Source organism: Mesoplodon bidens, assembly GCF_964165515.1.
Source record: "Mesoplodon bidens genome assembly, chromosome: 18".
Lineage (NCBI taxonomy): Eukaryota > Metazoa > Chordata > Mammalia > Artiodactyla > Ziphiidae > Mesoplodon > Mesoplodon bidens.
This window is the reverse complement of record NC_138175.1, coordinates 58,229,548-58,492,597: the sequence shown is the minus strand read 5'-3', so window position 1 is coordinate 58,492,597 and position 263,050 is coordinate 58,229,548. Positions and strand designations below refer to the sequence as shown.

General features: G+C 43.8%; 5 protein-coding genes and 2 long non-coding RNA genes across 17 annotated transcripts; 2 read left to right on the top strand and 5 right to left on the bottom strand.

The window, feature by feature from the left end:
• Window positions 1–32,057: 32,057 nt before the first annotated feature.
• LOC308605830 (uncharacterized protein) lies at window positions 32,058–57,190 on the bottom strand (the record flags this gene model as incomplete). The annotated part of the gene is made up of 8 exons (XM_081216097.1): window positions 32,058–34,100; window positions 37,008–37,103; window positions 39,211–39,337; window positions 43,252–43,343; window positions 45,291–45,401; window positions 49,028–49,104; window positions 55,827–55,954; window positions 57,158–57,190. The coding sequence occupies 8 exons, from the start codon at window positions 57,188–57,190 to the stop codon at window positions 32,080–32,082; spliced, it is 2,685 nt and encodes an 894-aa protein (XP_081072223.1). The 3' UTR covers window positions 32,058–32,079.
• A 10,238-nt stretch (window positions 57,191–67,428) lies between these two features.
• LOC308606462 lies at window positions 67,429–78,860 on the top strand. The gene is made up of 3 exons (XR_014013829.1): window positions 67,429–67,750; window positions 67,986–68,154; window positions 78,735–78,860. It is a non-coding gene; the product is annotated as an uncharacterized lncRNA (long non-coding RNA).
• A 2,235-nt stretch (window positions 78,861–81,095) lies between these two features.
• LOC308606455 (zinc finger protein 582-like) lies at window positions 81,096–106,217 on the bottom strand. Of its 4 annotated transcripts, none has more exons than XM_081217373.1 (5): window positions 105,874–106,217; window positions 104,489–104,577; window positions 102,732–102,858; window positions 102,386–102,481; window positions 81,096–82,560 (listed from the first exon to the last, which is right to left on the bottom strand). In XM_081217373.1, exons 2-5 carry the CDS (start codon window positions 104,495–104,497, stop codon window positions 81,509–81,511), a joined length of 1,284 nt encoding a protein of 427 aa, XP_081073499.1. In that variant the 5' UTR covers window positions 104,498–104,577; window positions 105,874–106,217; the 3' UTR covers window positions 81,096–81,508. The 4 variants fall into 4 exon arrangements, 2 of the variants coding, with proteins under 2 accessions (XP_081073499.1, XP_081073500.1); XM_081217374.1 differs by lacking the exon at window positions 81,096–82,560 and adding an exon at window positions 88,991–89,093; XR_014013821.1 differs by lacking the exon at window positions 81,096–82,560 and adding an exon at window positions 92,459–93,900.
• Window positions 106,218–106,362: 145 nt separating this feature from the next.
• Window positions 106,363–175,590, top strand: ZNF583 (zinc finger protein 583). Of its 3 annotated transcripts, none has more exons than XM_081217332.1 (7): window positions 106,363–106,456; window positions 116,235–116,376; window positions 117,196–119,044; window positions 120,927–121,017; window positions 132,601–132,727; window positions 133,025–133,120; window positions 174,981–175,590. In XM_081217332.1, the coding sequence occupies exons 3-7, from the start codon at window positions 118,560–118,562 to the stop codon at window positions 175,154–175,156; spliced, it is 975 nt and encodes a 324-aa protein (XP_081073458.1). In that variant the 5' UTR covers window positions 106,363–106,456; window positions 116,235–116,376; window positions 117,196–118,559; the 3' UTR covers window positions 175,157–175,590. The 3 variants fall into 3 exon arrangements, with proteins under 3 accessions (XP_081073458.1, XP_081073457.1, XP_081073459.1); XM_081217331.1 differs by lacking the exon at window positions 174,981–175,590 and adding an exon at window positions 139,368–141,857; XM_081217333.1 differs by lacking the exons at window positions 132,601–132,727; window positions 133,025–133,120.
• On the bottom strand, window positions 134,697–193,032 carry LOC308606460. Of its 5 annotated transcripts, XR_014013823.1 has the most exons (11): window positions 192,953–193,032; window positions 178,431–178,593; window positions 173,308–173,399; window positions 171,451–171,679; window positions 170,060–170,152; window positions 157,228–157,376; window positions 155,082–155,129; window positions 143,455–143,550; window positions 141,851–141,938; window positions 139,176–139,321; window positions 134,697–135,537 (listed from the first exon to the last, which is right to left on the bottom strand). It is a non-coding gene; the product is annotated as an uncharacterized lncRNA (long non-coding RNA). The 5 variants fall into 5 exon arrangements; XR_014013824.1 differs by lacking the exon at window positions 134,697–135,537 and having other exon boundaries at window positions 138,379–139,321; XR_014013825.1 differs by lacking the exons at window positions 134,697–135,537; window positions 139,176–139,321; window positions 141,851–141,938; ... (1 more) ...; window positions 155,082–155,129; window positions 157,228–157,376 and adding an exon at window positions 158,872–162,358.
• A 27,409-nt stretch (window positions 193,033–220,441) lies between these two features.
• On the bottom strand, window positions 220,442–221,643 carry LOC308606457 (zinc finger and SCAN domain-containing protein 5A-like). The gene is made up of 2 exons (XM_081217377.1): window positions 221,514–221,643; window positions 220,442–221,141 (listed from the first exon to the last, which is right to left on the bottom strand). Exons 1-2 carry the CDS (start codon window positions 221,617–221,619, stop codon window positions 220,495–220,497), a joined length of 753 nt encoding a protein of 250 aa, XP_081073503.1. The 5' UTR covers window positions 221,620–221,643; the 3' UTR covers window positions 220,442–220,494.
• A 16,245-nt stretch (window positions 221,644–237,888) lies between these two features.
• Window positions 237,889–252,364, bottom strand: ZNF444 (zinc finger protein 444). Of its 2 annotated transcripts, none has more exons than XM_081217375.1 (4): window positions 252,242–252,364; window positions 245,126–245,459; window positions 240,542–240,626; window positions 237,889–239,070 (listed from the first exon to the last, which is right to left on the bottom strand). In XM_081217375.1, the coding sequence occupies exons 2-4, from the start codon at window positions 245,435–245,437 to the stop codon at window positions 238,487–238,489; spliced, it is 981 nt and encodes a 326-aa protein (XP_081073501.1). In that variant the 5' UTR covers window positions 245,438–245,459; window positions 252,242–252,364; the 3' UTR covers window positions 237,889–238,486. The 2 variants fall into 2 exon arrangements, with proteins under 2 accessions (XP_081073501.1, XP_081073502.1); XM_081217376.1 differs by lacking the exon at window positions 252,242–252,364 and adding an exon at window positions 251,897–251,957.
• Window positions 252,365–263,050: the final 10,686 nt, after the last annotated feature.

Sequence of the window (263,050 nt, the reverse complement as noted above, 5' to 3'; positions counted from 1 at the left end):
AAGCCTGCACTCCTAGAGCCCGTGCTCCGCAACAAGAAAAGCCACCACAATGAGAAGTCCGTGCACCACAACGAAGAGTAGCCACCCCTCGCTGCAGCTAGAGAGAGCCCACGTGCAGAAACAAAGACCCAATGCAGCCAAAAATAAATAAATATATATATTTTTAAAAAGGCCTAGAGGGAAATGAAAGAATGGAGCCGGCCAGTCTCCTCCACTTAGTCCCAGGAGCCCACCTGAGGGAACCACCAAGAGGGACCATGAGACCAAAAGGGTTTTGCCAGCCTGTGCTGAGGAAGGGTGTGGAATTCCACAAATAACTGTTGGTTGATGGCAGGGGTTGGCCAACCTTTTCTGCAAAAGGCCAGAGACTATTCTTTGCAGGCCACAAAAGCTCTCTCTGTGTTGTATTCTTTTCACTTTACTTTACAACCCTTCACTTTATTTTACAGTGTGAAAGCCATTACCTCGGGGGCCATGTGAAAGCAGGTCTGGCCCCAGGGCTGCGGTTTGCCAACCCCTGCCTGATCTAATCTCTCCCCTGGGAACGGGGATAATTTTTGGAGCCTGGTGCAAAACGGAAATATGGGGCCCTCTGTCCAGAGATTATTAAGCATTTCAAAATGGTGACTGCAGAGCGTGAGACTGACTGTGGGCCAGGCCCTGTGTGGTTGAACAGGTCGCACACTGCTGAAGTGGGGCGGCTGTTGCCTGTCCTGAGGGAATTCTCAGGAATGTGTCACAAGCCCCAAGGGCGTCTCTTGACATCCCTAAGTTAATTCTAAAGTGATGACGGGAGGAGGCTGAAACTTGGCCGCCTTCTCAGGCCTGACCTGTGACAGGTTATCTGGGAGGGTGGGCAGAAGGCTGGGCTCCCTGGCGGGCACCCCTGCAGCAGCGTGGGTCTTCTGGTGGCAGGTGAGGGTCCCGGTGCGCCGTCAGCGTGGGCTGGTGCCGGAAGTCTTTCCCACACTGCCCGCACTGGTAGGGCTTCTCCCCTGTGTGGATTCGGCCGTGCTGGACCAGGGTGGACTTCCGCACGAAGGCCTTGCTGCACATGCCACACTGGAAGGGCCTCTCGTCACTGTGGATGGCCTGATGCTGGAGCAGGAAGGACACCTTCCGGAAGCTTCTCCCGCATTCGCCGCAGCGGTAAGGGCTTCTCGCCCGTGTGGACCTGCAGGTGAATGGAGAGGTGCGCCTTCTGGCTGAAGGTCTTGCCACACTCCGTGCACTCAAAGGGTCTCTCTCCGGTGTGGGTCCGCCGGTGCACGGTGAGGTAGCCCTGCTGGCTATAGGATCTCCCGCAGGCGCTGCAGTGGAAAGGCTTCTCGCCCGTGTGGCTGCGCCGGTACACCACGAGCCGCGCCTTCTAGCTGAAGGCCTTGCCGCACTCGTAGCACTTGAGCGGCCGCTCGCCCGTGTGCGTGCGGTGGTGGTTGACCAGCTCGGGTTTCTTGCGGAAGGACGGGTGGGGCCTCTCGCCTCTGGGGGCCCACTGGTGCCCGAGGAGGGAGGAGCACTTGGTGAAGCGCTTACCGCACAGGTCACACACGGAGGGCTTCTCCCTGGTGTGGATGCGCCGGTGCGCCTGGTGGGTCCACCAGGTTGGTGATGAGGGTGAAGGCCTTAATGCACTCGCCGCACTTGTAGGGCCGCTCGCCGGTGTGTGCGCGCTGGTGCCCGAGCAGCTGCGTGTTCTGCACGAAGGCGCGGCTGCACTCGGCACACCAGTAGGGCCGGTCGCCCATGTGGTTGTGCCGGTGCACCGTGAGGTTGGCAAGCTGGCAGAAGGCCTTGCCGCCCTCGGCGCACGTGAATGGCTTCTCGCCAGTGTGGACGCGCCGGTGCGCCGTGAGCGTGGCTTTCCTGCGGGAGCGTCTCCCACACTCGCCGCACGCGAAGGGTTTGTCCAGGGCGTGCCCACGCTGGGGCTGCGCCAGCTCAGTGCAGTGCGCAAAGGCCTCCCTGCACTCCTGGCACACACAGGGCTTCTCAGTGACGGCAGGGGCTCTCCCAGTTGGGATTCCGCGAGCCGCACTTGTGGGGTCCCCTCCCTCCTGGAATTCCTGGCTGGGGGTCTCCTGGCTGATGCTCTGAAGGGGCCCTTCCTGAAGCTGTCCCGGCCTCTCCTGATGCACAGCCCCAGGGGCAGCCCCCTCCCAGCTCTTCCAGGTCCAGCTCAGGGGATACTCCTGCAGGGACAGCTTCCACTGGGCCGTTCCTCTCCAGTCTAGACTCCATTTCTGAAAGAGATGGAAAACACGAACGTCACCCATGTCACCTACTCCCAGAGCTGGAAGGGGTGAAGGCTGGGGGCTGGGAAAGCAAAGAGAAGCCTCCTCAAGTACTTGCTAAGGGCTCTAGAATGAGGTCTAGTGTGTGTGTGCAATGGACAGAATGTATGTGCCCCCCCCCCAAATTCATATGTGGAAATCCTAATCCCCAGGCGATGGCATTAGGTGGTTGGGAGGTGAGTAGGTCATAAAGACAGGGTACTCAGATGGGATTAGTGAGAGCTCTCTCCTTCCTCCTTGTGAGGACACAGCGAGAAGGGGCCGCCGGTGAACTAGGAGGAGGGCCCTCCCCAGAGCCCCCCGTTTTACCCAGGGAGCTCAAGTTCTGGAAGTTCTCGAGCATCACATCCTGGTACAGGTCCCTCTGAGGCGGCTCCAGCTGCTGCCACTCCTCCTGGGGGAAGTTCACGGCCACGTCTTTGAATGTCACCAACTCCTGTGACAGCAAAGATGTCTGGTTCAACCAGGCCGGCAGGGCTGGAGGAGCCAGGGAGGTGGGGCAAGGCCCTGGCCACAGTGGGTCCTCCCAGGGAATATCCCCCTCCCCCAGCACAGAATGGCACTGGCACACAGTAGGTGCTCAAGAAACGTCAGCTGTCATTAGGATGACATCATTAGTACAGGGCTGGGACTAGATTTGGTTTGGGGCTTCAGGGCTGTGTGGCGGTCCCCAAGGCCATCCCAAAGTTTGATGATTCTCTGTGAGGACTTGTGGGACTCGGCATAAAGCTGTATTCGTGTCCACCCTGCCCCAGGTGACAGGGCACAGGCCCCGGAGGGGGGCTCCAGCAGGGCCTCATTTGACTCTGGCTGCCCAGGCTGAGCCACCCACAAGGAGGAGGGCAAGGAGCTGACACTACTCACCAGGGCCTTGTCAGCCGGCAGCTGGGCAGCCATCCCTGCACTGCCCACAGTGACCAGGGGATGGGTGGTGGGGTCTGGGGGCTGATGGAACTGTGGTGGAGGGGTGAGAGAGAGAGGGGGGACAGTGAGAGACCAGGCCTAGCCCTGCCCCCTGGATTCACGCACTCACACATACACACACACACGCACACACGCGCACACACACAGCTCTTCTCATCCAGAGAAACACACAGAGACACAGCACACACACCCCATGGGCTCACGCTACCCAGACACCGCCACAGTGTGGTGGCTGGGGAAGTGGGGAGTGGGGATGTGTCTCCCAGGTGGGATCAGACCCAGGCCCACTCTGCCTAGACACCCCCATCAGGACCTGGACCTGAGCTCCACCCTTAGGGCCAAGCGGCTGAGCCCCCACCACTGCCCCAGGCCCCAGCTTACACTTGGGGTCCAGCTCTGCTACCAGATGAAAAATCCCCCAGGAACAAAGGCCCAGGGACAGAGAAATCAGTCCCCAGCTGCAGAGTGTTCATCACGCCCTTGACTGCTCCATACTGCATCAGCCTCCTCTGGCCACCATCCCTGACCCAGCTCGTGGGGCTCTGGAGAGAACCAGGGCCTCTCACCTAGGTGCCGACCCAAGCCTTGCCTGCCACTGTCCTTTGACACTTGTTGCCTGGGCTGGTGAACTGTGAGGCTGCAGGAGCCAGATACCTGGGTTGCAATTCTGGCTCTGCCACTTACCTGCTGTGTAGCTTTGCGCAGGTTAGTCAACCTCTCTGTGCCTCAGTTTCCTCATCTAGAAAATGGGCATAAGGTCCCCATCTCATGGGGTCATTATATGACGTTTCAACAAGTTAGTGTAAGTACCTCGCTATGAACAAGTGCTTGCCATATGGTAAGGGATATATGTTTTATTGTTGTTGTTATTTTATTATCGCCATCCATATACTCAACATTCTTCCTACTAAACTGGGCTTCCCTTTATTATCTTTTATTCCAGTACCCTGCAAAGGATTTGGCCCACAACTAGCCGCCCCCCACCCCCTCCTTTTTTATTATGCTCAAATACACATAAAATTTAACATTTTACCCATTTTAAACTGTACAATTCAGTGGCATTTAGCACATTCATAATGTTGTGTGACCATTACCGCTATCTAGTTCCAAAACATTTTCATCACCCCCAAAGGGAAACCTCGCACCCATGAAGTAGTCCCTCCCCATTCCCTCCTCACCGCAGGCCCTGGCAATCACCAATCTGCTTTCTGTTTCCATGGATTTGCCTGTTCTGGACATTTCATACACATGGAACCCTACACTATGTGGCCCTTTGTGTCTGGCTTGTTTCACTGAGCTGGGTGTATTTGAGGTTCACCCATGTGGTAGCATGTATCAGGGCCTCATTCCTTTTCATGGCTGAAAAATATTCCATTGTGTGAACACACCACGTTTTGTTATCCATTCCTCTGTTAATGGACATTAGGGTGGTTTTCACATTTTGGCTGTTGTAATGCTGCCATGAGTATGCATGGTCAGGTGCAAACATACCTTGGAGATATTGTGGGTTAGGTTCCCAACCACCACAATAAGGCAAATATCGCAATAAGGAGAGTCACACAAACTTTTTGGTTTCCCAGGGCATATAAAGTTATGTCTATATTATACTTTAATCTGTTAAGTGTGCAGTAGCATGATGTCTTAAAAAAATGTACGTATCTTAATTTAAAAATACTTTATTGCGGGCCTCCCTGGTGGCGCAGTGGTTGAGAGACCGCCTGCCGATGCAGGGGACGCAGGTTCGTGCCCCGGTCTGGGAGGATCCCACATGCCGCGGAGCGGCTGGGCCCGTGAGCCATGGCCGCTGGGCCTGCGCGTCCGGAGCCTGTGCTCCACAATGGGAGAGGCCACAGCAGTGAGAGGCCCACATACCGCAAAAAGAAAAAAAAAAAAAAAAAAAAAAAAAACTTTATTGCTAAATAATGCTGACCATCATCTGAGCCTGAGTGGTAGTTTTTTTGCAATAGTAACATCAAAGATCACTGATCACAGATCACTGTAACAAATAATTTTTAAAAGTTTCAAGTATTTCCAGAATTGCCAAAATGTGACACAGAGACAAGAAGTCACCAAATGCTGTTGGAAAAATGGCACCAATAGACTTGATCAATGCAGGGTTGCCACAAGCTTCCAATTTGTAAAAAAACGCAGTATCTGCAAAACACAATAAAATGAGATATATCTATATTTGAGTACATAAGGTGCACACACATTCTAAATACCATATCTATGTGCATGAGATGTAACCACACACTAAATACCATATGTACATGCATATAAGATATATAGAAACTGATATACATGACGTGTATAAGATATATGCACAAAATATCACATATACATGTACATGTGGTTCAATCACACACTAAATGCCACATATATATGTATATAAGATATATGTGATCTTATATTTGTGTGCTATGGTACTAAATACCATTTATACCTGTATAAATGTGTAATGTGTAATCATGCACACTAAATACTACATAGGCACGTGTGTAAGATATATGTAAACTGATTATATATATACTACAGTTCTGACTACCATATACATGGGCATATAAACTATTTACACAGAACAAATACCATATATACATATATACGGTAAATAAACTCTAAATACCATATTCCCTTGTAAATAAGGTGTATATATAAAGATATACTAAATGCTGTACATACATGTATATAATAAGGTCTATTAATACATGCTCACATGAAATACCATAATTACATTAATACACGTAACTACACCAAATACCGTACATATGTATATACATGTACTCTAGTAAAAACTGTATTTCATTTACTCCAAGAGACCATAGGTTGAAAGAAAACATGATTTTATCTCACTAAGGAAAAAAAAGAATCTGCCAATTAAACTGCAACATACCGTCAGTGGTTAAGACACATCCTAATTTCGGAGATATTAAACTATGAAAAAAAACGGATCTTCGAATTAAGGAGTAAAGTTGAATCACTATGTGTTCGGACTGAAACAACCCAGGAACACAAGCCCTAACATTCTCTGGCTGCACCCCACTGCATGGCCTGGCGGACGCCCCACCCTGGAGAGCACTGTTCTGACGGAGACCAGACTCTGGATCCAGATGCCTGGGTTCCAGTCTCGGCTCTGCCACATCCTAGTTGTGTGTTCCTGGGCGGGTCACTTAACCTCTGTTTCCTCCTCTGTAAGGTGAGGGACATAATACCCCTGCTTTTTAGGATTGTGAGAATTAAGTGAGTCAATACAGATAAAGACCCCAGAATGGTGCCGAACTCGGAGCTTCCTAAGTGTGGTTATTAAGTCGCACTTAATAACCCCCTGGTGGTGATGGTGCGGGGGGGTGGGGGGGGTGGGGAGTCTTTTCTTTTCGGTGCCTCAGTTATGGGGAAGTCACAGTGCGTACCGGATCAGGCTACTGCAAGGGTTTAACGAGCTGAAAGGGAGTCTCTCTCACTTCATCAGCATCAGCATCACCGGGAGAGCTTAGGAGGCCACGGCCCCGGGGGCCACACCCAGGGAATCTGGGTCGGTCTTCCCGGGAGAGGGGGCCTGAGGATCTGCATCTCTGACGACCTCCGGGCGGGCGACGCTGGCACTGCTGGAGCGGGACACCCTCTGCGGGGCGCGGAGTGAGTATTCAGCTAAGCACTCAGCTCAACGCCCGGCACTGAGGAAATCAACGCTCCGTGACTGCCAGCGGCGGCGGGGCCGTTACTATTACCTAAACAGTAGCGAGAACGGAGCAGATCCGGCGGATGGATAGCACCTCGGCTACAGGTGCGGTCCTCGCACCCACTGTCCAGGCGGGGAAACTGAGGCACGCAGGGGCGGGGCAGGGATTCAGAGCCCCCTCCAGGGTCCCTCCCGCGATCCAAAGTGCATGGTCCTCCCCCTCGACGAAAACCCGGCGGACCAGTGAACCCGGCGGGGCGGGCCGCGTGGACTCACCGGCGGCCGCGGGGCCGCTTTGGGGTTCTGACCGCGATATGGCCAGCGAGAGCTCGGTCTGCGCCTGCGCGACTCCACTGCTCCCGCCCTGCCCCCGCGCCGCGTGAGGCCACACCCACCCCGCGCTCCCAGACTTCTCTGCGCGCCGACCGGGGTGGGCGGGGACTGAGAGGTGGGAGAAGAAGAGGGATTGGTGGGGAGGAGGGGAGGAGGGAGATGGAGAGGGGCTTGGAGAGAGTGGGAGGGTGGGGGAAAGGAAGGAGGGCGGAGGACTTAGGGGAGGGGTGGAGTGTGGAGGGGGAGATGGAGAGGGGCGGGGAGGAGAGTGGTACTCCTACTGGGGGAAGGGGAGGGGATCAAAATGGGGAGGAGGGAAGACCAAAAGAGGGGCAGGAGGGGAGGGGCTTGAGAGAAGAGGGAGGGGAGGGGGAAGGGAAGGAGAGGGAAGAGAAGAAGCAAGGGAGGGGGTTGGGAAGGAGAGCGGGGAGGGGAGGAAGATGCAGGAATGAAGAAGGGAAGAAAGGAATTGCTTCAACAATACTGAAAGAAACAGCAAGAATTGATTAGGACTGGTTGGGAGACAGGTCTGCCCGGTTCCAGTCCCAGCTCTGTGTCTTTGGACCCGTGTCCTAATGTTCTGAGCCTCGGTTTCCTCGTCTGTAAAGAGGTTGCAGTCGCGAAACCTGCACTGTAGATGGGGTTGTGTGGATGACGTGAGTTAATTGGCATAAAGTCCTTTCAAAAGGAACTGGGGCCCGCAAAACAGCGATGTCCTACCCAACTTTATGCATAGATGCAGAAGTTCTGTGTCCGCGACGTTCAGCATGGTGGCCACTGACCTCATGTGGCTCTTGAGCGCTTGGCGTGTGGCTAGTGTGGCCATGGAACTGAATTCTTAGTTGTACTTAATTTGATAAAGTTTTCATAGTTGCTATGGCTACTGGCTACTGCGTTGGACGTTGTAGTTCTAAAGCCTTAGCTGTTTTCGTGACATATACTAAGCTTCTCGTGTTTTATAACAGTTTGATGGGGCCTCTTAAAATACCCACAGCAACCACAATAGCAACAGCACTTTGGGGGTCTTTTTTAAGTGCCAGGGATTGTCCTAAGGACTTGACATGGATTAACCATTTGAATCTTCTCATAGTCATGAGACGTTGCCTCTCACTGGGTATAACAAGTCTTACTACTATTATCATTTGAGTGTGTACCCTGCCCCCCCGAAACTCTTGACACACATATCATGTCATTTAATTGTAGGAGGAGAGGCTTAGGTATAATATATTTGGGAAAGGCCACAGGACAGGGTCAGCAAGATCGGAGTAGCACGTGGTTGCATTTTGTCTTTGTTTGGATCTGCGCTAGAAGATCCTGAAGCTTGCAGAGATGGAGGAGATAGAGCAGAATCTGCCTGCCCTGAAGCTGCGACCACCGTCCCGGGGCATGTGTGTGGTCCTAGGACTGGGGCCCTCACGCTACCTCTTCCCATAAGCTTTAAAAAAACTTTTTTTATTGCTCCTCTTTCCCCCCCATTTCCTTTTTCCATTAAAAATTTTCTCTGGGAATCCCCTGTCAGTCCAGTGGTTAGGATTCTGCGCTTCCACTGCCAGGGTCCTGGGTTCGATCCCTGGTCAGGGAACTAAGACCAGGAACTAAGATCCCACAAGCCAGGTGGTGCAGCCAAAAAACATACAAATATATAAATAAATAAATATATTCTCATTTTCGATATTAAAAATGGCCATGATTTTTTGCAGTTTCTGCTCTCAGGAGCTGGATTCTGTTTTCCCATTCCCTGAACATGTGCTGTCTTTGTGGGTTGCTTTGACCAATACGATATGGCAGAAGTGATGCTGTAGGATTTTGGAGTTTAGACCTTCTGATTCTGACACCAGTTCCAATGTGTGTTTTTCCCAAAACCACCAAGCAGTTCTCTGACACCAGCTGGCAGTTGGAGACATTATCTACCTGGAGATAGCATCAGTTAGCGATACCAATACACCTTCCCAGAATGATTTCCCTACTGGCACTCCCCCTGCCAATGTATAAGAATGTCTGTCTTAATTACTGCCTGGCCCATTATGTGGGGTGGCTGGGCTGTGCGTTCCTGAGTTTTTGGATCTTAACTACATGGAAGAAAGCCAAGATTGGGGATGAGCGGGTAGAGACTGCTCACTGTCCCGCAAAACTTGTCTCTACTTCTATTGTGCCAGAACCCCTAAGTTTTAGCTGCATTTCCCAGTCTCGCTTGTAGCTGGATGTGGCCAGGTAACTAGGTTCTGACCAACGAGGTGCACATGACCGCATCAGGTTATAGCTTCCGGGGTGGACTGCTGCATTCAGATTCTGGCTTTCTTGTTCCCCTGTTAAGGAATGTTGGGAAAGTGACTTAATTTCTCTGCACCTCAGTTACCTCATCTGTACAATGGGGATAAGGATAGTATCTACCTTATAGTGTTGTAATGAAGAGCAAATGAAGTAATACAGTGAAGCAATTAGAACAGTTCTTGGCACAAAAGAGTTCTATTATGTGTCATAATTATCATTATAATAATTTTATTACTGCTTCCTAAGGTTGATGTGAGGTTCAAGTGCAACCATGCTCCATGCCTATTATCAGAACAAATATCCCTGGGGTTTATTGGTCTCCCACGACCAGGGAGAAATATTAGGAGGGAATTAAATCCATCCATCTCCCCACCCGCTCACCTCCACTGGCATCATCACCCTAGGAGGCTCCGTAGATTTTCCATTTCCTTCATCATAGATACTCATTTACCCAACCAATATTCTCCAATGCGTGAAAATTCATAGAGGGAATTTTTCTATTGCCCAAGTTTCTTTAAAGAGCTGCCTACAGGGAATGTGGGTGTTTATTTATAAGTGACCACCTGCTTTACAGAGAGAGGCAAGTGTGAAGTTGCCACTTTTCACTGCTGAATTCAAGGTATCACAGGGAGGTTGGTGTGAGCAGAAGTGTGTGGAAAGGGGGAGGAGAGAATTAGGTTAAGGAGCCTGAGTTTTTTTTCCTTTCTTTCCCCCTTAGTGGTGGAGGAGAGGCGGTTTTAAGTATGTGAATATGTAGAATTTCTGCATCTTCTGATAATCAGGAAACTCAAGAGACAAGAGGCTTCAGGGTGAGTGGAGAGTCATTCATTCAGCAAATATCTGAGCAGCTCCTCTGTGCCAGGCACTGTTCTAGGGGCTGGGAATCCAGCAGTGAGCAAACCAAAGCCCTTTGTCATATGGAGCCACGGGCACTAAATTCTGAGCATGATCAGAGGTAATTAGGTGGAGGGTGAAGGGGAAGGCTACTTCAGCTTGGGCAGTCGGGGAGGCCTCGCTAAGGAGGGGATATCTGAGCAGAGCCCCAGTTGGCAAAGACCGCTGCATGCATATCTGGAGGAGGATAGCCTCCTCTCACCCCAAGGTTCACTGAAACCTTGCTCAGAAGACAGGAAAAATAGGCAGCACCCAAGAATCTGTCCTTAGAAAGTTGGCTAAGTCGCTTAGGATTCATCTGGGTAAAAATGGTGAGGAAGACTTCAATAGACTGATACGGAAGGAGCTCTGGTTACAGTGTTAAATGAGAAAGCAAATGAACAATTGACCACAGTGTATCTTGTGTATTCTCATTTATGTTTTTAAAAAGTATATATATATACACTATATACATAGTGCATGTATATATTGTACATATATAACTATGTAACTATATATGAAGTATATATACTTATGTCTATATAACTATATAACTATACAGCCTTATATATAGAGAGAGAGAGAGACAGAGACAGAGAGAGAAGTATCGATAGAAGAAACGCTACTACTTCTGTACAGGTTGTTAATCTATTGAGATGCTTCTCTGAAAGTTGGTAAATAGCTGCTGACTGAAGGCCTCCGACCCTGCTGCCTTGTCCTGTCCTACGTATCACCCAAAGGGTGCCAGCAGTTGGTGATTAAAATTCTCAGACTGACTCCTACTTCTTTACAGGTTGCTAATTTATTGAAACGCCTCAGTGAGAGATACAGGGCAGAGTGTACTTACTGTACCTCACCTGAAACTGGGGCCCTCCTGTTGCCCTTCAAAAAGTAATGATGAAATCCTACAAGCCTATGGGACAGTATAGAGAATAAGACAACTTACCTCCCATGTATTTTTTTATTGATATATAGTTGATTTACAGTGTTTTGTTAGTTTCTGCTGTACAAAAAAAGTGATTCAGATATACATATGTATGCATTCTTTTTATGTTCTTTTCCATTATGGTGTATCCCAGGATATTGAATATAAATCCCTGTGCTCTACAGGAGGACCTTGTTGTCTATCCATTCTCTATATAATAGTTTGCATCTGTGGACCCCAAACCCCCACTCCATCCCTCCCCCATTACCTCCCATGTATCTGCCACTCAGAACTATTTGATTTTTTTTAAGTATGTGGGTACATGACTTTGATTTCAGAAAGAAGTTTTTTTAAGTAATTTAATATTTTATTTATTCATTTATTTTTGGCTGCATTGGGTCTTCGTTGCTGTGTGTTGGCTTTTCTCTAGTTGCAGCGAGCGGGGGCTACTTGGTTGCGGTGCGTGGGCTTCTCATTGCAGTGGCTTCTCTTGTGGAGCATGGGCTCTAGGTGCACGGGCTTCAGTAGTAGTGGCACGTGGGCTCAGTAGTTTTGACTCGCGGGCTCAGTAGTTGTGGTTCATGGGCTCTAGAGTGCAGGCTCGGTAGTTGTGGCACACGGGCTTAGTTGCTCCGCGACAAGTGGGATCTTCCCGGACCAGGGCTCAAACCCGTGTCCCCTGCATTGGCAGGCGGATTCTTAACCACTGTGCCACCAGGGAAGTCCCAGAAAGAAGTTTTAAATCACTGTACATCTCATGTCAACATTGTATTCCAATTCTTTATTCATTTTATCCTAATGTTTTAAAAACATACATATTTTCCACCTTATGCCTTTATTATTTATTTAAGAGCTTATTTGGTACAACACTCAAAAGGGACAGAGAATATAAGACAAAAAACAATGTTCTCCTCATCTTCCAACACCGGATTCTCTTCTGGTGACCACAATTATCAGGTTCTTTAGAAACCTTCAAGAGATGCTGTACACACACATGCACACACACAGCCCTCATCTTATCCTATCAGGCCCAACAAACCAGGGAATCAAAAGGTAGGACTGTCTTTCCCATTGCTGGTGGTCTGGATCGTTGGGAGGGTGATGTGGGTTTCCATGGCAATCAACTGTCTCCTAGGGATGGAAAGAAAAACAGGTTGGCTGCCCAAGGGTGGACCCAGGATCCTCTCTGGGAGGAGCGGACTCTTGTGGAGAACTGACCGCCGTCCCCCAGCCCCCTCCCTGGGGAATTTACAAACCCTATTTTGGGGTGAGGCTGGGGAGGGGAGGGCTATCTCTCGTGGTGTTGAAAAGTCTTCTGAAGCAGGCTGTCTGTGGGGTGGAGTAGGTTTTAGAGCCTGTGAGTTTCAGGTCTGAATCACAACTCTGCTACTTACTGGCTGTATGAGCCAGGTGATCTGGTTTAATAGGGATCAGAAGGGTGACTGCTGTGTGCTAGACAGTGGGAATTAGGGGTGAGCAAGACCATTCATAGTTCACCTCTCAGAGAGGGACTTACCTTCTCCAAATCTCTCTTTTAAACTTATTATTTTATTTTTCTTTCTTGACAGTCAACAGGTGCACACATTTTCTCTGTCAAAGATCAAGATTTCCTGCTGATCTCACTTCAGCAACCCCAGTCTCTGCTCTAGAGGTGAGTGACTGCTGTGGATTTGGGGTGCACTGGGAGTGTGCTTTTACTTTTCATTTACATACATCTCTATGCCTACAGAAGGAAATGGAATTTGTGTGTACATATCTGCGAATGCATTGATACTGGCCTGACTTTCCTTATCTTGGCTAATATTACCCATCCCATAATAACAATGCCAAATGCATATCAGCCTCTTACTATGATATACGCACTGTTGTTATTGACTAAGTTGTCATGATTAAATCGATGTCATATTTCATTGATGTTAAGGTGCACTTTTACTTTTTTTATTGCTAACATCTCTGACATTGAAATACAATGGTCAATGTTTGGATTTTAGGATTTTTAACTTCTTATTTGGTAAGCAACACACATGGAAGCAAAACTGTCACATTCACGGCGTGCCATAGTCTAGGAAGAAAAATTAGTTCACACCCTGAGATTAACCAAATACAACAGGGTCATCCTATTTAGTCCTGATCCCCCCAAAACAAAAAACTTCCTGTAAACCTGGAATTTAAGCAAAATCAACTTTATCCGTGAGGTTTTTTTTTTTTTTTTTTTTTTTGAGATACACGGGCCTCTCACTGTTGTGGCCTCTCCCGTTGCGGAGCACAGGCTCTGGACGGGCAGGCTGAGCGGCCGTGGCTCATGGGCCCAGCCGCTCCGCGGCACGTGGGATCCTCCCGGACTGGGGCACGAACCCGCGTCCCCTGCATTGGCTGGAGGACTCTCAACCACTGCGCCACCAGGGAAGCCCTCCTATCTGTGAGTTTTGCCATGCTGAAATTTGAGGGTCTGTCATGAACTTTCTGACTGTGATAATTGTTTAACATAATCAGTGGTTTTTTGGGGGAAATTCACTGGCAGTTCAGCTGCTCGAGTCCTTCAGTGAAAGGACTCGGCACTTTCACTCCCAGGGGCCCGGATCCAATTCCTGGTTGGGAAACTAAGATTCCGCAAGATGTGCCGTGTGGCAAAAAAAAAAAAAGATTAGTGGGTTTTCATCATGAACAAACAAATGTAACCTTGATAAACTCGGTAATGTCTTGTGAGCTTTTTCTTTTAAATACGTTTTGTGTTTTAAATTTGGCAAGCCTTTACATACACATCTATGCATCCATAGAAAGTATCTGACATTGTTTTACGTGTTGTTGGTTTTTTCATATAAGGCATGTCAGACTCCATCTGTGGCTTTGCAACGTGCTTTCTTCCTATACAATGATGTGTCTTTGAGACCTTTCCATATCAGTCCACAAAGATCTATTTTGTTCTGTAAAATGAGGATAATAACATCACCCTATGGATAGCATCTTGTTGAGGACACGATAAGCTATCAATAAATGTTATTTGATTTTTAAAGATTCTGTCTTTAGAATGTGAACCCCATCAGTCAGACCACAGAAAAGCTCTGTGGGCACGTATTTCTCTAAGCAGATGTGGCAACTCTCTGTCATTTTATATTTCACCCTAGACACCCCAAGTGACTGGATGCTTTAAGGCTTTTGGCAACTAGGTGAGTTTTTCTCACATCAGTCATTCTACTTTTTGCCTGCAGAGTAAACTGAAGAATCTTCAGTAGTCGTGAAACAAGAAGGTCTTTGGCAACAGATTGCCCTGGGTTAAATCATGGCTGTGTGGTTTACAGTTGAATTTGCGTCTCTCTCAAGGGGTCTGAGGCTTCCAAATGATTACTGTTTGGAAATAGCCTAAGTGTCTGCTAGTTGGGGGAAGAGCCACGGTAAATAGATGCACCCACACAATGTGATTAATTTCCCCTGAAATTGTTAAAAGGGATAAAGTAAGTTCTTATCCTTGTGGGGTGATCCTTACTGACCAGATTCCATGCTTGGTGGCACACAACCCTGCCTTCTGGGCCACCACTGACGGACTGGTGGAGGGAACATCACTTCTCCTGGCCATGGCGTGGTCCCATGACAGAGTCTTTCTCAGTAGGGATTCCATGACCTTGGAGCACTCAACCGGGCAAATCTTGGGCTGCATCCAGCCAACTGATGTGCTTAGTTTAGTTCACTCATTTTCTTTTTAATTTAGTGAGTTACCAACTTTAAGATATTGGGATATCTTGTGTTTACAATCATCACCTTTCATTCATTTAACCCTTCGAAAAATTCATAGACCATCTAGAAGAAGCGTTCTAGATGCTGGAGGCTTGGGGATGACATAGAAACAGATAGTCCCTACCATCATGGAGCTAGAAGGTGAGACCGACAATAGGCAAGAAAAATATAGAATGTAATGAGCTACAGCTTCGTTAGAGAATTTGGAACATCAAAACCCACTGGGCTGACAATGCCATGAGAGAACAGAAGAGTATGTAAGAGCCAGATTTCAGCGTCTCCACCTGATCAACGAGCTCAAATCAAAGCCGCAGATCTTCCTCCCCCTTGAAGAGGTGTGGAAATCATCCACTTAGGAAACGGAGAAACGCCTCAGGCATCCTGGGTGTCCCCTGCAAAATCCATCACATAGTGGGTGCTTTGTGAATGTCTGTCTCTTCATAGTGGTGGGAAAAGCTGTGGCTTCCCTGGTGACCCGATCTTTGGGAATGACAAACGTGTTCATTCATTCATTCATTCATCAATCCCAGAACGGTTGGATTTTACCCCAGGGACTCATTTTTTAAGATCTTACACAATTCAAAACGTACATAATTCAAGACTAATCCTAACAAAAGATGGCTTGCATGTTTATTCACCAGCTAAGATGACACGAAAATAACAAACACAGTTTACACAATTGATCATATTCGCAAGTATGGACTTTTGAGGAATTTTTGTTAGTTTTTTTCTAAATTTAATATATATATATATTTATTATTTGGTTGCGCTTGGTCTTAGTTGCGGCAGGCAGGCTCCTCAGTTGCAGCCTGCAAACTCTTAGTGGCGGCATGCATGTGGGATCTAGTTTCCCCAGGGATCGAACCCGGGGCCCCCTGCATTGGGGGTATGGAGTCTTAACCACTGCACCATCAGGGAAGTCCCGAGGCATTTTTAAATCACAAGGCTTCTTGTCATTTCAAAAAGTGCCACCCAAAGCTCATGATTTCAAATGTTTGCAATTCAGGTTGGCATGAAATATAGCCGTGATGTATTTATGTAAATCTACAATAATATCCCTCTTGTAGCCCCCACGTCACAACATAGAAACGAAGGGCTCGTCACTCCCCATCTCATTTCCCTGCCTCCCCCAGTCCAACGTAACCAACAGCCTGAGTTCTGGCACATCTTTCCCTTGTTTTCCTATATTCAGAGATGTTTTGGAAACTTCGTGTTAATAATTCCAGTAAGACGTAGCCAGGTCCTGCAGTCCTAAGAGCCAAAGATGCCTCTTAAAAATGACTGCAGATTTTTTTTCCCCTCATTTGCTTTCATTCCAGAGAGCTTTGTTTCCAGGCAACAGCGGGGCCTTTCCCAGGAGGGTGGGTACTTTGAAAAAGTTACAGAGAGAGACGGAGGAAAGGAGGGAGGGAGGGAGGGAGGGAGGGAGAGGGAGGGAGAGTCTCCAGCTCTTGTTCCTAGAGGTTTAGTACCACGGACAGCTGAGGAGCGGCCGGTTCAGCACCACGGACAGATCCCCCTGAAGGATTTCAGAACCGCGGACAGTACCGGAAGCCTACTTTTGCCACTGCCCCTGCTAGATGCTTGTGCTCTTTGAGCAGATTTCTGAGCCCACTCCCAACCCTCACCCCCAGAGTCTTCGAATCCTGATATCTGAGTAATCCAGGCTCTCCTGGTGCTGACCTCAGAAACTTGGACATCGAACACTAAACATGCCCGAAAGGGAATTTTGGATTTTCTCCACACACACAAACACATGGCCCTACCTAATGCGCTGCAGGACACTCAGCGGGTCAGGTTCATGGCCCAAAAGTCGTCCTTGGTTCCTCCCTTCCTCTCACTCTTCCCATTCCGAGCATCCGTGAGGGCTCTCAGCTCCACCTCCAAAGTATTCCCTGAATCTGTCCACTGCTTTCCACACGCACTGCCACCACCAAGTGCGATTGTTTCTCACCTGGTGTACAACAACCTCCTAACTGATCCTCCGTACCTATAGCCCCTTCTGTGTCATTCCTTACATAATAGTTTCAGTGATGCCTTGAAAATATAAATCGGATTATATCACACCTTTCCTCTACCCTTCCATCGCTTCCCAGTGCACCTACAATAACATTCAAAGATGTTACTGTGGGGGACTTCCCTTGTGGTCCAGTGGTTAAGACTCCACGCTTCCACTGCAGGGGCAACGGGTTCAATCCCTGGTTGGGGAACTAAGATCCCACATGCCATGCGGCACGGCCAAAAAAAAAAAAAAAAAGATGTTACTGTGGCTTTCAAGACCCTGGATGTCTCTCTGACCCTATCCCCCATCCCTGCCTCCTTTGCCTGACCGCTCTGGCCACACTGGCCTCCTTGTTGTCCCCCTGGACCTTTGCACATGCTGTTCTCCCTGCCACAGATTCTTGCATAACTGGCTCCTTTCCACCTTTCAGGATTTAGCTCAAAATGCCACCTCTTCAAAAAGACCACCTCCCATCTAAAGTGGCCTCACCATTACTATCACATAGTTCTACGTCATGTACCTCATAGAACTAGCACAAACTATATTTTATTTTATATTTTTGGGTTTATTTGTCCGTTGTCTGTTTTCATCACTAGCAGGTAAACTTCATCAAGTCATATATCTTGATTGTCCTAGTTACCCAAGACAGCATCTGCCACGTAGCAGCTGTTTCATAAGTCTTTGTTGAATGAATGAATGAATGAATGAATAAATAAATAGTCAGCTACTCATGGAGCCCCAAAGAGATGTCAACAGCACTCAACTTCTGGTAGAACGGTGGTCATCTGTGCTGGCCCAAGGTTTGAGAGCTGTGTTGCCAGTCCCCAAGATGACCCCCAAGTTTGGTGATTCACTAGGAGAACTCACTGAACTCATCATGGCTGTGGCTTATTCCAGTGAAAGGATACAAAGCACAGTCAGCAAAGGGACAAGGCTCATGGAAATAATACATCTTTACCCTTTACCACAGCCTCATGGTAATCAGAGTTTACTTCTCCACGCCCTGGCTTGCCATGAGGCTACAGCGAGAGGAAAATGTGTTATGCTATAGCAGGAAGATGAAAACGTGGGCCAGTAATTCAACTTACCACACCAAGCAGCAGCTTCTAGCTATGATTTAGTAATCTTGATTTTATTTCCTTTATTATTATTTTTTGTAATGGCCCATGAAACTGGCTTTTGGTTTATAGGGCTGCTCTAAAGTTTCCTTTGTAAAGGTCCTTTTGAAAGGGTTTTAAAAAACGAGATCATTTACAATAAAAATATTAGATAAATGACTGTTTACTTATATTCAGATGTTATGTGGAAATGGAAACAGTCGTAAGGTGGTATCCATTAATGCAGAGACGTGGCAAACGTTGACAAAGAGATATATGAATGACGGAAGTAGGAGAAAAATGAGAGTAAGACATAGAATGAGATTCTGGACACTGTCTCTTCACTGCCTTCTTGTCTTTCGGGAAGAAATCTTCACCCAAGAAGTCATTCAGCAGCCTTCCCCAGCTCCCCAGGGCCTTGAGGGAGCTCCTCAAACTTGAGTCTATTTTAAGAACAACCTTTAATTATCTGAACTATCAGGACCACTTGTGGAATTCTCCCCGTGTTGAGAACCTGGTGCTCAGTAATAATGATAACATGATGACATTTCTTGAGCAGTCAATATATGTGAAGCATGTGTATTATTCACTTGATGTTCACCATAGCCTGTGAGGTAGGAACTTCATTGTCCCCATTTTACAGATAAGGAAACTGAGACCGAGTTAATTCACTTCCCAAAGTTGCACAGCTGTTTCGTGGTAGATCTGGGTCAGGAGGCCGAGCTCTCAACCCCCTGAAGGCTCCCCAACCTGGTCTCCTGCACTAAATGACTGGTTATTATAGGAAGTAGTGAGGGGTCGGGAATTCCATGGTGGTCCAGTGGTTAGGACTTGGCTCTCTCATTGCCACGGGTTTGATCACTGGTCTGGGAACTAAAATCCTGTAAGCCATTCGGTGCGGCAAACAACCAACCAAACAAACAAGGAAATAGTGAGGGGTGAATTAAGAGTCTGACTCTAAAATCTCTCTCTCCCCTCTTCATACTGACCTATCCTTGGAATGCCTGGAAACCCACCTCTTAAACAGCTAAACAAAGGAAGTTTCCCCTCCCAGTTATGTGACATAGATGGATACTCGTAAGAAAACCAATCTCAATTCTTTCATAGTCTTGTCATGTATCCTCTGGACAAATCATTTAATTCCTTTACACCTAGTTCCCTTCTCTGGAAAAAAAACAAAAAAAAATGAGGCTAATAATAACCTACCACTTGGGGCTGCTGGAATTAATAAGATAATTTGCATACGATGCATTTGCTCATCCTGTCTGTTGGATAAATTAGTTATTTGGGCTGTTTTTCTGAGTAACCAAGATTATTCAGTTGTCTCTCCACTGGGAAAAGAAAATTAAATCCTTACCTCACGTCATTCAAACAAATTTCAGAAGGTTCAAGCAACTAAACATCTAAAACAAGGCTGTAAAGTATGAGACCTAACAGGAAAGTGTGTTTATGAGAATAAGGTGAGGAAAAGCATTTAAAAATTGATTTCTTGGACTTTATCAAAATCCAAGACTTCAGGCACTGTGTAAGCAAAGTGAAGAGAAAAGGGACACACCAGGAGAAAATATGTGCCACAGACAGAGTAACAGGCAAAGGGTCAATATCCAGAATAAAGAATTCCTGTAAATCAATAAATAAAAGCTAAAAAAAGAAACAAACAGAATAATGCAGGGAGGGTACAAATGGGCAATTCACAGAAGGGAAGATAAATCTGGCCAACAAACATGTACATTTCCTCCGTCTCCCTAGGAAATGAAATAAGACTCTAAAGGGAGACTGTTTTCCCCCCATCTATGGCTTTGTCAAAAGTTTAAAATTTGGGAGCTTCCTTGGTGGCACAGTGGTTAAGCGGATGCCTGCCAATGCAGAGGATACGGGTTTGAGCCTTGGTCCGGGAAGATCCCACATGCCATGGAGCAGCTAAGCCTGTGCACCACAACTACTGAGCCTGCGCTCTAGAGCCCGCAAGCCACAGCTACTAAGCCCACGTCCCTAGAGCCCGTGCTCCGCAACAAGAGAAGCCACGACAATGAGAAGCCACGACAATGAGAAGCCCGCACACCTCAACGAAGAGGAGCCCCCACTCGCCACAACTAGAGAAAGCCCGTGCGCAGCAACGAAGACCCAACACAGCCAAAAAAAAAGTTTAAAATTTTGATGTAGCCTCCAGGAGAGGCGGTGGTCGTTGCATTGTAAAGATGAATAAACAATAATAATAGCAGGTAATAGCTATTAAGCAGTGTATATGCGTTACTTACTTTTTACCTTCAAAGCATTACTGGCTGCTCTGTTTATGAGTTTATAGATCTCTCTTTTTTTTTTTTTTTTTTTTTTTTTTTGCAGTATGCAGGCCTCTCACTGTTGTGGCCTCTCCCGCTGCGGAGCACAGGCTCCGGACGCGCAGGCTCAGCGGCCATGGCTCACGGGCCCAGCCGCTCCGCAGCATGTGGGATCTTCCCAGACCGGGGTACGAACCTGTGTCCCCTGCATCGGCAGGCGGACTCTCAACCACTGCGCCACCAGGGAAGCCCTGGCTGCGCTGTTTAATCCTCTCTGCTTAGTTGTCTTTCTCCTCCAGGAGATTGTGACCTTGCTCAACTGATCTTCAGATTCTCAATGCTCAGCACAGGACTGGCACAAAGTTCCGGCTGAGAAATGGTTTGAAAAAAGTCATTTCCATTCGAGCACTTTATGGGTGGCAAATATTCACGGGGTCTCCTGGGGTGGTGATGTGTCAGCTCAGCTTTGGAGTACGGGCAGGATGTCTAGAAGCCCACACAGAAGGGCAAGGACGAGCCAGGAAGAGGAAAAAACCTTTTTGTTCATTCATTAGGTACTCACTGTGTATGAAAGCTCACAACGACTCTAGGAGGAAGTTGCTGTTATCATCACCACCCTCGTTTTATTTTATTTTTAAATAAATTTATGTATTTATTTATTTAATTTTGGCTGCGTTGGGTCTTTGTTGCCATGCGCGAGCTTCTTATTGCAGCGGCTTCTCTTGTTGCAGAGCACGGGCTGTAGGAGCGTGGGCTTCAGTAGTTGTGGCACATGGGCTCAGTAGTTGTAGTGCACGGGCTTAGTTGCTCCGCGGCATGTGGGATCTTCCCGGAACAGGGCTCAAACCCGTGTCCTTGCATTGGCAGATGGATTCTTAGCCACTGTGCCACCAGGGAAGTGCCTGTTTCTAGATTTTTTGATGATGGCCATTCTGACTGGCGTGAGGTGATACCTCATTGTAGCTTTGATTTGCATTTCTCTAATAATTAGTGATGTTGAGCATCTTTTCATGTGTCTCTTGGCCATCTGTATGTCTTCTTTGGTGAAATGTCTATTTAGGTCTTCTGCCCATTTTTTAATTGGGTTTTTGTTTTTGTTTTTGATATTGATCTCCGTGAGCTGTTTTTATATTTTGGAGATTAATCCTTTGTCCATTGTTTCACTTGCAAATATTTTCTCCCATTCTGAGGGTTGTCTTTTTGTCTTGTTTATGGTTTCCTTTGCTGTGCAAGAGCTTTAAAGTTTAATTAGGTCCCATTTGTTTATTTTTGTTTTTATTTTCATTACTCCTGGAGGTGGGTCAAAAAAGATCTTGCAGTAGTTTATGTCAAACAGTGTTTTTCCTATGTTTTCCTCGAAGAGTTTTATAGTGTCTGGTCTTACATTTAGGTCTTTAATCCATTTTGAGTTTATTTTTGTGTACGGTGTTAGGTAGTGTTCTAATTTCATTCTTTTACATGTAGCTCTCCAGTTTTCCCAGCACCACTTATTGAAGAGGCTGTCTTTTCTCCATTGTATGTTCTTGCCTCCTTTGTCATAAATTAGGTGACTATATGTGTGTGGGTTTATCTCTGGGCTTTCTATCCTGTACCATTGATCTATATTTCTGTTTTTGTGCCAGTACCATACTGTCTTGATTACTGTAGCTTTGTGGTATAGTTTGAAGTTGGGGAACCTAAGTCCTCCAGCTCCGTTTTTCTTTCTCAATATTGCTTTGGCTATTCGGAGTTTCTTGTGTTTCCATACAAATTGTAAAATTTTTTGTTCTAATTCTGTGAAGAATGCCATTGGTAGTTTGATAGGGATTGCATTGAATCTGTAGACTGCTTTGGGTCATACAGTCACTTTCATAATATTGATTCTTCCAATCCAAGAACATGGTATATTTTTCCATCTATTTATGTTATCTTTGATTTCTTTCATCAGTATTTTATAGTTTTTTGAGTACAAATCTTTCGCCTCCTTAGGCAGGTTTATTCCTAGGTATTTCATTCTTTTTGTTGCAGTGGTAAATGGGAGTGTTTCCTTAATTTCACTTTCTGATTTTTTGTTGTTAGGGTATAGGAATACCAGAGATTTCTGTGCATTAATTTTGTATCCTGCAAGCTTACCAAATTCATTGATTAGTTCTAGTAGTTTTCTGGTGGCATCTTTAGGATTTTCTATGTATAGTATCATGTCATCTGCAAACAGTGACAGTTTTACTTCTTCTTTTCCAATTTGTATTATTTTACTTCTTTTTCTTCTCTGATTGCTGTGGCTAGGACTTCCAAAACTATGTTGAATAAGAGTGGTGAGAATGGACATCCTTGTCTTGTTCCTGATCTTAGTGGAAATGCTTTCAGTTTTTCACCATTGAGTATGATGCTTGCTGTGGGTTTGTCATATATGGCCTTTATTATGTTGAGGTAGGTTCCCTCTATGCCCGTTTTCTGGAGAGTTTTTATCATAAATGGGTGTTGAATTTTGTCAAAAGCTTTTTCTGCATCTATTGAGATGATCATAATGGGTTTTATTCCTTAATTTTTTTATGTTCTGTATCACATGGATTGATTTGTGTATATTGAAGAATCCTTGCATCCCTGGGATAAATCCCACTTGACCATGGTGTATGATCCTTTTAATATGTTGTTGGATTCTGTTTGCTAGTATTTTGTTCAGGATTTTTGCATCTATGTTCATCAGTAATATTGGTCTATAATTTTCTTTTTTGTGATATCTTTTTTGGTTTTGGTATCAGGGTGATGTTGGCTTCATAGAATGAACTTGGGAGTGTTCCTCCCTCTGCAATTTTTGGAAGAGTTTGGGAAGGATTGGTGTTAACTGTTCTCTAAATATTTGATAGAATTCGCCTGTGAAACCATCTGGTCCTGGATTTTTGTTTGTTGGAAGGTTTTTAATTACAGTTTCAATTTCATTACTTGTGATAGGTCTGTTTATATTTTCTAATTCTTCCTGGTTCAGTCTTGGAAAATTGTACCTTTCCAAGAATTTGTTCATTCCTTCGTAGTTGTCCATTTTATTGGCGTATAGTTGTTTGTAGTAGTCTCTTATAATCCTTTGTATTTCTGCAGTGTCAGTTGTGATTTCTCCCTTTTCATTTCTAATTTTATTGCTTTGCATACTCTCCCTTTTTTTCTTGATGAATCTGGCTAAGGATTTATCAATTTTGTTTATCTTCTCAAAGAACCAGCTTTTAGTTTTATTGATTTTGCTATTGTTTTCTTCATTTCTATTTATTTCTTCTCTGATCTTTATGATTTCTTTCCTTCTACTGACTTTGGGTTTTCTTTGTTCTTCTTTCTCTAGTTGCTTTAGGTGTAGGGTTAGATTGTTTATTTGAGATTTTATTGTTTCTTGAGGTGAGATTGAATTGCTATAAACTTCCTTCCTAGAACTGCTTTTGCTGCATTCCATAGGTTTTGGGTTGTCATGTTTTCATTGTCATTTGTTTCTATGTATTTTTAAATTTCTTCTTTGATTTCTTCAGTGATCTCTTGGTTATTTAGTAGCGCACTGTTTAGCCTCCATGTGTTTGTGTTTTTTACCGTCTTTTTCCTGTAATTGAATTCCAATCTCATAGCATTGTGATCAGAAAAGATGCTTGATATGATTTCAATTTTCTTAAATTTTCCAAGGCTTGATTTGTGGCCCAAGATGTGATCTATCCTGGAGAATGTTCCATGTGAACTTGAGAAGAAAGTGTGTTCTGCCACTCTCAGTTGGAATGTTCTATAAATATCAATTAAATCTATCTAGTCTATTGTGTCATTTAAAGCTTGTGTTTCCTTATTTATTTTCTGTTTGGATGATCTGTCCATTGGTGTAAGTGGGGTATTAAAGTCCCCTACTATTATTGTGTTACTGTCGATTTCCCCTTTTAAAAGTAAATATATGTTATAAAATATGGTAAATTTCATTATTTAAAAAATTTTAGGTATTATATTTTTATGTTAACAAAATTATTTTTAAGGTATTGAATATGGGCATTTATTGTATTTTATACCTTTCTGTGTAATTGGAAATCTCCTAACAAAATTTTTTTTTAAAACGTAGAAGTTCTTTTTTATGCAGAGGAGTCCTATGCTGCATTACAACACAGGACAATTCAGTGGTCACACTCGGACCAAAAGCATTCTTCATTCATAACTGAAAAATATTTTTCAGCGATTTCTTTTTCTGGAGCTGAACAAATCACTGTGAGATCACAACAATCATAAGGAATTCTTTTAATAAATCTTATGCCCAAACTTTGTGAAATGATAATATCCAGCCCCCTTGTCTAAGGACACAAGGGGTCTCAGATGACAATGGATAAAAGCAAGATGGAAAACTGTTCCACATGCTACCATTTGTGTAGAAAGGTGTACTATACAACTTTTTGGAATATTTATGTATATAAAAAGTCCACATAAATATTTGCTTATATATGCCTAGAATGTTCTGGAAAGATACCAGGAAACTGTTCAGGGTGGTCGCCTCCAGGGAAAGGAACTTGCTGGCTGTGGGGGAGGGGGAAGATGGGGTAAGATTTTTATTTTTCTTTTACTTTGTAAATTGGGAACCATATGGATTACATAAAATATTTATTTATTTGTTGGTTTGTTTGTTTGTTTATGGCTGCATTGGGTCTTCGTTGCTGCGTGTGGACTTTCTCTAGTTGCATTGAGCGGGGGCTACTCTTCATTGTGGTGCGCGGGGTTCTCACTGCAGTGGCTTCTCGTTTCGGAGCACGGGCTCTAGGTGTGCAGGCTTCAGTAGTTGTGGCTCATGGGCTCTAGAGGGCAGGCTCAGTAGTTGTGGTGCACAGGCTTAGTTGCTCCGTGGCATGTAGAATCTTCCCAGACCAGGGCTCGAACCCATGTCCCCTGCATTGGCAGATGGATTCTTAACGACTGCACCACCAGGAAAGTCCCATAAAATAATTTTGTAGAGGTCATGCTGTGTGATTGACACTTGTATTCCACCAAAACAGCAGATGGATTGCATTAGTGATTACCATGTTTCACTCTTCCCTGTAGCCACACCATTGGGTAGGCCCTTCCTAGGCTACCCCTGGCTTGGCCATGGGGCCTGCTTTGGCCGGTGGGATTAGAAACAAACTTGAAGCTGTGCCTGTGTGTCCCCACTCTCATAAATCCCTGCTCTGTCCATGAGAGCACACCCAGGCAAGATGTGAGTCAGCTGAGCCCTTCTGTACCAGCCAGCCCCCATCCAACCCACAGCTGACCACAGATGCATAACTGAGCCTTTCATGCGTTACAATGGGGTTTCAATGGCCATGCACCTGCTGAGCACACCAAGAGTGAGGGTGCTATGGCGCCCCCCTTCACATGCCCCTTAACAGTGGTGCTTCGCTCCTGTGGTGGGCTTGGGTTTCTTCCCCATACACCCCCGGTTGCACGCCTCTTGGGCTGAGATGTGCAGCTTGGTAGCACAGACCCTCTGTGTCAGTCTCTCTCTGTTCTGCCTGCTGCCAACCAGCTGCTGTGCTCTCCTCCAAGCTTCTGAGGCTCCCTTTCTGTCCCAGCTGAAAGGGCTTTGAAGGGGCTTCCCAGGGTGCAGGAACCTTTCCTCTTTCACAGCTCCCTCCTAGGGGCACAGGTCCTGTCCTGCTTCCTCCAGTTTTTTTTTTCTTTCTTTCATCCTACCCTGCTACATGGTGATATTTCCTGTACTTCTGGCGTCTGAGTTCTTCTGCCAGCATTCAGTAAGTTATGCTATGAGAACTGTTCCACGTGGAGACGTACTTTTGATGCATTTGTGGGAGGAGGTGAGCTCCACGTACTTCTATTCTCTTCTATTCTGCTATCTTGATTCACCTGCCTCCAGAGCTTTCTTTATCCCAGGAGCTGAGAACATTGTTGGCTCAGTGAATGACCTCACAAACAACAGCCAGGCATAATGCTATTATTACAGTCATCATAAAAAATTCTAAGAGCTACATGCTGTGTGATTCCACTTATGACACCCTATAGTGTTATATAAGACAGGAAAAAAAATCAGTGGTAGCCAGAGGCTGGGGGCAGGAGGAAACTGACTACAAAAGACATAAAGGAATTCTTGGGTCCTCTACATCTTGGTTTTAGAGGTTACATGCCTGTATGAGTTTGTCAAAGTTAGAATTCTACACCCAAAATGAGTGCGTTTTACTGTATGAACTTTAAAAAAAATTTTTTTATTGTAGTATAGTTGCTTTACAATGTTGTGTTCATTTCTTCTATACAGCAAAGTGAGTCAGTTATACATTTATGTATATCCCCTCTTTTTAAGATTTTCCCATATAGGTCATTACAGAGTATCGAGTAGAGTTCCCTGTGCTATACAGTATGTCCTTATTATCTGTTTTATATATAGTAGTGTGTATATGTCAATCCCAGTCTCCCAATTTATCCCCCTCTTTCCCCCGGTAACCATAAGTTTGTTTTCTACATCTGTAACTCTATTTCTGTTTTGTAGATAACTTCATTTGTACCCCTTTTTTAGATTCCACATATGAGTGATATCATATGATATTTGTCTTTCTCTGTCTGACCTTAGTTCACTCACCATGACAATCTCTAGGTCCATCCATGTTGCTGCAAATAGCATTATTTCATTTCTTTTTTGTGGCTGAGTAATATTGCATTGTATATAGTACCACGTCTTCTTTCCTCTGTTGATGGACATTTAGGTTGCTTCCATGTCTTGGCTATTGTGAATAGTGCTGCTATGAACATTGGGGTGCATGTATCCTTTTGAATTATAAATTTTTCTGGATATGTGCTCAGGAATGGGTTGCTGGATCATATGGTAACTCTATTTTTAGTTTTTTGAGGAACCTCCATACTGTTCTCCTTAGTGGCTGCACCAGTTTACATTCCCACCAATAGTGTAGAGGGTTCCTTTCTCTCCACACCCTCTCCAGCATTTGTTATTTGTAGACTTTAAAATGATGGCCCCTGAATTGACTTCTTGCACCTGGCAAGTTGCTGCTATCTGGAGCTCAGCTTTCCTGGGCTCCTTCATTTACGGGAGTTCAGAAGCAGCCCCCACCCCAGTAAGCCCAGCATCTTAAGAATGGCCATAGGGCTTCCCTGGTGGTGCAGTGGTTAAGAATCCACCTGCCAATGCAGGGGACACGGGTTCGAGCCCTGGTCCGGGAAGATACCACATGCCATGGAGCAACTAAGCCTGTGCGCCACAACTATTGAGCCTGCGCTCTAGAGCCCACAAGCCACAACTACTGAAGCCCATGTGCCTAGAGCCTGTGCTCTGCAACAAGAGAAGCCACTGCAGTGAGGAGCCCGTGCACCACAACAAAGAGTAGGCCCCACTCACCACAACTAGAGAAAGCCCACGCACAGCAATGAAGACCCAACACAGCCAAAAATAAATATATAAAATAAATTTTTAAAAAATACTTAAGAAAAAAAGGAATGGCCATAAAGCACTTTCTAAATATAGTGATGTTTTCCCCATGGCATGGATTCAAGGAAAAGCATTTGGCCCTGTCTTACGGAGCCTAATGATAGAGTAAGAGAGAAACTCAGTAATAAGAAAGCAAATTCAGCATCCCCAAGTTTTTCCAGGTCCTTCCTGTGTATCAGGCAAGATCATTTCTGGTCGTTCAATGTCATTTAGTCATCAGTTAGGACTAAATAGATTGCATTTGTCTACCCAGAAAACTATTGGAAAAGCAATAAGCTGCACAAATTAGCACACTGAATATGTAATTCCTGATATGTAAACCTATAAATTCAACCCAGCTCAAAATTTTATTCCAACTTCTGAGGCCAAGCACTATTAAAACCCATTCCTGAGGCCACTTTCTAGATTCTCATATGAATGTTGATAAATACCTTGGCAAGTCCTTCATCCATTTCCTAATCTCTTTTCTTATATCAACCTCTAGACCACTTCAGAATCAGACCTTTCTTTCTGTCTTTTCTTTCCCTTCCTTCCTCCCCCCCCCCACTTCTTCCTTTCTTGTTTTTAAATCAGTGAAGCCATAATATTGGTAAGCTAAAAGGGAAATTGGTTAACCTTCATCCATCGCTATCTCAGCGATGGAATTAGTGAATTCGTTGGTATGTTTTTTGTTTTAAGGTTTCTTAGCGGCTTAGAGTTTCAAAATTCTCCCACAAGTCCTCATTCCAATAACTAGAATACCAACTGTTCCTAATTAATATCAAACATTCTACTTAAGAGGCCTGCCAAAATTGTGAATTAACCTGGCACTGTAGCTCATTCTTTGATATTTAGCAAGCACAGCCTGATAGCTACAAGCAAGTCTTTCAACTATGTTACAAAAATGGCTTGTGTTCTTCTCCATGCCTTAAAGCAAAAATTTTAAGAAATAAGCCCTTTTTTCTTCTTGCTTCATACTATTCAGTTCCACTATGAACAAACATCATACATATTTCTTGGACTGGCACTTCTTGTCCTCTTTGAATTCGTCCAAAGCAAAAGCCATCTAGACCACAGCTGATTAGCTGTTTTACAGTTGCTGTGAAGGCATATTACTTCCATGGCACAAAATATGATTAGGAGCCTTACACTGCTTTGCTCCATTTCATCCAATAACCGTACTTTAATAATAATTCCACATTTTCTAAGGATCTTTTGCCTAAAACCCACTCAAGGCTACCAGTTTCTATATTGGTAGGTTTCCTTGTTTGACAGCAAAAAAACTTAATCTAATTTTAAAATGAAAACAAGGGACTTCCCTGGTGGCACAGTGGTTAAGAATCCGCCTGCCAATGCAGGGGTCATGGGTTTGATCCCTGGTCTGGGGAGATCCCACATGCCGCGGAGCAACTAAGCCCATGTGCTACAACTACTGAGCCTGTGCTCTAGAGCCTGCGAGCCACAACTACTGAGCCCATGCATCACTACTACTGAAGCCCGCATGCCCTAGAGTCCATGCACCACAACTACTGAGCCCATGCGCCACCACTACTGAAGCCCTTGTGCCTAGAGCCTTTGCTCTGCAGCAAGAGAAGCCACTGCAACGAGAAGCCCGCACACCACAACAAAGAGTAGCCCCCACTCGCTGCAACTAGAGAAAGCCCATGCACAGCAACAAAGACCCAACACAGCCAAAAATAAATTAAATAAGTAAATAAATACATAAAATAAAATGAAAACAAAATGCTGGTGGGAAACAACCTAGAAAGAACATGAAACACGTCAGCTCTAGCAAGCAGAGCAGCAGGAACTCAGGAGCCATCTTAAAATTGTGGCCAAAGGATGAATCATATTCAGCTTCCTCCTGAGTCCCAAGGAGAGAGTATATGATTGGATTAAAGTGAACTGTGTACAGCTGGCAACGCAAACAAAACCTCAGCGAACGACATCAGAACAGCCCAACCAACACAGCTGGGGGGAAGGAGTCTGTATTTGTGTATGCATGGTTTCTATTTGTATTGTAGACAAAAACAACACATTTCATAATTTTAACTTGAAAAAGTTTATGTGTTTATAACTATGCCATCATATTACATAGTTAATGAAAATTACATTCTCAATAAACTACATTGTTTTGTGAGCATAGAGATCCACTTCATTCTTTCCAGTGACTGTTTAATAATCTACTGAACTGATTTTCCACAATTAAGTAACCAATTTACTACTGCTGGACATTTAAACTGTTCCAAGTTTTTTACAATTCTGTAATGAATGTGCTTATGCATCTATATTTCTGCACCTGTGCTTTTCAAGAAGATAAATTCCTAGATGTAGAATTGCAGCAGTGATTAATTACATTTTAAATACTAACAGGTCACACCATATTGCCTTCTAAAATGGCTTTCCACCTATTTACCCTCCCAATGTAATATAAAAATATGGTTTCTCACATCTGCAACAGTACTGGATATTATCCATATAATGTGTGCTGGTTTGTGTTGGTGGTGAGGACTTTTAAAATTTCCATTTATCTGATCATTAGTGCAGTTAAGATCCTCCTTTGACTGTTTTAATTTCTTCATTTAAGAGTTGCTGTTATACTGTGTATCTTATCTTATCAGACTTCGTCAGACTGTGTATCTTACCTTATCCTTGCTGCCTTCCAACAGCCCTTTTTTAAGGGCTATATGCTTCGTAATAGATGGTTAAAATATATCTCAGTCTGGGGGCTTCCCTGGTGGCGCAGTGGTTGAGAGTCCACCTGCCGATGCAGGGGACACGGGTTTGTGCCCCGGTCTGGGAAGATCCCACATGCCGCGGAGCGGCTAGGCCCGTAAGCCATGGCCGCTGAGCCTGCGCGTCCAGAGCCTGTGCTCCACAACAGGAGAGGCCACAACAGTGAGAGGCCTGCATACCGCCAAAAAAAAAAAAAAAATATATATATATATATATATATATATGTGTCTGTCATGTGCCTTTTAACTTTGAATACAGTGTCTTATACCGTGGAAAAGTTTAAATTTTTTACATGGTCCTATCACTCTGTCTCTCTTCATGACTTCTGGACTCTGTGTCCTGCTTACCGAAGCCTTCCTGAACTCAAAGGGATAGAAATATTCTACATTCTCTTCTAGAATCTTAATATTGTTTCCTATTACATCTTTAATCATATTGAATGAACTTCTCTGTAAGGGGTGAAATGTGGATCTGACCTTATTTCCAGTTGGATAACTGTCAAGCACCATTTAAGTAATCCATCTTTCCCACTGACACATCAAAAATAATTACTTTTGCAATAAACTAAATTCATGGGTATACGATCTTTTTCAAAAATTTCCTTGTGATGCTTTCCTATTTACCATTCTACATGATTTTCAGAACAAAACTGTCAATGTAAAGATATCCTATAGGGATTGTGACCGGAATTGACTGTTTACAATATTGAAACCTCCATCTAGAAACACAGATCTCCATTTATTCAGAACCTCTATTCTCTTTAACAGAGGTTAATAATTTCCTTCCTATATATAAAACCATGAGTAAATTCATCTATAATTTTTTTCTTCTGGGTTTGATATTAGGGTTGAATTAGCCTCATGAAAGAAGTATTCCAAATACTGCAAAATAATCCATTTCAATTACTTTTTCTACACTCTAGAACAGCTTAATTATGATTCCTTGAAGGTTTAGAATTAATCTGTTAACCCAGGTGTCTTAGAAGAAGGCTACATTATTCAAGTTCTCTGTTTCTTCCATTTTAAATATTAGGAATTTTTACTTTCTGCCTTGAATAAATAATAGTCTTACATTCTTCCCAGTAAATTCTAGTTCTTTTGTTCCAGTCTTATCCAGAGTTCTAGACATTTCCTAAAACATATTCTATGTATCAGGTCACACTGAATTTCCTCACCAACAAAGGAACACAGCCTTATTTTGCGGTGATCTCAAGCTTTAAACATACTACTCATGCTAATCCTCATCATACACATTGTTTCAGTTCCAAAATTGTTATGATCTCCAAGTACATATACTGCCTTCCAGAGTTCACTGTTTAAAAATAACTTTCAAGCAGACTCTGAAGGATACTGAGCTAACATTATGGAGCACTTAGTCTGGGTCAGGCACTGTGCCGAGCACTTTGTATGCATCAAGTAGTTCAAAATCTCATAGCAAGGGTTTTAAGGGAGTCATAAAATTACATTTACCTTTTGAAAAGACCACTGTGGCAGTAGTGTGAAGAATGAACTTGAAGGGGACAAAAGAGGATGCAAGGAGACCAGTTATTAGACAATTGGAATAGTCCAGGTGAAATGACAGTGTTTTGGACTAGGGCAGCGAGAATGGAAAGATGTGGATGAATTCCAAAAATATTCAGCAGACATATCAACAGGACTTGGTGACACAGAAGGTGAGGAAGAGCTGGGGGCCCGAGATGACTCTACAGCATGAATTTTCTGATGATGAGCGAGGTGCGCACTTTGTCTGAAGACCTTTCTGCATTCCTTACATTCGTAAGATCTCTCTCCAGTGTGGATTCTTCTATGTAGATTAAGGTGTCCAATCTGGCTGAAGGTTTTCCTACATTCTTTACACTGATATGGTTTTTCTCCAGAGTGAATTCTCTGATGAACGGTAAGGGATTGCTGATGGCTAAAGGCTTTACCGCACATGCTACATTCATAAGGTTTCTCCCCCGTATGACATCTTTGATGACAAATGAGTGACGATTTTGTTCTGTATGCCTTCTCGCACTCAACACATTCGTAGGGCCTTTGGCCAGTGTGAAGTCTCCGATGCTGAGAGCGGGATGAGCTATCACTAAAGGCCTTACCACATTCAGTACATTTATAGGGTTTCTCTCCCGTGTGAACTCTCTGATGTTGAATAAGGCGGGTAGTCTGGCTGAAGGCTTTTCCACATTCAGTACATTCATAAGGTTTCTCTCCGGTATGAATTTTATGATGCTGTGCAAGGTGTGCTCTCTGGTTGAAAGCTTTGCCACATTCCTTACATTCATAAGGTTTCTCTCCAGTATGAATTCTCTGATGAGTAGCCAGCTGTGAACTGATGCTAAAAGCTTTTCCACATTCTTTACATTCATAGGGTTTTTCCCCAGTATGAATCCTCAGGTGACTAGCAAGGTGTATGCTCTGCCTAAAGGCTTTCCCACATTCCCTGCATTCGTAAGGCTTCTCTCCAGAATGCACTCTTTGGTGCTGAGTGAGTGAGGCATGATGGCTAAAGGCTTTCCCACAGATATCACATTCGTACGGCTTCTCTCCTGTGTGAATTCTCTGATGGACAGTCAGGGATGAGCCATAGCTGAAGGTTTTTCCACACACATTACATTTGTAGGGTTTCTCTCCAGTATGAGTTCTCCTATGCTGAATAAGTCCTATGTGATCACTGAAGGCTTTCCCACAGTCGATGCAGTCAAAGGGTTTCTCCCCAGTGTGATAATACCTCCAGTGACGGATAAGGGATGTGTTCTGCCTAAAGGCTTTCCCACATTCAATACATACATAGGGTCTTTTGCCAGTGTGACATCTCTGATGTCGTGCAAAGGATGAGCCATCACTGAAGGCCTTTCCACATTCCTTACATTTATAGGGCTTCTCTCCAGTATGAATTCTCTGATGCTGAGCAAGGTGCGCAGGCTGGCTGAAGGCTTTTCTACACTCCTTACATTTATATGGTTTTTCTCCAGTATGAATTCTTTGATGTTGAATAAGGTGAACATTTTGGCTGAAGGCTTTCCTACATTCCTTACATTCAAACAGTTTCTCTCCAGTATGTATTCTGTGGTGCTGGGCAAGGTGTTGACTCTGGTTGAAGGCTTTCCCACATTCCTTACACTCATACGGTTTCTCTCCAGTATGAATTCTCTGATGAACAGTAAGGGATGAGCTCTGGGTGAAGGTCTTCCCACATTCATTACATTTAAAAAGTTTCTTTCCTGCATAGACTTTCTTGTGTTTTATTACCATGGAATTTTTGGAAAAGCTTTTTTTATCTGACTTGTGATTATAAATATTCTCTTCTATATTGTCTAGTGGGACAAATTTCCCAGATTTGTTATATTTGTGGTCTATTTCCACTGTAAGGGTTTCTTTATGAGTGATTGTTTCTTGCCTGATAAATGTCTCTTGGCTTAACAACTGCCTCTCAAAAAGATCTTCACATTTCCAATCTTCTCCAAAAGTGGGACACTCAAGTCCATGGCTTATAATTCTCTCCATTAATACATCATCACACACAAACTGCTTCAGAGGTAATTCTTTTGTCTCATATACAGATTCCCAATCTGAAAGATTCAAAAAAGCAAATGTTTCCTTTATCATGGGCTATAACAAAGGAAACATTTAACACGGAAAAGGTGAATTGGAAAGAATGAATCCCACAAAATGTATGATACACAGGCATGTCAACTGAACAAATATGCAAGCAGACCTCAGAGAATGAGACCTCATAGAGGAACATGGAAAAGGTGATTTAGAAAATTAAATGTAGGATAACAAAGTCCTGAAGTAGTAATGCAATGGTAATAATATGTTATGCCTATATTAACATAACAGACTATAAATGAAACTCTTCCTCTATTCTCTCCCACTTCTGGAAGACTTGCATATATAGCTAGGCTAACTTTGTTTAAAACCCAATATCATCACATAACTCCTGCCGCTCAAAAATCTCTGTAGAGTCCCAGAAATCACAAATACCTTGTGCTTTGTGACTTCCCTTGGGATTTAGGTAAAATCCTAGAGTCATCTCTTCATAATCAGAAAATAGTGTCTGTATGAACCATTTCCATGTGTCTTAATACAGTAAACTCTCTTCACTTCTCATAGATCCCTGAACTTCAGGCTGCATATTAAGGGATTTTTCCATTCACCTTCTCACTTTCACCAGGAAAAGTGGAAAGTAGGAAAAGTGTCACATCTTAATAGGTTTTGCCATGTGTCTTTTTGTAGAAACAAGTCTTACAGCGATATGTGGGTTGGTATCACTATTATTAATCACGTTCTTATTTCCTGCCACATAAGTACCTGTCTTGCCTTGTGAGCTAGAATATAAGCTTTGGGGAAGGACTAGATGAGCCTTACGCACTACTACTAAGTCACTTAACATGCATCACAGAAACTCAGGCATATATAAGAAATTCTCGATAAATCTATAAAGAAGAAATTTGTATTGAAGAGGTGACACTAAGAGAAAACTTTAGGGGAGAGGTGATATCAAGAAAGGGCAAAGGAGAAAGTGCTTTCCTTTCCCATCTTGTCCATAGCAAATTATGGACTAATCCAATGCTCCCTAAATAGTTTTCTACTACATGTCAAGCATTAGAAACATTAGAGTAATTAGACAGTTGTTCTTGAGAAGTACAGAAAGTGATTAGGAAGACAAGGCCAACAAAGGAAGTAATCTGAGACGAAGCAAATATGGAATATCTAATGCGAACCCATGTGGTAAAAAAGTAAAATTGGTATAAAAGTTCAGAGATGGGAGGGATAAAATCTACCAGAGAAGTTAAGAAAGACTCTGAGGTGTTAAGAAGCTGCCCACCCCAGGTCATCTGTGGTATCAGGAACACCCAAGCTTCAAGAATTCTAGAACTGAGGCCGTAAGAGTTCAGTGAACCAATCACCTACAGTTTTTCTTACATAGGTGGGCTGAGGGGAGCAAGAGTAGAAAGAGAAAAACAGACACCTGCCAGCATCATCTCCTCCTCCCTCAAATTCTTTCTTGTCTGTGAAGGCTGCCTTCATCTCCAGCCTCCCATGGAGAGTCGTGGTTGTCCCTTATCTTTTTGGCTTTTCTCAACGCAGATGCTGAGATATCTTAGTCACTGAATTATACTTACATCTATACTATGACTCAACGTCCCAGCAGATATACAGGCTTCTTTATCCCCTTTCCCTCATCCTCCATCTATTCTTCACATGGCCAATTATTACCTCTTATCAGGAAAGTTCCTCTTTCTCTTTTCCTATTTAAGTCAGATGGTAGCTTCCTACATAACCAAAGTATAAAGTGTGTCTAAGCACAGCTTATTTCCCTCCTAATATTTGGGTATTTGGAGGATCCTAGAAGTCTAGGGTCCAAATCATCTCCAAATGTAAAGATCAAATACTGTTATAGAAGTGAAAGGAGAATTTCATACAGGCATAATGATCACGTGTGATCCCAATATTCCCTTGTGTTTGTGAACTTCCGGTTCATTGGGGGAGGCAGAAAATAAGCATGTACACCAGAAAAAAGTTAATTATAGGCTCTCCTAAGTGTTACAAGGAAAATAAACAGTGGCTTAGTAGAGAGTAATTGGGGTGGAAAAGGGAAAAGTTCACTATACAATGTGGTTAGGGATGGCCTCCACTGAGATGATTTTTGAGCTCTGGCCTGATAGCCAAGCATGGACAGAGCTGACAGAGGAGTCTTCTAGGCAGAGAAGACAGGGAATTCAAAAGCCTGAGTCCGTAAAGAGCTTGGTGAGTTCAGAAAAGGTGACCAGTGGGCTAGAGCAGTGCTTTTCAACTGTATGTCAGAGGCACTCATTGAAAATGACATTTGTACGACACATGGCACTGCTTACGCTCCAGAGGCAACCAGACTTGGAACTCAGACTGCTGCTAGTCCCATGTGGTCTTCCAAGGCTTAGAGACTCAGGATCTTGGCATACCTGTAACAAACTTGGAACATACCTGTCTACCTTGCATAGTTTAGAAAACTCTGGGCTAAAGTATAGTGAAAAAACTAAAAAGGGATAGAAGATAGGGTTGGAGAAGTAGGAAGGAGCTGGTTACATAGGGGCTGGTAGGGTTTGGATTTTTCCTATTTGCAACAGGAAAGCAAAAAAAGATTTAAGCAGCAGGGTATGTTATGATTTTAGGTAGCATCTAATTTTAGAGTTAAGCAAAGATGTAAGAAGGAGAGAAGCTTATATAAGTCTGTATGGCACAAGAAGAGGATGGGAAGGAGCTGGATAAAGATTTTTGCAAAATGAGTTATTAGAGAGAAGAGTCAAGTAGAAGAGAAGATATTTGGGGAGCCCATGCTAAGTAGTCAAGTTTCAGTTTTCTCCCAGGCTTGAGTCAAGGCGTGACTCAAGGCTTGAGAAGTTTCTAAGAGCATAAGAAAGCAGGAAGTATCACCTTGGAAAATGGCTGAGCCATTACCTAGAAAGAATTCCCCTATCTGGTTCTTCCACACTCACCTGGGAATGGGGTTCTTCTCATCTCACTCTTCATCTCCCAAGGCTCTTTCCCTTGCTCCAATAAGGAGATGACATATGGCTTAGAGATACGAAGTCCTGCATACAAAAATTGATAGGAAAATTGGCCATGTTTTGGGCATTTCAGCTGGTTCCTTAATTCTGATGGAATGACATTACAGGAATGAATAGATCAAGGGGTGACAGACTACATAAAGCTTTTGGCGTAGTTTAGTGGGACTGCCAACAGTCAATTCTATAAAAGTTAAACCATTTTCTAAGGGGCCGGGGCAGAAATTCTGCCCAGCATTTTTGGGGGATCATCAGACAGCAGTAAGTGAGGTAATACAAAGGGCCCCTAGAGGACAGGGGGTTCGACCCCTAGTCAGGGAACTAAGATCCCACATGCTGCGGGGCAACTAAGCCCATTTGCCACAACTACTGAGCTCGTGCACCTCAACTAGAGAGGCTGCATGCCCATGTGCTCTGGAACCCACGTGCCACAACTACAGAGCCTACACACCCTGGAGCCTGCGGGCCACAACTAGAGAGAGAGAAAACCCGCACGCCACAACTAGAGTGAAGCCCGTGTGCCACAATGAAGAGCCCACATGCCTCAAAGGAGATCCCACGTGCCACAATTAAGACCTGATGCAGCCAAAAATAAATAAAATAAATAAACAAATAATAAATCTTAAAAAAAGGGGGGTGCCCCTAAAGACAGTTTGGAGTTTGAGTCAGGTCAACTGCCTGATTAAAAAAAAAAAAAAAACAATATTCTTCAGAAGAATATAACAGAATCCAGAGTTTCTACAATGCATTATTTACAGTGTCCCGGATAAAATCCAAAATTACTACATAAAAGGAAGAAAAAATGAATCAGACTCAGAAAAAAAGACAATTAATGGAGACCTAACCTGTGATAACACAGGACCGATAACGCAGAATCAGTAGACTAGGATTTTAAAACAGTTAAAATATCTATATTCAAGAATGTAAAGGAAAATATGCTTGTAATTTCTCAGCAGCAAAATAGAAATTATAAAAAAGAACCAAGCAAAAAGTCTAGAATTGAAAAATACAGTATCTGGAATACAAAAATTCTCTAGATGGGCTTAACAAGACATTGAAGAAGACATGGAAGGAATCAGTGAACATGAAGACACAACAATAGAAATTATCTAATAAATCAATAGAAAAAATTAGTTGAAGAAATAATGGCCAAAAATTTCTCAAATTTGGTGAAAGACATATTTAGTTTCAAGAAGTTCAGTGAACCACAAGCAGGTTAAAAGGGGCCTCTAGGCTGAAGCCCGTGCACCTAGAGCCCGTGCTCTGCAACAAAAGAAGCTGCTACAGTGAGAAGACCAGGCACTGCAATGAAGAGTAGCCCCCGCTCGCCGCAGCTAGAGAAAGCCCAAGCGCAGCAACAAAGATCCAATGCCGCCAAAGATAAATAAAATAAATAAATAAATAAATGTAAACAAAAAGGGGGGCCTCTAGGAACTTTGCTGGTGGTCCAGTGGTTAAGACTCCGCCCTTCCAATGCAGGGGGTGTGGGTTCAATCCCCGGTTGGGGAACTAGAATCCCTCATGCCATGCAGCACAGACAAAAAAATAGTAATATAATGAAAAAGATAAAACACCCTCCTAGGGGAAAATGAGGAAAAAAAGGGGGGGGTGCCTCTAGACAACAGAAAGCTAATCCAGCCAATGGTGGGCCCCGGGGCTGAGAAGGGTCCACTTTAGTTTCCCTAAGAACATCTGAAGCAATTTTCATAGTTTGTGCCTCGCTAGTTCATTTACTGCAAGTTAATAAAAATATACAGATTTTAAAGCAATATTCTGAATTTTTAACAATCCAGCTATATTCTTTGTGAACTTTGTTAACGGTGGTAACAAGACCATAGGACAGAGGAAACAAGGCAGCACAGGAGACCAGTGAGAGTCACATCACATCCTGTTCCCAACTGACTAAAGGGCACACTCATGAAATATCTGATACACACCAAATTCACTTATTAAATCTGAAATTTTCATCAGTTCCTGAATATCCTCTTTATTTCCCAGATTCGATTCTGACCTACACACAGTAAAAAAAAAAAAAAAAAAAAAAAAGTTTTAATAATTAAAAAAAAACAAAAACAAAAAACGTAAAGAATCCCTAAGGGTAATTCTGAACTATGAGAGGGGAAAAAATCCTCACCCACTGATACCAGGTTCTGATAGTTCTCCAACATCATACTCCTGTATAAACTCCTCTGAGCAGGGTTCAGCCGTTCCCATTCCTCCTGGGAAAAGTCTATTGCTACATCCTTGAATGTCACCAAGTCCTGAAATGACACAAAGACATTCGTGATCAAACAATGCTCATGTCCACACATGACTTCGAGTTGAAGTGTTACGCTGTCCCTACTTTATGTGAGAAATAGCCCTTAGGGGAAAAAAAAACGTAAATATATAATATTAAATGCTAACCTAAAATAGTACTTATTGAATGAAAATGCTAACCTAAAATGCTAAACTGCATTGTATATGATGGTGCTAATCCATTTCTCAGCATAGGAAAATATGGACAGGTGGCCACAGGGCAGTAAACAAGGGCTTCAAGTAAGGACGTATACCTGTGGTTGGACCTTCAAAAACAGCAAAAAAAGAATATCTGAGTTGATATTTTGTAAATGGTACTCTATGGGATCCTAGTGTTTCAGGGGAAAGAGGCATTGAACTGACATGGCTGTGGTTTTTTCTTACATAATAAAAAAACATATTTAGAATGCAATTTTTTTGTGCTGTATCATTAAGAATTAATTAGCATGCCAGGCCATACCACAGTGACCTGGTTAGCAATATGAGAAATCACCCAGCATACGACTACAACACATCCAACTTGTGTGCTGAATTTGAGTATAACAAACCAATATATACTTAGACAATATCAAAATGAAATAATTATAATTTTTAGTTTCATAAAGACTTAATGTCCAGTTACCATCACCATCAGGTTGAGACAAATTTTTTTTCTTTTTTTTTTTAAATTGAGGTATAGTTGATTTACAATAAGTTTCAGGTGTACAACATAGTGATTCACAATTTTTAAAGGTTATACTCCATTTGTAGTTATTATAAAATAGTGGCTATATTTCCCTGTGTTGTACAATATATCCTTGTGGCTTATTTATTTTATACATAATAGTTTGTATCTCTTAATTCCGTACCCCTATCTTGCCCCTCCCCCCCAGTAGCCACTAGTCTGTTCTCTATATCTTTGAGGGTTGTGACAAATTTTCTTAAGTATTACAGGCATTTTCATCTTCACATTTATTTCCACTGAAAATAAAAATCTTTGTAATGCTCAGTGTTGTCATTTGCAGCAACATGGATGGAACTAGAGGGTATTATGCTAAGTGAAATAAGTCAGACAAAGAAAGACAAATACTGTATGATCTTACTTATATGTGGAATCTAAAAAACAAAACAGAAACAGACTTTGTATAGATACAGAGAGCAAACTGGTAGTTGCCAGAGAAGAGGGGAGTACAGTATGGAAAAGTGGAACAAAAAAGAGTAACCATACAGTGCAGAAATCTGACAAATACTACCTCAACCAGGTAATCAAGGTATAGTAATAAGGCATATTGATAGTATGAACCCTTGATATATGATGAAAATGGAACTCTGTGATCTTCCTTCTAAAAACACATTATTCCAGTCTAACCAGGAAAAAAACATCAGGTTTGAGAGATGTTCTGCAAAATACCAGAGAACCTCTCAAAACTGACAAGGTCATCAGAAAGAAGGAAGGTATGAGAAACTGTCACAGACAAGGAGACAAAACTACTTAGGAGACAGAACTACTAAATGTAATGTGGTATCCTGGATAGGATACTGGAACAGAAAAAGGATATTAAGTAAAAACTAAGGAAATCTGAACAAAGAATGGACTTTACTTAATAATAATGTATCAATATTGGTTCATTAATTTTAACAAATGTCCCATACTAATGTAAGATGTTAGAAACGGGAAGCTGAGTGTGATGCGTAAGGATGCTCCCTGCTATCAGCAAATTTTCTATTATTAAAAAAAGTTTATTTTAAAAAATCTATTTAAAAAAGTAAATCCTATAGGGAGTTCCCTGCTTGCCTAATGGTTAAGATTCCAGGCTTTCACTGAATGGCCTGGGTTCAATCGCTGGTCGAGGAACTGAGATCCCACAAGCCACACAGCATAGCCCAAAAAAAAGTAAACCCTATCAAAAGGAAGACATCAAAGCTTTAAATTATCTCTAAGATTTTTAAATATACAAAGTCCAGCACTTAACTCAAAATAATGAGGCACATAAGACAAAATCAAGAGAAAAAAAATCAGAAAATAAAAACTCACAGAGGGACTTCCCTGGTGGTGCAGTGGTTAAGAGTCTGCCTGCCAATGCAGGGGACACGGGTTCGAGCCCTGATCTGGGAAGATCCCACACGCCGTGAAGCAACTAAGCCCGTGCACCACAACTACTGAGCCTGCGCTCTAGAGCCCGTGAGCCACAACTACTGAAGCCCGCGCACCTAGAGCCCGTGCTCCGCAACAAAGAGAAGCCACTGCAATGAGAAGCCCACCGCAAGGAAGAGTAGCCCCCGCTCGCGGCAACTAGAGAAGGCCTCCGTGCAGCAACGAAGACCCAACACAGCCAAAGGTAAATAAATTAATTTTTAAAAAAAGAAATACAAATAAAATTGAATGTAGTCTAGCAACAGAACCAAATATACACAGGAATTTAGTGTGAGATAAAGGTGGCATTCCAAATCAATGTGAAAGAGATGAATTATTCAATAAATGGGTCGACTGGACAGGCAAGTGGGAAAAAAAAATGAACCTCTGCCTCGCTTGTCATGACAGGTTACACAGTTAATGTAACAATTTAATGTAAAAGTTTAATTTGAGCCGTACCCTCGTGGAAAAATCATAAAAATCAAGTCTAAACTTATCAGAATCTTAACTGTGAAGGGTAAAACAAATCTTGTAGAAGAAAAATAGGAGAATATCTATATGCCCTAGGGGTAGATAAAGATCTCCTACACAGGACACACAAAGCACTAGCTATGACAGGAAAAAAAGTGTCTGTGTATGCATAGAAACAGAATATCCCTGAATGAAATAACAGAAGCTGAGAATAGTTATTGTCTCCTCTTTTTTTTTCCGGGATCTTAGTTCCCCGACCAGGGATGGAACCCGGGCCCCTGCAGTGAAAGCGCTGAGTCCTAACCACTGGACCGCCAGGGAATTCACAGTTACTGTCTCTTAAGAGAAGAATTGGGAGGCAAGAGAGAGGTTTTACATCTTGAATTTTGTACTATGTACATATATCACCAGTTAAATTTTTTTTTAATTTGCAAAAATTAAATAGGATAAGATTTTTTAGGTGAACAAATGAGGCTGGGAATTCGTACATAAAAAATAAAGGGAAATGTTTAAGAATTTAAGGATATAATCAGAAATGTGGACAAAATTCAGCTAGAGGAATGATTCCTGATGCATTCTAAGGACAGGAGAGGGCTATCCGATGCACATTTAATTTGGAACCCAACTCACTGATACTGAGACACCTTTATTCCATATAACAGAAACCAAATCTTTTCACAAGTGTCAACACTGAATTTAAAATGAAGTTGGGGGGGGGCTTCCCTGGTGGCGCAATGGTTAAGAATCCTCCTGCCAATGCAGGGGACATGGATTTGAGCCCTGGTCCGGGAAGATCCCACATGCCACGGAGCAACTAAGCCCGTGCGCCACAACCACTGGGCCTGCACTCTAGAGCCCGCAAGCCACAACTACTAAACCCACATGCCACAACTAGTGAAGCCTGCATACCTAGAGCCTGTGCTCTGCAACAAGAGAAGCCACCGCAATGAGAAGCCCACGCACTGCAACAAAGAGTAGCCCCTGCTCGCCGCAACTAGAGAAAGCTTGCACACAGCAATGAAGACCCAATGCAGCCAAAAATAAATTAAATAAATAAAATTTTAAAAATAAATAAATAAAATGAAGTGGGAAGACGAGGGGGCTCTGTGCCTCACCACACTCAGTTTTATTTACCCATGAGGCCGTCTGAGTTAAGGACAGTGCTCTCTGGGAGAAGTGGGAACCAGGCCCTTAGATGAGACTGTTAATCAGGGAATTTTCAAAAGGAAAACAGCTTTACAAAGTCCTAAACAGTAAGACTGCCTTTCAAGAAGGAGAAATGAAATAACTAACCTGAGGCATGGCTGTCACTAGTTCAACTGTCATTTTCGCCTTCTTTTCTTGGCTTTTCTCTTGGAGAACAGCACAGTCCTGGAATGGTAAGGCTGGAGGGAGAAAAAGGAGAGTGAAAAGATGAGGCCTTTGCACTCCCAGAATCACCAGCCTAAAAACTCTATCTTCTCCTTCTTCCTCCCAGCCTTCTTTGCTTCCACTGCCCACATAACTGGGAGATTATGGGCAACCGATGGCAGTTGAGGGGTATAACTTATAACTCTGTTTCTCTTATGCTCAAGGTCCTAAATTTAATCTTTTTTCTAAAAGTTGCTTTCCCATTCTTTGGTCTTATTATGAATAAAAATAATGAGATGTGCTAGGTACTCTGCATAGATTATCTTCTCTCACCTTATTTTAAAAATGATCCCATGACATAGCTGTTTCCTCTACTTTATATTTTGTAGGTAAAGGTGGACTCTTTCTCTTCCGGCGTCCCTGCTTCACGCTTTGATACAGTCTTCAGTTTGAAAACCTGACTCCTAAATGCCACCAGAGGCCAGGGTTATCCACCTTCTCCTGCCAAACCCCCAGGGGCTTTGCTTTCCTCTCACCCTGGGACAGTGGATCCTTTAGCACCCAATTCTGCCACCTTCACTCTCATCTCTGTCTTCAACCCCTCGGTTTCCCCTCCTTTTTGTCACCCAGAACTGAGGGTGTCTCCTGCTTCAGTCAGGAGCTCCAGTCACCCCACCTCTTGCTTCTCACTGGAACTCTTGGACTGGGAGCAGGGAATTCTACTCCAGGATCCCTATCCTGGCAACACACAATTCCATAAAGCAACACACACAAAGAAGCCAAAGCTATCAACCTTCCAAGTAGTCTCCCCACACACCCCACAGTCACACAGGGCCAGTTACCACCATACAGGGTAACACACAGACACTGACACAAGACCTCACATACCTCCTGATCACACAGAGGACACAATCACAAGCACCCAACGGAAGGCACATCATATGCAGTCACATATATCACAGTCTCAGAGAGGCCATGGGTACAGACACACATGGTGACACGCAAACATCACACATATACCCCCAACCTTATTCTCTCACACACACCCATGGCTCACTGCCCCTCATCTGTCTCACTCACACCCACACTCTCCGAAACCTCACAGAAACTATATTTGCAAGCCTTGTGGTGACAATCCATGGTTCACAGTCTCTCTCCTACTCACTTTGGTGTTACACACATCACTAGTTTTCCTCTCTCTCTCTCACACACATTCTTAATGGTCTCTGTTTCAGAGACACATGGATTTCTCACACACATAGATACACAAACACTGCAATTGCTACCTCTCTCACACACACACAGTACACACTGGGGTCTCCCTCACACTCGGACACACACGGACTGTCATACAACCTCACACGCCAAACACACATACTCCAGTCTCACGCTCACACCAACATGCTCTCGGTCTCTCACACACACACACACACCTGCCCCCACGATCTCTCCCTCTGAGCCTCTCCTGGGGCCCCACACACTTGCTGACCTCTCACACTCGGGCACACCCGTTTCCCTCACACACACCAACATGCTCTCGGTCTCTCACACTCACAGGTCTCTCTCTGTCTCACACACACACACCCGCCCTCACGATCTCTCCCTCTCAGTCTCTCCCGGGGCCCCACACCTGCTGACCTCTTACACACAGGCACACCCGTTTCTCTCACACCCACACCAACACACCCCGCTCGCACTCTCTCTGGACTTTTCACAGTCCAGTCTTGTCTCTCACACACACGCCGCTCCAGCCGCCCCACAGCCCCGAACCCGGTTCGAGCCGCGGCCTCGGTGCACCCGCGCGGGCCTCTGGGAAATGTAGTCGGTCCGAGAGCGACGGCGCAGCGGCGCCGAGGCCTGGGCTTCACGGCCGGGTCCGAGCCGCCTGCCTCGTCTGCCCTGCCCCGCCCCGCCCTCGGGCTTGGACACCCGACCACCCAAAACAACCCACAGGCCTCCCCCCGGAAGCCAGAGGCACTCACCCGAAGGGCTTCGGAGCCGACGCCCGGGAACCGAGTGCGCAGGCGCCCAATCTCCCAGGTGGGCGGAATAAGGGGAGGGGTTAGACTCGAGGGGCGCGGGACGGGGCGCGGCTTAACGGAGAGGGGCGCGTTCTTAGGCTGATGAGAATGGGAGGCGGAACCTTAGCGTCAGAGCGGGAGTGCCTGCGCAGGTATGTGACTATGCTCTAGGGGCTTGGCCCACGGTTTCAGCGGAGAGACTACGATCGGGGGTCGGGGCCCAGGGTTTCAGGGGCGTGGCGCGGCTGGGTGCGAGTGTGCGCAGGCCCGTGGAATGCGCACTCGCCCCTCCCGCGCCTGGAGACTAGAAGCGTCCCTAGTTACGGGGTCTAAGCGAGGTGCGGCGGAGCCCCTGGTGTGCTCCTGTGTGTACCTGTGATTTAACGCTGTCTGTGTCCGTGTGACCGCCGTGCCGCTCCGAGTGCGGCCCTCTGAGCCTGTCTGTAGGAATGGGATTTTCTTTCTGTGCTAAGTTTTATGGCAGCAAGATCAGCGAGGGAACCCCGAATGGGCTCTATCACCTCTGTGATAACAGCAAATTAGTACACTTCTCACCTGCAAAATGGGAATGTCGTTATTATCACTGTTCAGAAGCAGTGAATGAGACGCACGTCTTTGGACCAGATCACTGGGATTGAACCCAATTCTGCCCCTGACCAGAGTGTAAATTGTCCGTGGTATGGGAGACTAAGAAAACGGTAAATTAGTAGCTGCCTTGGAAGTTGAAGTAAATAAGGAGAAGCCATTCAGGGGGATATAGCAGAGGAAAAAAACCCCACAAAAATCCCCCGACCTCTCAGATCTTACTTTCGAGTGAATGGAAACAGACCACCAAAGAATGAGTAAAATAAGTAGTATATCGAATGTTGAAAAGGCTGTAGAGAAAACAGGGAAGAGGAATAGAGAGTAGAGGAAATTCGAATATTTAGTGTCAAAAAATGAGTAGTCAGAGCACTGCAACCTTTAACCATCATTCAAACTTTCATCCTGAATTTCAACATCGGCTCATTTGGGGAAGGGGGCGGCGGGAGATTCTTTACGTTGAATCTACTGTTATATTCTACCATTTAGTATTCACTTTGTTTGCAGTAACACTTTTATGTAGTCTTTCGGTTTGTATTTTCTCATTTTTCTATTTGAGCTCAGAGACGCCTTAAGTATTACCCTCCACCAATTCTGCCGTGGATATCCAAAATATTCTAAGACCATTTACTGAATAATAGTCTTATTTTCCTGCTGATTTGAAATGTCCAATTCTGTTGTATACTAAATCTCTATATGTGAATCCAATCCATCTATTTCTGGACTAGGTATCTGTTTCATAGCTCACAACCCCCTCTTCTCTACGGAACAACTATCACGCTGTTTTAATAGTGGGAACTTTATACTTCTGTGTTTGATAGTGGGTACCACACTTCCTACGTAAGGGTTCACCATTTGCATAGTTGTGGTATTTATTCTCGTGGATTCCTCCTTTGTGTGGATTTTAAAATTATCTTGGAAAATCTCCTAATAAATACTATTGGTACGTGGATTGGAATTTTAGTGAATTTATAGATTAATTGGTGGGGGAACAGATGTCTTTGAAATTAAGAATTTTTCCTTTCAGGAATATAACATTCCATTTACCATGTTGTTTACATTCTCCTTTATTAATATTTTATAGGTATATATTTCATTCCAGTCTAGTATTTTTTTCATACTAAATCTATTCCTAAGGTTTATATTGGCTTCATCACCATTGGGAAGGATTTTTTTTTTTCTGATTACATTTTTAACTGGTTACTTGGGTAAGATTGCTTCTTCCTCTGTTCTAGATCAGACCGGATTTTTAATCCGCTTGTCAGTTCCATTATTTTCTTGGTTGAATCTCTTGAATGTCTAAGCTGTACAACCATATAACATTTTTTTTCTTTTTCTATCCAACATTTACCTCTTATTTCTAGATTTAGTGTGTTGGCAAGTTTCTCTGATATAATACTTAATTGTCATGGTAATTATGGGTCTCTTTGTATTGTTCCTGTCTTGACCAGAAATACTATCAATATTTACCATTAAAAATAATATTGTTAGGCTTTTGAATCATACTAAGAGATTTTATTCCATTTTGAAATTGCAGACAGTTTTCTCTGGTTTGGATGAAATTTATCTGTTGGAACCTACGGAGATGATCATTTCCTCTTTAAACTATCCATTTTCTGAGCTGTGTTAATAATGTGAGCAATCATTTATTCCTGGGATATGCCTTTTTTAGTTATGGTGGGTTACTCTTCAGTGAAGTTGTTGGATTAAATTTGTTAACACTGCATTTGGAAGTTTTGCATCTATATTGATAAATAATATTGGTTTATAGTTTTCTTGTTCGATGCCATCCCTGTTGGGTTTTTATGAGTACATATATGTATGTATGTGATAATATTTACAAAAGTGTCTGGAATCATTCAGACCAAAGTTATTTTTAGTTACTTCTTGGGAAGAATCTTCAAATGGTAAAGACTTATCCAAGGGAAATTTTGCTCCATTTATTGTATATTAGTATGTTATTATATAGCATATTATAGTTCTCCACTGGGGCAATATCATCCCCAAGGGGGCAAAAATTGATTTTTTTAAAAAATGATTCTTGGTGGGGGAAAAACATTCCTTTATTCTTTAAAAGAAATAGACGTACATAAACATATACATAAACATAAACAGTACTTCTGTGGTATTAAAATTTCATGGAGGTGGGAATGATTAGAAAAAGAAAAGCCTAAAAAAGGTTTCTTGGGAGGACAATACTGAAAAACGGTTTGAGAAGACACTGATCTATATATATATATATTTTGCTCTTTCATAAAGTAATGTGTTCTTGTTTTATTTGAATCACTAGAAAATTAAAATTATTGAGTAAGAAAATATCAAAATTAAACTAACCCTCTGGTCAGGTGATTCAGATTTACAGCCAAGTTTGGAATTCACTGTCATCAGAGATGCATAAGACTCCTGGATCTAGGATTGGGCAGGTTGTTGGGAAAACAGGCAGAAACATAAAGGCATTGTAGTTCTGTGATATAATACTTTGGGTGTGGGGCCCTTAGGAGAACTCTGGTAGAACTATGATTATCTTAGAGAAGGAAACCGGTGATGAGATACACAGGCGAGAGTAGGATTTTTTCCACCCAACACTGCGTTTGGTGGACTCAGAATTTAGAATATCCACGTTGTTGACGTCATCAAAGTGAGCCTTGGCAGTTGGGAGACAGAGGTTCCTAATGAAAACGGTATGACATCCTAGAAGAAAAGAAAAGGAAAAAAAAAAAAAGAACGCATCAGTTTAAAAAAAAAAAAAAACACCGTGGGAAATGCTGTTTCGCAGTACGGCAGCGCCACCTTCCGGACAGAGGCCCCAGGTACAACGGCTCTATGCCCTGGAAGCTGAGATTTCTCTCTTGGAGGCCTCGTGAGTCTCCCCGTGACATCCGCATGCCTGAGCAAGTAGACGAATGATTAGCAAGCAAGGGACCCCACCGGCTTCGCTGGCCAAATGAACATAGTATATTCAGGGGTGCAGCCGACCCGGCCCTGGCGTCATCTCAGTTTTACACGAAGGGGTGACAGCCACCCTTTCTGGCAAATTCTGTCCCTATCTCTGCCTCCTAAAGATGCACTAGCTCTAGGGGCCTTTTGTCACAGAGGTTCCTCTGAAACTCCTGGGCCTGATTTGTTGATATTTCGGCCAAGAATAAGGCTGATGGTACCTGTGATGGTGGCAGCTCTCCAGACCGATGACAACCTCAAAGAGGGAGAATAAAGGTCAGGTAGCAGAACAGGCCAAATGAAAAGCCATCAGCCTGCCTTAGACAACATTCTAAGGACCAGGCCTCACAAAACACTAAGAATCTAGAGGAGCAACGGCCTACTTTCTACCCAAACAGGAGAGAGAAGAAAGGGCAACTGATTTTATTAGTAATTGTTGCATACTTTACTTTAAAAAAAATTTTTTTTGGAGTATAGTTGATTTACAATGTTGTATTAGTTTCTGGTGTACAGCAAAGTGATTCATATATATATATATATATATATATATATATATATATATTATGTATACATATATTCTTTTTCATATTCTTTTACATTATGGTTTATTACAGGATATTGAATATAGTTCCCTGTGCTATACAGTAGGACCTTGTTGTAATTTTTATGTGCTTTAAAAATCGCAGCAGTTGGCTAAGACAGGAAGAAATAAGTCATACTAGTTGTCTCACATTTTAAGAGATACGATATGCAAATTGATGCAAAACAAAGCTTACAACTGTTAAAATACTCCTGGGATCTTAGGTAAGGACTTTCCCCTCCCTAAGAACCAGAAAATATGTTTCATATAAAACTATAGTTCCTGGGGACCTCCCTGGTGGCACAGTGGATAAGACTCCATGCTCCCAATACAGGGGGCCAGGGTTCAATCCCGGGTCAGGGAACTAGATCCCACATGCATGCTGCAACTAAGAGTTCACATGACGCAACTAAGGAGCCCGCGTGCCGCAACTAAGACCCGGTGCAACCTAATAAATAAATAAACGTTTTTTTAAAATTATCATTTATTAAAAAAAACAACAATACTTCCTATAAAATCTCTACTGAGATTGTGTCCAGTGCAGATGGGGGTCCCACTTAATACTCCAGGAAGATGAGATATTCATGGTTTTATTTTATTTTTTTTTTAAGATTTTTTTTGATTTGGACCATTTTTAAAGTCTTTATTGAATTTGTTATAATATTGCTTCTGTTTTATGTTTTAGTTTTTTGGCCACAAGGCATGTGGGATCTTAGCTCCAACCAGGGATCGGACCCGCAACCCCTGCATTGGAAGGCAAAGTCTTAACCACTGGACCGCCAGGGAAGTCCTTCATGGTTTTAAAATACTGTCAGTTTAACTCTAGTCAACAAATATTCGCTAGGCACATGTTGGATCCTGAGAGTTCAGAAACCAATAAAATAGAGTGTCAGCACCTAAGGAGTTCATGGTCAAGCTAGAAACACAGATAGGCAGGCATTTTGTATTAGTCAGGTTTTTCTCCAGAGAAACAGAGTCAATAGGATGTACATAGACATAGAGATGTGTTGTAAGGAATTGGTTCACTTGATTACAGAGGTTGGCTAATCCAAATTCTGCAGGGTGGGCTGGCAGGCTTGAGACCCAGGAACACTGATGTTTCAGCTCCAGCCTGAAGGCCATCTGCTGTAGAGCCAGGAAGAGCTGATGTTTCAGATGAAGTCCAAAGTCCACTGCGAGAGAATTCTCTCTTGCTCAGGGGAGGCTAGTCTTTTTGTTGTATTCAGGCCTTATTATGGAGGACAATCTGCTTACTCAAAGTCCACCAAATTTAAAGCATGATTTTTTTAACATTAATTTATTTATTTATTTATTTATTATTTTTGGCTGTGTCAGGTCTGCGTTGCTGTGCGCGGGCTTCCTCTAGTTGCGGTGAGCGGGGTCTACTCTTCATTGCAGTGCACGGGCTTCTCATGCCGGTGACTTCTCTTGTTGTGGAGCACGGGCTCTAGGCACACGGGCTTCAGTAGTTGTGGCATGCAGGCTCAGTAGTCATGGCTCATGGTCTCTAGAGCACAGGCTCAGTAGTTGTGGCACACAGTCTTAATTGCTCTGAGGCATGTGGGATCTTCCCGGACCAGGGCTTGTCCCCTGCATTGGCAGGCTGATTCTTAACCACTGTGCCACCAGGGAAGTCCCTCCACCAATTTTAATGTTAATCCCACAGGACTTCCCTGGCAGTCCAGTGGTTAAGATTCCATACTTCCACTGCAGGGGGCACGGATTTGATCCCTGGTTGTGGAACTAAGATCCTGCATGCTGTGCAGCACAGCCAAAGAAAACAATTTTTTAATTTTCTAAAATGTTAATCCTATCCAAAAACACCCTCACAGAAACACCCAGAATAATGTTTGACCAAATATCTGGGCCCCACCCCATGGCCACTTTTGCAAATTACACGTTCATACATATAGACAATGTGAAAGAGAGGTGTGGGTGTAAAAATGTATCTAAGTTTTGCATCAAAATATGAAAAGTGGGCTTCCCTGGTGGCGCAGTGGTTGAGAGTCCGCCTGCCGATGCAGGGGACACGGGTTCGTGCCCCAGTCCAGGAAGATCCCACATGCCACGGAGCGGCTGGGCCCGTGAGCCATGGCCACTGAGCCTGCGTGTCCGGAGCCTGTGCTCCGCAACGGGAGAGGCCACAACAGTGAGAGGCCCACGTACCGCAAAAAAGAAAAAAAAAAAAATATATATATATATATATATATATATATATATGAAAAGTAGCTCTCTTTCAGTTATGAGATCACAGATGGCCTTTGTTTCCCTCCCGTCATGTTCTTGCACCATCAAAGTTCTCAACGATAGCCATATAGAACTTGAAAATATGAGAATTGAAATTGGGACATGGAAGCTCTTTTCTCTTTTCTAGAACAAGAAACAGTGGAGGCTCCTCTTCTTACCCTTGGTAATGAGGCTTAATCTCAGATATTTAAGAAATCTTCAGTATGAATGAGTGCACTACTTTTTTTTTTTTTTTTTTTGGCCATGCTGCGCGGTTCCCCGACTAGGAATTGAACCCGCGCCCTTGGCAGTGAAAGCTCAGAGTGCTAAACACTGGACGGCCAGGGAATTCCCAGTGCACTACTTTTTATAAATGTTTATTTTAGTATACACACCAAAACAAGGTAGAAATCGTAAGTAAACGGTTTGATGAATTTTCACAAGTCCACCTGCCCATGTAGGCAGCACCCTGAACAACAAAAAGAACATTACCAGCACCTTTGAATCCCCTGTTGTCCCTTCCAGACATCAGCACCTCCCCAAGTGTAACCACTGTCCCCCTGGTTCTCCCAACTGGGGTGATTTTGCCCCCTCTCAGGGGACATCTGGCAACGTCTGGAGACATTTTTGGTTGTCAGCTTGGGGAAGAAGGGCTCCTAGCACCCAGTGATTAGAGACCTGGGATGCTGCTAAACATCCTACGATGCACAGGGCAGCCCCCTTCCCAAAACACCAATAAAACGTTATCAGGCTCAAAACGACAATAGTGCCAAGGTCGAGAAACTTCAGTGTGGAGCATCATTATTTTGTGTTCACAAAAAGTTATATACAAGAATGTTCATAGGAGCTTTGCTCATAATTCAAACATCCAGAAACAACCCAGATTATCTGTCAACAGGAGAATGGATAAACAATAAATTATGGTATATTAACACCATGGAATACTACTCAGCAGAGAATAAACTACTGAAAGATACATCGGTGAATCTCAAAAAGATTATATTGAGTACAGGAAGCCAGAGACACCAAAACAAACAAACCAAAAATGTATGCAGCCTGATTCCATTATTGGAAGAAGTGAGGGGAAAGGAAGAAAAAGAAGTCTAAACAACAAAGTGGTTTCCTCTGAGGGCGATGAAAATGTATCTTGATTTGGGTCTTGGTTACAAGGGTGTATGTAGTCAATTGCCAGCCTGCATCAAACTTGAGTGGTGCAGAGAAGTAATCTCTACCCAAAGAGGGTATCTGCGATCAGAGATCTTTCAAAAAGTTCCGCTTTGCAAGCAACAGCTTTTTAAAGAATCTGGTGTTGCTTCATGCAAAGGTCCACAGAAGTTCTGCTGGGTCATCCACTCTGGCACTGCAGTTTACCCAATACTTTCAAGTCCTGTACAAATGGATTTCCGTCATGGAGATGTCATTTAATATCCTATAGATTATTGAGTACAGGTCTATGCCAGTCACTCCAGAAACTGTAATAACCTCTCCTGATTTAATCCACGTCAATACGTTTTGCTAAAGCAGAATTTTGATCTACTTTGTTTGGATAAGTACCTCCAAAAATCCATACCCACAAGCATTTCCTTGACTAGGTGGAGAAATCTTAGTGAATGCTTTGAATGATTCCTGAGTGTCTTTCATATCTTCCTATTATCCTTCCGCTATTCAAACTCTGGGCAGTATTACAATCAGATTCTGGTTACCGGTCAGGCAAGCAGTGGATGGGCTAGGAGAGGCAGGGTTCCTCCAGATAAAGACGAGTTAAACATTGTAGTTGAAAGCTCTCTAGATCCTGAATCCTGACAGACGTACTTATTCCAATAACAATCTCCGTCTTTTTCATTTAATGCCCTCAGTATCAACAAGCCACCCAGAAAGGGTATACATTTAATTATCAGTGTAGCTAGGCAAACCATGGGACCACTGTCTGGTTTGGGGTTACAGCCAAAAGGGCTAAGCCCTAAGCCTTATGAGATTCCTTCAGCAGAACTGCATTAAGGCCCCGAGTTCAAGTCAATGAATTAATAAGGCCCTCCCTGCATTCACTGATTTACTGATAAATATCTATTAATGACCTACAACATCTAAGGCACCTTTCTAGGGACTGGAGAAAATTCTTTCCCTCATGGAGATTACATTCTGGCACTGGAAAGATGCACATTAAAAAAATAAATATGGGGAATTCCCTGGCGGTCCAGTGGTTAAGACTCTGTGCTTTTACCGTTGAGGGCCTGGGTTTGATCCCTGGTGGGGGAACTAAGATCCTACAAGCCGCATGGCGTGGCCAAAAAAAAAAAAAGTATAATAAATTAGCAAAATAAGGGCCATAGAGAAAAGTAAAGCAGAGATGGTGGGGCAAGGCACATGGCTTGACAGGATTAAATTTAACCTACAATTTCTGGGGGAGCTAAACTCGGGTATCTCGATTTTCTTGAGTTTGCAGTCCTTTCCCCTTGACTTGAATGTACTTATTCAACTTGCCTCTGAAAACTCCTGTTTATTTTTCAAAGCCTATCCCTGAAACATTTCTCTGAGAACTTTTCTGGATTTCAAAACCATTCAGTAGTGAATCCTTTCCCTTCTTAGACATGGTTCGTTTTCTGGTACCACTCAGTACATTGTACTCTGGAGTTGTATGTGCAATTTAAACTCTGTGAAACCCAATTCTCTGCCCTTTCCACAAAATTTAAATTACATGACTGCTTGCTATTTTGGATGAGTCTTGTCGTAAAGAGAAAGTAAGGCAGCATCATGATATTGAAATCACAAGGTTGGGGGTGTATGTGGTAACTTATTTATCTATCTTAATGGCACCTAAAGCAACACCTGAGAAGTATCTGAGGACAAGGAAAGTTTGCACCAAACCACAAAATGTGAGTTTTAGGTCTCACCGAGGCCTCCTTTACTGTCATCTGAAGCCACGTGGATTTGCTAGAATGCATCCAGCTCTAGGAACTGTTTCCATTGCGGAAATCTTGCTATGGATTAACATAACTCACAGAGTGGTACAAGGACCTGGAAAACTTCTTAGTGAATGTGTGCAGAATCCAGAAGTCCACAGCTAGACCTCTCCCCTGGATAAAGTCTTGTAAATGGGCCAGAAGCCATGGAGGAGATTCTCTTCTGTAGCCACTCTTCACTGGTTGAGCATGACAGGAGTCACAGTGGAGAATTAGAGATTGAATATGTTTGTTAATGAAATAGCTCTTGGATGGATATATTTATTTAATTAATTGGAGGACACAGTAAGAACTTTTTGGAAAGATAAAGAGAACAGAAGCTTTGAGGAATGTTTTTGAGAAAACAGCCTTATGAAATGAATGAAGGATGAGGTGGTGAAAACAATCCAGAGAGTAAAGATGGAGAGCTGATCACAAACGGGTGTGTGGGGGGAGGGTCGGCAGGACACAATCACATTTGGAGGCTGGAGGTAATTATTTTAAAAGATATGGAAAAAAAAAAGATATGAGAGTAGGTTGACCGCTGAGGATGAAAGCTGGATCTACTGGGCAGCTCAAACCAAAGACCCTCTGAAGGGAGATGTCCAAACACCTTAAAACTCAGTCACGTCAGGGAGCGGCCAGCTTTTTGCATGTACGTCCTTCCCTCTGCTTGGTTCCCTACTCTCCTACCCGTGGAGACCTTGCCTCCTCGGCCCTTATCACCCAGGGCTAGCTGTGTGCCTTGCTCCAAGAGGGAAGCTATGTCGGGCTCAGAAATGGAAATGCCTTTGGAAAGAGAAAGAAATGGCAGTTGGCCATGCCATCATGATCCAAGAATTCAGCCACTACCACAGGAATCAGGATAAAAGTCCTTGTAAGAATGGCCAGGGAATTCCCTGGCAGTCCAGTGGTTAGGGCTCCGCACTTCCACTGCAGAGGGCGTGGTTTCGATTCCTGGTGGGAGAACTAAGATCCCGCAAGCTGTGCAGCGCAGACCAAAAAAACCCTAAAAAACAAAAAACAAAACAAAACAAACAACAAAGAATGGCCAAAGTTTAAAGGTCTTCTGAAGGATGGGAAAGAGGAAGTTGTCCATTTCTAACTGTACTCTTCGTGGAACATGGAACAAAAAAATGAAGTAAAGGCCACTGTAGTCCCCCAGAGATTTCCAACAGAAGGAGGAAGATACGGCAGAAAACAGATGCCGAATTAAGGGCTGGACGCACTTACCCAGCCAGACCAGGTTCTGGTAAGTCTCTGACATCACAGCTGTGTACAGTTCTCTCTTTAGCGGGGTCCAGGAATCCCCACTCTTCTTGGGAGAAGTCGACGGCTACATCTCGGAATGTCACTGATCGCTAAAACGGCAAACACTTCCTTACTCACAAAGCCTGAGGGAGAAGGGCAAAGTTCTTGGCTGAAAAAAAGGAGGTACTACATAGGCACTGTGGTGTGTACTGTAGGATCCAGGTTTGTTTTTTTTTTTGTGTGTGTGTTTTGCCAAATACATGTACATACTTGCAGACAGCGAAAACCAACTCTTTGGGTAAAAGAAGAATTATCCTAATTATCAACCAAATTGTTAAAACTGGCTGCGGGCCCTGTTTGAGGAAAGCATTTCAGGAACTTGTTTGGAAAACAAGGATTTTTGAGGAAAGCACGAACCATTCTGCCTCTAGACTGCGTTTCCAGCCTGTGGTTCAGATCCTGGCCCTGAGTTGCAATATCCAGCTGGATTTCCAACCTACAACCAGCCCTGCTCAATTCAGTCCGGCCCCTACATGCTAACTGGTAGGAGCCAATTCCTTAATCTATATTGTTGCTACTGTTTCTCCTGAAAAACAGGGATCTTGTACAATTCAGTGGTTTTTGTGGGCTGACAAAGACTCCTTAGTTTGTCTGAAGTCTGAAGACAAGGGGAGACTGTCAGCAACGCAGGACCTCAGTTCAATCCTGAATGGATTGCAACACGAAGCTTTACATATGTCTTCCTGTCTGTATATAATTTACTTGGGCCGCTAAATGTGTAAATGTATATAGACAGAATTTTACCACCTTCTGGATTCTCTAATTGTTTAATATGTTCTATAATGTCTAACACATCACATCCTTAAAAGCCATCTGTCCATTTATCTTTACATTTCAAAAAAAATATGAATATAAGGTCAGCATATACTTATGCTCAGTATTTAATGGTGAAATTTAAATGTAAGTACAATGAAATGTGAAAACTGTATACCCAAAAAACAACTGGATTAAAAAAAACTGGATTATGGATTTCTCTTTTTGTAAGTGCATTTCATAGTTTACTATAATACTGGAAAACATATTTGTTTAAATTTGTGTGCCTGTGAAACAGAAGCTGTTCTCCAACAAGTAAGGAAAAAAGAAAAATCTCACTTCTTTTAAAATTTGTCCTTGGACGTGGGATTAAAGCTCGGTGCAGTTGATAATCTGCAGTATTCATGAGGATCTCCGTTTTACTAGATGACTTTATTCTTTAGGGTTAGAGTTAACCTTTATTCTCTAGGGTCTCATTGCAGAAAAAAATCAGAACTCACCTGTGATGTGCCTTCCAGAAGTCCACTGGTCATGTGCCCCTTCATGGGGCTTCTCTCTTGAAGAACCTGTGAATGCAGTGCTGAGGAGAAGGAACTATATATATATATTTTAAAAAGCCTCAAGTCGGTGTCATTCCCTTGAATCTACCCGCCCTGTAAAACATCAAAACAGAGCAGTGCCCAATCACACCTTCTTATGAGCACTACTTGTTCTCCAAGTTGTGAGGGATCCTACTGCGATGGCTCCACATCTGTTCCTCAGAATGGTCATTGATAATAATGACGATCATAACAACAACAATTACTGTTCTAAGTGCTTTACATGTATTACCTTCATGCTCCATCAGGGCTGAGGCAGCCCTTCCTCTCTGTCCAATATCTCTCCCTGAAAGGGCAGAATCCTGAGATGCAGAGTTGGGGAAGGAGAAAGGAGTGATAAGAGAGACTGGGTCTACTTTGCAGCTCCTGGCATCACTAGTTTAGAAATTCTTCCCTCCACAAAATTTAAATAATGTTGAAAAGACTTCAGCATAGCTAAAAAGCATGGGAAGAGGTGCTTGACATCATTTCTCATCAGCAAAATGGGATTTAATAGGACAATGAAAACAAAAGAAGAATCCAGTGAAGTAGCAAGATGAAAAATTAATACAGAGAAATAAACATCTGATGTAAATACAAATAATTAAGAGAGGACATCATGGTAGGAAAAAAACATTTCCAGTGACAACAAAGAAGATAAAATACTTAGGAATAAATTTAACAAAAAATGTGCAAAGCCTATATAACATAATCTTCCAAAAACTCTTGAAAGACGCAGAGTAGACTTAAACAAACACAAAGATACCCCTTTTTCTCAGATAGGAAGACCAAGCCATCACAGTGATGTTAACTTCCTAAGATGATATGAACACTGTATTTGGTCTGTATACCCTCAGCTAAAGACAAAAAGAAGGCTCCCCATATTCCCCAAATAAGGATAGGTGTGTGTTGGCAATTCTGATGCTTTGTGCATTCTAGGACTAAGCAAGTAAGTAAATATATTATGGTCAGTGGAAGACATGTTTCCTCCTATCACAAAACAGTTTGAATACAGAAAAGTGGAAATCTAGAATGAACTTTGCAGTGGTGTACTGGAATTGAAGATATTTGCGATTGCACTTTTTTTTATAGATCTTTATTGGAGTATAATTACTTCACAATACCGTGTTAGTTTCTGTTGCACAACATATGCATACACATGTCCCCATATCCCCTCCCTCTTGAACTTCCCTCCCATCCTCCCTATCCCACCCCTCTATGTGGTCACAAAACACTGAGCCGATCTCCCTGTGCTATGCTGCTGCTTCCCACTAGCCAACTATTTTACATGTGATAGTGTATGTATGTCAATGCCACTCTCACTTAGCTCCAGCTTCATCCTCTCACCCCATGTCCTCAAGTCCTTTTTCTATATCTATCTCTTTATTCCTGCCCTGCAACTAGGTTCATCAGTACCTTTTTTTTAGAGTCCATATATATATGTGTTAGCATACAGTATTTGTTTTTCTCTTTCTGACTTACTTCACTCTGTATGACAGACTCTAGGTCCATCCACCTCACTACAAATAACTCAATTTCGTTTCTTTTTATGGCTGAGTAATATTCCATTGTATATATGTGCCACATCTTCTTTATCCATTCATCTGTCGATGGACATTTAGGTTGGTTCCATGTCTTGGCTATTGTAAATAGTGCTGCAGTGAATGTTGTGGTACATGCCTCTATTTGAATTATGGTTTTCTCAGGGTATTTGCCCAGTAATGGGATTGCTGGGTCATATGGTAGTTCTATTTTTAGTTTTTTAAGGAAGTTCCATACTGTTTTCCATAGTGGCTGTATCAATTTACATTCCCACCAACAGTGCAGGGGGGTTCCCTTTTCACCACACCCTTTCCAGCATTTATTGTTTGTAGATTTTTTCACGCCATTCTGACCGGCGTGAGATGATACCTCATTATAGTTTTGATTTGCATTTCTCTAATAATTAGTGATGTTGAGTATCTTTTCATGTGCCTCTTGGCCATCTGTATGTCTTCCTTGGTGAAATGTCTATTTAGGTCTTCTGCCCATTTTTTAACTGGATTGTTCGTTTGTTTTTTTTTGACACTGAGTTCCATAAGCTGTTTGTATATTTTGGAGATTAATCCTTTGTCTGTTTCATTTACAAATATTTTCTCCCATTTTGAGGGTTGTCTTTTTGTCTTGTTTATGGTTTCTTTTGCTGTGCAAAAGCTTTTAAGTTTAATCAAGTCCAATTTGTTTTTGTTTTTATTTCCGTTACTCTAGGAGGTGGGTCTAAAAAGATCTTGCTGTGGTTTATGTCAAAGAGTGTTTTTCCTATGTTTTCCTCTAAGAGTTTTATAGTGTCTGGTCTTACATTTAAGTCTTTAATCCATTTGGAGTTTATTTTTGTGTATGGTGTTAGGTAGTAATTTCATTCTTTTACATGTAGCTCTCCAGTTTTCCCAGCACTTATTGAAGAGGCTGTCTTTTCTCCATTGTACGTTCTTGCCTCCTTTGTCATAAATTAGGTGCCCACATGTGCGTGGGTTTATCTCTGGGCTTTCTATCCTGTACCATTGATCTATATTTCTGTTTTTGTGCCAGTACAATACTGTCTTGATTACTGTAGCTTTGTGGTATAGTTTGAAGTTGGGGACCCTGATTCCTCCAGCTCCATTTTTCTTTCTCAAGATTGCTTTGGCTATTCAGGGTCTTTTGTGTTTCCATACGAACTGTAAAAATTTTTTATTCTAATTCTGTGAAGAATGCCATTGGTAGTTTGATGGGGATTGCATTGAATCTGTAGATTGCTTTGGGTAGTATAATCATTTTCACAATATTGATTCTTCCAATCCAAGAACATGGTATATTTCTCCATCTGTTTATGTCATCTTTGATTTCTTTCATCAGTGTTCTATATTTTTCTGAGTACAAATCTTTCACCTCCTTATGCAGGTTTATTCCTAGGTATTTTATTCTTTTTGTTGCAATGGTAAATGGGAGTGTTTCCTTAATTTCTCTTTCTGATTTTTCGTTGTTGGGGTATAGGAATACCAGAGATTCTGTGCATTAATTTTGTAGCCTGCAACCTTACCAAATTCATTGATTAGTTCTAGTAGTTTTCTGGTGGCATCTTTAGGATTTTCTATGTATAGTATCATGTCATCTGCAAACAGTGACAGTTTTACTTCTTCTTTTCCAATTTGTATTCCTTTTATTTCTTTTTCTTCTCTGATTGCTGTGGCTAGGACTTCCAAGACTATGTTGAATAAGAGTGGCGAGAGTGGACATCCTTGTCTTGTTCCTGATCTTAGTGGAAATTCTTTCAGTTTTTCACCATTGAGTATGATGCTTGCTGTGGGTTTGTCATATATGGCCTTTATTATGTTGAGGTAGTTTCCCTCTATGCCCATTTTCTGGAGAGTTTTTATCATAATTAGGTGTTGAATTTTGTCAAAAGCTTTTTCTGCATCTATTGAGATGATCATATGGTTTTTATTCCTTAATTTGTTAATGTGGTGTATCACACTGATTGATTTGCATGTATTGAAGAAACTTTGCATCCCTGGGATAAATCCCAGTTGATCATGGTGTATGATCCTTTTAATATGTTGTTGGATTCTGTTTGCTAGTATTTTATTCAGGATTTTTGCATCTATGTTCATCAGTGATATTGGTCTATAATTTTCTTTTTTTGTGATATCCTTTCCCAGTTTCGGTATCAGGGTGATGGTGGCTTTGTAGAACGAATTTGGGAGTGTTCCTCCCTCTGCAATTTTTTGGAAGAGTTTGAGAAGGATCAGTGGTAGCTCTTCTCTAAATGTTTGAGAAGTCCATCTCATCCTGGACTTTTGTTTGTTGGAAGATGTTTCATTACAGTTTTAACTTCATTACTTGTGATAGGTCTGTTTATATTTTCTAATTCTTCCTGGTTCAGTCTTGGAAAATTGTACCTTTCCAAGATTTTGTCCATTTCTTCATGGTTGTCCATTTTATTGGCATATAGTTGTTTGTAGTTGTCTCTTGTAATCCTGTGTATTTCTGCAGTGTCAGTTGTGATTTCTTTTTTCATTTCTAATTTTATTGATTTGCGTCCTCTCCCTTTTTTCCTTGATGAGTCTGGCTAAGGGTTTATCAATTTTGTTTATCTTCCCAAAGAACCAGCTTTTAGTTTTATTGATTTTGCTATTGTTTTCTTCATTTCTATTTCATTTATTCCTGCTCTGATCTTTATGATTTCTTTCCTTCTACTGACTTTGGGTTTTCTTTGTTCTTCTTGCTCTAGTTGTTTTAAGTGTAGGGTTAGATTGTTTATTTGAGATTTTTCTTGTTTCTTTAGGTGAGATTATATTGCTATAAACTTCCCTATTATAACTGCTTTTGCTGCATCCCATAGGTTTTGGGTCATCGTGTTTTCATTGTCATTTGTTTCTATGTTTTTTTTTTTTTTTTTCTTTTTGCGGTATGCGGGCCTCTCACTGCCGCGGCCTCTCCCGTTGCGGAGCACAGGCTCCGGACGCGCAGGCCCAGCGGCCATGGCTCACGGGCCCAGCCACTCCGCGGCATATGGGATCCTCCCAGACCGGGGCACGAACCCGTATCCCCTGCATCGGCAGGCGGACTCCCAACCACTGCGCCACCAGGGAGGCCCTCTATGTATTTTTTAATTTCTTCTTTGATTTCTTCAGTGATCTCTTGGTTATTTAGTAGTGCACTGTTTAGCCTCCATGTATTTGTGTTTTTTACAGTCTTTTCCCTGTAACTGAATTCCAATCTCATAGCATTGTGGTCAGAAAAGATGCTTGATACGATTTCAATTTTCTTAAATTTTCTGAGGCTTGATTTGTGACCCAAGATGTGAGCTATACTGGAGAATGTTCCATGAGCACTTGAGAAGAAAGTGTATTCTGCCACTTTTGGGTGGAATGTTCTATAAATATCAATTAGATCTACCTGGTCTATTGTGTCATTTAAAGCTTGTGTTTCCTTATTTATTTTCTGTTTGGATAATCTGTCCATGGGTATAAGTGGGGTGTTAAAATCCCTTACTACTATTGTGTTACTGTCGATTTTTCCTTTCATGGCTGTTAGCATTTGCCTTATGTATTGAGGTGCTCCTATGTTGGGTGCATAAACATTTTAATTGCTATATCTTATTCTTGGATTGATCCTTTGATCGTTATGGAGTGTCCCTCCTTATCTTTTGTAACAGTCATTATTTTAAAGTCTATTTTATGATACAAGTATTACTACTCCAGCTTTCTTTTGATTTCCATTTGCATGGAATATCTTATTCCATCCCTTCACTTTCAGTCTGTATGTGTCCCTAGATCTGAAATGGGTCTCTTGCAGACAGCATATATATGGGTCTTATTTTTGTATCCACTCAGCCAGTCTGTGTCTTTTGGTGGGGGCATTTAATCCATTTATATTCAAGGTTATTATTGATATGTATATTCCTATTACCATTTTCTTAATTGTTTTGGGTTTGTTTTTGTGGGCCTTTTTCTTCTCTTGTGTTTCCCACTTACAGAAGTTTCTTTAGCATTTGTTGTAAAGCTGGTTTGGTGGTGCTGAATTCTCTAGCTTTTGCTTGTCTGAAAAGCTTTTGACTTCTCCATCTAACCTGAATGAGATCCTTGCTGGGTAGGATAATCTTGGTTGTAGGTTTTTCCCTTTCATCACTTTAAGTATATCCTGCCACTACCTTCACTACCTTCTGGCCTGCAGAGTTTCCACTGAAAAATCAGCTGATAACCTTATGAGGATTCCTTTGTATGTTATTTTTTGTTTTCCCCTTGCTGCTTTTAATATTTTTTCTTTGAACTTAATTTTTGTTAGTCTGATTAATATGTGTCTTGGTGTGTTTTTCGTGGGGTTTATCCTGTTTGGGACCCTCTGTGCTTCCTGGCCTTGGGTGACTATTTCCTTTCCCGTGTTAGGGAAGTTTTCAACTATAATCTCTTCAAATATTTTCTCAGACCCTTTCTTTTCCTCTTCTTCTTCTGGGACCCCTATAATTCGAATGTTGGTGCGTTTATTGTTGTCCCAGAGGTCTCTGAGATAGTTTTCAATTCATTTCATTCTTTTCTTTTTATTCTGCTCCTTGGCAGTTATTTCCACCATTTTGTCTTCCAGCTCACTTATTTGTTCTTCTGCCTCAGTTATCCTGTTATTGATTCCTTCTAGTGTATTTTTCATTTCAGTTATTATGTTGTTCATGTGTGTTTGTTCTTTAGTTCTTCTTGGTCTTTGTTAAACATTTCTTGTATTTCCTCAATCTGTGCCTCCATTCTATTTCTGAGATTCTGGATCATCTTTACTATCATTACTCTGAATTCTTTGTCAGGTAGATTGCCTATTTCCTCTTCATTTATTTGGCCTTGTAGGTTTTTACCTTGCTCCTTCATCTATGACATATTTTTTTGCTGTCTCATTTTTTTTTAATTTTTTTTTTTATGAGTGGGATTGTGTTCCTGTCTTACTGGTTGTTTGGCCTGAGGTTTCCAACTCTGGGGTTTGTAGGCTATTGGGTAAAGCTGGGTCTTGGTGCTGAGATGAGGAACTCCGTGAGACCTCACTCCAATGAATATTCCCTGTGGTCTGAGGTTCTCTGTTAGTCCAGTAGTTTGGACTCGGAGTTCCCACTGCAGGAGATTTGGCCCAACCCCAGGCTCGTGAACCAAGATCCTGCAAGCTGCCAGGGATGGCAAACAAACAAACAAGCAAAAAACAACAATAACAAGGTAAAAATATAATTAGACTAGGAAACTAACAGATATGTTAGGAAGAATATAAAAATAAAAACATAGATGAACAAACAATCGGAAGGTACAACAGTACCACAATAGTAAAAAAGAGGAGGAGGGGAAAAAAAGTGTGTGGGGGGGAGGCTTTGGCTATGGAGGGCGGGGCCTAAGCAAGGGTGGGGTTTGGGCGGCAGGTGGGGCCAATGCTCAGGACCCACAGGGCTGGAAAAGGCCCTGGGGGCTGTGGGGAGTGGGGCTTAGGCTCAAGAAACAGAAGGGGCCGAGGCGTGCCCCCCACCCCTGGTCTCAGAGGACAGGGGACCTCACCTAGGAGCCCAGCAGGCTTCCTGGGCTCGGTGGGCGGGGCAAATGCCCTCCTCTCCTCTCCTGCTCCTCTGGTCTGGGAGGGCCCCTCCTGCCTGCCTCTCCTGATCTCCTGGCCTCCCTCCTATGCCCCCAGGACCCACACGGGCTGGATGGGGCTTTGAAGGGAGGGTACCGGCCTGGGAGCTCAGCAGGCTCCCCGGCCTGAGCGGATCACCCTCCGCTCCTCTCCCGCTCTTCCTGGAGAGTCTCTTCCACCTGACTCTCCTGATCTCCCTGGCCTCAGGGGCACCGATCCTGTCTGGCCTCCACTTCTCCTTCCCCCCTCAGTCCCTCTACATCCTACTGGTTCACTTTGGGGTTCCTCCCATCTCCTTGGACATCAGAGTCCCTTACCAGCAGCCGGCAGCCACCCTAGATGTGCGGAAACGCTAACTCCACGTCTTTCCACACTGCCATCTTGACTCCGCCTCTTTGCACTGGTTTTAATATATGTAATCAAGATATAAAAACACAGCTGTAGGGCTTCCCTGGTGGCGCAGTGGTTGAGAGTCCGCCTGCCGATGCAGGGGACACGGGTTCGTGCCCCTATCCCGGAAGATCCCACATGCCGCGCAGCGGCTGGGCCCGCGAGCCATGGCCGCGGAGCCTGTGTGTCCGGAGCCTGTGCTCCGCAACGGGAGAGGCCACAGCAGTGAGAGGCCCGCATACAGCAAAAAAAAAAAAAAAAAAAAAAAAAAAAAAAAAAAAAAAAACACAGCTGTATGTGAGTATGAATATATACATTAGAATAGGATAGTCTATCTGTCCCCTAATAAGGCCTAGAAACAATAACACTGAAGCAGTATTGAGCACACTCAGCTGCCACATCTTGGTTTCTAAGTACCATTCTGTAAAACAAAACAAACCCAGGACTCCATGGAGAAATAGAGACTCTAGGGCTGGGTCAGGGAAAGTACAATATATACCTGGACATCTTGTGATAGAAAGTAAGGAAGTGCTCATAAAATAACAGGGCATGTCAAAAACACACAGGAGCCAAGTTGACAATGCTCCCAATGGCTAAACCAGGGAAAACTTGGGCAAAACAAATAATTATAGTATTGGCTTATAACCTACAGAATAAAATAATTAGCCATGAGCCTGTTCTGATATAAACAACTGAGTAGATAAGTGGAGAAGAGACAGCTTTTCTTTACAGCACACCAATTAATAAACATATAAGGAGTAAGAGAAAGAAAAATTCAATATTAGGTAAGCATAACAGTAATCACTGTTGCAGATGAGAATGGATGATGAAATTAATGGGCGAAAATATGTTGAGAAACAGGATATTTGCTGCAGTCTCAGAGTACCTCCTCTCAGGATGCTTACTAATTACAAGGACTAAAATAATTTTACGATGGAGAAATGTCAGACATCACCTCAACCGTGTTATCAAAGTAATAGCCCCCAGCTGACATGGTGTAGTCTGTGATAAGATGCACTTAGGAGGGCACATCACTTCTGTGGTCTTCATTTCCAAACTGAAAACTTCAATATAATCATGAAAAAACATCAACCATACCCAAGTTGAAGGTCATTCTATAAAATAAGTGGCCTAGGATCCTCAAAAAGTTTCAAGGTCTTGAAAGACAAAGAATAACTAAGGCGTTGTCATAAAATTGGGAGAAACTAAGAAAACCTGACAATATAATAAATGCAATGTGGATTGGATCCTGAAACAAAAAAAAGTACATGAGTGGGAAAGCTGGTCAAGTTAGAAAAGGGCCAGTAGACGAGTTAATAGTATCTTGATTTTTTAAAAATTAAAGTATACTTGATTTACAATATCGTGTTAGTTTTGTAATAGCAGTGGGTCAGGCAAGAGCTATAGCAGCCCCGCTCAGCCATTGGTCAGTGCAGCAGTGGGCCTCTCCCCCCAGCAAGCGACTGTTAGCAACTGTCAACCACTGACCTGTTAGTGGTCCTGCTGAGCCCTTGGTTGGTGCCACAGTGGGCCCTTCCCCCGCTTCTGTATAAAAGAAGCCCGAATTCGGACGGAGGGAGGATGGGTTTTTTTTGAGGCGCTAGTCTGCTATGTTCTCAGTCTGCTAGCCTTCCCATTAAAATCATTCCCTGTTCCCACAACTCCTCTCCCGATTTATTGGCCTGTTGGGCAGTGAGCAGAACGAGGTTGGGCTCAGTAACAGTTTCAGGTATACAGCACAGTGATTCAGTTTTATTTATATATACATTTTCAAATTCCTTTCCCTTATAGGTTATTACAAAATATAACTCTTGCTTGACTGCTTTTCCTTTGTTTCTGTATTCCCTCCGTTCTCTAATAAGTAACTGTGCCTGCTCCTTGGGATTCTGGGAAGGCCTAGGAAACTAAAGCCTTTATTTCTACAAACAAGAAATGGGGTACACGGAGGGGCTTTTGTACCAGGTAAGGCCCCACAGGGTCCTGCTGGCTTGCAACCTCAGCCAGTGTCTCTGCACCAGGCAAACAAACCTGGTTTGGTCACACCATTTTACACATGAGCAAACTGAAACTCTGAAAAATTAAACGATTAGCAAAAAGTCACACAGACTTTCTAGAGCTCAGAAAAGTCAACAAAACACCCACAGAGTTGCGTGAGGCAAATCCCATAACCACAGGGAGAAACAACTTTTCAGGAGAAGTCCGCCAGACATGTACATGATGACACACTGACCCACGTGTCTCCAGCGACCACTTCCACCCGGAACTCTCAGAAGGCCCCTCCCCCTCCACCGCCCCGGAAGCCTTACCAGGTAACGCAAAACCAACGTACTCTATGCGCCTGCGCAGTCTTCCCTCATCCGGCCCCGCGGGCACAAAGCTCTCAGGGTAGGGTCGCATGGGGCGGGGCGGCCGCGGCTCGGAACCGATCCAGGGAGGGGTGGCCCGGGAGCTGGGCGCCGGGCTGACCGGGCGTCCGGGTCTGTGGGTTGGGAGGCCGCCCGAGTGGGAGAGTCGAAAGTAGTGCGGGCGTTATCAGTATGTTGTTGTTTATGAAAAAAACTCTGTGTGTGTGTGTGTGTGTGTGTATGTGTGTATGTGTATGTGTATGCATGCGTACGGAGAGTATTATTAAAGTCATTATCGTTATTTGTATTAACTTTTATTAATTCCATTCCCGAGTAGGCGACTGAGGCATTATTGAAAAAGGCCCGTTTCATACTTGGGAACCAGCACTGCTCACTAAACAAAGCTGTATTTTGACAGTGAGAGCTTCCTTGGAGTTCAGAAATGGGTAGAAGTAGGTCCGCTCAGCATTCCCGGTCTTGCGGGAGAGGGAAGGAAATGTCACGTCCTGGGACCCACAGGAGCTCTTGGTTCTTGGGCCTGACCACCAAGTGAGGATCCTTGGCTTCCTGCAGGAAAGAATAAACAGTGAGCCAAAGAAAAGAGAACGTGAGATTCTTCAGAGAGTCACACACTGGGAAGGCAAAATGCTTACCACCTTGGAAAGTGAGAGCGGGCCCCAGGGCATGGGGTGGTTGTTTTTTACAGACTGAATAATTTTATATGCTGATGAGTGGGAGGAATAGTCTTGTGATTTTGGGGAAAAGTGGAGATTTCCCAGGAATTGGGCCACTGCCCACTTTTCGGCCTTTTATGGTCTGCCTTGGAACTGTCATGGCATTAGGGGGAGTGATTTTTTAGTAGTTTAACGAAGGTGTAATGGGCTAATGGTTAATGACAGGACTGTTGTGGAATCCACCTTGGTTTCAGCCGGTCCCAGCTGGTTTTATCTGTCCTCGCAGCTGCACCACTTCTTCATTTATCCAGCGGCTGTGTCCTGCCCTTTCCCTCCTGTCTCACCAGTACTCCGTGCTTCCTCTGCGAGAGACCCTCCAAAGTGGACATTACAAGTAAGGTTTTGTTTTATCTCAGTTAACTGCAACATCATGTTTCTTAAGTTCTGGAAACATCCAACCTCTCCTGTTATAAAACAAAATTCAACCTAGTAAGTTTTTTTTTTTAAAAACATCTTTATTGGAGTATAATTGCTTTACAATGGTGTGTTAGTTTCTGCTTTATAACAAAGTGAATCAGTTATACATATATCCCCATATCTCTTACCTCTTGTGTCTCCCTCCCTCCCACCCGACCTAGTAAGTTTTAATTGGCTTTATTCAACAATTCATGAATCGGGCTGCATCCCATCAAACAACTAGAAGGGCACTCTAGGGAGTGGTATAAGATGGAAGCCTTTTAGAGAAAGGAGGGTGGGGCAAGGAAGCCGTTAGCCAAGAAAGAGAGAGAGAGAGAGAGAGAGAGAGAAACAGAAAGAAGAAAGAAGGATTGATTGATTGATTGTTTGTCTGGGGCCAAGATCTTTTGGTGGGGAAGGAAATACAAATGTTTTACCATGCAGATTGCCTTTTCTGTGGGGGAGGAACTTGTGTGACATTACCTCATTGGTGATGACCAGAAAATTCCAAACTGGTTGATTAAGATTACGTTTTGGGGGGCACTTCCCTAGCAGTCCACTGGTTAAGAATCTGCCTTCCAGTGCAGGGGATGCTGGTTCAAGCCCTGGTCAGGGAACTAAGATTCCACGTGCTGTGGGGCAGTTAAGCCCGAGCGCCCGCATGCTGCAATGAAAGATCCCATGTGCCCCAACTAAGACCAAATGCAGCCAAAAAAAAAGAGAAAGATTACGGTTTTTTGGGAAAGACTGAAACTAATTAAGTTAGGTGTTAGGTCTAGGTTTGGTATTTTGGGCTTTAGCACAAGTGACGCCATTTTGGGCCTGTGGTGTTTCTCTTTAACGGGCCTCATGAAACTTGCTTGGGCAATAGAGGCTGACACAGGGGCAAGGTCCAGGCCCTTTCATTCCAGCAGGAGATGAGACTCTAAGTGTTCCCTTTCTCAGTGTCCCTTTCCTCTACTTTAAATGTTCATTTTTCATTCAGTGAATTAGTCTGAATGTCTACTGTGACCAGTCTTCTTCTAAACACCTTTGGGGTCAAAAATATGTTTCCTAGAGACTCTTCGTCTTCTTGAAGGAGAAGTGAATTCTCAGTCGTCTTTGACCTTCTTCTCAGCCTTGGGATTGAGAGGAAGTAAGGTAGAAAATACTTTTGGTTGTTTCAGTCCTGGTAATGGCATAGCCTGCCTTTGAAAAATTTAGGAGATAGGAATGTGATTGGTATCTTGAGCACGGAGGTCCACTTTATCAGGATGAGGACATTTACTACGGCACTATAAAAGATGAAGCGTGGGATTGTGGGATCCTGTTTGAGGTTGATAGCTGAAGCAGGAGACAGGCTTCATCTGTGGAAATACCTTATCAGCTTTGTGTAAATGAGGAGCAAGACAGTAAGCCCCAAAGAAGATTGGCGAGCTAGCTCTGTTTCCTGGAGGAGGGCTCTGTGCAAGGTGGTTTCATGTGCTCTGAATTTCTATGTGGTACAAGCAGATTTGATTCTTTCCCCTCTGAATGTTGATAGCAAGCCATTTTTATTTTGTAAGACAGATTTTTTTCTTCTCAAAGAGGAAACTCCTATTTCCTTTCTTTTAGGAAAAGAAGCAGTATTTTCTCTACATATGCTATTGAGTCATATTATTCATGCAGTTACTAAATTGTATTTAAAGAGAAAACTATAAAAATATTTCAACAGTCTTTTATATATATAAATATATATGTATATACATACATATACACACATACCATACAAAAAAAAATTTTTTTTACCATTTTATTCTTGTTTCTTTCTGCGTTTTATTTTGACCACATGAAATATTTATACCTAAGGCTTTTTTAACCAATACACCTTATCCCTTTCATTCCATGCTACTCTTACTCTCTTGATATTTTTGTAAGTTATTGTTGTAATCGAAATACAACTTACAAATAATAAAACACAGGTATTAACTGTGCAGTTTCACTATTGAGTATAGCCCTGTAACCGCCACTAAAATCAAGATACATTTCCATCACTCCTGAAAGTTCCTTCATGCCTGTTTTCCTACCCTCACTCTCAGAGGAAATCGCTTTCTTGTTTTTATGGCAGTAGATTTGTTTGCCCCCCCCACCCCGCTTTTTTTCTTTCTTTTAACTTCATATAAATGGAACCAAGCAGTGTGTATGTTTGTGTGTGTCTGGCCTCATTCATTCAGCGTCTGTTTTTTGAGATTCCTTGATGATGTCTATTAGTTTAGTTTTTACTGAGTAGTATTCTGTTGTGTTAATATACTACAGTCTGTTTATGTGTATTCCTGTTGATAAACATTTGGAATGTTTCTGGATTTTGGGGCTATTATGAATAAAACTATGAATATTCTTATACATGCCTTTTGTGATACTTTAGAAGATGTAATAGTTATGGAAAAAATACTGGATCTTAAGAGTATCAAGAAAAGTTGTTCATTAAAATAGTATAGTTTGTCTAATCGATGGTGATAGGACTCAGGATAATGAGAGGTGCTAGTGTCTAGAAGGGGGATACAAGGAAACTCGCAGGTACTGGTACTGCTCTATTTCTTGATCAGGGTTCTCCTTACGTGGGTGTATTGTGAAAACTCACGTACAGTTAGTGTTTTGTGACCCTTTTGGTGTACATTTACATTAAACAAAAATCTCTAAATATAGGGCAGTCACTCACTCACTCATAATGAAGATTTCTTAAACCCCACATTTAAATGAGAAAAGAAAAACTTTTTATTTTTTTCTACTGGGATAATAAGTGCATCCATAGCACACTTTTAATGGTCATTTTTTAAAAAAGTGTTGTGTGGTTATTGTTGAGGGTTAGGAAATAAGTGTCATCTGTAATTATACAACTCAGAACCACTTTTCATATTTCATAAAAAATGAAAATATTTGATGTTTTTATATTCACAGTTCTCTTTTACATTGTCTCTTTGTATGTGTAAGTTTATGAACTGCTGTTCTTCACATAGATATATAGATTTTTGATGACAAAGTGGTATTAATAATTTAATGGTTGCAAACTCTAAATTTACTAAAAACCATTGACTTATATACTTTAAAATGAGTTTTCTGGTTTTCACAGTATACCCCAGTGAATCTATTAAAAATAAATAACATTTGGTAAAAGGTAAAAGTGTTAATATATTTCTGCTACCATGGGGGTACCCATGGGGGTATCAAGTTAACACAACAGAAGAAAGCAGTTTATGTGTTGCAGCTAAACTTTGCTTATCACTGCGGTGCAGAGATCATTCCATGTTCAACAGTAACTTTCAATGGCCTTACGTACTGTTGGTACAAACAGATGGTGCAGACAAGGCGTATCTGGAAAGGACAGACAGACACAGCACAGGGAAATCATAGTGGTTGAAATCACCGTGAATCATAGTTGTGTTAGGATTCAGTGAAGTCTCGGGTTATTGGAAAGGGAAACTAGCCATGAGCTAGGCAACCTCAGTCCATCCCCTCACTTATTCCCCATAAGTAGCTAAGATGAAACCTGACTAATTGCACCTGTTGCAGGCCCTGATGGAGGTGGGCAGGGTGAAGTAATAACATATCTGCTGAAGATTTCAGAGGCAGGTTGTCTCTAACTTTTATTGCTACATAACAAACGACCTAAAAGGCAGTTGCTAGAACAAGAACCATTTTGTTATTTCCCATGATTCTGTGGATGAGGAATTTGAACTTGGTAGGATGGGAATGATTTGTTTCTGTTCCCAGTGATGCCTGCTGGTGCTGGAACACCTAAGATGGCCTCTTCATTCACATATGTGATACTTAACCCCAGAATAACTGGGATCCTTTGTCTCAGGCTCTATTTTTGCTGCCAGCTGGGTTCCTTGGCTTTATTCCATGTGGTCTCAGAACCTGTCCCTCTTCCCTTGGCCTTTTCAGATGGCCTTTCCAGTGTGATAACTGGACTTCTTGCCCTGAGCTTCCACGAGGGCAAAACAGAAGATGCCAAGTCTTCTTACACTTTTGGCCTGGAGCTGGCACAGTGTCACTTCTGTCATATTCTGTTGATTAAAGCCTCCAACCCAGATTGAAGGAAGAGGGACTATTTCATTTTCGTAAAAAAGTCTATTATCCTGATACTCATCCTGAAGATCCACTAAAAGGAATCTACTTTAGGTTAAAGTAGAGTTGATCATGAGTAACTTCCAACAAAGTCAGGGTGTGCTCATGTGATGCATATGTAGGATTCTAGAAACAACTGTGGTAAGTACTGGATTCTTTTTATTCATCCTGTTTATCTTGAACTTTCTCCTTATCATTAAGTATTTTTCTACACCAAATTTTTAAGACACAGGTAGTGTTTCACAGTATTGCTTTAGCTAAGCTGCTTTTGAGACACAGTCCTGAATTAGTTCCTTGACATGCCTCCCAGCTTCCAATCTGTTACCTGGGCTCTTTTAAGAAGTTGTCATTTCAGGGATCAGAGACATTCAAAGATGTGGCCATTGGCTTCTCCAAGGAAGAATGGGGATTCCTGAATCCCTCACCGAGAGCTTTGTGCATAACTCTGGTGTTGGAGAATTATCAGAATATGGTCTGGCTGGGAAGTACATCCAGCCCTTGATTCAGCATGTGATCGTGGGTGCGTCTTCTTTTTCTATTGAGAATCTTTGGTGAGGCTCTGAATTTCCATAAATTGTACAAATTGGAATGAGCAGCTTCCTTTATCCCATCTGCCAAATATTCTTCTAAACTTTTTTTGTTGTTTTATCAGGCCTCTATCCTGACTACGGTGTGGCCATGTCAATACTTGAGCAACCACAACATGGCCACTTCTTTCTGCTTATTATCACAGGCCTTTCTAAGTCTGATATAATTTCACTTATTGGAGCATGGGAAATTGCCTTGGATAATAGGGAAGGAAGAGATAAGACTCCCATTGCCAGGTGGCTAAGAGGAACCAAGTATGGGTAAGCCGTGCATATCGTAGGCCATCTGGTTCTAGAGGGCATAGCACTTTTAAGATGTGGAAGATGCTCCCTTCACATGTTTCAGACACATGTAGAAATTGAGGCTTCTCTAATTTGACTTCCTTTTGGGACACTGATCATCTGCTGTGATCACCCAGCACTTACATTGACTTGTGTAAATGTCTGCAGCCTCAGACACACCTGTAGGTGTGTCTTTCCTCCTTATATCTGTGGCAAGGTTCTTTGAAATTCCTGATCCTGATTCTCACCAGCACATCCTTCTTTTTGCATTTGGTCTTATATAAGGCTCTGTAGTTTTACAAAATACTATTCTTTGATACTGCTGTTTCTTTCTTATAAAATGACCTATCTGTTTGATTGTGTGAATGGATGTATTTGTTGAGCATTTATTCACTAACTTTTTAAAAGAAATATATTTTATTGAAGTATAGTCGACTTACAATGTTGTGTTAATTTCTGCTGTAGAGCAAAGTGATTCAGTGATATATATATATATATATATATATATATATATATATATATATATATATTCTTTTTCATATTCCTTTTCATTATGGTTTATCCCAGGATATTGAATATAGTTCCCTGTGCTATATGTAGGCTCTTGTAGTTTATCCATTCTCTATATAATAGTTTGCATCTGCTAATCCCAAACTCCTAATCCTTCCCTCCCCAACTCCCCCTCAGCAACCACAAGTCTGTTCTCTGTCTGTGAGTCTGTTTCTGTTTCATAGATAAGTTCATTTGTGTCTTTTTTTTTTTTTTTTTTTTTTTTGTGCGGTACGCGGGCCTCTCACTGTTGTGGCCTCTCCCGTTGCGGAGCACAGGCTCCGGATGCACAGGCTCAGCGGCCATGGCTCACGGGCCTAACCGCTCCGCGGCATGTGGGATCTTCCCAGACCGGGGCATGAACCCGTGTCCCCTGCATCAGCAGGCGGACTCTCAACCACTGCGCCACCAGGGAAGCCCCATTTGTGTCATATTTTAGATTCCACATATAAGTGATATCATATGGTATTTATCTTTCTCTTTCTGACCTACTTCACTTGTATGATAATCTCTAGGTCCATCCATGTTGCTGCAAATGGTATTATTTCATTCTTTTTTTATGGCTGAGTAATATTCCATTGTGTATATGTACCACATCTTCTTTATCCATTCATCTGTTGATGGACGTTTAGGTTGTTTCCATGTCTTGGCTTTTGTAAATAGCTAACTTTTTTTGTTTTTTTTAAACTGGCCATGTGTTTTCGGCCCGCAAGATCACCCTGCCTAACGACCCACTAGGCATAGTCACAGGACTTTGCGTATAGTTGTATTCATGGCTGTGAAGTTAGGGAATAGCCAATAAAAACACCCTCATTTCTGATACCAGTTGCATATTTAGGGGTCCCCAGGATCACCTTCAGGTTTGATACTTCACTAGAAGGACTCACAGAACTTACTAAAAGCTTTTATACTCCTGGGTACAGTTTATTAGAGTGAAAGGATACATATTAAAATCAGCCAAGGGAAGAGACCCATGAGGCCGAGTCCAAGACGGCTCTAGCTAGATGCAGAGCTTCTATTTGTTCTCTGACAGTGCAGTCATGGACAGTGTAAACTCCTCCCAGCAATGACGTATAACAGTATGCTCAGAGTATGGCCAGCCAAGGAAGCCCTCCTGACCCTAGTTGTCCATTCTTTATTGGGGCTCTGTCACACAGTCATGGTGGGTTGCTTATGTGGCCCACCTCACTCTCTGGTCCCTCTGGAGATCACACTGATACTGTGATACAGATCCCCACCATAAGTCACATTGTTTGACTGTCTGGTGTGGTCCATATTCCCTACAGTAAACAGATACTTTTATCAGGCAGGACATTCCAAAGTGTCAGAGATTACCTCCCAGGAGCTGAGGGCAAAGACTAGATCTCTCTTTGGGAAACATTAAATTCCTTACGACACTACAGCTAAGATTTATTTTAGCAAAATGATATAAAGCAAAATCAGCAAAGGGAAAAGGCTCATGGGGCAAAGTCTGGAGGAAACCTCGTGCAAGCTTCCAAGAGTCCTCTCCCAGTGGAATCACACAGGATGTGCTTAATTCTTCTAGCCAAAATTGGTGACTAGTGTGAGATGTTTTCTCCTGGACAACATTAGAGACTCAGTGTCTAGGGATTTCACTGGAGGCTGGTTGCGAGGTACCCTCTGCGTAGTACTTGCTAGAATTCTAGACTTTTGGAAGACGGCGTTCAGCATAAGCTACATTGTTTGCACAAATAATTTAGGCACAGTAAGCCGCTTTTATTAGTTCTAAGAATGGCAGGAACCCTCCCGAATTCCAAGTTCCTAGAGACCTGTCAGGGCCCACCTTGCAATCAGGCCTTTCTAAGGACAGCATTCTCAGGTCTGCCTATGCTAATTCTTTTCTGAGTTTGTTTAAAAGTTTAGAAATTTTGAATTATTTTACATTTGAATTGGTGGAGGGGGGATTAAGACTTGTTTCCAAAAACCTTGTGCAAAGTAGGAACTATAATTAGAAGGATCAAAATTGATATGTGGGAGTGAATATAGTTTTAGTTTCAAAATTTGGTGATGTTTAAGTTGATAGAAAGTAAGGAAATGGAGCACATTTGTGATGTATTTATTGAGGAATCACTGGGATTGAAGTATAGCTTGAACTGTAAGTTGGAAATGTATAACTGGGTCTTAGTAGATGAAACTCAAGATCAGAGATGTATGTGTATAGATGCACATCTCTGATCTTGAGTTTCATCTACTAAAGGTCTTTGTTGTGGTGATAGAGCCTTAGGAGTGGAAGAAATGGATTCTCTATGGATAGCAGAGAAGGATTGATTTGATTAGTTGGTAGTAGAGAAACGAGAAAGTCCTGTGTTGTAGTTCCAAGGCCTGTATGGGAAGAGATGAATTTAGACACCTAGCTCACCTGACACCAGATCTGCTGGCACCTTGATCTTGGACTTCCCAGACTCCAGAACTATGAGAAATAAATGTAAGCCACCCAGTCATGGTATTTTGTTTTAGTGAGTCCAAGCTGACTAAGACATCTATCTGCAAAAAACCTACAGCAGACATCATTTATGGATGCTTTTCTTCTAAGATCAAGAAAAAGACAAGGAAGTTTGTTCTCACTGCTTGTATTAAACGTTGTCCTGGAGGTTTTAACCAGTGCAATAAGGCAAGGAAAAGAAACAAAAGACAGACTGGAAAGAAAGCAGTAAAACTGTATTTGTGAGTGACATGATTACATAGGAAGTCCTATGTATTATACAAAAAATTACTTTAAAAATAAATGTTTATCGGGCCTCCCTGGTGGCGCAGTGGTTGAGAGTCCGCCTGCCGATGCAGGGGATACGGGTTCGTGCCCCGGTCTGGGAGGATCCCATATGCCGCGGAGCGGCTGGGCCCGTGAGCCATGGCCGCTGGGCCTGCGCATCCGGAGCCTGTGCTCCGCAACGGGAGAGGCCACAACAGTGAGAGGCCCGCATACCGCAAAAAGAAAAAAAAAAAAAAAAAAAAAAAATGTTTATCAAGGTTGAAGAATATAAGATCAATATATAAAAACCAATTACAGGGCTTCCCTGGTGGCGCAGTGGTTGAGAGTCCGCCTGCCGATGCAGGGGACATGGGTTTGTGCCCTGGTCTGGGAAGATCCCACATGCTGCGGAGTAGCTAGGCCCATGAGCCATGGCTGCTGAGCCTGCACATCCAGAGCCTGTGCTCCACAACGGGAGAGGCCACAACAGTGAGAGGCCCACGTACCACAAAAAACAAAAAACAAAAACCAAACAATTACGTTTCTATATACTAGCATTAAAAATCAGAAATTGAAATTAAAATACTTATTAAAATAGCACCAAAAAATGAAATACGTAAAAGACCTGTACACTAAAGACTACAAAACACAGTTGAGAGAAATGTTGAAGAAATACAGAGGTATGTTTATGCATTGGAAATCCCAATATTGTTAAAACATCAGTTCTCCCAGAATTCATTTGTAAATTTAACAACATCTCAGTCAAAATCCCTGTAGCCTTTTTAATAGAAATCAACAATCTGATTCGACCATTCATATGGAAATGCAAAAGTTGAATAGTCAAAGCAGTTTTTATTTTAAGTGTTTTTTTTTAAATTTATTTTTTGGCTGCATTGGGTCTTCATTGCTGTGTGTGGGCTTTCTCTAGTTGCAGCGAGCAGGGGCTACTCTTTGTTGCAGTGCGTGGGCTTCTCATTGTGGTGGCTTTTCTTGTTGTGGCGCACGGGCTTCAGTAGTTGTGGTGCGTGGTCTCAGTAATTGTGGCATGCAGGCTCTAGGGTCCACAGGCTTCAGTAGTTGTGGCACACAGGCTTAGTTGCTCTGCAGCATGTGGGATCTTCCCAGATCAGGGATCAAACCTGTGTCCCCTGCATTGGCAGGTGGATTCTTAACCACTGCACCACCAGGGAAGTCCCAAAGCAATTTTGAAAAAGAGTAAAGTTGGAGGGCTTACATTACCTGACTTCAGGACTCATAAAGCTACAGTCATCAAGAGAGTATTGGCATAAAGACAGAAAAAGGTTAATGGAACAAACTAGAGTCCAGAAATAAACCTGTACATATATGGTCAGTTGATTTTTTTTGAAAAAGAAGCAAAGGCAATCCAGTGTAGAATGGAAAGTGTTTTATCAATTGATGCTGGAACAACTGGATATCTATATGCAAAAAAAAAACAACCAACCAACTTTGATCCATCTCTTGCAGCGTATACAAAAATTGACTCAAAAATATGATGGAGCTAAATGTAAAACCTAAAACTACAAAACTTTTAGGAGAAAATACTTGTGGCTTTAGGTTAGGCAAAGGTTTCTTTTGATATGACACCAAAAACACAATTCATAAAAGATAAAAATGATAAATAATGACCTCATCAAAAATTAAGAATTCCTACTCAGAACATACTCCTAAGATGAGAAGATAACAGCCTAGAAGAAATTTGCATTTCACACATGTGAAAAGGGATTTGATCTGGAATCTATAAAGAGCACTCAAAGCTCAAAAGAAAGCAAACAAACCAACTTTACATGGGCCACAGATTTGAACAGATATTTCATTAAAGATTAACTGATGGCAAATAAGTACATGAAAACATGTTCAATGTTAGTCATTAGGGAAATGCAGATTAAAACCACAGTGAGATACCACCACGCATATTAGCATACATAAAATAAAAGGAATGTCCACATACCAACATTATGATATGGAATAAATGTTGGAAAGGATATTGTTTGTAGGCATGTCAAGGTATATGTTAATATAAAAATATACTTGGAAGGAATAATGTCAGTGTATTAGAAGTATCTTTCACATAACTGTACAAGATTATATATGCAATTGACTGATTTTATTATAGCCACTTAAACATTCTGTTGGTACAGTGAAGAAGAACAGTTGTCACAGATCAAGAATAACTGAAACAGTAATAACTGATTGCTGTAATGACTTCATTCTGATCTTGTCAATTATTTATCCTAAAACCTAACAGAAGTTGGAAATAGAGAATATTGCCTTCTCTCTGTTTAGAAATTTTCACAGAATATATATGGTTGGAAGACTAAAGCAAAAAGAAGAAAAATTATATTGATGTCGTTCACGATGTAACAGAAGAATTTAAGAAGCATATATTTCAAGGACTATTAACATTATTTCCTACAAAACAAAAACAAAATAATACATTTTAGGACTGCAAGCAGTTATTTCAAGATTCATGCTTAAAGATTTCAGAGGTGCTTAAATACAAACTTTAAAAATAAAGCAAAACACTGATATTATGAAATTTTCCTTTTTATACTTGACTGAAGGAAACCTCAAAAGTAATGTTGTCATTTGGATATAGAAGAAGACATAGTTAGGACTGGTCTTCTTGAGACATAGGTTAAACTTGCTTAGCTAAAGTTTTGTTCAATTCTCTTCCAAGGACAGCCTTTACAAACATTTGTATAAGTTATGTAAAAATTGAGAAATGTAGCTTTCTACTCATTTTTTTAAATTTCCATTTTAAAGATGGCTGAGTAAAAGAAGACATTCCACATTTTCTAAAGAAAATGCATATGTTCAGGTGATTCTAAGTTCTTATTTTTTGTGGTTAATAATAATTTTTAGGTATCACATTCTGATTCTACCTATGTCATCATACCATTCTTCAATGCAAGGATTAAGTAATTTAAAAATATTTTCCTTTTAGTTAATCTGTGTAAACTGTGGAAGGATAATCAAACTTGGAAATAGATACGTTCTACTAAATTCCTGAAAAATAATCTTCTAGTTTAAAAAATACTAATGAATATATAACTGGTTTAAAAATATTTCCATTTTAAAGAGAAAAAACTAAGATGTATTAATATGCTAGTTCTTATGACTTTTTAAATTTAAATTCACAATTAACATGTAGAAAAGTACCTGGCTTTCATAGGTACTCAACATTTTTTTTTGTAATTTGGGAGGTTGAGGACATCTGCAAATCTTGGTTTCTGTTTATACATTGAAATTATTCAAGATTCAGAAAAGGAGCTGATGAAATCTGCATGTTTTCAAACTTGGAAATTTGTATCATAGATATTTTCTATACACTTATAGTTTGGTAAATCTTTGCTCTTAACGACTGATAATACTACAGTTAAAAAAAAACACTTAAGTGGATTCCCTATAAAATCTGTCCTTTTCTAATATTCAGTCAACTCTGGAAAACTTAGTTTTTTCTTTATAGGAAGTGAAGTATATCTAAATTTGAAATTTATTGGTATCAAAAATGTAAAGGGGCCTCCCTGGTGGCGCAGTGGTTGAGAGTCCGCCTGCCGATGCAGGGGATACGGGTTCGTGCCCCGGTCTGGGAGGATCCCATATGCCGCGGAGCGGCTGGGCCCGTGAGCCATGGCCGCTGGGCCTGCGCATCCGGAGCCTGTGCTCCGCAACGGGAGAGGCCACAAGAGTGAGAGGCCCGCATACCGCAAAAAGAAAAAAAAAAAAAAAAAAAAATGTAAAGCATTCAACTTTATTTTTGAATACTCTTTATGTGTTATTACATCCTTGTTTTTTTTGTTTGCTTGTTGACATCCTCATTTTTAACAATACTGTAGCATACTTTTACGGAATTTATAAGTGCTTATATTTTCTTTTTAAAGAAAAGGCTTCAAGGTTAATAAAACCTACTTCTCTGTTTAAATTTCAATTAATTTTTTTCTTAATTCTGTCTGTTGGTGAGTTATGTTCATTTTCTACCTTCTCCAGGTCTCTGGTTCACTTATTATTTACATTGTTTGTAGTTTTCTTATCTATAAATGCATTTAAAGTAACTTTGAGTATAGATATGGTCACATCCCATGGGTTTTGTTTTATACTGCTCATTCACTTCATCGTGCTCTCACTGTTTTCACTGAAGGAGAAAATATTAGGTAGTATGTAACATAAATATTTTGTTAATGTCTAACTTATTACATTTTTACCTGAGCTATAGCCCTATATGATTGGTTACAAACTTCTCCACACCTTCCTCAACTTGATAGTTAAATGTTTAACTGTTGTTTTTAAATGTGTGCTGTTTTATTCACTGTGTATTTTCTGATGCACAATAAATGATGAATGGGAATTTTTTTTTTTTTTTTTTTTTTTTGCAGTACGCAGGCCTCTCACTGTTGTGGCCTCTCCCATTGTGGAGCACAGGCTCTGGCGTGTGCGCAGGCTCAGCAGCCATGGCTCACAGGCCCAGCCGCTCTGCGGCATGTGGGATCTTCCTGGACCGGGGCATGAACCCGTGTTCCCTGCATTGGCAGGTGGACTCTCAACCACTGCGCCACCAGGGAAGCCTAGGGATTTTTTTTTTAACTTACATTCTTCAAATATGAATTTTCTGATTAAAAGAGACTTATGGCTAAAGAACTTCCCACATACCTGACATTCACAGGATTACTTTCTCTTTTGCTTTCTTTTATGTAAGTTAGAATTAGCTTAAACTAAAGGGTTTCCAAAATTTCTCTACTTTGATGGTTGCTAGCCAGGATGAATTTTCCAGTTACTAATGATTGACAGGTAGTGTTGGGAAGCTTTGCTACATTATCATATTAATATGGTCTTTAATGTTGAATGTGATGGTGATGAATCTGCTGATGAATGTAACATAAGTTGAACCCAAAAGCGTTTCTACATTTCACAAGGTTGTACATAATTACCTGATGTTCCTTGAGGGATGAGACCAGTGAAGTCTTTGCTTCACTTATTTATAGGGATTTTCCATAGCATGAATTCCTTAAAGTTGAGGAAGATGAGAGTGCCCGAAGGCCTTCCCACATTTCTTACATACATTAGGAATGAATTTTCTTATGTCGAGTAAGTTGTGAGCACTGACTAAAGGCTTTCCCACATTCCTTGCATTCATAAGGCTTCTCACCGGTGTGGATTATCTGGTGTTGTTTAAGCTGTGAGCCCTGCCTAAAGGCCTTCCCACATTCATTACATTTATAGGGTTTCTCACCAGTATGAATTTTTTGGTGGTGGTTAAGCTGTGAGCCCTGCCTAAAGGCTTTCCCACAAACCTTACATTTGTAAGGTTTCTTACCAGTATGGATCCTCTGATGTTGAGGAAGATATGAACGATGGCCAAAGGCCTTTCCACATTCATTACATTTATATGGCTTCTCACCAGTATGGATTCTTTGATGTTCATTAAGTTGTGTGATACCTCTAAAGGCCTTTCCACATTCCTTACAGAGATAGGGCTTTTCTCCAGTATGAATTCTCTGATGTTTAATAATCAGTGATAAGTAACTGAAAGCTTTTCCACATTCAGTACATTGATAGGGTTTTTCACCAGTATGAGTTCTGTGATGTACGTTAAGTTGTGAGAGCCGAACAAAGGTTTTTCCACAATCCTTACATTCATAGGGTTTCTCACCAGTATGAATTCTCTGATGTCTGGTAAAGAGTGAGAGAGAACCAAAGGCCTTTCCACATTCTGTACATTCATAGGGTCTTTCCCCACTATGAGTTTTCTGATGTTGAGGGAGATAGGAACGGCGATGGAAAGCCTTCCCACATTGCTGACATTCATAAGATTTCTCACCAGTATGAATTTTCTGATGACTAAGAAGACATTTCTTCTGCCAAAAACCTTTTCTACATTCATTACACACATAGGGTCTACTTCCAGGTGGAATGTTATGAAGCAGGTTATGGGATGTTTGCTGTCTCAAAGCAGGTATTTCTTCATGAGTGATGATGACTTGACTGGAACCTCCTTCCTCATTTCTGTGATATGTTTCAAATGTGCCTTCACATTCCCAGTCATCTTGGAAACTGGGGTTCTCAGGATCTTTGTTTATAAATTTTTCCATTTTCTCCCATTGGGATACCTGATCTGAAAAATAATGAAAAAGCAGAGATGCTTTAGTCCCTGGTGTCAGTTAGAGCTTCTTTAGTAGAAACAGTTTTAAACTGAAAATAATGCTTATGAAAAAAGTAAGTGTTCCATACAGCTCCCAAATGTGACTAAGCAGTTCCTGTTCTCCAAAATCCCCAGAGTTCCTGCTTTAGCAGGAAGGATCCAGCCAATCAGCACTGCATGCCTGAAACATTGATGGGATACTAGGTGGGCTCTGACCTGGAAGAGCTGCCCCCCTGGCTGCAAGGACCAGACACAACCTCATCAGAGCAGCACGCAGGATGAGGTTGGGTGCCCTTGGCCAAGGAGCAGTGCACAAGCCCAAACCAGGAGCAAGAACAAGATAACAGCATATATTGAGAGAGAACATAAGTATGGCTTAAAATGCATCAAGAGATCAAGGAAGAAACAAAAATCTTAACTGCTGAAAGGAAAACAAACCAAGCAAAGGACACTGACAAAGAACTAAATAGAAATTCTAACAACAGAAAGTACAGTGACTGTAGTTAGTTTTGTCAACTGGCATTCAGTATCCATTCCCACCTCCTAGTTGGCCTTCCTCTACTTAGGCTGGGGAAAGTAATTTTCCAGCTCCTGGCACTGAGGACTCTGAAGGGAACTAAGTTTCCACCCTTTAGGTGCACTTGTGTGATATTCCGATGATAGAAGCAGCATTTTCGGCTGCTTTGGCTATCAAAAGGTGGTTGCTGGCCTCTTCACTCCAGGTTCAAAGCACGTATGGCAGCAGTGGTGGTGGTGTCACCGCCTTACTTTCTGATCCCAGCTCATAGCTCAGGCAGCGTGCACTTGGAGGTGGTGGTCCTAGTGGCAGCTCCTGCGTCTCGACATCTTGGCTGTGGCTGAGGTAGCACATCTTCCAAAGATTCAGTGTTGCCACGTTCTGGAAGGCATTTCTGGAGAGCCAGCTCCTGTAACCCTTCTAACAGTTTTTAAGCACCCATTTCCCATATTTTATATATTTAAATACCTTCCTAATTAAAAAAAGACACACACATACACAGTCTTAATACTGATCTTAAGAAATTAGGAAAAAAACAAACCAGGATTTCAGGAGAAGATAAGCCAGAGCAACCCTTGCAATAAAAACACATTTAAAACATAAAACGTACACCAAAAAATCTTTATCAAAGATCTGAAAAAAATAGCCCAGAATTACCAGGCAAAAATCTAAGGAAACTTGAGCTACCAACTCAAAGAGTACTGAAGCTGGTTTGCCCTGAATACCAATCCTAATTTTAGTTCAGGTGAGTGTGAGTGTGAGTGTGTGTGTGTGTGTGTGTGTGTGTGTGTCTTTTTTTTGCCCAAACCCATGTCAGGTGTCTTAGTCCATTTGGGCTGCTGTAACAAAATACCACAGACTGGTTAAGTTATAAACAACAGAAAATTTTTTCTCACAGTTCTGGAAGCTGGAAAGAATGAGCTCAAGGTGCTGGCACTCAGTGTCTAGGAAATAAATTCTTATGTTGAGCCACCATATTTTGGAGTCAAGCTAAGCTTGCAGCTTAGCCTGAGCCCTAACACAAAAGTAAAGTCAGTTTAAGATCGCATGTGAAAAAAAAAATCGCATATGAAAGGAGCCTCATTTTCTCTGTAAACCTTTGAGAAGAGAGTTTAGAAGGGGCTTCCCTGGTGGCGCAGTGGTTGCGAGTCCACCTGCCGATGCAGGGGACACGGGTTCGTGCCCCGGTCCGGGAAGATCCCACATGCCGCGGAGCGGCTGGGCCCGTGAGCCATGGCCGCTGGGCCTGCGCGTCCGGAGCCTGTGCTCCGCAACGGGAGAGGCCACGACAGTGAGAGGCCCGCGTACCACACACACCCACACAAAAGAGTTTAGAAGGAAAAGCTCTGCACGCCAAACAGGTGAGGTTTGTTGGTTTGTTTGTTTTTCCCTGCAGTGGCTTTACCCCTTCCTCACTCAGCTGCTAGGCTGCTGTCTGCACCACCAACAGCCATTCCCTCGTTCCAACAATCGATCACACTTGACTTAGAATTGCTAAACTTTACATGTAGGAAAATGAGTGGGACCTGGTCATGCTATTGCTATCCAAATGCCCAGTCCCTTGAGGGGACGTGGATACAGCAAAGTAAAGAGAATGGCTTGAAAAATCAGGAAGGTGAAGTTTCAGAAGTAACTCAGACCTATTTCCAACTTTACAAATCTCAAACTGTTGATCCAAAATGCAGTCAACACTTTAGCACTTCCCTGGAGGGTCAAGATGGAGGAATCATGATGCTCAGGTGATAGTGAATTATGAGAGGACGGTCTTAACCAACAGCTGAGACTCCTGTCATTCTCCAGTCTGTACACATCCCTCTGGGTGGCTATGTGTGGGAGGAGAGGGAGGGAATTAGCCATACACACACACACTGCTCAAGTGGAGTTGATGGCCACATCTTTGTGGCTATCCTGATAAGAAAAACTAACATTTTTAGACTTTGAGAGCTGAGTGACCACATGACCCTGAGGGGAAGGGCAAATTTGCCTCGGAAAGGGAAAGAAGGCACTATAAAAAATTTTTCTCAGATAGCCTTAATGTATTGAGTCCAATACTAGTTAAATAAATTACCTAACACCCATGGATTTACTCATTTAAAAAAGGATTTGAATGTAATCGGCAAATTTCTTTCTGACAGTGCAATTTAAATACAATTATTTTTTGAGAACACATACATCATTGTGAATGTTTAACATTACCACAGACATTTTCCCTTGTTCTGAAAAATTCTTCACACATAATTTTTATTAACTGTAGAGTAATCCACCACATGAATGGACATGAGATTCACGTGTAAGTCTATGACTTGCCCAGTCGTTCTTGATTGTAGGGCACTCCTTTTAGATAAGACCTTAAGGTCTTTCCCAGAATCTGGTTCTAGACTAGTGGTTCCAAATTTCTGAGAGGTGGTGTACATATATTGAGTAAACAGGGTGAGACTGCTGGGGTTGGAAGGACAGCTGCACCAGTATCCTTAACTCCTCCATGCCTCAGTTCTCTAATCTTTAAATGGGATAGGTGACATTATGTACCTCAGAGTGTGGCTGTGAGGACTGACTTATGTGCTTACTATATTATAGTGCTTGCTACATAGTTATTAGCAAATATATATATGTATATATAAATCTGTATGTATATATACACACATCTATACCTACAGATCCTCCTCAATTTACTATGGGGTTATGGCCTGATAACCCCATGGTAAGTTGAAAATATTCTAAATCGAAAATGCAATTAATACACCTACTGAACATCATAGCTTAGCCTCGCCTACCTTAAACGTGCTCAGACCGCTTATATGAGCCTACAGTTGGGCAAAATCGTCTAACACAAAGCCTATTTTATAATAAAGGGTTGAACATCTCAGGTAACTTATTGACCACTGTACTGAAAGTGAAAAATAGACTGGTTGTAAGTGTATCCATTGTTTACCCTCAGAACTTCCTGGCTGCCTGGGAGCTGCAACTTGCTGCTGCCCAGCATCATGAGAGCATCATAGAGCATAGCACTAGCCCAGGAAAGGGTCAAAATTAAAAATTCAAAGTAGAGTTTCTACTGAATGCATATCGCTTTCATGCCACTGCTAAGTGAAAGAATCCTAAACTGAACCATCGTAAGTTGGGGACCATCTGTATATATAGAGAGATATCTATATCGACATGAATCAGATATATTTATCAATGGATATCAATCAGTCAGTCTCTATCTGTGTTTCTCTAAACACACACACTCTCTCTCTCTCCCTGAACTAACTCTAGTCAGGCTCCTCTAGGCCCGTCTTGGGCTCTGTCCTTCACCCATTTAGTCCAGTTTTAGGAAGAATTCCCCTGGGTCAGTTTATCAAGAACACCCCCACCTGCCCCCATCCTGAACATCTCATCACTCTCGCCAGCCCTCAGCAAGAATCCTATTAAGACCTTTTAGCCAGATTCTCCCTCTTACCCTTGATGGTTTTTTAGTAACCGTATATCCAGTGACACCGCCCCCCTTCACTATAAATCCCCACTTGTTCTTGTATTTGGAATGGAGCCCAGTTATGGACAAAGGCCTCTCGCCCTATGGCAATAATTCCTGAATAAAGTTTGCCTTAAGAAGCTTTCGATTCTGTCCGGCTCTGGTATTTTTTGACAATATACTGGGGAAAGCTCAGATAACTTTGGGAATCCATACAACTATAGTCCTCTTCCTAAGAGAAAACGCAAAAAAAAAAAAAAAAAAAAAAAAGCAAAACTGTCCAAAACCTTAAGTGGTTTGTGGGGTCTACGAATCCCAGATTAAGTATCTTTAAGGAAAAGACGCTGGGATCCATTTGTGGCTGGACACATTCCCTGTCGCCATGGTCTCTGAGAAACGTAGTCCAGAACTTGGTCATCCCATCACCACCCCCGAACCCCCAAAATACCTTCCCCGCCACCCATAAAGAACTCGGCCCCGGCCCCGGGCGGAGCGGAACGTCGACCCGCTCTAACGCGGAAACAATCGCCCGGAATTAAAACGCGCGAAGGCTCCGCGGACGAACCCGCTTCTAAACTCCAGGGAGCTTGAGCTCCTCAGCTGGACAACACGGAGGCATCCGAGAGCGGCCCCACCGCAGTGCCCTCTGGGAAATGTAGTCCAGAGCCGGAGGGCCGGTCGCCCGAAGAATGCTGGGAAGACAAACCCGGGCCGTGATTGGGCCCCGGCCGCAGTTGGATTTTGGGAGTGTAGTTCGGCGTGTCCCTCTGGTCGAGCTGGAGCCCGGTCTTCCATCTCCTCAACCTTGGCCTCGTCTGACCGCCCAGAACCGAATCTTTCTCCGTGAGTTCTGCCTGTGGGCCATGACCTGTCCTGCGTACTTCTCCGGGTATGAGCTGTGGGGCAGCCTGTGTGTGACAGAGGGGAGGCTGTGGGTCTGTGACGTGAGACGGTTTGGCCCAAGACGGTGCCAGTGACTGAGGGTGGGGAGAGGCAGGTGAGTGGATACACCTGCCTCTGCGTGGGTGGCGGATGGGATTCTGCGACGTGGAGCGTCACCGTGCGAGGAGGGCTTTGTATGTGACGTGTCTTTGTGTGTGACCGCAGGTCTTAGAATGTGTGGCCTTGGTTATGTGTGAAAAGTTGGTGTGACTCTCAACCTTACTTCAGTCTATCAATGTGACCGGAGTTGTTCAGAAACTGTGTAGGTTTAAGATAACATGAATGTGGGTTTCTGTTTGGTTGCCTGTGGGATTGTGATAACTGCTTCCAGGTTTGCTTTCCCCCTTTACAAATAGGGTAATAACTCCAAATTTCTTATTACCCTGAAGTTCTGCAGCAAAGCACAAACAACATAAAACATGACTTTTACATTAAATAAACTCAAAATTATTATAGAGAAAAATTCAAAATCAGCCTAAAATGTTAAAACATGAAGATGGGTTTCAAAACAATTTCTTATCAATAGTATGGTACCGCCTGTCTTGGCTTTGCCCCAAACACCACAGTTACTCATTTCCTTTTGCTGATTGGAATGTACCTGCAGAAATTCAGGAAGCCTTGGACTGCAGCATTAGCGTTACCCATCGTGAAGCGCTCATCTAGAATATGCATGGCCTGGTCTGCCCACTCTCTGAGGAAGGACGCTTTCCCTCAGAAGGTCTCGAAGCTTGCCCAAGGCAGCAGTTTCTCCCTGAGCCAGACCCAGAACTCAGAGTTTCTATCCCTTAATATAGTTTTGTTTTCATCTGGCCTCATGGCTTCTGTGATGTCACGAAGCAAATGTCTGCTATCTCTGATACTGCTCTCTCTAAGGAGTTTACCACCTTGATTCCACCCATATGGGGCTGGAATAAATAGAGGAACATTTCCCTGTAGGCCTTGTATTTCATGGAAGGAAATTTTAGAGTCACAGAGATCTGACTGTAAATACCAACTCGGCCACTCACATTGTACAAGTCACTTGTAGTTTGTGGTTTTCAGCAAGTCACTTTGCTACATCTGTCTTATTTTTTCTCCTACAAAGAAAATCTGACTGCAAGGTTATTTTGAGGAGTTACCACTACTGATATTAAAAGTGATGTTAGCATAAAGAGGTTGAATCTCACACTTTAGTTGTTACTGCATCCCTTTTACATCTTCAAGTTTTTGAATCATGAGGATATACTGCTTATTCAAATATTAAAGATTTTTAAGCAGAAATAAAATAGAACAATTGAGAATAAACAATATTTAGAAGAAAATTATCTTGGGCTAAAAAAAAGACAGGAGATATTTAAACATACCCTGCTAAGTTCCTGAATTCTAAGGATAGAAAGAAACTCTTGCCAAATGCTGGGATGGAAGCAGTTACTGTGGTAGTCAGAATTATGGCCGTCCAAAGATGTCTACGTCCTAATCCCAGGAACCTGTGGGTATGTTTTTACATGGCAAGAGGGAATTAAGTTGCAAATAGAATTAAGGTTGTTAATCAGCTGACCTTAGGACAAGATTATCCTGGGTTGTCCAGATGAGCCCAATATAATCACAAGGGTCCTTAAAGGTGAAAAGAAAGGAGGCAGAAGAGTCAGTGTCAGAATGATGCAATGTGTGAAAGACTCAGCTGGCTACTGCTGGCTTTGAAGGTGGAAAGGGGCCACACCAAGGAAGGTGGTGGGTAGCCCCCAGAAGCTGAAAAGGCTAGGAAACGGATTCTCCCATAGAGCCTCTAGAAGAGAACACAGCCCTGTCAAGACCTTGATTTTGGCCCATTGAGACCTGTTTCAGACTCTGACCTCCAGATAATAAATGTGTGTTGTTTTAAGCTGCTAAGTTTTGATAATTTGTTACAGCAGCAACAGGAAATGAATACATCCCCATAAGCTAAGAGAAACAGACTAGCATTGGGTTCGTCTTCTAGAAGATCAGAAGCCAGAAATCAGTGAAGTGACATCTCTGGATTACTGAGAAAAAAACTATAATCCAAGAACATTCCACTAACCAAAAATATAATTTGTGAAGGTCCAAGAAACTCTTTTGGACATATAAGGATTCAGAAAATACCAACTATGTAACATTTATTGAGATAAATATAAATACTCAATAACCAAATAGTCTAACCAAATTGCATTTGAAATAAATCTGTTACCTCAAGACAGGGGAAAACAGTAAAAAAACAGTGGCCAGCAATGAATGTTACTCTGAATACTCTATTTAAGTTTAAATGGAAATCATGAATGGGTCTGGCAGTAATATAAGCATCAAATACAGTAAGTCCCCTATATATGAACCTTCAAGTTGCAAACTTTCGAAGATGCAAACATGCATTTGCATATCCAATCACGTTAGTTCATGTGTCTGGCGTGCATTGTCATGTGTATGCATCCTCTCCAAGCGGTTGTGCTTTTGTGTACTTTACTATGCAGTACTGTGTAGAGTACAGTAGTACAGTATCTTTATTTTAAGCCCAGGATGTCTGGAAGCAAGCGTAAAAGCAGTAGTGATGAAACTGGTAAGAAGCGCCAGCTGTTGTACTGTACTACAATACTTTTCAAGGTATGAACTGGAAGATTAAAACTTTTATTTTTGTGTTTGTTTTTTATGTATTATTTGTGTGAAAAGTATTATAAACCTATTACAGTAGGTACTATATAGCCGATTGTGTTAGTTGGGTACCTAGGCTAACTTTGTTGGACTTATGAACAAATTGGACTTACGAACATGCTCTTGGAACAGAACTCGTTTGTATGTAGGGGACTCACTGTAAATAAGAGTAAAACTAGAAGCTTTGGACTATGAGTTTTCATTAGGTTAGTAAAATGGAGGAAATGTTAAAGAACAGGCTGTGAAGGAAGGGAAAGAGAAAGCAAGGATGGTCTCTTCTCAGAGGACAGTAACAAAGAAAACTAATGATGGGTTAGAAAGTATAACAGTGCTCTCATTCTGCCCAATGATGATTAAGAATGGGGAGATAACCACTACCCTAAGCACAGTGGGAAGTTCCAACTTAGCAAGAGAAAAGGAACATAAGGAAAGGAAAAGACCAAGAAAACATAAATAGTACAAAGTAAAATGAAAGGAATAAGGTGGAGTTATTGCACTAAATAAAAATGTGAATTTCCCTACAGAAAAAGAAATTTGTATTTTGAGTTATTTAAAAAATTAGCTATATTTTTTTAATAAGAAATAACTAAAATGACAGGGGTTGAAAATAAATGGATGGGCAAAAACATACCAAGGAAACGAGGATAAATCATTATTAGTGTTACACAGTATGGAAATAAAATACCAAAAGGATTATACTAGGCCAAGGTTGGCGAACTTATCTAGAGGGGCAGATAGGAAATATATAGGCATTGTGGCCATAGTCCTTGTTGCAACCACTCAGCTCTACTGTTGTAGACAATATGTAAATAAATGAACATGACTGTGTTCCAGTAAAACTTTATTTATAAAACAGGCAGCAGGCCAGATTTGGTTTGTTGACCCCTACACTTGGCAGAGTAGGATATTGTTTAGTGATAAAAGTATGATTCTTAAATAGGGGTTAAGTTATATGTCTTTATAGGTCAAACAACATAAAGTTAAAAATCTCCGGATATTCAAGATTGTGGTTAAAAAATTCAATTTTAGGAAATTCTGATCCTGTATACCAAATTAGATAAGAATGTGGAGAATTTTATCATTATAATCTACTGCTTAAATAGAATCTAGTATCCAAAAAAGAATATACATTATTTTTCAATGTTATGGAACATATACAAAAATCAATCCTGTACTTAGCCACAAAGAAAAATGTTAAATACAAAAAAGTAGATACTTTCAGGCCATATTTACCAATCATAATAAAATAAAATTTGAAGTTACATCATTTAGGATGCTTTCAGCTGCAAGTTTACAAAATATCCAACTAAAAGTAACTTCAGCAATAAAGGTTTATTTTTCTTAGATAACAAGGCATCTAAGAGTCAGTTCCAAATTGGCCTCATAGCTCAGTGTTAGGGTGCTGGGTCAGCTTCTTTGAGGTCCTCTCTTTTCTGCTCTTGGTTCCAAGATGGCTGCAGCAGCTCCAGGCATCAAGTTCTCAGAGGAAAATGTTTAAAAGCAAGAAATGAAAGAAGAGGGAGTCTTCCTAATGTATCTGTCTCTTCTGAATGAGGAAGATCTTTCCCAGAAGGCCCTGTGGATCCCTAGAACATACTGGCCATACACTGGAACATCTGGGCCATCTTGAGCGGCAAAGCGGCCTGAAAATTAGCATGTGACATCGGCAGCTTCTAAGACAAGACACAGGTGCTGCCAAGAGGAATGGGAATTGGGTATGGCTGCTAGGTAGGCAACCAACCCCTTCTGTCTGTGATAAGTTATAAAAGATCATCTAAAACAACCTGGAAACTAAGAAACAGTCTCCTAAATTTAGTTTACTCTTGGATCAGAAAGAAATAAAAAATGAGATTACTGTAGGATAACCACTTTCTATTTCATCATTTTCTGTTTTTGTTTTCTGTTAATGTATTCATCATCAGGGTGTTTGGTATTCTCTTTTCTGGCTTCTTAAATAGTACATTTAGTAAATTTGAGTACTATCTTTCAGGTTTTCATGTTTTGCATATACTTAAAGGCCGTAAAAGTTCCTCTGAGTAACTTCAGCCACATCACACATTTCTTGACATGTAAAAACTCTCATTGTCATTCTGTTCATTACCACTGATGGTAACTGCATGACTTAGTTTCTTGTTAACCCAAGAGTAATGTGGCAGGTTTTTTTTTCTTTTTAATTTCCAATAAAATTCACACTTGGCTATTGTTAAAATTATTACACTGTGGTGAGAAAATGTGATTCTCGTGTGTGTTAGAGACAAAATTTTTTCCAACCTTTTCGTCTTTGACAATCATGGTCTAAAAAATTTGCGTCCATATAATTTTTCTTCAATATGAATTTTATTACTCAGGATAAAGGACAACTCTGAATAAAGTAATTCTCACTTGCATTACATTCTTCAAGTCTTTCTCCAAGATGTAAAGAGTAAGTTGTGATTAGCCTAAGCTAATGGACTCTTCCCATTATTTCCATTCATATGGTTGCTTGCTAACATCAATTCTCTGATGATTAATAAGGGATAAGTGCTGATGGAAGGTTTTTCTACATTTATTAAATTCACTTGTGTTTCTCTATTATGCATTCTCTGATGTTGAACGGTAGTTGAGTCATGATTTAAAGTCCTCCCACATTCCTTATATTCATAGGGCTTTTCCTCAGTATGAATTACCTGATGTTGAATCAGTTGTGAGCAATGGCTGAAGGCTTTCCCACATTCCTTACATTCATATGGTTTCTCACCCGTATGAATTCTATAATGTACAGTAAGATGTGAGACCCGTTTGAAAGCCCTACCACATACCTTACATTGGTAGGGTTTCTCTCCTGTGTGAATTCTCTGATGTTGCTTAAGTTGTGAGTTCACCCTAAAGGCCTTCCCACATGCCTTACATTCATAGGGTTTTTCACCAGTATGAATTCTCTGATGTCGAATAAGAGTTGAGCCTTGATTAAAGGCCTTCCCACATTCTTTACATTCATAGAGTTTCTTGCCAGTGTGAATAGTGTGATGTTGAATCAACTGGGAACGATGACTAAAGGTCTTCCCACATTCCTTGCATGCATAGGGTTTTTCACCAGTATGAATTCTATAATGTACTTTAAGATGTGAGATCCGATTGAAGGCCTTGCCACATTCCTTACACTGATAGGGTTTCTCACCAGTATGAATTCGTTGATGTTCAATCAACTGTGAGCTTCGACTAAAGGCCTTTGCACAATCCTTACATTCATAAGGTTTCTCACCAGTATGAACTCGCTGATGTTGTATGAAATTTGAACCAGAATTGAAGGCCTTTCCACATTCCTTACATTCATACGGTTTCTTGCCAGAATGAATATTCTCGTGTTGAATTAGTCGTGAGCCATATTTAAAGGCCTTCCCACATTCCTTACATTTGTAGGGTTTCTCATTAGTATGAATCCCTTGATGATTAATAAGGAAGTCCTCTTGCCAGAAGTCTTTTCTGCATTCATTATATCCATAGGCTTTTTCTCCAATATGAATTTTCTGATAAAAAGTAAGAGATGCTTGCTGGTCAAAAGTGGACATTTCTTCATTATCGATTATCATTTGACTCAAATGTCCATCTGGATTTCCCTCTTGCCTGTCAAACTGACTTCTGCATTCCCAATCATCTTGGAAACTTGAGCACTCAAAACCATAACTTGTAAGGCTTTCCATTATCTGCCACCGGGGTGATTGTACTTCATGACTGTGCTGCTTTGGAGATAATACCTTAGTATCATACCTGGACTCCAATACTGAAAAAGAACAAAACAAGTACGTATTTGTTTTTTCCTTTTCCAGAAAAAGTAACTTCTATAGTAAAAACTGGAAAGTTCAGACTCAGGATAATATCTGTAAGCTCTTGAATGTGACTAAGAAATTAGAAATGGAGTAGAACAGAGAAAGAGGAAATACCATAAATTAAGATGAAGGAGGTCATCAGAGAGATTATAAGAGTAGTTCTAAAATGTTAGTGTGGATCAGAATCACCACTGAACCATGGTTTTAAAAAATGAATGTTTCTATGAAACCCTAGAAGAGACACATACGAGTAACAGAAAGAAAATCATTTGTTGCCAGGGGCTGGGGGGTATGAGCAATTGTGTGGGGAAGAGCATAAGGGAACTTTTCAGGGTGATAAATATGTTCTCTACCTTGTCTGTGGTGGTGGTCATGTAAGTGTATACGTTTGTCAGTAGCCGTTAAAATATTGTACTTAAGATGCATGCATTTAATTTAATGTAAATTATACCTCAACAAAGTAGATTTTTAAAAATGATGGAGAGGGGTGACTGGATACTTCTCTGGCCAGAGGAACATGACAGTGCATCTGCTTGGCAGGGGGTGTGGTGGTATAGGAGGGCTATTTTCACATGTCCTCTGGAAGGTGTAATAACACAGCTGTGGTCATCTGCTGTGATGCTTTCTGTCTCTGAAGTTTAGCTGAACACCGTGGCTAGAGCTAATGTCAGCTGGACCAGTCTCTCCTGGACTTTTCCACTGCCTAAAATGGACCTTGGAAAAAGGAGGGCCTTGTTCCTTGTTTAGGAGATGAGGCCCAAACTTAATGGGGGTGGCCTCTTCCAGAGCAGTATTCTTTGCTGGTTATTCAAACTGCAAGGAAAGGCTGAATGGTGTATTTGATCTTGATTCTACCTGGTACATGATTTCCATACAGTGGCCCGTTTTACTGCAATCACAGAAATCAGTCCCCTTTGGTTAATAAGGAATTGGTTGCAGCTTCATGCAAGGAACTATGGGGAAAAGTGAATGGGTGCTTTTGAATGTGTTCATAAGTGATAGACAGAAGGCCAAAGGGGACTTTATATGGGGCACTTTATATGCTTCCTGTGGTAGCATATCAGAGACCACTATTGGTTTTTTTGTGAAATTATTAAGCAAAAACTACGATGCAAGATGATGAAAAGTCTGTGAAGTATCCATTTTCTGGGAAGGATGCCGCCATCACCTCAAAAATGTGCACCACGTGAAGATGTAAGAACAAACAGAGTGAAAAGAGCAAAAAGCAGAGGCATTTTTTCAGACACCATGTTTGATTGCTGAAGAGGGAAGCTCTCTTTACGGGTCTCTTTACTGTGCTCTAACAACTGTGCTAAGACAGATTCCAAACACATCCATTATAAGGGCTACCTATGAACTGGTGGTCCATCTACTCAATGGTTAGCAACATCTGGCTGCCATCCTATAAAGAAGGGACCAAAAGATTGCAGTGGACCATGGAATATTAAAGCCAGCCTGGTGGACAGAAGAAAATTAGTTTGGGAATGTAACTATGCCCGAATGGAAATCTGGTTTTAGGAACTAAAGTGATAACACATTACTTGGTCTTTTTGGCAATGTAAAAAAAACTGCCTCTAAGGACATGCCATGAAAAGCACTCCTCTCTCCAAACTGCCATATTTTCTGTCACAGATATCAGACACAGTGGAGTTTTGCTGATTTATGGCGGTCAGAGTACAGTGTTTATTCCATGAGCACTCTGCACTCATCTGAATTAAGCCATCTCTAATCATATATTGTGCTATAACCATATAAAGATAGTACTAATTTTCTAATTTCTGGCTTCTGTTCTACTTCTTGTAAAGTTGCAAAATAGCAACAATGATAATGAGGTCCCCTGTATTATTTTTATATTTTCGTGATAGGATCTGCTGCAGTTTTTAGAAGTTGATTATTTAGCATTAGTAGTTACTGTTTTTAACAACAAATGAAATAATGTCTAAAAATCTTATGTATAGTCTGAGCATTAAAATGTTTTGGTTTCCTCATATGGAAACTCAAAGGATCCCAAATGGCCAAAACAATCTTGAAAAGGAAGAACAAAGTTGGAGGCCTCTCTCACTTCCTGATTTCAAAGCATATTAAAGAGCTACAGTAATCAAAACAGTGTGGTACTGGCATAAAGGAAAACATAAAGACCAGTGGAACAGAATAGAGAGCGCAGAAGTAAACCCATATACATATTGTCAAACGATCTTCAACAAGGATGCCAAGACCACATAATGAGGAAAGGACAGGCTCTTCAACAAACAGGGCTGAGGAAATTGGATATCCACATGCAAAAGAAAGAAGCAGGACCCTTACTTTATACCCCATTTAAAAAAATAACTCAAAATGGATTAAAGACCTTAACCTAAGACCTAAAACTAGAAGAAAACATAGGGGAAAAGCTTCATGACACTGTATCTGGCAATGGTTTCTTGGATATGGTACCAAAAGCACAGGCACCAAAAGCAAAAATAGACAAACGGGACTATATCAAACTTAAAAATTTCTGTGCATCAAAGGAAAAAAATCAACATAGCGGAAAGGCAACCTACAGAATGGGAGAAAATATCTGCAAACCATATAACTGGTAAGAGGTTAATAGACAATATAAAGAACTCTTAAACTCAACAAAAAACACAAATAACCTGATTTTAAAATGGGAAAGGACTTGAATAGACATTTCTCCAAAGAAGACATATAGATGGCCAACAGGCATATGAAAAGATGCTCAACATCACTAATCATTTGAGAAATGCAAATCAAAACTATAATGAGATACTGCCTCACAGCCATTAGGATGGCCACTACTAAAAAAAAAAAAAAGTGTTGATAGGGTGTGGAGAAATCGGAGTCCTTGTGCACTGTTGGTGGGAATGGAAAATGGTGCCGTCACTATGGAAAATAGTATAGTGGCTCTTAAAAAAGTTAAAAACAGAATTACCATATGATCCAGAAATTCTACTTTGGGGTATATATCCAAAAGAATTGAAAGCAGAATCTGAAAGAGATACCTGCACACCCATGTTCACTGCACCTTTATTCACAATAGCCAAGAGGTAGAAGCAAGCCAAATGTCCACTGACAGATGAATGGATTAAAACATTGTGGCATATAGATACAGCCTTAAAATGGAAGGAAATCCCGTCACATGCTACATTATGGGTGAGCCTTAAGGACATCACACCAAGTGAAAGAAAACAGACACAAAAGGCCACATATTGTATGATTTATGCGAAACATCCACAATAAGCAAATCCATAGAGACAGAAAGCAGTTTAGTGGTTGCCAAGCACTGGGGAGAAGGGGGAACGTGGAATGGCTGCTTAATGGGTATGGGTTTCCTTCTGGGGTGTGTGTAGGAAAAACACACTTCTCAACACCATTCTACTCTCCATGCTTCACTTCTGACACTTCTGGTCACCAAATGTGTGTGGGTTTTTCGCTTACACCAAGCAGCCCTCCATCTCTTTGGTAGACACTGATTGGGCATCCTACAAATTCAATTCTGACACTATCTTTCTGCAGATCTCACAGATTAAGGGCTCAGTCTCACAGGACTGCCCCTACCAGCGCCCCACCCCCCATAAATGGAAGTTCCCACAATCCCCTCCATGGGTTTTAATCATTTGCTAGAATGGCTTGCAGAATTTAGGAAAACAGTATACTTACTATATTACCAGTTTATTACAAAGGATGTAACTTACGACCAGCCAGACAGAAGAAAGAGGTGCATCGGGCAAGATGTGGGGAACGGCTGTGGAGCTTCCATACCACCTCTGGGCACACCACCCTCCCAGCACCTCCATGTGTTCGGCAAACCGGAAGCTCTCTGAACCCCATACTTCAGGGACTTTTATGGAAACCTCACTATGTAGGCATGATTGATCAAATCACGGGCCATCAGTGATTAACTCAACCTCCAGCACCCCCTTCCCTGGGGTTGGGGGTGGAGCTGAGAGTTCCAACCCTTTAATCACATAATTGGTTCCCCTCTCAACCAGCCCCCATCCTGAAGCTATCCAGGAGACCCCAGCCACCAGTCATCTAATTAGCATATAAGAAGACACTTATGACTCTGGAGATTCCAAGGGTTTTAAGACTTGTGTGCCAAAAAACAGGGATGAAGAACAAATATATATTTCTTATTATAAATCACAATATCACAGGGTGATAAAAATATTCTGAAACTAGATAATGGTGAACATACTAAATGCCAATGAACTATACACTTTAAAAAGGTGAATTTTGTTATGTATATTTTACCATAACTTTAAAAAAATTAAAAAACATTTTCCATAAAAACTATAAATGACCACAACTGGCTCAAGAAATGCAACACCTGAATGTTAGATTCAGTATTCAGTATCAGGAGTTCAGTATTAGGAAACCTATTCATATAGTGCAGATTTTGTAGATGGAAAGAAAAAAACTTAATAAAGTATGAAAAGGTGGATCTTCTTTAACCTATGAAAATACCCCATCTCATTCCTATGGCTGATATTATGCTTAATGAAAGACAATAAATATTCCTATTAAGGTCAAGAACAAGATTAGTACGTAAAACCCCTCTTAACAGTGTTCTGCGGGTACTACATAATCAGCATCCTAATCAGGCAAGAGAAAACAACCTGCAAGGTATAAAAATGTAAAAACATTATCACCATTTGCAGATGATATAATCGAATACTTGGAAAGCTCAAGAGAGTTACATAAAAAACTGTCATAGGGCTTCTCTGGTGGCACAGTGGTTGAGAATCTGCCTGCCAATGCAGGGGACGTGGGTTCAAGCCCTGGTCTGGGAAGGTCCCGCGTGCCGCGGAGCAACTAGGCCCGTGAGCCACCACTACTGAGCCTGCGCGTCTGGAGCCTGTGCTCCGCAACAAGAGAGGCCGTGATAGAGGCCCGCGCACCACAATGAAGAGTGGCCCCCGCTTGCCACAACTAGAGAAAGCCCTCGCACAGAAATGAAGACCCAACACAGCAAAAATAAAATAAATTAATAAACTCCTACCCCCAACATCAAAAAAAAAAAAACTGTCATAAACAAGGAGAAAATGCAGTAAGTTGGGTTAGCTACAAAATTCATCTGAAGATGTGAATGGCTTCTGTCATATATAAAAAAATAACCAGTTGGAGTATAAAATGGATGAAGGCCATATTAGTCTATATTATAGATTATGCCAGTAACAGCAATAAATATAAACTACCTAGGAATAAATATAATAAGACACATATAAGATCTATATAAAAAATGTTAAAACCTTAATCAGGGATGGACATAAATGAAAGGAAAAGCCTGTCACGTTCTTCAATAGAAGACTCCGCATAATAAAATCAGTTTTCTCCCAAATTAATCTATAAATTTACAGTGATCGCAGTAAGAAAAATTGCATGATTTTATTTTTTTTGAAAGCAAATATTCTGATTCTAGGGTTTGAACAGAAAAGTAAATGAGACTAGCCAGGAAAACTCTGAAAAATAAGAATGAAGAGGGACTAATTCTACCAGATATTTAAAACATTTAAACTCTTAATAAATTAAAACCATAATGGTATAGCCACATGGATAGAGATTAATGGGCTAGAACAGAAAGTCCAAAAATAGATCCAAATACAGAGGTGATAAAGCAGATGACAAAGGTGGCTTTATACATTAGTGGTGAAGAGATAAGTGCTGTTTCAATAAGTGGATAATAATCTGGAAAACAACATGAAATCATCTTATACTGGGAAAAATTCCATATGGGTCATAAATTTCATCATAAATAAGCTAGAAAAATATCACAGGAGACTCATAACCTCAGAGGGTGAAGTTCTCTTTAAATATGACACAAACTCACATATCTAAGGAGTAAACAAATTGAACACCTCAAACAAACACATGCTGTCCAAACTCAAACGACAAAAGCAAAAAAACCTGTTCTGTGACATTTCAGGTGTGGTAGGCAGAATAATGGCCTCCCAGAGATGCCCATGTCCTAATTCTCGGAAGCACGAATATGTTAGGTTACACGGCAGCACACAGCTTCTCTCCCCATGTTCACTCCACCCCTGATCTCACTCACTCCAAGGGGCCAACTACCACTTCAACGTGGATGAATGTACCACATCAGTAACGCTTAGTTCTTAGCTTCCCATTTGAAATTCTCTTGAATGCTGCAGAAACTGTTTATGGACATGATTTTGGTCTCGTGTCACACTGTAACTTTGGGTCTAATCAGGGAAGATTTTGCCCCCCGCCCCAGGGGACACTTGGCAATGTCTGGAGACATTTTTGGCTTCACAAGTGAAGGGAGGCCAGGGAAGCTGCTAAACATCCTGCAATGCATAGAATGACACCTCCTCCACCCTGGCCCCAACAAAGAATGATCCCGCTCAAAATGTCAACACCACTGAGGTTGAGAAATCCCCCATCCAGAACAGGAGCACCCCAGGCAGACGGGACAGCAAGGGAAGAAGCCTCGAAACAGGAATAAGCTTGATGTCTCAAAGCCAGGATGCATATACTTGTACTGTCTGCTTTCGTGCTCCCGTGGCAGAGCTGAGTACTTGCGACAGAGACCACAGAGCGGGCAAAGCCTGAAACACTTACTGTCTGGACCTCTAAACAAGACATTTGCCAACCTCTATGTTAATGTAACAGCAAAGAGGCTTGTGTGGCTGTAACCGCGTCAGCAACATGGAGGGTGGCAGGAAATCAAATCAGAGTGGAGGCTGCAGGGGAGATTCTGTAGAGCAACTTAGTCCAACACAAGTTTCTGTGATACTGAAAATGTTCTATTCTGCACTGTCCAGTACGGCAGCCACTAGCTACACATGGCTACTCAGCATTGGCACTGTGGCTAGGGCAACTGTGAAATGGAATTCTACGTTTCATTTTAGTTAAAATTAAAATTTAAATAGCATGTGTGGCTGATGGCTACAGTACAGACACAGAGCCTTCTAGGCCATGGTATGGGTTTTGGGTTTCCTCTTGAGTGATGGGAAGTTGTGGGCAGGCTTTTTTTTGTTTTTTGGGGGTTTTTTGCGGTACGCGGGCCTCTCACTGTTGTGGCCTCTCCCGTTGCGGAGCACAGGCTCCGGACGTGCAGGCTCAGCGGCCATGGCTCACGGGCCCAGCTGCTCCGCGGCATGTGGGATCTTCCCGGACCGGGGCACAAACCCATGTTCCCTGCATCAGCAGGCGGGCTCTCAACCACTGCGCCACCAGGGAAGCCCTGTGGGCAGGCTTTGAGCAGAAATGTGATACACCCTCACTGAAGTTTTGAGACGGTCTGGCTGCTGTGTGGAGAATGCACGGTAGTGGACAACAGTGCAGGCAGAGGCACAGGGAGGAGGCTACTGCAGTAGTCCAAGCGGTGCTGGGGATGTGGGTGGTAGCAGTGTTGTTTGTTGGTGACAAGTGGTTAAATTCTGGATATATTTCAAGGCAGAGTGAGCAGGATTTCCCGACAGACTGAATACATGTGTGAGACAGAAAAGTCAAGGGTGCTTCAGCAGTTTTTGACCTGAGCAATTAGAATAGAGTCCCCTGTTACTGAAGTGCAGAAGAAAGGGGGAAGGATCATCTGTTAGGAAGGATCAAGGACTCCCTTTTGGACTTAAGCTCAAAGTGTCTGGTGAACATCCAAGTGGAGTTGATAAGAAGGCTGTAGGATATAGGTATCTGGAGTTTTAAGGGAGAAGCTGAACGTGAAGGTAATAATTTGTGTCGTCCAAAAGAACTTTCTCCAGTGATGGAAATATTCTGCATCTGCATTGTCCAGTTCTGCAGCCACAAGCCACAAAACAGCTATGGAACATCTGCAATGTGGCAAGTGCAACTGAGGTACTGAATTTTAAAGTGTATTTAATTGTAGGGGATTCCCTGGCGGTCCAGTACTTAGGACTCCATGCTTTCACTGCCAAGGGCCCAGGTTTGATCCCTCGTCCGGGAACTAAGATCCCACGTCCGGGAACTAAGATCCCACAGGCCACACACCATGCCCCCCACCCCAAAAGTATTTAATTGTAATGAATTTAAATTTCGATGGCCACATGTGGCCAGTGGCTCCATATTAGACAGCACAGGTGTGAGTGGTACTTATAGCATGGTCATGGAGAAGGTCCTGGGGAATGGAAATAAACTGAAGAGGCTCAAGTCTGAGCCCTGGGGTGCTCCAGCTTTTACAGAAAATGAGAAGATCCACCAAAGGAGGTTGAGGATGGTTAATGAGGTAGGTGAGAACAAGAGGTAGTGATGACCCAGATATATGTAAATGTTTCAGGAAGGAAGGAACAACCACTTTTGTCAAATGCTGCTGATAAGCTAAGGAAGAGGATGACTGAGACCAGACCTCTGAGTTTGGCAACTTGGAAGGAAAATTTTCTAACTCGAAAGGACTGCCTCCTCGCCAGCCAGCTAGACAGTTATCTGCAGTGGGTTCTCTCTCCCCACACATGCCTCACTCACCTGGGCAATGGCCTCCTGTCGCTACTTTCTCCACCATCCAGGGCTCTCTGCCTTGTTCCAGGAAGGAGATCACATCAGGTTTGGAAATGGCAAAACCTGGATGCGAGAAAAAAACATGCCATGCAGTTCTGGTGCGGGGGCCCCGAATTCAGACCCAGGGCCTGGTCATCGGGCAGGAGAGGCAGTTGCAGGACGGGCCAGGGGAATACGTGAGTCACCCGAAGGCTGAGGAAGAGGCAGCGTCAGGCCCCAGAGCTACCCTTTAACCAATCAAAAGACACCCCAAATTGATAAGAAGGAACAGATGTGCCCACGGGTAACCTCCAAACTGACCACATCGCCTTACCCAGTGAGACCAGGTTGCTATAGATCTCCAACATCACATCTCTGTACAAATCCCTCTGAGCAGGCGCCAGCTGTTCCCATTCTTCTTGGGAGAAGACTACGGCCACATCCCTGAACAAGTCTGAACCCTGGAACAACAGGCAGCTATGTTATATGTGTATTTCAAGGAAATGTTTTTCGCCGGGATGAGAGGAGACGGAGGAGGTCTCTGCAAGAATGGGGTGTTCTGGTGAAAAAGAAGGCTGGGGCTGGAGGCCTTAGATGTGAACAAGTGACAGGAAAAGATGAGCACAGGTAAAAGAGATGTTCAAATATTCTTGAACTTCCCTTTTTACTACAAACCAAAGCTCTTGTATTCAGTTATGGGATGAAAATTAAAATCCAGCCAAATGGAGTTTCTCAGTTGTGACAATATAATCAAGCACACTGCCTACTCTGTCCTTGGTATATGATAAATTCTCAATGTGAAACCTATCATTTGTACTTTTATGGAGTAACAACAACAAAAACCAACAATTTTTGGTAGACTTCCCCCAAAATGTTTTATTAAAAAATATTTTCTATCTTAGAAAACAGAACTTTCATTTAAGTCAAGAATTGCTTCAAGATGTAGGCTCATCATTATGTGAAAGCGTATCACAAACATTTTTTCTTATGAGAAAAATCTTCAATGAAGATTACTTTGTTAGCTGTACAATTTTCTATCAAGTGAAATAACTGACTCAACCATTCTCTTCCTTTGGATGCAGAGGTCTCCAAGGTCAGATCTCTTAAGGCTGTTCCAAAACTATGACTACCCAGATTCTGAACAATTTATCCATCTATCTGATGGATAGATGGATAGATGGATAGATCTATCTGAACATCTATCCGTCTATCTATCTTTCAGTCCTCAGCTCTGCACTTCGCTTGCTTTTAAACTCAAGAAGCTGATGGAGAATGACCAAGATTCCAATGCTCTGTTCAACTGCAAACTGGACCTTAATTCTGGCATCTTAATCTCTCCTAGATTCCCAGCTAAACTTCAGTTACACACCCAGTTGTCAATACAGGAGATGTCACCCCCCCACACTGAAATTGAGACCAACCAATACCAGCTTCCCTGCTTTTTTGTGTGTGATCCCTCATCCGTAGCCATCACCATATCATCAAACCTCAGTTCCTATAAGGGATGCTCTCCTTTTGTGTAAGAAAATGCATTTCTTCTCCCTCTGGCCTCCCAGCAAAATACCAAGCCAACAGAAGATGTGGAATGCTATATAGAATGAATCCGTCTGGGCACTGATCAGAGTGGATGGGGCTATGGGAGAGGGTACTAGCTGCCTGGTCTTTTTTTTTTTAATTTTAGATTTTTGGCTGTGTTGGGTCTTTGTTGCTGCGCACGGACTTTCTCTAGTTGTGGCGAGTGGGGGCTATTCTTCATTGTGGTGTGAGGGCTTCTCATTGCAGTGGCTTCTCTGGTTGAGGAGCACAGGCTCTAGGTGCGTGGGCTTCAGTAGTTGTGGCACGTGGGCTCAGTAGTTGTGGCGCACAGGCTTAGCTGCTCCGCGGCATGTGGGATCTTTCCGGAGACCAGGGCTCGAACCCGTGTCCCCTGCATTGGCAGGCGGATTCTTAACCACTGCACCATCAGGGAAGCCCTGCCTGGTCTTTTTATTCCCTAAAATGGGAACCTCTGAGAACCAGATTCTTGGATGGAACCAAGGTGGGAAGCTTCAGGATAAGGAAAGCAAATACTTATATGATTTTAAAACTCACAAGGGACATGACTGTCAAAATTTCATGGGTTGATGGGTCCTCCTCCTGGTTTCTCTCTTAGGGAAGGGCAGAGTCCTGAGATGGCAGAGCTGAGGGAGGAAAGAGCAGACATGAGAGGCGAGGCTTGCTTCACAGCTCCAAGAATGCCACGGTGACAAATGCCCACCTCCTTTCCTCCCCATCCCCCCAAATTAGAGGGAGCTGGGACAAACTGTGGCTTTACCCAGCTCCACCCTGTTACTGATGCAGATCTGAGGTGGGGATGCTCAGACCTGGTCCAGTGACTAAGGATGGTGTCCCAAGGACAAGGAAGGCCATCCTTAGGCCAGGGAGCAAAGCCTGCCTGATCTGCATCAGCCCAGCCCACAATGAAACATTCCCAGAACCAAAGCATTTAACTGTCTCATTCCCACAATGTAATACCTTTGGAAGTCTCCCTGGCTCTTACCCTAACTTCCTAACTCACAAAGAACCTTACAGCCATACCTAAGGCCTGGCAGACACCATTTTGTGGACCCTGCCTGAGTCAAGAAATGTTTGCAGTGGGCAAATTAGATGGAGCAGGCCCTGTACTCCATTATCATCACATAAACGTGCCCCTGCACAGAGATATAACAGTGAGCAAAACTACGTGCACAATGTTTGCTGAAAAAACAGAACCAAAGATTAGTACCTAACAGTTCACAAGTAAGCAAGTGGTTGAATCATTTTTGGCACAGCCGTATGATGGATGCCAAGCAACTATCAAAAATGATGTGGAACAACATCAACTGACAAATATATTCACAACTGGACCCTTTGTACAACAAGAGAACATTCAGCAAAAGAAGTCAAACCCACCCACCTACTGACACACAGGCTAACCCCCACCCCCCAAAAAAAAACCCCAAAACTGGAATGGAAAACAACCAAGTGTTAACAGTGATGCCAATTAACCACTTCCTGAGTTCATCAGTAAAACCGCAGTATTTTATAAAAGAGCTTTGGACAGTGCCTGGCATGTTACAAATATTTAATTCTAAGTAATGTTTAAATGAAATAATGATAAGTGTTCCTTAATAAAATGTAGTAGGACTTTTTCCTTATGACCACTTTTTTTAAAGCATTATTTGTATTATCTATAAATAGTCTATTACAGCGGTGGCTGGTGATTTACTCAACCACTTCCCCACGGTTGGACAAATTTTCAACAAGATCCTCTAAATTATCTCCAAGTTGCTCCTTCTAAACTAGTGGTTCCAAATCTTCTGGGGTCTTGAAACTCGTTGACAATCTCATGAAACAAGACTTCGCCCCAGATCTTTTAAAAAGCACGCGTAAGAATAAACGCAAAACATTCGTAAGTATTTTCTGGAGGTGGGGACTCCCCCAACAGACACACCCACCTAAGGGGTCCATGGACCCGGGCTATGAGTCCTGACGCCGACAGGGGGCGCAAGCAGGGCGCGCGCCGCGGGGGACAATGGGAAGTGTAGTCCAGAGCCAGGAAAGCCGCAGACCGACGATGAAGCGAGACGTTCGGGTTCTTCCCAGGCCCGCGACCCGCCCGGCCGCGGCGCCCAGTCCTGCGTGGACTCCGGAGCGCTTGGCAAGCTCCGAAGCCCCTCACCTGCCGCCTCCTCGGGTCCAGTTGCCCCCGTGATCGCGCCCCGCGCAGCCCCAGGTGAGCTTCCCCCTCCGTACCGGCGGACTCGGGAGCCGGAAGACAGCGCAGACGCACAAAGCCCCTCGGCTGGTGTGTCGCGATTGGGCCAGCGCCGCAGTGTCTTCTGGGAAACGTAGTCTCCAGGCCTAAAGGCCGGAACCAAACCGCAAGGCCGCGTCTCGCGATGCTTCGGGTGGGCGGGGTGCTTACGTGCGTGGGAAGCCGTCGGGGTTACGGCAGAGCGTGTTGCGTTCCCTGAGTCGCAGGTTGAGGGTCGGTCCGTTGGGCCCGTTGTCTGCGTGTGACTGTCTCGCTGATTGCAGGTGAGTGTGTGTGACTGGGCGCGCCGTGTTCGGTTCTCACCCGGTCGTTGAGTGTGTGACTGGGACCGTTAAACGCCAGGTACACGTTTGCGTGTGGCTGTGTCAAAGTGGTATATGACAGAATTTTTCTCGTCTGTTGTTAAATCACCTTTGCCGTGGAACAGCCATTTTATTGAAAGATTTGGAGGGAGGAAAAAGCCCGAGAGTTCATTTGGTAACTAATTTTAAAACATTATGTCGAAATACTAGTAGATTATGAAGGAGAATGCAGAATCAGCAAAAATGTTTTAAAGGAGTTGTCAAGGAGTTTGCTGTTATGAGATGACATTTTCCGGCTAAGGCCTCTAGTGCTACAACTTTGGTTTGTGAAAGCATGAGAAGCTCTGAACTTCACCCATCCCGGGACAGCGTGTTCCAGTATGGTCGGAAGTCCAATGTCCTGGCTGCCGGTCAGGCCCTGTTATACCTGGTCTGTGAATGAGGAAAGCATCCCTATCCAAGGTGGTACATTTGTCCTTGACCCAGGCCCACAGTCCAGAGACCTTGTCTCTTGATTTCTCTTAGAACATGTACTGTTGTGTCTCACTTCTTGAAACATTTTTTTGAGATCTGTGCACATCCATGTTGCTGCATGTCTGGAGGATGTCTTTTTCTCTAAATTAATTTAGAAATGTAATTTAAACCTAGTAAGAATACCAGTGCTGTTTCTCCATTGGAAGTAGACAAGTTGATGCTAAAGTTCAAGTGAAAAAATAAACATACAAAAATAGCTAAGAATACTCTGAGAAAAGAAAGCTATGGTGTATGCTAACCTGATCAGATATTAAAGCATTCTAAAAACTTCTATAATTATACCTGCTGTGTGGTATTGGCTCATGAATTGTCAGGCGGAAGAGACTAGCAAGTCCAGAAATATCAAATACAGAGGGAAATCTACTCTGTAGTAAAGGTGGCAAATCATTGGGATAAAAATGAACTTTTTAATAAATAACCTTGTGGAATAATTGAATAGTCAGTTGGAAAAAGAATTGTATTTTATACAACTATTATAATAATTATAATATTTATAAAATATAATAATTATTATATAATTATTATACAATTACTATACATACCTCACATCATGCAAAAGAATAAACTCCAAATTGATCAGAGTTCTAAATTAAACCATGCAAATAGCAGACATGTACAGAGGTGAATTCTATTATAACCTGGATGTGTGGAAAGACTTTCTAATTTCGACTTAAAAATCCAGACTTAATAAAAGACTGCTGCACTTGAAACATAAAATTAAAGCACTTATGTAAGGCAAAATACACCACGAACAAAGGCAAAAGACAGATGGCAAAATCTTTACAACTTTATAAATCTCAGATAAGGAGCTAATATTCCTAATATATAAAGACAAAAAGCCAGAAAATGCAAGCAGTTTCTGAACTCAACTTAGTAGATTGTTTTTCCTAATAGCTTTGGTGTAGTGATTTCGAAATTGCTTTGTGTGCATCATAGGATTGAGCAAATGAATAAATATATAGATTTGTTGGGAGCCAGTGTTTTACTGTGGGAAAGGAGAGATTAAATAAAGGGTAATGGAAGGTAAGGAAGAACCCTGTGATGTTGGGTTGGTGTGAACTCATGATTAACAGTGTGTCTGTGTACCTCTCCCAGATCAGTGTTAACACCCATAGTGAGGGCATGCTGATACCATTTACTTTTGCTAAGATGTGGTGGAAATTACAGTTTCACCTCTATGGTCTTCCTCCCCAAAACGCATAACCCCAGTTTGACGACAGAACGTCAGACAAATGCCAGTTCAGGGACATGGGACAAAATATCTGACTCAAACTCCTCGAAACTGTGAAGGTCATTGAAAACGAGGAAAGTCTTAGAAACCATCACAACTAAAAGAAGCCTAAGGGGACACAACTACACTGAAAATAATGTATCCTGAAGGAGATCCTGGAACAGAAAACGAACATTAGATAAAAACTAAGAAAAAATAAAGTGTGGACTTTAGTTAATAATAATGTATCAATGTTGGTTCATTGTTAAACAAAAAACAGACTAATGATAGGGGAAAGTGGGTGCAGAGTATGTGGGAATCTTCTGTACTATCTTTGAAGTTTTTCTGTAAATCAAAAACTTCTAAAATAAAGTTTATTTAAATTAATTAGTCTTACTATTACTTTAGAAAAAGTATGTACTTATGTATTTTCTACTTTTCTATTTGGTGAATGGGCCTGGAAGCAATGATGCCTCAGTAGCAATAAGCAGACCTTGGTCTTTAAATACAGTTCTCTAATAAAAGGAACCAAAGCTTCTTGGGGTAATGTCTGATTCCAGGACGATGGCAGGGAAAGTACAAGATGAGTATGGAATATCTTCTTGTGCCAAAAAGTAGGAAGATGCTCAAAAAATATCACAGAGGATTCCCTGCTCACAGCTGTGATGGCGTGATAGTACTAAACTAGGTAGGAAACAAGTCTTTTCAGATATTGGACAACTGGTAGTGCAAGACTTCGATCCCCAAGAGAGGGAAGAATAAATGAGTTCCTACAGCTGCAGTGGCTTTCTCCCTGGAGGCATATTCCAGACAATGCAGGAGGGAGGAACGCAAGCAGAGCGCAACCGATTTGCTAAAGTGAGACAAACAGCAGAACTTGGGGAAACTGAAGTAACTGGAATTTGCTAAGCAGAGCATGGAAGAGGAAGGAAGAGGAAGGAGGGAGATACTCTGAGAAAGAGCTCCAGAAGTATGCATAGGAGTCTCCCTGAGTTTTTGGCTGAAAGCTAAGCTGCACATAGATCTGTTTAAAGTGAAATTCTAGAACATGCAAAACTGTAGGGACAGAAAGTAGATGAGTGGTTGCTTTGGCCCAGGGGCCCAGGGAAAGTCAGAAAAGGAATAGAACGGGAATTTTGGGGGTGATGGAAACCTTCCATATCTTTATTGAGGTGATGATTGCATGGATGTATATGTTTGTCAAAGCTCTTTGAAGTATATTCTTCAGGATTCAGCTTGAAGGGGGCTTCTGTGGGCAAAACCGGGACAATTGAAGCATCAATATAATTAGAGTAGCAGTATTACTCAAAATATTTCATATGTCCATACTAAAATAAATGATGAATTAATGAGATGAGAAAGAACTTACAGAATTCCAAATAGTAAATGTAGAAGGAATGATAGAGTTAGAAAATATCTTTCAGCCATCATGGTAGTAATTGATTCAGGCAGAAATCTCATTGATTATAAATCTGTTGCTAAAGACTGATGATGAACAGGATATCTTTGTAGTCTCAAATTATCTCCCCACAGATAACTTGCTACAAAAACAAAAATGCTTTAGCGTGATCACAGTTAATCAAATGATTTGAATTTGCAGCTGTCCTCTGGACTACAGGTTCTCGAGGTGTGAAATTCAAACTTGCTGTGCTCAGTCACTTCTTTTTTTTTTTTTTTTTTTTGCTGTACGCGGGCTTCTCACTGCTGTGGCCTCTCCCGTTGCCGAGCACAGGCTCCGGACACGCAGGTTCAGCGGCCATGGCTCACGGGCCCAGCCGCTCCGCGGCATGTGGAATCTTCCCAGACCGGGTCACGAACCCGTGTCCCCTGCATTGGCAGGCGGACTCTCAACCACTGCGCCACCAGGGAAGCCCTCAGTCACTTCTTGATTTAATATAGTAACCAGATCTTGTCTCTAAGATGTTGATGTTTTGTTTATCATGAACTTTTGTTTTTTAATTGAGACCACCCATGGGTCTTCACACACAGACACACATTTTATTTATTTATTTATTTTTGGCTGTGTTGGGTCTTCGTTGCTGCGCGCAGGCTTTCTCTAGTTTCAGAGAGTGGGGCTACTCTTCGTCATGGTGCACGGGCTTCTCATTGCGGTGGCTTCCCTTGTTGCGGAGCATGGGCTCTAGGCGTGCGGGCTTCAGTAGTTGCAGCACGTGGGCTCAGTAGTTGTGGCTCGTGGGCTCTAGAGTGCAGACTCAGTAGTTGTAGCACACGGGCTTAGTTGCTCCGCCGCATGTGGGATCCTCCTGGACTGGGGCTCGAACCCGTGTCCCCTGCATTGGCAGGCGGATTCTTAACCACTGCGCCACCAGGGAAGTCCCTATCATGAACTTTTTACATTGATCTTTATTTTAAAAAGTATTTCATTGATCTATCATGTTTTTTGATTTCTGGGGGGTTTTTTTGGTGCCCCATTAAACGTTGTGCTTGAAGGAGTGCTTCACTCACCTCACTCTAGTTGTGGCCTTGGCTTAAGCATGTCTGCGGGGGGTGAGGAAAGGAAGGATGGAAGAACAGATGTGCTGCAGCATCTGAACTCTCCCCTATTCTCAGGCTCCTGTCCCTTCTGTTCTTCGAGAAAAGTTGTTTTCTTCTCACCTCTTTGAAAGACTCCTTGGCCTTTGAAAAGCTGCCTGATTCCAACAGTCCCAAACTAATCATTCTAAAAGCTGCGCTTTGTGCTTCACATATACTGACAGTGTAAAACAGATACTATTTTCCTCATTTTGAAGTAAATGGAGATGGGCAAAGGTTAAATGACTTGCTAAAGGACACAGAGCTGGTGGAGTGGAGGCGTTGGTATTTTCACCAAACCAGACCTTAGTACCTGTGGGTGGAGGCAATGCTGCTTCTGCCTTCTGAGTGATGAGTGAGCCAGTGTGGTGGAACCTTGGAGAAAGCATCTTCAGAGACAGAAGACATTTGCTTCATGATGTCACAGAAGCCATGAGGCCTCTTGGAAACAGAACCAAAGAGACTGGAGCCCTGGACTCTGGGCTGGGACCTGAGGGAGACAGAGTGTGAGGGTGCCCAGAAGAGAAAGTCACTGGGCCATTCAGGTTTGTGCTGGTTATTCCAAGAAAGAACCACAAAGGATAGATTTCTGGTCAGGGCTGTAGGGTAGGTCAGCTGGGATTCCTGAGGCTGTGAGTGTCAGGCAGCTGGATGACCCAACTGGGAACAAATTTGAATGGAACCACAAAGCCATAACAAGGCTGACGGTGAGGAGCCCCAGGCACCCAAGTGGGGACGGGTTGTGTGTGGGCGGCCAGTATAACAGACCAGAGTCCTAACCTCTGTGGAGGTAAGATCGGGCGTTTGGTTTGGAATGTGATAGTTTGAAATGTCTGTTAGGTATATAAGTAGAAATACTGACCATGACTTCAGGGGAGATGTCTGGACTGAAATCTTAAATTGAGAAATATTTTTATCGGGTAGTTATTTTGTATTCTGTTACATACCGAGGCATATCAGTTTTTCCCTTTCTACCTATTATTTTGCTCAAAAGTTGTTTTCCTACTCCTAAATTATAAATGTCCATCTTTATTTTTCTGTAGAACTTTATGGGAATATTTACAATGCATTTATTTCCATCTGGTTGGAATTTGTTTTGCTGTAAAGTGTGATGGATCAAATACTATCTGTAAAATCTGTACTTTGAAGATTTATTAAAGTTTTCTTCATGACTAATTATCAATGATTAATTGTAAATATTACATGGTTATTTTAAAAGGATGACTAAAATTTTTCTTATAGTTCTTCTTCATCTCTTTTTCTTAATTTTAATATTCCTGTTATATTTTGGGTCATTTGGATTTTTTAATTCTCTGATGTGGTCTTTCATAGTTTTAATCTATTTGATTTCTGTATTAGTTACCTATTGTTGTATAGCAAATTACCCCAGAACTTAATGGCTTAAACAACAGTCAACATTTATAATCTCCCACAGTGTCTGTGAGTCAGGAATTTGGGAGCAGCTTAGCTGGCTGTAGTCAAGATGTCATTTAGGGCTTCAGTCAACTAAAGGCTGAACTGGGACCAGAATATCTGCTTCCAGGTGTCTCACTCATGTGGCTGGTAAGTTGGTGCTGGCTTTGGGCAAAAGGCCCTAGTTCCAGGAATTACCTGGCAGTCCAGTGGTTAGGACGCCACACTGTCACTGCCAAGGATGCAGGTTCAATCCCTTGTCCAAAAAAGGCCCCAGTTCTACTCCATGTGGGTCTCTCCATAGCACTAAGTGTCTTTATGACATGGTGGCTAGATCACCCCTAGAACGAGTGATCCAGGAGCTGCAATGACTTTTATGACCAAGTGTTGACGAAAAAATTAACGGTTGATCTAAGAAAGAAATGGAAAATTTTATTCAAGCCAACCTGAGGATTATAAGTGGGGAGACACTCTTTTAGAAAGCTCTGAGGACTGTTCCACCCATTAGAGGTCAAAGCACAGTTATGTAATTTTTTTGAGACGAAAGGTTATATGTATTATACGTGTCATTATATCAGATGACATTGACTGCTTACACAATCCAGATCTACACGTACAAAGCAAGTCATCAGTCATGGGTCATCATGCCCCTTATAAGATTGAGAAGGAAGGCTCTCTCCTAAGGAGTTGTGACCCCATTGTGAGATAAGAAGGAAGGTTATCTCCTAAGGAGGTCTGGTTAATGCAGATGCACAATTCACAATAAAGGGGAGGGAGGAAGCCCAAATGGGCAAAGAAAAATTTTGTTTTTGAATTTTTCTTGGCTTGCCATAAAACGTGAATTTTTATTTCGTCGGAAGTCACACACCACCATACTTTGTTGGTCACGTAGACCAGTTCTGACTGAGTCAGTACGGGCAGAGACTACTCAAGGGTATGAATACTAGGAGGCAGTTATCATTGAGGGCCATTTGGGAGGCTGACTACCACAGTTTCTTTCAAGTGTTGACGTAAAAATGTACAACATGAGAGTTGTGAGTTTAAGTTTTATTCAGTCTTAACTGGATAGCCCGAGAGACACTCAGTAGCTCTGAGTGACCTCAGAGCTCCCAGTAGGTGTAGAGGAGGAGCCCCGGTATACGTATGGTTTTGAGGGGCCAGGATATACATGCAGTCAAGCATACATCCTGGTAAAGGATTCCTGCTAATCACAAAGAACAGATATCTCATGTAAATGATTTCAGTGCTTTTCTATGTATGGGAAGATGCAAGAGTTTGGGGTGTTGAAATGCTTCCTGAGATACGCATCTTAACTGTCTTAAGGGCCTGTTTTGCCAAAGCACTGAGTGTCTCATACTGGTTTTTCATCCTCATTTCTCCTCGGGGTGCACTGTTGGTGGGTGACTGCAATGGGTTGAGACTTAACCCTTGTATAACTGGATGATGAGTGATACTCTTTGTTCCTTTTTTGTTCACACAAGAGTACATGAATGTCTTGATGCCTCTCCATTCTATCAGATCCACAGCTGCCTTGTCAACCACTTCCCAAGAGATCACCCTGTACACTCTCTTGTGCCAAAATACACGCACAGTAACTCTAGCTCTCCTCTTCTGTAAACCCTCAGCTACATTCGTGGTTTTGCTATATTCTTTCTCTCCATGATGGGACCTGCCATTATCACATGAATGAAATCAGCTGTGGGGAGGCCATGTCTTGCAGGGAATGTTTCTGGAACAAGGAATGGAAGAAACAACAGAGTGGATTCTAACCCTATCTTAGCTACTCCCTCCCTGTATGACCATGACCATGGACACCTCCCATAACTTTTCTGACATACAATCTCTATAAAGAAGGAAACGAAACTCTGTGGGGTTTTAGGTTTGTATACTTTTGTTGTGTTTTCTTTTTCATTAATAGCAGTTATTGAGAATTAACCCTGTGTTTTGCTGTTATTACTGACAACACTATATATGGTTCTCAGAGTGCATCTTTCTCGCTGGTAGAAAATTCAAACGTAGTTTCAGTATTTCAGTATTTTAATATTTTAAATATATATTTATTTGTAAAGAAAGTTTTATAGGTAATACAAATTTGAGTCCTCTAATTATTTGAGAAGGTCTTTAATATCCCTCAAATTGTCAAGTATTTTACCTAGATCTCTTTTCATCTTTGGCTATTGTCTTCATAGCTTCTGTTGTTATCTTTACATATAAGTCTATTCAGTCTATGATTATATGACCTTATTTCAGAGGACTGTGTTTGTGTTTAAACCAGACTTATGGAGTTGTGCAACTAAACCACCTGGCACCTCTGTCCACTTATACTAGAAACCTAGGTGGTATCCTTGACTCTTACCTCTCATTACCCTCCCTTCATCCAATCAGATGCCAAAGCCTACTGAGTCTACCTTCTAGATAAATAGTGGGGTTTTTTTCCTAGTGAGTAGATTTTATTTGCTCAGTCCTATAGATTGAATGCTCCCCCCACCCCTGCCCAAATTCATAAGTTGAAAGCCAGTCCTCAATGTTATGGTATTTGGAGGTGGGGCCTTTGGGAGGTGATTAGGTAATGAGGGTGGAACCCTCATGAATGCAATTAGTGCCCTTAAAAAGGAGGCCCCTAAAGCTCCCCCACCCCTTCCATCATGTGAGGTTACTGTGAGAAGATGGCTGTCTATGAACCAGGAAGCTGGCCCTTACCACCTACCCAATGAGCCTCTTCCAGCTGGATGTTCATCTGTACCCTTTATCATACCCTTTTGTAATAAATAGGTAAACGGTAAGTAAACTGTTTTCCTGAGTTCTGTGAGCCACTGTAGGAAATTAATCAAACTTGAGGAGGAGAGTCATGGAACCTCCAATTTATAGCTGATTGGTCAGAAACACAGGTGATAACTGGGGTTTGTGATTGGCAGTCTCATGGGACTGAACCCTTAATCTCGGGGGTCTGATGCTATCTCCAGGTAGATAGTGTCGGAATTGAGTTAAGTTTCTAGGACACCCAGCTGGTGTTGCAGAATTGCTTGGTGTGGGGGGGGGCGCCCTCACACATCTGTTGTCAGAAGTGTAGTGAAGTGTTCTTTGTGAGAAGAAAGGAGACACACAGGAGTGTAGGTTTTCTTTTCAACAACCTAACAAAACATGTAAGATGTATTTAAAGCAGGGCTAAGAGGGAAATTTAGAGCCCTAAATGCTTACATTAGAAATAAGGAAAGGTCTTAATTAATATTCCAAGTTCCTACATCAAGAAACTAGAAGGGCAAAAATAAACCCAAACCAAGCAGAAAGAAAGAAATAAAGGTGTTTTTTTTGTAGTTATAAGATAAACTTTTCCTAAAACTTACATGGAAAGGCACAGGCTCTAAAATAGCTAAACAATCTTGACAAAGAATAGTGGGAGAACTCAACCCAATATCAGTGCTGAACTGTATTGCTACAGTAATCAGTACACACATAGGTCAATGGAACAGAATAGAGAAACCAGAAGTAAACCCTCACTGTATACTGAACTTATTTTAACAATTTTATTGAAAATATAATTCACATACCATGAAGTTCACCTATTCAAAGTATACAATTCAATGGTATTTCAGTATATTCACAGGGTTATGTAACTATCACGATTAAATTTAAAACATTTTCATCACAAAAAAGAAACCCTCTATCTATTAGTGCTCATTCTTCATCATCTCCTCCCATCAGCCCAAAGCAACCACTAATTTACTTTCTGAAATTTGCCTATTCTGGATATTTCAGATAAATAGACTCATACAATATGTAGTCTTTTGTGACTGGCTTCTTTCACATAGTGTGATGTTCAAGGTTCATCCATGTAGCGTGTGTATCAATACTTCATTACTTTTATTATTTTCGATGGCTGAATAATATGGGCATTTGGGTTGTTTCCACTCTGGCTATTATGAATAGTGCTGCTATGAACAATTTGTGTACTAGTTTTTGTATGCATGTATGTTTTCATTTTTCTTAGGTATACACCTAGGACTGAAATTGCTGGTTCATATAGTAACTCTATATCTTTATCTTTTTAAGGAACTTCTGGAATGTTTTTCCAAGGCAGCTGCTTCATTTTAAATTCCCATTCACAATGTATGAGGGGTTCAGTTTCTCCACATCCTCACCAACACTTGTTATCTGACTTTTTGATTCTAGCCATCTTAATGGGTGTGAAGTGGTAAGTCATTTTGGTTTTGATTTGCATTTCCCCAAGGACTGATGATGCTGAGCATCTTTTTATGTGCTTTTGGACCTTTTGTTTATCTTCTTTGGAGAAATGTCTATTCAAATCCTTTGCTCATTTTTAAATTGTGTTAATTGTATTTTTATTAGTTACTTGTTAAGAATTCTTTACATATTCTGGATACAAGTCCTTGTCAGAACTGAATTTTTGATAAAGCTGCAAAAGCAATTTAATGGAGGAAGAACAGCATTTTCAATAACACTGGAGCCATTAGACATCCATAGCCACATAAGAAAAAAGAGAGAACTTTGACCTCACATCTCTTACAAACCTTAAAGTACAGACTTAAATTTGCTCCAGTACTAACCCATGAAAAAAATAAATGTATCTTCATTGTGACAGTGAGGGAAAAATAAATGGTTCCTTCTGTCTCGGATTCCATATTCTATCTCTAATACTCAAGATTATGTACTTAGATTATTACATTAAATTTAGGTATGCTAGGCAGACATTTGCTTGCTGATTATCGACTTGAAAATGATAAATGTGTTTTTTATGCAAGTCAGTAGATTTTGATACGAGCTTTGTAGAGGGTTCTGTCAACAGAAGGAGCTTAAAAGGTAATGGTTGAAAACGAAAAATGTTATCACCTATCTTCTTCAGGCTAAAGATGCCCGATTTCTTCATACATTTGTGAAATGTGGAAAAGGCTGCAAAAACCTGGACGTTTACTGATATGTCTTTTTTTTTTTTTTTTTTTTTTGCGGTACGTGGGCCTCTCACTGTTGTGGCCTCTCCCGTTGCGGAGCACAGGCTCTGGACGCACAGGCTCAGCGACCATGGCTCACGGCTCACGGGCCTAGCCGTTCCGTGGCATGTGGGATCTTCCGGACCGGGGCACGAACCCGTGTCTCCTGCATCGGCAGGCGGACTCTCAACCACTGCGCCACCAGGGAAGCCCTGATATGTCTTAACTTGATTAGTGTTTGCACGGTTTCAGAAAGCAAGAGGTAAGGTATCAGTAATAATTTCAACACTAAAACACAAAACCATCTAGTTTTTGTGGACTGTGTTCCTTTTACTTTTTTTTTTTTTTTTTTTTGTGCGGTACGCGGGCCTCTCACTGTGTTGTGGCCTCTCCCGTTGCGGAGCACAGGCTCCGGACGCGCAGGCTCAGCGGCCATGGCTCACGGGCCCAGCCGCTCCACGGCATGTGGGATCTTCCCAGACCAGGGCACGAACCCGTGTCCCCTGCATCGGCAGGCGGACTCTCAACCACTGCGCCACCAGGGAAGCCCCTCCTTTTACTTTTTTATACATAGGAACAGTTTTCCAATTTTGCAATCTTAGTGTAATTGTAACAGCTCTGTTCCTCCTCAAAACAAAAGAAATATTTCTACAGGTTGCTTCATCATCACACGATTATTTTTATGTTGTATAGTTTCAAACAGATGTAGTTATTACTTCTATTTTTAGCCATATTGTTTATATTCAACATTTTATTACTATGTACAATGTTTCAATACCTTTGTGAATATAACATTTGCATTTTTACATTTCCTCAATATAAAAATTACCAGCTTATTTAATGCTTTTTGTCATTGGTTACTTTGGTGAGACAAGTTACATTGAAGCTCTGCATCTTATAACGCAATTTCTAAAGAGGTGAGGCATGAATGTGGGTTAGGACTAGAGATAGAAGTTTATGAAGTATTTTCAGACATAGGTTGAATAGGAACCAGAGGGCGTAACAAAGAATAAGAACTGAAAGAATGATGTTTATACTCTGTTTTGCTTTTCTTTATAACGCGTATCAATTCCAAGTATATATTAGTACCTTTTTTCTTCCTATTAAATTTCTCCCATAATAGAATGTCAGCTCCACGGGTGGGGATTTTTGCACGTTCACAGTTGCGTCCCCAGCATCTACAACAATGCTTGGCACACTAGGCGCTCAATAAGTGGCGAATGAAAGGATAGGGAGGACAGAAGACACAGAAAAAGAGAGCAAAAAAAGAAATCCCGAGCACCTTATCTCTTAACTACGCCCGCGTCCTCCCGGGATCCCCCCGTCCGGCGGGCCCTAGCCCTCACACCCAGCCTCGCCAGCTGCGTTTTCCCAGCACCGGGCCAGGAGCCCCACCAGCTGCGCCCGGGCGCGGGCCCGACCACCGCGCATGCGCATCACAGCCGCGTTCGCTACTCGCGGCCGACGCGTGCACCGAGTCTGGACGCCTCCGCGACGCGAGCAAGGTGCACCTGCGCAGTTCGAGCCGGCCAATCCAGGTCCGGGCTGGATTCGGTGGCGGGGGCGGTGGGTCGGACGGCCTGAGAGGGCTGGGCGGGTGCGAGTTCTGGGTCGCAAGGTCGGGGGGCTAAGGAGCGTGGCAGAGACGACGCAAAAGGACGAGGCAGGAAGCAGCTGTCGCCCCGGCCCCCGCGGCGAGCAGTCCCAGGATGCTCCGCGCCGCACCGCGCCTGGCCCCGGACTCCATTTCACAGCAGCCACTGCGGCTCGCGCCGACAGCCTCCCCGAGCGCTTTGGCCCCTTTGTGAGTCCGCCCGTGGGGCCCGAGATCGAGTCCACGCCCCGGCCGCAGAGCGCTCGGCTTCCCGCCTCCGCGAACGGTGCGGACCGAAGTGTCGACTCGGGGAGAAGGCGGTGAGGAGCCCGGGCTGGGTGCGCGCGCCTGGGCAGGCCTGCCGGGCCGGAGCGGGCGTGTGAGGGAGCCTGTGACGGTGGGAGCCTGGGTCCGGTGTGTGTGACCGTGTTTGAACAGAGTGAAACCGTGTGACAGTGTGTGAGGCTGTGTGGGACCGAGGGAGAATGTGTGACAGTGTCTGAGAATGTGACGGTGAAACCGTGTCACTGTGTGTGACCGTGTATGGGACCGTGTGTTACAGTGTCACTGTGTGTGTGACCTTGTGTATAGGGCTCTGTGCGACGGTGTGTGAACAGAATTTGAGAATGTGTGTGACAATTTCTGTAACAGTGAACGTGCAACTGTGTTCATGTGAGACTGCTTGAGATTGTGTGACCCTAGGAGTGTGTGACGGTCTATGGCACCATGTGTCATCATGTCAGTGACTGTGTGACTCACTGCGAGGGGTGGGCAAGCTAGAGCTTGGCAGCGTGTCCACAGTCTGCCAGGGGAGCTGTCAGCATGAGGGATTGTGTGGTTTGTGTGGCGGCTGGGAGGCTGTGTGGATGCTTCGGGAGGCCAGTGCGCTCCAGGGCTTGGGAGAGTGTGGCAGCGGGAAGACCGAGATCGAGATGAAGGGGAAGAGATGGAGTTCACGGAGAGGAGAGAGGGGGAAGGGAAGAGAGCTGGGGAGGAGGAGCAAGCCTTGGGCCTGGAGAGCGGAAGACTGAGCTGCTGGACCTTAGTCCTCTCTGGCACAGAAGGTCTCTCCGTCCCTCTCCTAGAGAGGAATCGAAGAGAAAAAAGGACGGGGAGACCTACTGTGTGCTACTTATGAAAATAAATGATTGAATGATATTTATTGCACCCAAAGAACGTCCAGGGACTGTGCTAAATGCTTGATGTGGATCATCTTATGACCCTCCCAACCGTTGATAGAGGGTAGGTACCACTGTGTTGATGAGGAACTTGAGGTGTGGAGTGGGGGCTGCAGAGCCAGCTGAGTGGTGGATCAGGTGTCTGCGCGTCTGGTCCACACACCTGGTTGTTCTTACCGCCGAGTTATGCTGCTTCTGAGATAATTTCTTTACTCTCCAAGGCAGTGAAGTTTAGTGGAAAATAATGAATGGTTAAGGGGTTGCAGTGACTGTTTCTGCATATCCCTCCCCGCAGCCCCGTCTGAGGAAATTTCTCCGAAAAGTTGAGAGATTGGTTTTCAGGTGCATTTTATTATAAGCCAGGACCAGAAGCAGGATGTCCTTTTTGGTCCAGTGTCCTCCAGACCACATGATCCCTCTGATGCCTACTCTGTGTAAAGATGCTTTCTCTGAGGCATTCACTTTGTAGTTTTCTCTCTCATCTTTGTAGAAAGGGTGGGGAGATATTTCCTTTCAACGTCATCATCTGGTGGAAAGACTAACGAGTCAAACCTGGATCCAGCTGGGCTCAATTACTTAATTACCATGAGGCACTGGATGATTTCACTGATGAACAGCCTTCATGTGTGAAGGGGGAAATTATCCTTATTTGGCAGTGCCGTTCTGAAGAATAAATACTGTTACTTCTTATCAGTATAAACGAGGTATCTTAAGCACAGAAAGTTTATGTTGCATATTGAGATCTAAAGCACGTGGGAGATTTAAGTGGAGTATAATCTTTAAAAATATTGAATCACTATGTTGAACACCTGAAACTAATATAACACTATAAATCAACTATACTTCAAAAAATAAAGCACACAGGTGAAAGAATTGTAAATTTAGATAGGAATGACCAAGGCAGTGACACCTCGTATCTGCTTCTGTGGTTGGGGCACAGAGAAGGAAAGGAGAGTATCTAGGCTGGTGATGCCGGGAGCTGAGGGCAGGCCCAGCGTTTCACGTTTCCTTTCTCCCTCTCCAGCTGTTTTCTCTGGACACTGCCCGTCTCCCAAAGAGAAGCCAGAAGGAGGAGGACGGAAGGGCTGTCCTCAATTCTTAAAGCCATGTCCCAGGTAAGGAAGCTTCTCTTCTCGCTTCTCTGAAATGCCTTGTTTTTCAGATTTTATGTGAACATTTTGCTTTTCTTCTGAAATTTCCCATTCTAAAATTCCATTCATTCAGTGACCTGGTCCTCATGTTCTCCAGCCTAGTAAAAGGAGGTCCCCCAAAGCCCACTGAGCCTCCTTTTTTTTTTTCTCAGCCAGAATTTTCATCTTCATTCCAGAAACAGTTTAGCACTTCCTGTGGGTTAGGTGTTCTGTTGGGAGGTCTCAAGAGGCAAAAATACACTCCTTGGTGGAATCTGAAAGTCTTCCCTTGGAGGGAAGTGAAGTGATTCACTGAGGTCAAGGTGGGTGTTCAGATGTGACCAACATTTTAGAGCTTTTCCACAGACCTGGGTTTGAAAAGTAGACAGGGACTACTTGGGGAAGCCTTTGTTGTAGTACTGATACATGACAGGGTTGCTTGCTCAAGGTGATTTTGAGGAGTGGGATTTGTTGGGCCTTGAGTATTAAAGTGTGGGTCAGCTAGGGCAGGAGTGTTTTTCAGGCATTCTGCGGGCACTGAAGAGTAGGATTCCATGGGGGTAATGAGGTCCTGTTCTAGGGATATCCTGAGTTAGTAGCTGGTTACAGCTAGAATATTCTAGATCATGCAGTAAAGATTAGAGGAGTTAATATGGAAAAATAGGGAATTTTTTGAAAAAGAATAATAGGGAGTATTGAATCTACATTTAAAAATGGCTATATACATCTGTAATAACAAATCGTAAATAGTAAATAACAAAAATAGTAAATAGTATACAATGAGAGCCAGAAGAAATAAATGAAAAAATCAGCATATAATGTCCAGAAACAAATGCAAATATAAATAAGAATAGAAAATATTTATTCATTCACTGAATATGCAGTTATCAAAGACTTACTGTATATTATGTGCTGGCACTACTGTGGTGAAAAAAATACTCTCTTGTCTTCATGGAATTTAATGTCTACTAGTTTGTTTATTACATAATAACGTAATGATGTTATTTTAAATCAGTGGAGAAGGGCTGGAGTATTCATTTAGAAAAAAATTTTCTTCCTCATACTTTGAGGTTAAATACATTTTGTAGGTTAAACATAAAAAATAAAACCATACAAACTGCTACATCTTTTTATTTTCTTACATCTTAAGAAGATGACTCAGAAGCAGAAATCACCTAGAGAAGCACTGTGATGACTGATGATAAAAGTGCTCTCTGTTTGCACTGCCCAGTACAGTAGCAACTAGCCACATGTGGCTGTGGGGCGCTTGTATAAACTAGTGTGACTGAAGAACTGAATTTTTAAATGTTAATTGATTTAGATTTAAATAACCACATGTGGCTAGTAGCTAGTGTATTAGACAGCAAAGATGGAGGTTCATAAAATGATAAAGCCAGGAAGAAAATTATGGGTGATCTTGTCTAAGACACTTGTTTTACAAATGAGGAAAAAGCCAAGGAAGGAAAGTGATGTATACACATCACTAGTTAGTGACTGTCAGATGTAGGAAGTTGTACTATATATTGAAGGTCGGTAACACAGATGATGGTGAGAGATTTAAAGAGGGTGGTAGAAAATAATGAAGGACTCTAGGGAGCAGTGTGCTCAGTGTGATGGAGCACATCATTTCACTCCTTTGCCCAGAAACTTTGTTCGCTTCCCATTTTACTTGGAATGAAATCCAGTTTCCTTACCTGAGCCTATAAGGTCCTACATGATCCAGCTCCTGACTACCCCAGACCTCATTTTCTACAAGTCTTTACTGCTCTCTGTTCCAGTCACACTGGTCAACTTGCTGTTCCTCAAATGTTCCAAGCTACTTTCTATTTCTGAACCTTTGCATTTGCTCCTCCCTCTTCTGTAATTCTCCCCTAGATGATGACATGGCTGGCTCTCCCACTTTATGTATTGATAGATTTTTGTTCAAAAATCACCTCTTTGTTAAGTTTTACATTACTTTAAAAAAAAATAAATTTATTTATTTTTATTTATTTTTGGCTGTGTTGGGTTTTCGTTGCTGCATGTGGGCTTTCTCTAGTTGTGGCGAGCGGGGGCTACTCTCCGTTGCAGTGCGTGGGCTTCTCATTGCAGTGGCTTCTCTTGTCGCAGAGCACAGGCTGTAGGTGTGTGGGCTTCAGTAGTTGTACCATGCAGGCTCAGTAGTTGTGGCACACAGGCTCTAGAGCACAGGCTGAGTAGCTGTGGCACACAGGCTGAGTTGCTCCATGGCATGTGGGATCTTCCTGAACCAGGGCTCGAACCCGTGTCCCCTGCATTGGCAGGCAGATTCTTAACCACTGCGCCACCAGGGAAGCCCTACATTACTTTATCTTACTTTATCTTACACAAACGCTCCTGTAACTTTCCTTGTTTTTTGTCATAGTATTTAATAGTACATGACACTGTATGACCATATGGGTTTTGGGGTTTTTTTTTAATCGGGGTATAGTTGCTTTACAATGTTGTGTTAGTTTCTCCTGTACAGCGAAGTGAATCAGCTATACGTATACATATATCCCCTCTTTTTTGGATTTCCTTCCCATTTAGGTAGCCACAGAGCACTGAGTAGAGGTCCCTGTGCTATACAGCAGGTTCTCATTAGTTATCTATTTTATACATATTAGTGTATATGTGTGTATGACCTTATGTTTAGTGTCTTTCTCCTCTGTTAGAATATTAACTCCACAAAGGGAGGGGCTATATTCTGTTCACCTTTGTATTCCCAACTCTTAGAACAAAATAGGTAGTAGGCATTCAGTAAATATTTGCCAAATTAATATATGAATCAACAAAGGAATGAATTTGTGAGACCAGGGCAGCAAGAGCCAGCAGGCAACCTCTTCTTTCCTGCCCCTGAATTGGTAATGGAAGAAGGAGAAGGCAGAGGATATGATGTATAGAACAGACAAAGCCCATCAGCCCAAATGCCCTTTCTGGGATGCCACCCCAGACCTCCTGAATCACAGTCTCTTGTGGTGCTCTAAAGATTATATTTAAAGTATGCCTCTTATAAACAGTATATAGTCTTTTTTTTTTTCCTCCCCTGTGCTCACAGCCAGGCGCTTGGCCCAGTGTGCCTCCCAATCCCCTATGCCTCTCATGATCCCTTGTGCCTCCCCGCAAAAAAGCTTGGCTGGTTTGTAAAAATCCAGTCTGATAATCCTGGTCTTTTTAAGTAAGTGTTTAGTACATTTTCATTTAATGTATTATTAATATATGTGTTTAAGTATACCATGCTGCAATTTATTTTCTACTTATCCCATCTGTTCTTTCTTCCTTTATTTCTCCTTTTTTGCCTTCTTGTGGATAAATCAGGTTTTTCCTAGTTATCTTATTAATTATACATTACTTTTATTATTCTTTTAGTGGCCACTCTAGGATATGTACCATTGCTTCTTATGTAATGATCTTCTTTCTTCTTTCTGTAATCTTCCTTCTAAATAATTAGTATTCTTACCACTTTCTGAATAAGGTAAGTCCCCTATTATTAGTAGATATAATAATATTTTGGAACTAAACACACTATGGGGGACTTACCTTATTCAGTTTGTAGTTAGTTTGGGGGCTGTTAATTTCTTCCTGTGTTTTTTTTTTTTTTTTTAATATTTATTTATTTTGCGGTACGCGGGCCTCTCACTGCTGTGGCCTCTCCCGTTGCGGAGCACAGGCTCCAGACGCGCAGGCCCAGCGGCCACGGCTCACGGGCCCAGCCGCTTCGCAGCATGTGGGGTCCTCCCGGACCGGGGCACGAACCTGCGTCCCCTGCATCGGCAGGCGGACCCCCAACCACTGTGCCACCAGGGAAGCCCTCTTCCTGTGTTTTGATGCTTCCATTTTCCATTTATTTCCATTTCCTTCCATTTTCTTTCTATGTGAAGAACCTTTATTAGTACTTTTTGACTACCAGTCAACACTTTACTCCCAGCCTGAATTATTTTTTCATTAGGTCCTATTCTGACTGGGTCAAAATAGTGTAAACTGTTTTCTGATGTTGAGGAAGTTTGGGAAATCCTAGTCTCAATGGAGAGAAAAACTTTTAGGAATATATTTTAAGAAAATAATTAGAGACCTCTGTAGCATCATAGTGAGAAATTAAGATTCATATAACTGAAAATAAGCAAGGGGATAGTAAATAAGATATCGCATATTTACATCATGTAATATTATCCATCTAACAAGTGATGTTATAAGAAAATGAATATGTATATATAATCATAGACATGACTGTATAAGGAAACATTTGAACAATATATACTAACTAAATTTTGATTGCTTCTAGGTCAGGTGCCATGGTAGGTAGGTGCTGAGGGTTGAGGACTTCCAGTTTTTTACCTTAGAGAGGGAAAAAAATTCACTGACGGTAGAAATACCAGACTTTTTTGTTTTTGTTCTTTCAAGCCATCACCGTATTTTCTAAATTTTATTTATTATTATTTTTTATTGACATAAAAATTGACATATTTTTAATTGACATTGATTTACAATCTTGTGTTAATTACTGCTGTACAGCAGAGTGATTAGTTATACATATGTATTCTTTTTTTATCTTCTTTTCCATTACGGTTTATCACAGGATATTGAATATAGTTCTCTGTGCTATACAGTAAGACTTTGTTGTTTATCCATCCTATATATAAAAGCTTACGTCTGCTAACCCCAACCTCCCACTCCATCCCTCCCCCAACTGCCTCCCCCTTGGCGACCCTCAGTCTGTTCTCTATGTCTGTGATTCTGTTTCTGTTTCATAGGTAGGTTTATTTGTGTCATATTTTAGATTCCACGTATAAGTGATATCATAGGGTATTTGTCTTTTTCTTTCTGAGTTACTTAGTATGATAATCTCTGCTTGCAACCATGTTGCTGCAAATGGCATTATTTCATTCTTTTTTATGGCTGAGTAGTACTTCAGTGTATATATGTACCACATCTTTATCCATTTATCTGTCGATGGACATTTAGGTTGTTTCCATGTCTTGGCTATTGTGAATACTGCTGCTGTGAACATAGGGGTGCATGTATCTTTTTGAATAATAGTTTTGTCTAGATATATGCCCAGTAGTGGGACTGCTGGATCATATGGTAATTCTATTTTTAGTTTTCTGAGGAACCTCCGTACTGTTCTCCATAGTGGCTGCACCAACTTACATTCCCACCAACAGTGTAGGAGGGTTCCCTTTTCTCCACACCCTCTCCAGCATTTGTTTTATAGACATTTTAATGATGGCCATTCTGACTGGTGTGAGGTGGTACCTCATTGTAGTTTTGATTTGCATTTCTCTAATAATTAGCAATGTTAAACATCTTTTCATGTGCCTATTAGCCATCTGTATTTCTTCTTTGGAGAAATGTCTAGGTCTTCTGCCCATTTTTCTGTTGGGTGGTTTGTTTTTTTGGGTTGTATGAGCTGTGTGTATAATTTGGAAATCAAGCCCTTGTTGGTCACATCATTTGCAAATATTTTCTCCCATTCTGTAGGTTGTCTTTCCATTTTGTTTATGGTTTCCTTTGCTGGGTAAAAACATGTAGGTTTGATTAGATCCCATTTATTTATTTTTGTTTTTATTTCTATTGCCATGGGACACTGACCTAAGAAAACATTGGTACAATTTATGTCAGAGATTGTTTTGCCTGTGTTCTCTTCTAAGAGTTTTATGGTGTCATGTCTTATGTTTAAGTCTTTAAGCCATTTTGAGTTTATTTTTGTGTGTGATGGGAGGGTGTGTTCTAACTTCATTGATTTACATGCAGCTGTCCAGATTTCCCAACACCACTTGTTGAAGAGAATGTCTTTTTCCCATTGTATATTCTTGCCTCCTCTGACAAAGATTAATTGACCATAGGTGTGTGGGTTTATTTCTGGGCTCTCTTCTGTTCCATTCATCCATATGTCTGTTTTACTGCCAGTACCACACTGTTTTGATTACTCTAGCTTTCTAATATTGTCTGAACTCTGGGAGGGTTATGACTTCTACTTTGTTCTTTTTCTTCAGGATGGCTTTGGCAATTCTAGGTCTTTTATGGTTCCACATGAATTTTAGGATTATTTTTTCTAGTTCTGTGAAAAATGTCATGGGTAATTTGATAACATATTAAATCTGTAGATTGCCTTGGGTAGTATGACCATTTTAACAACATTAATTCTTCCAATCCAAAAGCATAGGATATCTTTCCATTTCTTTGAATCACCTCAGTTTCCTTTATCAGTGTTTTCTAGTTCTCAGCGTGTAAGTCTTTCATCTGCTTGGTGAGGTTTATTCCAAAGTAATTTATGTTTTGAGTTGCAATTTTAAAAGATTTTTTTTTACATTCCCTTTCTCATATTTCATTGTTGGTGTAAAGAAATGCAACCGATTTCTGTACATTAATGTTGTATCCTGCTACCTTGCCAAATTCGTTGATCTGTTCTAGTAGTTTATGTGTGGGCTGTTTAGGGTTTTCTATATGTAGTATCATATCATCTGCATATAATGACAATTTTACCTCTTCCCTACCAATCTGGATATCTTTTTTTAAATTTTATTTATTTTTATTTTTGGCTGCATTGGGTCTTCGTTGCTGCACGCGGGCTTTCTCTAGTTGCGGCGAGCAGGGGCTTTGTTGTGGTGCGCGGGCTTCTCATTGTGGGGGCTTCTCTTGTTGTGGAGCACAGGCTCTAGGTACATGGGCTTCAGTGTGTGTAGCACGCAGGCTCAGTAGTCGTGGCTGGCGGGCTCTAGAGTGCAGGCTCAGTAGTTGTGGCGCACAGGCTTAGCTGCTCTGCGGCATGTGGCATCTTCCCGGACCAGGGCTTGAACCCATGTCCTCTGCATTGGCAGGTGGATTCTTAACCACTGTGCCACCAGGGAAGCCCTAATCTGGGGATCTTTTATCTCTTTTTCTTATCTGATTGCTGCAGCTAGGACTTCCAATATTGTGTTGAATAGAAGAGGTGAGAGTGGGCATCCTTGTCTTGTTCCAGGTTTTAGCAGGAATGCTTTCACCTTTTCACTGTTGAGTATTATATTGGCTGTGGATTTATCATAAATAGCTTTTATTATCTTGAGGTATTTTCCCTCTATACCCGTTTTGGTAAGAGTTTTTATCATGAATGGATGTTGAATTTGTCAAATGCCTTTTCTACATCTATTCAGAAGACCATGTGGATTTTGGCTTTTCTAATTGTTCATAGTATTCCCTTACAGTTTTTTGTATTTCTGTGGTGTCAGTTGTTATGTTTCCTTTTTCATCTCTTATTTTGTTTAATAAAATAAGTTCTCTCTTCCTCCTTGAAGAGCTTGGCGAGAGGTCTGTCAATGTTGTTTATCCTTTCAGAGAACCAGCTCTTAGTTTTATTGATTTTTTCTATTTTTTTAAATGTCTTTTATTTATTTCCTCTCTGATCTTTATTATTTCATTCTTTCTGCTGACTTTAGGTTTTGTTTGTTCTTCTTTTTCTAATTCTTTGTGGTAGGTTAGGTTGTTTGAGATTTTTGTTTTTTGAGGAAAGCCTGTATTGCTATGAACTTCTAAGAACTGCTTTTGTTGCATTCCGTAGATTTTGTATGGTTGTGTTTTCATTGTCATTTGTCTCAAGGTATTTTTAAATCTCCTCTTTGATTTCCTCATTGACCCATTGGATTTGTAGTACCATGTTGTTTAGTCTCCATGTAATCATTTTTTTCTCATTTATTTTTCTGTGGTTAATTTCTAGTTCCATGCTGTTGTGGTCAGAAAAGATGCTTGAGATAATTTCTATACTCTTAAATTTGTTGAGGCTTGTTTTATGCCCTAGTATGTGGTCAGTTCTAGAGAATGTTCCATGTGCACTTGAAAAGGATGTGTATTCTGGTTTTTTTGGATGTAACGTACTGAAAATATCAAGTCTAGCTGTTCTGTTGTATCATTTAGTATCTCTGTTGTCTTATTGATTCTCTATCTGGAAGATCTGTCCATTGATGTGAGCGGGGTGTTAAAATCTCCTATTATTGTAGTCTTCTCAATTTCTGCCTTTATTTCTTTTTCTTTTTTATAAATTTATTTATTTATTATTTATTAGCTGCTTTGTGTCTTTGTTGCTGCACACGGGCTTTCTCTAGTTGCGGTGAGTAGGAACAGGGGCTACTCTTTGTTGCGGAGCATGGGCTCTAGGCACGCAGGCTTCCGTAGTTGTGGTGCATGGGCTTAGTAGTCATGGCTCTCAGGTTCTAGAGCACAGGCTCAGTATTTGTGGTGCATGGGCTTAGTTGCTTCATGGCATGTGGGATCTTCCTGGACCAGGCTCAAACCCATGTCCCCTGCACTGGCAGGTGGATTCTTAACCACTGCACCATCAGGGAAGTCCCTCTCCGTATATTTCTGTTAGTATTTGTTTTACGTACATGGGTGTTCCTATATTAGGTGCATATATGTTGACGTAAAATCCTCTTGTATTGATCCTTTTTTCATTATATAGTATCCTTCTTTATCTTTCTTTATGGCTTTTGTCTTAAAGTCTATTTAGTCTGATATGAGTATTGCAACCCCACTTTCTTGTCATTTCCTTTTGCATGAAATATCTATGTGTCCTTTGCCCTAAAGTGGGTCTCTTGTAGGCAGCATATTGTAGGCTCTTGTTTTTTTTTCCCAATCTGCCACTCTGTGTCTTTTGATTGGAGGATTTAGTCCATTGACAGTTAAGGTAATTACTGATAGATATGTATTTATTGCCATTTTAAACCTTGTTTTCCTGTTGATTTTATATTTCTTCTTTGTCCCTTATTTTTCCTTTTGTGGTTTCATGATTTTGATATTATACTTATGTTCTCTTCTTTTTGGTTTTTGTGAATCTACTGTATGTTTTTGATTTATGGTTACCCTATTTTTCAAGAATGTTAACCTCTTCCTATATCTGCTTGCCTTAGACTGGTAGTTATATAGGCTGAAACACATTCATTCTAGGAAAGAAAAAGAATCTACACTTTTTTACTCTCCTCCCCCACATTTTATGATTTTTTTTTTTTTTTGCAGTACGCGGGCCTCTCACTGCTGTGGCCTCTCCCATTGCGGAGCACAGGCTCCGGACGTGCAGGCTCAGCGGCCACAGCTCACGGGCCCAGCCGCTCCACAGCATGTGGGATCTTCCCGGACCGGGGCATGAACCCGTGTCCCCTGCGTCAGCAGGCGGACTCTCAACCACTGCGCCACCAGGGAAGCCCACATTTTATGATTTTGATGTCCTGTTTTACATCTTGTTCATCCTTTTGCTGTTCATTGTGGTTACCATCATTTTCACACCGATTTTTGGATTTTTTTTCTTTAGTCTGTGTCCTGGCTTTAAATTTAAAGTAAATTTAAGTAATTTACTTTCCAACTGTGATTTTTTTTTCTTTCCTATAGATTCTTACTTCTTTTCTATTTAGAGAAGACCTTTCAATATTTCCTTTAGGATAGATTTAGTATTTTAGTTTTTACGTGTCTGAGAAATTCTTTATCTCTCTTTCTATTCTAAATGATAATCTTGCTAGGTAGAGTATCCTAGGTTGCATATTTTTCCCTTTCAGGACTTTGAATATATCTTGCCACTCCCTTCTGGCCTGCAGCATTTCTGTAGAGAAATCACCTGATAGCCTTATGGGGGTTTCCTGGTAATGAACTCTTTGTTTTCCTCTTGCTGCCTTTAGAATTCTCTCTTTAACTTTTGCTGTTTTTATTGTAATATGTCTTGCTGTAGGTATGTTTCGGTTTATCTTATTTGGGACCCTCTGTGCTTCCTGTACCTAGATATGTGTTTCCTTCTTTAGGTTTGGGATTTTTTTTTTTTTTTTTTTGCGGTACGCGGGCCTCTCACTGTTGTGGCCTGTCCCGTTGTGGAACATAGGCTCCGGATGTGCAGGCTCAGCAGCAATGGCTCACAGGCCTAGCCGCTCTGCGGCATGTGGGATCTTCCTGCACTGGGGCACGAACCCATGTCCCCTGCATCGGGAGGCGGACTCTCAACCACTGTGCCACCAGGGAAGCCCCATTGGGAATTTTTCAGACATAATTTTTCAAATTCGTTTTCGATCCCCTTTTCTCTTTCTTCTCCTTCTGGAATCCCCATTATGTATAGATTGGCATGGTTTATATTATCCCATAGGTCTCTTATATTGCTTTCATTTTTTTTCATTTGGCTTTCTGTCTGCTGTCCTTGTTGGGTGATTTCCATTTTTCTATGTTCCAGGTCACTTATTCATTCTTCTGCATCATTCATTCTGCTATTCATTGCCCTTAGCTTTCATCTCTGCAGATGAGTTTTCTAATTTTTTGTGGTTCCTCTTTATAGTTTCTAGTTCCCTTTTACAGTACTGTGCATTTATGTTGATAGCTTTTCTTACTCCTCCACTATTTTCATTATGTTCTTTTTGAAATCAGTGTCTATTAGAATGAAGAGGTCTGTTTCACTGTTTGTTCTTTCAGGGGAAAGGAAAACCACTGGGAGTGGTTTCTCTGCTGTTTACCAACCAGTGTGGAAGGATTTCAATATTTGACAAGTCAGTTCAGCTGTTTAGGGCATCTACATATCAGCTCAGCTTAAGAGTAGATTTTGCTCTGTGACATGCCAAACCTGTGAAGCATATACCAAATCAGACAGCAAGCCTTGATAAGTCTGAAGCAGATTTACCACATTAGGAAGAATGCCCATTTTCAATTTCTAGGGAGCAGACTAGGTCATCTTCCATTCTATAAAGATCCTTAATATAACATACAGTGGTATTTAAAGAGCTATGTTTTAACATTTAAAAAACTGTTGCTCATTAGATGTGCACAATTGGGTATGTTCCTCTAGTGAGAGTTGTAGGTATTTTTTGATGCACTTCATTATCACATTTGAAATGTTCACTCTTTAACTTAATTAGTAGTGCTTAAAATTGCTATTATTTTGTCTTTTAGGTAGCATGATAAGTTACCAGCTGTCTTTGAAGCTTAGTGATGTTGTCAGAGCTGTTATGTAACCTTTTGTTGTCCCTGATTGTTCTCCGTAATGGCATATATTGTTTAAGTTATATTTTTGCACCATAAAACTTCAGTTTTTATTATATTTGTATTTAATTTTAGAAAAACAGTTATAAGCATCAAATATATTTTAATATATACCTTATTGATATAGCTGGAACATTGACCATTCCATTGTAGAATTTGGGAAAATGCTGGTTTAGACCATGTACGTCCTGTAAGGCATAACTCATGTTTCTGCCTCCTCTTTGAAGCCTTTTTCACTGCCCCAGTCTGTCCTTATTTTCCATATTGAGAAATGCTCTAGCATTTAGTATGAATAACATTTTGCACTTGATTGTTTACAGTGTTCTGTTATTGCCAATTTTTGTGTGTATCTCTTCTCCATCAGTAGAGACTCTGAAATTGTATACTTTCCATGACAGAATATCAACACTAAGCACAGAGAAGCTGTCTAGCAATTACTTGACATGTGTTGCTCAGAACTCAAGATACTGACAGAAAATTTCACTACCTGCAGTATTTCTCTCCAGAAGTATAGAGAATTCAACTTTTTAAACTATGCTCATGCGAGGGTAAGAACACTAGTTGAGCAAGAATATGTTTATGTCATTTCAGGATTTGGTGACATTTGGGGATGTGGCTGTAGATTTCTCTCAAGAGGAGTGGGAATGGCTGAACCCTGCTCAGAGGAATTTGTACAGGAAAGTGATGTTGCAGAACTATAGGAGCCTGGTATCACTGGGTAAGGAGGTCTCCCTGTAATTCAGAATCTGCACGTAGGGCTGCTTTCCAATGTAATGTTTGGGAAACCTCTGATATAGTTTGCTAAATTTCTGATTTTTGTGCTCCCCCAAATAAATTTAGTTTTGTAGAATTGGCAGCTTCATTAGACTGTCCATGCAACTTCATCTTCCCCATTCTTCAGAATCCTTCACCTCTTCCTCAGCTCCCTTCTATAATGGCCTCACCTTCCTGATGACCAAGCAACTTGATCTGATTTATGGGCCTGGCTAATTCCCCTTTTATTTCTTGTAAGCAGGAGTTTCAGTTTCTAAGCCAGATGTGATCTCATTATTGGAGCAAGGAAAAGAGCCCTGGATGGTGAAGAAGGAGGGGACAAGAGGAGCATGCCCTGGTGAGTGAGAGAGAACTAGGGAGGCAGAGGCCATTGCAAGGAAAAGCTCAGCTATTGTGAAAGTTCCAGCTCATAGTTGATGTTTCCTGGGTAGCCTGAAAAGGCTCAAGGCCTGGGAAGAAACACTGAGGTGTGTCTAGCGTGAGTTTCCCAACCTAACTCTCCTTACACATCATGTGTGTATATTTTCTCTCACACATAACTGTCTTCTCTGATAACATTTTCTTATTCTCTGGATGCAGATGTCACAGTTATCTCCTTGTCCTTGCTTTTTAGTTTTACACACGTTGCTCCATACTATGTTTAAAAATCCAGACACAGCAATGCATATTTTTTCCTTTTTGGTCACTCATTCCTTTCAGATAGAAGGATTGATTCATTTACTTATTCACTTGATTCACTGAATTTCTACTTTCATAAAATCATTCTGCTCAATTTTTAGGATTATTCAGAGGTTTATAAACCATCAAAAAATAAAGCATTTCCAGTTGTATTTTCAAGTCTGGGTAACTGGAAAATGATAGCATTTAATAGAAACAAGTCAGAAGAACAGGTTGGTAGAGGAAAAGATGAATTTGGCTTGGGACAATAAGAGACTTATTTTTAAGAGATGGGGAGATTGCCAAGGGAAGATATGCAATGTATGATTGGAGGGAGATGGAGGCTAAGAAAAAAAAGTCTGATTTAGAGATGTTAGTGTGAAGGAATGAGGTCATAGTCTTAGAGTTTGAGAGAAAAGTCCTGGTACTGGGGCCTTTGTGGGGAAGTGGACCTTTGACAACTTTCTCAATGTCTTCTCTGGTAAATAACCTCCCTATAGTTTTTTCCTTGGGTTAAATTATATAAATTTTAATTTTTCTAGTTAGTTACCCTTTTCATTTAGATTACAGATTTATTTCTATGAACCTGAGCAATAATCGCTTATAATTGTTTTTCTTTTATATCTAGCAATTTCCAGTTTTAATTTATTTTACATAGCAGTTCTTTTTTTAGAAGTTGTTTGGTACTCATTAGTCAATTTTATTAATTTTTATTTATTTTTAAAATCCAGCTTTTGGACGTATCTGTTAAATATAAAATATAGTGTCATCATTCTTTTCTAATTCTCTATTTTCTGCTTTTCTCTTTACTAATTGTTTCTAATTTCCTTAGGTTTATTTTGTTTTCCATTTTGCTGAAAAAAACTATTAATTTCATTTTCTCATTCACTAATGACATTATTAGTTTTAATTTTCCTCTGAATATAGCTTTAGGTGACTTCCATAGATTCTGATATGTAGTTGTTTTTATTTCCATTTCCTAGACAACCTGTTTTTTAAAAAAAATTCCCTTTTACACAGGAGTTGTTTAAAAGAAAGTTTTCTTGTTTTATTGTATCTTGATCAAATTGTTTTATCATATTTGATCAGGATAGTAATTCGTACTAATTCTACTCTCTAACGATTGGAGGATTTTATATGTCCTAATATAGCATTAGTTTTCTTTAACGGTTCCATAGGCTCCAAGGTATAGTCTCTATTTTCAGTGTAAAGAGCTTATTACATGAGTTTCTTTTTATTATGTTACTGAAGTCTCTCTTTACTTAATCTTTCTTGATTCCATCTATAACTTTTTCTTTCTTATTTATTTTTCGCTGCATTGGGTCTTAGTTGTGGCACGTGGGATCTTTTGTTATTGCACACAGGCTCTTCATTGTGGTGCTTGGGTCTCTAGTTGTGGCATGCAGGCTTCAGAGCACATAGGCTTTCTAGTTGTGGCACATGGGCTCAGCAGTTGTGGCATGCAGGCTCCAGAGTGCATGGGCTCTGTAGTTGTGGCACACAGGCTCTGTAGTTGTGGCACGCAGGCTCAGCAGCCGCACAGCATGTGGGATCTTAGTTCCCCAACCAGGAACTAAGAAGGCGGATTCTTTACCACTGGACCACCAGGGAAGTCCCTATAATTTTTTCTTAATAACTTTAATTATTTACGTACAGTAAATTGCATTCATATAAATTACACGTGATGAGTTCTGACAGTTGTATAAGTACATGAAACCATCACCACAATCAAGACATAAAACGTTTCCGTCACCCCAAAAGATAGCTTGTACCTCTTTGCAGTTCATTCTTCTTCACTCCTGGTTCAAACACTATTCTGATATTTGTCATTTTAGATTACTTTGCATTTAAACTAAATGGAATCATACTGTTATGTGTGGCTTATTTTGTCATCAAAATTATTTTGAAAATCATAGTTTCATATATAACTTACTCCCTTTTGTTTCTGAGTAGTAGCAGTCTATTGTATAGATGTTCCACAATTTTTCCATTCACCTGTTGATGCACATTTGGGTTGTTTGCAGTTTGGGGCTATATGAAGTGGTCACATACAGGACTTAGTGTGGACATATGTTTTCATTTCTCTTAGGTAAATATCTAAAAGTGGAAAAACTGAGTCATATGACAGGAATATGTTTAAATTTTTAAGAAACTGCCAGATAGTTTTCCAAAGAGATTGTATCATTTTCATTCCCACCAGCACTGTAGAAGAGTTCCAGTTGCTCTATATCCTCACCATATCTTGGTGAGGTTTTTTTCTTTTTTTTAATAATTTTATTGAAGTATAGTTGATTTACAATGTTGTGTTAATGTTTGCTGTGCAGCAAAGTGAATCAGTTACATAATATATATTCTTTTCCATTATGGTTTATCACAGGATATTGAATATAGTTTCCTGTGCTACACAGTAGGACCATGTTATTTATCCATCCTATATATTGATATAGGACTTTGCATCTGCTAATCCCAAAATCCCAATTCTTCTCTCTCCCACCCCTCCTGCCCCTTGGCAAACACAAGTCTGTTCTCTAGATGAGTCTGTTTCTGTTTTGCAAATATATTCATTTGTATTGTATTTTAGATTCCACATATAAGTGATACCATATGGTATTTGTCTTTCTCTTTCTGACTGACTTGGCTTAGTATGATGATCTCTAGGTCCATCCATGTGCTGCAGATGGCATTATTTCATTCTTTTTTATAGCTGAGTAATATTCCATTGTGTGTGTATGTATGTATATATATGTGTGTGTGTATATGTATATATATACACACACATATGTACCATATCTCCTTTATCCATTCACCTGTTGATGGACATTTAGGTTGTTTCCATGTCTTGGCTACTGTACATACATAGTGCTGCTATGAACATAGTGGTGCATGTATCTTTTTGAATTATAGTTATGTCTGGATATATGCCCAGGAGTGGGATTTCTGGATCATATGGCAAGTCTAGTGTTTTGAGGAACCTCCATACTGTTTTCCATAGAGGCTGCATCAATTTACATTCCCAACAATGTAGGAGAGTTCCCTTTATGGTGAGCTATTTTTAGTTTTGTCCATTCTAATGATTGTGTTACGGTATCTCATAGTTTTATTATGTATTTATCTGATGACTAATGATGTTGAGGATCTTTTCATGTGCTTATTGGCCATTCATGTATCTATTGTGAAGTATCTGTTCAAATCTTTTGCCCATGTTTCATTAGGTTGGTTTATTATTACTGTAAAAGTCCTTAATACTGGCATGCTTCACTTTACTGTACTTCGCAGATATTTCACTTTTTACAAATTGAAGGTTTGTGGTGACCCTGCATTGTCAGATGATGGTTAGTATTTTTTGGCAATAAAGTGCTTTTTAATTAAGGTATGTAAATTGATTTTTTTAAGACTTAATGCTATTGCACACTTAATAGACTACAGTATAGTGTAAACATAACTCTTACATGCACTGGGAAACCAGAAAATTCGTGTGACTCGCTTTATTGCAATATTCATTTTATTGGGGTGGTCTCGAACTGAACCCGTGATGCCTGTATAGTCCTGATACAAATTCTTTGTCATTTATGTGTATTGAGATATACGTACCAATTGTGACTTGTATTTTTATTTTCTTACTACTGTCTTTTGAACATCCAAAGTTTTCAATATTTGTGAAGTCCAAATTATTGCCTTGGTTTGTCTTTTTCGTGTCATATCTAAGAAAGTCTCACTACCCACAGGTCACAAACATTTTCTTCTGTGTTTTCACCTAGGAATGTTATCATTTTGGCTTTATACTTTGGTATATGTTCCACTGAGCTAATTTTTGTGTCTTGTGTGAGGTAAAGGTTGAAGTTCTTTTTTTTCCCCCCTATTTGTATATATAGTTTCTCCAGTACCCTTTCTTTTAAAGACTTTCCCTTCCCCATTATATCTGTCTTCATTACTGTAGCTTTATAGTAAATTTTGATATCAGTTCAATTTGTAAAATCACTTTGACTATTTTAATAGATCATTTGCATTTCCATATAAATTCTAGGATGAAGTTGAGAATTTCTACCCAGAAATCCTGCTGGGGTTTTGGTTGGGACTGTGTTGAATCTATGTATCAGTTTGGAGAGAACTGACATCCTAACATCATTTTTTTTCAATTCCTGAGTATTGTTTATTTAGCCATTTTTTACAGTCTTAATTTCTCTTAGCAGTCTTAGTTTCTCTTAGCAGTGTTTTGTTATATCCAGTGTAGTGGTCTTATATTTTTAAGTATTATATTTATATAGCTATATATAAAAATATATATATACTTATATCTAAAAATTTTTTTTCCTGAGTCTTTTATGTTTTTTTGGTGCTGTTATATTAAAAAGACCATTTTCCAATTGTTTGCTGCTAGTATGTAAAAATGTAAATGGATTTTTTAATTTATTTTTTTATTAAAGTATAGTTCATTTACAATGTTGTTAGACTTTTATATTAACTTTACATCTTTTGACCTTGCTGGATTGATTGAGCAGCTGTTCTAGTAGTTGTTTTGTAAGTTCCTGAGGATTTTCTGCATGAACAGTCATTTTTTCTGCAAATAGTTTTATTTTTTCCTTTCTGATCTTTATATGTCTTCTTTTTCTTGACTTATTGTAATAGCTCCTGTAAAATGTTGAATAGAATTGGTAAGAGCATATATACTTGCATTGTTGTAAGGGGAAATGTATTCACTCTTTCACCATTAAGTTGATGTTAGTTACAGATTTTTCATAGATGACCTTTATCAGCTTGAGGAATTTCCTTTCTGTTCCTGGTTTGCTCAGAATTTTTATAATAAACAGGTGTTGAATTTTTTTTTTTTTTTTTTTTGCGGTATGCGGGCCTCTCACTGTTGTGGCCTCTCCCATTGCGGAGCACAGGCTCTGGACATGCAGGCTCAGCGGCCATGGTGCACAGGCCCAGCCTCTCTGGGGCATGTGGGATCTTCCCAGACCAGGGCACAAACCCGTGTCCCCTGCCATCGGCAGGCAGACTCTCAACCACTGTGCCACCAGGGAAGCCCTACAGGTGTTGAATTTAGTAAAATACTTTTATATCTATTGAAATGATATGATTTTCCTTTTTAAAATCTGTTAATGTTGTGAATTACATTGATTTTCATATATTAAACCAACCTTGCATTCATGGGACAAACTCCACTTGGTTATGATTATGCCTTCATATTTTCCTGGGTTTTATTTGCCATAATTTTATATATAAGCTTTACATTTATGTTCATGTGCTACATTGCTTTTGTAAATCATAGTAGGAATTCTGGTTTTACTATAAATAAGGTGAGAAACCATTGGAAAGTCTTGAACAGAATAATAGGTGATTTGATTTGGGAATGAAAAGGGTAAGGCAAATTAAGGCCAATGGCAGGTTAATAAAACCAAGAAATTTGATACAAAATTACTTCTATATGAAGGCATCTTAGCTTGAGTATCAATTGAAAACTTACATTTGGTTGGAACATATCACATAGAAAATGATACTCAGGAAGACTGCTTCCAGGCTGCAAAAGTTTAACCATGGAGTTTTATGTACAGCCTATGGTAATTAATGGTACTGGGAGTTTTTTTAGCCACACTGACATGAAATTGGTTTTTTAAAGGTAATGAACTTAGCTTGAATGCAGGAGAACTACCAGCAAGAGAGGAAGGGTGTTTGCAGACTGTTACATTAATATATATATATAAAAAGATTATTATGATTTTTCTGATAGTTACCTTAATAGTTATGCATTATTTTCTTAAAATTTTCCTTCATTCTCATTCTCTATAATCTCATGATTAGACTGTATTTAACAGCTGTTAAATCCTTGAACTTCTTATGTAGTTCATTCACCAATTTGTGCTTTAGAAGTTCTTCTTTTCTAATGAATAAATACAAAAGACATTTGTTTTCTTGGTATCTTTTAGATTGGAAGTATGCACTTAAAAACAATGAATTTTCATCAAAGCAAGTTATTTATGAGGAATCATCCAAAGTAAGGACAATGGGAAGAAGCCATCTTAGTTATAACCTTGACTGCTCCAGTTTGAGAGAAGACTCTAAAAATGAGGACTGGTTTAAGAACCACTTGGGAAGTCAGGAGATACATTCTAGTCAACTGATCATCACTCATAAAGAAATCCTGACTAAAGATCAAAGTAATGAATATACTAAATCTTGGCAAACTTTCCATCAGGATGCAGTCTTTGATATAAGGCAGAGTTTTCCCACCAAAGAAAGAATACATAAGCATGAGCCACGAAAGAGAAGCTACAGGAAAAAATCTGTTGAAATGAAACGTAAGAAAGTCTATGTAGAAAAGAAACTTTTGAAATGTAATGAATGTGAGAAGGTTTTCAACCAGAGCTCATCTCTTACTCTTCATCAGAGAATTCACACTGGAGAGAAACCCTATGCATGTGTTGAATGTGGGAAAACCTTCAGCCAGAGTGCGAACCTAGCTCAACATAAGAGAATACATACTGGAGAGAAACCCTATGAATGTAAAGAATGTAGGAAAGCCTTCAGCCAGAATGCCCATCTTGCTCAACATCAGAGAGTTCATACCGGAGAGAAACCTTATCAGTGTAAAGAATGTAAAAAAGCCTTCAGCCAGATTGCACACCTGACTCAACATCAGAGGGTTCATACTGGAGAAAGACCTTTTGAATGTATTGAATGTGGAAAGGCCTTTAGTAATGGCTCATTTCTTGCTCAGCATCAGAGAATTCACACAGGAGAGAAGCCTTATGTATGTAACGTGTGTGGGAAAGCCTTCAGCCATCGGGGATACCTAATTGTACATCAGAGAATTCATACCGGAGAGAGACCCTATGAATGTAAGGAATGTAGGAAAACCTTCAGCCAGTATGCACACCTGGCTCAACATCAGAGAGTTCATACTGGAGAGAAACCTTATGAGTGTAAAGTATGTAGGAAAGCCTTCAGCCAGATTGCATACCTTGATCAACATCAGAGGGTTCATACTGGAGAGAAGCCCTATGAATGTATCGAATGTGGGAAGGCCTTTAGCAATAGCTCGTCACTTGCACAACATCAGAGAAGTCATACCGGAGAGAAACCTTACATGTGTAAGGAATGCAGGAAAACATTTAGCCAGAATGCAGGCCTTGCTCAACATCAGCGAATTCACACTGGAGAGAAACCTTACGAATGTAACATTTGTGGGAAAGCCTTTAGCTATAGTGGATCTCTTACTCTACATCAAAGAATTCATACTGGGGAAAGACCCTATGAATGTAAGGATTGCAGGAAATCTTTCAGGCAGCGAGCACACCTTGCTCATCATGAGAGAATTCATACAATGGAGTCATTCTTGACTCTTTCCTCCCCCTCCCCCTCCGTGTCCAGTCAGTTGCCAAGACCTGTAGGTTCTATCTCCTAAATATGCCTTGAATCTGACTCTAATTAATTTCCATTCTGTCATCTTTGTCCAGTACACAATAATCTATTTGACATGGACTATAGAAATAACTTTCTAATTGATCTCCCTGTGTTTACCATTTCCTGCTAGTAGTGCATACTGCAGTCAAACTTGTGTTTAAAAAGTTTAATCATATCACTTCTCCTTCATTAAAACCCTTCATTGGCATCCCATAGGTCTTAGGTCAAGGCACACATTCCTCAAAATAGCCTAAAAGACCTCCAACCCCCAATACTTTGTTCCAGTCTACATTTCAGAGTCCCATCTCATGTCAATATCCATCTCATTCTTTGGCTACTTATCAACATTAAGAATTTATAGTGCAGCATAAAGTAGATCTGGGTTCCAATTCTTACTCTTCCATTTTCTGGCCCTCTAGTTTTGGAGAAACCTTTTGTCCCTTGTAAGCTTCAGTCTTTTTATTTATATTATGGAAATAATAATGGTACTACCTCAAGTTAATGTAAGGATTAAATGAAATAATGCATGTGAAGTGCTCAGCAGAGTGCCTAGCATAAAGTAATCACTCAATAAACACTAACGTAAAATTAAAAGGTACTATGAAAAAAGATCATTTCAGCAATGATTATCTGCGAAATAACAAAGCAACCCAAAAGACTGTAAAGGTTTTTGATTAGGAACAGCAATTATTGTTCTAAAGGTGGGTAATAGTGGTATCCAGCACAGGAGAGTTAATGTTGGAGTCCATGATGACAGAGTAAGATGGGGGCTTCTGTTTCAACGTGAATACACAGAGAGATGATTTTGTTGATAAGAAAAACTAACTTCATTATATAGTCAACAGTTTTAAGAAGCCAGGTGTTAAAAATCACTTGTAATAAGTAAAATTTACTGAGATGTATTCATCATTTGCATTTAAACAAAGGCAAAATCATTTTTAAAAGACAGAAAACTTTAAAAGATCAATAAGCAAAGAATAGAAAGTAAAATTTAAGTTTAACTCACCTCTCCTAATTCCAGGTAGATGAATTGTATTTAAACACATGTCATTTAAGTAGAAAAGGTGTTAAGCTTCTAAGCTGTAATTCCAAAACTAGAGGGAAAAGAAACCAAAACTATAGGTCAAAACTCATCAACATGTTTGATTTGATATGCATCAAGTTTCAAATGAATATGAATACCTTTAGATGGGATGTGTTTTCCAGTTCTCCACAGTTCAAACCACTACCTGTTCCCTTACATCTGACTTGTTTTACACTTTATATTACTTCCTGACTCCTGAAGGCTTTGAGCATGCAATCAATGCAGTAACCAGTTCTCTTGTGAACATAAGTACAAAGAAAATGACTAAAGTTTAATGGAGGATTAAAAGAATAGACATTTTATCCTTCTGTAGGGGAAGACTCAGTATTCTACAGACGTTAGTAGGCTCCAAATTAACCTACAGATTTGTTAGTAGGCCCCAAATTAATCTATAGATTCTTTGTACCACACAAAATAAGACTTTCTTTTTAAGGCTTGAAACATTGTGTTTGTCAACATACACACATACACATTCACAACATACTATACATTAAAGGTGATATTTCATGTCAGTGGCTTAACAGTATTTGGTAAATGAGATTCTGCTCAAAAATATTATTTCTGTACAAAACAATCACCTCCTTATTTTATCCAGATGCAAAACAAAGTCATTAGAGGACACCGTAACATGCTTTATAATCATGGAGAACAGTCTTCCTAAATACGACATGAGATCCAGAAGCCACACACACAAAGATTCTAGGTTTGACTATATAAGAACTTTAATAAGCTTTTATACAGTCAAAGATAGTACAAACGAAAGGTTTTTTTTTTTTTTTTTTTTTTGCTGTACGCGGGCCTCTCACTGCTGTGGCCTCTCCCGTTGCGGAGCACAGGCTCCGGACACACAGGCTCCGCGGCCATGGCTCGCGGGCCCAGCCGCTGCGCGGCATGTGGGATCTTCCGGGATAGGGGCACGAACCCGTGTCCCCTGCATCGGCAGGCGGACTCTCAACCACTGCGCCACCAGGGAAGCCCCAAACGAAAGGTTTTTAAACATTAGAATTGGAAAAAAAATCATTAAAATATGTTTAGCTTATGAAGTTCGTATCAACATAAAAGTGCTTCTACAAGTCATTTAGAAAAATGACACCTCCTCCCCTCATGGGCAAAAGGGTACAAAGAGGCAACAGGTGACTGATGAAAGTGGTAAGTACTGAATCTCACAAGGATCAGAACACAAGTTAAACAAATGAACTACCATCTTTCAATATCAGGTTGATAAAATTTGCATTGCAAAAGCATAGGAGAGGAGGTACTTCTATGTACTGATGTAAGGGTGTATGAATTTGTACAGTATTTCTGAAAGGTAACTTGTCAGCATCAAAATTTTCATTGGGAATCAAGATTTTCTTTTGCAGTTAAACACAAGTTTATCTTTCCTCCATATCCTATTAAACAGATAAAACAATTTAAAAGGTATCAAAAAAGAGCAGAAGTCATCAGTGGATGAAAGAATCAAATTTTATAAAAGACAAAAGGGAAAAGAGTGGTTATTCATGAAATGTTGCAGAAGAAGCTGTTACCTGAAATGTTGGCATGACAGGGATTTCAGTAATGGGAGTCAGTCTGTCCAAAGGGTCCCTAGAAAAGTTCCTGCTTTCAGTTGGCTTGTGTAGAGGCTGGGTAATAAGGAGACACGATGACAAGACAGGTAATGATTTTTTATGTGAAAGTTATGTGTACCCCTGCCAACAGCTTTCCCACTCCACCCTCTCTTCTATAAGTAAATTGAAATGGATCCCTTCCTTCACACCATTCACAAAAATTAGTTCCAGCTGAATAAAATCCTAAATGTTAAAAATAGTAAAAGAAGAAGAAAGTATAGTACCATATGGTTATGACTTTGCTATTGGACATATCTTCCTAAATTAGACCAAAATGAAAGCCATAATGAAGTTGATTATATCAAAAGTTAGAATGCGGGCTTCCCTGGTGACGCAGTGGTTGAGAGTCCGCCTGCCGATGCAGGGGACACGGGTTCGTGCCCTGGTCTGGGAAGATCCCACATGCCGCGGAGCGGCTGGGCCCGTGAGCTGTGGCCGCTGGGCCTGCGCGTCTGGGGCCTGTGCTCTGCAATGGGAGAGGCCACAACAGTGAGAGGCCCGCGTACCGCAAGAAAAAAAAAAAAAAGGACTGGTAATATTGGTATGGATTTGACTAAAAGACACTGATTGAAAATGGAAATTTTTCAGAATAATAGAGTATTATATATTTTAAATATATTTCTAATACTTTTATACAAGTATGCAAGTACTTAGAAAAAGTCCTGAACAGACACATCCAATTGATAAGTGTTTCTTTGGGGGGAGGGAACTAGAATTGGACATTCTGGTCAAGAGGGTAGATTTACCATTATCTGTAATGTTTGAAGTTTTAAATAAGAATGTTAAAATTTAAAAAACTTAAACTGAAAAACTTCAACAAACTCAGAACTAGAGCAGCTAGAGAGAGTTGGCAGCCTAAGTTGAAACCTTTTTTGGAATTTGGAGAATTTCTCATCAACTCACCAGCCCTTCCCATGCAGGCAGAGATCCCAGTAAACCTTTTCATTCAGGGAAACAGATCTACAATGAGAATAACCAAAGAACCTCCTGCTATCTACCTAAGATAATCAAACCATATCATTCTTAAGTGTGAACAGACAGCTAAGGATCATCACAGATGAAGAAAAGTACCAGCATAATAAGGACCAAGAGAGAGACTAAACCAGAGCAGGGAAAGTTATATAATGAGAAAAAAATAAAAATTTATGTTAGTCTGAGATTTGAAAAGATGTTGCACTTTTAAAGCAAATATGGGAAGCTGCCAAAAACAGGAATAAGACACAACTCCTAAGAATGAAAAAACATTATTGTTGTAAGGTTTGAAAGAAAATTGTGGAAACTCTTCATAAATTGAAAAGTTAAATGAGAAACAAAAGGGACCTGGAAGTTCAGAAGGTCCAACATCTAATTAATATGAGTTCCAGAAAAAAAATTAATAGAGAAAATATAATAGGAATGTATCAAATAAATGATTAAGAATCTTTCTAAACTGAAGAAAATTATGAACACTCAGCTAGGAATAGCTCACTCAATGTTGGGCAGGCTGAAGTGGCAAAAAGCACAATTACAATAGGAAAAAAAAGACACCCAGAAATACGCTTGTGAAATTTCATAATACTAAAGATGAGCCCATCCTAAAAGCTTTCAAAAAATGGAAGTTTCTCCTGATAAAGAATAATGATCAAGATAGCATTAGCCTTCCCTCTGATGAGCAATATTAGATTGTAGAATACAGAACAGCACCTTCCAACTTATGAGTTAAAACTGCTTTGAAGGGCTTCCCTGGTGGCGCAGTGGTTGACAGTCCGCCTGCCGATGCAGGGGACACGGGTTTGTGCCCCGGTCCGGGAAGATCCCACATGCCTCGGAGCGGCTGGGCCCGTGAGCCGTGGCCGCTGGGCCTGCACGTCCGGGGCCTGTGCTCTGCAATGGGAGAGGCCACAACAGTGAGAGACCCGCGTACCACAAAAAAAAAAAAAAAAAAAAAAACTGCTTTGTATCTAGAACTTTATACCCAAACAGTAATTAAACATGAGGCCAAGGACTGATATTTTGTGTTACCAGTTTACTTCAGTTTACTCCCACTGTCTTTTAATAGGGTGTTGAATGATTAGCTTCAGCAAAATCTGGACGGAAAAGGAAAAAAACAGGAAAGGCTTTAAACAGTGGATCTAACCTAGTAAAGTGGTGTTGAGGATGAATAGGATGATCACCCTGCAAGAATCAGACCAAATTACTGGTAGGCTAGATATCCAGGGAATCAGTGAAGAGGAACTTAAGAATGAAAGGGGTGGGTTACATTAAATAAAATTAATTCAAAGTTTGAGGATTTTAGTAATATGGTGAAGACAGAAGTTCGTCAGAAGGAAAGGAAAACAATTGCTGGCTCTGGAAAAAAAAAAAGGAGAAGCCATACCAGATATTATGGTCCTAACATAAAGCAAACCCCCATAAAATGTGACATGACTTTGGAAAATAACTAGAACATGAAAAAAAAATCCGTATGACTGATACAAGGAATAGATTCCTTTAGGTGGGTACTGGGATAACATTGGACTTGTAGAGCAGAAAATGTAATCGTCACACGTTACTTGGCTCTGACTCTTCAGAGAATAATATTTACGTGGTGATAATGATCTAATGCTATTTTATTTCCAACTTTAAAATAGACAAATCACTGAAGTCTCTGTGTATATAATATCTACATATCTAATATCTACTTAATAATGTAAAGGCAAAATATAGCTGATATAGACTGGATGGTTGGAGGTTGACAAGGAAATAAGAGCTTGAAGCAAGGATAAAGGGAAATATGCTCATTGTATATAGAGGGGATTCAGGACATGTCTAAAGGCGATGGAATAAGAAATGTAGGTTAGCTGTATTTCAAGTTAAAACACATCAGAGGAGCTAATATAACTCAGTGGGATGAATTAAATCCTTACCTTTCATAAGAAAGACTGTATAAAGTTGATAAATTTACAAATAAAATTACAACAACTGTAATCAGGATTATGACAGAAACCCAATTCAAATCAGCTTAGGAAAAAGGTATTTATTAGATTCTATAACTCAAAGATGTAGAGCATGTATGTTACAGTCTCAGGTAGGCTGCATGTAAGTGTTCAAACTCATCAGAGATTAGTAGCTCACAGCTCTGTGTTCAGTTGTTTCATTCTCTGGCAGGTTCTGTCTGTTGGTAGGAAGAAAATGGCATCTGATGATATTACACTTAAAAAGTCCTTAGAGCTTTTAATCTCAAAAGCAAGGTAATCTTCTCTTTCTGAGCCTCCATGTCAATCCCTGGGAGAAAAATATAATTTGTTCTAGTTTATGCTATGTGCCCACTCTGGACCAATCACCAGATCCAGGGTAGGGAGTACTCTGGCCAAGCTGGGTCAAGTTCACATACCAGGGGAATTGGATCATTGGATGGCCAGTTAACAAAATTCCCATGGGATGGGGGTAGGGTGGAGGGCAGTTGAGAATCAGTTCCCATAAAGAAAACAACAGACCTGAACTGACATATAAGGGAATCACTGATTCACTAAATGTGTAGATATACCTATCTTTTGCTGCAGAAATACTGCGTGTAATTACAGGGAGCTGCCTCAGCCCCTGTAGCAAGGGTAAGTTAAATTTCCAGGGGTCAACTGGACTCAGTACACAGTTGCTAGTAATTAAGCTATCTTGCCAAGACTCCTGAGATGGCTGCACATTGGACAAGGTAATTCCAACAGCAAGAGACTAGGGCTTGGGTGACAAGTGGTTGGGCCTCACCTGCACCATTTATGCCAGGAGACATCAGGGGAGTTCCCTTTAAAGACCTCCAAAGAAGGCTTTCTGCCCAGAGGATGTCAGAGACAGCCAACAAAAAGTGAAGCTGTTTACAAAAAGGACAGCAGATCTGCTCTACAAAGGGGATTGCCTTCCAGTTTAGAAAAACTCCATCCCCCCCCCACCGCCCCTTTTCATGGTCTCTATGGAAGGGTAGCAGACTGGTACATTCCCATAAGGAGGCAAATTCAAATGTATGTATGCGGAGCTTTTAAAAATACTAACTTTGAATTTAAAGTGGTGGGACCAAGATATCTCTATCCATTTCTCCTTTCTGAAACCAAGTGAAAGCAACAAGAAGAATAAGAAACAGAAGGAAACACTATTTTCGATGAAGTAAAGAAACATCTATAATTCTGAGTCTCAAAATCCACAAGGAAATGCTGCTAAATGTGAGAATCCTGGGAGAGGAAACTGATGATGCACTGATGAGCACAAAATACCTCCAAAGTGGTGGCATATCTGGAAGGGCAAAAGAAAAGGCACCTCAACTGAAGCCTCAGTATTACTCTGAAAAGTCTGGCTTTAGAAGTCTCCGTAAATTCTGTTTACAATTGCAAAAGAGTGGCAGGGGTGAGGAGCTGGAGTGTTCAAGGAGGAAGTACATGGGTTTTGAAGAGGTGATTTATCATCTGACAGAGGAGAGGCAAGCTGCGAATGATGTGCAGGACTGCAAGGTAAATGCTAAATCCTTGCTACTCAACATGTGGGGCATGGACTAGCAGCATCAGCCTCACCTCGTAATTTCTTAGGATTCCGGCCTTAGTCCGGAGCTAGTAATTCAGAATCTGTATCTTACAAGATGCCCAGGTGATCTGAATACACAGTAATAAGTGAGAATCACTAGGCTAAAACAAATTTCCTACTAGTCTAGAATACAGGCCTTTGATAAACAGCCAGATCAGGAAGAGCTCTACTCATTCAAAAATGTAGTCTAGTCTTTCAGAGACCCTGTGGAATAATAGTAGACTCAGATTTAGAAATTCCTCTTACGAAAATTGAACAAAGTGAGGAAGAAAAAACCCCAATAAACTAGCATCGTTGAAAGAGGAAAGTGATACCACCTTATATCACACACTATGAAAAGTAGAATACAGAATTAACAGAGCCACATTAAAAGAACATGCCAATATCTTTGGCACTGTCTGCCCTCTGGTAAAGTGGCATAATGGAGAAAAAGTAGGCAGAAGAAATTCTGAAAAACTTTACTAATATATCTCAAGATGGGCAAGATGTAGGCAGCACTGGACAAAGGTACATAACATTTCCTTAGCTAACCTTCATTCTAGATAAATACTAGTTTGAATAGGAAAGGCAAGTTGGCAGTATCTATCAAAATATGCCTATCTTTTGATCCAGCAATTTAATTCTCCAAAAATATTGGTAAAAAATTTCAAAAGCATATGTGAAAGACTGTTAATTGCAACCCTGTTTTTAAAAATAAATCCTAGCTCCACAGTGAGGCCTACCCTAACTAAATACTTATTTGAGATCTGCTGGTGAAGATGGAATTATAGAGAATTGTTTACCCTCCCATCTGAAACAATAAAACACTGGACAAAACATGAAACCTTGGCATTCAAGACATTGGATAACAGGCAATGAAACAGAGATCCCTGAAAAATGGGAAACAAATGAGATGAGTACTATGATTTCCCCAGATAACTGCATGGAAAATTTCCAGGCTGTTGCCTCCCAAAGTTGAGGAAATGAAGTTAAAAGTCACGGAGACTGAGGAGACTGGAGTTCACAGGATGAAGTGCCTGAAAGCTCTTAGAGGAAAAAACCCTAGACATCTGCAGAAATTTTAGCTGAATTTTACCTGAATACTCATCAGAACATGCATGTGAAGAAACTACCTGAAGCTGGAGAAAAAAACTGATAGAACTACAAAAAGAAATAGACAAATCCAAATCTTTAAAGTAAAGACTGTTACAAGAAACAAAGAAGGACACTACATAATGATCAAGGGAGCAATCCAAGAAGATATAACAATTGTAAATACATATGTACCCAACATAGGAGCACCTCAATATATAAGGCAAATATTAACAGATATAAAAGGAAAAATCCACAGTAATACAATAATAGTAAGGGACTTTTAACACTCCACTTACATCAATGGATATAAATAACACACACTTAAAAAACACAGTAGAGCAAATGGACTTAATTGACACCTATAGAGCAGCAGTCCCCAACCTTTTTGGCACCAGGGACTGGTTTTGTGGAAGACAACTTTTCCACAGACCAGGGTTAGCAGGGCGGATGGTTTCGGGATGATTCAAGCACATGTCATTTATTGTGCACTTTACTTCTATTATTATTACATTGTAATATATAATGAAATAATTATACAACTCACCATAATGCTGACAGGAGGTGGATCTCAGGTGGTAATGCGAGCGATGGGGAGTGGCTGTAAATACAGATGAAGCTTCGCTCACTCGCCTGCTGCTCACCTCTTCGCTCGCTCGCCTGCCGCTCACCTCCTGCCATGCGGCCTGCTTCCTAACAGGCCACAGACTGGTTGGGGACCCCTGCTATAGAGCATACTATCCAAAAGCAGAATACACATTCTTTTCAAGTGCACATGGAACATTCTCCAGGATAGATCACATGCTAGGTGGCAAAACAAGCCTCAGTAAATTTAAGAAAATTGAAATCATACCATCTTTTCTGACCACAATGCTATAAGGCTAGAAGTCAACTACAAGAAAAACTGCAAAAAAAGACACGTGTAGGCTGAATAAAATGCTACTAAACAACAAATGGATCACTGAAGAAATCAAAGAGGAAATCAAAAAATACCTACAGATGAAAACATGACAATCCAAAACCTATGGGACACCACAAAAGCAGTTCTAAGAGGGAAATCTACAGTGATACAATCTTGACTCAGAAAACAAGGAAGAGCTCAAATAAACAACCTAACCTTACACGTAAAGGAACTAGAGAAAGAAGAACAAACAAAACCTGAAGTTAGTAGAAGGAAAAAAATCATAAAGATTCAGAGCAGAAACAAATGAAATAAGAGACTAAAAAAAATAGAAAAGATCAATGGAACTAAAAGCTGGTTCTTTGAAGAGATCAATAAAATTGATAAACCTTTAGCCAGATTCATCAAAAAAAAAAGGGAGAGGGCCCATTTCAATAAAATCAGAAATGAAAAAGGAGAAGTTACAACCGAAAACACAGAAATAAAAAGGATCATAAGAGACTACTATGAGCAGTTATAGGCCAATAAAATGGACAACCTAGAAGAAATGGACAAATTCTTACAAAGGTACAATCACCCAAGACTGAGACGGGAAGAAATAGAAAATATGAACAGACCAATTACCAGTACTGAAATTGAATTAGTAATTTAAAAACTCCCAACAAACAAAACTCCAGGACAAGATGGCTTCACAGGTGAATTCTACTGAACATTTAGAGAAGTTAACAACTATCCTTTTGAAATGATTCCAGAAAACTGCAGAAGAAGGAACACTTCCAAACTCATTCTGTGCAGCCACCATCACCCTGACACCAAAATCTGACAAGAGAATTCCCTGGTGGTCCAGTGGTTAGGACTCCGTGCAGGGGGCCCAGGATCACTCCGTGGTCAGGGAGCTAAGACCCCACAAGCTGTGTGGCGTGGCCAAAAACAAAAAAACAAAAAACTCAGACAAAGATATCACCAAAAAAAGAATTACAGGTCAATATAACTGGTGAACATAGATGCAAAAATCCTCAACAAAATACTAGCAAACCAAATAATACATTAAAAGGATCACACAACCAATATCAAGTGGGATTTATCCCAGGGAGGCAAGGATTTTTCAATATCTACAAATCAGTCAATGTGATGATACACAACATTAAAAAACTGGAAAATGAAAACCATATAATCACTACCATAGACGCAGAAAAAGCTTTTGATAATACTCAACATCCATTTATAAAAACTCTCCAGAAAGTGGGCTTAGAGGGAACATACTTCAACATAATGAAGACCATATATGATAAAGCTAACATCGTAATCAATGGTGAAAAGCTGAATGCATTCCCTCTAGGAACAAGACAAGGATGCTCACTCTCGCCACTTTTATTCAACATACTTTTGGAAGTCCTAGCCACAGCAATCCGAGAAGAAAAACAAGAAAAGAAATCCAAATTGGAAAAGAAGAAGTACAACTGTCACTGTTTGCAGATGACATGATACTATACATAGAGAATCATAGACACTACCAGAATACTAGAGTTCATCAATAAATTCAGTAAATTTGCAGGATATAAAATTAATATACAGAAATCTGTTGAATTTCTATACACTAACTACAAAATATCAGAAAGAAAAATGAAGGAAACAATTCCATTTACCACTGCATTAAAAAGAATAAAATTCTGAGGAATAAACCTATCTAAGAGGGCAAAAGACCTGTATAAGACTGATGAAAGAAACTGAAGACAATACAAACAGATGGAAAGATATACAGTGCTCTTGGACTGGAAGAATCAATATTGTTAAAATGACCATACTACTGAAGGCAATCTGCAGATTCATTGCAATTCCTATCAAATTACCAATGGCATTCTTCACAGAACTAGAACAAAAAAACTTTTAATTTGTATGGAAACACAAAAGACTCCTAGTAGCAAAAGCAATCTTAAGAAAGAATGGAACTGGAGGAATCATGCTCCCTGACTTCAGACTATAATACAAAGTGACAGTAATCAAAACAGTACAGTACTGGCACAAAATCAGACAGATCAATGGAACAGGACAGAAAGCCCAGAAATAAACCCACACACTTATGGTCAATTAATCTACGACAAAGGAGGCAAGAATATAAAATGGAGGGCTTCCCTGGTGGTACAGTCGTTAAGAATCCACCTGCCAATGCAGGGGACATGGGTTCAAGCCCTGGTCTTGGAAGATCCCACATGCCGCGGAGCAACTAAGCCCATGCGCCACAACTACTGAGCCTACGCTCTAGAGCCCACAAGCCACAACTTCTGAGCCCACGTGCCACAACTACTGAAGCCTGTGTGCCTAGAGCCCTGCTCCACAACAAGACAAGCCACCACAGTGAGAAGCCTGCGTACTACAACAAGAGTAGGCCCCACTCGTCACGACTAGAGAAAGCCCGTGCGCAGCAACAAAGACCCAAAAAATAAATAAATTTTTTAAAAAAGAATATAAAATGGAGAAAAGACAGTACCTTTAATAATAAGTGCTGGGAAAACTGGACAGCTACATGTAAAAGAATGAAATTAGAACATTCTATAACACCATATACAAAAATCAACTCAAAATGGATTAAATACCTAAACATAAGACTGGACACTATAAAGCTCCTAGAGGAAAACATAAGCAGAACACTCTCTGACATAAATCATAGCAATATTTTTTTGGATCCTTCTCCTAAAGTAACGGAAATAAAAGCAAAAATAAACAAACGGGACCTAATTAAGCTTAAAAGTTTCTGAACAGCAAAAGAAACCATGAACAAAACAAAAGACAACTTAGGGAATGGGAGAAAATATTCGCAAATGATGCAACCACAAGGGATTAATTTCCAAAATATACAAACAGCTCATACAGCTCAGAATCAAAAAACAACCCAATTAAAAAAAAAATGGACAGAAGACCTAAACAGACATTTCTCCAAAAAAGACATACAGATAGCCAACAAGCATATGAAAAGATGCTTCACATTGCTTATCAGTAGAGAAATGCAAATCAAAACTACAATGAGGTGTCACCTCACACCAGTCAGAATGGCCATCAAAAAGTCCACAAATAATAAATGCTGGAGAGGGTGTGGGAAAAGGGAACCCTCCTACACTGTTGGTGGGAATGTAAATTGGTACAGCCACTACGGAGAACAGTAAGGAGGTTCCTGAAAACACTAAACAGAGTTACCATATGATCCTGCAATCCAACTCCTGGGCATATATCCAGAGAAAACTATAATTTGAAATGATACATGCACCACAATGTTCACTGCAGCACTATTTACAATAGCTAAGACATGGAAACAACCTAAATGTCCATCAAAAGATGAATGGGTAAAAAAGATGTGGTATATATGTACAATGGAATACTACTCAGCCATAAAAAAGAATAAAATAATGCCATTTGCAGCAACATGGATGGACCCAGAGATTATCATATTAAGTGAAGTAAGTCACACAAAGACAGATATCATATGATATCGCTTATATGTGGAATCTAAAAAAAATGATACTAATGAACTTATTTACAAAACAGCAAAAGACTCACAGATACAGAAAACAAACTATGGTTACAAAAGGGGAAAGGTGGGGAGTGGGAATAAATTAGGAGCTTGGGATTAAGAGATACACACTATTATATATAAAATAAACAACAATGACCTACTATATAGCACAGGGAACTATATTCAATATCTTGTAATAACCTATAATGAAAAAGAATCTGAAAAACATATATATATAAATATATATATAATACTAAGTCACTCTGCTGTACATCTGAAGCTAACAACACTGTAAATCAACTATACTTCAATTTAAAAAAGAAATAGACAAATCCACAATTATAATAGATTTTGACATGCATCTCCCAAAGAACAAGTTGACTGAAAATCAGTAAGGGCACTGAAGACTTGAACAACACTATCAGCCAACTTGACCTAATTGACATTTAAAAAACACTCCACCCAAGAACAGTAGTATGCATTCTTTTTAAATGCACCCAGAACATTTACCAAGATAGACAATATTCCAGGCCTTAAAACACATCTCAATAAATGTAAAAGGATTCAATTCATACAAAATGTTTTCTAACTAGAATGGATTAAGTTAGAAATCAATAATAAAGATAATTGGAAAATCCCCCAAATATTTGGATCTAAATAGCACAATTTTTAGTAATCCATGGGTTAAAAGAGAAATCAAAAGGCAAAACAGAAAGTATTTCTAATTGAATGAAACTTGTAACACAACATACCAAAATATGTGGAATGCAGCTAACACATTACTTAGAAGGACACATAATATTACTGTCTAAGTTGTAAAATAAAACTCTCAAATCAATGACTTCAGTTTCCACCTTAACAAATTAGAAAATGAAGAGCAATGGAACCCAAAGTTACCATAAGAATGGAAATAAAGAAATCAGTAGGAAACAGAAAAGACAAAAGCAGGTCAATAAAACCAATAAATCTGCACTCAGACAATATGAAAAAGAGATAACATACAAGTTACCAATATCTGGAATGGCAGAGATGACATCACTACAGTTACTAAACGGATAAGGGAATATTGGGAACTTTATGTAAATAAATTTAACCACTTAGATAAAATGGAAAAATTTTCTTGAAAGAACCAAACTGCCAACCTTACCCAAGAAGAAACAGATAATTCTTCAACTTATTCCTGGATTATCCTTTGTCAAGTGTTTTTTTTTTTTTTTTTTTTGCGGTACATGGGCCTCTCACTGCTGTGGACTCTCCCGTTGCGGAGCACAGGCTCTGGACACGCAGGCTCAGCGGCCATGGCTCACGGGCCTAGCCACTCCGCAGCATGTGGGATCTTCCCGGACCGGGGCACGAACCCGTGTCCCCTGCATCGGCAGGCAGACTCTCAACCACTGAGCCACCAGGGAAACCCCTGTCAAGTGCTTTTTATAAAGGAATAGATGTTTGATTTCTTCATATATCTGCCACAATTAGTAACAGACCCAGTTTCCCACAGCAAATTTTATAACCTTCATGAAATAAACACAAAGTGAAACTCACCTTTTGGGATCTTAAATAATGAAGCAGGCAAGGCAGATGAGCTTTTGTCTGTCAACAAAAAGATCATTAACTTTAAATTCATAGTCAAGAAGTATCAAAAGCAGAATTAATGACCATGGAACATAAACTGAAAAACTTGTATCTTGCAAACGAATTTGAGGAAATATAGGATTGGTCAATTAAAAAAATAGGATTGAGTGTACAGTCTACCTTGGCTTTTTCCAAATAGCTGCTTGTTCTCTTCTAAATGACTCAAAGTTCATTCCATTTTTCGGCAATGTGGCAGGAGTACTGGGAATCAAACATACTGGGGCAGTAAGAAATGACTGAGGCAAATTCAGCATGAGGTCATCGAGCAGATGCCCACAGGATGTAGGTTCTGTGTCACGTGGTGCCAGCGGTGGAGGAAAAGGTGGGCTTGCTCCTCGAGGTGGCGGGGCCCGAGGGGGGTGGCCCGAGATGCAGCCAGAGTAGTGGAGTGGTCTGCACTTTAGGAAGTTAAATTACATGTCAAGTTCTTGACTTTAAAATCAGGTGGGAAATTGGGGGCTTTCTCATTTCTAACCTGTTACATCTGCCTGAATTGCCTGAATTTCTGCATATGTATCTGAGAAAGAAGAAACTGCTGAAGAAAAACCCACACGTTTGAAGATTAAATTATTTGATGCTTATTAGCCAATTTCTGAATTCTTATGTATTTCCAGGAGTGTGTGACATATCAGAAAAGAGCACAGAAAGTATCACATAATGGGTCTTTCCCATCATGATTTAAATCCCAGCATTTTCAGTTACTTCTGTGATTCCTCTGTACTCATTACAGTTGACCCCAAATCACTTGGGTCTGATCTGTGTGGGTCCCCTTATTCAATAGTAAATTTAATTCTGTATCTATTAAAAAAGTGGAATTTGTAATTTAAACCTTCCAAATGTTTTCAGATACCATGCTGTTATTGCTAGTTTAGTTCTGTATGAACAGGGAATATACTTTATATAACTAAATTTAAAAAATTTATTAAGATTTGTTTTATGGTCTCTCTTGGTAAATGTACCATGTGTACTTGGAAAGAAAGTGTATTCTACTCTTGTGGAGTGGAATGTTTTATAAAGGTCAACTCATTAATTTGGTTGATCATGTTCAGTTTTATATTCTTACAGATTTTCTACTTGTTCTATCAATGACTGAGAGAGAAGTGGTGAAGTTTCTAATGATAACTGTAGACTATTTACACTTTCTTTTTTCCTTTGTGAAATCTGCACCTCTGTAGTTTGATGCATATACGTTTAGGATTGTTATGTTTACCTGGAAAATTTATTGTTACATAGTGTCTTTTTCCCTGATTATATTCCTTACTCTGAAGTCTACTTCATCTGATATTAAAAGTGAATTCAGCTTCCTTTTTACCAATGCTTGCATGATCTATCTTTCCCCACTACTTAACTTTTACCTATGCCTTTAAAGTGACTTTCTGCTAGACAGCATATAGCTGTGTCCTGCTTTTTCATGCAGTCTTATACTCTGTCTTAACTGGTGTGTTTTGACCTTTTTTTTTTTTTTTTTTTTTTTTGTGGTACGTGGGCCTCTCACTGCTGTGGCCTCTCCTGCTGCAGAGCACAGGCTCTGGACACGCAGGCTCAGCGGCCATGGCTCACGGGCCCAGCCGCTCCGCGGCATGTGGGATCTTCCCAGACCAGGGCATGAACCCGTGTCCCCTGCATTGGCAGGCGGACTCTCAACCACTGCGCCACCAGGGAAGCCCTGACCATTTATATTTGATGCAATTTTTTATATATTTAGATTAAAACCCATCCATCCTCTTAACTAATTGTTCTATTCTTTGGTTTTTGTTCTCTTTCTGCCTTCTATTAGGTTAACTGAGGATTTTTAATTATTCCATTTTATTCTATTAACTGCTTACATCTCTTTAAAATGTTTTAGAGGTTACTGTAAGGTTATAATATGTCTTTAACTAACCAGAATATATCTTCAAGTAATGTAACATTAACAAGATATTACACAATATATTTCTTAATTTCTCCCTCACATCCTTTGTGCTTCTGTCATCTATTTACACTGATATATGCTATAGCATACTGTTTTAGACAGCTTTTAGGTATTTAGATAAGTTAAAAAAAAAACCTATCTTACCTTCATTTATTCCATTTCCAGATCTTTCTTTGTGCATCTCCTTCTGTTTAAAGAACTTCATTTAACAGTTCTTTTAGAGTAGGGTCTTCTGGCAATGTATTTTCTCTGTTTTTTCCTCCTCTGAGAAAGTCTTCATTTCTCTATCAATTCTGAAAGACATTTTCATGAAAAATTTCATAAAGACAGTTTTTCCCCCTTTTGTTCCTATGTAATGTCTTTTTTTTTTTTTTTTTTTTTTTTTTTTGTTACGCGGGCCTCTCACTGTTGTGGCCTCTCCCCTTGCGAAGCACAGGCTCCGGACGCACAGGCTCAGCGGCCATGGCTCACGGGCCCAGCCGCTCCGCGGCATGTGGGATCCTCCCGGACCGGGGCACGAACCCGTGGACCCTGCATCGGCAGGCGGACTCTCAACCACTGCGCCACCAGGGAAGCCCTGTAATGTCTTTTTTAAAAAATCTTTCCTTGTATTCTTTGAAGCCTTATAGATTTTTGTTCTGGTGTCATTATCCATTGTTTATTCAAATATTTCTTCTCACCCAATTTCTCTATTCCTTCCGGGAATCCAATTCTGCATGTGTTGGACCAATAGATCTTTTCCCACAGCTCTTGGGCGATCTGTTCTTTTCTGTCACCCGTGCCCTCCTCTGTGTTTCAGTTTGGCTATTCTTATTGACTTACCTTCAAGTTGACTTATTCTTTCCTTGGCTATGTCAAGTATACCTATGGGCCTGTTGAAGGTATTGTTCCCCATCTCTTTACTGTGTTCATTTCAGTATTTCCATTTTTTTTTTTTTTTTTTTTTTTTGCGGTACGCGGACCTCTTGCTGTTGTGGCCTCTCCCGTTGAGGAGCACAGGCTCCGGATGCGCAGGCTCAGTAGTTGTGGCTCACGGGCCTAGTTGCTCCGCGGCATGTGGGATCTTCCCAGACCAGGGCTCGAACCCATGTCCCCTGCATTAGCAGGCAGATTCTCAACCACTGCGCCACCAGGGAAGCCCCAGTATTTCCATTTGATTCTCATAGTTCCATCTCTGATCAAATGACCCATCTAATTTGCCTGTTGTACACTTTTTTCATTAGAGCCTTTAACATATTATTTAAAATTCTGTGTGAGGTAGTCTGGGTCTAGTTCTTGACTGCTTTGTCTTTTGGTGGGTGGTGATTTTTCTTGCATTTTTGTATGTCTTGTAAATTTTTATTTTTTGGCCCAAACCCAGGTATCTCATGTAGGACAGTAGAAACAGAGGTAAACAGATTTAAGCCCTAGAAACGGTCATGTCATTTCTTGTTATGCCTTTCATGTAGGAAGTTTTCATTAATATAGTTAAAAATCGGACTAGGTTTAAGGTTGCTCCTTGTTGTGGTTACCCTAAGTTCATCACAGCCTTCAAAATTCACTAGTGATTCCTTAGAGTGAGGGCATGTTTTCCATGGGTTAATCTCAATGTCTGTGTGACCTTCAAATTTCAGTGTTCTCTTTGGATTATGCCTTAGAGACATGCCAGCTAAACTAAGATATTTTCATTCATTCATTCAATATTATTGAGTACTTACCACCTCCTATGTGCCAGTCACTGTACTAAATGCTGTAACTTGTAACTCCCCTAATACTCCCCTAATACTCCACAACCCTCTGCCTTTAGTTTGTACCTCTGTATTTTCTCTCTTGCCTTCAATAGCCTCCCAACTTTTGTGTGCCTAGTAAATATCTATTCTTCTTTTAATATTATTGCTGTCTCCAAAAGTGATCCATCACCATGGAGTTCATCATCCTCTATATTACCTGTGTACCTTATATGCTTCCATATTTAAATATCTTGTATTCCCTAAACTGTAAATGCCTGCAGACAAGAATAGTGTCTTATTAGTACATATTAGGTTTGTGACCATTGATTTGGAACCAACCTCTATGGCAGACTGACAGAGGACTTAACAAAGTAGAGGGGTGTGTGTATAGAAGGATAGGGAGAAAAGACATGCCTCTCCATGAGCCTTCTCTATGCTGTTTGCTCATCCATTTGCTTGAAGTGTTGATTTTTTATGCTGATCTTGCAGACTGGTATGACAAGTTTAAATGGAAAATTGTTCTATTATCCTACATGCATGCTCCCTTCACAAATCCAGTTGTTGTCTTCTCAGCTGTGGTCAAAGTTAGAGGGACCTAATCCATGTGGTCAAACATTTCACAAAGTTGTCTTAGATATAGGTGCTTTCAAAAGTAGCTTTTGCAATAGAAAAACGCACACAGAAGAGTCCAACTGTATATAACCCAATTCCAAAAAAGAATTCTGATTTTATTTCTTACACATTTTGCACAAACTGGAAAGAAGCACTGAAAACTATTATATATATGGTGAACAGCTGACATGAAAGAGCCTGGCACATAAATGCAGGGTTTTTCCCATGTATTAGTCAGTTTAGGTTGCTATAACAAAATACCATAGACTGGGCGATGTAAACAAAATTTATTTCTCACAGTTTTGGAGGCTGAAAGTCTGAGATCAGGATGCCACAAGGTTGGATACTGGTGAGGGCTAGTTTCCCGGCTTGCAGATAGCCACCTTCTTGCTGTGTCGTCACATGGCAGAGGTCTCTGGTGTCTCTTCTTTAAAAACACTAATCCTATTATGAGGGCCCCACCCTCATGGCCTCATCTAACCCTTATTATCTCCCAAAGGCCTCAATTCCAAATACAATCACATTGGGGGTTAGGGTTTTAACAAACGAATTTTGGGAGGACACATTCAGACCATGACATCCCATTCTCCACCAATCACTTGTTGTACACCAGTGTTTTCACAGGAAAATACCAATGTTACTCATATAAATATAAATTCGTTTTCAAACAGAACAGTAACAAATGGTTTCTCCTTGTTCTGAAGTTCCTCATTCTTCAATACATCCTGTTTTTTTTTCATTAGCTTGTCCCAGGCTTGTTAGATTTTTCACACCATTAAGATCATACGTCTTCATATCCAGAGAGACAGTATGGTAATGACTCTCCTGCTCCACACAATTGTGAGTGCTATCTTTACTCAATCTTCTTTATCCTCAACCAGAAGTTTTTGCCAGCTGAAAATGGCACCCTGGTTTATGAGGAAATCCCTTCTGTGTGATACTTCTAGTTCTAAGGGACAAACTCAAACTCTTTCTTCATGTGACCTTAAATCAGGCTCACAGCTCCATCCAGAAAAATGGATTTACAATTCACTTTGTTGTACATAACCAATGAAATAGCTTTAAAATTACATTGGAAATAAAGTACCAGTTATTTTTATCAAATGAAGAATGCTCTTCATTAAAAATGACTGATCCAATCATCTGAGCTTGCTATTTTGAAACAAAGACCTATGATAAAGTCACTGCCTCAGTTGATTTCAAATACTCAGGTCAAAATCACCAATGACTTTTGCTCTTTGGGTTTCAAAGTGGGACACATCGTCAAACTGTCCCATTTTTACACAATTTGTTACAGACAAATGCATTTTCCCATGCCTGTGTCTCTGCTACTTTGCTAGCCTCCCTCTTAGCTTCTACATATTTAAAACAATCTTAAGCCTTTTCCTCAGAATGTGTATTCTGATGTCGAATCAAGGATGAGCTCCGACTATATGCCTTCCCACATTTACTACACTCATAGGGTTTCTCTGAAGAATGACTTCTCTGATGCCGAATAAGATCTGAGCCACTGCTAAATGCCTTCCCACATTCGTTACATTCATAGGGTTTCTCTCCAGTATGACTTCTTTCATGTAGAATAAGGGATGTGCGTTGGCTAAAGGCCTTCCCACACGTTTTGCATGTATATGGTTTCTCTCCAGTGTGAATTCTTTCATGTTGGGCGAGGTGTGCACTCTGACTGAAGGCCTTCCCACACTGATCACATTCATAGGGTCTATCTTCAGTATGAATTCTCTTATGTCGAGTAAGAGATATTCGGTGACTGAAGGCTTTCCCACATTCCTCACACTGATAGGGTTTTTCCCCAGTATGGATTCTCTGATGTTCAATAAGAAATGACTGGCGGCCAAAAACTTTACTACATTTATTGCATTTGAAAGGTTTCTCTTCAGAATGAATGTTTTGATGTATTTTAAGGTTGGCAATTCCAGAAAACATCTTCCCACATTCCTTACATTCAAACAGTTTCTTTTTCTTTGTATGAATTTTCTGATGTTGAATAAGGGATGAATGCCGGTTGCAGACCTTCTCACATTTATTACATCTGTACAGTTTTTCTCTATTATGAATTCTTACATGCAGAGTAAGGGTTGAAAGCCGCATGAAGATCTTCTCACATTTATCACATTTGTAGGGTTTCTTTGAAGCGTGAATTCTCTGATGAAGCATAATGGATGAAATCCTATTAAAGGATTTCCCACATTTTCTGCATTTATAAGGATTCTCTATATGGTGACTTCTCTGCTGTAAACTCTGATTTAAGGCCTTCTCACTTTCATGGGTTTTCTCTCCAGTATGAATTTTTTTATGTATAACGAGGACTGATTTCTTACTGAAGCCTCTCCCACATTCATTGCATTTATGTATTTTCTTTCCATTGTGAATTTTCTTATGAAGTAAAAAAGATGACATTCGAATGAAGGCTTTCTCACATTTTCTGCACTGGTAGACATTTTGGACAAGGTGGATTTTCTGATGTATACTCAGAGATTGGCATTGACTCAAGGCCTTCCCACAGTCAAAGATTTCCTTTTCATCATGACTTCTCCCATGTAAAATAAGGGTTGTTCTTTGAATGAAGCTTTCCCCACATTTATCACATTCATAGCTTTTCCTTCCATTGTGAATTTTCTGATGAAGAATAAGGGATGAGATCTGTCTGAAAGCTTTTCTACAATTACTGCATTCATAAGGCTTCTCTCCAGTATGAGAGTTCTGATGAAGTTTAAGAGATAAGCTTTGACTAAAGAATTTCCCACAGTCGTTACATTTTAGAGATTTCTTCTTTGAATGCACTTTCTTGGGTTTTATTAGGACTGAATTTTTCTTGCAGCCTCTCTTTCCTGTGGGAACTTTTTGTGGTGCAGAAACTGCTTTCTGATAGATGCTTTGCCCAGATTTGTTGCACTGATATGGAGATAACTTCTTGGTCTCACATTTAGACCCTAAGTCTGAAAGACATCAAGAAATTCAATTTGTTTTCCTGTGCTAGAAAAACAAAGCTATTTGCAATCATTATCATAATAACGATGATAATCAGAATAACTTTTTAGTGTCTTATTATGGTTTTAACACAGTAAGGGCTTTATAGAAACATTTAATAACTGAAATTCAGGGAAGCGCAATTGGAAATGAGTAAATAAAGGTTTTATTTAGAGAATAAATGTATACCATATACCACATTAAACTTCATACATTGTTCAGCAGATGAATGTAGTTTTATTATAGGAAATGTCCAGAAAAGGCAGAAGGTAAAATACAGACAGAAGGTAAATTACTGGTTGCCTGTGGCTGAAGGTGGGAATGGGGATTATCTGTAAATGGGCATGAGGGATCTTACTGAGGTGACAAAACTGTTCTAAAACTGGTTTATGGCGATGGTGGCACAACTTGGTAACTTTAGCAAAAACTACTGAATTACATACTTAATATGGATGAATTTTACAGTATGTGGCTCAGTAAAGTTGTAAATTTTAAAAGTGTATTCTTAAAATCGAATCTTAAAAAAAACCAAACTGGACTTCTGGTTTCTGGCTCCTCATGTAAAAGTTTGCAAGTCACCATTTTGTCCTACAGCTCTTCTTAGATCCATTATAGAGGGGAGGGCACAGGGCGAACCACTTCCTCCAAGACTGGAGAGACAAACCGAAGCTTACTGGAGCAGAGACTCACAAGCACAACCACGTGGCAAGGGAACCTGTGCTGGGGCAGGAAAACCTGAATTATAATTAATGAACTGTTGGAGGCTCAGTGCCAACAACTCTGAGAGTTAAAAACTCCAGGGGGACCTAGTTAAAGCAGCCCACACAATATGGTGAGATTTACCTTTAGGAGTTTGATCAGATTCTCACCTTAAATATAGGAGAAAAATTCTCTTGGGCTGCCTCCAGGGGGTGGGGAAAAGGAATCATTTTGAAATATGCCAGATCAGTCTGTTCCTCTTAACAAGGCCTGCCCTCAGGGTACACTAAGTAGGTAACCAGAGCCTAGCAGGCTGAGGTATTATCAGAGCTTAATTGACCTGGGGAAGGAAAATATCCAACTCCACCTGGCTCTAGCCAGCTTGTCCCACCTAACGTGGGAGGGAAAAACAGAATCACTTGTGATGTTCACAGTCCAGAGAAGTCTCACTAAAAGACTGAAAACCTAATCAGAGGACTAAAGACTTCTCCCCTCCCCCACCTCACCATCACATCACTAAAGGCCTATTTAGAGCAGCTCCTTTTAAATGGTGTATCATGGCTGGCTATCAAGAAAAAATTAGAAGACATACCAAAAGGCAAAAAACACAACTTGAACAGACAAAGCAAGCATCAAAACCAGATTCAAATATGGCAGGGATGTTTGACTTATCAGGTCAGAAATTTTAAACAAGTATGTTTAATATGCTAAGGGCTCTAGTGGATAAAGTACAGAGTATATTAGAAGAGATGGGCAATGTAAGCAGAAAGATGGAAATCCTAAGGAAGAAACAAAATGAAATGTTAAGAGATCAAAAACACTGTAGCAGAAATGAAGAATGCCTTTGATGGGCTTTTTGGTAGATTTAACACAGCTGAGGAAAGATTCTGTAAGTTAAAGAATTTATCAATAAAATCAATTTATCAATAAAATCCAGGTAAAACCTGGAAAGCAAAGAGAACAAAGGCTGAAACAACAGAACAAAATATCCAAAGACTGGAACAATTACAAAAGAAATAACATATCTGTAATAGAAATACCAGAGGAGAACAAAGAGAAAAAAGAATAATGACTGAAAACTTCCCCCAAATTAATGTCAGACACTAAATTACGTATCTAAGCTGCTCAAGGAACACGAAACAGGATTAAATGTTAGGAAACCTATACCTAGGCATATCATTTTTTTTTAGGCATATCATTTTTAAACTGCAGAGCATCAAAGAAAAAATCCTGAAAGAAGCCAGAGGTAAAAAAGATCCCACCTACAGAGGAACAAAGATTAGATTTACATACAACTTCTCAGAAACCATGCAAGCAAGAAGAGAGTGGCATGAAATATTTAAATTACTGAGGAAAAAACCCCACCAATCTAGTAGTATTCTGTACCTTGTGAAATTTTCCTGCAAAAGTGAAAGAGAAAGACTTTCTCATATAAACAAGTATTGTGAGAACTTGTTGCCAGTACATGTGCCTTGCAAGAAATGTTAAAGAGGTCCTTTGGAGAGAAGGAAAATAATGTAAGTCAGAAACTTGGATCTACATAGAGAAAGGAAGAGCACTGAAGAAGGAATAAATGAAGGCAAAAAAAAAACCCTTTTATTATTTTTGGTTAGTCTAACAGATAACAGTTTATTCAAAATAATAATAGCAACAATGTATTTGATTACATATGCTTATGTATTTATCTTATGTGTGTGTGTATGCTAATGTATACTTATATATATAAGTGAAGTAAGTGACAGCAATGATAGAGGGGATGGGAGGAAGGAGTTAGCACTATCTTATTATAAGGTACTCATGCTATCCACAAAGTGGTACAGTGTTATTTAAAAGTGGACATGGATTAACTGTAAATGTGTATTGTAAGCTCTAGGGCAACCACTAAAAAGAGTTTAAAAAGTAAAAAAAAAAAAAAGTATAAAAAAAGAAAGTATGCTACGGATAGAAAATGGAATCATATGAAATGTTCATTTAAAATCACAAAAGCCAGAAAAGAGTGGAAGACAAAAACAGGAACAAAAAATAAAGGTAACAAATAGAAAACAGTAACAAAATGGTAGATATAAATTCAACTACATCAATAATCACTTTAAATGTCAATGGTCTAAATGCATCAATTAAAAGAGATTTTTCAGGGTGCATAAAAAACATGACCCACCTGTATGCTGTCTATAAGAAACCCACTTTAGATATGAAGACACATATGGATTAAGAGTAAATGAATGGAGAAAAGTAGACCATGCTGACACTTATCGAAAGACAACAGAAGTAGCTATATTAATTCTAGATAGAGCAGGCTTAAAAACATGGAAAGTTATCATGGATAAAGAGGGGTATTACATAATGATAAAAGGGTCAATTCTTCAGGAAGACGTAACAATTCTTAACATGTATATACCTAACAACAGAGCATCAAACTACATGAGACAAAAACTGATAGAACCACAAGGAGAAATAGATGAATCCACTATCATAGTTGAAGACTTCAACACCCTCTTCTCATAAATGGACATATCCAGAAGGCAGAAAATCAGTAAGGACATAATGAAACTCAACCACACCATCATTCAACTGGATATAATTGACACCTATAGAGTATTTCATCCAACAGCAGAATTAACATTCTCAAGCTCACATGGACCATGCACCAAGACAGACCATATTCTGGGCCATAAAACGCACCTTAACAAGTTTAAAAGAATAGAAATCATAGCGTCTGCTCTCAAACCACAAGGGAATTAAACTGGAAATCACTAACAAAAAGATGACTCGAAAATCCCCAAATACATGGAGATTATTCAGCACACTTCTAAATAACACATGGGTCAAAGGAGAAATTTTAAAATACTTTGAACTAAATGAAAATGGAAACACAACTTATCAAGATGTGTGGGATGCACTGAAAGTAGTGCTTAGAGAGAAATTTATAGCACTGGATGCATATAATAGAAAAGAACAAAAACCTAAAGTCAAAAATCTAAGTTTCCCCCTTAGGAAACTAGAAAAAGAGCAAATTAAATCCAAAGTAAGCAGAAAAATAAGAATTAGAGCAAATCATTGAAAATGAAAACAGGAAATCAATAGAGAAATACAATGAAAGAAAAAGATGGTTCTTTAAAAATGAGTAAAATTGGTAAGTCTCTAGATAGACTAAGAGAGAGAGAGAAGACACAAATTAATATCAGAAATCAAAGAGGGGACATCACCACATATTTCATAGAAATTAAAAATATAGTAAAAGAAAACTGAACAATTCTATGCCCACAAATCTGATAATCTAGATGAAACTGATCAATTCCTTAAAAGACATAATTTGCCAAAACTCACACAAGAAAAAGATGATGTGAATAGGCATATATCTATTTAAAAAACTGAATCAGTAATTAATAAACTTCAAAAACAGAAAGTACCAGGCCCATTATGTGTTCACTAGTGAATCCTACCAAACATTTAAGGAAAAAATCATTCCAGTTCTCCATAATCTCTTTCAGAGGACAGAAGCAGAGGGAATACTTACTAACTCATTGTATAAGGCCATCATTACCTTAATGCCAAAACCAGAGACATCACAACAAAGTAAAACTACAGACCAATATCGCTGGATAAATACTGATGCAAATATCCTAAACAAAATACTAGCAAACCAGATTCAACAGCACATTAAAAGGATCATACACATGAGCCAGTGGGATTTATACCTGGAATGCAAGGATAGTTCAATATGGGAAAATAAAGGTAGTCTATCACATTAACAAATTAAAGGACAAAAACCACATGATCATCTCAACTGATGCAGAAAAAGCTTTTGACAAAATTTAACATGATAAAAACACTCAAAAAAATAAGAATAGAAGGAACTACCATAATTCCACACCAAAAACTATTTGAACCAATCAATGAATTCAGTAAAGTGGCAGGATACAAAATCAACACCCGAAAATCAGTTGTGTTTCTATACACTAACCATGACCACTCCGTAAAGGAAACTGAGAAAACAATCTTATTTATTATAGCATCAAAAAGGATAAAATATTTAGGAACAGTTTAACTAAAGAGATGAAAGACTTGAACACCAAAAGCTACAAATATTGCTAAAAGAAATCAAAAGATACAAATAAATGGAAAGACATCCTGTGCTTGTGGATTGGAAGACTTAATATTGTAAGACTGTCCCTACCACTCAAAGTTATCTACAGATTCAACGCAATCCCTATCAAAATCTCAATAACCTTTTTTTGCAGAAATAGAAAAAAGTCCTAACATTCATATGGAATCTCAAGGGACCCTGAAGAGCCAAAACAATGTTGCAAGAGAGGAATGAAGTCGGAGGGCTCAGACTTCCTGATAATTAAGACGGTGTGGTAGTAGCGTAGAGATAGATGTGTGTAGACCAAAGGAGGAGAGCAGAGAGCCCAGGCAGAAACTCCTGCAAACCTGGTCAAATGATGTTCAACAAGGGTGCCAAGACTATACAATGGGGAGAGAACAGCGTCTTCCACAAATGGTGTTGGGAAAACTGGGTATCTACATGCAAAAGAATGAACTAGGACCCCTACCATACACCATATACAAAAATTAACTCAAAATAGATTAAAGACCCTAAGTGTAAGACCTAAAACTATTAAACTCCTAGAAGAAAACATAGGGGAAAAGCTTCAGGACATTGGATTTGGCACTGATTTCTTAGATATGGCATCAAAAGCACATGCTACAAAATGAAAAAACAGACAAATGAGACTACATCAAACTTAACTTTTGCATGTCAAAGAAAACAACAGGGAAAAGGCAACCTATGGGTATTGTAAATCATATATCTGATAAGGGATTAAAGTGCAAAATATATAAAGAACTCCTACAATTTAAAAACAAAGGACAGGGGCTTCCCTGGTGGTGCAGTGGTTGAGAATCTGCCTGCTAATGCAGGGGACACGGGTTCGAGCCCTGGGCTGGGAGGATCCCACATGCCGCAGAGCAACTAGGCCCGTGAGCCACAACTACTGAGCCTGTGCCTTTGGAGCCTGTGCTCCGCAACAAGAGAGGCCACAATAGTGAGAGGCCCACGCACTGCGATGAAGAGTGGCCCCCACTTGCCACAACTAGAGAAAGCCCTCGCACAGAAACGAAGACCCAACACAGCAAAAATAAATAAATAAATAAATTTAAAAAACAAAAAAATAAAATCAAAATAAAAACAAAGGACAAATAACCCTGTTAAAAAATGGGCAAAGGACTTGAACAGACATCTCTCCAAGACAGACAAATGGCCAATAAACACATAAAAAGATCCTCAACATCACTAATCATTAGGGAGATGCAAATTGAACCCACAACATCACCTCACACCATAAGGATGGCCACTATGAAAAAAAACCCAGAGGACTTCCCTGGTAGTCCAGTGGTTAAGACACCATGCTCCCAATGCAGGGGGGCCCGATTCGATCCCTGGTCAGGGAACTAGATCCCACATGCCTGAACTAAGAGCCTGCATGCCGCAACTGAAGAACCCACATGCCACAACTAAAAAGAATCCACATGCCACAATAAGACCCGCGTGCTGCAACAAAGATCCCACAAATGGCAACGAAGATCCCGTGTGCCACAACTAAGACCCAGCACAACCAAATAAATAAATAACTAAATATTTTAAAAAAACAAGAACAAAAATAACAAGTGCTAGTGAGCATGAGCAGAAGTTGGAATCCCTGTGTACTGTTGGTAGAAATGAAAAATCGTGCAGCCACTGTGGAAAATGGTATGGAGGTTACTCAGAAAATTAAAAACATAACTACCATATGATCCAGCAATCTTACCTCTGGGTACATACCCAAAGGAATTAAAATCAGGATCTTGAAGAGATATCTGTACTCCCATGTTCACTGCAGCATGATTCACAATAGCTAAGAGGGGAAGCAACCCAAGTGTCTATTGACAGATGAATGGATAAAGAAAATGTGGTATATACATACAATGGAGTATTATATAGCCTTAAAGAGAAGAAAATCCTGTCACATACTACAACATGGATGAAACCTTGATGACATTATGCTAAGCAGAAAAAAGCCAGTCACAAAAAGTCAAATACTGCATGATTCCATTCATATGAAGTATCCATAATAGTCAAAATCATACCAAGGGCTGAATGGAGAGGTGGGAAGAACTAGTATTTAGTGGGTACAGAGTTTCAGTATTGCAAATTAAAGTTCTAGATAACTCTTGGTCAACAATGTGAATGTACTTAACAGTACATTTAAAAATGGTTAAGATGGTAAACTTAATGTTATGTGCTTTTTACCACAAAAAATAAACTCATAAATCTATAAAAACAAACCAAAAAAAAACCACAAAAAATTTTTAAAAACCCGTAACTTGACCAACCAAAGAGGAATCTATGAGAAAAGGGAATGAGTTCTTGAAAAGCAGTCAAAATAAAGTTATGGAAAAGATTTTTTTTTTTTTTAAGGATTGAAGAAAATGATACAAGTTTGATCATTTGAAATGCTATCATTAGAGAAATCAGAACACTTTCTCTGAAGGGAAATATGAAAGCCGAGGCAGGGGACTGGATAGGTGGGGATGAGGCTGTTAAAAGCTGAGCTTCTGGGACCGGAAGCTGGGGTTCAAACTCCAATTCTGCTGCCACTTCCTAGCTGGGTGACCTTGGGCAAGTCACCGAACCTCTCTGGCCCTCAGCTTCCTCATCTATAAAATAGGAATAATAATAGTACCTACCTTATAGGGTTGTTGGGAGGAACCTGTACTTACAAGAGTACCTAATAAGGAGCTTGTTAAATGTTGGTTATTCTCCCTCTTGGGGCTCATACTGAAGAGGCTTGCGTTTTCTGCACAAGCCTGGGGTCTCTGAGGTGGAGAAAGTGGCTCTCAACTATTATCTTAAAGATGTTGCCCTCTCATGATGGAGGGCACCCTTACACAGAATGCCAGCTTCTAAGACTTGGTTCTCTGTCACTCACCCAAGCCCCGGCGTCTTTTCACTGGCTCCACCATCCAGGGTGCTTTCCCTTTTTCCAATAAGGTGATCACATTTGGCCTCCGAAAGGAAAGTCCTACACACAGGAAAAACATTGGAACTAAGCATGATGTGGGCACCACAGCTGTTAGAGCCAAGCTTTGTATCAACAAAAATGGGGTTTATTAGTGCAAGAGGAGCACGGAGGATGTAAAGGATAGGTGGAGAATAAGAAGGATGAAAGTTCAGTCATAGCCAGCAGTTATTCATTTCTAACTCTACAAAGCCAACTATTTTCATGAAAAGTTGGACCAGAAACTCCTGAGGCTGGTTATTCAGCTATTGCCTTTCTGCTCCCAAGCCCACTGTTCTCTGATCTGCTGTAATCCACACTTCTATGCCAGGTGCTCCGTGTCAGCATCCACCAATAGGGGTACTGGTGGTTTCAATTTATGCTTTTCTTTTTTTCCCTGCACTTCCAGAACTAGCTTCATCTTGCCCCCTCAGGAGGATAAACCAAGCAGTGCACCCCTCTCCTTCAGAAGTCTGAGTCTCTTCCTCAAAGTCCTAAAAACTCTAAACTCTTCCCTCTGTCCTCCCAGCCCTAGGATGGTGGCTGTGTCCTGCAGTTACCATCTGTGTCTAATATTCACCTTTTAATAGTACCTGTTAAGTCAATACTTTAAATTTTTTCTCTCAGAAACAACCCAGGTGTCCTCAAAAGGTTACATATATAGTTACCATATGACCAGCATACACCACTCCTAGGTATATACCCAAGAGAAATGAAAATATGCATCCACACAAAAATTTGTTATGTGAACATTCACAGCAGCATATTTGTAACAGCCATACAGTGGAAACAAGCCAAATGCCCACCAACTGGTGAATGGATAAACAAAATATGGAATATTATTTCACCATAAAAAGGAATGAGGTGTTGATACACACTACCATGTAGATGAACATCAAAAATATTACCTTAAGTGAACGAAGCCAGACACAAAGGACAACATGTTTGATTTCATGTTTATGGAATGCCAATAGGCAAATTCATAGAGACAGAAAGTGGATTCGTGTTTGCCTAATCTGGGGGGATTAGTGGGCAGGGGGAAATAAAAAGTGATTGATGATGGGTATAGGCTTTCCTTTGGGGATAATGAAAATGTTCTAAAATTGACTAGGGTAATGGATGCACAACTCTGTAAATACATTAAAAAAATCACTGAATTGCATACTGCAAATGGGTGAATTGTATAATATGTAAATTATACCTAAATAAAGCCATTAAAACAACAACAAAAAACTGGAGTGGCTTCTGTTTTCTTGACTAGACTGATTGATTCACGTCCCACGATGGGCCAGCTGTGGATTATGGGAGCAGGAGAGCCTTACCGAGAGAAACCAAGTTCCGGTAGTTTTCCAACATGACATCTTCATACAGATCCTTCTGAATGGGGCTCAGCCATTCCCACTCCTCCTGGGAGAAGTAGATGGCCAAATCCCCAAATGTGACTGGTGCCTGAAATGGAAAATCACATGTCCTTTCACCGTGGGCTTGTGCTTCCACATGGCTGAGAAAACGTTGGACTTCCAAACACGGGAGATACATGGTGCCAGGATTCTATTAAGGAAACATTTGCAGTTCTGAGATCAAAAGGGCCAGGTGTATTAAACAAAACACAATGCAACATGATAAAGATTTTGTTGCATAAAAAGCATATCAACTTGGATTTACAGGGCATTGACAAAGACAAGGCATTTTTCTAAGTACTCTGCATGTACTGGCTCATGTTAGCCAGTGACTGGGGACCACAGCAACATTACAGATGAGGAAACTGAGGCCCAGAGACGTGAGGTGACTTACTGAAGATCTAATAGCTTATAAATGAAGGAGCTGGGGTTCAATTTGGACAGTCTGGCTGCTGATTCATGTCCCTAACCACATGTGGCTGCGTTATACATGGCAAAAGTTTATTTGCAGATGTAATCAAGGTTACTAATCAGTTGACCTTAAAATAGGGAGAGTAGCCTGGATTATCCAGGTGGACCCGATGTCATCACAGGAGCCCCGAAGAGCGAAGAATTTTCTCCAGCTGGTGGAAGAGGAGAGCAGAAAGGGAAGTCTGGGAGATGTGAAGGATGAATGGGATGTGACCTGTTGTTGCTGGTATGAAGATGGGATGAAGGGAGCCACATGAAAAGCAGGAGGGGGAACTAATTTTGCCAATAACTGATAAGTTCAGAAGAGGACCCTGAGCTTCAGATGAGACCACAGCTGCTGACACCTTGATTTCACCCTTGTGAGACCCAAAGCAGAGGATCCAGCTAAGCCAAGCTGTGTCTGAACTCCAGCCCACGAACTGTGTAGTAAATGTGTGCTGTTTTGAATGGCCAAGTTTGTGGCAATAGGGAATGAATACACATAACTTAGAGGGCAAAAGTGTCTATTATGAGAAACTGCATTGAAGAGGCTTATTGTAGAAAATCACTTCATCCTCTAGAGTCTTGAAACATGCTTATCTCAGGAGGTTGACTCACTGGCCTGGCTCCAACTAACTCAACCTGAATACAGGGTTATGAAGAGTCTCTTAGAGAGATGTCCTCCTTGTAAAAATGGGGTGTACATGTAAAAACAAAGCAACATCAAGAGATTAACTCTGGGGCTTCCCTGGTGGCGCAGTGGTTGAGAGTCCGCCTGCCGATGCAGGGGACACGGGTTCGTGCCCCGGTCCGGGAAGATCCCACATGCCGCAGAGCGGCTGGGCCCGTGAGCCATGGCCACTGGGCCTGCGCTTCCAGAGCCTGTGCTCCGCAACGGGAGAGGCCACAACAGTGAGAGGCCCGTGTAATGCAAAACAAAAAGAGATTAACTCTGGAGCATAGCATCCAATCCTCCTCTGCCCCAGCAGGTCCCACCTGGGCACTCATGTCCACCTCAAGAAATCATGGCGGCTCTGGTCTTCTCTCTGGGGAGAGTATTCCTCCCAGCATAGGCAGAGACCCTGGAGATGCTGAATGAATAGGTGAACCGTCATGTGCACATTGAGAAAAAAGGAGAGGGGGGCCGCTGAGTGGCTACCTGAGTCACTGGAGCCCTTCTCACACTCCCACACCCGGTGGTGGTGATGGAAGGAAACCAGGGACTATGTCTCGGTTGGGTCTCTGTGGGGTAGGATGTTCCCATGGAAGGAAAGCAAATGGTTTCTTACAAGATGGAACTTTCCCAAAGGATGAGGAACCACTACTTACCTTGGACTTGGATTTCCCGCGTGCAGCAGGCATCCTTTCCTCCCCCTTGAGGGTTTCAATTTGGAGAGGGGCAGAGTGCTGAGAAGGTGGGGCTGGGAGAGAAGAGAAGTCATGAGTCGACTGGGGCTTCTGGGTGGTCCCAGGGTCTCTAGGATAAGAATCCGCTGGCCCCACACCCTGGTCACACACACGTGCACAGACATGCACATTGCGGGAGGTCACAACATCTTCTGAAGCATTCCTGCCCCTTCTCAGGACCAGGGAGGGACCACAACCAACACTATCTGTTCTTAAGATCACAGGAGGCCCCAGATCAGGAGGCAAATGAGACAGGAAGACACCTGTTCTTTCATTTGACAAGGAATTGTGGAGTGCTCACCAGGTGCCAGGCACTGTCCCCGGTGCTGGGGAGAGAGCAGAGTTAGAGCAGAGAGGTACTGGCTCCCAAGTACCTTACATTCTAGCAGGGAAGACAAGTCCATATAGAACACAGTGTTAAAAAAAAAAAAAAGAAAGAAAGAAAAAGAACACAGTGTTAGCTGAGATCACTGCTATGCAGGAAAAAAAGGACCCGAGCAGGGGATGGAGTGAGGGGGTGGCAGGGAAAGGCCTCTCAGAGGAGGCAACATTGAGCCGAGGTGTGAATGCAGTGTGAGCCACCTGGGCACTGGGAGAAGGGCATTCTGGGTAGAGGTAAACAGGTGCAAGGGCCCTGAGGCAGGCACATGCTTGGCATGTGAAGGGAAGTGCGAAGGCGGGTGAGCTGAAGCAGAGTGAGCGAGACGGGGAGTGGTGGACTAGGAGGTGTCTGGGGCCAGATCATGAAGGGGTAAGGAGCAGTTTGGAATTCATCCTAAGCGTGATAAAGCATCACGGGGGGTTGGTGGCTGAGCAGAGGAATGATGTGGCTGACCTAACATTTAACAAAATTTTTCTTGGTGGCTGTGTGTCAAATAAACTGGGTGTGTGTGGTGGGGGAGAGGCGAGGGGGAAGCAACAGCTGGAGAAGGGACTCATTAGATAGGTATGCAGAAATCTAGAAGGGTAATCTCAATGGTCTGCATTAATGGGAGAGGAAGAGGCGAGATGTCAAGTATCACCTCCACAGGAGGCCCTCTATCACCCTGAGTCACTCTATACCTGTGCTGCCCAACACACGCCAGCAGCCACGTGAGACATGGAGTTCTGGAAATAAGAAACTGTTTAATTTTATTTCAATTTGTTTATTAGTAAAACCGTAATTAATGATAAATACTAAAATCACTGAATTAAAATTTATTATTAATCTAAAATTAAGAATTGATCCTTAATTCAGTTACTGTAAAACTTTTAAGTATGTTTGGAACAACTTGGGTGTGTGAATCTACTTTTCCAATGGTGAATTTTATAAAATTTAAATTCAGATCAATTAAGTGTCCGGATTGAGGCGCACTATACATGTAGAAGACACACCTGACTTTAAAGACTCAGTTAAAAAAGAAAAAAAGAATGTAAAAAAATCTCACTGGTAATTGTTTATATTGATTATGAATTAAAATGGTAATATTTCAGATATACTGTATTGAGTTAAACAAAATGTATTATTAAAATTAACTTTAACAATTGATTTGTTTACTGTTTTCAGTATGGCTTCTGGAAAATTTAAACTTCTGCCTTGCATTATGTCTCTACAGGACAGCACTGCTTCACACTACAGAGTCTACGCCATTCTACTGCTCCACTTTCTGTGCAGTACCCCCGGCTTCCTGAAAATGGCTTGTTGATGCAGGTACCATCTCCCCCATGTGACTTGGGCTCCATGAGAGCAGACACCTTAACTGTTTTGTTCACTCTCTCCTCCTGTGTCTGAGACCATGCCCTGTGCAGAGCAGTGCTCAAGAAAAATTATTGCCTGACTTAGTAACCAGTCCAGAATGCTTCCTGGCATGCTGAAAGTGGGGTGCAGTGCAACCATTTTATGTTGAAACCACAGCACAGAGAACAGTTCTAACAGCAGTCATTCCAAGCCCTCTTGTCTTTGGAAAAGGGCAGGGTCTAAAAAAGGCCAAAATGGGGACTTCGCAGATATGATGAAATGAAGGATGCTGAGGTGGGGAGATGATCCTGGATTATCCAGGTGGGCTCAATGTGGTCACAAGGCCCTTACGAGAGGGAGGCAGGAGGTCAGAGACAGAGAAGATGATGGAAGCAGAGTCAGAGAGAAAAAGGTCTGGATACACTGTGCCACCAGTTTTGAAGATGCAGGAAGGGAATGCAGGTGGCATCTAGAAGCCTCCAGAATGAACATGGCCCTGCCTAAACCATTTCAGACATCTGACCTTCAGAACCGTAGGAGAATGAAGGTGTGTTGTTGGAAGTCACTAAGTTGGTGGTAATTTGTCACCAAAGCAATGGGAAACAAATACAGTGACCCTTCCATTTGTTCCTTCCCATTCATGTGCCCTATAAGTGGGCTTTTCTTCTCTTCTGTCAATGACCTGGTGCTAAAAAAATGCATAATTCAGAGGAATCTCAGGGATGCGCTAAGGCCAGATGAAAGGGGCTGGTTGGAGATCACTGAGGTTAGCCTATGAGGTCAGCCTATGAGGTCACTCCAACAGGGCAGAAAGGAGCCGTGGGACACCAGCCCTGCCTAACTCAGACTCACAGGTCCAGAAGGAGCTTGGAGCCCTGCCCTGTCTTCACCTGGGTTACAGGGAAGGGCTGGGTGGCCTGGTGTGTGTTAAACACCTCACTCTGAAGTTGGACCACCTGGGCTTGATGACTATTTTTATTAGCTGTGTTACCTTGGGCAAATTACTTAGCCTCTCTGTGCCAGTTTCCTCCCCTGTTAAACGGGGACAACACAGAACTACTTCTGGAGTTGTCGTGAGGATTAGGTAAGAGTCTACGTGCAATATCTGGCCTTATTTTCCCTCCCATGAGCTATGAATTCAGGTCTTGCAATTCTCCCCTTCCTCACACTGGCCTCCTTGCCAATCCCTGTACGAGCTGCCCCAGTCCTGCCTCAGGACCCCGCCTGCAATGCTCTTTCCCCGTCTCAGTTCCTCATTCCCTTCAACCTTTGTTCTAACCTCACCTTCTCTGTGAGGCTCACCCTCACCATTCTGTTTATTACTGCCACCCACCTCTGACCTCCTGTCCATCAGCCCCCCCCTTCCCAGTTCTGACTTCTCTTTCCTCCACAGTTCTCCTTGCTAACACACACTGTGATCTGCTTCTGGTGCTTACAGTCTGTCCCACCCACTTGAGCATAAGCCCCACGTGCCCTGGACCAGGAGCTGGCACGTGGAAGGGGCTAACTATTCGCTACCTGAATGACTAAATGGCCCAGTAGTAAATACTTCCTTTACCATCACTTCTTCACAGAGCCCTCCCTGGCCCCCTTAGCTGGGGTAGGGGCCTCTTGAACATGCAGTAGGTGCCACTTCATTACGTGGGAAACTACTTCTATTGTTACTACCTCCACCTCTGCCTTCACCTCCTGTTCTACACTGCACACTGTGAGTTGACCAACACTCCTGTGTGTAGCTGTGTGACCTTGGGCAAGACACTGAACCTTACTGGGTCTTTACCTTGATCTTTTATGCCTGAAAAAGGAAGGTGAAGGGCTGCTGCTGTGAGGAGCAGACAAGACAATTATCGTGGTAGCTGTATTTATCATTATCGTTGTTATTAGTGTGGCATGTGGCCAGTGCTGTGGGCTGTGAGTCTTCTGTTCTGAACAGTCTACTGTCCTTCTGTTCACGTGCTCTGGGGAAGCCCTCAGGTGTGTGCATGCTAAATGTGCTCAACCTCTGGTGACAACAATGCCTCCCAGTTAATAATAAGTATGAGATAATAAGGACCTACTGTACAGCACAGGGAACTCTACTCAATACTCTGTAATGGCCTACCTGGGAAAAGGATCTGAAAAAGAGTGGACATATGTGTATGTATAACTGATTCACCTTACTGTACACCTGAAACTAACACAACATTGTAAATCAACTATACCCCAATAGAAATTTAAAAATTTAAAAAAATAGTTAAGTATGAGACTGAGAGCTGTACTGGATATTTATATGCATTATATGATTTCACCTTTAGAGCAAACTGACCACATGGGTTCCAGTTTCCATTTTGAGGATGAAAGAGGGAAGAAGACCTGCCCAATGTCTCAGAGCTTTTTTTTTTTTTTTTTTTTGGCTGTACACGGGCCTCTCACTGCCGCGGCCTCTCCCGCCGCGGAGCACAGGCCTGGGACGCACAGACCCAGTGGCCATGGTTCACGGGCCCAGCCGCCCCGCGGTATGCGGGATCCTCCCGGACCGGGGCACAAACCCGTGTCCCCTGCATCGGCAGGTGGACCCCCAACCACTGCGCCACCAGGGAAGCCCTGTCTCAGAGCTTTAAGTGATGAAGCCTGGGTTTAAGCCCCATCCACATGCAGCACAGTCTGCCCTCTTGGAGCAGGATAAGGGTCTACATGGCAAATACTCCCACTGTCTTCTCTGGCAGGGTTCAGGAGGTGTCAATGTGGCACCACAGTTACGAGATATTCACCTTTGTTATATCAGAGTGCCACAGCACTTGGGGAGCTTTGGAGCAGACCACATTAAGGTTGAGGAGTTGTGGCTCAGTGACAAACTGAGTGGCCTGGCCTTCAATTCTCTGACTGTGCTAAGCAAGGCTTCCCTTGTGTAGAAAAGGGTGACAAAGAATCCTGGATGCCTGAATTCTCTCTGTATTCAACCTTGGGACAGTGATGTGCTGGGTAATTTGCAGTGTCTGCCAATTTCCATGGTGTACATACTCCCACCAGGGCCCACTGTATCAAACTGATGTCACTGAACATGGAACTGGGGAGAGGTGTACACAACGGGTTCATGTGAGGCGGGGCAAGCCAGCTCCAGCACTTCACTGACACGTGGCGTCTGAGAACTTCTGACTAATGTCCCTGCACGGTAGAGGAGGGTTAATGGCTAGCTCTGTGGCCTGAGAATACCCCAATGCAGCTGCCCCATAACATAAAACTCTTGAAATCTTCTGTTTTGTTCTGAAACATCCATATAACTTTTGCATCCTACATCATGATAAATCTGAGTCTGTGTTAATATAAAATCATGTTTTAAATCATTTACCAGATTCTTCCCTTCTGATTCCTCAAGTAAAATGGATTGCTCCAGGAAGTGGCAACGCATCCATCCTGTGGTTTCTCATGGCTGTTTGCCCTTGGCACACACCCCAAGTTGAAGGAGCACGATTCTTGTCCACAAAATAATTTTCTCCAAGAACTCAGCACTGCTGGGGAGGAAAGAACAGCAGTTTGATATTAGATAATTTTGGATTCAAACCTTGCTTCTGCCAATTATTGGCTGTGGGAGAGCCACACAAAGCCTGTTTGCTCACCTGTGCAATGGGGTAAACAAAACCTGCTTCACCCTTAGCTGTTAAAAGTTTACATGAGAGCGCGCTAAACGGGAGAAGCACTGGTTTGAGAAAAGCATGGGTCGCAAGTACACATTGGGACCCTGCCATTAATGGAGGGGAAAAGCGGGGAGACGCCAGCAGATTCCATCCTGTAAGCTGGTAGGAAGCCTGAAGGCTTGATGGGATTCCAGTGTGATAGGAGGCAAGGACATGCTTCAGGACCCCGGAGGAAGATGGCGGAAGAGTAAGACGCGGAGATCACCTTCCTCCCCACAGATACATCAGAAATTCATCTACACGTGGAACAACTCCTACAGAACACCTACTGAACGCTGACAGAAGACCTCAGACCCCCCAAAAGGCAAGAAGCTCCCCACATACCTGGGTAGGGCAAAAGAAAAAAAGAATAAACAGAGACAATAGGATAGGGACGGGACCTGCACCAGTGGGAGGGAGCCGTGAAGGGGGGAAGGTTTCTACACACTACAAGCCCCTTCGCGGGCGGAGACTGCAGGTGGCGGAGGGGGAAAGCTTCGGAGTAGCGGAGGAGAGCACAGCAACAGGGGTGCGGAGGGCAAAGCGGAGAGATTCTGGCACAGAGGACCGGTGCCCTCAGGCACACACCAGCCCGAGAGGCTTGTCTGCTCGGCCGCCGTGGCGGGCGGGGCTGGGAGCTGAGGCTCGGGTATCGGCTTTCAGTCGGAGCGCAGGGAGAGGACTGGGGCTGGCGGCAGGAAGAGAGCCTGAAGGAGTTAGTGCACCACGGCTAGCCCGGAGGGAGTCCGGGGAAAGGGTCTGGAGCTGCTGAAGAGGCAAGAGACTTTTTTCCCTTTTGTTTCCTGGTGCGCGAGGAGAGGGCATTAAGAGGGCTGCTTGGGGAAGCGCCGGTGACAGGCACGAGCCGCGGGTAAGGCACGGACCTCGGAGACGGGCGTGGGCCGCCGCCGCCGCCGCCGCCCGCCCGCCGCGGCCCGCCGCCGCCGCCGCCGCCGCCGCCGCCGCGGGGCCTGTGTGCGAGCGCGGGTCACTGTCCGCCCCGCCTTCCGGGGGGCCTGTGCACCCCGCCACTGCTGGGGTCCCCGAGACCCGGGGACGGCTTTCCCGGGAAAGCGCACGGAGCGCCACGGGCTGCTGCAACGTCACGCCGGCCTCTGCCGCCGCAGGCCCGCCCCACACTGCGCGCCCCTCCCTCCCCTCTGCCTGAGTGAGCCAGAGCCCCCGAATCAGCGGCTCCTTTAAACCCGTCCTGTCTGAGCGAAGAACGGACGCCCTCCGGCGACCTACGCGCAGAGGCGGGGCCAGGTCCAAGGCTGAGACCCGGGAGCTGTGAGAGCAGAGGCAGGGAAATCTCTCTGTGCAGCCTCGGAGGCAGCGGATTAAAGCTCCACGGTCCATTTGATGTGCCCTGCGTCTGTGGAGTGCATGAATGGACAGCGAATCATCCCAAATTGAGGAAGTGGACTTTGAGGACAAGATTTAAGACTTTCCCCCCTTTTCCTCTTTTTACAACGAATTATTCCAAATTAAGGAGGTGGACTTAGAGAGCAAGATTTCAGACTTCTCGCCCTTTTCCTCTTTTTACAACGAATTATCCCAAATTGAGGAGGTGGACTTGGAGAGCAAGATTTTTGATTTTTCCCCCTGCTCTCTTTTTGTGAATGTGTATGTGTAATCTTCTGTGTAAGATTCTCTCTGTATAGCTTTGCTTCCACCATATGTCTCAGGGTTCTATCGGTCCGTTTTTTTTTTTTTTTTTTCAATAATTACTTTCTAATTTTAATAACGCTACTATATTTCATACTTTATTCTATTTTACTTTACCTGCTCTTTCTTTTTTTCCTACTCTCCCTTCCTCCCTCCCTCCCTCCGCTCCTCCTTTCCTTCTTTCTTTTTCTTTCCTCCCTCCCACCCTTCTTCTTTCCACTTTCTTTTTCTTTCCTTCCTCCCTCCCTCCTGTCTTTCTTCCTTTCCTTTCTCCCTCCCTCCCTCCTTTCTTTCCTTCTTTCTTTCCATCCTTCCTCCCTCCCTCCCTCCCTCCTTTCTTTCTTCCTTCCTTTCTTCCTTCCTTTCTTCCCTTCTTCCTTTCTTTCCCTCTCTCTTTCTTTCTTCTACTAATTCTTTCTTTCTACTTTTTCTCCCTGTTACTCTGAGCCGGGTGGATGAAAGGCTCTTGGTGCTGCAGCCAGGAGCCAGTGCTGTGCCTCTGAAGTGGGAGAGCCAACTTCAGGACACGGGTCCACAACAGACCTCCCAGCTCCACATAATATCAAGCAGCAAAAATCTCCCAGAGATCTCCATCCCAACACCAGCACCCAGCTTCAGTCAACGACCAGCAAGCTACAGTGCAGGTCACCCTATGCCAAGCAACTAGCAAGGCAGGAACACAACCCCACCCATTAGCAGAGAGGCTACCTAAAAACATAATAAGGCCATAGGCACCCCAAAACACACCACCAGACGTGGACCTGTCCACCAGAAAGACAAGATCGAGCCTCAACCACCAGAGCACAGGAATTAGTCCCCCCCACCAGGAAGCCTACACAACCTACTGAAACAACCTTAGCCACTGGGGTCAGACACCAAAAACAACGGGAACTACGAATCTGCAGCCGGCAAAAAGGAGACCCCAAACACAGTAACATAAGCAAAATGAGAAGGCAGAAAAACACACAGCAGGTGAAGGAGCAAGATAAACACCTACCAGACCTAACAAATGAAGAGGTAATAGGCAGTCTACCTGAAAAAGAATTCAGAATAATGATAGTAAAGCTGATCCAAGATTCTATTTCCATGATCCATAATCTTGGAAATAGAATAGACAACATGCAAGAAACAGTTAACAAGGACCTAGAAGAACTAAAGATGAATCAAGCATCGATTAAAAACACAATAAATGAAATGAAAAATACTCTAGATGGGATCAATAGCAGAATAACTGAGGCAGAAGAACGGATAAGTGAGGTGGAAGATAAAATAGTGGAAATAACTGATGCAGAGCAAAATAAAGAAAAAAGAATGAAAAGAACAGAGGAGAGTCTCAGAGATCTCTGGGACAACATTAAACGCACCAACATTCGAATTATAGGGGTTCCAGAAGAAGAAGAGAAAAAGAAAGGGACTGAGAAAATATTTGAAGAGATTATAGTTGAAAACTTCCCTAATTTGGGAAAGGAAATAGTTAATCAAGTCCAGGAGGCACAGAGAGTCCCATACAGAATAAATCCAAGGAGAAATACACCAAGACACATATTAATCAAACTGTCAAAAATTAAACACAAAGAAATCATATTAAAAGCAGCAAGGCAAAAACAACAAATAACACACAAGGGAATCCCCATAAGGTTAACAGCTGATCTCTCAGCAGAAACCCTACAAGCCAGAAGGGAGTGGCAGGACATAATTAAAGTGATGAAGGAGAGAAACCTGCAACCTAGATTACTCTACCCAGCAAGGATCTCATTCAGATTTGATGGAGAAATTAAAACGTTTACAGACAAGCAAAAGCTGAGAGAGTTCAGCACCACCAAACCAGCTTTACAACAAATGCTAAAGGAACTTCTCTAGGCAAGAAACACAACAGAATGAATATACCTACAATAACGAACCCAAAGCAATTAAGGAAATGGGAATAGGAACATACATATCAATAATTACCTTAAATGTAAATGGACTAAATGCTCCCACCAAAAGACACAGAGTGGCTGAATGGATACAAAAACAAGACCCATATATATGCTGTCTACAAGAGACCCACTTCAGACCTAGAGACACATACAGATTGAAAGTAAAGGGATGGAAAAAGATATTCCATGCAAATGGAAATCAAAAGAAAGCTGGAGTAGCAATTCTTATATCAGACAAAATAGACTTTAAAATAAAGACTATTAGAAGAGACAAGGAAGGACACTACATAACGATAAAGGGATCGATCCAAGAAGAAGATATAACAATTGTAAATATTTATGCACCCAACATAGGAGCACCTCAATACATAAGGCAAATACTAACAGCCATAAAAGGGGAAATCGACAGTAACACACTCATAGTAGGGGACTTTAACACCCCACTTTCACCAATGGACAGATCATCCAAAATGAAAATAAATAAGGAAACACAAGCTTTAAATGATACATTAAACGAGATGGACTTAGTTGATATTTATAGGACATTCCATCCAAAAACAACAGAATACACATTTTTCTCAAGTGCTCATGGAACATTCTCCAGGATAGATCATATCTTGGGTCACAAATCAAGCCTCGGTAATTTTAAGAAAATTGAAATTGTATCAAGTATCTTCTCCGACCACAATGCTATGAGACTAGACATCAATTACAGGAAAAGATGTGTAAAAAATACAAACACATGGAGGCTAAACAATACACTACTCAATAACGAAGTGATCACTGAAGAAATCAAAGAGGAAATTAAAAAATACCTAGAAACAAATGACAATGGAGACACGACGACCCAAAACCTATGGGACGCAGCAAAAGCAGTTCTAAGGGGGAAGTTTATAGCAATACAATCCCACCTTAAGAAACAGGAAGCATTTCGAGTAAACAACCTGACCCTGCACCTAAAGCAATTAGAGAAAGAAGAACAAAAATACCCCAAAGCTAGCAGAAGGAAAGAAATCATAAAGATCAGATCAGAAATAAATGAAAAAGAAATGAAGGAAACGATAGCAAAGATCAACCAAACTAAAAGCTGGTTCTTTGAGAAGATAAACAAAATTGACAAACCATTAGCCAGACTCATCAAGAAAAAAAGGGAGAAGACTCAAATCAATAGAATTAGAAATGAAAAAGGAGAAGTAACAACTGACACTGCAGAAATACAAAAGATTATGAGAGATTACTATAAGCAACTCTATTCCAATAAAATGGACAACCTGGAAGAAATGGACACATTCTTAGAAATGCACAACCTGCCAAGACTGACTCAGGAAGAAATAGAAAATATGAATAGACCAATCACAAGCACTGAAATTGAAACTGTGATTAAAAATCTTCCATCAAACAAAAGCCCAGGACCAGATGGCTTCACAGGTGAATTCTATCAAACATTTAGAGAAGAGCTAACACCTATCCTTCTCAAACTCTTCCAAAATATAGCAGAGGGAGGAACACTCCCAAATTCATTCTACGAGGCCGACATCACCTTGATACCAAAACCAGGCAAGGATGTCACAAAGAAAGAAAACTACAGGCCAATATCACTGATGAACATAGATGCAAAAATCCTCAACAAAATACTAGCAAACAGAATCCAACAGCACATTAAAAGGATCATACACCATGATCAAGTGGGGTTTATCCCAGGAATGCAAGGATTCTTCAATATACGCAAATCAATCAATGTAATACACCATATTAACAAGTTGAAGGAGAAAAACCATATGATCATCTCAATAGATGCAGAGAAAGCTTTCGACAAAATTCAACACCCATTTATGATAAAAACCCTGCAGAAAGTAGGTATAGAGGGATCTTTCCTCAACATAATAAAGGCCATATATGACAAACCCACAGCCAACATTGTCCTCAATGGTGAAAAACTGAAACCATTTCCACTAAGATCAGGAACAAGACAAGGCTGCCCACTCTCACCACTCTTATTCAACATAGTTTTGGAAGTTTTAGCCACAGCAATCAGAGAAGAAAAGGAAATAAAAGGAATCCAAATTGGAAAAGAAGAAGTAAAGCTGTCACTGTTTGCAGATGACATGATACTATACATAGAGAATCCTAAAGATGCTACCGAAAAACTACTAGAGCTAATCAATGAATTTGGTAAAGTAGCAGGATATAAAATTAATGTACAGAAATCTCTGGCATTCCTATACACTAATGATGAAAAATCTGAAAATGAAATCAAGAAAACACTCCCATTTACCATCGCAACAAAAAGAATAAAATATCTAGGAATAAACCTACCTAAGGAGACAAAAGACCTGTATGCAGAAAACTATAAGACACTGATGAAAGAAATTAAAGATGATACAAATAGATGGAGAGATATACCATGCTCCTGGATTGGAAGAATCAATATTGTGAAAATGACTCTACTACCGAAAGCAATCTACAGATTCAATGCAATCCCTATCAAACTACCAATGGCATTTTTCACAGAACTAGAACAAAAAATTTCAAAATTTGTTTGGAAAAACAAAAGGCCCCGAATAGCTAAAGCAATCTTGAGAACGAAAAACGGAGCTGGAGGAATCAGGCTCCCTGACTTCAGACTATACTACAAAGCTACAGTAATTAAGACAGTCTGGTACTGGCATAAAAACAGAAAGATAGATCAGTGGATCAGGATAGAAAGCCCAGAGATAAACCCACGCACATATGGCCAACTTATCTTTGATAAAGGAGGCAGGAATGTACAGTGGAGAAAGGACAGCCTCTTCAATAAGTGGTGCTGGGAAAACTGGACAGGGACATGTAAAAGTTTGAGATTAGATCATTCCCTAGCACCATACACAAAAATAAGCTCAAAATGGATTAAAGACTTAAATGTAAGGCCAGAAACTATCAAACTCTTAGAGGAAAACATAGGTAGAACACTCTATGACATAAATCACAGCAAGATCCTTTTGGACCCACCTCCTAGAGAAATGGAAATAAAAACAAAGATAAACAAATGGGACCTAATGAAACTTCAAAGCTTTTGCACAGCAAAGGAAACCATAAAGAAGACCAAAAGACAACCCTCAGAATGGGAGAAAATATTTGCAAATGAAGCAACTGACAAAGGATTAATCTCCAAAATTTATAAACAGCTCATGCAGCTCAATAGCAAAAAAACAGACAACCCAATCCAAAAATGGGCAGAAGACTTAAATAGGCATTTCTCCAAAGAAGATATACAGACTGCCAACAAACACATGAAAGAATGCTCAACATCATTAATCATTAGAGAAATGCAAATCAAAACTACAATGAGATATCATCTCACACCAGTCAGAATGGCCATCATCAAGGAATCTAGAAACAATAAATGCTGGAGAGGGTGTGGAGAAAAGGGAACACTCTTGCACTGCTGGTGGGAATGTGAATTGGTACAGCCACTATGGAGAACGGTATGGAGGTTCCTTAAAAAACTACAAATAGAACTACCATATGACCCAGCAATCCCACTACTGGGCATATACCCTGAGAAAACCATAATTCAAAAAGAGACATGTACCAAAATGTTCATTGCAGCTCTATTCACAATAGCCCGGAGCTGGAAACAACCTAAGTGTCCATCATCGGATGAATGGATAAAGAAGATGTGGCACATATATACAATGGAATATTACTCAGCCATAAAAAGAAACGAAACTGAGCTATTTGTAATGAGGTGGATAGACCTAGAGTCTGTCATACAGAGTGAAGTTAGTCAGAAAGAGAAAGACAAATACCGTATGCTAACACATATATACGGAATTTAAAAAAAAATGTCATGAAGAACCTAGGGGCAAAACGAGAATAAAGACACAGACCTACTTGAGAATGGACTTGAGGATATGGGGAGGGGGAAGGGTAAGCTGTGACAAAGCGAAAGAGAGGCATGGACATATATACACTACCAAACGTAAGGTAGATAGATAGTGGGAAGCAGCCGCAGAGCACAGGGAGATCAGCTCGGTGCTTTGTGACCGCCTGGAGGGGTGGGATGGGGAGGGTGGGAGGGAGGGAGATGCATGAGGGAAGGGATGTGGGAACAGATGTATATGTATGACTGATTCACTTTGTTATAAAGCAGAAACTAATTAAAAAAAAAAAAAAGAAATCTAGAAACAATAAATGCTGGAGAGGGTGTGGAGAAAAGGGAACACTCTTGCACTGCTGGTGGGAATGTGAATTGGTACAGCCACTATGGAGAACGGTATGGAGGTTCCTTAAAAAACTACAAATAGAACTACCATATGACCCAGCAATCCCACTACTGGGCATATACCCTGAGAAAACCATAATTCAAAAAGAGACATGTACCAAAATGTTCATTGCAGCTCTATTCACAATAGCCCGGAGCTGGAAACAACCTAAGTGTCCATCATCGGATGAATGGATAAAGAAGATGTGGCACATATATACAATGGAATATTACTCAGCCATAAAAAGAAACGAAACTGAGCTATTTGTAATGAGGTGGATAGACCTAGAGTCTGTCATACAGAGTGAAGTTAGTCAGAAAGAGAAAGACAAATACCGTATGCTAACACATATATACGGAATTTAAAAAAAAAATGTCATGAAGAACCTAGGGGCAAAACGGGAATGAAGACGCAGACCTACTTGAGAATGGACTTGAGGATATGGGGAGGGGGAAGGGTGGGCTGTGACAAGGCGAAAGAGAGGCATGGACATATATACACTACCAAACGTCAGGTAGATAGATAGTGGGAAGCAGCCGCAGAGCACAGGGAGATCAGCTCGGTGCTTTGTGACCGCCTGGAGGGGTGGGATGGGGAGGGTGGGAGGGAGGGAGATGCATGAGGGAAGGGATGTGGGAACAGATGTATATGTATGACTGATTCACTTTGTTATAAAGCAGAAACTAATTAAAAAAATGAATAAATAAACTTAAAAAAAAAAAAAAAAAAAAAAAAAAAAAGTTTACATGAGAGATCTTCAGCAATAGGCACACGGTTATTTCTTGCCTTCCTTTTCCTTTTTAATTCAGTATACACCACGCATCACCAAGGAAGCCTGACACTAAGAGGGCCAAAGTAAGAATTCACACACAGTGCTGGTTGGAGAGAAATTAACAGTATCTTTAAGACTGAAGGTGCACATACCCCTTAACCCGGTAACCTCATTTCTGGTATGTGTCTTCAGACGTCCTCGTATGTGTGTACAATGCCAGGGTTTGTAGGAAGAGGCAGTACAGTCCTACAGCGAAGGACATCCCTCTGGAGCCAGGCTGCCTGGGTTCAGCTTCCAACTCTGCCACCCCCTACCTGTGTGACCTCAGACAGGCTCCCTGTCCTCTTTGGGCCTGAGCTTCCTCAACAGTCAAATGAGGTAAACAACAACGATGACTCCACAGGGCTGTTGTGAAAATTAAATGAATGAAAAGATGTAACACACTTAGAGCAGTGCCAGTGCTAAACAGAATGTTAGTTTTTTTATTATCATTATGTTACTGAGTCCAATCTCATAGTGTTCGCCCTACAACAGGCCAGTAAATCGAGAGACGAGTTGTTGGGGCAAGGAACAGTGACTTTATTCGGAAAGCCAGAAGACGGAGATGATGATGACTCATGTCCCAAAGAATCATCTTTCCTGAGTTAGGATTCAAGATTTTTTTTATACTATAAGGGAGGGAAAAAAGTCAAACATTTCAGAGGGGATGTGTTCATTTCTTCCTTCCTGCAGTCATTCACAGGTGGGTTTGGTCAGGATGTTTCCTATGGGCTAAACAAAGGTATTTTAGCTTAATGCTCATTACCTGGGAGGCAGGGTTTCCCAGAGAACCCCATTATGTGTAATTCAAGCTTATAGGCAACCTCCCTTTAGTGATTAACTTGTAATAGAATACAAAGGTTCTGGGACTTCCCTGGCAGTCCAGTGGTTAGGACTCTGCACTTCCACTGCAAGGGGCACAGGTTCGACCCCTGGTCGGGGGAACTAAGATCCCACATGCCTCGCAGTGCAGCCAAAGGAAAAAAAAAAAGAACACAAAGGTTCTTCCCTATTACAATTACTACTCCTATCAAGAGATTGGAAACAACTGCCCATCAATAATAAAATCAGTGAATGTTACACGCACATATGGGACACCGTGTAGTTCTTAAAAGGAACAAGGCAGCACTACCTCAGGGGTCCTTTACTGGGGGCAATTTTGCCCCTGGAGGACACTTGCAATGTCTGGAACATCTGTGGTTGTCCCAACTTGGGGGTGGGGGGTGCTCCTGGGATCTAATGGGTCGAGGCCAGGGATACTTCTAAACATCCTATAATGCACAGGACAGCACCCAAAGCAAAGGACAATCTGGCCCAAAATGTCGACTGTACTGAGGTTGAGAAACCTGCTCTACATGTACTGTGTGAAATGATCTCCAAGATATGGTATAATGAGGAGAATAAAGGCATAGAGAAAGTACTTAGAAAAAACAAAATACAGGATACGAATACATGAGTTTGAAAAGGAACAGACAAGTTCTGGAAGGGAAATAAAGAAGCTGGTAGCAGCGATTGTCCCTGAAGAAGGGAACTGGGTCACTAGGCTTGGAAACTCAAAACTCACTTTTCCCTATCTACCTACGCTTTGGCGTTCTGTATCATATATATCATTACCTTTTCAAAACATCATCACCACCACAAATAAAGAGGCTGGATCCTACACCACCTCAGGGCAGCGCTGTAAACCTGGCCTCTCTTCCAAGTCCCAGACCTTAGGGTGGGAAGGGGCTTTGCAATTTACCACAAAGCTAAATTCCTGCTCCTAAGGTAAGGATGGCTAGAACCTGGATGAAAACAAGCTTAAAGAGTTACTGGAGGGACTTCCCTGGTGGCACAATGGTTAGGAATCCGCCTACCAGTGCAGGGGACACAGGTTCGAGCCCTGGTCCGGGAGGATCCCACATGCCATGGAGCAACTGGGCCCGTGTGCCACAACTGCTGAGCCTGCGCTCTAGAGCCCGCTGCTGCAGCTGCTGAGGTCCTCACGCCTGGAGCCCGGTGCTCCGCAACAGGAGAGGCCACAGTGATGAGGGGCCCGTGCACCACAAGGAAGAGTGGCCCCCGATTGCCGCAGCTAGAGAAAGCCCGTGTGCAGCAACGAAGACCCAATGCAGCCAAAATAATAATAATAATAATAAATTAATTAAAATAAAAAGAGTTACTGGACAGTGCCCATGCCTCCCCTCAGGGCACAGCACCCCTGTGATCCTGGGGGCCTGTGCTGGGTGTTGAGTTGGGGGTGGGTCCTGACATACCCGAAAGCCAGCCATTAATGCACCCACACATTGCTTCCGTTCAGCCAGAGTTTGTTTTTGCTATACCACCTATCTAGTATTTTAAGATCACCTCTATCCTGAACCTGCCAGCCCCAGAGGCCGGGGATATAGAAAGGTACTTTCTCCAAAGACCCAAGCCCAGCTATAGCAGAAAATATAAGCTTTGCATCTGAATGTCAGACCTGCCCTTGCTCTGCTGGCACGGGAAAAGATCTGATTTCCTCACTTGTAGGATGGGGCTAGGAATGTCCCTATTGCAGGGAAGTGCAGCTGTAGGGACTGCCCTTGATAAGATATTGAAAGCACTCAGAATGAATTTCTTTCATTCTGAGAAGCCCCCCCAGAGGAGCCCACAAACTCTCACAGCTGCAGCTCTCAACCTTGTTTGTACACAGGAATCTCTTGGGAGCTTTTTAATAACTACTGATGGCTGGGCCCCATGCCAGAACCATTAAGTCAGAATCTCTGGGGATGGAGTCCAGGCATGTCTTATTTTTATCTTTTAAGATTTCTAAATTATACGCAAGGCCACAGTTTTTAGAGCTACTGCCCCAGTCTCCAAGCCTCAGTAGCGGGCTGGAGATATGACCTCTCCTTGTTAAGAGTCCAGACCTCAGCACTGGGGAGGAGAAAAGTCTTTGATAAGCTCAAAGCCAAACCCTTAGATTCCCTGATCAAAGGATTCCAAGGAGTCATTGATGGTGGCCATTCTTGGCTTTGGAGTTGACTGAGATGCCCATGGGAAGCCTGGGTGTCGACACTGAAAACAGCACCCAGTGTCACCCTGTAATCCTTTCACCTGCTTTCCTTTTCAAAATAATTACTGCCACCTGTTATAAATTTAATTTTATCTCTCTACTAAATGCAAGCTCCAATGAGTAGAAACCTAGTCCATCCTGACTAGCAAGGTGCTTGGCCCATGGCAGGCATCTGACTGCTGAATGAATGAGTGCCTCTCAGAGCCTACCCAGGTTGCAGGCTTTGGACACCCTTTCTTCTCATCTCAGAAACATTATCCCTTTATCACCTCTCTCATCCATCCCCCTTGCTCTCCTCCCCACCCTCACGCCCCGAAAATGTTCATGGTGTGCCCTCATCATAGTCCTGTACACCAGTGGTTCTCAACTGGGGTGATTTTGTTCTCCGGGGGATACCAGGCTGTGTCTGGAGACACTTCTGCTTGTTAAAATTGGGGCAGCAGGGGTATGCTACTGGCATCTGGGGGGAAGAGAACAGGAATAATTCTAAACATCCGACAATATATAGGACAGCTCTCCCCCGTCTCTCAAGTATCTGCCCCAAAGCATCCAAAGTGCCAAGGCTGGGGCTTCCCTGGTGGCGCAGTGGTTAAGAATCCACCTGCCAATGTAGGGAACACGGGTTCGAGCCCTGATCCGGGAAGGTCCCACACACCGCGGAGCAACTAAGCCTGTGCGCCTACAACTACTGAGCCTGTGCTCTAGAGCCCGCACGCCACAACTACTGAAGCCCGTGAGCCACAACTACTGAAAGCCCACGCGCCTAGAGCCCGTGCTCCGCAACAAGAGAAACCACCGCAATGAGAAGCCCGCGCACCGCAACAAACAGAAGCCCCAGCTTGCCGCAACTAGAGAAAGTCCACGCACAGCAACAAAGACCCAACCCAACGCAGCCAAAAATAATCAATCAATAAATAATAAATAAATTTATTTAAAAAAAAAAAAAAAGTGCCAAGGCTGAGAAACCCTGGTCTAGACACGGAGATGTCTCCAGATCGCTGTGTTATCAGGAGATACTCCTCCTCAGTCCCTGCCACTGGGTCTTGACCAGTGGGCTTCTCAGAATGAAAGAAATTAACTCTGAGTGCTTGGGTCTTGACTCCACAGGCTCCCTAGGGATATCTCCATATAGGAAGACCCTCTGGTTCGTGCCCTCCTAGGACCCCGACTAGAAAATTCTGAACCTAAGCTCAATTTAGCCTTTAGGGTTACTTTATCTCTTAACCCGCAACTTTTTCTCTGAGGCTTCATTTCTTGCTTTTCTTCCTGTGGATTTTATTCTCTGGGTGTGGAATCCTTGGTGTTATTAGGTAATAATAAAGCAATTAGCATTTATTCGTTGCTTACTTGTGTCAGGCACTGTTCTACTTAATGCTCACCACAGGCCTAAGATTGGTACTATTATTATCCCCATTTTGCAGGTGAAACTGGGGGTCAGCAATTTAAGTGACCTCTCCCAAAGTCACACAACTACTGAGTGATGGAACCAGAAGTCCCAGAGTCCCCCAGGCTACACTGGTTAGGAAGCAGACACACAACCATACGCAGCCTCAGGTCCCAGAGACCAGGCAGACACTGCCCTCCCTTCAAACGCACTAATGCAATAACAGACAACAAGGAGCAGCTGGGCTACTGGGGGCACCGCCTCTCAGCTAGAAAAGGTCAGATCCGCAGCTCTGAGAAGGACTGCTCAATCTCAAGTTCAGAGATGCCAATTTCTCCAGCGTTCACCACCGCGCTCCTACCTCTGCACGGGGACAGCGAAAAACGACCACCAGCACTCCAACAAACACCCAGCACCTACACAGGGCGTGGAGACTGCCAAGCTCGGCACGGGGTATTTCACTACGTTACCCCATTTATATAATTTTCCCAAAACTGACGCGGGTGTTGTTATCCTGTTTTACCGAGAAGGAAAGCCTCCCACAACCGCACACATACTTCCTTGCCAGGAGCCTGCACGCCCGTAAAGCCGCTCAGAATCCTCCCCACAGGGATCCTCCTTCCACGCTTACAGGGAGACATACACCTCGACAGCGCTGTCGCACACTGCTACACACTCACAACCGCAAAGCCACTGAAGCACAATCATACAGCCACCCGGTCAAATCACGCAGCCACTTCAGACGGCGATAAACGGCCACCTACATCAGTCGGTCACACACACACACACGAACGCGCTTCAACAACACAAATTTTCACAGCCACACTTACATACCCATTCCCGGCCCCCTCCCACAGGCGCAGTCACCTCTTCCTCACATAAACACCACAGACCTTGCGGTGAAATACGAACATGGTCCTGAGGCACGTCCCCGTCACCACACGGCTGGCTCCGTCACAGACAAACGCAGAAACGCCACAACCCGCTCTCCTCTCACAACACAGCGACGCCACCACACGCTTCAAACACACTCCCTCACCTCACACTCCGTCACCACACAACCAGACAAAACCCCACAGGCGGTCACGGGCGGAAAATTCCAGGCAGCCGTGGGCGCACACCCACAGCCACACTCACCCTGTCCTCCAGGGTCGCGTCCCGGCGGCGCCCACCACAGCAGCTGCGCAGGCACGGCGCGCTCCCCGCGCTCCCCGGGCCTGCGCACTCCCCTCCGCGGCCCTCGGTCGGCACTGGCTGGCCCCGCCCCCTCACGCGCGAGACACGTCGGCGAGCCGAGGCCACGCCCCCAGGCGTTCCAGAGAGCGCGAGGCCACGCCCCTAAATAAACCCACGCGGTGCGCAGGCGCTTACTCACCTCTCCCGGGACCTTTCCACAGGCACAGACCTGAGGCCCCGCCCCCCTCACACGCCGGCGTACGCAGGCGCGCTCGCGCACTCGGAGCCGCTCTTGGGGGCATCGCCGCTCTCGTGCCCGCCCGAGGCCCTGCCCCTACACCAGCCCTCGGAACACGCTGCGCCGCGCGCACGCGCAAGGGCCGCCTAGCGCTTCCTAGGGCCCCACTTGTTGCTGTCCTTATAAAATCACGTAATGTTTTGAGGTGCTGAGACCCTTCCTTGATCCCTTCAACCAAACCCAAACTCCCCAGCATCCACACCTACACGTTCCCGTCCGGGGGCTTCTAGCCCCAACACCCTCCCCTTTGCCCCTGAAGCTCAGAGGGGTTTGAGGAGCCAGGATCACCCGCGGACTGTAACGCACGCGCTCGCGCATGCGCACTGCGAACTCAGGCTGCACTTCCCAGAAGCCTCCGGGACGTGGCGCCGTTCAGGACGGCCACGCCCGAATCGTGAGGTTGAGGGATCCCGGCCCGCGCTGGCTCCGATCTGTCCGGCCCGGACACGAATGGACCCAGGAGAGGGGCGAAGGGATGTTTCTCCAGGCCAGGGGTGGGATACCGCTTGCGCCTTCTCTGAACGAACAGCCCCAGAGTCCTTTGCGCGGAGCCTTTCCAGGCCCCAGACTACATCTCCCAGGAGGCCCTGCGGCCCGTTTCCGCCTCGTGTAGTGACGCGGCTGCGCGTCGGGCGGGCGGGGACGCGAGCGACCTCCTGTGGTGGTGCGTGAGGTGACCGCGAGTCTGTGAGAGAAGACGGGAGGTGTGAGCCCGCCCCTGAGGTCTGGGCGTGCGGGCCTCGGGTGGTCATTGTGCATGTACGTGTGTGAGGCCCAGGTTGTGTTGTGTGTATGTGTGAGGATGAACCTTTGTGAACGCGTGTGACCGGATTTTTGTGGTTGTGTACCCTTGTGTTTTGCGTGTGTGAGAAACCCAGTTTTTGTGGTTGTGTACGTGTGTGCGTAAATTCATTTTGAATGTGTGTGCTCGTGCACCTCGATGTGCCATGTATGGATGTTTTTGCGCAATGCAGAGCTGAGCAGTTGCCACAGAAATTGGCCCACAAAGCTTAAAATACCGACTCTGTAGATCCCATTTTTTGTGGCTGCGTAGTTGTCTGTGGACCCGCAGATAGTGAATGTGTGTAGAAGCTACCATTTCTGGAAGTGTGCGTTTGTACAAGTATGCGTGTGGCCCACTTTTTGTGGTTGTGTATGAGCGTATGGGAAACCTGTGTGTGTGTGTGTGTGTGTAGTGATCCAGTTTTGCGTTTTTAGAGGTGTGTGTGTATGTATAACTGATTTCAATTCCGGTGTGTGGATTTTTTACCCCCCACCATCAAGCAATTTTCTGAAAGCAGCTGGGAGTCCTAACAATTCAACTCAACTCTGACACTGTCTAGCTGGTGATAGAGGCAGATTCCCATAGGTTAATTAAAGGCTGGGTCCCCAAGATGCCCCCACCCCCCATAGGTGCCAGTCACAAGTCCAGGTATCACCTGTGCTCTGACTGACCCTCTATAGATCGGAGGTTCCAATGACTGCCCCCCGACCTCCTTGGGTTTGATTAGTTTGCTAGAGCAGCTCACAGAACTCAGAGAAAATGTTCACTTACTTTACTTACTTTACTAGATCACCCACCAATTTTTATAAAAGGATATAACTCGGGAATGGAACGATGGAAGAGATACATAGGGCAAGATACGTGCGGGAAGGGGCACGGGCTTCCATGCTTACCGCTCTTCCAGTGTGTCCATGTGTTCACCAACCCGGAAGCTCTCTGAACTCCGTTCTTTTGAGTTTTTGTGGAGGCTTCATTTCTTAGGCACGATTGCTTAAATCATTGGCCTTTAGTGATTGAACTCAGTCTCCAGCCCCTCTTTCCTCCCTGGAGGTCTAGGGGTGGAACTGAAAGTTCTAACTGCTGAGTAATTGGGTTGGTTCCCGTGGCAACCAACGCCCCACTAGTCGTTCATTAACATAACAAAAGACACCTTGATCTGGCTCCTCACAAAGGAAATTCCAAGAGTTTGGGGAGCTCTGTGCCAGGAACTGGTGATGAACGTATTTCTTATTATAAATCAGAATATCAGGGTATGTGTAGGGGGATCCCAGGGCTTGTGGTTGTGTGTATGACCCTGTGAGTGTGTGAGTTTCTGGGAGTAGGTATCAAGAGTGAATGTGTGAACAACTAGTTTTGGTTTCCCAATTCTGTGACTAGGTAGTGATAATCAAAAGAGCAGCTAACTGGGCTTCCCTGGTGGCGCAGTGGTTGTGAGTCCGCCTGCCGATGCAGGGGACACGGGTTCGTGCCCCGGTCCGGGAAGATCCCACATGCCGCGGAGCGGCTGGGCCCGTGAGCCATGGCCGCTGAGCCTGCGCGTCCGGAGCCTGTGCTCCGCAACGGGAGAGGCCGCAACGGTGGGAGGCCCGCGTACCGCAAAAAAAAAAAAAAAAAAAAGAGCAGCTAACTGTACTATTATTAGGACTTTTACTATTTCTACCACCACCACTACTACTAGCAGTTAGCACTTAACTGATTGCTGTCCCTGGTCAAAAGTATATTGTCAACTGAAAAAACCTAAAATTGAGAATTGTGGTTTATTTGGCAGACGGATATGGCAAGCAGCATTTTTCATTCACAATGGCATATTGATTATTTTGAAGGAAAGTTATGTAAGAAATAGCTGGTGAAAGAGGGATGCTTTGACCCACCTCTGTTTCCCTGAAAGCAGGAAATCTGTGTGAAAGGCGCTTTTCCTGTACCAGAAGGTAGCGAGACATCCTTATCACCAGAGATGGAATTTAGGGCCAAGAGACCTGCATAAGCAAACCTTACTACTTCTTTAATTTACCAGCTAAACTTAATCCTGTTTATATTCTTCACTAACTGAGCAACCAAAACCTAAAATTCTTTGTCCTGTCATTTCCTCACAAATTTATTGTTTGTTTGTCTAAAAAGTATAAAAGCTGCCTGCTTTGGCCACTTCTTAGGTCTCATTTCTTTGAATTAAAGTTAGTTTCTTTTTCTCCTGTTACTCTGTCTTGAGTCAATTGTATTATTAGTCCAGCCACAAGAACTCAAGAGGGGGAGGGGAGAAATTTCCCTCCCCTCCCCGCCACAGTCTCCACAGTCATGGAGGTCACAGTCAAATAAATGACCCTTACTGTAAACAAGCAAACAGAAATACAGTACAACATTCATAAAATATAATACACTGTGATATAAGAATATTCTGATCATTCATCCACTACATCACAAAAGATGGGTTGAGAGACTTTCGTGCAATTTAGATAATGTGTTTTGTATCACATGATTTAAACTATTACAGAGTCACATTTATATCTCTAGGGATATTCAAAGTTAGAGCCTTCCTTTGGAGGTCCTGAAATTTTGCATCACAGGACTGTGGAGCAGTTGATTGGGAAAGACATGCCCTACATATAGATGTCATGATTAGAGGAGTCCCCACTGGGTTTCAAATGTAAACACCAAACCCATATTTCCTCTGAATTGTAAGTGATGATTTGTAACTGAGCTGCTTTCCACGTGGGCAACTCAACGTTGGGCACTTTACACTAGCGGGCAACAGAGATTTATTACTTAGCTAAGGAAGACAAAGTGTTCTCTGGAGCAATACCAAGGAAATTATCTAATATACAAACATGCCATTTTGAACAATGTTTTCTGATATGCTCATTTTGAATCAAGTTTTAATCTGTCCCACGAACAGAGTACAACCAGAGACATGATCCAAACGGACCTTGCATTATTAGCTCACCCTGACCTTGGAATTGAAGCATGACTTGGGAAAGAGTTGAATGGGGAGGGGAGGTTTAGAAACATGGTTATTTCTCATTCTTTACTTGTCCTTGCCTAGATTTATTTCCTGTCTATGGTGACTGATCCCAGTTGATGATCGATTGCTCCCTTCTTGCTGACGTCAATCCAAAATTTTCATTTTAAAAACTCTGCTGTTTTCCTAACATGCTTTTGAGATGCAGTTGTTTCTATATTGTTCACCTTATGGTCATTAACAGATCGTTTTTGTACTAATTTTAAATGTCAAAACTAATCTCTGTTTTTTCAAGTTAAGCTTTATACTTGTGGACCTTAAAGTTGAATAGAAACTTAATCTTCAATAAACAAAATTGTAAAGGAAACAACAATCTGTCTTCCTGATTCCGTGTTTTTGCCTACCTCTGTTCTCCTGCAGCTCACGGAGCTTCTTTAAGACGATGACTTTGAATTCTCCAGCAGGCTGCCGGTGGATCTCCACTTCTCTGGGATCAGTCACTAGGGCTTATTTCCTTCATTCGATGATGTCCTGTTTCCCTGATTCCTCGTGATCCTTGTAGCCTTGCGTTGATGTCTGCACTTTGAGAAGCAGTCGCCTCTTCCAGTCTTTATGGACCGGCTTCAGGAGGGAAGGACCTCCAGCAGACAGCCCGGCTGGAGATTCTGGGGGTCCCTCCTGGAGGGGATGTTTAGGATTGTGTGTCTTCCCTCTATGCCACAGTGATCTCGGGTGGCCTCAGCCTGCAGCAGCTTCAAGCAGGATTTCGGTTCCTGGCCAGAGGCTGAAGTCAGGCCATGGCAGAGAGATCACTGAATCCTAGTCACTAGACCAGTGGCCAGTGACAAGGCCCTGGCCCATATGGCTTTGGAGAAAATGAATTTCCACAAAGAAACGGAAAGTAGTGAAACAAGTGTTTATTAGGAGGAAAAAGAGTACATGTGAATAGGCACACACAGGTGGGCTCCCAGAGAGAGTCGCGCCCTTGTGGTAGCTTGAATCACTTATATGGGGCATTTCTTCCGGGTTTCCTCTGGCCAGTCATCTTGCTTTGCCTGGTTCTGAGTCCGTACTTGGTTTATCTCAGGGTCCTCCCCTGTGTGCGTGTGCATCTCTCAGCCAAGGTGGATTCTTGCGAAGAGGCCTCTGGGTAGGCTGACGTCACTCCCTTTTTGACCTCTGAGGAGCCTTTCTGCGCATGTGTAGTGGGGAGAGTCTCCTTGACCTCGAGAATGAGAAATATGTGGTGTCTTATCTGGGTAGGACTCAGCTCCTCCTCCTCTTCATCTTGGAGTATCTGTCCACAGGGGACAGAGTCCAGCTGCTCAGCCCGAGGCCCACCTATCTCCTGCCTCAACAGGGCTGTGTCAGGTGTGGAGCACTGCCAGCCTTTCCCCAGGGCACTGCCCCGAAGTGCTGGGGTGATGGGTACCAGCTTCACCTCTTTCCCTTCTCCTGACGGACCAGCCTCAGGACCGGGTGTCTCCCTCGGTTCTGCAGGGTCAAGCCAGCCCGTGAGGTCTGTGCCATCCGTGGGGGCGCCCAGGTGGTCCTTGAGACCCTCGAGCGGGTTGCTGCCATCCTTACCCCATTTCTTTGGTCTTAGCTCTCCCCAGGCCACAGCCACGTGGGTTTCCTCACATTCCGTGTGTGAGGAGACAAGCAAGTCTGTTGGGCAGCGGGTCTCAAAGCCTGGAGAAGCCAGCCCCTCACTTTGCTTTCTCTTTCCCCACTGGGTGAGAAGGGCTCAGCACTGAGATGTGGCAGCTTTGGAAGGGGTGATGTGGGCAGGGTGAGGCTGTTCTCATCCTGTCCAACGTGGCTGAACTTGGAGTCCGTGGTCCACGTGGGGAACGGAACTACTCTCCTGGCTTCCAGAGCTCTCACGCTATTATCCTCCGGGGACAGGGCCTCCTATTTCGCCATCTTGCTGACCTCCCTCCCACACTGTCCTTTATGCTGCAGCAGAAGCTAGTCGAGGCGCCCCCTGCCCCAGTATGTCAGCCCCTATTCTTGCCACCCATCCAACTGGTCTCCTGCAGACTTTTTTAAAAAAATTAATTTATTTATTTATTTATTTTAGGCTGCGTTGGGTCTTTGTTGCTGTGCGCGGGCTTTCTCTAGTTGCGGCGAGTAGGAACGGGGTGGGGGGCTGCTCTTCATTGTGGTGTGCGGGCTTCTCATTGCAGTGGCTTCTCATTGTAAAGCATGGGCTCTAGGGGCGCAGGCTTCAGTAGTTGTGGCTCGTGGGCTCTGGAGTGCAGGCTCAGTGGTTGTGGTGCTCGGGCTTCGGGTGATGAATTCCATCAGCTATTGTTTGCCTGGAAAACTCTTTACCAACTTTGCTGGGTGAAGTAGTCTTGCTTAGAAGTGTTTTCCTTTCAGCACTTTGAATATATCCTGTCACTCCCTTCTGGACTGCAAAGTTTCTGCTGATAGCCATATGGGGGTTCCTTTGTAGATAACACTTTGTTTTTCTCTTGCTGCTTTTAAGAGCGCACATTGCTCCAGATTCTCTTGCCAGCGAAGCAGGGATGGGAAGGGACCAGGTGGAGATCAGGCAGCAAGCCGGTGGTGGAGGGGAGATCCCAGCCAGGGCTTCTGGTTTCCTAGGTGCACAGAGGGACCCACTCAGGAGGTGTCAGGTACCTCAGAAAGGCCCCCAGCAGTGTATGAATGTTCTGACTTCTCTGTATCCTCACCAACAGTTATTGTTATCTGACTTTCTAATTCTAGCCACCCTAGAGGGACGTGAAGCAGTCTCACATTGTGTGTGTGTGTGTTTCTTTTAATTGAAGTATAGTTGATTTACAATATTATATTAGTTTCAGGTGTACAGCATAGTGATTCACTGTTTTATATTTAAGCTAATATCTTGTTAGTTCATTTCTACTTGCCCCATCTGTTCTTTCTGATTCATTTCCCCCCCCTCACCATTCCATTCATCTCTGCTATGGGCTCAATAGTAATACCTGTTTCTTTTTATTTTTTATTTTTTATTTTTTTATTTTTTTAAAGAAGATGTTGGGGGTAGGAGTTTATTAACTTAATTTATTTATTTTTGCTGTGTTGCATCTTCGTTTCTGTGCGAGGGCTTTCTCTAGTTGTGGCAAGCGGGGGCCACTCTTCATCGCGGTGTGCAGGCCTCTCACTATGGCGGCCTCTTGTTGCAGAGCACAGGCTCCAGATGCGCAGGCTCAGTAGTTGTGGCTCATGGGCCCAGCTGCTCCGTGGCATGTGGGATCTTCCCAGACCAAGGCTCGAACCCGTGTCCCCTGCACTAGCAGGCAGACTCCCAACCACTGCGCCACCAGGGAAGCCCTCTTTTTATTTTTTTAAATAAAAATAGGCTAACCCATCTCTATCTAGGCTTAGCCCCTGACTCTTGACCAGAATATATTAAAACAGTGAGAAATTCCCCAACCACGACAAGGCCAGCCCTTGCTTCCCTCTCACTCCTGGTGGCCATGCATCCATTTATTTAGTCATTTCGGTTGTTGAACTAGAGATATGACCATCCTGCTGCAGACTTTTCTGTACTTGGACAATGAACCAGTATTTCTCTACATATGGACGACAAACATTGACCAGAGGCTGTGCTTTTTGCCCTCTGGCTTACCCAGTATCTCTCTCTTTTTTTTTTTTTTTTGGTACGCGGGCCTCTCACTGTTGTGGCCTCTCCCGTTGCAGAGCACAGGCTCCAGACGCGCAGGCTCAGTGGCCATGGCTCACGGGCCCAGCCGCTCCGCGGCATGTGGGATCTTCGCGGACTGGGGCACGAACTCGTGTCCCCTGCATCGGCAGGCAGACTCTCAACCACTGCGCCACCAGGGAAGCCCGCCCAGTATCTCTTTCTCTGAGCTTTTCTTCCAGCCACTTTCTGTGCCACACCAAATCCCAAGACACATTTTGAGCTTTGCTTACTGTGCGAAAAATCACGGGACATTATCACAATTCCAAAATCTCTGCAAAATATGTTTATGTAACAGCAAAGGGCACAGGGAGATTGAAAAGAATCAGGAAAGTGGATATGCTTGGAATTCCCAATAAGAAAGAGGTTTCTCTCTCTCTCTCTGGTAACTTATGTTACCAAAGGGGAAAAGTGGGGGGAGGGATAAATTAGGATTTGGGGATTGACATATACACACTACTATATATAAAATAGATAACCAACAAGGACCTACTGTATAGCACAGGGAACTATACTCAACATTTTATAATAACCTATAAGGGAAAAGAATCTGAAAAAGAATGTATATATAAAAGAATATAGGGCTTCCCTGGTGGCACAGTGGTTGAGAGTCCGCCTGCCAATGCAGGGGACGCGGGCTCGTGCCCCGTTCCAGGAAGATCCCACATGCCGCACAGCGGCTAGGCCCGTGAGCCATGGCCACTGAGCCTGCGCGTCTGGAGCCTGTGCTCCGGAATGGGAGAGGCCACAACAGTGAGAGGCCTGCGTACCGCAAAAAAAAAAAAAAGAATATATATATGTAACTGAATCACTTTGCTGTACACTTGAAACTAACACAACATTGTAAATCAACTCTACTTCAATTAAAAAAAATAGAAGTACCTATGACTTGCCAAATTCTTTCTATTGCCCTCAACCAGGAAAAAGGATTGTGAGGTCTTTAATCTATGTAGTACAAGCAATTATTTCAGAGCATGTTGTATATTTGAGGGCTTAGTTTTTGTTTTCTGGGTCTTGAGAGCAAGGAAGAAGCTATATTCAATCAGGTGTTACAGAAACACTGGGGAGTTTGCCCCCAGACTGATCTATATTAAAACAATTGTTAGACCTACACTTGCTGAAAGAACTTGGAGTAAATATTTAAGCTCCCTGAACAAAAACGTTCCTGGGTGTTCCACAACAGCAAAACCAACTTGAAAGAGATTACAAGGGCTTTAAAACACACACATGTGACCTCCTTGGCACACAATCCATGCTCCAAAATTGGATCTTTGATTGTAATTATATTTCTCCATTGACTATATGAACCCTATTTTTTTTTTTTTTTTTTTGGCTGAGCTGCGTGGCATGCAGGATCTTAGTTCCCCGACCAGGGATAGAAGCTGCGCCCCCCTGCAGTGGAACCGAGGAGTCTTAACCGCTGGACCGCCAGGAAAGTCCTCTTTGAGCTCTTTATAGAACTGAAACCCCCAACAAATGGAAGATGTTAGCTTTCTTCATTCCAGAGAAGACCACCTGAGGCCAGATGAAAGGAGTGCAGTCCCTGCACACACCCTAATCCTTACCAGCAGCCCCACCCTTGAACCATGGCTATAAAACTCCTCACCAAATCCTCCTGAGTTGGGACACACAGTTTTGAGGGGCACAAGCCTGCTGCATCCCCCTTTGCCTGGCAAAGCAATAAAACTGTCTCCGAGATTCGATTTGGCACCAGTGCACAGAGGCCAAATTTTCGGCATCAACTACAGTGACTCACCTGCCTACCCTGTTTGTACCAACAGTATGGCTTATGCCGACCACCTGCTTTCCTTCTGGTAGTCTGGGATTTGGGTAGGTGCTACGCAGGGGGAGCCTTTGTGACCAGCCCCCAGTGAAAACCCTTTGGCCCTAAGTCTCTAATGAGCTTCCCTGGTGGACACCTCACAGGTGTCAATGAAAAGATTAATCAATAGTTGATCTAAGAAAGAAATGGAATTTTTTTATTTTTTTATTTTTGGCCGTGCCGCATGGCTAGTGGGATCTTAGTTCCCGGACCAAGGATTGAACCGGGCCCTTGGCAGTGGGAGTGCCGAGTCCTAACCACTGGACTACCAGGGCATTCCCAGAAGTGGAAAATTTTATTCGAGCCAACCTGAGGGTTATAACCCAGGAGACAGTCCTTCAGAAAGCTCCGAAGACTGTTCCACCCATTAGAGGTCAAAGCACAGTTATATAAGTTTTTGAGACAAAGGGTTAGAGTCAGATGACGTACTGACAGTGTACACAATCCAGATCTACACATACACATACAAACTGAGTAGTGGTCTAAGCAGATAGGGTAAGGGATGTCCAGAGAAAGGGAACCAGGCGTGCCTTTCTTGACACAGAGAAGCCTTTTTTTTTTTTTTTTTTTTTGTGGTACGCGGGCCTCTCACTGTTGTGGCCTCTCCCGTTGCCCAGCCGCCCTGCGGCACGTGGGACCCTCCCGGACCGGGGCATGAACCTGTGTCCCCTGAATCAGCAGGCGGACCCCCAACCACTGTGCCACCAGGGAAGCCCCAGAGAAGCCATTTTTGGCCTGAGCCACTTTGTGATCTGAGCCTGCAGTGCTTATCCTTGAACAGGTCTCACTAATTAATGATCTTGAGGGAACAGAAGAATGCAGGAACAAAGGACTGTTATCAGGCAAGTGACAACAGCAAAGATAACAAATCAGTTGTAAAGACTTCCTGAAGCACATCCTTGAGCTGTTTTGCGGAACTTAAACCCTCCTCAAGGGCGCAACCGCCAGATGAACTGGATGATGTTCACCTTTTCTGACCCTCTTGACTTCAATCAAATAACACTTGGACTCAACCTTGGGCCCCAATTCTATGCTGAATTCTCCTCCCTTAGCTTAGAACTTCCCCAATTTTGCTGTTTGGGGAAAATCCCTGGTGTTCTCCTTCCTTGCTGCAAGTAATACAACCTTCTTAATCCCGATCTTTGGCTTGGTCGTGTCTTTTGGTTCGATGCCCACCAAGAGGGGCATCCAGTTTTTGGGTAACAGTGGGTCATGGGTCATTGTCGCCCCTGACAAGATTAAGAAAGAAGTTTATCTCCTGAGGAGGTCTGGTTAAGGCAGGTGCACAACACACATTAAAGGGGAGGGAGGAGGCCCAAACAGGCAGAGAAAATTCTTACATTTAAATTTTCTTGCCTTGACACAAAATATGAATTGGATTTCATCACAGGCATTGTCACGTCACTAGAGGAGTTCAGTGTGATCAGCGTAGGGACTTCCCGGGTGGTCCAGTGGCTAAGACTCTGCGCTCCCAATACACGGGGCCCGGGTTCGATCCCTGGTCAGGGAACTAGATCCCACATGCGTGCCACAAAGAAGATCCTACATGCTGCAACTAAGACCAGGTCCGAGGAATAAAGATGCAGACGTAGAGAATGGGCTTGAGGACACGGGGAGGGGGAAGGGTAAGGTGGGACAAAGTGAGAGAGTGGCATGGACATATATACACTACCAAACGTAAAATAGATAGCTAGTGGGAAGCAGCCGCATAGCACAGGGAGATCAGCTCAATGCTTTGTGATCACCTAGAGGGGTGGGATAGGGAGAGTGGGAGGGAGACACAAGAGGGAAGAGATATGGGGATATATGTATATGTATAGCTGATTCACTTTGTTATAAGCAGCAACTAACACAACAATGTAAAGCAATTATACTCCAATAAAGATGTTAAAAAAAAGACCCGGTCCAGCCAAATAAATTTATATATATATTTATTTATTTATCTATTTACGTGTGATCAGTGTGACTCACAAGGAGAGGACTTGGAAGCTTGGGCCTGGTTTTCTGCAGACCCCACCCCATGCGCCTTTACCTTTGCTGATTTTGTCGTGTATCCTTAGCTGCAATGAACCATAGCTAGGAGTACGACTCTACGCTGAGTCCTGTGAGGCTTCCTAGGGAATCATCCAACCCGGGGGCGGGCTTGGAGGCCCCCAACGCACCCACATGCAGCCGCTTCTGCCTCCTCACCCTGCCAAGTCGACCCCACATCTGTTGCCCCCCAGGCTGGGTTTGCCTTGATGCACCCTCCATCCCAGTACTTGCCACCGGTACCCAGGTGTATGGATATACTTTTTCAAGCTCATCTAGATTCCATACATACTTTTTATATTTTCTTCCAGTATTTTACATCTTTTTTTTGAAACAACTAGCTATGTGATTTTGCCTGAATAACTATTATGGGATTCAGTTTCTTTATCTGGCAAATTAGGGGATTGGTCTAGTCTTACCCATGGTCCCTCTCAGGCCTCAAATTCAAAAATATTGTGTGACCGCGTGTCAATTTTTAAAGCCTATATATAAGAGGCGGAAAAGTCAAATGTTTAGAGGTGTTAGACACACAGGATCAATGAGTGAAGTGTGGTAGCTATGGCTGACAGTGAACCAGGCAACAAAAGACGATCCAAAGCTGTGTGACCAAGACAACCTACCACCTGGGAGAAAATATTTGCAAACGATGAGACTGACAAGGGCTTAAACTCCAAAATATACAAACAGCTCATACAACTCAATAACAAAAAAAACCCCAAACAACCCAATAAAAAAATGGGCAGAGGGCTTCCCTGGTGGCGCAGTGGTTGAGAGTCCGCCTGCCAATGCAGGGGACACGGGTTCGTGCCCCGGTCCGGGAAGATCCCACATGCCATGGAGCGGCTGGGCCCGTGAGCCATGGCCGCTGAGCCTGCGCGTCCGGAGCCTGTGCTCCACAACGGGAGAGGCCACAACGGTGAGAGGCCCACGCACCACAAAAAAAAAAAAAATAAATAAATAAATAAATAAATTTTAAAAAATGGGCAGAGACCTAAATAGACATTTCTCCAAAGAAGACATACAGATGGCCAACAGGCACATGCAAAGATGCTCAAAATCACTAATTATTAGAGAAACGCAAATCAAAACTACAATGAGCTACCACCTCACACCAGTCAGAATGGCCATCATCAAAAAGTCTAGGGCTTCCCTGGTGGCGCAGTGGTTGAGAATCTGCCTGCCAATGCAGGGGACACGGGTTCGAGCCCTGGTCTGGGAAGATCCCACATGCCGCGGAGCAACTAGCCCCGTGAGCCACAATTACTGAGCCTGCGTGTCTGGAGCCTGTGCTCCACAACAAGAGAGGCCGCGATAGTGAGAGGCCCGTGCACCGCGATGAGGAGTGGCCCCCACTTGCCACAACTAGAGAAAGCCCTCGCACAGAAACGAAGACCCAACACAGCCAAAAATAAATAAATAAATAAATAAATATTTAAAAAAAAAAAAAAAAAAGTCTACAAATAATAAATGCTAGAGAGGGTGTGGAGAAAAGGGAACCCTCTTACACTGTTGGTGGGAATGTAAATTGGTGCAGCCACTGTGGAAAACAGTATGGAGGTTCCTCACAAAAGTAAAAATAGAACTACCATATGATCCAGCAATCCCATTCCTGGGCATATATCCAGAGAAAACCATAATCCGAAAGGATACTTGCATGCCAGTGTTCAATTGCAGTACTATTTACAATAGCCAAGACATGGAAGCAACCTAAATGTCCATCGACAGATGAATGGATAAAGAAGATGCTGTACACATATACAATGGAATATTACTCAGCCATAAAAAGGAATGAAATAATGCCATTTGCAGCAACATGGATGGACCTGGAGATGGTCATGCTAAGTGAAGTAAGTCAGACAGAGAAAGACAAATATCACATGATATCACTTACATGTGGAATCTAAAATACAACACAAATCAACATACCTACAAAAAAGAAACAGACTTGGAGAGAACAGACTGGTGGTTGCCAAGGGGAGGGAGGTGGGGGGGGCGGGAAGCATTGGGAATTTGGGATTAGCAGAGGCAAACTAGTCTATACAGGATGGATAAACAACAAGGTCCTACTATATAGCACAGGAAACTATATTCAATATCCTGTGGTAAACCATAATGGAAAAGAATTTGAAAAAGAATATATATATATATGTATATAACTGAGTCGCTTTGATATACAGCAGAAATTAACACAACATTACAAATCAACTTTACTTCAAAAAATTAGAAAAAAAAAAAAGCTGTGTGACCTTGGGGAGGGCGCTCAGCTTCTGTGCTTGTCTCCTCATATGCAAAATGAGGATGACAGCAGAATCCACTTCAAAGGCTTGGTGTAGAAACCCAATGAAGTCATTTGCATACTGCATTTAGCAAAATATTTAGCAGGAGACTAGAGCGTGACAAAAGTTAGCCAGTGCTATTATTAATGATTTTAAAATTGAAATAATAAGAAACTACCCTTTAAATTTCAGGGACAATGACATGAGAATAATGCAGGTAAAGCATAAGCACGTAAGAGACACTTAATAAAAAGTCACTGTATTAGTCAAGGTTCTCCAGAGAAACAGAACCAATAGGAGATATATCGATACAGATATATACTGTATATTTATTATGAAAAATTGTCTTATAATAATTGGTTCATGATTGGCAGAGAAATCCCACAATCGGGGAGAACCAGGAACGCCAGTGGTTCCAGTCCAAGGGCAAGAGAAGACCAATGTCCCAGCTCAATAGTCAGGCAGAGAGAGAGAGAGAGAATTCGCCCTCCCTCCACCTTTCTGTTCTGAGTTGAGTGACCCCTACCCATATTGGGGAGGACCATCTGTTTCACTCAGTCTACCGATTCAGACACTAACTCTTCCAGAAACATCCTCACAGACACACCCAGAAATAAACATCTGGGAACCCTGTGAGCCAGTCAGGTTGGCACATAAAATTAACCATCACAGTCCCCCGAAAAGAAGGTGAGGGAAGATTTATTTTGAAAATACCGTAAGACCATACTATAAGACATCACAAAGTGGTGAGCCACGGGCTATAGCCAGCCTCCACGTGTGTTTGGCCAATATAGTGTTTGCAAAAATATTTTTGATTAGTTCCCATCTCTGAAAATGGAGATGCTTTCCACACGCATTGGAATTTCTTGCGGGGGGGGTGTGGATCACAATTTAAGAGAATTAATTCTAGGTCTGCATTCCACGTGGCGACGCTTTGCTGGAGATTTGCGAAGGCTTCGCAGTATGCAACAATCCCCATCGCCCCCTGTGTCTCACACCCAGACAGCTTCCCTCACTTGCCCCATTCGCCTGGCTCCCCCAGGGAGCCGAGATTGAGATCCCCGGTAGAAGCAGCACCCCTAGTTCCGCGGAGCAATTGCGGGATGCGGCCACCAGGTGGCACAACGGCTGCGTGCTGTTCAACCACCAGGTGGCGTGCGAGTCATTTCCACGGGCCAGAGGCTCTCAGAAGAGCATCTCACACCTACCAGAGGCCCTACTATGTACCAGCAGCCTCACGTGTTTCTTAAATCAATCCTCACACGTGCACAGAGGGAGTCATGCTTCGTACGTGGCAGCGGAGGCTCAGAGACAGAGGCTGTGACTCAGTGTCTCCATTTATAAGACAGGCGTTGCAGCAAGGATTCCATGAGATGGTGTGTCAAGTTGTTGGCAGAATTTCTGCTGCGTAGTCAGGGTCTTTCCACCTCCGGGGTGGAACCCTGACTTTCAGCTGGTCCGAGGGCAGCCTGATCAAGGCTACACTTCTCGGCCTCCCTTGCAGCCGGTGTTCTGGGCCATGGGACGTGGCATAAGTGGTGTACCCTCCTCACCCGCCTTCACCTCATGTCTCCTCCTTTACATTTCCCTGAGCTTCTTCCCAGAAATCGTCCCTGGGGTTACCCCTGCCCCGCCTCCCCTCCCCCAGCTTGGGTTAAGGAAGTACTTACTTGCTCATGATCCCCTAGGAGCCTGTACTTTTCCTCCTTATAGCACTTTTCACATTCTTATGGTTACCTATTCATTTGTCTTCCCGACCCCTGCCAACACCACCCCATCCCAAAGGTGTCTGCAAGGTGCAGCGGACAGCCTTGTGGCAGGGCAGGCACTCTTGAGCGGCAGGATGCATGAGGACGTACTTCTGGACTAAAACGCCAGGCTCTCACCCTGGGCTGCACCTCCTGGGGAGCGTTTTTTTTTTTTTTTTTTTTTGGTCCCAGCTTCATTGAGCTATAACAGACATAACACTGTGTAAGTTTAAGCTATAAAATGTGTTGATTTGATATATTTATATATTGCAATATGATTACCACCATAGCATTAGCTAACGCGTCCATCCTATGACATAATTACCATTTCTTTAAAAAAACCATCCCAGCACCACCTGGAGCCAATTGAAGCCCAGTGTCTGTGATGGGGCCCCGCCATGGTGATTCCAAGGGGCAAAAGATTAAGTAAATGCTATAGGTTGCTGTGAAGCTTTGCAACTACGAAGGACCAGACCTTGACATAATTTAGTGGTTATCAGGTTTCTATGACCCTTAAAGTACGGAGTAAGAATCTTAACTTTCTCAAGTATCTGTAAGGAGCCTAGCACTCCTTAACTGACCCTTCAAGTGGTCAGAATATAAGCAGCTTTTGGCAGGAAAAAGCTCTTTGCAGGAAAGGGCTCTCTTCAGAAGGCATCCCTTTGTCTTGTCACTAATCTTAAACCAGGTGCCCCCATGCTCTACTTATCTCCAGCCCTAACACACCTTTCAAATCTTTTGATCACACAATACCTTGCCTAACCTGTTGGATTTTCCGTAGATCAAAGATGTAGAAATGAAGAATAAGTAATTAACTGATGACCAGATCTCTTCCCTAGCTTCCCCTTCAGTAATCTCTCAAACAAACTGTGTGAACAAGATAGCATCTAGAGAAAAATCACAAGAAGTCAACAAGACTGCACACAAGCCTGCACACAGTGGGGGATGGTGACGACTCTGACCCCCCATCTCAGTGATTAACCGAGATGACTTCCCTGTTTCCCTTTAAAAGCTTTCATGAGGGAACAGAATCTTCAGAGGTGGTTTTTGGGGGACGCTGAGTCCACCATCTCCCCAGACCGCTGGCATCCTGATAAAAGGCAGCTTTCCATTCCACCAACATTTGTGAGTATTGATTCGGTAAGCGGCAAGCAGCAAGAGTGATTCGATAACAAGAAGCCACAGAGAAAAGTCTTGGAGTGCTTCCCTCCTCCCACCACCCCCAACACAGGATGACCATATCAGCCGGGTTTCCTAATCACCCTAATTTTATCCCTTCCCTACATCATTTTCAAACTCGAGCACATCAGAACCACCTGAAGGCCAGTTAAAACACGGAGTGCTGGCCACACTCCCTGTGTTTCTGGTTCCGTGGGTCTAGAGTGGGCCCCAAGGAATTTGCGTTTCTAACAATCTCCCAGAATGTGTAAGTGTTGCTGGTGAGGGGACCCGCAATTTGAGAACCATTAGCCTGAGTACTTCTTTTTTTTTTTTTTTTTTTTTTTTTTTGGCCGTGCTACATGGCTTGCAGGATCTTAGATCCCCGACCAGGGATGGAACCCTCGCCCTCGGCATTGAAAGCGGTGAGTCCTAACCACTGGACTGCCAGGGAATTCCCAGCCTGAGGACTTTTTAGATTTTAATTTTCATGAAATAGTAATGAGCTCGTACTCAGGCTGGCTCTCATCCACGTGAGGTAGATGCATCTGAGACTTCCCCTGCCCTGTGGTGTGGGCACCATGATGCAGGCGTGGAAAGGCATTGGGAAGGCAGATGATGCGGGCCCTGTATCACCACCAGACTCCCCCAAGGCTCGGAGGATCCCTCGGAGGTGCGTGGGCTGTCCTGGTCTTGCTCAGAGTCAAAAAGAAAGGGGGGGGGGTGCTTTCCTAGGGGCACAGAGGACCGAGGAATACAGAAAAGGGTTACGTGTTCCAATTCTGACACCTATTACAACGTGTGTTTTTTTCACACACCACCAAGCAATTCTCTGACACCAGCTGGGCGTCCAACAATTCAACTCAATTCTGACAATATCTACCCAGAGACAGCATCAGATCCCACAGGGTAAGGGCTCAGTCCCCCAAGACTGCCCTGTCCCCTCCATGTCAGACACCAAACACACATCCAGGTTGTCACCTGTGCTTCTGACCCACTGGCTATGGATTTGAGGCTCCAACGACCCCCTCCTTGGGCTCAATTAACTGGTGAGAGTGGCTCACAGAACTCAGAGAAACATCTTACTTACCAGATGGCCATTTTTTAATTTAATTTTATTTTATTTATTTATTTTTGGACGCACCGCATGGCATACAGGATCTTAGTTCCCCGATCAGGGATTGAACCTGGGCCCCCTGCAGTGGAAGCGTGGAGTCCTAACCACTTGACCACCAGGGAATTGCCACCACATGACCAGTTTATGATAAAATAATGTAACTCAGGAATAGCCAGATGGACCAGATGAATAGGGCAAGGTGTGAAGAAAGGGCTTGGGGCTTCCATGCCCTCTGCGGTGCTCCGCTCTCCCAAATCTCCAGGTGTCCACCCACCTGGAAGCTCTCAGAACCCCATCCTCCTGGGCTTTTATAAAGGCTTCATTACCTCGGCACCCTTGATTAAATCCCTGACCGCTGACAATCGCCAGTCGCCAGGCTGGCGCCCCTGGCAACCAGCCCAGAGTCCCTACCTGCTTGCCCAAAGCCATCTCACTAACGTATCAAAAGCACCTTTATCAACTCTCATTACTTATGAAATTCCAAGGGTTTTAGGAGCTCTAGGCCCTAAAGAATGGGAACAAAGACCAAATATATGTTTCTTATTATAAACCACCCTTGGATATTGCTATGAAATCGTTATATCAGAGGTGGCAAAACGTGTGGCTAAGGGCAGATCTTCTGACATTAAGAAGATGTGCTGGGTCTAGTTACTTGCTCTGTGTCCCTGTTCAAGTGAGGCAGCCTGCTTCAGGCTTGACTTTCTTCTTGGTGAAATGGGGATTTTTGAGAGGAACTACATTCATGGGATTGCAGTGAAGGTTGAGTAATAGAAGCGTTTTATAACGCTTTGGCACACGATGAGTATTTGATACGTGGTAGCTGGCATGAGCTGATACGAATTCTATTAAACCTGTAATGTCTATCATTTTTCGAAAGCGATTTTGTGCCAGCCATTTCGCATTTATCATCATTAAAAAATAATTCTATACAATCATCAATGATTACTGAACTCTTGTAAGAAAGCATTCTTAAGAGCTGTGGGTGTGGTAGCCTAGTGTTTAACTCTCGTAACACTTCTCTCAGGAGAAGATGCCGTCCACCATTTTAACATGAGGACCTGAAACCCTGGCCAGCAACCCCATTGCTGGGTAGCTACAGAGCCAAGATTCAGACCCAGGTCAGGATGCAGAGTGCAAACTCCTAACCAGGATGCCTTATATAAGCCCAGAGGAGGGAGCGGGCGAGGCTCAGAACCCGCACCCCCTTCAAATTTGCTCCTTCTCCTCCCAGGGGGAGCTACGACGTCACATGCGAGCTAGGAGGGGCTGTTACCACGGAGACTGGGAATCCCAGTGGGAAACCCGGGTAGGGTACCCGGGGATATCACTCACCTCCCCGGGCACTTCTACGGAGCTCGCAGTTCTGGCCCCGGGAACGCAGCCCGGAGCGCCTCGCGTGCGCAAATTTGGCCACGCCCCAAGGCGACCTGCGACCCCACCCAGTAGCCGGACGTTTGCGGACCCCCGGCCTCCACTAACCGAGAATGCGCACGGGGCCAACGCAGTGCGCACGCGCACCCCTGACCTGTCCTTCAAAGCCGGTGACGTGGTCGCTCCGCCAATCAGAATCCTTCTTCCAACCTGGCCCCGCCTCATTTTTCTGGCTTTCAGCGTCTCGCTGTCTCCAAGGCAACCTTCGGACTGAGGGCCTGGGGAAGAGCGGCCCGGAGGCTTCTGGATATTGTAGTCTCAAAGGGGCAGAGAAACGGGAGGCGCACTTGTTCGTAAAAAGAAGACTGTCATAACAATGGCTGTATTCAAGGATGACTTCGTGGATAGAGATCGCTTGTAAATGGTTCTCAAACTGTTATTTTCTGCGGAAAAATAGCACCCGGATCCGGCAGTGGCCGCCGAGCAATCGGGCCGCCGATGGGAGTGAGAAATGTCCCTGAACCAGCGTTCCCGTTTTCTATCCCTGGCCCTGCTTGCCAGGTTCTTCCTGCCAGGTGGCCTGGCCCGTTCGCTGGCCTCGGGGTCGGTTGTGGGGGGCTCGACCATCACCTGTGGAAGTTTCTGAGCCTATCGCGGTAACCATGGTAACACCACACGCTCGCTCCCCGCCCCTTGCGAGGTGACGTCACGCGCCGGGCCCTGTGATGAGGCACTGAGCTCGTGCGCCTGGGGAGGGCGGTGATGGGGCGGGGCCTGGGAGGAGCCCGGTGCGGGCGGGGCCGCTTGACAGCTGTCCGCCTGGGGTCGGGGAAGCTTTATTATTGAAATAATCACTAATAAATGATCGTGCCTGCTTTGTAGTAAGTGCTAAGAGACTTCGCTGGATTCACTCGCTCGTTTTTGTTTATTTATTATTTTTTTGCTCCCAATTTTGTTGGAAACCCAGACTTTCCATTTCAGGCCTGTCTCCATGACAAATGGGCCACTAGTAAGTCTCAGGAGCACGCCCGCCTCCCCCTGCCCATCCTGGGCCTTCATTTATTCATCCAGCGGGTCGTTATTAAATGCCTGATAAGTGCCCGTTGCCATGGAGACAGCAGGGAACAAACAAGGGGATGGACGTTTTGAGCGAGGAGACGCAGAAAGTGAACCCATGTTTCTCAGCCTCAGCGTTATTGACATTTGGGTCTGGGGGCCGTCCTGTGCACTGTAGCGTGTAGAGCAGCATCCCTGGCCTCCCCCTATGCCCAAATTGCTGTATAAGAGTTTTTGCTCCCCACTTAAGGACAAACTGGAAATTGTAGGTACCCAAACTAAAAACAAAGCAAAACCAACCTCTGGTCGTATATCAAAGCATTGGCAAATATGTGTACAATTACAGATTTTAAAGTAGTTTCCATTGCCCCTTTTAACCAACTTTTTGATGAACCAAATGACTAGTCCTGATTGTGATGATTAGAGGTCGTATACACTCTTAATATCCCCACTTTATAGATAGTAAAACGCGGCATTGAGAAACAATAACTTCCCCAGAATGGCAATCCAGTAAGGGGTGGAGCTGGGATCTGGACTCAAGTCTTCTATATTCTCCACTTACAAAGCAGGCAGCATAATAGAACCTTCTTATAGGGTTGCTGCCAGAATTATGTGATAGATAGGACTCTTCGCACACCTGCCACCCCACATGCAAAGTCTCAGTGGAAGAACCAGGCACTCCGCCATTTCAACAAGTGTACACTTTATTACAGAAACAGCGGGAAAGAGTTGATAAAGGCTGAAGAGGAGTTGTGGGGGAGGCCCCTGCAGATGCTCACTCAGCTACACTCTGGGCCCATCTTCTCAGAGACACCTTCCTGCCATGCCTCTGGGCAGATAGGCACTACTCCTCAAAGGACCCAACTCATTACCCTCCAAATCGGCAGTCCAGGGAACAGGGAGTTTTCACAGGAGGTGAGACTGACTACCTGGGAGACGGAGGACTCATGAAGGTTGAGCCGAGATGGAGCAGGGCCACTAGAAAGCACAGCAGGGATCGTTTCTAAGGAAGGCAAGAAAGGAGGGAAATGTATCTGTGCATCGATTTATATCCTAGGCCACTCTCCTTGCTCACTGGGCTCTGCTCACCCTGCCCCTCCCACTCACCAAGCTGACCCACTACCTGGAACATGCTTCCCTAGATCTCAGCCGGCTGGCTCCTCCCCAGCACTCAGTGCAAATATCTTCTCCTCAGAGAGGGGTTCTTCTGACCACCCAGTGGAACAAAGCTGCCCCCTCCAGTTCCCCTCTGTCACAGCACCTTCTAGGAAACTCAGGTGATTGCTAGTTTATCCCCTGCACTCCCACTAGAGGGCATGCTCCAAGAGCACAAGGAGCTCCCCTGCTGCAGCCCTGCTGTACCCCAGCCTGTCACACTGGGGTCACGTAGAGTTGGTGCAGGGTGTGAATATATAAGGCTTGCTCTGGGCACTGGAGTCCCAGGGAGAGATCAAGCATCTTCTTGCTCCCAGAGGGGCTCACAGTCTGCTGCATTGGTCTGAAACCTACAGCCTGAGGGTGACTCCAGCCTCCACCCCTTTTTATAGTTTTAAAAAACTGAGGTAAAATCCACATGACATAAACTTCACCATTTAACCATTTTAATGAATCCAGAATCCATCATAGAGCAGTTACTCAATTAAAATGTATTGACTGCATTTCTCAATAAGTTCAGCATAGAATTATCATATGACACAGACTTTCTACTCCTAGGTGTGTGTACCCCAAAGAACTGGAAACAGGTGTTCAAACAAAAATTTGTACACAGATGTTCATAGCAGCACTTGTAACAATAGTCAAAAGGTGGAAACAACTCAAATGTCCTTCAACTGAAGAATGGATAAACAAAAGTGGCATATCCATGCAAAGGAATACTATTCAGCCATGTAAAAGAATGAAGTGTTGTTACATGCTACAACCTGGATGGACTTTGAAAACATTATGTGACGTGAATGAAGCCAGACACAAAAGGCCACACAGTATATGATTCCACTCATATGAAATGTCCAGAACAGCTAAATCCAGAGAGAGAGAGAGAGAGAGAGAGAGAGAGAGAATATTTTTCAACCATAAAAAGAATGAAATTTTGCCATGTGCAACAACATGGATGGATCTGGAGGGTATGATAGTGGAATAAGTCAGACAGAGAAAGACAAATACTGTGTGTTATCACTCATATGTGGAATCTAAAAAATAAAACAAATGAATGCATGTAACAAAACAGGAACAGACTCACAGATTTAAAAAAGAAACGAGTGGTTACCACTGGGGAGAAGGGCAGATAGGGGCAAGGGATTAAGAGTTACAAATGACCATGTGTAAAATAAATAAGCTACAAGGATATATTGTACAGCACAGGGAGTATAACCATTATTTTATAATAACTTTAAATGGAGTAAAATCTATAAAAATTTTGAATCATTATGTCGTACACTTGAAACTAATGTAATAGTAATCAACTATACCTCAATACAAGTTATAAAAATATGTAAAATCATAATTTAGTCTAATAAAATAGCATAATAAATAAAACAGGTTATAATCTAATTGGAAGATTATCATATAGTAAGCACAACTTGATCTCTATATAATACTTTGGGGTCAATAATAATGATCTGTATAATAAAATATTTCATTTTATTATTTATAATATATTTATATATTATAAATAATAATAAAATAAATAATAAATAATAATAAATATAAACTAATAAATAATAATATAATAATAATATGTTTCAATATAATATAATATTTCTTTATAAATTTACTTATTTTTTTATTTTTTCGGGGGCTGCATTGGGTCTTCTTTGCTGCACACGGGCTTTATCTAGTTGGCGAGCGGGAGCTACTCTTCATTGCGGTGTGTGGGCTTCTCTTTGCAGTGGCTTCTCTTGTTGTGGAGCATGGGCTCTAGGAGCACGGGCTTCAGTAGTTATGGCATGCGGGCTCAGTAGCTGTGGTGCATGGGCTTGGCGGCTCCAAGGCGTGAAGGATCTTCCCAGACCAGGACTTGAACCCATGTCCCCTGCATTGGCAGGCAGATTCTTAACCACTGCGCCACCAGGGAAGTCCAACAATAACATTTAAATATACCATTCTAGTAAAAGAAAAAAATGGCAGGTCATGTGAATTATCAAATGAAGGATCAAATTCATTCCCACACTAACAGCAGAAAGATTTATTTTTTTTTCAACAGATACTCATTCCTTGAAACATCAGTTAGCAAAACATTTCCTCATTTGAAGAATTGTTTATTTTACTTTATTTTTCCATTTTATTTTTTATTGAAGTACAGTTGACTTACAATATTACATTAGTTTCAGATATACAAAGTAGTAATTCGATATTTTTATAGAATATACTACATACTTTATTATAAAATATTAACTGTACTCCCTGTGCTGTATATTACATCCTTGTAACTTAGTTTATACCTACTAGTTTGTACCAATTAAATCCCTTCATCTATCTTGCCCATCCCTCTTCTTTCTCCCCACTGGTATCACTAGTTTGTTCTGATTCTGTGAGACTGTTTTGTTATATTGTCCCTTTTTTTACTTTTTAGATTCCATTGGTTATTTTATTTTATTATTATTATTATTATTGGCCATGTCATGCAGCATGTGGGATCTTAGTTCCCCGACTAGGGACCAAACCTGTGTCCCCTGCATTGGGAGCATGGTGTCTTAACCACTGGGCCACCAGGGAAGTCCTGGTTATTGTATTTTATTTTATTTTAATTTTTTGGACATTTTAAATTATTTTTAATACAATTTTTAAAGGTTACACTCCATTTACAGTTATTACAAAATATTGGTTATATTCAGCACTATTCACAATAACCAACACATGGAAACAACCTAAATGCCCATCGACAGATGAATGGATAAAGAAGATGTGGTACATATATACAATGGAATACTACTCAGCCATAAAAAAGAATAAAATAATGCCATTTGCCACTACATGGATGGACGTAGAGATTGTCATACTGAGTGAAATAAGACAGAAAGAGAAAGACAAATACCATATGATATCACTTATATGTGGAATCTAAAATAAGACACAAATGAACACATCTATGAAATGGAAACAGACTCACAGACACAGAGATCAGACTTATGGTTTGCCAAGGGGGAAGGAGGTGGGGGAGGGATGGATTGAGAGTTTGGGATTAGCAGATGCAAACTATTATCTATAGGATGGATAAACAACAAGGTCTTACTGTAGAGCACAGGGAACTATATTCAATATCCTGTGACAAACCATAATGAAAAGATTATGAAAAAGAATGTATGACTGAATCACTGTGCTGTCCAGCAGAAATTAACACAACTTTGTAAATAAACTATACTTCAATTAAAAAAAAAGCAACCATAGGCAACAATTTTGAGATTCTAACCAGCAAAGAGGTACACTTCAAAATGATGGCCTTGTATTTGTGCCTCTGGAGGCAAAAAGTACAACATCCAGTTTGGCAAGAATGTAGGAAAATGATGACCCTGCTCTCTGCTGGCTGGATTGTGAAGTGTTAGTTTCCTGGCAGGTATTGTATCTGGTAAAATATACTAAATGTTGTATGAATGTGCACGTGTCTTGACCCAACAATTTACAATTATCGAAATCAGAGAAATGTTCCAAACTTGCTAAGAAGAGTTAATTGTCACTTATTTATTGTTACATTAAATTAATGACAATGGCTAAATATTCCCTATCTTTAAAAAATAATAAATATATATATTATATATAATATATATAATATATATATAATATATATATATATATAGGCTATATTCCCAGTGTTGTACACTACATCCTTGCAGCCTAATTTACACCCAAAATTTTGTACCTCCTACTCCCCCACCCATATATTGCCCATCCCTGCCCTCTCCTGACTGGTCACCACTAGTTTTTTCTCTATATCTGTGAGTCTGCTTCCTGTTCGTTATATTAGTTTGTTGTATTTTTTAGATTCCACATATAAGTGACATCATATGATATTTGTCTTTCTCTGTCTCACTTACTTCACTCAGTATGACAATCTCTAGGTCCATCCATGTTGCTACAAATGGCATCATTTCATTCTTTTTATGGCTGAGTAATATTCCATTGTATATACATACCACACCTTCTTTATCCATTTGTCTGTTGATGGACATGGGTTGCATCCGTGTCTTGGCTATTGTAAATAATGTTGCTATGAACCTTGGGGTGCTTGTATATTTCTGAATTAGTGTTTTGGGGTTCACTTGGGTGACAAGTTCTTCTCATCTCACAGAAGAGTTCAACAATCAACCATAGTTAATATGAGGATCCAGGGAGGTCAGTTGTTTTCCCAAGGTCTCCAAGTTAGCTCGGAGAATAGAAAGTTGAATAGAAAGCCAAACCTTTCTGAAACCCACTTCTATCTGTCCTGATTTCTAAGTATTCTCTTTAGACATTCCCACTTGGGACTTACCCCACAGAGCCCTCTTGACCTCAGTGTCCTCAAGTCACGGACTTGCTCTCAAACTGTGCCAGGAGATGAAATGTCTCTATATATATGAAGCTGGGGGAAATTCCAGGGGTCCCTGACTGTTACCCAGTAAGCAGAGTGATTGGGTTAATGTTGTGGAACGAACCATTTTGGATAATCCAGGTGGATTCAATTTTCCATGGAAACTTCATCAGGAGAAACCATGATTTATTCAAGAGGATTCCATATTGGTTTTGCGGTCGACTTCTTTATGGTACTTTATTTATTCTAGACTTTTATGGATTGCTTTTTTGGGGGGTGGGTGGGAAATGGATTGGTATTCCTGTCTTAGTGGATTATTTTCTCATTTGCCTGAAGTGTTCCAGGGGGAAAAAGAATAGAGATCTGATACTTGGGGGGTTACCTAACTATTTTGTCTCATGTAAATAAGGCTTAGGGGCTTCCCTGGTGGTGCGGTGGTTGGGAGTCCGCCTGCCGATGCGGGGGACGCAGGTTCGTGCCCCAGTCCGGGAGGATCCCACATGCCGCGGAGCGGCTGGGCCCATGAGCCACAATGACGGAGCCTGCACTCTAGAGCCAGCAAGCCACAACTACTGAAGCCTGCGTGCCTAGAGACTGTGCTCCACAACAAGAGAAGCCACCGCAATGAGAAGCCCTCACACCACAATGAAGAGTAGCCCCTGCTCGCTGCAGTGAGAGGAAGCCCACATGCAGCAACAAAGGCCCAATGCAGCCAAAATAAATAAATAAAATTAATAAAAAGTTTTTTTTAATTTTTTAAAGACTTTTTTTTCTAATATCAGCTGATGAGCTCAACTGTAAGAATCTATTTCTGAGTAGGCATTTAGAAAACCAGAGGTTGAACACCAGTAGGGAAAAAGAATGATGCCTATCAATTTAGGAAGCCTTCCATTTTCTAAACACCTAAGGAAGCAATATCTGAACAAGTATAGAGGAAACATATTTCAACATAATAAAGGCCACATAGACAAGAACACAGCTATTATCTACTCCACGTAGAAGTCTTGGAGGAGGAAATACACAGAACACTCTTTGACAGAAAAGTGTTTGTTTATTTGAAATTTAAATTTCACTGGTTATCCTGTATTTAATCTGGCCACCCTACATGGAGCATCCTATTTTACAGTGAAATCATGCCTAACAGGAAGACAATCAACAGCAGCCTCATTTCACGATGAAGTACTGAAAACCAATGAAACATGACTTCATTGGAAGAAGAACACAAAGCAAAAGCTTATCAGAAAAGCATAGACTACACTAAAGTAGAAAACAAAATCCAAAGGGAACTATAAGTTATCACTCAAGGATCCTCCTAATTCACGTGAATGGAACCCCATTAGGTTCCAGTATAATCCTAAATTCTTCAAATGTCATCATTTCTTTTTTTTCTTTTTTTTTTTTTTTGCACGGTACACGGGCCTCTCACTATTGTGGCCTCTCCCGTTGTGGGGCACAGGCTCTGGACACACAGGCCCAGCAGCCATGGCTCACGGGCCCAGCCGCTCCACGGCATGTGGGATCTTCCCAGACCGGGGCACGAACCCGTGTCCCCTGCATTGGCAGGCGGACTCTCAACCACTGCGCCACCAGGGAAGCCCAAATGTCATCATTTCTTGATATTACATGAGTAACATATTATCCTGAATTTCCTTCTTGGATCAGAAGGCACTGGCATCTGAGGGCAGGGACTGGGGTGAGTTATTTGGAATGTATTTTCTGGTGGCGTTTGAAGGTCCCCAGCTGACAGAAGGCACTGTGACACTCGGGACACACGTAGGGTTTGAGCCCAGAGTGGGTGCGTTGGTGAACATTGAGGTTCCCTTTGTGGCTGAAGGCTTTGTCACAGTGCTCACATCGGAAAGGCTTCTCCTTGGTGTGGGTCCTCTGGTGAGCACGCAGCGTCGAGTCGTGGGTGAACTTCTTGGGGCAGAGATCACAGCAGTATGGCTTCTTGCCTGTGTGGATCCGCTCGTGAGCTCGCAGGTCCGAAGCCTGCTTGAACCCTTTGGCACACGTGTTGCATCGAAAAGGTCTCTCTCCTGTGTGTGTCCTCTCGTGAAGGGTAAGCTGAGATGGATAAGGAAATCTCTTCTTGCATTCCCTACATTCATAGGGTGCCCATGCCCGGGCTTCTTTTCTCTCAGGAAGAATGTTGGGTCCCACCGTGCTAGGTGAATCAATGAAAGGTGACCCAAGTTGTCCTGAGAATTCTCCTTTGTCCAAAGATGTGGCTGCTTCTTGATGTACTTCTTGGAAACTGGGACTGTTGGCCCATTTCCTTTTGAAACTTCTTAGACCCCTCAGAGAACCTTTTCTGTATCCACACTTAGTAGAAACTTCTCCCTCTGGAACACAAGAGGAAAACGCTCAGCATCCACATTTGAAATATGAATTCCTTCTTGGGGATTCTTCCCACCCTCTGCCCTCTCAGAATGTTCTGAAAAAAGAGATTCAGCACACAGCATTTAACAAGGAACATTTTCCGTGGTGCCAACCTCATTGAAACCCAGCGCTGATGTGGCAGAGAACTTCCCATCAACTAAACTACCTAAGAGTCTAGATTATGACACACTCTGGAAAGGGGATGATAGAGAAGGTTTGTTTGGAGAACCAACTCCCCACCCCTGCCCAAGGGATGGTAATGCTGGGTACCCAGCCCCAAACCACCATAGGAAGGGAGTTACTAACTCCTCTGAATTCCAAGTTTCCAGACTCACCAGGACCTTTCAGAGGTTCAGGCTCTTGAGATTGATGGGTTCTTGTCTCTTCCATGTCTTCCATCAGGTCTTTCTCCAAGTTCTCCTTGGATGTCAGACCCTCCATTTCACCTGTTTCAGGAAAGGTCTCTGGCAGGAGACCATTCTGGTCCTGACAAGGAGCAACCAAGCGGAGTCAATAACCCATCTACCTTAGTCCATGGAAAGCTCTGTTTCCTCTTTCCCCATCCCTGTCATATCATGATCTAAGACTCCAACTTTCTTAATATCAGTTTGGGCGATATGCCCTGACTTCTGGGCCACCCCCATCACCCCAGTTGATAATCATCTCCTGATACCTAAGTCTGTCCTTGATCTCTACTGGCCACATCTTGCAATCAAGTCTGGATACCACAGTTGGCACTCTGAATTCTCAATGCATACAACTCTCTGTGTCATCCCAATACTCCCTGCCCCTGACTCTGGAGGCAAAGGACCCTGGGTACATTCTCCCAAGTTCATCACTTTTTCCTACTTTGTTTGAATTCGTCCTTCTTATGGTGGTTACGCAGTACATGGTAAGATGATGAGCAGCATCCCTGGTCTCTACTCACTAGAAATCAATAGCATCCCCTCCCCCACACCCAACCCCATTTGGACAAATCAGCTGTCTCCAGACATTCTCCAGTGTCCTCTAGGAGGAAAAATGAGTCGAATTGGGAACCACTCCTTCAACTCCAAGGGTTGACCATATTATGAACTATGAAGTGCCTCTGAGGAAAGCAACCATGTGGAAATCAGCTGTCAGTGCATTTACCCGCGGCAAACTGACCTAGCACCATTCCACTGAGGCAGGATTCCTTTCTCCCCACTCTTAAAACTACACGTATTCATGGCAAAGGGACAAAGATGGATGAGTCTTCATTCTCACGCAAGCTGGAAAATGTCTAGGAACTGAAGGCATCCATGAAAATCCCTGAAGCCAATGGGTCCATTCCTGTCCTTTGCCAAAACTCCCAATTACTCTAGCAGCAATGTCCACCTGAACCTCTTCTAAGTTCTCCCGGACTCTCTCCAGAGACCAGGGCATCACACACTCACCTGCCCCCTTGACAGGTCCTTGGCTCCTGCCAGAATATGCAGCTCTTGTCTTTTCTGCTGGCCGTTCTCTGGAGGTATCTCACTCACAGGGGATCGGGGTTCCCTGCATTGGCCTCTCTCATTGTTCATGTCACTGGCCTCAGATTCAACCGTCTCAACTTCTGAGCTTCGCACAAGAAATTCCTGTCCTTGTATGCGGACTATGGTCTGTGAGGGAAAAAACTCAATCGAGATCAGTCTCCTATATGACCTGGAAAGCAGCTCTCAAGGCATCCAATGGCATCGTACCATACAAGCACACTTTTTTTTGTTTAAAAGATCTACATCCCTCAAGTTGGGACAGCCAAAAATAACTCCCAACGATGCCCAAAGAAACCTCTCACCCATTTGAAAATTACTGATTTAGAGTCAACCACTCAGGTCCTATCTTGTTCAACCCCCAGCTTGCAGGTCCCATCCCATCTCTCCCTTTCCCATACCAATCCCAAGGTTCCTACTCACACACTTCTTGGGTTTCTGCTTATTTCTTAGCATGTCCTCCAAGGCTTTGCAACTCTGCACCCCCGTTTCCTTGACTAAGACCTGGCACTCCAGCGGCATGCAGATCATAAACTGCTCCAGCACCAGCTTGTCCATCATCTGCTCCTTGGTGTGAAGATCTGGCCTCAACCACAGATGGCAGAGCTCACGGAGTCTCCTCAGATCCTGGACGGGGTCGGATTCCTCTGAGCTCATAAATGTTCTGAAGTGAATATGCCACGTTTCCTGGTCACAGTCTGGTTTTTCCACAAGTGTATCTTGGTGTGGCACAGACACTGGTGACTCTGATCCAGGGCTTTCGGGGAGTTTTCCTCGACCCCAGAAAAATGTCTGGTCCTCAGCCATGTTGACGGAGGAATTTTCCAATAGGACTCTGAGGAAACACTTGTAGAGCTGGTGTCAATTGAACTCTGTGGAAAGGGATTTCCTCTGCTTCTTCTCAGCAGTAGAGTCACTGTTCAGAAGGCTGGGGTAAAAAAAAAAAAAAAAGAAAAGAAAAGGAAAGGAAAAGAATGAACCAGATGAGTTTCATTTTATTCCACCCTTCCCTCTCCCATACATCCCACATCCAAATATTGGGCATTACTACCCCACTGGTTCAATATTTCATACCGCAGACAATAATCCACTCTATTATAATTCTGACATCCACCTTTATAGGAAAACAAAAAAATGTCTGGTCAAAATATCCATAGCGCCACGGTTCAGAAACCCTAGTTGAAAAAATGAACCACAGCACACCACACCATGGAGTGTGGAAACATTCTTCTCATCTCACAGAAGAGTTCAACAATCAACCATAGTTAGTGTGGGGTTTGAGGGAGATCTGCTGCTTTCCCAAGGTCTCAGAGCTAACGCAAGATGAGTAGAAAGCCAAACCTTTCTGAAACCCACCTCCATCTCTCCTGATTTCTAAGCATTCTCTTTAGACATTCCCACATGTCACTTACCTCTTGGAGCCCTCTTGCCTTCAGTCTCCTCAAGTCCGGGACTGGCTCTCAAAGTGTGTCTGGAGCTGAAATGTCTCTATTTATATAGGAGCCAGGGGAAATTCCAGGGGTCCCTTCCTATAACCTCATTATCCCAATGATTGGATAAAGGTCTTGGATGGAACCATTTTAGATAATCTGGGTAGATTCAATTTCCCATGGAAACTCCACCAGGAGAAACCATGATTTGTTAAAGAGGACTCCATGTTGGTTTTTTGTAGATTTTCTTTATCGTATTTTATTTATGTTAGACTTTATGGTTTGCATTTTGGGGGAAAACAGATTTGTTTTCCTGATCTAGTGAATTTACTCTCACTGCCTGCAGAGTTCGAGGGAGTTAGAGAATTGAGATCTGATTGTTGTAACCAAATTGGATTACCTAATCTTTTTTCTTTTCTCATGAAATAAGTTGTAAAAGACTTTTGTTTAAAAGCAGCCGATGAGCTGAAGTATGCGAAGAACCTATCTCTTTTTTTTTTTAATTTTAAAATTTTATTTTATTTATTTATTATTTTTTTAAAGTTATTTTTAAAATTTATTTATTTATTTATTTATTTTTGGCTATGTTGGGTCTTTGTTGCTGCGCGTGGGCTTTCTCTAGTTGTGGCGAGTGGGGGCTACTCTTCATTGCCGTGTGCGGGCTTCTCATTGTGGTGGCTTCTCTTGTTGTGGAGCACGGGATCTAGGCACGCAGGCTTCAGTAGTTGTGGCATGCGGGCTTTAGAGCGCAGGTCCAGTAGTTGTGGCCCACAGGTTTAGTTGCTCCGCGGAATGTGTGATCTTCCCGGACCAGGGCTCGAACCCATGTCCCCTGCATTGGCAGGTGGATTCTTAACCACTGCGCCACTGGGGAAGCCCTATTTTATTTATTTTTTTATACAGCAGGTTCTTATTTGTTATCTAGTTTATATATATTAGTGTATATATGTCAATCCCAAGCTCCCAATTCATCCCACCACCACCACCACCCCGCCACTTTCCCCCCTTGGTGTCCATACGTTTGTTCTCTACATCTGTGTCTCTATTTCTGCCCTGCAAACCGGTTCATCTGTACCATTTTTCTAGGTTCCACATATATGCGTTAATATACGATATTTGTTTTTCACTTTCTGACTTACTTCATTCCATATGACAGTCTCTAAATCCATCCAAGGAGAAGAACCTATTTCTGAGTAGGCATTTAGAAAGCCAGAGGGTGTACACCAATGGGGAAAAAGAACGACATCCTATCCAAATAGGAAGACTTTATCTCAACAAGTATAGAGGGAACATATCTCAACATAATAAAGGCCAGGTAGACAAAACCACAGCTATCATCTACTTAATGTAAAAAAGACTTAGAAGAGGAAACACACAGAACACTCTTTGACAAAAATGTGTTTATTTATTTGAAATTTAAATTTCACTGTTTTTCCTATATTTTACCTGGCTGCCATGCCAGGAGCATCCTATTTTACAATGAAATCACTCCTAACAGGAAGACAATCATCAGCAGCTTCAGTTTCATAATGAAGTACTGAAAACCAATAAGACATGCATTGTTTTTTTGTTTTTCGGGGTTTATTTATTTATTTATTTATTTTTGGCTGTGTTGGGTCTTCGTTTCTGTGCGAGGGCTTTCTCTAGTTGTGGCGAGCGGGGGTCACTCTTCATCGTGATGCGTGGGTCTCTCACTATCGCGGCCTCTCTTGTTGTGGAGCACAGGCTCCAGACGCGCAGGCTCAGTAGTTGTGGCTCATGGGCCCAGTTGCTCCGCAGCATGTGGGATCTTCCCAGACCAGGGCTCGAACCCGTGTCCCCTGAATTGGCAGGCAGATTCTCAACCACTGCGCCACCAGGGAAGCCCAAGACATGCATTGTTGAAAGAAGAACACAAAGCAAAAACTTTATTTTAAAAAACATACGCTTGGGACTTCCCTGGTGGTGCAGTGGTTAAGAATCCGCCTGCTGGGCTTCCCTGGTGGCGCAGTGGTTGAGAGTCCACCTGCCGATGCAGGGGACGCAGGTTCATGCCCCGGTCCGGGAAGATCCCACATGCCGTGGAGCGGCTGGGCCCGTGAGCCATGGCCGCTGAGCCTGCGCGTCCGGAGCCTGTGCTCCGCAACGGGAGAGGCCACAACAGTGAGAGGCCCGCGTACCGCAAAAGAAAAAAAAAAAGAATCCGCCTGCCAACGCAGGGGACATGGGTTCGAGCCCTGGTCCGGGAAGATCCCACACGCTACGGAGCAACTAAGCCCTTGTGCCACAACTACTGAGCCTGCACTCTAGAGTCCGCGTGCCACAACTACTGAAGCCCGTGCACCTAGAGCCCATGTTCCGCAACAAGAGAAGCCCGTGCTCGCCAACTAGAGAAAGCCGGCGCCCAGCAACAAAGACCCGAAAGAGTGAGAGCTCAAATAATGGGGTTTACATCAGTTACATACAAGGATCCTGCATATCTCAAAGACCCTAAAGTTTGTAACATCAAAAACAGGGAGTATGTGCTCACTTCGGCAGCACATATACTAAAATTGGAACGATACAGAGAAGATTAGCATGGCCCCTGCGCAAGGATGACACGCAAATTCGTGAAGCATTCCATATTTTTCACCTAGAGGGGTGGGATAGGGAGGGTGGGAGGGAAGGAGACGCAAGAGGGAAGAGATATGGGGATATATGTATAGCTGATTCCCTTTGTTATAAAGCAGAAACTAACACACCATTGTAAAGCAATTATACTCCAATAAAGATGTTAAAAAAAAACAAGGAGTAAATCTATAAAGTTATCAGCAGTAAATTTATTTTACGGTTGAAAAAAAAAACAAACAGTTTCCAAAACCAGCAACAGGCAGGTGGAATAGAGTGCTGGGGATGGAGGGCAGGGCAGTCTAACTACCCATTCACTCACCAATGGTCTTCCACAGGTCTGGGATCCCGAGGGCTATCTTCTCCTTCCGTCCTCCATCAGTCCTGGCCGGGGATTGGGGCGGGGGGGGGGCACGACCAGGTGGTCTTTAAAGGCAGGGAGAACACACAGAATCCAGCAGACCCAGAGCACTGCTCGTCGGATGGGGCACCTCCACCGAATCGGGGGGAACAGGCTACGTGCTGACCATCCCTACTTGCCAGGGAGAGGACTGTGGCTTTGACAAGTAGACTTTGCTCAACGTGACCCCACCACGAAGTGGCAGAACTTGGGTTTGAGCCCAACTGCGTCTGGATCCAAACCTCACATCCTCTCCGCTCTGCCACACCGTTGTGTCACTGAAGTGTTGGCATGTGACTGATTTAACTGTCACGAAGCAGCACATCCCAAGTATACAGCAAGTACCCAATGGAGATGAGCTTGGGGGAACGGGGAGCGAGGATGGAGGATCCTCCCAGGAATTGCTGTAGTTTATCTAATCCTCACAACATCCTCATGCAGCAGGGGGACGTTGTTATACCCATTGTCACAGATGAGGAAACTCTGGTGTTGAGAGATGAAGGTGGCACACCAAGCCAGGGGCACAGCCGGGACTTGAAGCCAGCGTTCTGGCTCCCGGATCCATGCAGCCCATCACTCTGTTAGACTAACCCTCAAGACAGGTCAGGAAATAAAGCCCATGGCCTTGCGGGAATGTGAGTTTAGGGTTGTTACAGGGTTGCCAATGCACTGCTCACAGGCCCGAGCCAGGGATGGAGCGCTCAGAGCAGGCTCGCTCACCGCAACCCAGGAGATAGCCAGCACTGTTGAGGGTCCAGCCTCCTCACCCCTGGACAGAGATGGAGCGAGAAGACTCAGAGACAGAAAGGGCAGCCAGCATCCCACAGGTCTGGGAAGACGTGGGTCAGCACGCCGCTTAACCACTAGTCTGTGAAGTGGGTTCTCTTAATCCACATTTCACCAATGTGGAAATGGAAGACTTCCTAAGACCAGCAACTGGGAATGAAAAGAAAGCTTTAAAAACCACTGCTGTAAGTCCTTGACGTGTGTAGTGTATTGACACAAATCTCTCTCTCTCTCTCACATACACACACACACACCCAGGATCAAATCCAGGCTGCATCACTGGATGGCTGCAGGTGAGGTGCTGAGTTGCTTTGATCATTATCACGGCTAACATTGACTGTGGGTTTTACTACATGCCAGCGTCCGTTCCAAGGAGGACTGGCTACCTAATCTAGGGGGCCCAGCGCAAAATGAAACTATGAGGCCCCTCGATGAACACGATTAAAGATTTCAAGATGACAGCAGGGGCATCAGCATGTGGGGCCCCTCCTGGCTGGGGTCCTGCGTGGCTCTGCAGGCTGCTTGCCCATGAAGCCGGCTCTGGGGCTAGTCCTTGACATATTCACTCACCTAATCCTCCCAACAACCCTGGCAGGTCACAATCATTACGAGCCTTGTTTAACAGAAGAAGAAACTGAGGCTCAGAAAGGTTGGGCTAATTGCCTGAATGAACACGATTCATAGCAGAGCTACAATTCAGACCCAAGCAATTATGTGTCCTGAATATTTAAGTCTTGGTTTTCTTTTTTCTTTTTTTTAACATAATAGGAATAACGTACATGTATTGAACAATTATTATGTACCTATACTCCAAAGGATTATGGCCTAGGAAACACATCCATTCACTTTGCAGTTTTGTCTGTCTAGATCATGATGTTCACTTGTTAATTCCTGTCTTGCTGATAAGCCTTGGTTTTCCATTCTGTCAAAGGGAAGTAACACGATAAAGTCTACATTCGAATTTGCCGGATAGAACTGGCCAGTGCATGTTCAGGGTTTAGCACTGGTCCTGGGGCCAAGAAAGCACCTCACAACAACTAGCCCATGTCAAAATCCCCTGAACATCCCATCAGATGGGGATCATTATCCCCTAGTTATATAGAAAGAGAGAAACTCAAAGAAACTGAAGTGGCTTACCCCCAGCCACCATGGAGCATAGCTGGTACCCCAACATGCGGCAGTCACACTGACTACCTGCTGAAGGTCATTCTAAGAGCCTGCCACCCCTGCTCCCTGCAGAGGATCGTCAACAGAGAGAGATAATAGGCAACGTGCCAGAAGTCATACAGCTAGAAAGTGACAGAACGGGACTTCCAACTCAGCCCGGTCTCCACGGCCCAGGCTCTGAATCAGGGGGTCTCAAAATGTGGTCTCAGGACCACCAGCACCAGCATTGCCTGGGAACTGGTTAGAAATGTAGACTCAACCCACCACAAACTCTGGGGATGGCACTCAGTGCCTTGTATGTTAACACGCCCTCCAGGGGGTTATCCTGCTTGTTACAGCCTTGAAAATTTACAGTGACGGGAAGCTCTACCTTGGAAGGCATCTTTGGGCATCTCTGGGCAAACACTAGTCATTAGGAAGTTTTTGCTTTGGATAAGCTGAGCCCCCACTCCCTGTATTCCACCCGTGTTCTGCTCTACCCTCCTGGGACCGAGGAGGTGAAATCAACTCCGCATCTTTCTTCTCATATTTTATTTATTTATTTTTTTGGTCATGCCCCGTGGTATGTGGGATCTTAGTTCCCCAACCAGGGATCAAACCTGTCCCCCTGCATTGGAAGCGCAGAGTCTTAACCACTGGACTGCCAGGGAAGTCCCTCTTCTCATATTTTCACAACTTGTTCCCTGGCCCCATCTCAGCCAGGAACATTAGAACTCTCTTCCTAGGAGGGCAGTGACAGGGGATGCTACAGGTGTGCAGGAGGACAGGAAGGTCTCACCCGGTGGACAGGAGCAGAGGCTGGAGTCTCCGCCAGGCTGAGCAGGATGACAAGAAGGACCAGGAGGACAGACAGAGCCGTCTGAGGGCCGGAGGGGTGGGCGCTCAGGGCTGCAGAGCAGTGCAGAGAAAGGGTCGTGAGTTTGTTTACTGTGAAGTGGGTTCTCTTAATCCACATTTCACCAATGTGGAAATAGAAGACTTCCTAGGACCAGCGACTGGGAATGAAAAGAAAGCTTTAAAAACCACTGCTGTAAGTCCTTGGTGTGTGTAGTGTATTGACACAAATCTCTCTCTCTCTCTCTCTCTCTCACACACACACACTTTACTGAGGTATAATTGATAAGCAAAAAATTACAGACATTTAAAGTGTACCTCTTTGTAAGTTTGGACATATGCATTCACCTGTGATGCCATCAAGGCAATAGACACATCCACCACCTTCAAAAATTTCCGTGGGCTTTTTTTTTTTTTAGTTTTTTCTTTATTTTGTCATGTACGATCTATCCCCTTAATGTATTTTTTCCTTCCGGTTTTACTGAGAAATAACTGACATGCAACACTGTATTAGATTAAGGTGTAACTGTCACTGTTTGCAGCTGACATGATACTATCCATAGAGAATCCTAAAGATGCCACCAGAAAACTACTAGAGCTAATCAATGAATTTGGTAAAGTTGCAGGATACAAAATTAAGGCACAGAAATCTCTTGCATACCTATACACTAATGATGAAAAACCTGGAAGAGAAATTAAGGAAACACTCCCATTTACCAGTGCAACAAAAAGAATAAAATACCTAGGAATAAACCTACCTAGGGAGACAAAAGACCTGTATGCAGAAAACTATAAGACACTGATGAAAGAAATTAAAGATGATACCAACAGATGGAGAGATATACCATGTTCTTGGATTGGAAGAATCAATACTGTGAAAATGACTATACTACCCAAAGCAATCTACAGATTCAATGCAATCCCTATCAAATTACCAATGGCATTTTTTACAGAACTAGAACAAAAAATCTTAAAATTTGTATGGAGACACAAAAGAACCCGAATAGCCAAAGCGGTCTTGAGGGAATAAAACGGAGCTGGAGGAATCAGACTCCCTGACTTCAGACTATACTACAAAGCTACAGTAATCAAGACAATATGGTACTGGTACAAAAACAGAAACATAGATCAATGGAACAAGATAGAAAGCCCAGAGATAAACCCATGCACCTACGACAAAGGAGGCAAGGATATACAATGGATAAAAGACAGTCTCTTCAATAAGTGGTGCTGGGAAAACTAGACAGCTACATGTAAAAGAATGAAATTAGAACACTCCTTAACACCATACACAAAAATAAACTCAAAATGGATTAGAGACCTAAATGTAAGACCAGACACTGTAAAACTCTTAGAGGAAAACACAGGAAGAACACTCTTTGACATAAATCACAGCAAGATCTTTTTTGATGCACCTCCTAGAGCAATGGAAATAAAAACAAAAATAAACAAATGGGACCTAATGAAACTTCAGAACTTTTGCACAGCAAAGGAAACCATAAACAAGACAAAAAGACAACACTTCCTTGCTCTTTTGAGAGTTTTTGGAAGCATATCTCTCTACATATATGGCTATGAATATGGATATGCATATACATACATCTCTCTTCCTTAAAAAGCCCAAAGCCCTAGGAGTTGTTATATCACCCTGTCACCATGAGGGGGAGCCAAACCTAGGACGAGCCAACACCCAGAGTTTCCTTGTGTTTCTTTGTTATTGGTGTGTGTGTGTGTGTGTGTGTGTGTGTGTGTGTGTTAAGAACACGGGCATTATACGTGGAATTTAAAAAATGTTACAAATGAATCTATTTACAAAACAGAAATAGAGACATAGATGTAGAAAACAAACTAATGGTTATGGGGGTGGGGGAAGAGGGTGAGGATAAATTGGAAGATTGGGATTGTCATATACACATTACTATATATACAATAGATAACTGGGCTTCCCTGGTGGCGCAGTGGTTGAGAGTCCGCCTGCCGATGCAGGGGACACGGGTTCGTGCCCCGGTCCGGGAAGATCCCACATGCCACGGAGCGGCTGGGCCTGTGAGCCATGGCCGCTGAGCCTGCGTGTCCAGAGCCTGTGCTCCGCAACGGGAGAGGCCACAACAGTGAGAGAGATGTATTGGGGCACGCAGTCTTATCCACTGCGCCACCAGGGAAGTTCCCCTATCACAGGATATTGAATATAGTTCCCTGTGCTATACAGTAGGATCTTGTTGTTTATCCATTCTATATATAAAAGCTTACATCTGCTAACCCCAACCTCCCACTCCATCCTTCCTCAGCTCCTCCCCCTTGGCAACCACCAGTCTGTTCTCTATGTCCATGATTCTGTTTCTATTTCATACATAGATTCATCTGTGTCATATTTTAGATTCCACATATAAGTGATATCGTATGGTATTTGTCTTTCTCTTTCTAACTTCACTTAGTTTGATAATGTCTAGTTGCATCCATGTTGCTGCAAGTGGCATCATTTCATTCTTTTTTATTGCTGAGTAATATTCCATTGTGTGTGTGTGTGTGTGTGTGTGTATACATATCTTCTTTATCCGTTCATCTGTTGATGGACATTTAGGTTGTTTCCATGGCTTGGCTATTGTGAATAGTGCTGCTATGAACATAAGGGTGCATGTTTTTTGTTTTTTGTGTTTTTTTTTTTGCGGTACGCGGGCCTCTCACTGTTGTGGCCTCTCCCGTTGCGGAGCACAGGCTCCGGACGCGCAGGCTCAGCGGCCATGGCTCACGGGCCCAGCCGCTCCGCAGCCCGTGGGATCTTCCCGGACCGGGGCACGAATCCGTGCCCCCTGCATCGGCAGGCGGACTCTCAACCACTGCACCACCGGGGAAGCCCAAGGGTGCATGTATCTTTTTGAATTATAGCTTTGTCTGGATATATGCCCAGGAGTAGGATTTCTGGATCATATGGTAATTCTATTTTTAGTTTTCTGAGGAACCTCCATACTGTTTTCCGTAGCAGCTGCACCTACATACATTCCCACCAACAGTGTAGGAGGATTCCCTTTTCTTCACACCATTTCCAGCATTTATTTGTAGACTTTTTGATAATGGCCATTCTGACACGTGTGAGGTGATACCTCATTGCAGTTTTGTTTTGCATTACTCTAATAATTAGTGATGTTGAGCCTTTTTATGTGCCTATTTACCATCTGTATTTCTTCTTTGGAGAAATGTTTATTTAGGTCTTCTGACCATTTTTTGATTGGGTGGTTTGTTTTTTGTTGTTGTTGTTAAGTTGTGAAAAGTTTTTTTTTTCTCTTTTTTTTTTTTTTTTTTGCGGTACGCGGGCCTCTCACTGTTGTGGCCTCTCCCATTGCGGAGCACAGGCTCCGGACGCACAGGCTCAGTGGCCATGGCTCACAGGCCCAGCCCGCTCCGTGGCATGTGGGATTTTCCCGGACCGGGGCACGAACCCGTGTCCCCTGCATCGGCAGGCGGACTCTCAACCACTGCGCCACCAGGGAAGCCCAAGTTGTGAAAAGTTTTAAGAGAGAAGAACACAAGGCAACCTCTCGATGTTGAGTCAGAGGGAGCACGGGAAATGGTACAGAGATGCTCGTGTGGGAGATGGCTCCTTCATGGGAGTGGCTGCATCTCTCCAGCTTTGGCCTCCCTTGTAGGTGCACAGATACTATTAGTGGAATGGAAAAGGGGGTAGAATCTTGAGAAGCGTGGGAAAGGAGAGAGCATTCTGCTATTGGCTCTGCCGGGAATGCTACTGCCAGATATCGCACAAGTGACTCTTCCTTCAGAGTCTGCAAAACTGTACAGGGAAAAAAAAATTTTTTTAATAGTAAAATAAAATGAGCTAAAAGATCATAATAAAAAGATGGGGCCAGACCTTATCATGACCATGGCAGGCTGTGTACTTCTTGTTAACAACTCTGGTTACCATGATGGTTTGAGGAGGGCTGTTAAATGTTTTGATGGGAAAGGGGGTTTCTCTCTAAACAGACACGTGAATGATTTCGAATTGTACCTCTTTTGAGTTAGGCAGGTTCTAAAAACCGCTGCCCACGTGATGTGTGGTCCAGCCACTTAACATTTGTAAAAATCTGCTCAGATTTAAAGTTTTAGACCCATATTTGTCTTTTCAGTCTTATCAGAGAATTCCCCTCACATACACACAATGAAGCAACACACAGGAGGTCCTTGTGCAGTTTGAAAACCATTTGCATGAAAGCTCTTTCCTGCCTGAGAAAGGAGGTAAAGAGAGATTTCCTGGGCGTCAGGAGACAGGCAGCCTTCTTTTCCGTGGCTCAGCTTCGAGCAAGCACCTCTGTCCATTGTGCTGAATATTCCTGCATCTCCCTCAGTCAGTTCCTCCTCATCTTGGACCAAAATCAAGGGATTACAATGAACCCTCTAAAGGACGTGGGTGTGTTATTGTTGGGGTTGGGGATCTGGATTAGGATTAAGACCCCTCTCCCTCTCCTGCCCGCAAATAACTCAGAGGTCAGTGTCATCCCAACGCCCCCACTTCCCCACTCATGTTTTCACCACTTCACGCCCCAAAAAGAAGGGATTTGGGGAGTCAAGCTTCAGTCGTTGCCCTGACTCAAGAGAGGGGCAGTGAGGAGGCATCCCTGCATCTCACTGGCCGATTGTGGGATTGTGGTAGATTCTCTGCGGGTCTGTGGACCTCCATCTCCTCACTGGTGACCCGGGGAACCGACTGTATCTTGGATTTTTTCCTACGTTTATGGACTCTCTTAACATGTGTTGTGTCATTTTGTGAGTGGGGTGGGGGTGGTGCTATAGATCTGATTATCTTTCTTTCTTTCTTTCTCCCTGCTGTCACTGCCCGGAATGTTTCGAAGAGAGAAGGTCATGCTTCTGTGGATACTTCTAGTTCGTTGCCTCCAGCTTCGGGTAGTATTCAGTAAAGTCATAATTATTGATTTTAAAAAAATTCTCATACGAATAGATACCAGTGCGGGGTTGATGATTTATTGGGCTTCTTTCCGACAGACCAGCAGGATGCGGAGCTTGCTGGATTAGGACTGGATGAACCAGGGCTGTGTGGTTGGTGGGGAGGGATGCCGAAGCAGGGCCGCTGCTTAAAACTGGTTCATGCCGCGCCAGACGGTCAACCTCCACACCTGGCTGCTCCGTCTGCCAGACAGAATAAACCTGGTCCCCACACCCACCTAGCTGTGTTCGGGTTAACCTCTGACTTGGCAGGAGTGGTGAACCAACCCCTCTCCAAACGACTGTTAGCCCGACACAGTTTCATTTGCAAGGAGTTACAGGAAACTCGGGGGGTTTTTTTTGGTGGTGGTTGTTTTTAACACTCTAGCATGATTTTATAAGGTTGCACAGCTGAATTCTCACCCTTTTCCGGGTTTTGGACAACCTTTCCTGAACAGTGTGCGTGCACCTCCTCCTCCTCCTCTCCCAGGGTGGACATCCCAACAGCCTTGTGAAGCACAGGGCTACACCAGTGCTCCTGTGTGTGGCCGAGCACGGGAGGTTTTTGGGATGGGGTGGGGGTCAGGGCGTGAGTCCACCACGGATGATGCTGACACACTACAGAATCTGGAGTCCTGCCAGCTGGTCCTGCCTGCGCCCACCTGCACCATCAGCAGCAGGGCACATGCTTCCTACCGCCATGCAGAGGGTCTTTCTGTTCCATTTCAGCCTCCCAGCTTCTCGTTCCCACCCCGACCCCGGCCACTGTGCGAGCCTTGGAGGAAGGCATGGCCCATCACCAGGTGTGGGAGCCAAGGTGGGACCAGCGCTCCCCGGCAGGCAGACAGGGGGTGCGGGTGGGTACCTGCGTGGAAACAGGCGAACCTCTGGCTGTCAGAGCTCTTCATCTTCCCAGCTGTTGGAGGTGTTTTCTCCCCCTCCAACCCCTACCATGCCCGAGGCTCATACAGCACTGTGATCCCCAGTGACACAAAGGTGGAGGGGGGGACATCTCGAGGGACCGTCCACACTGATGGATGCAGTGTGTTGGGGTGGGAGGTCCCCAGAGGGAGGTCAGGGATGAAGGCTTAACAAGCCCAAGTCCAAGTCACGGTTGTGCTGGCGGCAGAGGCTTGGGCCCCTGAGCGACGGTAGGAGCTGGACTAAGCATTATTGCTGGGTGACAAGCAGGCATCAGGACGCCGGGCCAGACGCCCAGCTCAGATTTGTGACTGCGGCCCAACCACGCACCCTTTCGATACCTTGGGCCCCTCATCTGTGGGATGGGGGTAACCACAGTGCTTGCCTCCTTGGGTTATGACGATTAAAAGACCTGATGGGGGCTTCCCTGGTGGCACAGTGGTTGAGAGTCCACCTGACGATGCAGGGGACACGGGTTCGTGCCCCGGTCCGGGAGGATCCCACATGCCGCGGAGCGGCTGGGCCCGTGAGCCATGGCTGCTGAGCCTGTGCGTCCGGAGCCTGTGCTCTACAACGGGAGAGGCCACAACAGTGAGAGGCCCGCGTACCGCAATAATAATAAAAAAAAAAACCTGATGGCTTTAAGTGCTTGAAAGAGGGGCTGGCACATGGCACGCTATCGTCAGACCCAGTCTTCAGCCCCCAGCCCCGTGGCCTGACACCTCCACTCTCCCGCCTTGTGCTCCTGCCAGCTCCCTTGTAAGGTCCTGCGGCAGATGACGTGGCCTCTTGAAGCCAGCTTCCTCTGCTGTAGACGTGGCAACATGGAACTCTAGTGTGGAAGGAGAGCCCTGCCACTACAGGTGCCCTCGGTGCTCACTGCTTCTGCTGGTCTGGCAGTGCAAGCGTTTGCAGTCATTCCCTCATTTAGTTTCCAGAATGGGCCCCTTCTCAGGGGCCTGAGATCATGGAGCCTGGGAGCTGTTAAGGCCAAGACTCCAACCCAAGCCGTTGGGTGCTGGGCTGAGTCTGGCCTGTGTTATTAGCCCCATTTCACAAGGTGGGTGCTGAGGCCTGAGGGTTTGCCCAAGGCACCCTGGCAGTTACCTGCAGACCACCTGGCACCCAAATCTCCTCCAGCTGTTATGGGTCTCGGAAGGTGGGGCCCGGCTCTGGGTGTAAATGCCGGACAGTCCAGCTACTTGCTTTCCCAGACTCCCCTGCAGCCACCCAGGTGTGACCGGTGGCCTGGGTTTTACTGGACCAGGAGCTGGCAGAGCAAAGCCTATGGCAGTGACCATGGACGATTCAGCCGGCAGAAGCCCAGCCAGGCTCGGGCGCTGGACACACAGGAGCCCAAGGCAACACGGAACCCGGGAGGTCGGGTGGACGTCAGCAGGGGGCGTGGTCAGGCCAGAGCTCTCCTTCCAAGACACCCAAACAAGGCAGCTGCCTTTCCTCCCCTGAGAGGAGGGACCAGGGTCTGGAGCCCAAGCTGCACTGAGGACCCTGAAGAGGAGGCTGGCCAAGGGCTGCCCCCAGCAGTGAGCCTGCCCCAGGCCCCCACCTCCTTCCCCGGGGCTCCCAGGTTGGCGGCCACCAGGGTCCTGTGACCACTCCCAGCAGGAGACCGGATGGTTTCCTCTATGGAAAACGGGCCACCAGAGAGACCTACTGACACTGATATTTGAGGGTCCCCCAATGAAAGGGGGTGACCTGCCCTTAGGAAGGGATGTGTGTGCCATTGTTGTTATTTACAGATGTGAATACCAAGGCTCAGAGGGGGAGGTGACCTGAGATCATGGAGCCTGGAAGCTGTTAAGGCCAAGACTCCAACCCAAACTGTTGGGTGCTGGGCTGAGTCCGGCCTCTGTGAGGTGGAAGCAGGGAGACCTGCTCCTGGGGCAGTGAGTGGGCTCCATAAGGTGGCGCGTGCCTGCGTTTCCCCCACAGAGCAGACCCCCGCGAGAACTCATCTCTGTCACCTCTCACGGGGTTCATCTCATCTCTAGGCTCAAGGACAAGGAACCAGCCCCCTGGGCCCAGGCTCCCAGGGCCCTGCCAGCTGGGAAGGTCTGAGGTGGGGCCCACAATGCCCCTCCCATCCTGGGCAGCTTGGGGAGGGCAGCCCCCAGGACACAACGCAGGGCACTCGGGGTCTGCACAACTTATCAGTGGCTTTATTAGTCTCCAGATGCTGGTGAACTGTCGTCTCCGACGCACTTCCCAAGGGCAGGCATCTCTGTCCATCCCATGCCTTCCGGCTCACAGAGAGACAAGCCAGACCAGGGAGCCCACTGCCAAAACCCAGGTCTGTCCTGTCGGAGCCGTCCCCGACTCCGCCCTGGGGGGTGTCTCCTGGGGGTGGGTGTCCTGTCGGAGCCGTCCCCCACTCCGTCCTGGGGGGTGTCTCCTGGGGACAAGACCCAGTCCCCTTCCTCCAGCCTCCTCTAGACCAGGGGCCCCGCCTGCTGCTCCTGCCCTGCGCTCCTCTCCTGGGCTCCTGGCCAGCCCTGCCCCCCACCGGGGAGAGGGAAGGACTGCGGAGCCTCCTTCTACAGGCGGGAGAGACCGCGAGGACGAGGACGGCGTGAGATCCGAACAGGAGTGGGGTCTGGGACGTAAAGTGAGACTTGGGAAGGAGCAGGGAGCTCTGGGGCACCAGGAGGTCGGGACAAAGGAGGGGCCGGCGGAGGAGAGAGACGGGGGCAGAGGAGCCGGTGAGGGACGGGAGGGGCTGCACGGCGGGGCGGGGGCTACCCCAGCGGCCAGGGCGGGAAGGGACCCCCGCCTTCGGGGCCCGGCGCCGCCGCCCCGCCCGCGCCCGCCGCGCGCCCGTGGATGCGCTGGTGGCGCAGCACGTGCTCGCGGCGCCCGAAGCCCTTGCCGCACTCCCAGCAAGCGAATGGCCGCGCGCCCGAGTGCGTCTTGCGGTGGCGCACCAGGTGCTCGCGCCAGTAGAAGGTCTTGCCGCACTCGCAGCAGGCGTGCGGCTTCTCGCGCGCAGGCAGCGGGCGCAGGGCCGGCCCCGGGCCGCCGGGGTGCGTGCCGCGGTGGCGCCGCAGGTGCTCCTTGCGCCGGAAGGCCTTGCCGCACTCGGGGCAGGCGTGCGGCTTCTCGCCCGAGTGGCTCTGACGATGGCGCAGCAGGTGCGCCGGCTTCAGCGAGGCCTTGCCGCACTCGGGGCAGGACGCGGAGCCCGGGGCCGCCAGGAAGGCGGGCAGGCCGGGCGCCGGTGGGGGCGGTGGCGCTGGCTGGGGACTGCCCGGCTCCTGCTTGTAAGGGCGCGCGGCCTGGGCGTCCCCCGTCGCCAGTTCCTCAGCCCCGGGGGCCGCGTCTCCTGCAGGCAAAGGCGCAGTCAGGGCGGGCGCAGGGCATAGCCGGGCAAGGCAGGCCGCGAGGGCGGCCCGTGTCCTGGCTAGAGGGGTGGTCCCGGGGCAGGAGGGGAACGCTTAACGCCAGGGAGCCCTCCGGGAGGGAAGAGCGTTGTCCGCCAGCTTCTGGTTCATCCCTGGGTCCCCGTACTGCACAGGGCCTGGTGCAGAGTAAGTGCCCAATAAACGAATGGATGGGTGGATGGACGGGAGGAGGAAATCGATAGGCGGTTAAGTGATAAATGACAGTGTGTAGACGGATGTTGGGGTGGATGGATTGGGTGATGGATGGATGCGTGGGTGCACGGGTGGGTAAGTGGGGATGGATAAGTCGGGTGGGTGGATGAACCACACATTTCCTTTCTTCAGGTTTCCAAACTGCTCTATGGAATTCCAAGGAGATAAGCAACGTTTAAGTGTCACACTAGGACGGGTGTGATAAAAACCTGTTAGTCTCTCCCTCTGTGCCGGGCACGGTGCCGAGCACGTTGGTGTGCCGTCTCATTGCAACCCCGCTGTGGTCCCCGTTTAGGGACATAAGAGGGCACTGCCTCGGGTTCCCAGTCAACGTCCCAGCGCTGCTCCCTCTCCGACCCACCCCCCTCTGGAGGTCCACAGGCACCGCCCCCCGCAACCCGGGCTCTACAGGTCCTGATGGTGTCATCAGAAGGGCCCCCATCCTGCCACCTCTACACGTGGCCTCAGAGATGATCCCCAGCTCCTCCGTCCTCTCCAGCCACGGCCCTGGCACAAGGTGAGTGCCACCCTCCCCCACCAGGTCTCCAGGCGCCTGAGTCCACGCCGGCTACCAGAGTCACCTTTCTGCCTGTGGTGGGCATCATCGGGTTTTGCCTCCCGGGCCTATTCCCCGCTTTGACGAGATTCAATCTGATTCTCCCTTCCTCACCCTAATGCCTGTGGTCGGGGTGGAGCCAGCACCTTCCCCAGCTCCCGGCCCGGACATCGGCACCAGGCTGGCCAAAGAGAAGAGAGTCCTGCACAGTGCCTGGGTCAGGAAGAGCATGACTGCAGGAGGTCTCGCCCCGCGAAGAACTGGGGCTCAAAGGCTCTGGGGTCAGGCTGCCGGGGTGCAACCCTGGCTTGGCCGGCACCCGAACCTGGGGGAGTTATTTCACTTCTCTGTGCCTGGGTTCCTGCAGCTACAAAAGGTAGCTGATGATGCCGCGTATCTCAAGGGCGGGCGCGGGATTCTGGCGAGCTGGCGGGACCACGCCTGGTGCATCATGGGCGCTCGCTGTCCTGTCTGACCCCCCACTCGCCATGTCCTCCAGGGCAGGGCGTGTCTGATTCAGCTCCCGCCCTGGTGCCAGCACGGGGCCTGGCTCACAGCAGGGATGTTCACTGGACAAATAAAGGACGGACAGGAAAGGGTCCCCCGGGGCTGGGCGCGCTGTGGGGAAGGGGTGAGCTGCTCACCTGAGGGCGTGACCCCACCGTCTTCCTTTCCCACGCCGACCCCGGAGCCTTCGGCAGCATCCCGAGGTGCCCTCATTGCTGGTCCCTGAAACCAGAGATACCACAACCCCAACTGAGCAACCTGAGCCACAGCCTCTACTTCTCTCCCTCTCAGTCCTACCGCTCACTCTGGGGGAAGCCGGCTGCCAAGCTGGAAGATGCTCAGCCACCCCACGGAGAGGCCCATGTGGAGGCCTCCAGCTGACCACCGTGTGAGGGAGCCGCCTCAGAATCAGATCCTCCAGCCCTGGGCCAGCCTCCAGGTGAGGACAGCCCCAGCCGGGCTTAAATGCAACTGCGTGAGAGACCTTGAGCCAGCACTGCCCCAAACTCCTGACCCACAGAAGCTGCCCGAGGTGATAAATGTTTACTGTTCTGAGCCACTAAGTTTGGAGCGATTTGTTACACAGCAGATAACTGATGCACCTGCTTTGAATCTTATTTTAGCTTTTTAATGCCTTTTGAAAACTCCTCGACAAAATGCAGAAGGAAAACAGAGAAGCTACTTTTAACTCAGCAAAAAATAAAGGAAGTTGAGAACGGAACTTTTCCCAGCTCAACCAGTGGACAGCTCCGAGCAGCATGGCACCAGCCAGAAGACCAGTGGTTTAAAAAGAAGCTTCACACTACTTCTGGTTCCTTTATACTCTTTCTCATTGTTCCTCGAGCCCATGCCTCCAGGAAAAGACCAGAATTCTCCTGGTGCTGATGAGGAAGAGCTGCCAGGGGTTACAGGCACCCAACCCCCCTTCTCACATTTCACTTGTTTCAATGCTTTTGGACCCAAGCAGCTGTTAGGCTGAAGACCAGCGATGTCGACAATTCTACCAGCTGGTGAGCAGATGGCAGCAAGCTTCCAGGGCCTTTTATGAAAGCTCGTCGTTAGGGATCCCTAGGTGCCCACCTTGTCTGGTGGTGGCGGGAGGATCCGCACGGTCACCTTGCTACTTCAGCAGATTAGTGTGGCTCAGGGCATTACAGCAATGCAGGTGCTGCCCCGTCACTCGCATCTGCTGTGGCCTGGTCGCTGCCACGCGCTCAGCTCCCACCTCTGCCCGGGGCCCCGCCTGCACCTCTAAGCCCAGGCAACAGCAAACGGCCGATGGTGTCCTGGGTGTGCCAGGCGCTCAGAGCCCCATGCTTCTGCACGCGCTCTTCCTCTGCCTGGAGCCCCGTTCCCAGCCGTGCCCGGCCTGCCCTCCTACACACCCTGCAGGCCCTGGCCAAGCACCAGCTCTGCCACCTCCTGCAGGTTCAAGGGCGCCCCCATCCCGGTACCCTCCACACTGCACTCCCAGCAGCTGCATCGAAGCGTGACATGCGTAAATGCACATGGTTCACGGCACACGACCCGAGGAGTTCCACGTGCATATGCGCTCATGAAGCCCCACAACACACACGTGGCCCCGCAAGCTTCCCTGTGCACATCCGTGACCTCCCCCCGTCCCTCCAGCAGGGCAACCACTGCTGTGCTTCCCGGCACGATCCAGTGGTCTCTGTCTGCTAGGACTTCATGTTCATAGAGCCGTACAGTAAATCGGTACTTCTCCAGGGGGCGGGGGGTCTAGTTTCTTTCACTCAACATTATTATTTTGAGATGAAGGAGGAAGGCCTACAGTTGTCTTTCCTTGGTTTTGTACCAGGAAAACGCCGGCCCTGTAGAATGAGCTGGGATGTTCCTTCCTCTTCAGATGTCGGGAAGAGTTGGTATGGAGTCATTTTCCCCGCAAAAGGCCTGGTCGACCTCCCAGGGGAGCTGCCTGGGCTCGCACGCTCCAGGAGGGCAGGGACTGGCCTGTCCCACTTCTGTGCTGACCCTGGCGCCAATCTTTTTATAAATAGCAGCTTTATCGCGACATGACTCACATGCCAGATAATTCACCCACTTAAATTGCAATTCCCCAGTTTTTGGTACGTTCCGTTGTGCAACCATTACCACAATGGATTCGAGAATATTTTTATCACCCCCAGCCCCTGTACCCCGTCCCTATCAGCAGTCACTCCCCACTTCCTCCCCACCAGCCTCCGGGAACCACTAATCTGCTCTCTGCCTCTATGGACCTGACTCTTCTGCGAATCTCACGGCAACGGAATCATGCAACGAAAAGTCCTTGTGACCGGCTTCTTTCATGTGTTCCTCGTGTTTTTGATGTTCGTCCACAGTGTAGCGTGTCAGGGCTTCACTCCTCTATGGCTGAGTGGTGTCCTGCTGCGTGGACAGGCCGCGTTCTGTTGATCCACTCACCAGCCGTTGGATGAGGGTTGTTTTCACTTTTTGGCTGTTACGAGTGACGCCGACTTGCTACCACTCAGGTTGTATCGCATGCGAGGTACGTGTGGACGTGTTTTCACTTCTCTGGGCTCACACACAGGAGTGGGGCTGCTGGCCCACGTGGCCGCTCCACGTTCAACCCGAGGAACTGCCAGACTGCTCCCCACCGCGGATGCACCACTTTACATCCCCACCACCTCAGAGGGTCCTGACCCCCGGAGCCTCTCACTACAGCCCTCAGTGGACACTGAGCAAGTGCACAGCCAGAGGGATGGAGGTGTCCAACCACCTGCCTTTGCTCCAATGGCTCAGGACATGTTCCTCGAAGAAGAGGGTCAAGACAAGGATGTGCTGAGGTGTGGGGCGGGGCTGGCACGGGGCCACCTGGGTCCCAGGCACCTCCAGCCACAGACCTGCTTGGGGGGCCTGAGCATGTTACTTCCCATGTAGGGGTCAGTTGCGGGGGGAGGTGGGCAGCGCATGGTCTCACCAGGAGTCCCCGCTCAGACTGGTGGACGCCAAACTCCCAGCTCCCTGGCCTCAGTGGGGCCCGGTAACCCCAGGTGACGCCTGCCGGTGTGCAGGCAGGGTGGAGCAGGATGCGGGCCGGCTCGCCCCGGAGTGGAGCCTGGGAAGCTGCACTGCCCGGCCACCCTGCGATTCCCAGGCACACAAGCCTGGGAACTTTATACTGCTGGGGGGGGGGGGCGGCCTGCAGGTGGCCTGTGGGCTCTCTGGTTCCGGGTCACAGGCACAGGATGCTGGACTGTGCCAAGGTTGAGCCCCATCCCCAGGAAGATGCTGAGCCAGGTGTTGGCACCCAGCAGGGGACAGAGGCAGGGATCTCGGGCCACAGCACATGGGTTCTGTCCCTCTCACCCCCCCCAACTGGCTGTGTGACCTTGGACAAGTCACTCGACTTCTCTGAGCCTCATACCTTCATCTCTGAAATGGAGAGGATGATAGCCTCCAGGGCCCACCCCTCAGGACTGCATGGGGACAGGCAGGCCGTGCTGATAGCGCGATCTGGGGGAGGTCTGGCCCTGCTGTATCGGCTTGACCCCCAGACGGACCTGAGATTAAGGTCAGCCTCCCCGATTGGGAAGCCATGTCTACAGAGGCTGGGGAGCCCCCCTGGTCCCCCGGTTGGCAATACTCATGCTGTCCACATGACCCGAGGCGAGGAAGCTCCATGAGGGTCTCCCTGCCCCATCCGCCTGCTCCCTCGGCCGATTTTATTCTCTGTCCTTTCACTGTGATGAACAGCAGCTTTCCTCGAGCTCTGAGTACTTCCCATGAACGACTGAACCCGGGGGTGGTCCTGGGATCCCCGAACTCTGCACACGCGAATCACCTGGTACCTGCCAGTGCCCAGGCTTTTCCCTGAAAGGGCCAGGGGGCAAAGGTTTTCGGCTCTGTGGGCCCTCTGGTCCCTGTCGCGACCACTCAACTCTGCCTTGGGGAGAAAGAGGCCACAGGTGACACACGAGTGGACGGCGAGGCCGTGCCCCCGTGAGGCTATGTCACACCACAGCCCCAGAGGCAGGCAGATCTGGCCCTCAGGCTGCAGTCCGCTGACCCCTGGGGTGCAGCCAAGGGCTGACCTTACCCAGAGAGAGGTCTGGCCTTTGCCCTCACCTGCTGGGAGGGGACCGCTGAGCCCTCGCTCAGCACGTCCTGCCTGCTAGGGGCCTTGGGCCGTGCTGGACACTCCAACATAATTCATGTGGAGGCTCTGGGCCACATGGTACCCGATCAGCCTTTCACGGGGGCTGGAGCCCCAACACCTCCAGGCGCGGAGGTGCGGGGAGCATCCTGGTTGGCGATGCTCCGTGTCTTGCACACGTTGTCGCCAGGAGCTGGCACCACCCACGAATCCCCTGGGAGGAACCTCCTGGACCCTGCTCTGCTGCCCCTCCTCGGCCGATTTAACCTGCGTCCTTCCGCTGTGAGCGGCCACAGCCGTGCGCAGGCCGCTGTCGGGGACTGCTGAAGCCTTCCACTGAGCTGTCAGACCTGAGGGTGGTCCTGGGGACCCCGGACTCGCACTGAGTATCAGGAGGGTGCGCTTGTGCGCAGTCCCTCTAAACGTGCTCGCTGGCCTGACCTTCCCACCCGACTCGACCACACCCTGGACCTCAGGGTCCCATGGAGCCGGTTGTGCTTGTCTCAGTGTGGAGCTGAGGACCCCCGGCCCTGGGCAAGGCAGACGGCAGGCCCGGGGTGGGGGGACGCGGCGGTGCAGGCCCCTCCCGCCAGCCGCCCCCGCTCACCCAGAGCTCCTCCAGCAGGGCCACGGCCTCCTCCCCGCTCTGGGGCCGCCGGCTGCACACCCAGGCCTGGAGGTCAGCGGGCAGGGCGCTCAGGAACTGCTCCAGCACCAGTAGCTCCAGCATCTGCTCCTTGGTGTGCACCTCGGGCCGCAGCCAGTCCCGGCACAAGGCGCGCAGCAGGCCCAGCGCCTCGCGGGGGCCCGGGGCGTCGCCCAGGTGGAAGTGGCGGAAGCGGTGCCACGGCGAGTCCAGGGTCAGGCCCTCGGCGGCCCGGCACTCCTGCTTCACAGGCTGGGCGGCCGGGGCCTCCATGGGGCCGGCGGGACGGCAGCGCCTGTCGCGGGGGAAGAGCAGCAGTGAGAGCCGAACTCCGTCTCATCCCCCGGAAGCCCCCGCCTCTGCGTGGGCACGAGGTCGAAAACCACGCCCCGTGTGTGCGTGCGTGCGCGCCGCTGACGCGCACCCAGGAGCGCGCGCTCGCCGGCCTCGTGTGGCCTCCCTGTCCTCCCTCTACCCCGCAGCCTCCCCGTGCACCGAGAACTTAGAACGGATCTCGGCACGTAGCACATGCTTGGGAAAATGTGAGTTGTCATCACTACCATCGATGCCTGGTTACGTCCCAACCCACGTCCCCGAGGCAGACACCCTAGGATGCTTGCTCCAAAGCCCCCCCAATCTCTTCCTTACTAGCCAGTGTGCACAGAACTATGTCCGTCCGTACCCCCCGCCAGGTTCATATGTGGAAGCTCTAGCCCCAAATGTATTTGGAGATGGGGCTTTTAGGAGGAAATGAAGACTAAATGAGGTCATCAGACCGGGCTCCTACAGGACTAATGTCCTCGTAGGAAGAGATCTGTCTCCCCTGAGTGTGAGGACACAGCAGGAAGCAGCCGTCTGCAAGCCGGGAAGAGGCCCTCACCAGACACCGAGCCTGGCTGCACCTGATCCCGGACGCCCAACCTCCAGAACTGCGAGGAATAAATGTCTGTTGTTGAAGCCGCCTGGTCGGTGGTGTTGTCACGGCCGCCCAGCAGGCCACGACGCTCAGGGGCCCCCTATCACGTCTGGGTTCAGGGCAACGCGAGAGACTGCAAGAGGCCCCCCTTATCCGTTCTCCCCACTCTCCTTTTGTAAGACCTGCGCCCCGGTGCCCCCAGGCAGCCGCGTGCCCTCCACTTCCTCTTCCCCTTCCCGAAGGAGGAAACACACATGCAGTGGCTTCAGTCGTGAGGGTGACGCAAAGCAGTGGCTCTCGACCAGGGGTGACGTTACCCCGGGGAGGCATCTAGAAAGGTCTCGTTGGATGGGGGTGGGGGAGCGGTGCTGCTGGCATCCGGTGGGTGGAGGCTGGGGATGCTGCTAAGGACCCTACAGTGCACAGGATGGCCCCCCAGCAGAGAAGGACCCAGCCCCTAAGAAACCCCGGCCTAGAACTGTGTTCCTCGAATGGCCTGGGGACCCCCGGGATCCCCAAGATCCTTCCGGGGGGTACCTCGAGGTCAGAGCTATTTTCCTAACACAGGTTACCAGCCTCTTTCGCTGTCATTCTCTCCTGAGTGTATGCTGGGGCCTTCCAGAGGCCACAGGCTGAGAGCAGAGGCAGATGGGAGAACCCAGCTGTTCAAGTCAGACACTGAGATGTGCAAAAAAATGATGCCCTGTTTCCAGCTTTTCATTTAGGGAAACATGGTTATTTTTCATTTAAAAAGTGTTATTTAAAAATAAATAAATAAAAAGTGTCATTTGCTGGGGGGGGGATAAATTGGGAGATTGGGACTGACATATACACACTACTATATATAGAACATATAACTAATAAGAACCTACTGTCTAGCACAGGGAACTCCACTCAATACTCTGTAATGACCTATATGGGACTAGAATCTGAAAAAGAGTGGCTATATGTGTACGTATAATGGACTCACCTTGCTGTACACCTAAAACTAACACAACATTGTAAATCAACTACACGCCAATAAAAAAAATTAAGAAAAAAAGTGTTATTTATCTTAACATATGGAAAGTTGATTACTGCAATTTCTAAATGCATTAACATTTTGAAATTTTCTCAGCCTTAGTTTCTAACATGACACATACCAATAAATGTAATTCCTGTAAGCAAAAGTGCTTTGGGGGGGGTCTTCAAAAAATTTTTAAGTATAAAGGGGTCCTGAGTTTAAAACCTTCAAGAGCCACTGGCCTGCAGCCTGGGTTTTGCTTTGTTTTCTCTTGTTTGTTTGTTTGTTTGTTTTTGCCCACAGTGTGGTATGTGGGATCTTAGTCCTCCGACCAGGGATCGAACCTGCACCCCCTGCATTGGAAGGGCAGAGTCCTAACCACTGGACCACCGGGCAAGTCCCTGCAGCCTCTTTAAGTCAAGTTTTTTTGTGTGTGTGTGGTACGCGGGCCTCTCACTGCTGTGGCCTCTCCCGTTGCGGAGCACAGGCTCCGCAGCCACGGGTCACGGGCCCAGCCACTCCGCGGCATGTGGGACCTTCCCGGACCGGGGCACGAACCCGTGGCCCCTGCATCGGCAGGCGGACTCTCAACCCCTGCGCCACCAGGGAAGCCCTTCAGTCAAGTTTTACTGGCGCACAGCCATGCCCGTCTGCCACACACTGATGATCTTCTACGACTCGAGGCTGGCCCGACCTCAGGGCCTTTGTACTGCCACCCTCTAGCTCCACCTCTGCTCAGCTGGCTCCTTCTCACGTCTGAGGCCAGAGGCCATCCTTCCCCCCTTGGACAGCCTCCCGGAATCACGACACGCCCTCCCCCGCAATGACTGTCATGTCACTGTATTAATTTCATCTCAGCGTTTAATAAGACCTGGTCTTAGCGTATCTGGGTGCTGATTTCCCTTGCTAGAATTTAAGCGTTGCAAGGGCAAGAGGCCACATATACAGAGCCCGGCATGCTTGTTGGCACTGAAAGAAAATTTACAGGATGACCGGTCCTGTGTGATTAGCATTATTGCCCCCAGTTTGCAGATGGAGAACGTGAAGGCCTTGCCCAAAATCACCCAGCTAATAAGTGGCAGGGGCTGAACTCACACTGGCGTCTGTCTGGCCCTGGAGCCGGTCACAGCATCACCTTCCACCCACCCATCCTTCCATTTAAGGACTGACTAGCCCAGCAGCGGCAGGAATGACTTCCCAGAAGACCTGGGCCAGAGCCGAGTCTCAGAAGAGGCAGAGAAGCCTGCTCTGTTGTGAGCAAGATCCCTCCGGGACAGGAGTGGAGTCTGACCTGAATGAGTGAGGCCCTGGGAGTCACGCTGAAGGGGCTTGTGACCTCAGGGAGGACCACAGGGACGCACGCTCCCAGCTGTCCAAGGTTAGCCCCTGAGGCAGGGCCAGACGGACTCTTCCCTGGGTCCCAGGGTCACCAAGCTCAGGGGCTGCTCCTGAGAAAGCAAATACTGACTGATAAATAAGGTCACTCCATGCAGCCACTATGGAGGTTCCTCAAAAAATTAGAACTGCTGGGGACTTCCCTGGTGGCACAGTGGTTAAGAATCCGCCTGCCAATGCAGGGGACACGGGTTCGATCCCTGGTCCGGGAAGATCCCATGTGTCACGGAGCAACTAAGCCTGTGCGCCACAACTACTGAGCCTGCACTCTAGAGCCCACAAGCCACAACTACCAAGCCCATGTGCCACAACTACTGAAGCCCACACGCCTAGAGCCCGTGCTCTGCAACAAGAGAAGCCACCGCAATGAGAAGCCGGCGCACCGCAACAGAGAGTAGCCCCCACTCGCCGCAACTAGAGAAAGCCCAGGCGCAGCAACGAAGGCCCGACACAAGCCAAAAAAAAAAAAAAAAAAAAGAACAAACAAAGTAATTAATTTTAAAAAAAAGTGGTTTAAAAAAAAATAGAACTACCGTTTGATCCAGCAATTCTACTTCTGGGTATGTATTCAAAGAAAACAAAAATACTAATTTGAAAAAACACATGCACCCCGACGTTCAAAGCAGCATTATTTTTAATAACAGCCAAGACATGGAAGCAACCTAAGTGTCGTTGATGGATAAATGGACAGAGAAGATGCAAAATATATATATGTGTGTGTGTATATATATATATATATAAAGTGGAATATACAAATATAAATACATATATAAATAAATATAATGGAATATTATTCAGCCATAAAAAAGAATGAAATACTACTATTTGTGAAAACATGGATGGACCTCGAGGGTATTATGATAACACAAAATAAATCAGATAGAGAAAGGCAAATGTACAATTTCCCTTACATGTGCAATCCAAAAAAAACAAAAATAAAGCAAACTCATAGATACACTGAACAGACTGGTGGTTCCCAGAAGCAGGGGTGGGGGTGCTGGTAGGCAAAATGGTGAAAAGAATCAAAACTTACAAACTCCCAGTTACAAAAGAACTAATTCCTGGGGATGTAAAGTACCACTTGGCCACTATAGTTAATAATACTCTGTTGTATATGTGAAAGTTGGGCTTCCCTGGTGGCGCAGTGGTTAAGAATCCACCTGCCAATGCAGGCAACACGGGTTCGAGCCCTGGCCCGGGAAGATCCCACATGCCGCGGAGCAACTAAGCGTGTGAGCCACAACTACTGAGCCGGCGTGCCGCAACTAATGAAGCCCAAGCGCCTAGAGCCTGTGCTCCGCAACAAAAGAAGCCACCGCAATAAGAAGCCCGCACACCTCAGTGAAGAGCAGCCCTTGCTAGCCGCAACTACAGAAAGCCCACGCATGCCAACGAAGACCCAACACAGGCAAAAATAAATAAATTTTTTTTAAAAAGCATTAAAATATATATATCTTAAAAAAAAGAAAGTTGCTGAGAGAACAGCTCTTAAAAGTTCTCATCATGAGAAAAAAAATTCTGTAACTCTGTATGGCGATGGATATTAACTAGAATTATTGTGGTCATCGTTTTGCAATATATACAAGTAACAAACCGTTATGTTGTATACTTGAAACGAATATATGTCAATTATAGCTTGACAAAAAATAAGAAGAAACAAAGCAAAATACATTCACACACACAAAAGGTCCCTCTGCTGTGAAAAGCAACTCCTCTTATTCAGTGAGGGCCAGTGGCTCCAGCAGCTGCCACAGTGCTCTGTGCTGCCTCCATGAAAGCAACTGTAACACGCCTTTGTGCGTGCCGGTAGCATCGTCCAGCCCACCAGGCACCCTGGAGGCCTCAGGAGACCGCCACGAGGCCTGTGTCTTACTCTGCCCCACCTGTCCCTCCCAACAGCCGTGCGACTTGGGGAGATGAGCCCCACTGTAAAGAAGGAGATAAATGGACACGCAGAGAGTGACAGAGAGGCAGGATTCGAATCCAGAGCCCACGCCTGCTGCATTAACTTAATGGTTAAGAGGCAGGGCTCTGGAAGAACAGACTGGTGGTTGCCAAGGGGGTGGGGGAGGGATGGAGTGGGAGCTTGGGATTAGCAGTTGCACACTATTATATATAGGATGGATAAACAACAAGGTCCTACTGTAGAGCATAGGGACTATATTCAATATCCTGTGATAAACCATAATGGAAAACAAAATAAAAAAGAATGTATATATGTGTATAACTGAATCACTTTGCTGTACAGCAGAAATTAACACAACATTGTAAATCAACTAAACTGCAATAAGTTTTTAAAAACGCAAAAAAAAATGGAAAAAATAACGAGACACAGCTTCTGGAGCTTGCCTGCCTGGCTTCTGCTTTTAATTCAGCCACTTATCAGTGGTGTGACCTTGGGCCCTCTCTGGACTTAAATTCCTCACCTGTAGTACAGATCTAAGAGTAACTCCTTCCCCACAGGGGTTGCTAGGAGCATGAATTAGAAGAGGCCCCATCCCACACAGAGTAAGTGTTCAGTGAAGACCTGCTGATCCACCCCTGGGTTTCCCACCCTTGCACTAGTGACATTTAGCGCTGGACAATTCTGTGTGGCAGCCATCCTATGCAACCTACAGTGTTTAGCAGCATCCCTGGCCTCCTTCCACAGTATGCCAGCAGTATCTCCCCAGCTGTGACAATCAAAAATGTCTCCAGAGAGTGCCCCGAGGTGGGAGGGGGGCAGGCACAGTTGACCCTGGTGGAAAACCACCGGTCCACTGAACAAATATTTACTCAGAGCAAAGGGCCCTGGAGCAAATCCCAGCCCTGCCCTCTCCCAGCTAGTCGTCCCAGGACAAGGTATAGAACCTTTTACACAAGAAATCTCCCTTCCCGGGATGTAAAATGGGGAGAGAAGTCATACCCAAGAGTAGCAGTAAGAATTCAAGATGTAAGGAAAACAAAGATGCTGAGAACAGCACCCAGCTGTGCTAAGCAAGCCTTCAACCAGAGTTAACCTTTACTACTACTGTTACTTGGTGAGGTGCTAGGGATATAGCTTCGATCAGAAGCACACACATTAAATCCAAGTATGAGGAAGAGTAGGGGTTAAAATAGCAAATAAAAGAGGGTGATGGGGGCTGACGGGGAGGAGGGCAGCCTCACACGCCAACAAGAGCAAACACAGCCTTGAAGCACTGCACGCCTACGAAATTAGTCCCTTGCAACAAGCTAGTGGCGGGGGAGGGCACCCGAAAGAAAGAAAGAAAAAGAAAGAAAGAAAGAAAAAAAGAAAGAGGGCAATTCAGCTCATCCTCGGGAATCTCACAACTCCACAAAAGTGAGACCCAACTTGTAAAGACATGCACGACGTGAACCACCTGCACCCCACCCACGTCTGGACCACGACCCTCCCCCAGAGCCCCTTCCAGCAAACCTCTCCGACCCGGTCCGTCCGGCGCCCCCGGACGCCTCGGCAGGGCCCAGCCCACCCGCTGCTGGAGTCCCCTCCCCCTCCCCCCACTTCCCGACCCTCCCCCACTACCCCCCCCTCAGTTTCCAACTCTCCCCCGCGTTCTCCGCCTCCGGGACCCACAACACCCTCCCACTTCCCGACCCTCCCCCTCCCGTTCACGCTCCCCTCCCCCTTCTTCTCGGTCCCTCTTTTCATTCCCTCCCCCAACCCTCCCGTTCCTCTCTCCTCCGGCCTCCAGCCCCCCTCTCCCCAAAGCCCGTCCAACCGCCCCCCTCCAATCCCTCCCTCCTTGCCCCCCTCGCTCACCTCACTCTCCCGGGCGAGGCCCCCCAAGCCCCCTCGCCACCTCGCACATGCGCACAAAGCTCACCAGGACTCCATGCCCCGGCAGGCTTTGCGCCAAACTCATCTGTCCCCCTCCCCCCAACACTCCCAGAAACCCAGTGGTCCTTTCCCCCCACTACCCCGCCGGCTTCACCCAGAACTACATCTCCCACAAAGCATCGCGACAAAACTGGATTCCCATTGGCTCTCGCCGGGGCGACCCACTCACGCCCGTCCCCGAATGGCTCCGCCAGAGCAGGAACTACATTTCCCAAGATGCATCGAAGGGCTGCCAGCGGCCTGTGGGTCCTCGCAAACATGGCCTCTCAGAGAGCCAGGGTTTGGACTACATTTCCCAGAATACACGTGTAGGCCTCCCCATTGGCCCGCGCGCGGGCGGGCCCCGGGCATGCGCAGACGTGCCGAAGGTGGGAGCCGGTGGGCGAAGGGAGAAGGAGGAGCCATGGCGACGTTGCCGTGGAAACCGAAGGAGGCTGGAGCCTCCTAGCTCTCAGGAAATGGGGCCCCTGTACCCTAGGAGCGGGCGACCCGGGCCTGAGTTCTACGCCAATCAGGGCCTGCGGGGTGCGTCTCCTTGACAACGGGTCGCGTTTCACCCCACCCCCACCAGAGCAGAAGCAGTGATGTCCGAGGTTGATGCGCGGTCCGAGGTTGATGCGCGATCCGAACGTAAGCCGGCTGCCGGCCTCAGGGGAGTGTGGGCGGGGGGCCGACCCAGGCTCCCTGATCTTTTCTGTGAGCCCGGCACGCGGTTTCTGGCCTCAGTTTACCCCCCTTTGAGTCGGGGAGGGAACTGCCTGAAAGTCCTCGACGCGCCCCCGTTGGACAGGGCCTCAAGTCTCCCCATTTCAACAACGGGAAGATGAGTTGGAGCTCCGTGCACAGACGTTTCCAGGCCAGAGGACGACCCAGGAGCCGCGTGGACCCAGGGCTAGTCAACGCCTGGTCCACACCTCGTTTCCTCGGTGCAGGAAGGGTGAGAAGGACACTCCCTTCGCCCCCACCTCCACCGTCCGGACTGGTGCGCAGACAGGGCGTGACAGTGGCTGGAGCATAACCATCATTCATTAGATGGACAATCACTTTTCCCCTGGTTTCACAAGCGGTCAGTGGCTGAGTCACAACCTCCTGTCCGAGACCGGGTGAAAACCAACCTCCTCACTGTGGTCTAACCAACCCTGGCCCACCTCTCTGCCCACTTCTCCCCTCTTGCCCAATGTGTTCCAGCCACACAGGCATCTTTTCTGCTCCAGGAAAAACACTGATCTTTGATCCCACTCACTTCTGACTGACCACTTGACGTCTCCACTTGGATTTTTTAAGGGACATCTCAAACCTTAAGGTGGGCAGAAGAAAATATTTTGTCCCTCCCCCAGCAAAGAAACTTGCTTTCCCCCCAGTTTTCTACCCTCTTAGAAAATGAATACAGGGGACTTCCCTGGCAAGCCAGTGGTTAAGACTCTGTGCTTCCACTGCAGGGCCACGGGTTTGATCCCTGGTCGGAGAACTAAGATCCCACAAGCGGTGCGGCACAGCCAAAAAAAAAAGAAAAGAATACAGTTCCATGGCATTCAGTACATTCACATTGTTGTGCAACCATCACCACCATCCATCTGCAAAACGCGATTCGTCTTGCAAAACAAACTGTCCACACTGACTCCCCATGCCCCCTGCCACCAGCCCCTGGCAGCCACCATTCTACTTTCTCCCTATGAATTTGACTATTCTAGACCCTTCAAGTAAGTAAGTGGAATCATATAGTACTTGTCTCTTGTGACTGGCTTATTTCACTTAGCATAATGTCCTCAAGGTTCATCCATGTCGTCATGGCAGGTGTCACAACTTCCTTCATTTTTAAGGCTGAATAATATTCCATTGCATAGATAGACCACATTTTGTGTGTCCATTCCTCAGAAGGCACTTCTTTTTTTTTTTTTTTTTCTTTTTGCGGTATGCGGGCCTCTCACTGTTGTGGCCTCTCCCGTTGCGGAGCACAGGCTCCGGATGCGCAGGCCCAGCGGCCATGGCTCACGGGCCCAGCCGCTCCGCGGCATATGGGATCCTCCCAGACCGGGGCACGAACCCGTATCCCCTGCATCGGCAGGCGGACTCTCAACCACTGCGCCACCAGGGAGGCCCAGAAGGCACTTCTTAAAACTTAAGCCCTTGGACTTCCCTGGCGGTCCAGTGGTTAAGACTCTGAGCTTCCACTGCAGGAGATGTGGGTTCGATCCCTGGTCGGGGAACTAAGATCCTGCATGCCAAACGGTGCAACCAAAAACAAAATAACTTAAACCCTTGACTCAATCGGACCCTTTCAGACCCAGGATTCCTCTAGCTTATGTGGTACCTTTGTGCAAATTACAAGAGGGCACCCCGCAGAAGGGGCTTGGCAAGCAGATGTTCCTGTAACAGCGGTTCTCAAAGTCCGGTCCCCAAAACAGCTGCAAAGCATCCCTTAGCAGCCCGTTAGAAATGCAAATTCTGGGACTTCACTGGTGGTCCAGTGGATAAGCCTCTGTGCTCCCAATTCAGGGTGCGTGGGTTCTATCCCCGGTCGGGGGAACTAGATCCCACATGCATGCAGCAACTAAGAGTTCGCATGCTGCAACTAAAGATCCCGCGTGCCACAACTAAGACCCCAGCGCAGCCTAAATAAATAAATAAGAAATGCAAATTCTTGGCCCCCAACTCAGAACCTCAGGGGGCAGGCCAGCACTTTGTTTTAACAAGCCCTCCAGGGGATTCTTATGCTCCTCACGTGCATCCACGCCTCAGGCACACACTAGAATAGTAACCACTCCACAGGGTTCCTGTGGGGATTCATGAGTGAATATATGCAAAGCACTTAGGACACTGCCTGGCAGACAGTAAGGCATCAGTCGATAAACATTAGCTATTTTTCACTTTACCTATATTGAGTCACTAATGAAGGCAAGCCCAACCCGGATGCAAAGTTGACCCCACCCGCACCCCAGCCCACCACCATGTAACGGAACGGCTTATTGCACCACAGACTATCCTCTACTCATCACTTGTCCGATTCCTGTGTACTGCGCACTTATTATAAAGACAGCTCCTGGGCAGGCTCAGAGGATACAGGGGCAGACGGCAAACATGACCCGGGTCCATCCCGAGCTTCAGCATCACACAGTGGGTGTGTCAAGGTTCAGAACGCCCCCCAGCACCCCTCCACGGGGATGCAACACCCTGGGTGGACCAGTTCATCAGTGTCTTCATCCGAATTGGAAGTGACTTAGCACACAGAGTCCTGTGGGAATGATGAGGGCCCAATAAAGGGCAGTGCTTATTGGCCTAAGCCAATCAGACGCTCCCATTCTCCTTGCCAGTAATTGGCTGAGGCTCAGGTGTGTGACACCCTCTGACCAATGAGGCATGAAGGCAGGTTTGTGGGGCACCTCAAGGAGAGGTTTCCCCAACTCTCAAACAGGAGGTAAGCAGTCAGAGTGGTCCTGCATTGTCTGGTCTGCGGGTGACACTTTAAGCGGCGGCAGCCGCCATGGGTGCCTGAGGGGTGACAGTCGGAGATCCCACTTAGGATGGAAGGGAGGAGAGAGGGGGGAACCTGGTCCTTTTTTTCCCTCTATTTTTAGTTTTATTGAGGAACCTCCATACTGTTCTTCATAGTGGCTGAACCAACTGACATTTCCACCAACAGTGTAGGATGGTCCCTTTTCTCCACACCCTCACGGCATTTGTTAAATTGTAGTTTTGATTTGCATTTCTCTAGCAATTAGTGATGATGAGCTTCTCTTCATTTGTTTATTGCCCATTTGTATGTCTTGTCTGGAGAAATGTCTATTTAGATCTTCTGCCCATGAACCTGGTCCTTCTTAGCATGGTTGAATTAACCAACCAGACTCCTCTTTACGATCACATCCCCTCAAGCCTTTTCATGCCAAGCTGTCTGCTCTCGAAAACAAAGGTGACAAAAGTCACACACACATCCAGCGCCAGTTCCCTGGAATTGCAGCCTGTATGGTTGCCCAGGGCCCCACGCTCGGTTTAATGCTCTCCTGTGGCCATCTTCAAATTCTTTTTTTTTTTAATATTTATTTATTTATTTGGCTGTGCTGGGTCTTAGTTGTGGTATGCGGGATCTAGTTCCCTGACCAGGGATCGAACCCGGGCCCCCCTGCATTGGGAGCCTGGAGTTTTAACCACTGGACGACCAAGGAAGTCCCCATCTTCAAATTCTAAATGCTTTTTTTTTTTTTTTTAACATGAGGCTCTGCATTTTCACTCTTCATTGGGTCTGCAAATTAAGTAGCCATTCATGTAACATCACCTTGATGGTTTGTGCAGTATCCACACACCACGGCTGTTTCTCCAGCATTAAAGTATACCATAGTTATTGAGGAGGAATAGAATGAAAGAAGGACTCCCTGGATGTCCTCCCTCTATTTCTTCACCTGGTAACATCGTACATCCCTCAGTGATCAATTCAGATGCGGCCTTCTCCAGGAAGCCCTCCCTGACTATGCCCACCACAATAAACCTGGATGAAGGGCCTCATCTGAGCTTCCACAGTGCCCCTTCTCTCTCCACCTCATGCTTCAACTGTGTGTGTGTGTGTGTGTGTGTGTGGCTGCCCTGCCGACCCTCTGGTGAGGAACTCAATAACACAGACCCAGTTTTTGCCAGCTCCCAGCTTGGGGTCTGCTCCTGAATGAGTAAATAAGCATGGGAGGAAAGTGGCTGTCACCCTACTTCCCAGGCCCGAGGGCGAGAATTCCTTTGGCAGCAAACTTCGCTGTACCCTATAGAAGCTCCTCCGCCCCTTTGTAGAACCAATGTAGTTATTACTCAAAATAATAATTAACGTTTTCTCTTTGTATGATGTTTAAAGCAGGCAGATCCTCCAGGGCCGGGAGGGCGTTGGGTTCACTTCTGGGTCTCCTGCCCAGAGCACCCAGGAGGCTCAGGTAACGTTTACTGGATAAACAGGTGATGGATGAGCCTGTGAACAAAGGAGGGGAAGAGTCCTGGGATGAATGGGTGGTGTGTCTGTGTAAGACTGCACCCCCCAGTGAGGGCTCCGGGGGGGGGGGACGTGGCGGGGGCTGGATTTGAGAGTGAATCATCTTCACCAGGCCGCAGGAACCAGTCAAGGGTGAACAATGAAATTGTGAATGAATTGCTTAATGATGGGGTCACACTGCCCCCATTATGTTAGCTCACCCGCACGCTCACCCAGTGAGAAGGCAGAGCAGATCAAAGCATCAGCCCATTTTACAGTCGGGATAAGTGAGGCTCTACGAGGTAAGTACACTTTCTCCAAGTGACACAGCAGGAGAGAGGCAGGGGTGGGGCTGGACTCAGGCTTTAGGACCAGCAATGGGTGTGGTGAGCCTCATCTGAGGCCATGGCCCAGCCCAGGGTGGGGGGCAGGTTCTCCACTGGCCTGAATACCCCCTTCCCTGGGCACGCCAACAGTGAGCAGGGCCTACAGCAGGAGGGAGTCAAACAGAGGTTTATTTTCTCACCGGTCTGGAGGCTGGAAGTCCGAGATCAGGGTGTCAGCAGGGCTGGTTTCTTGTGAGTACTGATTTTGGGTATTGGTTGGGGGTAGCACACTTTAGTGAGTAGGCGAGTTCAGAGGTATGGAATCCACATGCAGTGAGGATCAACTCTTTTTCAGAAAATAATTTTTAGTTTCATTTGTCAAGAGAGAATCCCCACCAAACCAGGAAATAACATTCTTGTAAATATGAGATACAGGTCCCTGTGTTAAGCGGCCTTTTCCCAGTGCCAGTTATTCTGGGATGCTGACTCCCCAGAGGGACCACCGGAGAGGCGGGCTGTCTTTGTGAAGGTGAAGGGCCCGACCCTGGACTTAGATTGCCAGGTGGTAATTCTCAGCTCCTCTCTCCGGTGGCACAGGGCGGGGGGGGGACATGGGGGCGGAGTCAGGGAGATGGGAGTGAGAACAGATGCAGAGCTAGCAACCCAAAACATCTCATGTCCTGTAATATTGTCAGGAAAAAGTGCCAGACAGAAATAAACGTTTATTTTTAAACGAACTCCTTCAGCAACAAGAGAGCGTTCCTCATAACCTCATAACCATTTGAATTTATGCTGAACTTTTTATAGCTCTGGGAAACAACTCACCCCCTGAAGAGGAAAGTCTAATGGGTTTTATAGTTTGTTTACACCAACCAACGCCTCCTCCAGCTCACATTAACTTTCTCCTGATGTTTTGTAATTGCCAAAGCAGGCTTCCCGTGAACTAAAATCTACAGGATCTTAATATAATTGTCTTATTCCGTAATAAGGATCATAGTATATTTCATAATTAAATGTATTAAAAGCTCATTAGCTTTATACTTAAGGAGGTCTTTGGGGTCTTGCTTTATTTCTTTCTCTGGTCAATCTTTTTCTCCTTGGGTGTCAAGAGTTTTAGGAAGTGTGTGTATAGTCAATGTAGTCTCATTCGGGGATTTTTTTTTAAATGTTTTATTTATTTATTTATTTTTGGCTGCGTTGGGTCTTCGTTGCTGCACGCGGGCTTTCTCTAGCTGCGGAGAGCGCGGGCTACTCTTCGTTGTGGTGCGAGGGCTTCACATTGTGGTGGATTCTCTTGTTGCCGAGCATGGGCTCTAGGCACGTGGGCTTCAGTAGTTGCGGCGGGTGGGCTCTAGGGCACCCAGGCTTCAGTAGTTTTGGCACACAGGCTCAGTAGATGTGGCTCGCAGGCTCTAGAGTGCAGGCTCAGTAGCTGTGGCACTCGGGCTTAGTTGCTCCGTGGCATGTGAGATCTTCCCGGACTATGGATCGAACCCGTGTCCCCTGCATTGGTAGGCAGGTTCTTAACCACTGCGCCACCAGGGAAGTCCCTTAATGTTTTATGATTCTGTCTTTTATTATTTTATTATGTTTTGGCCTAGCGTCATGCTGGGATCTTAGTTCTCTGACCAGGGATCGAACCTATGCCCTGTGCATTGGAAGCTGGAGTCCTAACCACTGGACCACCAGGGAATTCCCCCATCATTTGGGTATTTTTATTTTTTAACAGATGTAGTTAGAAAAACCTTTTAATGAGACACACATTTCATTCTCAAAGGAGAAATACATAGTTATGCTTTCATACTTCCTTTACAGAGGGGGTTGCTATGGTCTGAATATCCGCGTCTCCCCAACATTCATGTTGAAATCCGAATGCCTTGCACCTTGGCACTGGGAGGTGGGGCCCCTCAGAGGTAATTAGGTCATGAGGGCGGTGCCCTCAGATATGGGGATCAGTGCTTTTATAAAAGCGACCCCAGAGAGCTTGCTAGCCCCTTACACCGTGTGAGGCCACATCGAGAAGGTGCTGGTTATAAACCAGGAAGAGCGGGGCCCTCACCAAAAGGCAATCATGCTGCAGCCTTGATCTTGGGCTTGTAGCTTTCAGAACTGTGAACAATAAATTTCTGTTGTTGATAAGCCACCCAGTCTGCTGTGTTCTGTGATAGCAGGCGGAATGTACTAAAACAAGAGTGATACATTTATGTGTGTGTGTGTCCATAGCTCTGTTTATCTTCCACGTCTAGCACCTGCTTCGTGGGATTATTGTGAGGATGAGTTGAGATCACATAAGTGAAGAGCACACCAGTGCCCCCGGGATAAATTTGAGTTGATGTTGTCAACTTCTTGTGATACCAACCAGGGTTCTAGGCCTACTTAATCAATAGAAACTGATCAGAGGCCAGACAAGAAATTCAGGCAAGGCTTTATTGGGGCCCAGTGACAACAAACAACAGGTTCCCTTGCTGGCTGGCTTGCTGGGGGAATGGTGGAAGCTTGTTCCTTATCTGGGTTGAGGGTAGGGGCATGTCCAAGGGTCAGGCCAGAGGAGTGACTTAGGTGGTTTGCCCACACCTCTGGTAGTGTTGTGTACAGGGGGCATGCTCAGTACCCTGCTTTTGGTCCCGACACCCTGTTTTTGCTCCTGGCTCTTCAGAAGTGGCAGTTGGGTTTTTCGGTCTCTTTGTATCTTTTGTCCATAATTTTGCCCCAACTGCACATTCTTGCAGTTATTTTTAGTCCCATACAGTTTGATGTTTGTCCAGGTGTAAGCATTGCAGCACTGCAGCAAAGGGTCCCAGGTCCCAGCCTGTCTCACTTGCACAGTGATGAAGATAACACGAGGAAATGCCTGTAAAGCACCCAGCACGCCCACCTGTTGCCAGCCCAGACCCTTCCTTGAGACCATCGTTATTCTCCTGGTACCCACTCCGTTGTCTCTGATAACTGCACCCAGTTTTCCTGGGGAGCCAAGTGGGCCATTTCTCCCCCACTCCCCTTCCCCCTGGTTTTGGGGAAGCTGGCTCCATTACTAGCTCTAGGAGTGATCATGTGACTCACCCCCTCCCTGGCCGCTGTGATTGGTTCAGGCCACCCAGTCAGATTCAACAAAACAGAATGGAGCATTTGCCAGAACAAGTGAGAGAAAGGCAGGCACCAACTTTCCCACCCAACTTTTAGGGAGGTAAGTGCAGCTTGGAAACTGCTGGAGGCTACCTTGCCACCATGTGGATGCCTAGAGTGAAACAAAAGGGAGGGTAGCAGAGCCAAAAGTTAGATGGCAAGAGACTAGGCCTTGGTGACACTCTTTGAGCTCCTGGATCAAACCATACCTGAAGGTGCCTATATATATGGGTTTTTTTTTGCTGTTATACAAGCCAACACAATTTTCTCCTTCTTTTTGCCTTAAACCTGTTTGAACTGTGTTTCAATTTCGTGCAACCTGAGCCCTAACTGTCATAGTCCTCCTAGTTTATGATCGGATTCCTGGGGATTGGAATCCTTGAGATCTGTGCAGATTGCATGGAGCAGCCACACACCTGGATCATAGAATTCTAAAGTGTTAGGGCCACAAGGGGCCTACAAGGAAACCCCAAGCAATGACCAGAGTTTCAGAGCCTGACGGGCATGGGATCGAACCTCAGCTCTGCCGTTGCTCACCGTGGGTTCTGGACAAAAAGGGGTCATTGTTATAATGGGGATGGCACAGGGAGGTGGTGGTGGATGGCACGGGGGAGGTACCTCACCTGGTTGAGTCGTGAAGGACGACAAAATGAGGGAGGGCAACAGAGGTAGAGGGAACAGCTAGAACAAGCACATAGAAGTGGCGAGATGGCAGCATGGCTGGGAACATTTCCAGTAGCTCTCTGTGGCTATAGTTTACTGTTCCCTTGGGGGTTGGGGGCGGCTGTCAGATGTGAGTCTGGACAAGTGGGCCAGAGCCACACAATGAAGGGTCTTGGAGCTCAGCCAGCTCTGACTTCCTCCGGAGGGCGTTGGGGAGCTGTAGGAAGGCTTCAGACAGGGAAGAAATCGTCGTATCGGGGGTGATAGAAAGTTCTTTCTGAGGCTGATATGGGGAGAGGCCGGAGGCAGGGAGAACAGGACAGAGCCAGGGGCGGGATTGTCCCCTCCCCGCCATGCACCCCTCAGCACCTGGGACGCACGGCGTAGGTGTGGAAATCTGGGGACGGCAGTGAATCAAAGAGGGTGGATGGATGTTATAGGAGCACCCACCGTGTCCCCTACATGGGGCTGTCAGATTTAGCAAATAAAATTACAGGAGGCACAGTTCCATTTGCATTTCAAATAAATGACAAATAATTTTTTAGAAGTATCAAGACGTTTTCTACTAAAACATTTCTCATCCAAATCTGACCGGGCATCCTGTAGTTTATGTGGCACCGGCCAGCCTCAGATTTTCACGTGGGTGAGAGTCACTTGAGGATCAGGTTAAAAGGCTGATTCTGCCTCGGTAGGTCAGAGTGGGGCCTGGGATCCTGCACTTCTCAAAGGCTCCCGGGTGGGGCCGATGCCGCAGGTTGGAGACCCGCACTTTGAGGAAGTGTCCGCACTACCTTGTGGGGGTGGAGACGAGGATGACACTGCTAATAGAAAAAAAGCACTCAGCACTCTGTCCAGCCCATGACGAAAACCCAAGAGATGGTTGCTCCTCATCATGATAATAATGATTTGAATAGTGTGATTGCGTGTGTGTGTGTGTGTGTGTGTGTGTCTGTGTGTGGTCTTTCTCTGTATCTCAGGGGACTTCTCAGCAGCTGTGCTACAAACTCTCCACCTCCAGTCTGCCCAGGGCAGCTGCTCCTGTCACTTGTAGGAGAAGATATAATCAGGAGGACGTAGGAAGGGGGTTTGTAAAGGGCTCCAGCGTGGGAGTGTTCCTTGAGCCCCTGCACCCGGGAATCCCTCTGGGCACAGCCCTGGGGGTTTACGTATCACTTCATTCAACCCGTCTTCATTCAACACTGACCGATGCTTGCAATGCACAGAGTGCTGCGGGGGACTCGGGGCTCTTTTGGTTACAGTGACAGACACTCAAGTGGAATTTGCTGAGGCCACACAGGGGATTTCCTGGGAGAGACTCACTGGAGGGAAGGCAGAGCTTAACAAACCAACCTCAGGAAGGTTAGGGGGTGTTGGGGGAGGCACCTGAACTCAGCCAGGTCATCCTCTCTCTCCTCTCTTGCTTCTCCGTGCAGCTTCATTTTCTCCTCCTGCAGCCTGGCTTCCTGCACACGGTGACAAGGCTGCCATCAGCTCCCAAGTCGCCCATACCCCACAGAGACAGACAAAAGCTTTTCTCAATTCCAAAGGGGAAAAATCCCAGGGAAGGCTGCTGATTGGCTGAGCTTGGGTCAGGTGACCACTGCTTGCTTCTTTCTTTGAGCTCAGACTCCATTCTCTCCCCAGCGCCCGTGATCCTATCTGGTCCCACGGCTTTCA

Bases quoted from the DNA above. Each gene is read 5' to 3' on its own strand.
- LOC308606455 (XM_081217373.1), bottom strand. The intron at 102,482-102,731 runs GTAAGGCGATGT...TCTCGCATCCAG, and splicing joins TAGCAACCTGGTCTCACTGG to GTTTTGCCATTTCCAAACCT. The intron at 82,561-102,385 runs GTGAGTGAGGCA...ATTATTTTTCAG, and splicing joins GACAGGAGGCCATTGCCCAG to ATCAGGTATCCCAATGGGAG.
- ZNF444 (XM_081217375.1), bottom strand. From the start codon at position 245,437: ATGGAGGCCCCGGCCGCCCAGCCTGTGAAGCAGGAGTGCCGGGCCGCC. The intron at 240,627-245,125 runs GTGAGCGGGGGC...CTCTGGTTTCAG, and splicing joins CCCTGCTGGAGGAGCTCTGG to GGACCAGCAATGAGGGCACC. The intron at 239,071-240,541 runs GTGAGCAGCTCA...CTTTGCCTGCAG, and splicing joins CGGTGGGGTCACGCCCTCAG to GAGACGCGGCCCCCGGGGCT.
- LOC308606457 (XM_081217377.1), bottom strand. From the start codon at position 221,619: ATGGAGGGTCTGACATCCAAGGAGAACTTGGAGAAAGACCTGATGGAA. The intron at 221,142-221,513 runs GTGAGTCTGGAA...CTTGTGTTCCAG, and splicing joins TGAACCTCTGAAAGGTCCTG to AGGGAGAAGTTTCTACTAAG.
- ZNF583 (XM_081217331.1), top strand. From the start codon at position 118,560: ATGCGCATCACAGCCGCGTTCGCTACTCGCGGCCGACGCGTGCACCGA. The intron at 119,045-120,926 runs GTGAGGAGCCCG...CTCCCTCTCCAG, and splicing joins GTCGACTCGGGGAGAAGGCG to CTGTTTTCTCTGGACACTGC. The intron at 121,018-132,600 runs GTAAGGAAGCTT...ATGTCATTTCAG, and splicing joins TTCTTAAAGCCATGTCCCAG to GATTTGGTGACATTTGGGGA.